General features: G+C 39.4%; 12 protein-coding genes, 3 long non-coding RNA genes and 1 pseudogene across 28 annotated transcripts; 7 read left to right on the top strand and 9 right to left on the bottom strand.

Annotated features, from left to right (window-relative positions):
- The first annotated feature begins 16,978 nt into the window (after window positions 1–16,978).
- Window positions 16,979–17,966, top strand: LOC120112832. Its single transcript, XR_005514454.1, has 2 exons — window positions 16,979–17,020; window positions 17,726–17,966. It is a non-coding gene; the product is annotated as an uncharacterized LOC120112832 (long non-coding RNA).
- A 1,486-nt stretch (window positions 17,967–19,452) lies between these two features.
- On the top strand, window positions 19,453–24,338 carry LOC103710105 (putative disease resistance protein RGA4). Its single transcript, XM_008795721.4, has 2 exons — window positions 19,453–23,528; window positions 23,868–24,338. The coding sequence occupies exon 1, from the start codon at window positions 19,749–19,751 to the stop codon at window positions 23,505–23,507; it is 3,759 nt and encodes a 1,252-aa protein (XP_008793943.4). The 5' UTR covers window positions 19,453–19,748; the 3' UTR covers window positions 23,508–23,528; window positions 23,868–24,338.
- Window positions 24,339–28,734: 4,396 nt separating this feature from the next.
- Window positions 28,735–30,447, top strand: LOC103710106 (glucan endo-1,3-beta-D-glucosidase-like). Its single transcript, XM_008795722.2, has 4 exons — window positions 28,735–28,956; window positions 29,651–29,679; window positions 29,806–30,040; window positions 30,166–30,447. The coding sequence occupies exons 1-4, from the start codon at window positions 28,881–28,883 to the stop codon at window positions 30,195–30,197; spliced, it is 372 nt and encodes a 123-aa protein (XP_008793944.2). The 5' UTR covers window positions 28,735–28,880; the 3' UTR covers window positions 30,198–30,447.
- A 2,282-nt stretch (window positions 30,448–32,729) lies between these two features.
- Window positions 32,730–60,952, bottom strand: LOC103710107 (probable manganese-transporting ATPase PDR2). 2 transcript variants are annotated; one of them, XM_039132725.1, is made up of 22 exons: window positions 60,742–60,952; window positions 60,292–60,557; window positions 59,748–59,840; window positions 53,208–53,416; window positions 49,988–50,060; window positions 49,710–49,882; window positions 49,453–49,624; window positions 49,078–49,182; window positions 48,820–48,930; window positions 48,647–48,733; window positions 48,328–48,510; window positions 48,199–48,249; window positions 47,997–48,122; window positions 47,815–47,894; window positions 46,685–46,793; window positions 45,965–46,093; window positions 37,559–37,624; window positions 37,350–37,421; window positions 36,009–36,160; window positions 35,152–35,263; window positions 34,952–35,068; window positions 32,730–34,174 (listed from the first exon to the last, which is right to left on the bottom strand). In XM_039132725.1, exons 2-22 carry the CDS (start codon window positions 60,538–60,540, stop codon window positions 33,104–33,106), a joined length of 3,540 nt encoding a protein of 1,179 aa, XP_038988653.1. In that variant the 5' UTR covers window positions 60,541–60,557; window positions 60,742–60,952; the 3' UTR covers window positions 32,730–33,103. The 2 variants fall into 2 exon arrangements, with proteins under 2 accessions (XP_038988653.1, XP_038988652.1); XM_039132724.1 differs by having other exon boundaries at window positions 60,292–60,628.
- Window positions 60,953–65,417: 4,465 nt separating this feature from the next.
- LOC120112833 lies at window positions 65,418–77,715 on the top strand (annotated as a pseudogene).
- A 12,648-nt stretch (window positions 77,716–90,363) lies between these two features.
- On the top strand, window positions 90,364–99,305 carry LOC103696015 (probable protein phosphatase 2C 35). Of its 7 annotated transcripts, none has more exons than XR_003383251.2 (6): window positions 90,364–91,556; window positions 97,873–98,004; window positions 98,096–98,320; window positions 98,403–98,461; window positions 98,726–98,830; window positions 98,925–99,305. XR_003383251.2 is itself a non-coding variant. In XM_008777497.4 (5 exons), the coding sequence occupies exons 1-4, from the start codon at window positions 90,627–90,629 to the stop codon at window positions 98,403–98,405; spliced, it is 1,290 nt and encodes a 429-aa protein (XP_008775719.1). In that variant the 5' UTR covers window positions 90,364–90,626; the 3' UTR covers window positions 98,406–98,440; window positions 98,726–99,305. The 7 variants fall into 7 exon arrangements, 2 of the variants coding, with proteins under 2 accessions (XP_008775719.1, XP_008775720.1); XR_003383250.2 differs by having other exon boundaries at window positions 98,784–98,830; XR_003383252.2 differs by having other exon boundaries at window positions 98,403–98,440; window positions 98,784–98,830.
- Window positions 99,306–101,633: 2,328 nt separating this feature from the next.
- On the top strand, window positions 101,634–106,614 carry LOC103696012 (peptide methionine sulfoxide reductase B5-like). Of its 4 annotated transcripts, none has more exons than XR_003383253.2 (4): window positions 101,634–102,195; window positions 102,530–102,651; window positions 103,730–104,115; window positions 104,293–104,527. XR_003383253.2 is itself a non-coding variant. In XM_026800748.2 (3 exons), exons 1-3 carry the CDS (start codon window positions 101,909–101,911, stop codon window positions 103,915–103,917), a joined length of 597 nt encoding a protein of 198 aa, XP_026656549.1. In that variant the 5' UTR covers window positions 101,634–101,908; the 3' UTR covers window positions 103,918–104,527. The 4 variants fall into 4 exon arrangements, 2 of the variants coding, with proteins under 2 accessions (XP_026656549.1, XP_008775714.2); XR_005514455.1 differs by lacking the exons at window positions 102,530–102,651; window positions 103,730–104,115; window positions 104,293–104,527 and adding exons at window positions 105,509–105,665; window positions 105,784–106,014; window positions 106,326–106,614 and having other exon boundaries at window positions 101,756–102,195; XM_026800748.2 differs by having other exon boundaries at window positions 103,730–104,527.
- Window positions 102,521–112,795, bottom strand: LOC103696014 (cytochrome c oxidase assembly factor 4 homolog, mitochondrial). Of its 2 annotated transcripts, none has more exons than XM_026800750.2 (4): window positions 112,602–112,795; window positions 112,471–112,516; window positions 110,600–110,686; window positions 102,521–104,906 (listed from the first exon to the last, which is right to left on the bottom strand). In XM_026800750.2, exons 1-3 carry the CDS (start codon window positions 112,758–112,760, stop codon window positions 110,631–110,633), a joined length of 261 nt encoding a protein of 86 aa, XP_026656551.2. In that variant the 5' UTR covers window positions 112,761–112,795; the 3' UTR covers window positions 102,521–104,906; window positions 110,600–110,630. The 2 variants fall into 2 exon arrangements, with proteins under 2 accessions (XP_026656551.2, XP_026656550.2); XM_026800749.2 differs by lacking the exon at window positions 102,521–104,906 and adding an exon at window positions 109,902–110,259 and having other exon boundaries at window positions 112,602–112,794.
- Window positions 112,796–115,590: 2,795 nt separating this feature from the next.
- On the bottom strand, window positions 115,591–128,917 carry LOC103696011 (protein RESISTANCE TO PHYTOPHTHORA 1, chloroplastic). Of its 2 annotated transcripts, XM_039132727.1 has the most exons (5): window positions 128,561–128,917; window positions 126,860–126,931; window positions 121,631–121,841; window positions 116,154–116,323; window positions 115,591–116,075 (listed from the first exon to the last, which is right to left on the bottom strand). In XM_039132727.1, the coding sequence occupies exons 1-5, from the start codon at window positions 128,900–128,902 to the stop codon at window positions 116,049–116,051; spliced, it is 822 nt and encodes a 273-aa protein (XP_038988655.1). In that variant the 5' UTR covers window positions 128,903–128,917; the 3' UTR covers window positions 115,591–116,048. The 2 variants fall into 2 exon arrangements, with proteins under 2 accessions (XP_038988655.1, XP_038988656.1); XM_039132728.1 differs by lacking the exon at window positions 126,860–126,931.
- On the bottom strand, window positions 117,948–119,408 carry LOC120112834. Its single transcript, XR_005514456.1, has 2 exons — window positions 118,779–119,408; window positions 117,948–118,702 (listed from the first exon to the last, which is right to left on the bottom strand). It is a non-coding gene; the product is annotated as an uncharacterized LOC120112834 (long non-coding RNA).
- Window positions 128,918–131,125: 2,208 nt separating the features above from the next.
- On the bottom strand, window positions 131,126–131,905 carry LOC103723187 (protein DMP2; the record flags this gene model as incomplete). The annotated part of the gene is made up of 1 exon (XM_026800001.2): window positions 131,126–131,905. A coding segment is annotated over one exon (537 nt), but the record flags the coding sequence as incomplete, so codon positions are not given.
- Window positions 131,906–134,299: 2,394 nt separating this feature from the next.
- Window positions 134,300–149,073, bottom strand: LOC103723188 (polyadenylate-binding protein RBP47B'). The gene is made up of 8 exons (XM_008814024.4): window positions 148,754–149,073; window positions 144,938–145,418; window positions 140,984–141,060; window positions 140,773–140,903; window positions 138,666–138,762; window positions 136,723–136,872; window positions 134,812–134,912; window positions 134,300–134,726 (listed from the first exon to the last, which is right to left on the bottom strand). The coding sequence occupies exons 1-8, from the start codon at window positions 148,967–148,969 to the stop codon at window positions 134,636–134,638; spliced, it is 1,344 nt and encodes a 447-aa protein (XP_008812246.1). The 5' UTR covers window positions 148,970–149,073; the 3' UTR covers window positions 134,300–134,635.
- Window positions 149,074–163,894: 14,821 nt separating this feature from the next.
- LOC120112835 lies at window positions 163,895–164,431 on the bottom strand. Its single transcript, XR_005514457.1, has 2 exons — window positions 164,272–164,431; window positions 163,895–164,164 (listed from the first exon to the last, which is right to left on the bottom strand). It is a non-coding gene; the product is annotated as an uncharacterized LOC120112835 (long non-coding RNA).
- A 6-nt stretch (window positions 164,432–164,437) lies between these two features.
- On the bottom strand, window positions 164,438–164,980 carry LOC120112930. Its single transcript, XM_039133143.1, has one exon. It carries the CDS (start codon window positions 164,978–164,980, stop codon window positions 164,438–164,440), a length of 543 nt encoding a protein of 180 aa, XP_038989071.1.
- A 4,646-nt stretch (window positions 164,981–169,626) lies between these two features.
- LOC103721031 (transformation/transcription domain-associated protein-like) lies at window positions 169,627–238,898 on the top strand. Of its 2 annotated transcripts, none has more exons than XM_039132729.1 (36): window positions 169,627–169,923; window positions 170,041–170,801; window positions 170,913–171,038; window positions 171,177–171,262; window positions 171,887–171,995; window positions 182,017–182,112; window positions 182,302–182,364; window positions 182,515–182,574; window positions 195,480–195,548; window positions 202,792–202,873; window positions 210,225–210,277; window positions 210,355–210,453; window positions 210,537–211,769; window positions 214,596–215,597; window positions 215,700–216,035; window positions 216,226–216,484; window positions 216,558–216,780; window positions 216,878–217,253; window positions 219,637–219,786; window positions 219,897–220,118; window positions 220,235–220,456; window positions 222,028–222,675; window positions 225,218–225,475; window positions 225,556–225,912; window positions 228,899–229,305; window positions 229,391–229,820; window positions 229,919–231,217; window positions 231,315–231,575; window positions 231,660–231,950; window positions 232,051–232,524; window positions 233,817–234,245; window positions 234,382–234,660; window positions 234,771–235,173; window positions 235,256–235,416; window positions 236,130–236,333; window positions 238,420–238,898. In XM_039132729.1, the coding sequence occupies exons 1-36, from the start codon at window positions 169,866–169,868 to the stop codon at window positions 238,537–238,539; spliced, it is 11,706 nt and encodes a 3,901-aa protein (XP_038988657.1). In that variant the 5' UTR covers window positions 169,627–169,865; the 3' UTR covers window positions 238,540–238,898. The 2 variants fall into 2 exon arrangements, with proteins under 2 accessions (XP_038988657.1, XP_038988658.1); XM_039132730.1 differs by having other exon boundaries at window positions 169,866–169,923; window positions 235,268–235,416.
- A 13,850-nt stretch (window positions 238,899–252,748) lies between these two features.
- Window positions 252,749–253,623, bottom strand: LOC113462124 (ribosomal biogenesis protein LAS1L-like). The gene is made up of 2 exons (XM_039133175.1): window positions 253,227–253,623; window positions 252,749–253,082 (listed from the first exon to the last, which is right to left on the bottom strand). Coding segments are annotated over exons 1-2 (372 nt in total). The 5' UTR covers window positions 253,598–253,623; the 3' UTR covers window positions 252,749–253,081.
- Window positions 253,624–254,103: the final 480 nt, after the last annotated feature.

Consider the following 254,103-nt stretch of genomic DNA (forward strand, 5'->3'; position numbering starts at 1 on the left):
ACATAAATATATTAAAAAGTATCGACCTTTATATGAAACGTTGATGGAGCAAAATTTTTTATGTTGCCCCTGATCATTCAAGTCCATTCATAAATTCATGTACAGTGAACTTGCCTAGCAAAATCCACTAGGTACATTTTAAATTATCACACCATTTTTGTCAAACTGTACATGTAATCATCATATTCGTGTCGCTAACAATTCTGTTGTTAGGATCAGTAAAGTTTCGGTGACAGCAAAACCAAGCAAGTCTATTAGATATTGTATCAAACATATTCTGGCCTTGTATACAACTATGTTTTATGCTTTGATTTTTAATCCAAGACTGATATGAACAGTTACAGCTTAAATAGGCCGACATAACTCTTCAGAGACAGAGGTCAATCTCAATCCACTTACAAGTTGTAGCTAGGTACCTTGTCATAAATTTATGGTTCTAATGAAGGTTCATCGCATCAACGCATACAATCCCATAATAGCAGTACCATGCCTAAAAGTATCGAACTAAGACTCAATATTGGGGGCAAACCAAGTATAGGTACGCCGAACCGACTCCTATTTTAGATGTATCAACAGTATATCAGCATTGTAATGATACAAGGTCCATTTCCAAGATTGCGAACCTAGGTTCTGATGCCAATAATATATAGGACCTAAAACCATTGTCCATATGAACCTGCAAAAATTATATTCCCTCAAACAATTTGTGAATGAATCTTAGTATAAACCAGTGCCCATACGCATCAAATACAATGTCAAGATTATACTAGAAGCACTCCATCTAAATCTCTCTGAGGACGGCAGTGCTGATGCCTCAGCCTCCTCTTAGAACACCATTACGTCTTTGGTTTCTTGATGCCAACCTGATATGAACAATTAGGGCTTACATAGGCCCACATAACTCTTCAAACTAATCTAAGCAAGAAATAGGCCAATCTCAGTCCACTAATTGCAAGTTGCAGCTATGTACCTTGCCACAGATTTATTGTTATAACTAAAGTTTTTCGTGCCGGTGCATACAGCCCCATATCGAGGGTACCATATCGTACAAGTATCGAACCAAGACTCGATATTGAGGGAGTACTGAGTATCAAATATGCCGAACCGACCCTTGTTTTGGGTGTGCCAATATTGCATCATAAATTGTTGATACTGAGCCTCATACATGGTTATGGTATTTATGCATAAATTTCAACTTGCAATGTGCAGCTATAAAATGACCTCACCCATACCAACTTTACCCATAAATTGTCTTCACAAGGTTATTGAGGTCGTTTGCATCCTAAGTCCTAACACTTCTGATTCAATTGACAAAAAAAATGCCTTATAAAGTCTTATGTAAATATGAAAAGGTTATGGAGGTTATACATAATGTTAGGTTTTCTTAAAAAATAAGATCCAAAAATTAAGGGCCCTGCCTTGACCCACATGTGGATTCTTGTACAACATACTCTTTACTTTAATATCTTTGGAGAATCTAAAAAGTAATCTAACTTATTCTAAAAAAGTTGTTAGAAATGCTCAAAAGTCAAAAACTATTAACAGCCTCCTCTCAGGATCTCCACTTGGGTATGTTTGTTCTTATCTTCTAAACTTTAGTTATTTTAAATACTTTAAACTCTTTACTTTAGTTATGACTCTTCAAAAAAAAATGTTAGTTTCTGAAAAAATACGGTGTTTTCGAAACATTATGTATCATCGAAACCATCACGTTTCTTTGGTCTTCCGGATAGAGTCTATAAATAAACTCCTCTAAGTTAATTCAAAACCAATCCAAAGTATTCCAAAAGAGTGAATGATTTTTTTTTCGCAATTTCAATTATTGGATAGTGCTATGAACATATCTCAAAGTATTTCAAACATTTATCTGCATAGATCTCAAAGTGATTGTTATGCATTCGAACGATATATTGAAAACAAAATGTTCTTTTGTTGCACGAAATATACAGTAACTCCAGGTATGAGTTAATAAAGGCAGCAATTGGATTAGATCGGATCCAATGAGGACTGAATCGGGTATGAGACCCATCAAAAAATTGTGGACCATACAATTTGGTCCCTAAAGCAAAATTATCGTAGCGATTCTTGTCGATGCGTAGGTTAGAATTTTAAAAAGACGGGCTACCATGACCGCAAAAGGAAGTTCGAGGAAAGTTCATGGTCGTGCATCGTTCTTTCTTTCTTTCTTTTTTTTTATATTATTATGGGAACATCTGTCATCCTCTTTAAGAGCCTAGGAGAGACCCAGAAAAAAAATATTTCTTTCCGTGTTGGATGATAAGGAAATCCACTTCAGTGACGTGGTTAGGTCGTCTTCTTCGCGCGTTTTTGTTTTTTTTTTTTAAGTAAAAATTAAGCACAATCTGTCAAATTGCGAGAAAACAGTAAAAATAAAGAAGTATGAGCGTCTGATACAGACGTCAATAATTTTTTTTAAAATATTAGGCTATTAAAAAGATGACTCAGTCTGCTGTCCTATTTATCGACTTAAAAATATGTACAGCCTAAAACTCGTCCATAGCCACCCTGCGCCGTCGTCGGGAGCCCTTTTGGCCGTTTTCAGGCTTTTTCCGCTGGTGGTGCCCGCATACGTCTTGTCACCTTGAGTTAAACAACACGCCAAGTGTTTTTTAAGAAGTTAACAACCCCCACCCCCACCGCCCCCACCGGCCCATAATTTTTAATCCATAGTGACCAAAACTATAATATTTTAATAATTATAGTTTTTATAACTCCAATTGCTACCCACTTTTTCTGAATTTAAAATAACTAATATACTACTTTCTAACTTTTTTTTATACAAGCAAATACTTGACAAGAGGAAAAGACACCAACAAAAAACAATATTCTTCCTTCCAATTTGTTTTTTGTTGAGAAGTTATCATTCCTGGCAGGCGACGGGAAGAAATGTCTATCGTGGAGGACACCGAAGAGCATTTGTGGGCAAACCAAAATAAAATAAGAATTAAAGTTAAAATAATTTAAAATTAAAATTAAAATAATTATATTTTGTGATATGTTTGATTTATTGGTGGAATCAAAATCAAAATCAAAATCAAAAGCAAATCAAATAATAGGAAAAAAATTAGATTAAATTTTAAAAATTAAAATATTTTTATTTTTTATTGAAATCAGGATAGAAATAATTTTTTTCAACCAAATAACTAAGATGGGGGTTACTTATTTTCGTTCCCATCCCACGTCCAACTCCTCCAAACATCTCCAGATTATCTTTTCTAAAATATACGTAATGGTAACCTTAAATGTTTGATGACATGACAGCAATTTAGTTTGGTAAGATAGGACTGAAATTACGGGTGGTTGTAATACTGTAGTTACTATATGCAGAGCACTTGATTAAACAAACGTTGGGACCACTACTAATTAACCTTTCGTTCACATCAAGCATGGAAGGGGAAAGAATAAAAAAAGCTTTAGAGAGCACCTATAAACCTAGCGGAAAGAGGTACACTCTACCGTAACACAAAGCCAAAAATCATAATTAGCCTACAACGCCATCACAAATAAAATATAATAAAAGGATCCAATTCCACCATTCATTAAGTAACGAAACAAATACCAGTTCGGACCATCTAAATCTAAATCTAAATACCAAAATCCATATTCCGCAAAATTCAAAAAGTCACTAACTACAAATTTATAGTCAATTAAAGAACTAAAATTTTGCCACAAAATTACCAAGCTTACTAGCTCGAACTCCAAGCTTGGACCTTCCCTCATTTCTAGTAACCTTATTCATCTAAAAAAAAAAGAAAAATAAAAAGATGTGGGCTACACAACTCAATAAGCAAAACTTATACTATTTTACCAGATCCAGCATAAATTTTTCTATGACACTGCATCATTTTAAAAAAATAACAAATATTATGAAAATAAAGTATTTCATAGTACAATATGATAAAGCAAGTCATAAAGCAAATCATGCATATCCAAATCATCAATATGAAATGTCGTTTTAAACCAAAAAAAAAAATCATCAATATTCCATAAATTTGGCTCCAAGTTTATATTACAAGCAATATTATAAATCATTCTTTTGCTATTTAGCTACATCATAATTCAAAATATTATTTATAAATATTCATGCTAAGGTCACTTTATCTCGTGACACAGCCCATGCTCGTAATCGACAAAGTATTATATTTTGTATGACAACTTTATACCTACTGGCAAGGTCTATGTTCGTCCGGATGCTAGCTTCGTATGTCGATCTACCCTAATTCAGGAGGTCATACATAGTTATCAGAGAACCTTTGAAATAATCATATCTTTTTATTGAAAAATACACATACGTAGATGAAAAAATACTAAATAGCATGATGAAATTCGTGGTTCATATATATGCTATTTTTATTGAAAGATACATGGAACTACTTTTTATAGTAAAGTATGATTTTCATAATATATATTGTTAGAGCGGAAAAGTGACTGCGTCCCCTCGACAGATATTGTCCGCTTTGGGTGCATCCAGCGCTACCCTTCGGGTGCAGCTCGTGCATGGCCGCTGCCCTTGGGCGCAGTCCGGCGCTACCCTCACGATTTTGTCCCACAAAAGGCGCCTATCGAAGAAAAGGAGTTTTGCCCATTTTTATAAAGCACAATCCTTTCCGCTACTCTACCGATGTGGAACTAAAGTTCCGAGTCCTCCATCCGCCTCCCAACATCACCCCCCCAGCGGGAAGGATCCGTGCGGAAAAGTTTCGGCGGGGCCCTTCCTATAGCGCCATCTGTTAGAGCGGAAAAGTGACTGCATCCCCTCGGCAGGTATTGTCTGCTTTGGGTGCGTCCAGCGCTACCCTTCAGGTGCAGCTCGTGCACGGCCGCTACCCTTGGGCGCAGTCCGGCGCTACCCTCACGGTTTTGTCCCACAAAAGGCGCCTATCGAAGAAAAGGGGTTTTGCCCCTCTTTATAAAACACAATCCTTTTCACTACTCTATCGATATGGGACTAAAGTCTCGGGTCCCCCATCTGCCCCCCAACACATATACTGATCTATAATTTTAAGAAAAATATGATATGTTCACTAGCAAACCATACGCATAGAAAATATGATAATTTAAAAAATAATGAGTGTAAGATCTACTTATCTCTTCCGTCTTAGACTGTCAAAAATAAATTTCACTAGGCAAACCTACTAAACCTATTTAAAATATTAAAAACAAAATTAATTTCTATTTAATGATTTTAATAGTATTAAAATAACAAAAAAGGGGATGTTTGACCGAGCATGCGGTAGTTCCAGGTGGGTCAAGTCTAAGCGATTCAATCAATGAATCATGGGGCCCAGACTCGATTAGGGCCAAAATTGTTCGATAACGTTTATCATTAGTGGGTTCTAGAGACACTCAACAGGGCCAAGGGTGATCGGTCTGACAAACTGTCCAAGCACCAGGGTGGTTCAGGACATCTTAGCGGGGTTCAACTCGGGTCCGTAAGACAGGGGCATGAGATCCTTCATTGACATCCATAGGTCTACTAGAGAGAGAAAGAGGGAGAAGAGAAAAAAAGAAGAGAGAGGAGAAGAGAGAGAAAGAAAGGGATGGTCTTCTCTTTCTTCTCTCTCTTTTTTTTCTACTTTTTCTTCTTCGACAAAAGAGGAGAAGAAGAAGAGGAAGAGGAGAAAGGAAAGGATAGTGGTCCTCCATCGAGGTGGCAACAGGCGGCGGTGGCCGACAACGGAGAGCAGCTGAAAGTGGCGGCGGGTAGCAGAAATCATCCCAAAAATAAGGCCGAACAAGGGGGGTTCTTGGCTCGGTGGTTCTCGGGTCTCAATCCACTCGCCGACGGCCGGGGCTCTGGCTTCGGCCATAGGCCAATGCAGAGGAAGGAACAAAGGCTTCAGCGATGAACATCAACGATGGAGTTAGTCGGAAAAGAAGAAAAATAGGGTCGGCACTCATGATGGAAATTTGGTGGGTTTCTCGGCTGGTAGCCATGTTTCAAGGATTAGAAAGAAGAGGTAAATAAAGAGAAGAAAGATCTGGGCCTTACCTTGGCTCTGGCAGCCCTAGGTCTCCGACTCCTAGTCGGAGTTGCCGGGGGAGAAGGAATTAAGACTCCCAATGGGAGTCTTATGCCTGTTACGTGCAAGTAATGCACGGGGCTAGCATCGGCCAAACCCAATCAGGCTAGTCAAGTGGACAGAGCCCAGGCGGTTCTTCACATTGTTTGAGCACCTAATTCTTATCAGAACGCTTATCGCATGATTTTTTTTCCTCTTTGAGGGTACTTGGAACTCTCCATCTTCCAAATTGGTTTTATTTAAAAGATCTTATTATTAAGTTCTATTAGAATAGTGCATGCAAAATGTTTGAGGAGTAGCTGCTTTCTTGCAGCTAATCTGGTCATAGGCATTGTAACATATTTGTGGTTCTTTAAAATTCAATGTTATGATATTTCCTTACCTTTAAAAAAGTTTTGCTCCCCCTATATTAAATAATTTTTGTCACGATTGTATAATTCAAATGTAGCTGAAGTTTTTGCCAACAAGCTTGTGTCCTTATTTTCACCGTATGCATGAAATTGCCCATCCCTTGAGCTGTTGATTCCAGATGACTGTTAAAGAAGGGCTCTCAGAACATTATAACAGCTTTATAATGGTTTCTAGCCATCTACATTATATATGTAATGTAATACATTCTAGAATAGTCCTAGCTAGCTCACTGGTTGCATGTATTTATATTGCAAATACTGCCTCCAAAGTTTCGTGACATACAGATATGGAAGCACAATAAAGTTGCATAACCAAAATGACCGAGCGGCCTCACCTGCACCATAATTAGATAAAACACAAATAAATATAAATAAAGAAAGAAACGAAGTCATGCTGTAAATGTACCCTATATAGAGCAATCTCGTTAGCTTATTCATTATCGGTGATCAATATGAGTGCAGAAACCAATGGAGATATAGAAAAGCATACCATGTCAGACCATCAGATAAGCAACTTAAGGTAACTGGAAACATTAGAAACATTTACCAACACAATTGTTAGGAAATGCAAACTAAATAGGAGTGGTAGAAAGTTTATTACTAATTGGGACACTGGGGACTGGGGAGGGAAGCAGGAGGGAGAACAGCTTAGCTGCAACTAGGGAGGGAACTGGTGTTGTTTCCAACTATACTTTCCTGAATGCCAAAACTAATTGCAAAATTTTCGACTAAAGTAAGACTTCATACTTCTTGACGATATCTAAACATAGTATGATCCTAAAGTTCTTAAACTATATTGTCCCAACACTTCCAGTATGATAAGCAGCAGAATTGCACTTTTCAAGCTCGAAAGATCATCACAATACCTACGTTCGATGCCAATATATGACTAATGAACTATTGAGGCCTCGATCTTAAATATCTATACTCTTGTTTCTTGAATATTTATACTCTTCTTTCTTTAGGCCTCAAGCCTCCGACAGGCTGCCTATCCTCTCATTCTTACATCCCATCAGGGGACTGATGGTTACTACGTATTAAATTTACAAACCCCATCAACAAACCATTATTTCTTAGTGGGGGGTTAATTCAACATAAATGCATTCACAAACAAGAGCTATCATAGTTCTAAGCATGGACATTTAAGAAGAAAAGCAGGAAAACATCTAAATACAAAACACTTTTACTAAGCTTATGCCCGCAATAGATGTGAAAGTCTTTCGACCTTCTTGATTATTAAATCTCTCCCATCTTCAAGTTGCTCATCTTCACTGTAAAGACCAGAAATTGGGCCCGTTCTTGGGCCCAATGAACTGAAGTCGGCAATGGATGCCGACTTCAGTCTATTCATCGTGGTCTTCCCACGATGAACCCGCCGGCCGAACGGCCAGCGGGATCTCCGCACACCACCCCCCCCCCTCTTCCCTCTTCCCTCTTCCCTCTTCCCTCTTCCCCTCTTCCCTCTCCCTCTCTATCTCTCTCTCTCCCTCTCTTTCTCTTCTCTGAGAGCCCCATTCCTCCTCTTTCCCCTTCCTTGAGAGCCGCCGCCGCCGCCGGAGCCGCCAACGCCGCCTGGGATTCATCCGTTGACGACCGGAGGTGAGGAAGATATTTTTTTGTCATCACTTTTTATGGATTTAAGGGGAGAAATGAGGGATATCAACCGGTTTACCTTCCCCTGTTTTTGAAGATTTTTTTTTTTTATGAAATTGGCCGGCCGACGGTGGCCGGCCGGGGTCAAATCTGGCCGAAACGGGTTCGGCCGGAGGTGGGCGAACGGGGGCCGGGCTTCCCAGCCCCGGTCCCTCTCTTTCCTCCCTCTCTTCTTCTCCTTCTTCTCTTCTTCTTCCCGTCCGGCGCCGCCTGTGAAGGTGGGATGGCCGACGGCGGCTGGCCGAGCGCCGCCGCCGAGGGCCACGGTCGGCCGCCGAGGGCTGACCGGAACCACCAGCCACCCTCCTCCCTTCTCCTTCTTCTTCTTCTTCTTCTTCTTCTTCTTCTTCTTCTCTTCCTTCTTCTTCTTCTCTTTCTTTTTCTTCTTCTTTATTCGGCCTGGGTTTATCCTTGCTTTGAAATGCGTGCCTCACTTGTGAACCAGACTTTGAACCGGGTTTAAACTGTGAACCGGTTCCACCTACTCCATGAATTGGGTTTGAGTGAATGGGTTTTGGTTAGGGTCTGAATTTGAGTCAGGAGTTTGGGTTAGCCTGATGTGAGTACAATCTGGTTCGTCAAAATTTGATCTGATCTGGTCTGATCAGATCTGGTTTGGGTTGGGCTAGGAAACTGTTTTTGGGCTGAGTTGGGCCTGATTGGATCTGTGGGCTGGGTTGGTTTGGGCCCGAGATCTGATCTGGACCTGTAATCTGGTTTGGTTCAGTTGGGCCTAATCTGTGTTGGGCCACAATTGGTTTTGGGTTAAAGGATTCTGATTTTTGGGATTTAGTCTATTTATTCTTGGATCTTTGAACTTAGGAATTTAAGGGATTGGAATTAGTTTAAATTATGTTTCTAAATTAATTAAATAATTAATATTTATGTTTAATCAGGGGTTCGTGATATCTGTGGCAGGGATTTTTAAGCGAGCCCAGGTAGGTGACCTATTGCTTTAAAGTAGAATTTTAACATGTACATTGCATATGTTGATGTTATGATTTATTATTGGCATTATATGTTAGAATTTGAATTAAGTATTTAATTTCATAAATTGTTAATTTATTATTGGCATTATGTGTTAGAATTAGAATTTAATATTTAATTTCATAAACTGTTATGTGCTTTACTATTGGGAGTATGATCATGATTTTGATTTGGAAATTTACCATGTGGAAAGTTGAGTTATTGATTTTTAAAACCCGCGTGACTATAGTCTAGGCCCCGCCAATGGGATGATACGTTGGTAGGAGTGGCAATCGGGTCGGGTCAGGCATAAACAGGTCGGGTCAAATACAGGTCGGATCAGAAAACTATAAATCTGAACCCGACCTGTTTATTAAACGGGTCAGGAATTACAAACCTGAACCTGACCTGTTTATTAAACAGGTAATCCGACCCGACCTGTTTAACCTGTTTGCCCAACCTGACCCGTTTAACCTGTTTAGACCTGTTTAATCTGTCCAACCCAACCTGTTTAACCTGCCCAACCCGACCTGTTTAGACCCGTTTAACCTGTTTAGACCTGTTTAACCTGTTTAGACCCGTTTAACCTGTTTAACCCGTTTAACCTGTTTAGACCTGTTTAACCTGCCCAACAGTTAAACGGGTTAAACGGTTTAAACGGGTCAGACATCTAAAACCCGTATCCGACCCAATTAATAAACAGGTTAAACGAGTCGACCTGTTTACGACCCGAACCTGTTTAGGCCAAACCCAAACCTGTTTATGGCGGGTCGAACACGGGTCGGATTGGCAGGTCGGGTCATATTTTGCCACCCGTATACGTTGGCCCTGTCGACTTGTACTGAGGAACTAGTTCCGACACCGCGACCACCGGTGATAGAATAGTGGCGGCACAGGGGTGCGTTTTGCTCTTCAGAGCGGCTCGGTGGAGCGTAAGTTTGGCACCAGGGGGTGCGGCATAGTGGTGCATTGGCTCAGTGGAGCGGCTCTTCGGAGAGTTGTATTGGCACTTCGGTGTAACCATGCCACTGGGTGATGTGGCCGTAGTCATGCGGTTGAGTTATTTTGAGTCTCGGATCGGGTTTACGGATTATCGTGTGGATTTTTGGATTCATGAGTTTAGTTGCTTTTTATATGCATGACGACATGTTATATGATGACTTTACTGCATTATGTTGCCTACTAAGCTGTTAGCTCACTCATACTATTTACATTTTTATAGGTGATGATATATGAATATGGGGATTACGGGATGGAGTGATCATGATGTATTTAGCTAGTAGATATGGATTTTCTTTTGTCTTATGTATATATGTGGACATTTGATATGAAAACTGGAATTTATCTTTGTTTAGTTATTGATGTTGAATCTGATTTATCTGCCTTGCGTGCCTGCGGGGTCCGCCCTGCAGGTGCGCGGCGTCTGCTCGCGCCCCGGGCCCCGGGTTCGGGGCGTGACAGATTTATTGGTATCAGAGCATAGGTTAAAGATCACTAGGGACATTAAAACAAAATCATAATAAATATAATAATAAATAATAATAATTAAAAAAAAAACTTAGGAATATAGGGACACATGTGAAGAAATGAGAGAGGGGTAGAAAATCTTATGGGTCGGTGAATCTAACACTAATGATGTGTATTCGGAAAAAAAAAAAAAAAAAACTTAGGAATATAAGGACACATGTAAAGAAATGAGAGTGGGGTAGAAAATCTTATGGGTGGATGGATCCAACACTAATGATGTATTATTTAAAAAAAAAAGAAGAAGAAGAAAAAAAAAAGAAAGGGAATATAGGGACACATGTGAAGAAATGATAGTGGAATAGAAAATTTTACAGTGGATGGATCTAACCCTGATGTTGTGTTATTTGTGTATGTATCAGCATGCCGCCCCGCCGTGCACGTGTGGCACCTCGCCGCCTGATCGAGACTATCGGGAGTGATCCAGCCACTTCTCATCCGACTGAGAGAGTCCAGGAGGATGAGGCTGATCAGACAGTACTGGATGGACCAGATCATGGCCAGGAGAGCAGGATGGGAGGTCCGACCCAGGTGATGGAGCTGATCAGAGAGGTTGTTGGGTTAGTCCGACAGCAGAGGGGACCACAGCAGCTATTTCCCTCTGCTAGTTCTTCATATCAGGGGAGGAGTATAGCAAAGTTCAGGAAGTTAGCTCCTCCGGCCTTCAAGGGAACTACCGATCCCCAAGAGGCCGAATGGTGGATAGATGAGATGGAGAAGGCCTTCAGGGCCATGGGTTGTACTGAGGAGGAGAAGATCAGATTTGCCACCTATATGCTTCAGGACCGGGCTCATCATTGGTGGGAGTCTGTAGAGAGGACCATGATGCAGGATGCAGGATCTGTGACCTGGCCGGGATTCCGCATGGCCTTCTACTCCAAGTATTTCCCTTCCAGTCGTATCAGGGAGCTGGAGAGGGAGTTTCTGAGCCTCTCTCAGGGGAGTATGACTGTGGAGGACTATGAGGCTGAGTTTGATCGGTTGTCCCGTTTTGCACCATCTCTTGTCCAAGACCCTAAATCTAGGATGAGTAGATTTGAGGAAGGACTGAGGCCTCGCCTGCGTCAGGGTTTAGCTGCTGTTCACTCGACTGATTATGATGACCTAGTTGACAGAGCTAAAAATATGGAGATCATCTGGAAGGAGACACAGGATGCTCAGAAAGGGAAATCGAAGAGGACCAGGGACTTTGATTCTGACGGTGAGCGGCATCTGCGCCGACCTATGCAGTTCCGTCCAGGAGCAGGGCAGCGAGTTCCATATGGGAGGACTGCACCGGATTGCAGGGGGATATCAGGAGTGTGCTTCAGGTGTGGCCAGACTGGACATAGAGCTGTTGAGTGTCGTCAAACACGACCTGGTATTGGAGCATGTTTCAGGTGTGGTCAGCAGGGCCACCGGATAGCTGAGTGCCCTCAGACTCAGACTTTTTCTGGAGTTTGTTTCGGGTGTGGTCAGCCGGGTCACAGGATTTCCAGTTGTCCTCGTACTAGATCCGCGCAGAGGCCACCGACTTCTGTAGCTCCTCAACGACAGACTTCCTTCACTCCAGTACAGGCTACCCAGTCAGCTGTCCCCAGGCAGCAAAGGGGAGGAGGATCTCGTACCCAGGGACGAGTTTATGCACTGACCCAGCAGGATGCTCAGGCATCCAACACTGTAGTGACAGGTACACTGTTGGTATCTTCCACTTATGCTTATGTGTTATTTGATTCTGGTGCTACGCATTCTTTTATCTCATCTTCATATGTGCATAAGTGCGATTTACACTACTCTTCCTTAGAGAGGGAATTATGTATTAGTACTCCAGCTGGGGGTACGATGACAGTTAGTCAGATCTGCATTTCCTGTCCAGTACTAGTTGAGGGTAGAGATTTGAGAGCTAATTTGTTTGTTATGAATTTACGTGACTTTGATGTAATCCTGGGTATGGATTGGTTGGCTGCATACCACGCTACCATAGACTGTTTTCTGAAGAGGGTGACTTTCCGGATCCCGAGTACTGATCAGTTCAGTTTTATGGGTGATGACTGGGGTGTCTCTTCTCAAGTAGTGTCTGCTATGCAGGGCATAAGATCTCTTAGAAAGGAGTTTTCCATCTTTATGGCCGCAATTACAGATTCTGAGCAGTCTGAACAGAGAATTGAGGATATACCAGTAGTCAGTGAGTACCCTGATGTCTTTCCTGATGATCTGCCTGGCTTACCTCCTGATAGAGATGTCGAGTTTGCTATTGATATAATCCCTGGTACTGCACCTTTGTCTAAAGCTCCTTATAGAATGGCCCCTGCTGAACTAAAGGAGCTGAAGGACCGATTACAGGAGCTATTGGATCTAGGTTTCATTCGACCTAGTGTCTCTCCTTGGGGTGCTCCAGTATTATTTGTCAGAAAGAAAGATGGTAGCATGAGACTGTGTATTGATTACCGGGAAATTAATAAAGTGACTATTAAGAATAGGTACCCTCTACCCCGGATTGATGATTTATTTGACCAGCTTCAGGGTGCTCAGGTATTTTCCAAGATTGATCTTCGATCTGGATATCATCAGCTGAGGATAAAAGAGTCTGACATAGCCAAGACTGCCTTCCGTACCAGGTATGGACACTATGAGTTCCTTGTGATGCCTTTTGGTTTGACTAATGCACCAGCAGCGTTTATGGACCTGATGAACAGAGTATTTAAGCCTTTTCTGGATAAATTTGTCATAATATTTATTGATGATATTCTGATATATTCAAGGAGTCAGGCAGAGCATGAGCATCACTTGAAGATTGTTTTGGAGACTCTGAGGCAGAATCAGTTGTATGGTAAATTAAAGAAATGTGAATTTTGGTTGGACAGGGTGATGTTTTTGGGGCATGTTATCTCTAAGGATGGAATTATGGTTGACCCAAAGAAGATTGAAGTTGTGGTTGACTGGAGCAGACCGAGTAATGTGTCTGAGATTCGCAGCTTCCTTGGACTAGCCGGTTATTACAGAAGGTTTGTGGAGGGCTTCTCTAGTATTGCTGGACCCCTGACTCGACTCACTCGCAAAGGAGTAAAGTTTGAATGGTCGGATCAGTGTGAGAAAAGTTTCAAGGAATTGAAACACCGTCTAGTATCAGCACCTATTCTGACCCTACCAGTTACCGGTACTGATTTTACCATTTACAGTGATGCTTCCAAGAAGGGTTTGGGTTGTGTGTTAATGCAAAATGGGAAGGTTATTGCTTATGCCTTTCGACAGCTTAATCCCTATGAAGAGAATTATCCCACTCATGATCTTGAGCTTGCTGTGGTTTTTGCCTTAAAGATCTGGAGACATTATCTGTATGGAGAGACATGCCAGGTATTCACTGATCATAAAAGTTTGAAATATCTTTTCACTCAGAAGGAGCTGAACATGAGACAGAGAAGGTGGCTGGAATTACTGAAGGATTATGATTTATCTATACATTATCACCTTGGGAAGGCAAATGTGGTAGCAGATGCTCTAAGTAGAAAATCTTCAGGAAATATTGCAGCCTTGATTACTACTCAGAGAAATATCCTGGAGGATCTGAGGAGGGCAGAAATAGAGGTATATCTGCAGGATGCTACCTTGAAGTTGGCAAACTTGCGAGTCCAGCCTACACTCATTGACAGAATTAAGGCAGCGCAAGTGGATGACTCTCGACTTCAGAAGATCAAGAAAGATGTTGAGTCTGGATCTCAGCCTGATTTTCATATATATGAGGATGGTTCATTGAGGTTCATTGGCAGAGTTTGTGTTCCAGATGATCCTAGTCTGAAGAAGGAAATCATGGAGGAGGCTCACAGTACGGGATATACAGTGCATCCTGGTAGTACAAAAATGTATAGGGATCTGAAAGTTGTGTTCTGGTGGAACAATATGAAGAGAGAGATTGCCCAATTTGTATCTCAATGCTTAACTTGTCAGCAAGTTAAGATTGAGCATCAGAGACCAGCTGGTATGCTTCAGCCCCTGCCGATCCCAGAGTGGAAGTGGGAGCATATTACTATGGATTTTGTGTCAGGGTTACCTCGTACCCTCAAAGGTAATGATTCAGTCTGGGTGATTGTAGACAGATTGACCAAATCAGCACATTTCCTAGCATTTAAGACTGGGATGACACTAGAGAGATTTGCAGAGTTGTACATTGAGCAGATCGTGCGGCTGCATGGAGTTCCAGTATCTATAGTGTCTGACAGAGACTCCCGATTTGTGGCTCATTTCTGGGGCAGTTTGCATAAAGCTTTGGGAACCACTCTTAGCTTCAGTATAGCTTTTCATCCACAGACAGATGGGCAGTCCGAGAGGACCATTCAGATTCTAGAGGATATGCTGAGAGCCTGTTCTATTGATATGAGGGGTTCTTGGGATCATCATTTGCCGTTGGTAGAGTTTGCCTATAACAATAGCTACCAGGCAAGTATTCAGATGGCTCCTTATGAGGCATTGTATGGTAGGAAGTGTAGATCACCTATCTGTTGGGATGATGTGGGGGAGAGGAAAATTCTGGGTCCAAAAATTATTCAGCAGACAGTGGAGAAGGTTCAGCTGATCAGAGAACGACTTCGGGCAGCTCAAAGCAGACAGAAGAGTTATGCTGATATCAGGAGGCGGGATCTGAAATTCCAAATCGGAGATCATGTTTTTCTCAGAGTGTCCCCTTCTAAAGGGGTAATGCGATTTGGAGTTCGGGGTAAGCTCAGCCCGAGATATGTGGGACCATTCGAGATTCTCGAGAGAGTTGGAGCTGTTGCTTATAAGCTGGCACTTCCACCTGCCTTATCGAGGGTTCATTCTGTTTTTCATGTCTCTATGTTGAGGAGGTATATTGCTGATCCCAGTCATGTGATTGAAGTGGCACCTTTGCAGCTCCGCGCAGATCTTTCTTATGTTGAGCAGCCTATCCGTATAGTGGATAGGAAGGACCAAGTTTTGAGGAGGCGCACGATTCCTTATGTAAAGGTGCAGTGGAGCAATCACAGTGAGAGAGAAGCTACTTGGGAGCTGGAGGAGGAGATGAGAGAGAAGTTTCCTGCCTTGTTCTCGGATTGAGGTATGTTTTAATTTCGAGGACGAATTTTTTTTTTAGTTGGTTAGAGTGTAAAGACCAGAAATTGGGCCCGTTCTTGGGCCCAATGAACTGAAGTCGGCAATGGATGCCGACTTCAGTCTATTCATCGTGGTCTTCCCACGATGAACCCGCCGGCCGAACGGCCAGCGGGATCTCCGCACACCACCCCCCCTCTTCCCTCTTCCCTCTTCCCTCTTCCCTCTTCCCCTCTTCCCTCTCCCTCTCTATCTCTCTCTCTCCCTCTCTATCTCTTCTCTGAGAGCCCCATTCCTCCTCTTTCCCCTTCCTTGAGAGCCGCTGCCGCCGCCGGAGCCGCCGCCGCTGCCGGAGCCGCCAACGCCGCCTGGGATTCATCCGTTGACGACCGGAGGTGAGGAAGATATTTTTTTGTCATCACTTTTTATGGATTTAAGGGGAGAAATGAGGGATATCAACAGGTTTACCTTCCCCTGTTTTTGAAGATTTTTTTTTTTATGAAATTGGCCGGCCGACGGTGGCCGGCCGGGGTCAAATCCGGCCGAAACGGGTTCGGCCGGAGGTGGGCGAACGAGGGCCGGGCTTCCCAGCCCCGGTCCCTCTCTTTCCTCCCTCTCTTCTTCTCCTTCTTCTCTTCTTCTTCCCGTCCGGCGCCGCCTGTGAAGGTGGGATGGCCGACGGCGGCTGGCCGAGCGCCGCCGCCGAGGGCCACGGTCGGCCGCCGAGGGCCGACCGGAACCACCAGCCACCCTCCTCCCTTCTCCTTCTTCTTCTTCTTCTTCTTCTTCTTCTTCTCTTCCTTCTTCTTCTTCTCTTTCTTTTTCTTCTTCTTTATTCGGCCTGGGTTTATCCTTGCTTTGAAATGCATGCCTCACTTGTGAACCAGACTTTGAACCGGGTTTAAACTGTGAACCGGTTCCACCTACTCCATGAATTGGGTTTGAGTGAATGGGTTTTGGTTAGGGTCTGAATTTGAGTCAGGAGTTTGGGTTAGCCTGATGTGAGTACAATCTGGTTCGTCAAAATTTGATCTGATCTGGTCTGATCAGATCTGGTTTGGGTTGGGCTAGGAAACTGTTTTTGGGCTGAGTTGGGCCTGATTGGATCTGTGGGCTGGGTTGGTTTGGGCCCGAGATCTGATCTGGACCTGTAATCTGGTTTGGTTCAGTTGGGCCTAATCTGTGTTGGGCCACAATTGGTTTTGGGTTAAAGGATTCTGATTTTTGGGATTTAGTCTATTTATTCTTGGATCTTTGAACTTAGGAATTTAAGGGATTGGAATTAGTTTAAATTATGTTTCTAAATTAATTAAATAATTAATATTTATGTTTAATCAGGGGTTCGTGATATCTGTGGCAGGGATTTTTAAGCGAGCCCAGGTAGGTGACCTATTGCTTTAAAGTAGAATTTTAACATGTACATTGCATATGTTGATGTTATGATTTATTATTGGCATTATATGTTAGAATTTGAATTAAGTATTTAATTTCATAAATTGTTAATTTATTATTGGCATTATGTGTTAGAATTAGAATTTAATATTTAATTTCATAAACTGTTATGTGCTTTACTATTGGGAGTATGATCATGATTTTGATTTGGAAATTTACCATGTGGAAAGTTGAGTTATTGATTTTTAAAACCCGCGTGACTATAGTCTAGGCCCCGCTAATGGGATGATACGTTGGCCCTGTCGACTTGTACTGAGGAACTAGTTCCGACACCACGACCACCGGTGATAGAATAGTGGTGGCACAGGGGTGCGTTTTGCTCTTCGGAGCGGCTCGGTGGAGCGTGAGTTTGGCACCAGGGGGTGCGGCACAGTGGTGCGTTGGCTCAGTAGAGCGGCTCTTCGGAGAGTTGTATTGGCACTTCGGTGTAACCATGCCACTGGGTGATGTGGCCGTAGTCATGCGGTTGAGTTATTTTGAGTCTCGGATCGGGTTTACGGATTATCGTGTGGATTTTTGGATTCATGAGTTTAGTTGCTTTTTATATGCATGACGACATGTTATATGATGACTTTACTGCATTATGTTGCCTACTGAGCTGTTAGCTCACTCATACTATTTACATTTTTATAGGTGATGATATATGAATATGGGGATTACGGGATGGAGTGATCATGATGTATTTAGCTAGTAGATATGGATTTTCTTTTGTCTTATGTATATATGTGGACATTTGATATGAAAACTGGAATTTATCTTTGTTTAGTTATTGATGTTGAATCTGATTTATCTGCCTTGCGTGCCTGCGGGGTCCGCCCTGCAGGTGCGCGGCGTCTGCTCGCGCCCCGGGCCCCGGGTTCGGGGCGTGACATTCACCTAGACAAACAAAGAAAAATCAGATAAAAATTAAAAAAAAAAAGAGAAAAGAAAAAGCAACCGCATGACAACCCATGTTTAGCATACCAGACAGATCTCCCTATCTCAATTTACTAGCAATAGTGAAGATAACTGCACAAGCATAATTACTTCTGCTACTGATGTGGATCACTTAGAAGTGTACAGCGAAAGTTTGCCACCATAAGGCACCGTAAGAATTGCTGACTTAAAAGAATGTATTAAATTCTTTTTACATATGTCCAAGATTAAAATTACTGTATTAAATTCTTTTTACATATGCGTAGATTGATTATACTATTTTCACTTGAGGGCGGTGCTTCAATTTTTCTATTGCAAGTGATATTTAGGTAGAGAGAAACATGAGGAATGTATTTATCAAAGAATAGGTTATATTAATTGAGGTAAACTCGTAAGCATGGCTCCCTACAAAGATACAGCCGGTGTTTAGACATGAGTGAATAGGGATGGCAATCGGACCAGACCGAACTAAATAAGAGCTCAGATTCAAGACTAATCAAAAAATTGGCAACCTTATAGTTTGGTCCCTTCAACAAAATTATTGTTGTGGTTCTTGTCGACGCGTAAGTTGGAATTTTAAAGAGACGGGCTATGGTGACAATGCCAAAGGAAGTTTGCGGAAATTTTAAGGTCGGGCATTTTTTTTAAAAAACATTTTTTGTCTTGTTTTTCTTCTTGAAAACTCAGTTAAAAAATATACCTTTCCTTGTTGGATGATAAGGAAATTCAACTGCCGGCCGGCTGCCACGTCCGCGGTTTTCAGGCTTCTTCTGGTGGCGGTGCCACATCCTGTCACCATGATTTAAATAACACGGTAAGAATCCCAACAGACGCGATGGCTTTTTGTTTTTTTTTTATACAAACAAACGTGAAGACTTGACGGGAGGAAAAGACACCACCAAGAAGCAATATTTTTTCTTCGAATTTTATTTTTAGAAGTTATTCTTCCAAGTAAACGACGGGGAGAAGCATAACAATGGATGACGCCAAAGTTGCATTTGGTTCACAATCCAATATAAAACTAAAATGAAAATCAAAATAAACTAAAATAAAAAAAATAAAATAAATATAATTTTTGATATGTTTAGTTCATCATGGAAATCGAAATTGAAATTAAGAACGAAATTAAATTAAATATTAAAAAAATTAGATTACATTTTGAAAAATTAAGATATTTTTATTTCTTCTTAAAATAGAAATAAAAATAATTTTTTCTCCCGTCAAATAATAAAAATAAGACTCATCTATTTCTGTTCCATCAATTGTCCCAGCCAAACATTATCGGATTATCTCGTATAAAATACGCGTAATGGTAGCTCCGATTGCTCGTTGACGTGCCAGAAAATGAGTTTGGTAAGATGGGACGTTGGGACCACTAGTGATTAACCTTTCTGTTCACATCAAGCAGGGAAGGGAAAAGAACAAAAAAGAAAAGCTTCGAGGGAGAGCATTTCCACTGGGTCATGTTCTTTGCCATACGTCAACTCTTCTTCCCAAATCAATCGGAGAGACTCTTTGCAGTCTGGAGTAATGGCTGCCGTGCTTCTCTCACCCTTGCTATCGGTGGTGATTGGGAAGGCAACCGACCATGTTCTCCCACAGTTTGGAGTGATGTGGGGCATCCATGAGAAGCTAAAAAAGCTGGAAAGAAAGCTGTTGGCAATCCAGTCCAAACTTGGAGATGCAGAGGAGCGACAAGTCAAGGATGCGGCTGTGAAGAGCTGGTTGGCAGATCTGAAGGATGCAGCCTACAAAGCAGACGACATCCTGGATGAGTAATGTGGAAGCAATGCGGCGGAAGGTAGAGATTCAGATTGATATGACAAAAAAGGTGCGCAGCTTCTTTTCTTTTCATAATCCAGTCTGGTTTCGTTTTAAGATGGGGCGAAAGTTGAATGCTATTGTTGAAGAAATAGAGAAACTAGCAGACGAGGGAAATAAATTTGGTTTCGAGGTCAAAACCCAACCCCAAAAGAGGGACAGGCCACAAACCCACTCTTATGTTGATGAGTCAGAGGTCATTGGTAGGGAGGAAGATAAAGAAAAAATAGTGAAGTTGTTACTTGATCATGATAACAACCAGAATGTTGCAGTCCTTCCCATAGTTGGGATGGGGGGTTTGGGTAAGACCACACTGGCCCAATTGATTTACAAAGATCAGAGGGTGGAGAAACATTTCCAGCCGCTCATATGGGTCTGTGTGTCGGATGAGTTCGATGTTGCAAAACTTGCTAAAGCAATAATAGCTTCAGCCACAGGAGTTGAGTGCAAGCTATCAACCATGGAGTTGTTACAACGCAGCCTTCGAGAAGTTGTAAGTGGGAAGAGGTACTTACTTGTATTAGATGATATTTGGAATGAGGAACGGGCAAAGTGGAACGAGCTAAAAACTTTACTTGGAACTGGTGGAGAAGGGAGTAGGATTGTTGCGACTACACGAAGTGAGCGGGCATCGTCGATAATGGGTACCCTCGGCCCTTATCACCTACCGACTTTGACTGAGGATGATTCTTGGGCATTGTTTAGGAAGATAGCATTCGAAGGGGGAGCCGAAGAGCCTCAAAATCTCGTAAACATCGGCGAGGAGATTGTCAAGAAATGTGGTCGGTTGCCTCTGGCAGTGAAGACACTGGGAGGCTTAATGCATTCCAAGAGCCAGGAAAGGGAATGGTTGTCCGTGAGGGATAGCGAGCTTTGGAATCTGCAGGACGGTGAAGATGGGATCTTGCCAGCACTAAGGTTGAGCTACAGTGATTTGCCTTCCCATTTAAAACAATGCTTTGCTTTTTGTGCCATATTTCCGAAGGATTATGAGATGAAAAAGGATCTGTTGATTCAACTATGGATGGCTAACGGATTCATTCCATCCGATGGAAGAAGGGCGTTGGAGGACAAAGGGCATGAGATTTTTAATGAGTTGGCTTGGCGATCTTTCTTTCAGGATATCAAGGAAGATGAGGATCACGGTGGTCGCGAATACGTCTTTGAACCTTATTATAACACAATATGCAAGATGCATGACCTCATGCACGATCTGGCACACTCCATTATGGGGAACGAATGCCTTAGCAAGCTGGAACCCGCCAGGCGGGAAGATATATCTAAGAAAACCCGTCACTTGGGTGAATCTGATTATTTTACATCGAACTTTCATAGGACCTTGAATAATTATCCAAATATTCGCACTCTCCTGTCCTCCTTACCAAAAGGACCCCATACTAGTATTGCAGTGACTGCGGATTCGTCAAAGCCGAAGTCCTTGAGAGCATTGGATCTACATAATACTACTATCACACAATTGCCTATGGTAATTGGATATTTGAAACATCTGAGATACCTCGACCTCTCTGGTACCCATATTGAAGCATTACCGGATGCCACCAGCACACTTTTCAATCTACAAACTCTGAAACTCTCTAGCTGCTGGAATCTGCGTAAGCTGCCCGAAGACATGAGAAATATGAGTAGCCTGAGGCATCTCTACATTGACAGATGTCCTAATCTGGAGCAGCTACCAACAGGTATCGGGCAATTGAGTAGCCTGCGAACATTGACCAAATACATCGTAGGCAATGATGCTGGAAGGCGTATAGGTGAGTTGAATAGCTTAAATCTCAGTGGCCTTCTAGAGCTGTATAACCTGAGAAATGTGAGGGATGCAGCAGATGCTAAAGAAGCTAATCTTAGTTCCAAACATAACCTTTGCTCATTAATATTATGCTGGGATAAGACTCAGTGGGATGCCCCAGGCTGCTATACAGGAAATACCCATCGTTCTTTCGAAGAAGATGTTTTGCCAGCAGAAAACGCAAAAGAGGTGTTGGAAGCCCTTAGACCTCATGGTGGCTTAAAACTGCTGACAGTATGGCGCTATGGGGGTGGCAGCTTTCCAACGTGGATAATGATGGACACCGTATTGCTACAAAATGTTGTTGAAATTCATCTGGGAGTTTGCACAAGATGCCAACATCTCCCGCCTTTGTGGCAGCTCCCTTCTCTTAAATTTCTCTACTTGTTTAAGATGCATAACGTCAAGCACATTTGCGGTAGCACCATCTACGACAATGCAAGTAATGGCACAGTGCAAGCATTCCCCTTACTGAAAAGACTGGTGTTGCATACGATGCAGAGCTTGGAGAAGTGGTCAGAGTTTAAAGGAACTACAGAGGTCACGTTGGTTTTCCCTCACCTTGCTGAGCTTAAGATCATTGATTGCCCAAATTTGATGACCATGCCAGAGCTACCATCTCTCAAAACTTTAAAAATGGAAGGAACTGATATGCAGTTGGGCTTGATCTGTAGTCTGACGACACTCTCTTCCCTTAGAATTCAAGTCTGTAAAACGAGCAATGGTACAGAGTCGCCTCCTCTTGCTGATCAGAAGAAAATGTCTTTCAGGTATTTCAGATCTCTTGAAAATTTATATATTAGTGCACCGGAGGATCTAGCACCATTGCTGGAGGAGGAGGAGGAGACGAGAGGGCTAAGCTCGTCCCTGCATCAGTTGGAGATTAAATGCTGCAATTGGTTTTTCTCACCATCACAGCAGTCATCATCACCTTTGGCGTTTTGGAAGAACCTTACTTCTCTCCAATCTTTGCGCATGATTTCTTGTGATGATCTGGTCTACTGGCCGGAGGCGGAGTTCCGTGGCTTGAACTCAGTGAAGAAGATAGAAATCTCACTTTGCAACATGTTGGTTGGCCCGTCACATTTGCCATTATCCTCGTCATCATCAGGGGACGGAGAGCTCCTACCAAACCTGGAACATCTGCTTATTCAAAGTTGCGACGGTCTGCAGGAATTGCCCAAGTTGCCTGCATCCCTCAGATCACTGACTGTCTTCCACTGCCCCAAATTGAATTCTTTGACGGAAGACCTGCGACTCCTACCAAACCTGGAAGAGCTGGATATTGTCTATTGTGATGGTCTGCTGGAATTGCCCAAGTTGCCTGCTTCCCTCAGATCACTGAATATTGGCTTCTGCCCCAAAATAAATTTCTTGACGGAAGGCCTGCGACATGCCACCTCTCTTGAGAGTGTCAAAATTTCAAATTGCCCAAGCCTGACTTCTCTACCGGTAGATCTGGGGCACCTAACAGCACTCAAGAAGATGGATATCAACAAGCTTCCTGGCTTGGAATCTTTGCCACAAGGGCTGGGACAGCTTGCTGCACTCGAATGTCTGAGCATCAGCACGTGCAGCAAATTGTCATCTCTGCCAGAAGGGATGCAGGGCCTCACTGCCCTTAAGAAGCTGTCTATTAAACATTGCCCTCGGCTGTCATCACTCCCAGAAGGTCTACAACGACGACTCCCTGGCCTTCAGCATCTAGAAATTGTAGGGTGCCCCGACCTGGAGAGACAGTGTAAGAGAGGAGGACCATATTGGGACCTTATCTCACGCATCCCCAGTACCAAAATATTATCTGAGAGGAGGAGCAACTTCAGCGCATCCCTTTCTTCCTTTTCTTGCTTTAGAAGACCATCTACAGTTTAATGTCATCCCAGTCCTTTCGAGGTACAATCCCATCTCTCTCTCTCTCTCACACACACAAATGAAATAGAAATTAGTGACTGCAATTATTTATGTTCCCTCACATTCTCGTTCCTGCCGAGGGAATCTAGGGGCGAATTTTAGATCAGTTTGTCCATGCTCGCTAAAGTAGCTCCTAGAGGTAAGCAATGGCATCTTCCTGAGATGGCAGCGACACTACACTGTTCACATAAACTATTATACACTAATTCATGATTCTCACAAGTATTTTTCAGGGATAAGAGGTCGAGTCGAAGCTGGAGGGATGCACATTGGAATTTTTCATACATTTTTTCTCATTTTATTTTTCTCTTGCTATATCAGATGAGCAGAAAATTTAGCTTCAGAATGAATTAAGAGCGTTCATGGTACAAGCAGCTTTCTTGTCGATCATTTCAGCATTCAATCCAGCATCAGGAGAAACGACAAATCCTTTGATAAATTTTTAAATATATCCAAGCCTTCAATGATCAAGTGTCTCCATGTGAATCTTCTTGATACATTTCCTTTTGCTGTTGTTAAGCATTTAAAGGGACACTAGGAAGAGAAAAGCTTAATTCCCTTTTAGAAGATGTCATTTGGCATTTAATGTTGTTTTGATTGTTTTCTCTTAACCTTATTTTATTTGATGTCCTTCGATATATAGATGTTGTGTTTGAAGACTTTGGATGGTACTTCAGCTTCATGCACCAAAAACAATTAAAAGATGGAGATGTACTTTATTAATTATTTCAGCATCCACTTTGGGTGCTCTAACTCTGTTTAAGTAGTATCGTATAAAAGCTATTTGATTGAGCATACTACTGTCACTAGCCTTTTTTTTTTTTCTTGTTTGCTTTTATCAGCAAATGTTACTAGTGATGTTTTCTCCCAAGCTTCGGCACTTCTCTGGTTAATCTGGAAGGAGGAAAAAGAATGGAGTTAAAAGAGTATTTTCTTGGAAGAGGGCAGCCATGAAGGCATTGATGTTTTCTTGCCACTCTTTGGCCTTTTTTTCTGGGCAGTGAATTGGTAAGCTTCAAGAAAAAGAGAAGATGAATTTCTAGTTATTCGCACCTCTGTTTCTGATCTTGGGCACAGACTGGATAGAGGATCCTAGAGGTAAAATCTAGAGGGTAGATTGCATGACAATTCCTCTTCTTTTTGTGTCTTTTATATGCTATCCCGGAGAGTTACTGTTATATGTTCTGTTTTCTTTGGGGGTTGTTTTTATTCCTACACCTCTATTGCATGTAATTCAATTACAAGTTGCAATTAAAAATGCTGCAATTGAAGTAGCTGTTGCCAAAAATATTTCTATTTGATTTTCATAAAAATCCAACAATTTTCTGAATTCCTATACACTATTTCTATTTTTTATATTATTTCTATTTATGTTATGTAAGCCTGCTTAGCTCAGAACTTAGAGCATGATCTACTAAAGTTACCTCCTTGGAAATAATGAACTCCCTTTCTGTTATTATACTATAATAATTATCTTACTATTGTAATAATTATAATAAAATAATAATATTAATATTAAATATTATTAAATTATTATAACAATAATTACTATATTAATTAAATCACAATGAAATAATTTGTCATTATAAATTAGATATATTATTATAATAATAGACGTTTTATGTTAGCTTGCCTTTCTGATGGTAGGGAAGACACATCAAATGCTTGGTATCGTAGCTATATCTTCACCAGGGCAAGTAAACTAACGGTTAATGGCTAACATGTGATATGGTAATTCATAATTGCTACCTCAAAAATGCAAATATTTGTCCTTAGGCCTCTTCTAATATTTCCTTCCTTTCTCATTCAGCATGCTCATGTCATTCTCTTTCTCTTTAATGCACGCCCTATGTTTTCTTCTAATTTTTGCTTAACTGGCCTTTTTGTTTGGAAATGGCAATGCTTTTGGGGCTCTCTTTAATGAAGCTTGGAAGATTTCTTGTTCCAAATCTATGGCAATGTAGGGGGAATCTTCATTCGCTTACAAGTCCTGTTAATTAGTGGTTTGAACCATCCTTCTTTATTCAATTTTTCAGCATGTAAAGAGTCTGTTTTGAAATGTAATGGAGTTGATTTTTTCTCAAAATTTATATGTCCTCATATGTATTAAGTTCAGATAATCTATCATATCATAACCAAGTTCACTTCAATAACTTAATTTTATTCAGAAATGTGTTATGTATCATAAAGTTAAATAATAGGATGTATTAAAATGACTATATGTTTAATTAGATTGGTCTGATGAGGGGGAAATGGGAGTAGATCCTATCATGGGGATTGATGTAGAAGCTTCTTTTCCTTCTATTTTATTGCTTGTGAGGGTAGGACTATGGCCATTAGGTATTATCCCAGCTGGTTTGCCTATCTTCTCATGTTCTAGTGTTGCTCAAAATCATACTCAAAATGACCAGCTGGTATTAAATCAAGCCAGCCAATATCTCGGCCACAGTTGTATTAAATCAAAACCTGAATCCGGACAGGTAGACTAATGGATTCAAAAGACAAAATCCAGCCTTAAATTTTTCAATGACAACTTCGCTCCATAAGTGAAAGTGATAGAATTTTTTTTCAGAAATGTTTTATCAATTTATTTCCATATGTACTCATCACAAATTCGATTTTGCATCGAAAATATTCTTCAATCCTCCGTCTCATTTCCATTCATACGTACTAAATACATTACATATGTAGATTTGGCTGAAATTTCATATGATTCAGTAACCAGGATATACATTTCATCATTGCTAGATTGATCCGTATAGTTCAATGAATAGTGAGTCAATAATAAGATTTTTTTGATAAACAAGAAACTTAAAATTAAGTTGCTCTAGAATGGAAATGAGGGAATGTATACTTGGATTTACTCCGATTCAATTTGAGAGATTTTGTAGATTCATTAATCAGGGCATCTCTTTGAAATAGAACATTAGAGAAAGATGTTGTTTTTGCGACAGCAATAATTTTTCTTCATGCAAAATATGTTACATATTTAGAAATTACAAACTCAAATGAGTAAGACACTCAAGAAATATGTTACGAAATTAAATTTATGGGTTACAAATTAACTTGGACCTAGGATTATAATGCTGGAGAAACTATATAGCAGTGGATTGTATATAAAAACCATTAAGAGAGGCTTGGTATCTGAAGTCTGGACTCGCCTGCTTTCCCTTACCCTCTTGTTACTTGATTCTTGATTCGCACAGCATCCTTCTCTTTATAAAATACAACCCCCACTTTACTCCGTCTCATCTTTCACTCCTCATCTTCTTGCAACCAATATGGTGGTTGATTCTTCTAGGAGCATTCCCTTTTAGAGAGATAAAAAGAGATGAGGAAACCAAAGGAGTCTATGATCGTCTCTATTTCCTTTGTGCCATACCATCCGTACCTAAAATCCTCGAATGCATACTTTTGGAGTTCAAAATTTATGAAAATATTTAACCATGCAAATATTAAAAAACAAACCTCATAAACATAGTGGAGGTCTTCGAGGAGCATGAGCAATCCCTTTTTTTCATTAAAAAAATCCTAACATCATAACTACTAGTCTTTTATACCAAGGTAACCCATGGGTCATATGATCCTTTATGACATACCCAACTCAAAACACCAAATAGCAACCAATAAAAGATAACATAAATACTTTCTTAACTTGATGCGTTAAGGCCTACAACGCTGTAAGAGAAGCTAATTTTGGAACTTCAGCTTTGCACTGCTCACACAAGCAATGCACTTCTATTTGATCATTATTTAACCAATGTCTATGCTTGATGATAACTTGAAAGTACGTTGAGTGACCTAAAAGGTCTGAGCAACCTGTAACGCCATATTTCTGACCAATAGTTTCTAGTCTACAAAGAAAGAAGGAGGTACCTCAAATTCTTGAGACAAATGAAACAAAAAGCTAGGATGTGAAACCATTCTGGATCATTGTAATATGAAAATGTATATGAGAATGGAATATTTTAAATGCAGAAACATTAAAAGTTTTGCATTGTAATATTATTGCAATATCATGTTTGATTGCTAAATTTAATTGTTAACTTTAAATAATTTGAAATCAACATGAAGCACAACAAGTGAATTTTTCCCGGAAGGTTTTACCTTTTCCTTTGTTGTTTTTTAGTGGTTAAAGTTATATAATACTGGTATACAAAAGAGAGCCCCTCATGTGGGACTTCTATTGTTTAAGACTTCTACTGTTTCACTGTTAATTATGGCTGCAATATAAGAGCTAAGATAACAGTTAGTGCCCCTTAATGACATTATCATGCTCTTGATTCTTCTTTCTCCAGAAAATAAAAAATATTAGAATTTTTTTGTTAATCATCACTATTATGAATCCCAGGGGAAGGAAGGAAGACCTTGATTCTTGGCAATAGGGTCATTGCAGCAGCCTTTTCCAATCAGGCTTCCGCTGTAAAGAATGGGTCTGGAATAATTTAGTTTTAAACTTTAGAAAAACTCGCTTGGTTCGCAGAAAGAGAAAAAAAAATATGGTCAATCAAAAAATAACAAAATGGCTTATACTTGGTTAGAAGTTCCAAAGAAAAGAAAAAAAAAAGTTATCTTTCTATGAAAATAAGTTTCCTACCACCTATAAAAACTAGAAACTTATGTGAGACATGAGAAACCAACTTTATTGAATCAAGATAAAATTTTGTTTTCGAAAAATGCCCTTAGTTAATGGTTTATATCTTTTTTTTTTTCTCTTGTAGTCAATTTATTAAAAATAAAAAATATTTTAGAAAATATATGCACAATCAAATATAAGTTATCTCATACTTTCTATACTATTTTTTCATGGCCAACCAAATATGCTAAAATTATTTTTTAAAATCTAATATAAGTAGATGTTGGCTTTTTATAAAATATATTCTAGTATGATGGAATTCTTCCATGACCCAACAAATCCTGAAGGAGGAGATACGGTGAGAAGCCCAGATGGCCTTAGAACTAGCAAGTCCATTGCCTTGGTTTCAAGAGACTGGGGAAGATTGAGGAATTTGGTGGGTGGAACCAGCAAGTAACCTTCTGGGATTCTTAAGATATGTGATATCTGTATCTCTTAAAACCGAGAGAGAGAGGTTGAAGGGAATCCGTCGGGCACTCTCTCTCCAACAACGCGAAGACAAACCGCGCCAAGACAAAACTTCGGGAATATAGCCGTTGCCAGAGCCGTTTCACGGGCTTGCTTGTTCCTCCTCCTTCAAACTCAAGCCTAAACCCCTGCGTGTTACCCCAAAAAACCCCCAACCCCTATGCTCTCGCTTGATTACTAGAACAACATTGTAGTTCTCCCCACCAACTTCCTAACAACCGAAAAAAGCAATGGCAAGAAAAGTAGAGGCATCCACTTCTTTCTTAGCTCTCCCTTTTGTTCTGTTACTGCTTTCCCTTGCCGCAGGTAAGAACTAGAATATCTAGTCTTTTTTTTTCTGGAATTCTTATAGCCTTCTTTTCTCATTCATATGTCACATTTGTTTGATAAGAAAAAAAAAAAAGATTTTGGGTGGCTGCCTACTTCTTTCTTCCGCCTATATCATCTAATATCAGGGTATTTCATGGTATTCCTACTTGAGTTTTTCTTGCATTAATCCAGTTTAGGGTCTTCCATTCTTCCTTCTGGTGATTCTTTAATTTTCTATTCATACAGATGCTAGCACTCGAAGTGATACTAGGATTCTCTCTTTTACTTTTTCCACTGCTTTCTTATTTCCAGTTCAAAGGGGTTCATAAGTTGCATTTTTTATATTTTATTTTGTAGTAATTTCATCACTTTCACATTCAGATTGGGATATGCAAGAAGGTTCTCGATTGAGACATGATTCTTTGGTCCTGAAATATATCTATAGCGCTTACAAGGAATGTCTTAAATTATTTCGTTTCTTTCCCAAAAGTTCCATCTGCGAGCTCTCTGTTTCTGACCTTAACGACGAGCTCATGCTATATTGAAACTTTCTATTTTACCCGATCGTTATCTAGTTCAAATTAGATAGTGAATTAGTTCCAATTCTTAGTATGTTATTCATTCATGTTAATGTTACTTGGTACCTCGTATCAGCAAAAAGAAATGTAACTTAGTACTTTGGATCTCACAGGGGGAGCTGCTGCATCATCACAGGGACAGGTAAATCTCCAAATCCTTGCAAGTTAGCAAAATGTTTTGTGTCTAAAGGAAGCACTAAAAAAGTTTTGCAGTTAGTAAGATGAAAGAAGACATTGATGTGCAATGGATTTTGTTTTGTTGTTGCAGAGAACTTGGTGCGTGGCCAAACCTTCATCCGATGAAGCTACTCTGACTGCAAACTTAAACTATGCTTGCTCTCAGGTGGATTGCAAGGTACTGCAAAGGGGCTATCTTTGTTTTTACCCGGACAACCTCATGTCTCATGCTTCAGTTGCTATGAACCTCTACTACCAAACCCGAGGCCGGAATTACTGGAACTGCCACTTCAAGAATTCTGGGCTCGTCACAATAACAGACCCAAGTAAGTTTCCAATTCCATGTACTCCAAGTTCACCTCTCCACTCTGATTCACCTAACTCAAGATTTGATCTTTTTCTTTCCCTCAATTTGAGTTGCTAATAATTCCAGAATGTGTTTCCCTTGTAGGTTTTGGAAGCTGTAATTATGCATATTATTGACGAAGACGGCAAATTCTCAACTAAATTGAGCTGCAAATTGCTGGATTTTGATTTAGCTGTCTAAACCTTGTTGTTATCTGCAGCATAGTATTTCTTGGATATTCCCAAATGCTTGCCTTAATTTTTGGTGGTTTCTGCATTATGATATCTCTTGGATAGTTGCAAGTATTGCAATTAATCAAAAATTTCTGCCCTCATCTTTCATGCTATCTCTACCCATTTTTCTACTTCACAAATGGTGGTTTTTAGTCATGGGAAAGAGGCAAGCAGTAATTTCAAATTTGATTTTGGTTTTTCAGAGCAGTGGAATGGATGATTCTCACATTGGATACTTTTGGACAACAAGGCATTCCCATTCAAAACTTTGAAGTTTAAATCTAAAATTCGAGAACACGCTTCCGTTCTAAACATCAAACTGAGATACAAAGCAATAGTCTACATATGTTCTTCAATGGAGATTGTACTAGATAATGAGGTGCTACCCAAGCCTGTAAATATTTGTTGGAAGATCACGTCCTACATTAAACTATCTCGTAATCCCGCATGCATGGATGCTGCTTGTCTCTCTATAAATATGTGAGATTATTTTTATTTTCCTAAGCAAATTAGAATTGAATTGAATCATGTATATAGATCAATTTGATTATGTCGAAGAAGGGAAAAAGTGGGAACATACATGCAAGTGGGAAATAAAGGTGGGTTCATACCTCAAGACTAAATCTTGGCAAAATCCATACTAATTTTCTTCAGAAATTTTAGAGTCCATACATTGAGACCGAGATCCCTAACCAGTGATTAATCCAAAGTTCTCAACACCATCACAGCAGCCATGTCCATTTGCCACTGAAGTTATGGTAAATATATGAAGAACAATCATGTAAGTTAAATTCTTGTTTTATGTGCAGCAGGATCTCTAGTCTGTTTAGCCTAGGTTGCATACGTAGGCCAACAAAGTATGCCAAAGTTCTGACGGGTTTTAAAACATTATTTCAAAACAAACAAGAATATTAGAAAATACGTTAAAAATATGAATAGTTATGGGAAAGTCAAAAGAAAGAACAAGTTTTTATTATTTTTTTCTTTAGTTTTTATGAGATGATTTAATGATAACCAAGCATAAATGGAGAATCTCTCTTTCTTTAATATTTCCTATCTTTAATCCTCTGTATGAAAAAAATAAATAAATAAATATGAGATATGATCGTACAATAAGGTGATTTTGATAAGATAAGTAAATTCTTCATCCACTAGGAGACCCAGTTCTGACTTTTCCATTCTTAAGTTCTCATGCTCCTGGGTGGACCAGGCTTATGTTTCATCTTCCTTCCAATTTATTTTACTTTCTAACTTTTTGAGCAAGTCCTACACACGTGATGTGGAAGCTGCCGATTAAAAAAAAAAAAAAAAAGTTCTTATGCTTCCTCAAAACATTTAATCGGCGTTCTAGCTTTCCTAGAAAACTCTCACAAGAAACCTGTTTGTCCGCAACCATGGACAGCCAGTGAGGATCTCGGAATGTTGCAATGTTTTGTCTCCCAATAGACTCTCCGAATCCTACAATTATTGGAGCGTGGGGGGAGCAGTAGCGATCTCATAATTGAGAGACTACAATGATTCATTACATAACGTGCAACACATCAATTTTCTCCCTGCAACATTAAAAAACAAACGGAGTTTGTTAGCAATAGATACCCCATTTTTCTACTCAAAATCCTGCGAGTATTTTGTTGCTGCCCACCTGCTCAAAACAAGGTTACATAGCAATCCATGTCTGCAGAAAAAATTAAGAAATCCCTCAACTTGGATTTACTAGACTACCGTGGTAAACCATAGAGGTGAAAATAGACAATATAATATTCATCTGAATCCATTTCATATCCAAATTGGTATATAAATAGAAATATGAACATCTAATTAATATCCATATTTGTACCTATATCCGTAAAAAAAAAAAGGATATGGATAAACTACTCAATTCGTATCCGAATATCCAATTATATTTGTAACCCTATGTACTTTTATATAGCACTCATAAATTTTTAATAAAAATATATAATCACATTAATATACTATTAAAAAAATATACTATCTATTTAGTAATATTTTTAATTTATGATCATAAAATTTAATTATCTACTTATATCCATTTTTATATCCATATTTTTCGTATCAGATTTGTAACTATATTTTTTTAAAACAAATATGCATATGAATTTTTACATCCAAGTTTTCTTCATTCGTTAAATATAGATATGAATATACCGATCCATATCCAATTCAGTTTCAGCCCTAGTAAACCACCGTTTTATAAGACCAGCTGATAAGAAAACTGCTTGGTATATAACAGTCTTCAATGACAAAATCCTCAGATATTCTCGTATAATATGGAGAACACACATCCCACTTGCTATATAGCTTGGCTGGGCACTGAAGGCTATATGAAAACCCCTACAAAACTTAAAATAGCAAAATCATGCACAGGCCCTGATAGCAATCAGCAACTTACCAAGCTCCATAGCACATCCAACAGTGTTACCAAGATCAATAAAACATTTTACTTTGTTTTCCACATTCAATATGAGGAATGTTAATATCAGCAATATCAAGGTTGCATATACAGTCTCCTCTAATTGACGATGTGACCCCACTTAGCTATCGCCACGTTGGAATAAATGGAACAAAAGTTCCTTGGTAAAATGGAGAAATGACAAAAACCCTGTGATCTCAGGCATGTCTGAATCTAGCACTAATACACACCCTTTCATCATTAATAACAAAATTGTCATACTAACCAGAAAGTGGGAGAAAGCATATGTTGTAGCAGGATCTGCACCTTCTGATGACAGTTGATAGACTGAACATGCTGCTGTCATCATCAAGATCACCTCTTTTACTAAATTAAATCATTACAAACGCTTCTTCTCAAGGGCAGCTGTTGCCTGCTTTTGTCTCCTCTTCCATGCTGGCATTTTGCCTGGGAACGCCCACCTCAACAGCCTCTCCCACCCATAACAGCCCAGAAACATGAGGGCAGCCCATAGCATCAGCTTATCCCTCATGCCATCTGGCAGCGGCTCAAGTTTCAGCCAGTCATTCAGATCCCTAAACAAATCCGAAGTGATCACTGTGAAGAAACCTACTGCAGCAAATAATGCATACCGGAAAGGCTTGTTTTCTGATATACTCTGGTTAAATGGGTGGCCCATGTAGTTCACAGCAAAGGTGGCAACCTGGATCATCATGTTCACCATATAAGACACAGTGTTCACAAGGTTTGGGTGGAAGTCAGAATCTGGTTCGATGCATTCCTCCGGCATGTGCTTCGAGGCTTCATTAACAGCTGAAATTAGAAAGAAGAGGTGTATAGCAAATTGGCCAAGCAGGGAGAGGAGGACATAAGCACAAAAGATGTTGGGATGGGGCCTAGCAGCAGAAAGTGTCTGCAGAGGGCGAGCATGGGAGATGAAAAGGAAGAAAGCAGCGGTAAAGACCCCACTGATGGTAGCCTGGATATCTCCTAGCTTGACACCATCCAGGTACATGACGCTCAAGACATAAGCTGTTGCAAGGCAGTTCAGGCCAAGAATCTTGAACATCTGGAGTGTTGTCACAAGGGTACTCCGACCTTGACGAATGATATCAAGGGTGGGGGCAACTGAGGCATGCTTCGCTGTGAAAGGCGATGCCATAGAGGCATCACCAAGCTTAACAATTGGTGCTGCACGACCGTCACCCTCTTCATTCATCTCATCTAACATCTTTTTCAGCTTCTGACGCTGTTTGTCAGCTGCAGAGAGGTGGCGGTTGTTTGGCGTCCCTACAGAGCTGTTAGGGGGCGCAGCAGAATGTGATGATTCAGTCATGGGCTTGGGCTTCTTCAATTTTCCTGATTTACTTTCAAGTTTGGATGTCTGTGAGGATGAATCTCCTGTTTGAGATGGTGGTACAGCATTCAATAGAGCAATGCCTACATGAGCCTAAACATTTGAAAAAAAAAAAATTGGTTTAGGTCAGACAAAAATGAGAACTAACTTATATGCTAATTCACAGTGGTGATATTTTCATAACCCGTTAGTACAACACGAAATGCAAAGCAAATCCTGAGCAACACGACCAAAGAAGAGCACAACTTAAAGCAGAAAGCTTGGCCCCGATAGGTTCTTGAGAGATATCACTCGCAGGCCACGACAGCAATTGTAGCTTTAGTAAGAAAACCATGGATATAAAAATTATTCCATCAATCAAGCTCCATAATGTGACAAAAAGAAAAGGCAGAAGATTAAATGGTAAAGCCAGCATTAAAAGACTCACTAATAGCAATCCAGGAACCAAGGACATAAAAATGTGGCCATATCCAAATAAAAGAAAATCTATTTGTTGAGGTTCTAATCCTAAAAGCATCCCAAGCGCCCCTGGCAAAAAGAATAAATTGCCTAACTAAATTATAGCAACAAAACCGAGTATATATAAGACCTGAAAAAGGAAACAAAGCAATATGATTTCTAACCTAAGTCCGTTATGGACAGTCTCACAAGGCCCGGCCACCACAAAAATTTATTGTTCAGTTTATGATTACTGAATGATAAAAAAGATTAAGGATCATATTCATCTTCCCCATAACTCCTATGTAATTTTATGTATACAAATTTATGATCACAGATATGAATAAGAATTTGTCATTCCAAAGTTTGAGCCAGACAATGATTTTAAGTTTGAAACTTATGTTTAAGGTAGTGGGAAACAAGAGATTTTACCTGCTTCAGTGCCCCAACATCATTTGTTCCATCTCCACACATCAATGTCATCCTACCAACTGTTTTGAAAGTAGTCAAGATAAGTTCTTTCTGTTCAGGAGCAACTCGTGCAAAAACCTGAAAGCACTCAGAGTCATAAAAATCTATACTTTGATAAGTTTGCATGGCAATTACCATATTAATATAAAAATCCTACTAACCTTAATGTAAGGGATGACTTTGAGAACAGCCTCGGTCCGCTGTAGCATCTCAAAGCAGTCTCCACCTATGCAAAGATCATGGGAATCTGACAATTCTTCCACCTCGTTCTCACTGTAGACACAATTAACTTCTAAGTATTATAATTTAAAGATAACCGATGTCATATCTTGGAAAGGTCATAGCTTTGGCTCCAGAAAAACTGGTAGTGATTAAACTAAATAAAGAACAGAAACAAGATACTCAAGCAGATGAGAAGAAGACACATAAAACAACACGCACAAAATCAACTATTGGATACTTGAAAAATATAAGCTATCGTACGTGAAACACCACATTTTTAAGGATTCTAGAAGTGTCGACACTTTAGGACACAGCACAATGTGGTTGAACTCTTTCATTTTGAAGTTCCTGCTGAAGTCAGCAAAAACGGCTGCCACTTGACACTTTTGAAGTGCCATGTAGAAGACACAGTTTCAAGTGCTGCACACTTTGCGTCATTATGTTTTTGGGTATAGAATTATCTTGGTTAACTATCAATTCAAGTATTTTAACATATATTAAGTAATCTTAGATGAACCTAAAATTTTACTTAAATTACTCACTACCATTTTGTTTGTTAGATAGCTTGTATCTCTCTCTTCTTCCCCTCTTCAGTTTATCTTTTATGGGCAAGCATCAAAACTATGGCTTATATGTCTGCACAAGTACGCGTGTCCCAGTGCCTAGAATTTTCAAGGCTACCATGTCTGCACTTGAGGATACCAGACATCAGGCATTCATGCCAAGGGTTGAGGTAATATTGAATATAAGCAGCTTGCACTGAATACCTATTTACTAACAAGAGTAGAACTTTTACCTGTAGGGAGTTATATCAGTTTCATCAGGTGAAACCCATTCAAAACCTTCACCAGTTTCCTTGCGGGCCAAAATCAATGCAGGCTTTGATATGATATGAACTTGGCTGGCAACATGGCAAGCTGTTAAAGCCTGGTCACCAGTAATCATTACCTAACACGATGACATCTGTTAGGACATGGCATGATGGATAGTTAAAACAAGTACTTCAGAAAGTTCTTAATATTCTCGATTTCTATAAAATCGGTTACCAAAAAGGGAAATGTCATCTTATATCTGCAATGGCCCGCTAATGAGAAACATGTATTTGTTCAAATGACTCACAAAACTCATTAAAACGAAAATATAAAGAACAGAAACACAAAGCTAGTGGAAGGAAAAAGGAAAAATAAAAATAAGCAATTCTTTAACCACAAAGCTATAGCATTGAATCTCAGTTGAGTCAAACCTTTACTAAAATTGCTTTGCAATGTAAAAAAATGTCAATCTTTAAAGATTACTTGATGTTAAGTTTTGATCATATGTTCAACCAAATAAAGAATTCTAATGTCTAACATGTAGATCCAGATATGAAAGTAAAGGAACTAAAAACAATATCTATAACTCCATTTTGTCCAACTTCATTTAGGACACTTATTAACTCCATCAACAAATTACCAATTGTAGATAGTATCCATACCTTAAGTGTATGTTATCTGTTTTAATGGCATAAGCTACAAAAACCTATTGTTAGAAAGCCATAATTATGTTTAAATTGAATAACCATAACCATCAAGCTTTCCCCCAACTATATATTTTTGTCTTTTACATGAATCAATTATCAAAAATATATTAAAAGAATAAGATTTTGAAAGAAAGATATTTTATCTAAGGTCAGCGGAACCATCCCAAACCGGATGGTTCCAGCCATTTCGAGCCGTACCGGCGGCTCACTGGTATGGTTCCGACAATAGAAGTAAAATCTGTTACCGCAGCCGGATTAGGAGAAGGAAAGAAAGAGGGAGCGCGGGCAAAAGGCCGACGGAGGGTGGCGGACGCCGGTGAAGGGCCGATGGAGGCCGCGGGAGGCAAGGCCACGGTCGGAACCATGTTTCATTCGAAATAGGAGAACCGGCCGCGGCCTCCGCCGGCGTCCGCCACCCTCCGCCGGCCTCCCTCCCCCTTCTCTCTCTCTCTCTTTTCCTCTCTCCCATGGTCTGCGTTTCGTCTCCTCCGTCAGTACAGGCCCAGCACGATCGGTACAGACTCGTGCTGCCGGAGAACCGGTATGGTATCCGATACCGGTTCGCCGACCTTAATTTTATTATTATAGCCAATGCATAGATAGACCCAAAGAACTTACCAAGTCATGTGATGATCCTTTCAATTCACATAAGACAGAACCAGAGTCAGGTCTGATAGGACAATTGAAAACCTATAAAAGCAAAATAAGCGTCAACCAAAACCTCAAGCAGGTTTTATTTCAATCATCACTGGAAGAACAATTGAATGATGATAAAATATCACAAGAAAAATAAGATACAAATCAAAAGCTTAATTGGGTTCAATTACCGCAAAACCAGCAAAAGTCAAACCACTCTCCACCAGATCTCTATCCAAGCTTCTAGCTTCACTTACCTGTAGTACAAATAAACCTCAAGTCAAAACGATATATCGAGATCTATAAATGATAATAAAGCAAAAAATCTTAAAAACATTTTACATGGATAGAGATTTCACTCTCAATCTATTGATGCATTCTCCCATATATTTATGGAACAAGGGGCCAAACATGAAAAATAAGACTATAGCTAATAAGCCTAATGCTGCCATGAGTATAGCTCCATATTTTGCTTCCCAAATTTCCAAATATTTCCAAATGGCATATATCATCATAGCATTCATTGGTTATCTCGAGATCAATGTCTTCTCCCCAGTATAACACCAAGGATGGATACTGAATATACAGCTGTGCAGTGTGAAAGCCGGCCCATAACTTGGTGAGGAATAAAAGCATGGGAGAATCAAATATATCAGATCATCCCAACATTGTCATAATTCAAAAAGTTCCTCCTTGGTTAAAGCTGAACTTTGGGCAACAAGAAAGATGGGACAGAGTTTCAATAATTTCATCTAAAAATAGCTTAAAATTTCGTCGTATTCCCTTTCATTAAGACTTGCTACAAGAAAGCACTCCAATCTGTAAGCTACTAAACTTCATACCTCCAAAGAGGATCATATATTATTTAGTGAAGAACAACAGACTACAAAATTGACACTACAGCTTCAAGTGGATTCATGGTATATACAACATATATGCACACACACACACACACACACACACACACACACACACACATATGTATGTATATATATGTAGGTAAGTAAGTAAGTATGTATGTATGTATGTATACACTTCTTGCAACATGGCTGACACCTCTTAAGAGGTCCAAAATGTCTTCCATATAATTCCAACCTATTGCACTACTAATAATTAAAAAGAAAAACACCACTCTAACTCCATATCAAAACATACTCCATGTTACAAAGAATATTCACCTTTTGCAAGATATTACAATCACCGGCTAGTTTGTACCCAAGTGCAACAGTACTGGCTGGCAACGATTTGATATATGCGGCTCCCTCTCATGCAATTAGAATGAATGATTAAATATAGAGCACACGAAGGAAAAGATTAATTAATTGATCTTGTCTGATGTGTTTTCAGCTGTTAGCAGTTTTAGATGTAAACGTTTAGTGTTTAACTTTAGGTGTCTAGTTGATAGAGGTTGTGGTTGGTGATTAAGTGGGGGCTTCGGTCTTCTTTAGTCTGAAGCAAGGAAAGAGTCGATGTCATCTAGTGTTGCAGACTCTTCATGTGTAGCTAATTGTCTATCATCATCTTTTATGGTACTTTTTATGGTATTGCATGGACTCGGGCACAAGAATTAGATTCAGACATTATCCTCAAGAATCTGACAAGGTAAGAGGAAAAAAGGTTATACAGGGATACATTGAAAAATATTTTTAACCAAAATACATATATATTATATAGAGGAAAATGTTCAAAGATATTATTTGCTCCTATCTTCCAATAGACATCTTTCTCATTCAAACTTACCAATTAGCCCAAAAATTTACAAAAGATGCTACTTGGCAAAGTTAACTTAGTAGCTAAGTTCTCTACCAATCTCTAAAAAGGGAAAGGGAAACTCTGTTTTAACATTATTATAGTGGGTTGAACTCAATTGAAAGAGTCAACCTCTCCACCAGTCTTAAAGCTTAAATCACAAAAATTTGATGCATCCAAATGTCAAAAGTATATTGAATTCAGAAATATATGTATCCTAGGACATATGTATCCTAGGAGTCGAGTGTGAACGTCCAGGTAACACAGATCACTGAAGGAAAATATAATGATTAATGATGATACGTTATCATATGTTATCACAGGTTATCAGAAGGAGATTGTACAAGTGTTAACGTGCAATTAAGAAGACTTTATTAGAGAAGCACCACTTGTGAAACAGAACAAGTTGTTTATAAGCAGCTCATGTTTGGCTCAACATTTAATTCATTATTGGTTTGTCCGATCAGCAGACAATCGACAAGATTTTAAACTTGGAAATAAATGAACTGAACATAAGCTGGGCCTAATCATATTTCTCTCAATATATCAAAATGTAAATACATAAACAAGTACACTTATTTTTTGATTACCTATAGATAAAAAAATAGTTTGATATTTATAATTAGTAATTAATGAATCTATCCAAGTAACTACCACATATATTAGATCTGAATCCAATTGCTCCAATTTTTATTTGCATATAAACATTGGAACAATTAGATTCATAGACCTAATAGCTCAAAAGTGTTATTTGCTTATAAACATCTGGCACTAGATTCAAATCTAATGCCTCATTTTGATGGGAGCAAACTGAAAGGTGCTATAGCACTTTTGGTATCCCAAAGCTGCAGCTGCCACCATCTTTCTCTCCTCTATTTGCATCCCTCCTCTGCCTTAGACATCCAACTCCATTGCCCCCGTCCTACCTCATCCTCGTCATTTCATGAAATAAGGCATCTCATCCCTCTTGGTCATCTCTCTCTTAGCCTTTGGACTTCTGCCTCTCCATCGCATCAATCTAGGCACCAAGGGCAGCAATCAAAACATCATAAGTCTCTTCCTGCTAACTCCATTAATCTCAACATCATCTGGAGATTCAGATCTAAGGTCTGGTTTGAGACTTGAAAGATAAGAGATAGGAGATGGAGGGATTGGGTTGCCTCTGTAAGCATATTAGGCTTGGGTTTTCCTCTGTAATCACTAGGAAAACATCCACACTTAACAATGTCAAGCCAATGTGAGTGGAGCACGAGAAAACGAGTCAACCTTGACCCACTCTTTCTAACTCAACTTAAGCTCAAGCTAACCATCTTTACACCTCTAGTGGAAAAATAAAAGATATACCATCATCAACATTAATGCTTACATGACAAGCCCCTTGATGTAGATCTAAAACCGTGCCATTATACATCATAGGAATGAAGAGCTGAGATTAAAAGATTGCAATCTATGTTTGATAACTTGATAAGACTAACTACTGTAGCAAACTGTTCAAAGCATTGTTCACACTATAGTACCTGGAAAAACAAAGTGTATTTTAGGGGGATAATTTTGGAATTATCAAGTAGAGTTGAGTTAAGGTTTTTCTTTACATACATACACACACACAAACACACATATAGTCACAAGTGGTGTACAGGTTTTATGTTTTCATGACTAAATAAAGATGAAGTTTTCTTGGGGTGAAAAATCACTGTTCCAATTTAATCCCTGTGTGAGGCATTGATATAGCCTGAGAACAATCCCTAGGTGTGATTCCTAGGTTTCAGAGAGCCCGGTATCATCTGTTATCTTTCCTTTCAGCATCTTTACACCTCTAGTGGAAAATAAAAGGTATGCTAGCATCAACATTAATGATTATGTGACAAGACCCTTGATGAACATCCAAAACCATGTCATGATGCATCATAGGGCAGGATTTTTATTAGACTTAATTTTAGCCATAAATTTTCTATATTTTCCGGTTGTTTTTAACTTTAGTGGATTACTTTGGAACGAAGGGTTGAGATTGAAAGATTGCAATCTTTATTTGATTGCTTGATAAGGCTGATTACTGAAGTGATACCATCCATGCATTGTCCGCACTATAGTAACCTTAAAACCTAAGTGTTTTTTAGTGGGGATAATTTTGGAATTATGAAGTAGATTCAAGTTAAGGTTTTTCTATATATATAGTCCCAAGTGGTGATGGGCTTTATGTTTTCATGATTGAATAAAGAAGAAGTTTTCTAGCAAAAAAATCACTATTGCAATTCAATCCCTGTGTGAGGCATGGATCTGACATGAGAACAATCCCTAGGTGTCATTCATAGGTTTCAGAGAGTCCGATATCATATTTTTATCTTTCCTTTCATTCTTTTATTTTCATAATAATTTGTATTTTACTTTATTTTTTTATTTATTTCTTTCGTTTCTTGTTCAGTTTTCCTTATTCTCTTCCTAGTAATGGTTCCTATTTGTTTTCTCTTGATATCACCAATTCTTTTCCTACAGAAAATTCACCTTTCTAGTTTATTTAATATGAAAGCAAAAAAATGGATCTGAGTTTTGAAGAAACAGCAAGCGATTAGATCCATTCTTAAGCACACTATCCCAAGTGTCGCGACGTGGGCTGTCCTATTCCATGGAAAATCCAAAGAAAGCTCCATCCCTTAGGATTTGAATCAAGGTCCGCCGTACCGGTACCGGTCGGCGTACCGGTGGCGGCCCGGACCGGTACGTACCGGTCCCATACCGGTTCTCCAACGATAAACTACCGGTACCGGATTCCATGCTGATCCGGTACCGGTTCCAGGCCGGACCAGTACGTACCGGCCGGTACGGGCCTGTACAGCAGACCATGATTTGAATCCTTGTATTCAACTCTACAATGAAGAATCTAAAAAGAAGAGAAATGAGCAATAGGATATCAAATCAACATTGATAAATGTATTTAAGATTGCTTCGGGTGACAATGTAGCTTTAGAAAGACAGTGATACATCTACTGTAGACTCATATTCCGGTGAAGAAAGTAGCATGTATTGTGACTGAGACTAAGCCACTAAGGATTGCCTATTTTTCTTGTGTTTTTTAGTTCAAGATGGTTTTCCTAACGTGGAATTCAAGTATTCAGGCCCCTAACAAAAGCAGCAAATTTTAAAAACATGTTGAGAGCAAAGGATATAATACTTTTCTTAAGCTAGTGCCACCAATGAAGCTTCACTAAAAACTGTTATGAAAACTAAAACTATTATGAAAACTAAATCCCGTTCTTCGATCAAAGGTTTGCTACATATGTATCAAATATGACAAAAATACCATTTGATTGTTATCAAGCTAGCCATGGCTCCATGCTACTCAGACATATTTAAGTTAGAGACTATTCAAGTTTTCCCCTGAACAAGATTTTATGGGTAGAATGAACTAAAAATCTACCATTACAATGCAACAGCCCTTAAGCCACCCATGCATGAGTCCCCTATACAGCAAACCCCTCTTTAAGATACACACTCCACTCAGTCCAATTCTCTAAGAAAAAAAAAGAGAGAAGAACATGAAGCAAAAATAATAGTGTATTTGTCAATATTTATATTTTTTTGAATGGACAACTCAAATTAGATGGGATCAAGATTCGCAATCTCGGTAGCCGACCCGTATGGGTACCATCTTGGTACATCGTCGATACGCATGATAAGAGGTCGATTTAATATGCTGAAATTCAGTATGCCCCCCATACAACATACCAGTTTGTTTCCAGTATGATACACCTGGTAATCAAGGTCCGCTGTACCGACCGTACCGGTACGGTACCGATACTATACCGAAACAAACCGGTACCGTACCGGTTCGGCTGGTTCGAGCCAAAAGCCAAAAAAAATTTGAGATCGGTACGGGCCGGTGCCGGTTCCGTCCGGTACCGGTACGTACCGGCCCGTACCGACCCATACCGATCGGTACGGTAGACCATGCCTGGTATGCACTGGTATGAATCGGTACAGCATGCCATGGATGGGATCTTAGCCATCCATCCTTTCCATGTGCAAAACATGTGTTTCAACACTAGTTTGAAATAGTTCAAATATTCTTTGGACTGGACCCTGCGATACCCTGTTTTAACCCGGTCGACTCGACTTGGTCACGCCAAGTCGACTCAGGTTGATGGGCAGGAATTGGCCCAGCTAGCCGAGATCCTTCCTGCGAAGAAGGGCAGGACCACCCGACTTCACCGAAGCCCCGCCCACTTTTCCGGTGGATTCCCTCCACTAGCATCGATTCTCCTCGGCATTTTTGGAAGATAGGCAAGAGGAGATCGCAAAATCTTTGATCTTCTCTCTCTATTTCTTTCCTTCCCCAGCTTCCATGACCACCACAAATCCCTTCCTCTCCCTCTCTTCTCTTCTTCCCCCTCTATCTTTCTCCCTGCCTCTTCCTCTCCACTTCGAGCTCACTGTGCCCCATCTCCGCTGGATTTGTGGTCGCAACACCTCACCGAAGCAAGGTGTAGCTGATTTGTACAATTGAACCCTGTAATTTTTGGGCAACAGAGACAAGTGACCCCGACAAGGACATTACTAATTTTTGATTACTAATCAATTTCAATCTATATGAAGAATGAAAATATAAAGTATACTGACATAATTGGTTCTACATTTCCTTAAAAATTTAGTATCAAGGATATGATTGCGAAATGATTCATATTTTTATAGCATTATCTCATGGATGCTTATACATGATTGATTTCTAAATTATGAAAAGCGTATTTTACTCCAAAGGTGATATATATAGCCTAATTATAAATTATGAACTTTTATAAAAATAGTTGATTTATTGTAAATAATTTTCAAGATGGTTTTTAAAGACTATTTATGGATTACGACTCTATAAAGCCATTTAGTATCTTATTCATGTACAATCTAAGAAAATACAAATATGACTTAAGAAGATACGATTTAAGAAACAAGATTACAAGCTCTCAGATAGCTATGTACAACCCAACCAGCGGGTATAATAGTTAACATACGGCCCTCGCCAATAGGTATAACAGTTGGCATATGGCCTTGCCAGCAGGTATAATAGTTGGCATATGACCTTGCCAGCGAGTATAATAGTTAGTATACAGTCCTGTCAGCAAGTATAATAGTTGCCAAACTATGATATCCAGTCGATTACGATCCTATTACGAGTATAAGGTGATTTCAGCATTTAGTCTGAGAGTATTATTTTTGTACTATGACAATAGCTATTTATGAAATTTGCATGATTTGTGCATATGCAATAGTATGATAGGTTTGATGACATGATTTATTATGCGGTTATTATGAAATGCTCTAATTATATGGCCAAATGGTTTACTAAATTATGACTATATTTAAGTTATATACTTGGAACTGTATTTATGAATCTGCATGACTTATGCATACATGATCAGATTTTCATGTCATGGCTTATTCTGTTATTATGTTTATGAAATGTCTTATTTTGCAGCAAAAGTTATTTTCTAAATAATGAATTAAATCATGTAAAACTTATACTTGAGCTGGTAAGATAGTGTTTGGTTGCTTACTGAGATGTGAAGCTCACTCTTCTCTCCATTCTTTTTTTTAGACAAATAAAGCTGCTAGGAGCTAAGAGGGATAAGCTAAGTGGAGGTCGAGATAATAAGCTTCAAAGCATAATAGCAGGATACTAATAAATCTAGTTTATGACTATGAAATTATGGGTTATGTTGCGTTGAATATTTAAATGCTGCATTTAGACGCTCTGTACCCGCACCACTCTATTTAATAAATGAAAAGGACGTTTGACCACTTTTATTACTGTATAAATTTTTTTTATACAGATTTTGTTTTATAAAATTCATGTTATTGTGGGCGACATCCCATGGTAGCATGGCCATCTCATGTTCCGAATATGGGGCATGATGGACCCTATTGTTTAATGCCTAAAAAACGTATCTTCAGTTTATTGTACAACTAACATATACATATCTATCCGTCATCAAGACTTTAAGGTCCAAACGCATTCCAAGCCTCTGGAAACAAAATGAAAATTTAATTCCAATTTTAGCTCTATTGGAAATGCATATCCTTTCGAGGATACCAAAAGTGGTTTGCTGTAGCATAATATCATGCACATAGAATTAAAATCTATCAAGTCCACAAGGAAGAATGAACTCTACTGATTGGTTTGACTTGCAAATAAACAACCATCAAGGATGATTATTAGTTACAAGATTTGCAGCCATTTCCTTATTTCAACCAATGGCAAAGATTTTAAGAAGACTAGTCTTTCGTTTTTATATGTAAGACATCTCTTGAACTCCTATTTTATATAGTCCCAATCTCTTGTGACATGCAACAAAAGCTTGTATGATAGGAAAGTTCTCTGATGAATTCTGTTGAGTTTATCCCCCTATCTAATTGCAGGCTTTGGTCAATTTATGTTTAATTTTTCAAGTAAGACATCTCTCGCTTTCACATTTTGCGGAGTCCCAATCTCTTGTGACATGCAGGGAAAGCTTGTATTGTAGGACAGTTCTCCAATGAAACTATATTTAGTTTATTGCCCTATGTAATTGCAGTCTTTGGTCAACTTGTGCTTTAAATTCCTTGTTTCGAGAAAACTCCCCTTAACACAACTTATCAAAAAAGAAAGGGAATCAGAAATGGCACCTGCCGACCTCTAAAAGGGAAGAAGAGGAGAAATAACCAATGTAACAAATCGTGGTGCACCAATCTCATTCAGATGCATAGAACCTTTCTAAACAAGCATTATACACAGTTCAACATTCAATAACTTCAGAGTTAGAAGAAAATCTAGTTTACATGTCTACAGGAATCTAAATTAACAAAGCCACAAGCTATCTTACAGCCATCTCCGGAAGGGGTTTGTATGCAAGTGCCAGCACCCGAGATCCTTGCCTTGTATATTTCTTGTATGTCTCCACATATGTTGGAGGCATTTCAATCAACCTGTCCTGAATAGTTTCAGGTGCCCCCTGCCATTATAAAACAAGCCATGTTATATCGAGTATAATGAGAAATCAACCACAGACAAACTGTACCTAAATCATCACTACACACTTTTTTAACCAAAAAATGATTCCTTCCCTGAATGAAGCAATACATCACATACAGAGGAGTGACAAATTAGGAAGAAGCAAGAAAACAAGGACTTGATAAAAGTTAATTTCAGAAGCACTGTCAATTTATGTAACTGAATAATCAGCCAAAAGAAATCCCAGAATTGAATACTGCCATTACCATGCAAGAAAAACATTCAGGCAATGTTTAGCAAAACCAAAGTATTAGGATTATTATAGACGTTTTACTAAATTATTCTAATGAGTACTGACAAATGCATGAGTGGCTTTGGCTATCAAATAGCAATAATCAGGAGAAACAACATTACTAAGACAAAAGTGCAGATAATTGTGCTTGAGGCAATCAGCATGAAAAATTACTGGAAACATAACAACTTCTAGTTGAGACATAACTGCTAACTTTCTACTATGGTACAAACTCTAGCAACATAAGCAAACTGATGCCAAAGAAGAAAAAGAAAAGGAGTATGTTTTGGCACCACCAACCTTCACATATGCAAGAAATTGTTCCTGAACACGAACGACAACAGCCATTCTTTTTAAGTGAGATGCAAAATGGTGTCTCTTTACAATCTGCACGGCATGACCGCCTGACCTGAATTCAAGTGAAATCACAAAATCAAAAACAGAAGAACAAGATTATAAGCATAACACAAATCATAGATGCTCAAACAAGATGATGAAGACATCATCTTTCACTTCTACAGAGATGAATAAATCTCAAAGGTTGATATTCAAATCAGCTGAAATGGCAGGTTTCAATAAAACGCAAAACCTCCTAGTAGAATATCATTTCAATAAAGTAACATAACTGATGATATGATAGCCTAAACCATCTCTCATAATATTCTACACATACACCACCATGACTATACATGAATCTACTTCTGAGGACAACAAATTTACTTTATAGAAAGTAGGAAATATTATGCCAGAGTCAGGAGAAGGTGCAAGTGCAGGGAAGAGGATATTTAAAAGTTCTTGAAGTAAGGAAGCATTTAAGAAGTGGGTGCCTGTTTGAGTTTCAGGGGAGTTTCCGAAGCAGAAACACTACCCTAAGTAGCAGGTTCCTGCAACTACGGATATAACCACAACCAAAGAATATTATAGTTATTCTGACAAGTTAGAACAGTCACAAGCAAGCTAAAATAGTATGACCATCAGGCTAAAATAACTGCTCAAACCTTCTAGTCTGGATAAAACACCAGTTAATACAAATATATAATTAGTTATACTGGAAAAAATGTATTTTTTATTATTTGAACCTATTGCATTAAGATGTAATTTCCTACCACCGACCCACATAGATCAACTTGTAACGTGAGAATATTTGAAGTATTTCTAGAGTTAAAAAACCCAAATGATTATCTAGTTGGACCACATGAGTGTCCGATTGAACCAATTTGGGATAGAATAGACATGGTTGTGGCTTAATATCAGCTCCAGTCCGAAAACTGATGATTCTAACAAAGGATTTAGCCATTGCAATGAAAACCAAGAAAGGGTTGATAAAGCTTATAGCAACCAAAATTGTTTGTCCTGTCAAGAATAATTAGTTACAAGTTTTTCTGGTTCTTATATATAAAAAGCTATCTGTACAAAATGATGCAACTTACCTTTTGGGCATTGCCTTCTCATCAGATGTGTATATCCAGTCTATTCCTTTAAGTGCTGCCCTTTCAAGGGGATCGCCAACCTAAATTCCAACGATAAATTCTATAATGTTCTGCATTGATGATTGGCTAGTTTATAGCATCATCTATTATCACAAAGACTTCGGCTTCTAACAATATCATACCAGTTTATTGTCTACAAATACCAAGGCATGGCAGGCTGCCAGAACTTCAACTGTGCTTGCAGGCAATTTAGTCGTGTCTGACTCTAAATTTGTATTGTCAGCCAAACCAGCAACACCTTGAAACTCCTGAAAAGCAAGCCAGATATCTCCAGGTTAAGAATAATTACAAGAAATAAATTAGCTCACAAGTTAACAGGCATACCATGTCATCAGATGTAAGAGTTCCTGTCTTGTCAAAGCAACATATGTCAACCTGCAACCAGCTAAGTTGGTTAAAAGTATTGATAACTAAAAACTTATAATACCTGCAAGAGATCACTAAAATCTTCACCTTCCCAGCAAAGGGTATTCTGAATGGCTCTGTGCAGAAAATTCCACGGCGTGCTAATGCAATTAAAGATGTGTTGACAGCTATTGATAGCTCCATTGGTAGTTCAGGGGGTATCACAGAAGTGATAATTAATGAACAACTCAAGAAAAGTTTGTATTTGCTCCTTGTTGGATCCTCTAATCCCTAACAGCAGAAAATCCATTTGCTAGAGGTAATGCTAATGAAGTATCATAATTCTAGTGCAAGCAACAGTAGTACTGGAAACCAGAAATTTGCATCCATGATACAAGACTATCGGGTAAATGAACGCCTCTTGTACCTTTTTGAGCACATAGCCTGCAGCAATAATGGCAAAGAAAACTAGGAAAAGAATGAAGAAGCCACTCTCCCAGCTATTTGCAGTCACCTGAAACACCAATTACCAAAAAGTATTATTAAACATGTATGCTCCACTTTCCAATGATCAGTACTTGACTAGAGATCAGAAGTTACCCTTTCAGTGGAAAATAGAATTGTTCGCATTAATTTGCCTTGACTTGTCTCAAATCCCGTCCGCAGTACAACAGCCAAGCATCCCCCATCAGGTGTTTTCAGATTAAATGACTGCATGTTACATATAAATTTAGTAATTAGATATACATTATAGCCATAAAAACAATTAAAGAAAAGTGAACAAACAGAATATGAACAGTGTTTTCTTTTAATAATCAAAGAAAAGTGAACAATGCATTGCAGCCATATCTGAAATACCTTATCTGGAGTATGCTGCAATATCTTTGTTCCACCAAACAGAATATGACTTTTGTCTCGTTTAATAGACAATTTATCATCAAAACCTTCACCCGCAATTGAAACCTAGAGAAACAAATTGCAATGTAAAAGAATAAACAGAAAGAAATGAAGCAACAGCAAAATGTTGCTTACACAGACAGAAAAAAACCATTTCATTTCCAATAATAAAAAAATATATATTATGTATGAGGAATACTTTGGAACTCAGCCAAAAAATACATGGTTTTCCCAGATATCTAAGCAAACTGAGTTCCAGGTTGGATGTGAATCTTTGAAACAGCTAACAAATAAATGTAGGCCAATCAGATAAAAAACAAAAGAAGGAAGAACCACCTTCCACTGAGGAGTAGACTCGCCTGTGAGAATGGCTTCATTAACAATTGCACTTCCAGCTAATAACAGCATATCACCTGGTACAGCTTTCTCCTCCCCACTCTGACCAGAGGAGCGACCGACGGAGACAACATCTCCAGGAAGGAGGTCTGTACCAGATAGCTTAACCCACCTGAAACCAGAAGCATTCGATATAACTAGCTTGCTAATGCCTAATTTGTACACCAAAAAAATATTTAAAATAAACAAAGACATACTTCCCACAACGATGCACCATCAGAGTCTGGCCATCAACTCTTACACGCCTAAGTTCCGTTAGAGTCTTCAACCTACTCTTGGCCATTGTTGACTCAAAAAGAAATAGCATAAAAAGTGTGAACAAACTGTAGTACCAATATTCATCCAAACACCAAAGGCCCACACAGAAAACCTGCACATAAAAAGCACACAAACTCAGAACAAAGGCTATAGCGATCTTCATAGCTTATAGAAGTCCCAGCATTAAGACAATAGAATGCTTAATAGGACTACAAACCTGAAACACAAAAAACGGCTCCGTGCAATTCTCTTTCATCAACTTTTGAAACGTGGGTTGTGGATACTCAAACCTACACATTAATTGAAGACAGTAGACATTAGCTTACCATTGAATTTTTTGTATAATGATTATAGCTGAGCCCATTGAGAAACTAATATGAGAGATATTTTCAGCCCAAAGTCCTTTGTGCTTTGACAGAAGTAACAGAGATGAAACTCCAAATAAATTCATAACTAGGCAGGTAGAGAAAAAAATAATGAACCAAAACAACTGCAGAGAGCCGATGTAAATTGGGTTTCTATTAGAACAGCATGTTATTTAGAAGTGAGGATACTTCACGAAGGTAATTACCAGCACCAGGAAAAGATTGTCCATAGAACATCATTTCAAAGCATGCACTTCATTTAAGAAGCAGAGGCACTAATATTAGCTATTACTTTTCATGAGCTTATTTACCAAAAAAAGGATAATAGAAAATTTTCGCATCCAAATAAACCAGAGCTACATGGATAAGTGTACTTAACAACAAAAAAAGGGGAAAAAACAAAAAACAAAACAAAGAAGAAAAAGAAGAAGGAGAATTTCCTAAGGCCTAGTTCCTCAGCACCCTACAGGTCTCTGCAACACTATTGGTACCAGCAAAGTCTCAGAAACTAATTGACTCGAATCTCCAGGTGTCACTACATATGCGGATAATATTACCATGATCCTTCAAGACTAACATATAATCAGAACTCTGGATATCAGTTTACAAGAATTTCTTGAAAAAGGTGGTGGGCAGAAGGTAGAAGCTAAGCATTTTTGTCATGATTGGTGGCACAGATATCAATTTAATTTAGGATTTTTTGAGAAACTGAAAGACAAATTAATGCTGTGGATAATTGTAGTTAAGCTTATAGATTGAGAAACAGTTTTTCAAGACATTTAAGCCATCTACGATGTCCAAATATGTTCATAATGATCTTGCACATAGCAGTGTTATCTGAACCTGAACTATTTTTGTGCCAAAAGCAGTGTGACGACTCTTAAATGATTGAGAATTTCACTTGTACTTAGATATTATTACATGTCAGGTATATAATTTATGCTGTGCAAAGCGATAATAAAGCTATTATGAGCCCTTAAATTATTTATGTACCAAAAATTCATTTTAGTTCTCACTGAATTTCAATTATGGATGAGAACTACCATCTTTCATATAACACACCTGCAAAGATCTGACAGTAAAAACAGTGTTTGATTCATCTAAAACTCTAGATGAAGTAAAATTTTACAGCACCAGCTTGTGGCAAGTTTTGATTGGGTAACATTAAGACACTATTAGATCCAGCACGTATCAAAGAAAAGGGGCACAGGTATCCAAAGCAGAGTGCCATGTAAGCATCATGTACCAACAAGAGGGTTCTGGATAGCCATTTATTGCTGCACCTTTAGCTACCAGCAGGTTGAAGCAGCCTAATATTCGAATCAAGGTCCGTCGTACCGGATCCGGCAGGCGTACCGGTTGCCTACCGGATCGGTACGAGCAGGTTCGTACCGTGCTCCGGGCGGTACGAACCGGGAAGCTCTTCCCCGCCGGAGCCGGGGAAGAAGAAGAGAACCAGAGAGAGCGCGGGAAAGAGAGGGAGGGAGCCCACCTTCGGCCGCCATCGGAGAGCCGCGGAGGGGCGTCGGAGGCCGGTGGGGGGGCGGTGGAGCCCGACGGGGGGCGGGGGAACCCGCAGGGGCGCGGCGGAGGCCGCGGCCGCGTCCATTGTTTCGAAAGAAACAGGGGACGCGACCGCGGTTTTTAATTTGGAAAGTTTTAAGTGAAGTCAGCAAACCGCCGGGCTCCGCCGCCCCCCACCGGCCTCCGACGCCCCTCCGCGGCTCTCCGATGACGGCCAAAGGTGGGCTCCCTCCCTCTCTTCCCCGCGCTCTCTCTTTTTCTCCTCGTCTTCTTCGTCTCTGGCACGGAACCGGCCTGTACCGGTTTCCACGGCTCCGGCGTACCGATAGCTGGCCGGACCGGTTTGTACCGGCCGGTACAGGCCTTCTCGGCATACGCTGATTCGAATCATCTAATCATGTCACATGCACCAAAATAAGACTTCTAATATATCTAAACAGTTTGATACAAGAATGTTATACTTGAAAGTTGGAAAAAGTTGCCAAGAAGCTTAAAATCAAGCCTTCCATATAATATAGCAAATTAATAGTGCACATGCGATGGGTTGTAGTTGTTGCCTGATTCATATGTGGCATTAGCTGGTAGAAGCCAACCTATGTTGTGATAAATCATTCCCTCCTCTAAGCTGTGGTACGATAAAATAGTGCAGTATTAATACAAAGAATTAGTTTCATGCAAGGTTTTAAATACTGTGGGATAGAGTTGTCCCAGTTTTCCTGTGTAAAGTGACAACATGCATCCCGACACTCAAGACGGTGGATGTTCCATCCCCTCCCAATTAATTTCTCAACTTATCCTGTCCTAACACTAGGGATGGTGACATGCCCCATTATTCCGTGGGTACTTAAATATTGGTTTATCAACTCCTTTTTCTTGAAAAAAGTAACTCTCAATGAAAGCTGCTTATTCCATCACTGTCATTGCACGAAACAAAATGGCTATATCACAACTAAGTCCATTTGTTTCATTAGTAGGCACAAGTAGGTTAGGAAGGTATCAGCCCTCAATCCTTAATTCATACCAACTTCTTATGTCAAAAGCTTAATTTGCCTAACGAGACTCTAGCCACCTAGCAGGGCTTGCTGTTGGTAGGACCAGAACCGGCTATGGTGGTTTTAGTTCTTGATTAGACAAGATGTTTGGAGAGAAAAAAGGAAGCCATTGCTCAACAGAAAAAACTGCTAGCAAGATAAGTTATAGGTCATTTTTTAGATGTTCTATTCATTTTTGCATGTGGATTTCAACATGTACAACAAGTTCAAGCAAAAAAATTAAGAAAATAGTAATGGAGGTTAATTGCATCAGAAGACACAATGTAAGTTATGAGTAGAAAATGATGCCAGCCCGTAGAAAAGCCTCTAACAAAACTAATATAATAGTTATCAAAAATATAGTGATTGCTCCTATTTGATATCAGCTAGTTATGTAATTGACATTTCCCTGGATGAAGAATGGAAGGTGGTTGCATTTTGTTGACTAAAAGCATATTTTCCCCTTTTTGTGTTTGCCACATATTCAGGTGATAGGATGATACATAGAGAAACATACACATTTCGCCCCCACTTGTTAGTGGCGGCAGCAACTTTAGCTTCCGATCCATGGCCAGTATTCCTGAGATAATAACCAAATGATTCTTTTGTAGGGTAAGTGAGTTTGCAAAATGTTTCCTTTTCAGTTGAAAAGATGAAGCGTTGCTTTCTGAAATCAAAATATATTTCATCACTATTCCCAGTTGAAGATGCTGATGATCCCTCCACCTGCGTAAGTCAGAAACGATTCCATCAGGCATTGTCAAGAATTTTTTATAACTGAAATTAGAAAATAATAAATTCAGTGTCCTGGAAAATACTCGAACATTTCAAACAGAAAAGATATAAAATTCTTTTATTTAAATGCAATCTGCAGATTAGTTATAGCTACACACATAAGCATAAAAAACTTTGTAATGGGTGAATTCGGTGGATCACACATGAGTTTATATTCCAGTTCCTTAAGATCAAGAAGTGGCATAAAAAAATTACCCTAGGTGAGAATACAATCCATGTCCTTTACCAATCATTCAACATAAGAGTGTAAACATAAGAAAATAGGAATATTAAATAATTAACAGATTGGCTCTTTTGCGGCTAAATTGGATATCTAGGTCCTTCACCACTCATTCCACATAAGAGTGTAAACCAAGGATCGTTAAACCGGTACCGGTAGGCGTACCGGTCGGCCACCGGACCAGTTCGGTACCGGTTCGAACCAAACCGAACCGGTACCGAACCGATACCGCTGGTTCGGCCTAGTTCACGCATCCAACCTTGGTTCCTAGCCGGTACCGGTCTGTACGGGTCGGTTCAAGCTGACGGGCCGGTACCATTTTTTAACGGTACCGACCGATTCGCACCGATTCCTAGCCGATACTGGCCGGTACCCTTTTTTAACGCCGAACGGGACCGGTTCGGTACGAGCTGAACCGGCCGGTACGGGCCGGTTCAGCATTTCTTGGTATAAACATATAAAACTAGAAATATTAAATAATTAATAAATTGGCTCTTCTATGGCTAAATTGGGTACATAGGTCCTTCACCACTCGTTCAGCATAACAGTGTAAACATATGAACATAGGAATTTAAATAATTAACAGATTGGCTCTTCAGTGACTAAGTGTGTGCGGAAACCTTAAGCATATGTGAAAAAGCAGGCTAGAAACCAGATTGAAGTGTTCATGGACCAACATCATGTACAAGATAACTATAACAACACTGGACAATAATTTCTCAAGATTTTAGTTGTCAGCATGTAGTTAGGATTGTAAGATCCATGGCCTTCAGATCTAGATCAGTTTGAACTGTAAGATCTAGACATGGATTGTGCATCCAAATTTTGGATCATATGATCCTTTAGAACATAAAATCCAAATATGGAACATGTTACTACGTATCAAAGCAAATAGAACATCCATTCTTTAAAATCCAACAATTTTCTTCAACTTTTGTGATAACTAGTAGATCATTAAGGATCCTAATTAGTTGATTGGGAGTGCTAAGACTTACACTAATATTTTGCCTTTCCTCGAATAACTTAACGCAAAGGAGAATTTTGCTGATACATTTGGAGGAGAAGAACATCCTTTCTTGGTATGTTAAAAATTAGAAGTTTGTTTCTAAAGGTGAATTAGTCAAGATGTTGCACAAGGTTTGACTAGCAGGATGGTGAAGTAAACATTGTTTTTTCATCAAAAGGCAAAAAGAAAAGATTTTATTTCATACATTAAATCTGATAATGATTACAATTATTATGACAATACATTCCATGTATCCATTTCTTTATTCTGCAGACCCATATCTACATATATCATGGGTCAAATTACAGTACCCCATGGACTTACATAGTGGCATATAACTATGGTGAAAAATAAAACATGGTGTTTATTTCTTGGAGATAACATATGAGCTCACAATTGTTGGAAAGTGAGCTTATTATGTCATATGAAGGTTTCTTACTGATTATTCATTCAAATCACAATTTAATCATGCTTCTTACTTTGTATATCGTTTTACATTCTTTTAATGTTCGAAATAAATCAGAAAAGATCTACACTTTGTAACCTTCTCCATGATACAAACAAATCTGACCCCCTATATGATTTACAATATTATACTAAGCTTAACCACATTGCTTGTCAACTAGTGACAAATTTATATTGATTCAGAGTATGACAATAGACTACTATTCCATGTTCTGGATAAAATAATAGAATCACTGAAAGATGCTAAGAGCAAGGTTTAAATCCCGAGAGATAGGGGGTCCCGGTTTCCCTATGAAATGGGATGCCCCGCTATCCAATCCCATCCTGGTGAAGCATCCCAGTGGTACTCTCTATCTCTCTCCTTTTCTTCTTTCCTTTATTTCTTTCTTTGTTTGTTTGTTCCTTTTCTTTATTCTTTCCTTCCTTTCTTTCTTTTTTCTTCATTCTTTCTTTCTAATTCTTTTTTTTCTTTTTTCTTCTTTTTTTTTCTTTCCTTCATTTCTTTCTCTTTTCTTACTTCTTCCCATTCTTTCTTTCCATTTTATTTTTTTCTCTTTCCCTTCTTCCTTCTTTCTTCCCTTCTTTCTTTCTTTCCTTTTTCTTCTTCTTTCCCTTCTTCCTTCTTTCCTCTCTTTTCTTTCTTGTTCTTCTCCCTTCCTTTCTTTCTTTCCTTTTTATTCTTCTTTCCTTCCTTTCTTTTATTTCCTTTTCTTCTTCTTTGCTTCCCTTCTTTCTTTCCTCTTTCTTCTTCTTTCCCTACGTGGATGGGTTTTGAAGTCCCCCCTGTGTCGGTGTTGTTACCTCACAAGAACAAGACATAACAGAGGGAACACCCCCCCCCCCCTCTCTCCTACCAAGACTTAAAAACCTGGCTAAGAGAGTTCGTGCATTGCAAACGGTAATCTTATAAAGCATAATTTATCTAATATTTTGCTGAGTTATGCAAAATCTTGCATTTTGATCAAATGATTGCTTGCCCAAACCAATAAAGCATATCACAATAAAAGGCCCAAAACAATTTCCTAAGACCAATTCTGATACCAAACGAGTAAATATGAAATTTTAAGATGTGTCTTAAGAAAGAGTTCAAATACCATGTGCCGAATGCATGCGCTAGCATGTTATATTCCACCAAGGCATGCTCATGCTTCGAACATTTCACATGCACTAGCATAGCAAGGCCAAGTACTGGCATGAAATTGGTACCATGCAAATGCTGCAGCATGCCAGTAACTGTATTACCTGGACACTTGCATCCAGCACCTAAAACTCATGTCCGATATGTATTGGAATAAGATATGTGTCAAACGCTTGGATACTTGGGAAAAATTTTGAATTTCAGCCTTTATTCTTTGGAGATTGGTCAAGCATGTAAGTTTTAAAAATAACTTTACAAAATGTCAACTTCAAAAATCATTAAGCTAATTAGAAAGTTTGGATGACAAACATGCAGAAAACCTAGACATATAATATCTTTTAATCAAATATATGTTTAATTAAAATAATCCTTTTCTACATATCCATGTATCTCCTTTTTCTCCTCTTGCCAAGTTAGATACTTATATACATGTGTGAAACTGATTCATGTGTCCATATCCATGCCACAATGGCCAGTAAAGCACGAGCTTAGTGCCTATCATGCATGCCATCTCATGCCAACCAGCAGTTAGATCCCATCAATGCTTAGTGACTAAAGCTACCTAACCAATTGGGTGTTCTACAAGGTTGAGAAGGGAAAAAAATGATTTACTATCTCTCTATACATCAATGTAATCACCTTTTCCACAAGGATAGGTAATACTTCTATACTGCTTATGAAATAATATATAAAAACTAGTCAGAAGCTGGTTAACCCAGCCATTACACACCTAATCACAGATCATCAGGGTTTAAACCTCACTAAGGAATAGGCTACCAGACATGAACAAACGGTTAATCTCATATATTTTAAAAGCAAAACAGGCCTCGAAGTTATACACTTAGAACTTCAATTTCGTTTTAATATAACAAGAAGACATGGTCAAGTCTATTGTTGGAGAAAATTGACCAGCAACCTATGACCATAAAAGCAAGCTTGTAGTAGGAACATTATGGTAAGACTTACTCCAATCAATTATCTCCATGCTGTACACTTGACTTTCAAGATCTTGAGATGACATTGACATACTTTAACATTATCCAGTATAAGTTCTTGCAAAAGGCAGCTAAGGAACAGGAACATGCATAAAAAAATTAGCAATAAATAATAGAATAGGAAGTATAGATGTCATGTTAAAGTATTATGTAGTATAGCCATCTAGGCCGAAAGGTGGAGAGAAAGGTTTTGTAACAGATATTGTTATAAAATCATGAAATGGTATAGAGGAATGAGAATGATCTCCAATTTCGTCGATATATACGGATATATTGTTGAGTGCATATCAGCATAGGTGGTAGGTTGGTAAGCTATGTTAAGTCATTTTGAATGATTTTACAACAATTTGGCTACCCTCTAACCTGGATACTAATAGGGAACATTAATTGTACAGAGAACAATGTGTTTTACGTCTCATTCTTTAAAAAAAGAAAATAATAAGATATGATTAGAAAAAATATCTCTGTTTTTCAATCTGGAAAAGTGATGATAAATAGCAAGGACAATAGGACACCATGGGAAATGGAGGGACCCATTAAGCTTTGCAGGAAAGCATTGAATAGTTACATATAACAGACTCAAAAAAGACTTCAATATTATATTTCTATATTTTCCGATGTGGATTATATTTTTTATTTTCAAAAGGAAGATGAAACTATTCACTCTGTTTCTGCATATCATGTCTAGTGCTGTGGTGTATAGGTTCATTGGTGCCTTTCTCCACATGTTATATGGCACCAATGATGCAATGACAGAAGTCAAAAAATTATAGATCTTTTAGGGCTAATTTTCCCTAATTATAAGTTATGCAAATCGAATATCTTTCCTACAACCACAAGGAATTGTGATTGAAGGTGGATGTCACAAATTTATGCAGATATTGGTTAGATGAAGCTACAGAAGTGTCATCTTGTTCTCCATAGTTTTGATTTTTGACATTTCTAAGTAATTAGTTGTTCTTTTTTTATTTTCATTGAAGAAACCTATTATCTTTTTGATAGTAAAAATCAAGGATCAAGTTACAACATGATGCAAACATGCCAATTGATAGTAAAAAACACGGTCGTGCCATGCCGTGTTGTGCTGATCACATGTCTTGCCAAGTACCAAGATTCATACAAATGAAAATAGGTTCATGTTCGTCCATTTCAACCAAAACGAGGACTAGCAGTGACCAATAAGCAAGATACAAGAGCATATACCCTTGTATCCTACTTATACCTTGCCAGCATGGATTGCAATGGCTTGATACTTAAATCCTTAATAAATTTGTATTTTCTCAGTCTGTTGTAGCTTTCCTTACTTTTAATTTGATTATATTGTTTGTGAATACATGAAAAAAAGTAACACCTGGTCTACAACTTCTACAAATATTTCTCATATTTAATAAGAAAACCATTATCATTCTTATCAACAATCACATGCTAAGAACTACTAACGAAATCATAACTTCTTAATTATATCTACCAATAATGCTCTCCTGGAAATCCTATAAGCCAGTTTACATTGCATTCTTAACTTATGAAACGATGTTTTCTAACCTAAAATCCTTCCATTCAGGATTAAAAAAAAATGATTGAAAGAAATCCTCAATCTAGTATGGATATTTTGGCAATTACAAAAGCAATAAAGATGGCAAACAAAAAAAAAAGTGAAACAAGACAATGTACAATAATCTTCATATTAAGGTATTACACTATTTCCAATAAACAAGCAAGTAGTAGCTACAAGTATAAAAACTGATTACATGAATGTAGGGGAGCCCTATAGAAAAAGGCAAAACAAAAGCACTATTTAGGTAGAACCAACATCAAAGGCATGGCTTATAGATGTAACAAAAACATCTACTTAAAAAACAGCAATGGCCATATAGACACAACTAGAAAATTCCCTTTCCCCTGGCAATATTAATCTCACTGACCATACAATCTTTAACAAGGAGATGAAATAGTCTTAGTATCATGTTACAGAATGAAACTCCTTCAACAGGGTTCGTACATGATTTTAAGATAAACACATGCACTGTGAAAATTATGTATGTGTACACAGCAACAACATGCAACCCCCACAACCAGGTCCATATGAACGCTATCCTGAAGTAAGATATTAGTCTAGACAATGGTTTTCATACGATGTCTAGATTTCATATAGGTTTGTTATATCATTGCAACTTTGACAGGTTTCTGTAACTCTGGCTATGATTTCATAATTTGTGATCATGAAAGTGCTCTAAGAATGCTATAACATTTTCCTTCTTGCCAAATATAAAACAACAAATTAACTCCCTACAATCTATAAATACAATCATCCTCTTTCATTTTGGTGATAACTTGCCAATTGCATTAGTAAGGCTTCATCATGCCACACAAGTAAAGTGACATGAATATAAAAGTTGTCAGATAAACGAAAGCAGCATTCATGGATTCAATAAACTTACAGGTCTCCGAATATGAAGTGGCACAATTTCTTTTGCACCAGAAAACTTAGCAGGAGTTACTTTACATGCATCTGCAGAATAGATGTCTTTTGCCTGCCAAATCATAGTAAAAAAAGCATAAAGGAACAGCAAAGACATCATGTTTTTGATCAATCAAAGATTAATCAGTCAGAAGTCAAAAAAGCAACAAAACAGGTATACCAACATATACTTGATATCCACATGCTTCTACTATGAAATAAAGATATCTATTTACAAATTTGTTAAATTTTACAATGCAAAAACATTAAATATGTTTTTTTTTTCTTCTTTCTAGCATGCAACTCATAGCGCAGAGATGACTGCTGCCTGAATATTTTATCAGTTCTAACCACATAATAAATCAATCAAACTGACTCATAAAACTAGAGTAAAGTCCAATTCGCACGGTCAAGAAATCAATTCCAAACTACAGTTTGTGATTTTTTATCAGTTCCAAACTGCACTTTGATATCTTAACCCTACTCCTTTAGACAACAGTACTATAAACCAAGAACTCGCATACCTTGCCGAACTGGACAAAGCATCTGAAATCAACCGACCAGGCAGTGAAAAGCAGCACCAGAATGTGAGCGACGGCGAGCGCCCCAAGAACTATCAACGCGTCAGTGAAATCAAGGCTAGGCACGGCAACAAAAAGCCAGATGGAATAAAGAATCGCGAAAGGCCACACGTCCAAGCGCCAGGTCCAGTGCCGCCGCTTCAGCAAGTCCACCCCTTGCACCACCTTCCCATCCACATCGAATCTCGCCATCTTCTGCTTCCCTTAATCTATAAAAAGATCACATAAGAAGACTCACAACCGAAACCGTTCGTCCCCAATTTCCTCCTCCACCGAGAACCTTCAAACCAGATTCCATAACATCAAGCGAGATCTATCATGTAACGGATCGAAAAGAAGGGAAAGATAGGGTTTTTGAGACGAAGGAATCGAGGAAGAGGGGAAAGAGAGTACCTGTAGATCGGCCGCCGGATCGCGCGGAAATCTCTTCGATGGGGCGAGGGGATCGGGGGAACGGCGCCGGTCTGAGTCCCGCCGGAGTCTTCGAGTGGATGGCTAAGAGGAAGAGCTCGTCTTCGCGACAGAGAAAAAGGTTTTTTTTTAATTTTTGTTCTTTTATCGCTGCTGGAGAGGATGCGAGACGGCGGGTGATGCTTTCTTTTCCTCCGTCTCTCTGGTTTCACCGGTTTACCCCACCGCTTATATATATGCTTTATTCTCTGGCAACCTCGCCTCTGAGGTGAAATTTTCCAAGTATTCCTGATAAGTTACCCCAGCCGTAAATACGATTTTTAGCATAAATCTTCAAATTGTCTCTACGTAATTTTGGTCCAAAAAATAATCCTAGTTTTGGGTTGGTAATGATCAAATTAAGTGATTATTTGATCCCAAACTTTAATGATTAAATTGAAAAATTTTATTATGATATAGTTTTATTTTATTTTCCAACTAGAATGTATGCATATACTTAAAGCATGCGAAACTGCAATGGATCAATGTGACATCTAGTTAATTTAGTCGAGCTATGTTCAATAAAAATCTAAAGTGATATTTGTTTCAATCTCTTCTTGTCCTCGAATTCTACTAAAAAGCTTAACTACCATTTACAATTTCGAACAAAGATTGAGTTCTGTAATATTTTAATAAATTTGATCTTGTAAAAAATAGCTGAATCAACAATGTTACAAAATAGAGCAGCACCATAAATCAAGATCTTGCCAAGTCAACCTGCAGCTTGGTTAATTTTGTGTTCATAGATCTGGGATGTCTAATTGCCTCTCTTTTAACTAGTACTTGGGAAGGGAAAAGGAGAGCGGAGTCGGCAATGAAAGTATCTATGCAACCATCTTCTTCCCATGAGGATGGGGGAGTTTTGGAGCTGATGCTTTCCATTGCCCTTCCGTTCTATTTAAAAAAGAAATTATTGGTAGCAGTGAAGTGTGTTTCCTCCATATTATATAGTATTTCAGTAGAAGTCATTAGTTCTACTCCTCCAAATGCCTAGTCCAAAAGACTATCAATGGTCTCTCAGGATTAACAAAATTTTAAAGAGGTTTCCTTGTTTAGGTTTCCTTGTTTAGGTTTCCTTATGTTTTAAATTGTTCAGTTGTTTCTTCTAGGGCAAAATTTTATCTCCAACTTCATCAACAGTTGCTTGTTGTTGGAGTTTGCAGTCGTTTTCTTTTATATTTTTATCCTTTTCGTATTTTCTATAAGTACAAGATACAATTGAAAGGTATTATGATTAGTTGGACCATGAAGCTAGGAGAGGGTTTTTGGTAAAGATCCCATAGATTTTCCGTTAAAGGCAGTATTAGATTTTTGCTAATTTTTTATATCTTTTACTTGAATATTTTAGTATGTTTTCTTTTTTATTTTTAGATTGAGTTTCATGTTTTTAGTAGAACTTTAAACTTTGTATGGCCTGTCTGTATAAGACAGCCTAGGGTTTAATTTGTAGGATACTTATTTTAATTGATTAAGAAAATTTTTGTGGAGTTTTCTTCTTCCACTTTACCTATTCTTGTTCTTTGTCATTCTTTTCTCGATAACATCCAAGTTAGGACCTACTCACCTTTGTGGTTGGCTTGTTTTGAGATGCATTGGGGTGCACTAGATAAGTTTAGGCTTTGTTAAAAAATAATTTATGATAAGTAAAAAGAAAAATATTAATAATGTTCCCAAAAAATAAAAAATCCATTTTGTATTGCTATAAATTATGGGATTGACTATAATACCTAATGATGATTGACAATATCTATTGCTACCTAAGTGATCAAGAGATGTAAGACGAAAAGTAGTTAGAGCTTGCACAATTAAATAAAAAATATCACTAATAGTGAAAGGAGCTATTGCAATAGCATCAATACCATTTTTTTGCATATTTATCTTTATAAATTATTTATTTTTGTATATCTACTTGATGCAAGATAGAAGGGAGAAAGAGAGAGAAGAAGATGAAGAAGAAGAGGAGAGAAGAGAATTACAAGGAGGAGAAGAAGATAGGGAGAGGGCAAATCAATATCCTGTATTCTAAAATCTGAATAACACAAATTATATTAGAGTAATAGGTTTATATAGATAACCCAAAATTCTATAAGAGTCTGCATAAAAACATAATACTGGAATCCCTATAAAATTCTAATCCTGTAATCCATAATAAACTCTCTAATTTTCAAATAAAATATTTTTTTATTTTTTTATTTATGTCTAATAGAAGTATGCCTAGATTTCTGGTTGGATGGTGTTCTATCACTACTCTTCAATCAATATGACATCTAATGCTGTGAAAAAAATGATATTTTAAAAGCTGAAAACCCTTAATATGGGAAGACATGCAAAATTTTTTATAAAAAAAAGATTTGTAAAAGTATATATATGTAGATAATGAAATTTTGAGGGTATACTCATAATTTTAGATATTTGCAAGATATATATCCAAAAAGTCTTTTCGCTACATGCTAGTTAAATTAATATCATCAAGTGAATTATAACATCAAGGTAGACATGCAATAAAAAATATTTTATAATAGTATACATAAAAAATTCCATCACTCTTTAGCTATATGGAGACGCAATTATTTATAAGCATAAGAAATTATATGGCGATCCAACTTCAAGAAAGGAGGATAAGATAGAGGAGAGTTTTGGATGGGAGGACATGTTGTTGATCCTTATCTGCTCCATATTACTCTTAATTGCACACTTCTCCTGGTGTGCCTTTTTAATAGTTGATTCTAATGTTTGGACTTATAACAATTAGGGTTGTATGGAGTGGGATTAAATATATGTTGAAAAGGTGAGTTAATAAGTACCACTTGCTTAAGAATTGGAGAGTCTGTGGAAACACATTTATGCCATGCGGCTAAATATTTAAGGGATATTATTTACTATACTTAAATAACACCTTTCATTAATTCCTTCAGTAAAAAATAATCCATACTTTATAAAGGCGAGGAAGCCAATTTGTCCAAAATTTTAGATCCAAATATAAATTCAATTAAATTATGTCTAGTCAAGGCTGTCGTAGCAAAAGTGTAAGTTGTAAAAGAAGTCCATATTTTATATATAAAAACATGTGAACAAGTTGAGTTTAAAACTTTGGAAACATACGTTATAAATGGGTTGGGTTGGTTAGAGGCTATTGAAATATGAACTAAATAGTGATTAAAATTCATTAGAAGCCTTTGATAAAAATTTAAATTTGGTTCAAAAAGATACGTTTTTGAAAAAGTCAAAAATTTCTTTATACATAGATTCTTTACATTTATGTTGATTTTTATATCATACCTGATACCAAAATTCTATCCATAATGATTTTGAGCCTAATATTTAGACTTAATTTGATATTATTGTTTGTAGTATAGTTTTGTCTATAGAGGTTTGGGCAACCGAGCTTCTACTAATAAAGCTTTTAATAAAAAAATATTTATTATTTAGTAACTATTTTTTTAAAGTATTGTAAATCTCTAACATTTATTTATTAATCAAATTGAGAAAATACTTTTAGTAACAAACAATATTTTTAAAATTAAATTAAATCAGTCGATTCGACGAGTTTTACCGAGAACCGGTCACCTGTCCAGTACAGTTCAAAGGATATTTTAAAATAGTCAAAACTCGACCAAACTTGAGAGAACCAAACAAACTAGATTTTCAATGTTCCATTCTAGCCAAGGATATCGGTAAGCCTTTTCTCTACCTTTTTTTTTGGTTAAGAAATAGGAAGAGGGGGGGGAGAGGAGAACCTCACCCGCGTAGCAACCCCCACTGGGCCTTCCTTCCATCAGGAAATGTTCGATGCAGGCCGTAAGTTTCTGCGTACCCTTTCCGACCTGTGGGTTGCCCTATATGTGAGTACGTCATCCCAGCACCACCTCGGTACTAGCGGACCAGTAGCGCTTCCACTAAAAGCGTTCAGGCATAGGGTATCCGGTCTACAAATTTAATCGACGCCCGCGCATTTCGAACTTGAACCACTTCGGTGAAAACAAAGCTTCGTTCTAACTGTGTTATCACCTTGGTGGCTTTTATTCTTCTGTATTTCCCACTAGCCTTTTCTTTAAGGATAATTTCATTATTGGTGTTGCACTAAACATGCTACTAACGAAAGCCCCTAGAAATAATGTCTTTTTATTAAATTTTTTTCTCTTTTTTATACTCTTTTTTTTTTTTTTTTTTTTTGGTCAAAAAATAGGAGGGGAGGGGGAGGGACCAGCCCACCCGCGTAGCAGCCCCATTACTGGGCCCCCCTTCCACTAGGGAATGTTCGATACAGGTCGCAGGTTTCGCGTGCCTTCCCCGACCCGTGGGCTCACCCCACTGGGTTCACCGCCTCACGTGTGGGTACGTCACCCCAGCGCCACCTTGGTACAAGTGGAAGGAAAGCATAACCGCCAACAAGCCAGCCGGGCGTGGGGCATCCGGTCTCCTAATTTAATCGACGCCCGCGCGTTTCGAACCCGGGCAACTTGGACGGAATTATCGCCCCCTTACCACCAGGCTACTACTTTGGTGGCTATACTCATTCAATCTGATGGACTCAGTCGCTAGTCGCTACTGAGATAGATGAAGTTCCATACTTTTTAAAACATGAAATCGTTCTTTTTTTGGTTTCTGGTTAAGAATTCTTTCTTTTTTTATCTTCCATCTGCTATTGTGATGAACGCATGGGCGCACAGCTATAAGAAGAACAATGCGATCGCTACTTCAAGAATTCACACAACTACTTCTGCTCTTTCGGTACCCTCGGCCCCTGAGAGCCGCGCCGCCGCCGCCGCCGCCGCCGCCGCCCAATCCTCTTCTTTCTATGCGAGGCCCGGCCTGCTCCAGATGAAGAACCAGGGCGCCGCCAACCGCGCCCGCGTCTACGAGTTCCTCCGTGGTCTCGGCATGGTCCCCGACGAGCTTGACGGCCTCGAGCTCCCCGTCAGCGTCGATGTCATGCGGGAGCGCGTCGACTTCCTCCATTCCCTTGGCCTCACCTTAGAGGACATCAACATTTACCCCCTTGTACTTGGTTGTGGTGTCAAGAAGAACATGATCCCCGTTCTCGATTATCTGGGGAAGTTGGGTGTCCGCAAAGGCGACCATCACGGAATTTTTGCGGTGGTACCCGCAAGTCCTCCATGCGAGCGTCGTGGTCAATCTCGCACCCGTGGTGAAGTACTTGCAGGGATTGGACATCAAGCACGGCGACGTCCCTCGGGTCCTCGAGCGTACCCGGAGTTACTCGGCTTCGAATTGAGAGGACCATGAGCACATCAGTGGCCTATCTGATTGGAGTTGGTGTTGCAAGAAGATAACTAGGAGGGGTTCTCGCTCGGTATCCGGAGATACTCGGGAGCGAGTTGGGAGAGTGATCGAGCCTTCCGTCGAATATCTTGAGAGCCTGGGCTTACCGAGGCTGGCTGTGGCGAGACTGATTAAGAAAAGGCCTCAAATTCTTGGTTTTGAGTTGGGGGACCAGATGAAACCCAATGTTGAGGCTCTGCTGGAGTTTGGTGTTCGGAAGGAGGCATTAGCTTCTATGATAATTCGGTATCCAAACATCATGGCAATTGAACTGAAGGTTAAGCTTGTCTTGCAGCAATGCTTGTTTGAATCGAGCAATTTGGTGGGTCATGATGAATTTGGAAAAGTCATTGAGAAAATGCCTCAAGCTGCTAGTCTTAGCTGCTCTACTATGTTGAAGCATGTTGATTTCCTCCAAAGCTGCGGCTTTTTTGGCTGCCCCCAGTTGCTTGCCTTGAATCTGGATATTATGAGAATGAGCTTTGAGTATTTTCAAATAGAGATGGATAGCAATTTGGAGGAGCTGGTTGCACACAATAGCACCAAGGTATCAGATTATCACCAAGAAAGGGTTAAAGTGTTCACTTGGATGGCTATTCAATTGTTCTGATGAGGAATTTAAAGAAGGATGAAGTATGACTCCATTGAAATTGAGGAAATGGAAACAGAACCATTGTTTGACATGAAGACATTTCTAGAACCCAGGGAGGAAGATGAGTCTAGGTCTGAATATGATGTAGACAGTGAGTATGAGGACTGTGATGATGACTTTATGTGAAATTAATTTACTATCATTTTGAGTTGCCTGTTGGCGATTAGTTTCATCTCAAAATGATGTGGGAGTGCGCTAATGGACTGCTATCTCTTTGGAGCCTTCTTCAGAGTAACCTTGTGATGCATACAGCCAAACTTTTCATTAAGAAAAGCATCCCTTGAAAGCTGAGTGAGAAATGAATTTTATGAAGGCTAATTGCAATGTCAGACCTAAAGGTACACCTAGTCACGCTCTCATCCTTCAGAATTTTGTTGTCAGTCAATCTTTATGAGATGAAAGATTTTATCTCTGGGAGAAATTGTCATGTGCTTGACCAGCTTATCGTCAGTATCCATATTATGTGTGAAGTTGTGGCTTTTTTGAGTGAAAGCAAGCCTTGACACCTTTTAGATCCTAAAGTTGATGTGTGTGTTACATGCTTGGAGCTTGATGCTTCTTATAGGCTTTGAAGTCCTTCTAGAGTTACTAGTATCGCCTGATCAGATATCCTTAAATATTTGAAGTTATGCTTTTTATGATTTTAATAGATGGTGCAGAAGAAACTTATATTATAAAAATTTTTAATCAGGAGTCATTATTGAATCCATGCATTTTAATGTTCCTTTCCCAACTTAAGGCATGCTCCAAATCAGTTCTGTTCTGCACTAACTATTTGTACCAAAATTTCTACTTCACTGTTTCAAATTGATTCTTTTAGGTCTTCTTTTCCTTTAAGCTTCAAGAGATTCATATTTATTTATTTTTTTTTTTTGCATACCTCACATGGTCATTCTAGAATTTTTCATTTGTTCATCTTACATTTTTCATGAATAGCTGATGACCTCTTAGAATTTTTCGTTGTTGTTTGTCAGTAGTTTCAGCAGAAAATGACATGGGAATGTGCTAATGGACTGCTATCAATGGGAAGCCTTTTCTTTTTTTGATAGTTCGGGCGGATTATACAAATCTAGTATGAATACATTCTATAAAAGTCAGAAAGTAAAATATCCCGAAACAAAGGTAGGATGGAAGACGAATCACTCCACATGATCTCGCTCGAGTGTTGGGCTACGTAAGAAGCAACCCAATCAGCCGCCCAATTAGCTTCTCTGTAGATATGCTTGGCCACCAGGGACACACTCCCTGGAGCTTCACCAGATGTCATATATGAGTGGGTGAGCACCAACCCACCTTGCTTGCCCCTGAATCCATCCGATCACTGTGGCCGAGTCACCTTCGATAATAATACAGTCAGCTTTGAGGACCCACCTCACAAGGATGATACCAGCCTAGGACGCTCTTAGCTCCGCTCTAGGTACAGATGTCTCAAAGATCGGCGTACTGCCTGCCGCCACCAGACTCGAATTCGGCCCCTAGATAACAAAACCTGTACCCCCTATACACTCCCTATCCACCACGCTACTGTCGAAGTTGACCTTAAGGAAACTCGGGGGTGGGAACTCTTAGGTGAGAAGCACCATCTGGGTCGCTGCAAAAGCAGAATGAAGCCCCAGGTGTCTTGAGCTGTCGCAGTCTCTTCAACAATAGAGGGGTGGGTGACCTCAGTAGCCTGCATCAAGGCCCTCTCCAAAATGAAACTCGCCTACCGTCGAGTGCCTTCGAAGATGTAGGCATTCCTAGCCAACTATATCTGGTAGGCAACATAAGCAGCTCGATGCCCTATGCCCTGGACACCTTGGTGGTGCTGCTCTGCAAGAACTCCCCTGATTGGAGCATCGTCGGAAGCAGGTTGGACAACTCCCAAACTTGGGTTGCCCTTTGGCACTGGAAGAAGACGCGGTCAATAGACTCCACCTCATTGCCACAACACGGGCAAGTCGAGGGGATTTCCATTCTCCTGTGTACCAGCAACCCCCTAGTGGAAAGACAGGCCTAGGCCTCCTTCTAGATGAAATGGCTAACCCGAGGGTGAACTCCCGGTCTCTAGATCCGTTCACCCTCTAATTTACAACCAGTCTCCACCCTGTATAGACTGTAGAGCTCCTGCGCCCTTTCCCTCGGGCTGTAAGTGGACCTCCAGACCCTCGTATCCAAACAGCCATGTACCATGATCACAATAGACCGCACCCTCTTGGCAAGCCTATCCTCGAACTTTTGGGCCACTAGCTCCATATTCCACCTCCGCTCACCAGGATGAAACAAGTCGCAGACTCTCAATGTCGCTGTAGTCTCCATACTAAGCATAGTCGACTAGCGGCTCAGTGGTAGATCTGACAACCAGACATCCTCCATCACCAAAACCGATTGGCCATCATCCAACAACAACCCGATATTGGAAAAGTTCTCATGGGTACGAGCGCAAACTTCCCTCCAGATGAAGGAGAACCTCCGATTTTTCTGGTTATCATCACTTGGGGTCAACTGGCCGTACTTAGCCCGCATTACCGAACTCCAGAGACCATCAGGCTTTAGTACAAATCTCGCAGCAGCATGCCTAGCTATCATGATCTCCCTCCTAACAAGTAGAGACTGTTGTATACCCAAATCCGCATCACGAAAAAGTTGGCAAATAGTCCTCCAGAAAATCAGGTGCACCCCACCACTGCCACTGTGTGAGCCCCACAAGAAGCTCCTGAACATCTACTCAAGCTTGATCAGCAGGTTCTTTGAAAAAATGGTATTAGTTAGGAGGTAAACCGGCATCGAGCTCAGAGATCCCCAAACACTTAGCAGGTTCTACGACCAGTGATAGGCACACTTAGCTCTACGGCCCATTTTGCTCCGAGATCCCCAAACATTCTTTGACTGCAACCTTTAGCCGAGGGCGAGCCTTGGGACTGAAGACAATAGCAAACTTGTGGAGATTTACCTTTTGGTCTAACACCCAACAATAGCCCTCTAAAATCTGCCTGAAGAGACCGGAACAGAGGCCCATCTGAGCAACAGACAATCATCTGCAAAAAGCAAGTATAAAATTGGCTGGGCCTCTTGTGCGGGCACATAAGAGTCAAGCGCCTGGTGCAACGTCATGGCCCGGAGTGCATGTGACAATGCGTCAGCACACATGATAAATAGGCAAGGGGAGAGGGGACAACCTTGGCACAAACCGATAGTGGACCGAAAGAACTTCGTTAGGGTGCCATTGATCAAGTGGCAAAGGAGGGCGCGCACACACAACTAAGGATCAATCTGACCCATGCACTGTGGAAACCATAGCTCTCCAGGGTGACTTGGAGGAAGTCTCAACACATCCAAACATACGCTCTCTCCATGTTGAGCTTGATGGCCATGAGACTTCGGTGGGAAGGCGCTCTCAGCAGATCATGCATAAACTCCTGAGCCAGAAGGATATTGTCTGTGATGCTTCGCCCTTCCATAAACGCCCCTTGCTCAGGGCTAACAATATGAGGAAGGATCGGTTTCATTTTACAAACCATGATCTTAGCATCTGCCTTGTACAGGATTGTGCAGAGGCTAATCGGTCTGTAGTGGCCCGGTTTAGATGCATCCTGTCTCTTCGGTATCAGAGTGATGAAGGTTCTCTTCCAGGCCTCTAGCATCCTCCCAAAGTTGAAAAAACTGCTAGATCGCAACCACCAACTCATAATCAATGATTACTCAGAATCTCCTGAAGAAGAAGGGGGGAAACTATCGGGACCTGGCACTTTGTCCTCGGCCATAGACCAGCATCACCTTAGCTATTAGGGCAGCGTTGTTTGCAACACCAACCTAAGTCTGGCAATGGATACGGAAGGATCCTCCCCCCAACTAGCAGTCCACCTCGCTCGGAAGAAATGAAAGATTTTATGCCTAATCTCCTCATCCCTATCGATCCACTGCCCATTGCTGCTCCTCAAGATCTAAATATGATTCCTATATCTCATGATGATCGTGGACTGGTGGAAGAACTTACCATCCCCTTTCCTGATTCAGTGAACCCTCAACTTCTGCCACCATAGGACCTCCTGCTGCTGGAGTAGGAAGTGGTGCATGGCAAGTTTCTCTCGAAGCTCGGTTAGCTCGTCTTGAGTGAGTCCCCCATTCCAATACTCCCAATCCTGGAGCTCCGTGATAGCCACCTCAATGTCATCCAGTCTTCTAAAGATATTGCCGACCTCCACACAATTCCACTTACAGAATCTATGCTTAGCCAGCTCCAGTATGCTCATCACGTGATACATGGCATCGCCGCGCATCAGGATCCTGCAAACCTCTCAGATAATATCCCAAGACTGAGGTTAGACGAGCCAGAACTTCTCAAAATGGAAGGGACTATGGTACTCAGTACTGGACTCGGTGCTAACAAGAAGTGGACAATGGTGCAAGGCAATCTGCGGCAAGTGGCGTACCTGGTCATTGGGGAAACATTGGATCCAGTTGGCATGGCAAAGGCTCTGTCAATTCTCTCCCATACCCTGGTTGTGCCAAGTGATTATTGCACCAAGTAAATCTCAAGCCAGAGAAATCAAGATCAACCAGACCGTTCGCTCCAGTGAAGTCACGGAATTTTCTGATTTTGATCTTATCAAAATAGGGTTTGCCCCCTCTTTTCTCCTGGGGGCCATCGATACAATTAAAGTCACCCACCACCATTGACGGATGCCCTGCTCAATCAGGTTGGAGATCTCCTTCCAAAGTACCCAATGTTGTTTGTAATCTATACTAGCATACACACCAGACAAGAGCCAAGGGTTTGCATTAGATTCTGAAATCACAATAGCAACATGCTATGTACAATTGTGGAAAACATCCACATTCGCCACTCCCACCCTCCGGTTACAACAATGCCTCCGGGCAACCCCCGAGACTCAATGGCCTAAAAAGCCCCATGAAATCGAGAATCGGCGATGAACACGAGCAAGACTCCCACCAGATAGCCTCATCTGCAGCACACACAAATTCGGCATATGTTGTTTCACCAGTCTTCTAAAGGTGGGTAGGAAGGAGGGTTTGCCGGCCTCCTACAATTCCACAGCAGGATTTTCATGGGGGAGACTCAGCAGAGCATGGTTGGGCTTCCTCCCCTGAGCTCCCACCAACATCTAAGCAGGCTAGATCACCTTCCAAAGCCATGCCTTTTCAAGAGTGACCTTGTGATGCATGCAGTAAAAATTCTGATGAAGAAAGTCATTCTTTGAGAGCTGAGTCAGAAATGAAATTTATGAACTCTTTGCAACGTCAAGACCTAAAGGTACAACTAGTCATGCTCCCATCCTTCAGAAAATTTTGTCGTTCATCAATCTTTATGAGATGAAAGATTGTATCTCTTGTAAATATTATTGCATGCTTGAACTGTTTAACTTCACTATTTATAGCGGATACATTTATCTGAAAGTTTGTAACTTTTAGAGTAAAAGCAAGCTTTGACACCTTTTAGATCCTAAAATTGATGTCTATATTACATAACTGTAGCCTCATGCTTATTATAGGCTTTTCAGTTCTTCGAGACTTACAAGACTTGCCAATCAGATGTGCTTGAATATTAAAAAGCATGCTCTTTATGATTTTAATAGATGGTCCAGAAGAAACATATAAATTATAAATTTTTGTATCAGAAATCATTACCTAAATTCATGCATTTTAGTGTTGTCCCATCTTAAGGCATACCCCACCTCTCACATACTATACGCACTAAATTTTTACTTCAGTATTTCAAACTGATTCTTTTAGATCTTCCTTTCCTTTGAGCTTCAGGATTCATATTTAGTGTTCTTTTATCGATTTTCATTTTTGCATGCCTCGACATGGCTGTTTAAGAAGTTTTTCTTATTTTCCCATGAAAAACCTTTATGAATAGCAGATATCCTTTTAGAATTTATCATTGCTGTTCAAAATTTGAAGCATGATAATGATTTTGTTTACCTATTGAATCGCAAAACTATACAAATTCTTTTGTTGCTGAACTGCACTAGTTTCCTTAAGTATTTCTTGCATTTAAACTTTGCACTTATTCTTCTCGTCCATTCATTCTATTCTGCAAGTCAAACCTCTGACAACTGATTCTATTAAAAGAATAAGGCAAGGTATTCTATTATAAAACATCCAATTCTTGTAAGTTTACCGAACTCTCTTTTTAATAAAATACCCTTGATTATTGAATGTTTGTTAGTCGAACTCCTATCTAAAGAGTGCGATACAACATGCAGAAATTATTTGCATTAAAAGATATTCCACAGAGTTGTCAAGTGATAGCTCAACAGTTATTTCTAACAACTTCAAATTTAATTAGATACGGTGCTTCTACTAACTCACTCAACAGAATTTAGTATTGTAAGATTAAGATAAATTTCAATTTCATCAGGTTGCCAATCCCCCTGTCCTTGTAGATTTGTTTACGCCCAAGGGTAACTAATTATAGACCAACTGATAATAAGAAGAATGCCAAGGTGTTTTGAGTTATTCATGTATTGACACTTGGAGGGATGATGTAAGACAATCTAGGATTGGGGCTATAGGGTCTAGAGAAGCAACGTTGAAACCTGTAGGTTGCGGGAATTAGTCTATGAGCTGAGTTTTCAATAGAACTGAACTAAAAATGTAATGTTTTTGAAGAAAATAATTATTGGCCATGATTAAGATTTTAAATACCAATATCGAACCTACAGTGGTTGTCCCAAAATAGTACAATACCAATGCAGTATTGGTATGGCTGGTATGTGCCGAGACCCTCATAATCAATAAAAATGAAAAGCAACTAGCATACATTAGAAAGGTATCCAATTGGTTTCGGAAACCTGAGGTTGGTACTAGTGTTGGTTTTATATCAGAATGGGATCGTACTGGTGGTACCATCCCATTCCAACAGTATTTGATTTCTTGACTATTATATAACAATTCTAGGGCTTAATTTGGATTTTAAGGGCTTAAACAATCAAATAATTGGAATCAAATGCTTGCTAGATCTTTTTTGGGAAAAAATCTGACTATACATGACAAGAAGGAACTGGACGAGATAAAATTATGTTTTGGATCAAAGAGGTAGAAGAAAGCCAAGTGATGACTATAATAAAAGAATGAAAGAAATAAATGGTAGAAGGAAAGAGGAAGGATGGTACTGGACCCAATCTGGAGTCTTAGAATCACACATAGGTTGCAAGTCTCTTGCTTATTCTATGGCATCATACTACAGTAAGAAAAAAAACTTTGAACTTTCATTCATCATTTTTTTGTATAAAAAAAGATTTGATTTTCTCTTTCAACTCCCATATCTAAAGGAATGTATAAGCCCAACAAGACTTTTAGGCTCTCTAAAATACCCTTATAGCATGTGATTACTGTTCATAGTTACTATAGCATGAACAGTACTGGTACAGTAACTTGATTCATAAAGCTATCAATAAACTATCCATCATTAAATCTCTGCCCCTAATTTTAAATGATCCACTAAAAAATAGAAGTAACCAAAAATAAAAGGACATACAAAAAATTGATAACTAAATTAGATATGATAAAATATTTAAGTTGCAGCCCCCTATGATGCATCGTGGCACGATCTTGGGTCTCCATCATTTGATTCTGCTGTGTAGGAACTTGCCCTGGTTTCTTTTAAGTCTGTTCTGAAGCTGCATTGATTGATTTCTCATAGCAATGATAACTTTTGATGGATGCCCCCCATAGGATGTCTAAAAAATTTCCTAACGCTTGGACTGCAGGCATCTTCTCATCCTCTCTAAAAAATAATAAAATGAGGGTATGCCTCACTGCTGAAACAAACCACAAGTGCCAGATTAACAAAAGCTGAAAGAATGTTGGAAGATTTTGCATTTGTGAAGAACTCCATGGACCTCTTTGATAGCTGTTAGTAGTCCTTTTGGTTTATTCAGACTTCATTTAAGTTGCCTTGTGATCTTCATAATTTGTTAGCTCTCCTATTGACTGATAAGTTCCTCTTTCAGTGTGTCTGGAACCATTTCAGCCATGATCGAGTAATCATTGACCATGATTTCAGAATCTTTCAAAGATGTTTCTACTGTTGTGTTGATTGCAAATTTGCAATGAACTTCTTCAGATGGTAGAATCACCTCCTCCTTTGGCTCTTTCTTTTATTGGTACAAAAAAAAAATGTTTACTTCTAAAGATGTTTCTTTTTATTTATTTCTTCAGATGTGGTAAATTTTGGCCCTTTTTTCACTTGAATCATAATACTTACTTTGTTGTCCTCAATCTGACTTTCAAGCTGAAAGAATTTATTTGATGCTGAAATTGATCCTGGCTTCTCCTCCATGATGTCTTTGTGCGCTTTGCCAAGCTCTCGAGTTGTTGATAGTATGATACTTTGCCTTTTGTGTCCAGGGCTGTTGGTGTTATGACACTTCACCTTTGATGTACACCTAAAAAATCCCAATTTGGAATTTTTGTAATTCAGTCCACTTATTCTTCCTTGAATCATGATATTTGGAAGTTAGCAGAGAGCTCAACATTGTCTTTACTTTACTGGTGCATGCTGATCAATAACTCATCACATTGTCGGTGTTAAAAGACCCCTATCATGATGATACCAGGACTGTCCTTGACGATGTACATGGAGTGTAATCTATGTTCTAAAACCAAACTGATGTAGGGCAGTGTAGTATAGGGGTGTATAAGGTGTAGAGAAGGGACTGAAACTTTTAGGTTGCTGAAATTTCAGGTTATAACCTGAGTTTTGAATAAAACCGAAGTAAAAAGTTAATAATTTTTGAAGAAATAGGTATTGGATGGCTATTATCTAACCTAGGGTTTATGAAGTGTTTATACCAGGAATCAAGAGCTTGCTGGAGTGTTTCTGGAGAAAAAGCTGATTATACATGACATGAAAGATTTAGGGAAGATAAAAGTAGATTTTTTTGTCAAAGAATATTAAAAGAAAAGGCAAGTAATGACTAGAATAAAAGGATGAAAGAAAAAAATGGTCAAAGGAAGAGTGACGATGATACGGGACTCACCATCGAACCTAGGAATCATACTTAGGGCTGTAAGCCTCATGCTTATTCTACGTCATCACACCATAGGAAAAAAAAAACTCTCGTCTTTCATTCATCCCTTTTTTTTGCATAAAAAATCTGATTACCTCTTCAACTTCCATGTTTAAAGGAATTGATAAACCTAACTAGACTTTTAGGCTCTCAAAAATGCCCTTATAACATGTGGTCACTGTTCATGTTTATTGTGTTACGAATAGTGCATGAACAGGATTGCCCTTGATTTAAAATTTTCTGCTAAAAACTAAAACTAACCTGAAAGAAAATACAAAAAATTGACAACTTAATTAAATCTTATAAAAATTCCTAAGTTGCAGCCTTATGAAGAATCATGGCATGATCTTGTGTCTCCATCAAGTGATCACGATTGGCTGCTTCTGACATATTTGGGTAGTTTGTTGTTTGAATTAACTATCTACGAAATCAATTTGGATAAAGAAAAGTTACAAATGTAAGGAACCATTAACAACCACTAAGAAGTTACCAAGTAGATGTAGTGATTCATAACCCACCGAATAACCGATGTGGGACTAACCACACGCCCGCATGGTCCTCATATACTCCTCCTGTTTCAGCCATGATATTCTCGTCAGGTTAAGGGTTCAAATCCATACAAATCTAATAACAAGCACCACGATCGGCTCGTGGTCAGTCCCAATAGATCCATGTTATAGTGTCCCCTCGTCTATATAAGTTGGGTCGGATTCTTTCTGATATCACTTATAACAACTCAGGATCTTACCCAAAATAGCTAACCAGAAGGTATTATATGCGTTCCTTGATCCTATATAAGTACCCAAGATCTATCCAGCAAATAACTGATATGGTCTTGTACGTACCACTGATTGAGGGAACCCGCAGGTCTTGAGTCTTAGTAGGGCGAACAGCCTCTGGAACGTCGTTTTTTATCGGCTTTTCGGAAAGGGCGGGGCGCAAGAACAGGGAAGAAAGAGGAAAGTAGCATAGCAGAGAAAAGCTGTTTCCCTCTCGACTTTGGATCTTAGCACCCAAGAAGTCTGTCTGTACAAACGATGACGGCCTGTATTCGGAGTTTCCCTGGGGTTGGTAAAGCGGAGTAAACACACGTCCGTATAGGTCCTCACATACGTTGCATTAGTTTAGACTTGTGATTGGACAATAGCTTGGTACTTATGATCATATAATGGAACAGTTTGAAGCCCAGGTGTCTGCATCTTCAATTGGTCATGCTTTAAGCACTGGCTAGTTGGGCTGAAGCTCAGCATGATTCAATGCAGTCCATCTAGCAACGGAGTCAAAATCTCAACCTCATGCCCTGGTCCTCTGCTGTTTTTTTGGTTTTCTTCCCCTTTTCGTTTTTTGTGTTATGTTTTTGCTGTGGGAGACGGTTTGAAGTTGGTGAACTAGAACTTTGAAATATCAATTGCCTAGGACTGGAATGCATGAAGCAAAAGCAAGCTATCAAATTTGAAGTGATTTTAGTCAAGTTTGGATCCACTCCATGATGCATAAATCATTGTTGGTGGACTTCCATTCCTTCTTTCTTATTTTTCGGAGAAGATATGGTTTGCTTCCTTTTATCATAACATTAAGAAAATGAAACTTATTGATTTTTATGCAAGAAGTAGCATATTTTTATCCCCATTGTATAAGGTATGCTTTGTGTTTGTCTGATTAATATCTGATATCTTTTGGTTTTTGTTTGTTTCAACAGAGAAAATATAACAAATTGTCTTGAAAAGAAAAGTCTTGGGGAAAAGTCATGAGAGAGTGGGAATTCCCTCAATGATGAAGTTCGACATTATGATGCAAAGTTCTGAGTAAACTTAATGCTCCATGGCCACCCACCTTCTGGAAGTTTTTTTTTTTTTTCTTTCTGGTGCCTCTCCAAGAGAGAGAAAAGAGGCAAGTGTAAGAACTAAAATCCAGAATTTGCTCATCATGTAAACCAACTTTACTAAGAAAACAATCTTGAATAATGGACTCACATCAATCCATCCTTGTTTTTACATATAACTAAGTGAAAGATATAATGTTAGCATCAACCAAATACAGTTAAATGGAAAGAGAAAAGATCTATCAATTTATTACAAAGTAAGTCTGATTAAATTTCCCACCAAATTGTGCAGCCAAAACAAGCACCCAACTTTTAGAAGGAAGAAAGGTAGCAATCTCCTGACTTCAGCGAAGCTTCCAAGAAGACCTTGACTAACCCCAGTCCCTGTCATTTCTGCTGGTTTAAGAAAGGCCGGAAATGTCAAATGTGGCATCCCATTGTTTGACTGGAGTACCTTTTTGACTTAAATGTTGGAAGAAAATAAAAGCATGGACCAAGCTTTAGTCTTTATCACCTTCTGTAGGCCTTCAAACTGACCCTTGTACGAAGGATCCATATGATGATAAGGATCCACATGATGATAAGGCTGTGACCCATTGTACCCTCGGCTCTAATGCCACTTGTCACGAATTCAGAGTCTAAAAATTTTTAAGCTATTGGATGGAAAGCTAGGATGGCAAGTAATGAAAAGCATGTACTGAGTTGAGTTTCAAACTATGGCTGGACCATAGAGGATGCAAGATGCTTCGTTAATGTCCATTGATTTAGACTCTTTCCCCCTTTTATACCACAAAAAAAAGATCGTGAGTGGCCTGAACCAAACCAAGAACAAAAACAGAAGCCTTTTGACTCCCTCACATCTGGCTCGGCCTCGAGCCCTGGGCGGATGAGACAAGAAGCAAATAGGAAATTAAAAAGACAGTAGAGATAATTTTGTTAAGTTGCTAAGATGGACTAGGTATGTAACCCTATGTTTATTATTATGTCTAGGTATCTAACCCTATGTTTATTATTATTAGTCTGACTAGTTAGAAAATTGGGTATCTTTTGCACCTAAAGAATATATGCACAGGATAAAAGCCCATGCTTGATATTCATATGAGAGGTAGATTGAATGGTCTAGGAGAAGAAAAATTGAAATCCAAAACCCTTTCGAGTGCGCAATAAAATAATCGGGATTACTTGTTCGACCTAAAGGCGATTTATCTTGTCCTCCTCTTTTAAGAATTCTTTTGCTTTTCTTTTTTGAGATAAATTCTTTTACTTTTCAAATCTTATCTAGGTAGAAAAGTTTCTTGCTTCCCATTGCTAACATTTTCCGGGCACCATTCATATAAGGCTCGTTTGGTTCGCAGGAAAAGAAGGAAGAAAAATGTGGTCAACAGAAAAGTAATGAGATGCCTCTTGTTTGATTGGAGTTTTCAAAGGAGAGAAACGGGAAAGTTGTATTCCCATGGGAATATGATTCCCACATTTCATAGAAAAGTATTTCCCATGCGAAATATGGGAAAGTTACTTTTCCATGAGCCGGGAATCATCCTATTTTTAATTTTTTTTTCAAAAAGACCCTTCAGCATTAAAGTGGCATTAAAGACTTAATTTTTATTAAGGGTATAATAAGAATTACACATAACTTTTTTAGGAAAGTGGATGGTCAACCAAATATAAGCACTCTGAAAATCTATTACTTTTTCATGGTCAACCAAACATGCCAAAAAAACTTTTCGAGACATTCTCTTCCTAGGAATTTGCTTCCCAGGAATCATATTCCTAGGAAGGAAAATGCTTCCCGCGAACCAAACGAGCCCATAAGAAATATTTATCGCACAAGCTATTCTGAAAATAGGCCCTTGATGTTATTTATGCACATCTTATTGATAGAAAAGATGGTTCAATCTTGACTGCATTTGCTGAATTAAAACAATGGCTGAATAGTCAATGGGTTATCGATTTGACAATTTGCTCGTTTTTGTGTTGCCTACAGATTATTGCTTCAAATGCTCATGAATTTAGATAGGTGTTTGAGTTCTGCACTCTGGACTGTTATTTTATTTTGAGATTTTGTTGCCCATTTTAATTCTTGAGACTTAGTTTTCATGACCATTTTGTTTAGTCTCTATTTGGCTGCAATCCACGCCTGATTGTTAATTAACAAAAAAATGTAATTATGTGCAAAGGACTAAAAATAAAGTGGCCAGCTATCTGTAGAACTAATCATCAAATGGAAGTCAAATTAAAGAAGAGCTGTTAATTTTACTATATTAATTATATCACTGCTAAAATAAAAAATATTGTTTTTAACTAATATATAGATTTGAATCTTAGAAAGATTATCTTAATTGAACAGTTAAAAGACCAAGTAACTGTTATTATTCTGTTGTATGATGGACATTGTAATAGTATGTGATATTTAAACAATAGATGCAATTAAATTCCCACCTTGTACAATAGATAGCACACCTAGGAGACACCCTAACTTCTTAAATAAACTGTTATTGCAAGATGATGGCTTTTATTTTAGTTTTAGAGCAATGCTGAGTCCAACAAAATGTTGATGATGAGTCAAAGCAGGGAAGGCATGGATGTAGTCTTGATTAGTAGGCCTAACAACCCTAGTTTAGTCGGCAATTGACCTTGAGAAAGATTGTCCCAACTATCTAGAACTTGTGGGCTAATTAGTGGGGACAAAAACATCCATAATTGGCGGCTTAGAGTCATCTGTCTCATTAAGCTCGTATAAGATAAGAACCAAAAGAATGGCTAAAAAAATTCTGAGGCAAAACAAGAAATTTTGAGGTCGGTCTATTGGATTAACTATCATTTTATATTTTAGTGAGTGAAAATTAAATCCTAGACCCTTGATTTTGATCACTATTTTATATTTGATTTTTGACCCATGCATAAGTATGTAAGGAACAAGTACAATTATGTAAAGAAAAAGATATAATTATGTAAAAATTCCCTAACACATACTATTTCATTTCCTATGAAATACAATAAAGGTTAAATAATAAACAAGAGATAAATATTAAAAACAACTGACATTATAACAAATTACAATTTCTAGATTCTCCCTGAAGATGCATCAAGTTCAAAAAGGGACACAATTGTGGACCACCATTCATCAATTAGTTAATCAAAGATATCCCTTTAATTAATGAAGCTTAAGATTGTATAAGCAATAGTTGTGTGATATCACGATGATGTAAGTGACCATTCTAATGGTGTTGGAATTTTTCCAAGCCATTATAGCAGTTGAATGTTCCAAGCTTTTGAAAGCATCTAGAGCGAGAAATCAAATGCGTCTCTAATGAAGGCCTCAAATTACTAAAGAATAAGCATAGTCTATTTTTATTTTTATTTTATTTTATTTTTTGTGTGTAACACTTTGCAAAAAAATATCGCACAAAGTATCTTAGATAGATGTAAACAGGTATATCACATGAGGCCTCTCTTTAAACTATTTTTCTTGAAAAATGAAACTCTTTTCTCTTTTTTGATGATTAAATAGGTGAAGAACTCGAGCAAAATAAGGAATTATCAAGAAAATTGCGGCAAGCTTTCAAGAATGCTTTCTTCATCAATTTTTCACAACCCTCAAAGTTCTTGTGAGTGACACCTATAAATAAAAACAATGAGAATTATTTGATTAATTCAAATTAAAATCCTCTCCATGTTGAAAGAATATTTGCAATTCAGTTATTTGTCCAATATTATCTATGTAGGTCCCATCCAACTATGATCGGGCAAACAAATAGGACAAGCTATGCATGGCAAGTGCCTTAATTGTATGTTCAATCATCTATTAAGAATAGATGGGACCGAGTTGTATAGATGGTGATGGGCTAATGACTAGATAATTCAATTATCTTAATTTTGCATAAAAAATATTAATTATTAATTTTGTAAGAAAATATTTGTTTTTTTTTTTAAATTAGGGTTTCTTAGGCATTTTCATCCCATATTTAAATACAAAATAAATAGTATATATTTACTAGATAGCGGATACATATTTACTGATACATATATATTGAATATCCGATTCATATTGGTTGGATTACTACTTGTCTCACACTTAAATATATGACCAAAGATTGTTAAGGAATGATGCATAAACATGTATTTTTCTGCTAAAAAAATCTAAGTTTTCTTCTACTTAATGAACATTTTATAGAAAATCCACTTCAATTATTTAAAAAACTTGAGATGAGTTGATATTCAAAAAACTCATGGAAGTCAACCTTGGAAAGAATATTTCTAAGTAAAAAATGTTATAAGCTAGTTAGTGGCCATTAAGAAAGTTGATATTATAAAAAAAAAAATTGACAAAATCTCTTGAAATATTACAATATTATCTTTTAGGTTAAAAAAACTGAAAGTCTATATATGTCTAAAAATATTTATGAAATAATAGTTGATTTTTTAATAATAAAGAAAGTCCAAAATCTTTGAATGTTATTGCTTGTTAGATTGATAAAATCTTTTTATGATTATATTAGATATCAAAGTTCAAATCATGCATTCACATAAGCTCAGCATCTCAGGAGTATTTGAAGGAATGGAAACTCTTAAAGGCAAACATCAAATACTCATATTTATGTCACATGATAAAAACATTAGAAGAAAAGGGGTGAGGGGTGGGTGGGGGCGTCTCCTTTCTTCCTTCCCCTCTTATTTCCTCATGTGAAAGTTCAGCATTTATGCAAGCTTCTTTATTCTAGATTCAAGTAATCTTTTTTTTTGTCTTTTCTCTTTTTGTGACCTTCGTCGCAGCTATCCAACCAACCATGCTACTCTCACACTGCATCGCATATACTTGATGTTAGTAGTTGCAACAGGCATTGCTTTGGCATTAGGCAATGCCTTTAAAATCACAACCCTTATTTTCTTATAGGAAGTTATAGTTTTGATGAATGTAGAATGATGCACCTATAAGTATTGTGGGCTTCGATGATTTATCTTGGATGGATCTTTCTTGCCTATTTTTTTTAATAACGAGAGAGTCATCATTATCTAATGTACTTATCATATATACTAAAATAGATGCACTACTTGCATTGATCTCTTTTCTTACCTTGTTGACACTAATTATTAATAACATGATTTATTCCTTCTCGCATTCCACATTATCATTTATAAGATAAAAATTATGTATTATATTGATGAAAATTATATATTAATTAATTATAGCTAATAGAAAAATGGTTATAATCACTTGCTATGGAGATACTGATATTAATGATGAGATTTAGATCCTTCTCACATTTCACATTATTATTAATAAGGTGAAAGCCATATATTAATTAAATCAATAAGACAAAGAAAGTTGATACTAAAGATGTAAACAAATAATTGCAGGCTATAGAATAATAGTTCTTAGTTATTCTATAAATATTATAACAATTACAAAAGAATTTATATAACAATTGAAGTAGATATATCTAACATTCATAATTTATTTAATATAATAAAAACATTATAAAAAATATATATTATAGATATATTTTTTATTTGTTACAAGACTATATTTAATATCATATATATCAATTATAGTATATAATTTAATTTTAACTCAAAATAAAACCAATTGCCACATCTATAGTCTTGAAATTTAGTACAATCTATACTCTACCCTTCACACATATAATTTACTTTATGGCTTCAAGTAACAACCATTACAATGTCGTAGTGGCACTATAATAGTTTTGACAAACCTATGCAATATTTTAAATCTAATTTATTACACTTCTATATTATATTTACAATACAATTTGAAAATAGATAAAAAAAATTATATCCATGGATAGTGCAAGTTATATGCTAGTATACATATGAAAATGGAAGCTTTGCTTGTGCTGAGCTCTTCACTCACCACATAGACACTAATACTAATGACGAAATTTAAATCCTTCTTGTGCTCCATATTATCATTAATAAGGTGAAAGCCATATATTAATCAAATCAATGTATTAATTAAAATATATATTAATTAATTGTAGCCTATAAAATAATGGTTTTTAATCCCTCCTCATGAGGATACTAATATTACTAATGAAATTTACATACTTCTCAAATTCTACATATCATTGCTAAGGTAAAAACTGTATATTAATTAAATCAATGGGACCAGAGACTGATATTGAAAATGTAAATGATTAATTGTAGGATTAGAAAATGTTTTTTTTTTAATTTGTTATATAAATATCTTAATAATTATAATAGAATTTATATAACAACTAAAATAATATATTTAATATTCATAACTTATTTAATATAATATAATAATTATATAAGATAAAAAATATATATTCTTAATTTGTTATAATATATATATATATATATATATCATATATAATTTACATGTTCATTGTTTAGTTTAACTCAAACTTAAGCCAATCAACATATGTATAAGCTTAAAATTTAGTATAATCTATATTCCAGCATGCACATATCTAATTTATTTCATTGGTTGAAGTAATAGTCATTACCATATCGTAATGGTACCAGAATTGTTTTGACCAACCTACATAATATTTTAAATATAATTTATTAGACCGCTACAATATATTTTAAGAATAATTCAAAAATAGATAAAACATAATATTTGCATATTTAATGGGTTATATACTAGTGTACAACTATGGTGAGATCCAGATTTTTGTCCATGGAGGAGTCATAATTTTCCATGAATAATAGGACTTTATTTCAATTATATGTTCACATTTGGTTGTTTCAATTTTTTGATCTCCTAAAAATTCAAGCATGTAACTTCTTTCCTTCTCGTAATCCAACAACCAAAACAAACTCCCACATTTGGATTTTTTTTCACAATAAAAAAAATCAATTGTAACTTATGAGATTTTGATAATGATATTATAATAAAATTTAATATCATTGATATTAAAATCACTCATTATAATATCTATTTGATGATAAATTAAAGACAACTAAAATATATAAATTTTATTTTTTATAAAAAAATATAGTATGAATTATATTTAATGATTTCTATCTAAAATTTAGATGATCTATCACTACTTTTAATTAATAATTATTTTTAAGAAATTAAATGTAGAGAGTTTTTTTTTTGCTAAAGCGGGTATTTCATACAACATGGGTACGAATACACCTAATCGAATCAGAAAATAAAAGGTTCTGAAAAGCTCCGGGCATCCCTCCTTCTTCAGTTTATAGAGCGCCTCGCTATATATGCCGCCACTCTGTCGGTCCCGTTAGCTTTACGATATACGTACGTAGTCTGAAATGTAATATTTTTATTCATCATTATTCAAATATTGTGGAGCAAGGGTGAACTTCTGGTCGGATTTTTTTTGGATCCAATTGGTAACCATGATCGAGTCATCTTTTGTAATGATTGAACCTTGTTGTTCTATTTAAAGTAAAGATAATTTAGAATGGAGATCAGGGCAGCATGCCGAACTGGCCCCTAAAAGTCTAAAGAGAAAAACAGGACAGGAGTCGCTGTCCAAATAAAAATATGGGCCAGAGCCGTTGCTTCGTCGAAACACGCGTCGCTTTGTACGTAAAGAAGGAAAACTCTTTCAACTCAAAAAGAGTTCGCAGCATTCCACGCCCCCGCCTTCGCGGTCCCCCGCCACCCCTTGACCCCTGAACCACCTCTGCTCCTCTCCATCACACGTGACCTCGCCCCAAATCCCCAATACCCTTCATACTTCCCCCTGACGACTCCCGCTTTCAAACAAAAAGAACTCGGCAAACCTAAGTAGGTGAAACCTCACATCACTTTTCAAAATTCTTTCAATTCCTGTGACCTGGCAAGCCATTTCATAAAATAAAAAAACGTTGTCCTATGTTCCATAGTGTATGGATATTTGTGCCATCTATTAAAAATCATATATCTGTTTCTCCTAAAATATGCTAATAAATGTAAACTATTATACATCATTACACTCAACCATCACTTTTTAACTCCTATTGCTCTGCTTGCTTGACCTCTTCATTTCTTTGTAAGCTCATGACATAGATCTCTTAAGCAGGACCTTCGTCCTTCCCTCTATTGCCCATTCTCCAATGATATTTTCCTTGATCCATGGGCAGCTTTTCATTCTCTGTGTTTAGCTCCGTGAACCAGTGGACTGAGCCTGGTCCACTCGACTAGCCTAGCCATATTGGGCCAACTTCACGTGCCATGTACAAAGGGAGGATCCAGAGAAAGACTCCAATTGAGAGCCTTCTTCCTCTCCGATCGCGATGGTGATCGCAATTTCATCGTCACCCAAAGACCGGCCGAATAAGGCCGGAATTGTCTATTTAAAGATCCTCTTCCTTCTCCTTCGAGTTCACCCAAGCTACCGATCTCAAGCTTCTCCTCCGATCTTCTTCCTCAATTTGTCGCTTGAAGGAGCCGCCAGACCACCTCACTGGATCGAAGAAGGTCTTCTTCTTCTTCTTTCTTTCTCTCTCCTATTATTTAAATGAGATTTGGGTTGGCGAATCGCTGGTAAACCATTCGAAACAAGGTGCCCTGTTACGACCCCTTTTTCTTCCAGGTTTCGTCATCATCGGCCACCGTTGCCGGCGATGACTACGGCTGAGAGCCGTCGTGGCCACCTTCGCCTGGGGCAAAGCCACCATGGGTTGTCACCCCTTCTGATTGAAGAAAAAAAGGGGGAGACGGGCTCTCCCCTATTTTGGGGAAGAAGAAGAGTCTCTCTCTTCTTTCTTTCTCCCATCTCTATTTCTCTTTTCTCTCTCTTTCTTTGTTTACTTTCTCTCTCAATGTGGACTTTCTCTCTTCTTTTTTCTCCTCTCTCCTCTCTCCTCTCTCTATCTGAACTTTCTCTTTCTAGAGTTGATTGGCCCCATATGTACGACTCTCAGTGATTTCTGGATTGACCCAGATGAAGGGGCCTGATCTAGAGTCGTTGAACAACGTGCCGAGCCCATCATAGTCCTTGCCAAATATTATTAAATTTGATCACTTTCGATATCTATCGAACCATCTGTACCTACTTCGAACATGATCAGATGAGTTTTGTCTTGATTAGACCAACCGAGGTATCGGACACTTCTGCTTGGTCAGCCCTATGAGGGTATTGGAATTAAAGTTTCCATTTGTTTTAGAATGATTGTGATAAATTCTGATAATGTTTAAATACTATGATTTTAGAAGGATTTTTGAAACTGATTGGATTAATACTTTGGATTCGTTCGCAAGATAAATAATGTAACTCTTTTTCTAAATCTATCAACAAATTATAGATATTTTCTTAATCAAATTATTCATGATTTATAAAGTTGATGCATAGTATTTTATTATTATATATGCATCTTTCTAGAATCTTGTATAATTCTTAATTGAATGTATTGATTTTGATATAGATTAAGTTTGATTGATGTCGATGTCGTATAAATTTATGTATCTTACGATTTGGAACACTGAATACGAGAAAACGAGTTTTTGCTTCGAAATAGATTTGGACTCGCAACAATACTATGTATCGATACCCTGCCAGTGGGGTTCATTCACTGGTATATCGATACTTTGCCAATAGAGTTTATTCGCTAGTATATCGACACTCTACCAGTAGGGGTTATTCGCTAGTATATCGACACTCTGCCAATGGGGTATAAGTTGGCATAACGACACCCTGCCAATGGGATATAAGGTAGTGGCGAGGTTCATGGTGGGGAGAATGAAGAATTTGCTGCCCAGTATTATCAGCCAGGAGCAGGGCACTTTTGTGGAAGGAAGGAGTATATCAGATAACATCCTGCTGGCTTAGGAGATGATGGGAGATTTACAGCAAGTTCCGAGGAGGCGATGTTTGATGGAAGTGAAACTGGAGATGGAGCGGGCTTATGACCGAATCCGGTGGATTTTCCTCAGATGGGCATGGGAGAGTTTTGGCTTCCATCAGGTCTGGATCGATTGAGTTCTAGGCTGTGTGCAGGGACCAAGTTTCTCCATTCTAGTCAATGGCACGCCTTCATCCTTTTTCCGAGCTACAATGGGGCTTCACCAAGGATGTCCTCTGTCCCTGTATTTATTTATCATTTGTTCTGATGTGCTTTCTCGGGCTTAGCATGTAGCCTATGAGGACCGGGAGCTGGCGGCGTACAGCCCAACCCCTAGTGCCTCCCTATTTCTCACTTACTTTTTGCAAATGATTGCTTGTTGCTTGCTAGGGCGAGGGTGAGGGATGTGAGGGCCCTTCAGAGTGTGTTGTTAGAGTACTGTGCGGCTTTCGGGCAGCGAGTTAATCTCCATAAGTCGTCCATATATTTCAGTCCGAGCACGGAGCGGAGGGTGCGGCGAGAGATCAGGGCGACCTTGGGGATGCAGGAGCAAGAGGGGGCGCTGGATTATCTTAGGGTTCCACTCACAGGGAGGAGGCTGCAGGTAGCAAAGTGTTCTGCCTTGGTGCAAAGGGTGCGGAGCAGACTTGAGGGTTGGAGGGCATCATCACTATCTATGATGGGCAGATTGATGTTGGTCAGGTCAGTCCTTTGTTCGATACCCATTTATCTTATGGCCCATACTGTTGTGCCAAGGACGGTGCTGGTGGCGATTGAGCGGCTCATGCAGAGCTTCCTATGAGCCTCGGAGGGGGGGCACGGGATACATCTGGTGGCCTGGAAGAGAGTTTGTCTGCCACTGAGCGAGGATGGTTTGGAGGTGCAGTTACTACTAGCGAGGTGCGAGGCACTACTGATGCGACGGACAGTGCAGGTGGTTCTGGAGCCGCATGGATTCTGGAGTCGGATCATGATACTTAGATATGGTCGGGCAGGCTTAGTCGAACAGGTGGTGGGCAGCCGGAGGGGTTCCTTTATGTGGCAGGCGATTCGGAGGTATCTGCCCATGGCCTTGGTGCACTCCAGATGGTTGATTGGCGACGGACGGAGCATTGATGTGATGGAAGACCCATGGGTAGATGCACTTCCACCGAGCACGTGGCCGACGATGATTAGTGATGAAGGGGCTGTAGGGCTACGGGTGTTCGATCTCCTGAGGCTGGGCCTTGCCGTCCCGGGATCAGCAGGTTTCAGATGTTAGGATTTGGAGCACCACTTGCAGAGCCAGAGTCAGGATTGGCGACGTTTCCCAGGTTCTTCGGCGGGAGTCAGAGCTGGGTTTGGATTGCGGCTGGGTATGGAGGTTTGGGTTACACTAGAGGGTTGAACTATTCCTCTGAAAGGTGGCTTGGGAGTGTTTGCCGACGAGCTCCGTGCTGAACATACGTGGAGTGGAGATCCCCCCACTGTGACTGGATTGTGAGGTAGACGAGACGGTTGACCATACACTATTCCGGTGTGTGTGGGCGAGGGAGACATGGAGACTGTCCGGGATCCCGAAGGATACTTGGAGCCGGAGAGACTGCTTTCTTAAGGTGGTTCGGCACTGGTATGGTGCCCCCCAGATGCGTCGGGTGGCTATTATAGCATCCTGCATAGTTTATCAAGTATAGATGGCTAGGAATGCTAGGGTATTTGGCGAGTGCAGTCCATCCCCACGATTCGTGATGGAGCGGGCTCGGGCATAGGCAACAGAGACTATTCATGCAGGTTTAGATCATCGACCTTTGATAGCTCGAGACATCTGGGGCTTCCATATTATTTCGGCAGCTTCTTACATGATTTTCTTCACATGGAAGCCTCTACCTCCGAATTTTCTCAAGATCAATTTTGACGACTCTGTCCTGGATGGTGGTAGGAGGGGAGGGGCCGGTTTTGTCATCAGGGGCCTGAGTTCGAGTGTGGTGGCAGTGGGGGGGTGTCAGCTCTTCGACACCTCGGTTCCAGAAGTAGAGTTACGGGTGGCTTGGATGGGATTACGTTATGTGCGATATGTGCTTTAGGCGACTTCCATCCTCTTGGAAGGATATTTGGCTACAGTGATCAGCTGGTTCCGGAGGGGCCCGAACAGTGATAGAAAAGTTTATCCCTTACTCCGTGATATTTGGTTGATGGTAAGGAATGGTGTCACATTTCAAGCTGTGCATGTATATCGTGAGGCTAATGAGGCAGCGGACTGGGTGGCGGCATTTGTAGCGCGCCACTTAGGAAGCACATTATGGGTTGGGGAGGATGAGATGCCTGGTGCATTCCGTGACCTTTTGTTTGCCGATTCTACTGGGTTCATCCGTACCCACGTTGTATGATACGCCTGTTTCAACAAAAAAAATGAGAATTACATGTTGGCATGTCGACACTCTGCCAGCGAAGATTATGCATTGGCATATCTATACCATGCCGGTGGGAGTTATACGTTGGTATTTTAATGATTTCATATTCTGGCCTAGTCACATGGTATAAATGTGGTCATAGTTCATTAACATCGAGATGAACTTGATGATTTGAAAGATAATTAATTTGTAAAATAAGCTTCGAAATTTTAAGTGACTGAATAGCGTATCGTTTTGGCTTTGAATCGATGTATTTTGTATGTTTAATTTTAGTATATTATTATTATTTTATTTCTTAATTTATCTAACTAAAGTATTTATTATTTACTACGTTGTCTAACTCATTATACGATTTGTTACTATTTTTATAGATTCGAAAAATTAATTCAACTCGAAGATTTATCGTAGGAGAGCGATTAAAAACAAGATTTTGACATTTTTATTTATACTAGATTTTATATTAAAATTGATACAAAATTTTAAAATATTATTAATTTTATTATTTAATAAAAAAATTAAATATTATTATTTAATTTTTTTTGCTGTTTAATTTTGATAATACGATGAGATCCTTTGCATATTTACGGAAAGGGTTATCTAGTGCGGCGGTTGCTGCGAACTTCGACTCGGGATCCCAAGTCGGGACGTGTCAAGCTCGTGCAGCAAAGAAGAGGACATCACTCCTCTGCCTTAGTCCCTTACCCCCTTCAGAAGAAATGGGAAGCCCATGATCTCTTCCTTCTCCTAAACCTTTTTGACAGCTAGCACCAAATTTTTATTCTCCTTTCTCCTTCTCTTCCTCATTCTCCTCGTTCTCGTAGCTTTCCTTCTCCGTGTGAAAAGAAACAAAGAAAGGAGATCGGCCCCGAAAAGAAAGCTGTATCATGGGCTGCGTACAAGCCAAGTGCTGGCTTCGCTGCCGCCGGTGCTGCTGCCGCTGCCAGCTCTCCTCCGCCGGCAGCGACGGCGCCGCCTCCCGTGACGGCGACCCCGGCCACGGCCGGCACATCATCTCCGGCAGCCCCGTGGGCTCCGCCGCCGTCCCCTCCCACCGCCTCCTCCTCCAGTTCTCCTCCCTCTCCCAGCGCGGACACTACCCCGACACCCCCGATCGCGAGAACCAGGACACCTTCTGCATCAAGACCCAGCTCCAAGGCAACCCGAACCTCCACCTCTTCGCCGTCTTCGACGGCCATGGCTATTTCGGTGCCCAGTGCGCCGCTTTCGCCCGCGACCACCTCGTCGAAGACCTCGCCGGCGACCCCCATCTCCTCGAAGACCCCGTCAAATCCTTCAATTCCGCCTTCCTCTCCACCAATTCCGAACTCCACAACAGCGAGATCGACGACACGATGAGCGGCACGACGGCGATCGCCGTCCTCGTCGGTGGCGACACGCTCTTCGTCGCGAACGTCGGCGACTCGAGAGCGGTCGCCGGCGTCTGGGACGGGGAGCGGGTGGTGGCGGAGGACTTGTCCAGTGATCAGACGCCGTTCCGGGAGGATGAGTATGAGAGGGTCCGGCGGTGCGGGGCGAGGGTGCTGAGCGTCGACCAGGTGGAGGGCATAAAGGATCCGGCAATTCAGAGCTGGGGGATGGAGAGTGAAGGGGACCCGCCGAGGCTGTGGGTTCAGAATGGCATGTACCCTGGGACGGCGTTCACGAGGAGTGTCGGGGACTCGACGGCGGAGAGCATCGGTGTCGTCGCCGTGCCGGAGGTCATGACGGTGAGGATCACGCCGAGCCATCTCTTCTTTGTCGTGGCGAGCGACGGGGTTTTCGAGTTCCTCTCGAGTCAGGCTGTGGTGGATATGGTATAGCTCTGTTGATTTTTCAGATTTCTCAAGAAAAGGATTGCTTTTAGTTTGCAGTTGCTTCCTGTTTCGCCGAATTTATAGTTTCCTGGTTTCGTAGCTTTGAGGATCGAATTATTTCATTCAAATGAATTCCTGAATCATAAAAGTTAAAATGTGGTAAAAAAGGTATATGCCAGCCCTGAATAAAAAGCAAGGGATTTGAGTTGGGTACATGTGCAGTTGATGCATTATTTAAATGAATTTCATCTGCCACTGTGGTGGTAGCTCAGTGGAACTGGGTCTTACTTCCAACCAAGTGATTCCGAGTTCGAAACGCGCGGGCGTTGATTAAATTGTGAAGACCGGATGCTCTCTGCTCGGACACGGAGTCTGGGAGGGCTTATTGGTCCGCCGGTAGCCTCGGTGGTGCCAGGTGTGACGTCCTCACACGGAGGGTAACCGTGCCGGAGCCCAAAGGGGTAACGAGCCGGGCCCACGGGTGGGAAGGGTATGAGTAAAACCGGCCGAGGTGCCCAACACACGGTCATTTCTGCCCGCATCGAACATTCTCCTGGCGGGGTGGGGGCTCAGTGGGAGCTACCACGTGGAGGTGGGCTCGTCCCTTCCTCTTTTTTTTAGCAAAAAAAGCAAAAAAATGAATTTCATCTTTGCCTTCTCTTCTTGCCGGGAGTTTCTTTCTTGAAGTTAATATCTTTTACTTTTATTAATCATCTCTTGTCTCACAAAAATTTCCAGTTATATGTAATAGGGTTTGAGACTTTGAGCTATAACTCATGTCAACAAAGTTTGATATGCATCGACTCAAGGTGAATGATGGTGGAATGAGGTGAAAGTGAAAGACATGGCACATTATCTGTTGATGCATTAGTGGAGCCAAGAGAGAGAGAGAGAGCAGGGGCCAGGGCAAAAAGATAGAGACAGTGGCAATGTAGGTGTGAAAAGAAACTGGGGGTTGAGTGTGGCCTGAACCTTTTTCTCTCTTTGACGCACGGCTAGCTTGTTTGGTTGCTGAGATATCTTTTTTTTTTTTTTTGGTAATGCAGAGCTATTGCCAGAATAGCTGGTTCTGTCATGAAGATTTCACTAGTCTGAAGGAGACTATGTTAGGAAACTAATCCTTTCCAGCCCTCCATCCGAATGAGTTTTCTGCTATATGACTATGTTGTGCATTCTTGGTTTTGGAGATGATATACATGTATATGTATATATCTATATCTATATCTATATATATATATATATATATAGATGACACATATATATTTTTGTGTAGGTATATATATGTATTTTTTATATGTATATATATGTGTGTGTGGATGTGTATATTCTTGTGTGCATGTACGTTTGGATGTATATTTGTATATATTCATTTTTGTATGATGAAAAATTGTAAAAAGATATGTTGCTTTCAATTTTAGATGCACATAGCTAAGGTTTACACTGTGGAGCTTTCTAAGGGAACAACAGCCCAGATATCATTTAGGTTGTTCACTTTATAACATTACTAGCATGTTCAGATCCATGTGGATTGATTTTGCTAGTTCGTTAATATATTGGAAAACTACTCCCTGCAACATCTTTTTAAGAAATGCAAGCTTATGGTTGGATTGTAGTTGTCTCCGCAACCTTGTATGCTTGCTATTGCAAAACTTTCAACTGAAACTTTATCTGCTATACTATCAAATTCATTGTTAGCAGAAATAAACTTGGATTTAGCATATTTCGAAGCACATTATTATGTTCTGCATTTTTGCTACCTTAAAAATAATATATCCGATGAACTTACTGACTAGTACTTCTATATTGCTAACTGTTAGGTCAATGTTCTTATGAGCTAATTCTTCTTCCTTGAACCACCAATTGATGGAAATCAAAGTAATAGGAAGTGAAAAAAGTTATGCCCTTGGTTGCTTTTTTTGACTGATAAAATCAGTAAGCTATGGATGCATGTCAAGATACTAGGAAACATGCAAAAAACTTATGATCTACATTTTGGTATATCACAACTACTATATGATACGCTGATGCAGTAAGTTGGATCAATCTATATTGTTTCTGATAATTTTTCAAAGTGGGATTGATTCCTACATAGAAGTCTTGTCATATATACAGATAGATGGTGATAAGAAAATTAATATATATTAAGAAATTTCATATAGTTTATGGCACCAACAATTGTTTATTATAAACTAAATGTTGCTACTCATTCATAGTGAACTCGTATTTTTTGGTGACAAATCCACCTCGACATTACAACAACAAAGAAACTCATAGCCAGAGCATAGAAGAGGTTCAAATAGAAAAGATAGATTTTCTGAATAGCAACTTAGACAAATCACAAGCAGACAATAAAGTTAAGCAAAGTCAGAGTGTAAAGATAAGTTGCTTCAAATGCCCCATTAAAGAGCAAGAAGATGAAAACAAGAGATGGCAAGAGTGAAAAGAAAATCTTATTCAAACATTAAACAAATCTAAGCACTAAATTGTACTAGTAAGGAATTAAAATGAACATAGGTGTGAAATGGCATCACCTTATTATAGTCTTTAGTTTGGTACATAAATCTTTGTATTATAATGTGGCCTTCCCACCACTTAAAAAGAGAGGGAGGAAGAATCGGTTCGGACCGGTTCGAACTGCTCGGAACCGGGCAGTTCGCACCAATTCCGCTTGGAATTGTCCGGTTCAGACCATTTCTAAGCGATTCGGGGCCGGTTCAGGCCGGTTCGGACCGATTCAGGGGCGGTTCCAACTCCCGCAGCCGAACCAACCCGTCCCGTCCCGGGTTGGCTCGGTATGGCCCAAACCGGACGGTTCGGCCCGGTTTGGCAGACCATGCTTTTAATTTTTTGCAAACTCCAAAGTGTGTTTCGATTACTTTATCTGTATTGCTATAGTTGGGAGGTAAGTTCTCTTTTTTATATATGTTTTAATGCTTAAAATCTGTGATTTCTATCATTCAGGGAACTATGCATGCTTTTGTTTGTTGAAGGTCTATGATAGTTGTCTACTTGTCTCAAGTGACATACTCAATATTTCTGCTGTTATACTGTTTTTATTTGTTGATCAGGCAATTTAGAATGCCATGCTGTTTTTGAAAGTAAAGGGTACAGGCAATAGATGTATATACTGTATATAGAAAAGCTGTCGTTCAACATAATGGATGTATATATCCATTTATCAAATATTGGGATTAGTTTTGAAGTTTAGCATATAAATCATTCTTACCCTTTATTTGTAAGGTTACGTTAAATGTAAGTATGACTCTAGACTCTGTTTCAAAATTTAGACCAAGCTATCTTGGTCTTCTTAGTCTTGACACATTGATAGAAATACAAAACACTGTCCTTGAACTAGTTTGTGGGTGGATCTTTGGTGCACGTGGATATTGTCTGGATTAGATAGATATCCATTAGCTTATACTTAACAAGTGCAGTCCTAAACTTCTAGAAAGTTCTTTCCTAAACTTTATAATTTTATTACTCAACATTCTCCACTATATGAAACTTGCCTAACATGATTGCATACTCTTATCTACCTAGTGCTATTTTTAGCAAGATTTTACATACCAGACCATACCGGGCATACTATGCTGTATCAATAGGAACCTGACATGGCATAAGGGCTTGATATAGCACCAGCCAACACATGATATGGATGCTATGCTGACTTAGCACTTTTTCGTATATCAGTATTGGGGGGCTATCAAACCATGTTGTATGATAACGGTATGGTACTGGTATAGGACCTAGTATTGAGATGTAAAACCTTTTATCTGTAGTTTTGTGTTTTATTGTAATAATAATGATGATGATAATAATAATGATAACAATGATAGCGATAATAATACACCTATAGATAACTGCTTCATCCACCCCAATTTACTCATGTGTCTTGTCTATCTTTTAATTCCTCTTAAAAGATGATCATTATTGGTACTCTCTTCGTTATCAAATTTATACAAGCTTTATTTTTTAATTCTTTTTCACTAATTGCATTCCTCGTACTTTATTTTCATTTTGTTGTTTTCTAAAACTCTTTCAAGCTCCACATTCTAATATGCAACTCAGCAAATGCAGATATATTACCATATGGGATTTTTCATGCGACCCCCTGCAAAACTTTGGCACTAAAAGCAATTCCTCAGTCTATGAAATTTCTGCAGACACCTCTGACAAGTCTAGCTGTTTTCTGCAAAGAAAGGAAGGAATGTTAACGATCAATAATCAACATTCAATCACAAATAACGGGCATTCATGATTATTCTTCTTAAATAGTTGTTTAAACTTTTAAATAATGATTTTTTTCCTGAAAATCAGATTTTCTCTTGAAAATCAGATTTTCTCTCTTTTTCTTAAATTTCTTAAGGAGAAGCTACTAGCAAACCTCAATGACCACTAACAGCTATTATATTCTCCGTTTCGAGGAAGCAGATGACAAAAAAGCACATCACTTATTTTCACATTGCATTGATAAGATCCTTGGTTAGGGTGTGGAAATTCAAGTTCCAATGAACCATCTATAAATAGTGTAGGTTATACTTAGATTTTATAGTTAATTTATTTATTATCTATTCTTTTTTTTTGTTTAGTTTTAGATAAATAGGTTGGATATTTTAAATTTACTTGCAATTTAGGGACTCAATTTTAGGCTATTTTTCTACTGGGTTTTCAACTCCTATTTTGGGAATGATTAGTGTCAGTAGAACTTACTTTAGTTATGGGTTGGATTAGGAAAGTTTTATAATTATTAAAGTTGTATTTAAGAGATTTTGATGTTTGTTTATGCTGGGTTTCATAAAAATGAAAATTTTCTTATTTTAGTGAATCCTATATTCTTTGTTAGGAAAAGTTCGATATCGCCACATATGTTTCTTATTATTATCTCTCTCTTAGGAAGAGTCTACAAGTATCCCGATTAGATAGAAAATCCTAATCTAATAAATATATATTAAAATGGAGGCTTTGCTTGTGCAAAGCTCTCTATTTGCCATGTGGATACCCATATTAATAACATCATTTATATAGCTCTCTATTTTGCATAGTAATTAGAGTTATTTAATATGGTTCTTTAATAAGAAGTTTATTAACTTATTAAACTGTATTAAATAAAAAACCTTTATCAGTATTACTAAATTAATATAGAAATTAGTTGTATTATTAATAATCATATTTGCTTGATGTATGCTGATATTAATGAAAAACACTTTCCATTAGTTCTATATCCTGCCTGTATCTTGCATGGGTCATTAAATTTTTCTAATATTTTATTAATTTCTATTGTATTTTTATGATCATGATCTTACTTAAAAAATGAAAGTACAACCACTAATGATCCCTCTATATTGCATTTATATGTCTCCTAGATGCAATACGTTTCTATTTCTTATTATGCGCAGGTTGGATCATGACCTTATTATTTTATAGTAATATTTTTTTTACTATATTGATAGATATACATATACTATTAGAATTTTGTACAGTGATAGTATATCATAATATTAAATATTGAAAATTTATTTTAGAAAATAATTAGGCTCTTATATTTACTATATTATATTCTATTTCTATTATTCATTCTATTATATCTATTCTATATTACATTTCAAGAATAGTTGAAAAAAGGAGAAAACTTGCACCTTGGAGATAAGAGTTCTCAAAAAGGACAGGGGGATGGAGGATCATTTGAAGATGGAATTTCAGTATAAAACTCCCTTCCATCAATGGTTTGAGCTTCTGAATGGACCAGTGACAGAATTACTAGAAATGGTGTTTCAGGCCACTTTCTTTGATCGAGAAGGGTAAGGAGAGATAACACGTCGTTTGCTTCTTTCTGGTGGTCGGATACCATGTCTAGAGAAGGACATGGCCTTAGAAGGCAGTAATCTTAAGAGGTGCATGCATGCAAGAGTGCATAAGCAGGAAGCCTGCAGGGTATTCAAATGCTACTATGTATATGCAACAACTACTTACTACTACATTTCCACTATTGATTAAAAGATAAAATATAATTTAGTTCTTATATAATCCCAAAATTCAATGTGTTTTATTAATCATCCACTCACTATTTATTTATTCATATAGCTTACCTAAATGCAACAAGGATCCCATGTTGCTGCTTCAAGGGAAGCACCACAAACTTCAATCAGCTGATGACTGTAATGAAGATTTTAGGCTTCTTGCATGTGTCGTAAATGTCAATATTTCTTTGGATGAGTGCTGTATCAATTTGAGTTTCTATTTTGATATACTGAATCCAAATTACTCCTAGTTTGCGGTTGGAATTGCTTCTATTACAGCTTCGTGTCCTTTGCTGCAGGTGTCCAGATACCCAGATCCCCGAGATGCCTGCTCAGCAATTGCTGCAGAATCCTACAAATTATGGTTAGAGCATGAAATTCGGACTGATGATATAACGATCATTGTCGTGCACATCAGAGACTTGTGTGGTGTAAGTTAAATGTTGTATGCATCAATTACCTAAAATTAGTTGCATCTTTGGTTTGTTAGTTAGTGCTAGTCTTTCAATAAAATCTGTTCAGTCAGATGCTGTAGCAACTAATGAAGCAAGTCATGCTGGCACAAAAGCTTCCTTAATGGTTTCACAGAAAGCAAGAACAGATATATCTGCATCCCCAGGGCCAGAAACTGGTCATCCAAAAAGAAGGAATTTCCTTGAGCTGCAGTCATGTCCTTCTGACTTTTCCCTGGAACGAAGTCTTGCATGTGTTGCTCCTTCTCCTACACACTCGTTATCTATAGAAAAGGTATGCATCTACTGCGATGCTATTGTGTTCTACGTCTTATTGATCCTCTCTGAATTCATTGGAGATCTCTCTTTCTTGACAGTGATATGTCCAGACTGACTGACTGACTGAAGCTGCCTGGTATTTGTCCTACCTTCCAATGTAATGTGCCTTATCTAACTTAAACTTACTTTCTAAAGGGAAGCATCTAGTCTTTTCTATGGTAATTTGGTTATAAAATAATGGAATATTCAATTTACAGTGCCAATTTTTTGTCAAACAAACCATGGAAACTGTCAATTGGATTGCCTTTCTTTGTTATATCACTGTAATTTTGAACATCCATGAGTTCTTAATTGTTTGATTGTTTCTTTTGTAATTCTGCATGCATGGAATATGCTTACTCTAACTAATTATGCCTGACAGGATAAGTTCAGCAATGGTGGAGGGAATAACTTAATTCCTTGTGGGTTTTTAATTCCAGGAATCCATTATCAGGAGCTTTCTTTTATCATCTTGGCCACATTTCCAGTATGTCACCTTTTACACCACTTGTATATAACTCAAAGGCTGTTCAAAGCAGTGCTGATTTGAGGAAAAAATGGTGCCTCTTGACCTTTTCAAGGACTATTGAGTGGCCATTGCTGCATGGAGGTGGAAGATGGTTGTGCGGTATTTGGCATCCTACCTGTTAATTTATTGCAGAAAGCATGGGGGATGAAGCGTCAAATGGTCGGCATATGAAATGCCTGTGTTAGGAAGTTAAGGTTTATAATAAGGTGATGAACAACACTCCCAGGAAAAGCATAGACAAACCATGCAACTGCTTCGTCTTTTGGAGAAATGTTATTTCCTTGGTTAAATGAAGGAATGAGATTGGTCATCTTGTACATAACTAACTAGACTAGTTATGTGAAACATGCTTGAAAAATGCTAAATAGTGGCAAGTCTCTACCTACCAAAAAAGAGAGAAGAAATAATAGTAATGTTGTTGCGTTACTTTGCACTTGCTTGAATGCCTTGTGTGCTTGCTTAATGTATGTTTGGAGAATTTTGTCTGTGATAGAATGATGATTTCTATTTCATGACACCAGAACTTGACCTTCTCATGTGGATGTCTGACACTGGTCTGTCAGCTTAGATTGCCTGTGAGATCTTCCAGGTCATCCAGAGCTCGGCCAACCAGATGAATTACTTCAATCTGTGCAACTGCGTGCCTCATATCTACACAAGTAACATTCCAAGTGTTACAATAAGAGTCTAAAGTTATTATATTTTAGTGCCACAATTTTGGGGGTTATTTAATTTTAGTGCCACGACTTAAGTTTTTCTGCTGATATTAGCTTGTATGAAGTTTTCTGCTCACCATGTAGATATCAGTATTAATGAAGGTAGTTTCTATTTGGACATCATTAAAATTCATTGCTTAATATGCGATAAAAAAAGAACTATTGAAGTTTTATATTTATTTTAATTAGTTATACTGCTATATTATATTTTAAGAATAGTGAAAAAAAGGAGAAATGATCGTACTTCGTACATAATGGAAGATATATGCTAGTAATTATTGATTTTGCAAGCAAAGATTATTTTTTAGAAAAAATTCAAAATTCCTGGATAATTTTACTGTTAAATATAAGTACGAGATTAATGACAAACTTTTACAGAATGTGCAATATACATTTATTGAACGTTTGTTGCATGCATCGAATACTTGATAGATATTTGCACAAGACACTTCACCTGATATACATTTGTTTAGACTACCTTCTTCTCATACCTCGGTTAAGGGTAAAATCATTGACCCCTTATTGCATATCATCCAAAAAGAAAAAATTAAAGCCGATATTTTCTTGCAAAATCAACAATTTTATGGTTCCTTATCCAAAATCTATGAATATATATATATATATATATATATATATATATATATATATATATATATATATATATATATAATATTATTCATATATAAATAATATTATTCATGATCACTTTAATCTTTTTAATAAGAGAATATTATATTTTTTACCTATCACTCAATAGTTCAACTTGCACAACGTGCATTAAAAGCCAAACAAACTAATATAACAAAGATCAAGAAGAACGAAAACAAGATTAATATACCCTCACTTGATCCCTTAAAGCATCTAGCTAGTGATGCACTTGGCTTCTTGACATCATTGTTCTCATATTTGAGCTCTTCAGCAATATGGTTGCCACATCTGATATTCTAACTTATTCTAAATTTGAAGTTAATGGCATGTCGCTAGCTAGAAGCTTCAAAGGGTTATGTAATAGGATGAAAAATAAGAAACACCAGAAAAATTCCATTATCTAAAGGGCAAAAGGGATCTTACTGGGAAATTTTTGGAATAAGAGCGATTTTATATGCAAATATCTAGAAGATGGGTTTTGTATGCAATTAATCTGTGATAGAGCCAAAAACTGTTATAAATAATCTATTGTACTATAAAATTATAGTTCTCAGTGTATTGGTAATACTCCGCTCGTGATACTGTGATGGAACGAGAAAAGCGAAGAGTGATTTCATCACTGTAATTATACTTTAAAGATTAATATATAAATTGAATCAAACTATTATTTGGTGGAGAAAGTTCTCTTCAAGAAATTTTATTAGTATGTCAAAAAACTATCCCACTAAAATATTAGAAGCATGGATAAGGTATGACCCCTAATTTTAATTCGGATGTTCCAAAGGGCAGGATGCTGGGACTCTGGGAATCATGTTGCATGGCCATCAACTCAAGCTATGTAAATAAATTCTTCTACCTTTGTGGGCCATGTTCTATTGGGTCCACCTTCCTATAAATATAAAAATATGGCTAAAATCTTGGCTCCTACAAATCCTCGCATAGTCGAACCACCAGTTGCACCCTCTAGTGCATCATATTGTCTATCTACACACCAACCCTTAGCAATAATAATTCAAAACTTTAATGTTGCTATATTTCTATTTCTATACCTCGCTCGTGGTAGACAAGGTATGTTTGGTGGGTCCTTAGTTATCCATTAAGGGCATATTTGGTCACAAAGAACTATATAGAAAAAAGAAAAAAAATCATATTAAGAAAACATTTTTCAAAGATATAGTAGCGAATTTTCTTAAGTTGTTATTTTTAAAAAACAAAAAGAAAAAGAACTACTTTGTCATAATTCATTCAATTCTCTTTGCAACCAAATATATCTCAGATATCCTCTTCCTGCCATATACACCACACATAGCTACTGCCAAATTCTAGCACTGAAAAGTCTGAAGGCCTCCAAAAATCATCCTCAATTTGTTTAGGATTGTCAATAAAGATAAAATAGACAGTGGCAAAAGGAAAATGCTTGAATGGAATCAACTAACAAGTGCCATATTGGACCAGACTTGATCTTCCTTGGAAATCCAACATCCTATAAACCTCTTCACTAGCCTTTCCTCTTGGTGCAGCCAGTCTCCACTACACTAAAATGACATACTTCTAAGCTCCAAGACCCAATCTTACCTCCAACCTCCCCTTCGAAAAGAAAAAAGAAGAAGAAAAAAAAGAAGAAAGGAAAGCATGGATAAGTTAATGGGGATCCAACACCAGCTTTTAAGGGATGCATGCTAATAAATACCCCCCTTGCCCAGATTGCAGTCCACGTTCACTGGGAAAAACTCGGTCTTTCTACCGAACACCTTTAAATTTAGCAATATTAATATATCCCTCCAAAGTCAAAACTTTGTATTTATCCAACCCCCAACCCAAGCCGTCGTTGGTGTTGTCTCATCCGAGCCGGAGGGTTGGTGTGGCGATGGCGTCGGGCTCCGTCCAGAAATCCGAGGAGGAGTGGAGGGCGATCCTCGCGCCGGAGCAGTTCCGGATCCTTCGGATGAAGGGAACTGAGTAAGATTCGCTCTTATTTCTTTTATTTCTCTCCTTTTTCTTCGAGTACTTGTGGCTTGATCTTAGTGTTGTTTTTCCCCTCCCAATGCTGATTTAGGCGATTTTCATGATTTTTTTTTGTGGTTTCGTTGCTTTTTTTGGAAGTATGTGTTTTGATGCGCCATAACATCATGATTTTTTTTGTGATTTTAGGTCTATTTAGTCTGTATTTTTTTGAAACCTGCGATGTTTAATGAAATATATAAATTCCTGAAATCGTCGTATTTTTGAAAATTTCTGAAATTTCTACTTTCGTTAGAGTTCTTCGTATACATTTTTTTAAAAAAAATTTCAGATCTCTCGCCTTTCAAGATTCGAACACCTCCAGAAAAATATCACTACTTTCAGAAGCTACAAAAGCCTTGGGTTGGGAAAAAAGTGGTGGAATCGAAAATTCGATTCCTTTCTTTATAAAAGGTAGTCAACCATAGCCCAACTTTTTCCTGTAAAGGAAGGATTTTGGAATTAAAAGCTCCCAACATAGGCTAAATTTTTGCATGTGCTTATCTTAAAAATTCTGTCTTCTTGCGATTTTCCTGAGAAAATGATGTGCCAATTCGGATTAAACCATGTGAGTTTGCATAGTTTTCTTGGTTTACAGATTTTAATTGACACATGGTTCTGGATTGTTTCTTTTATCGAATTCTTAATGAATTTGTATGATCCTGATGTAATGCTTGGTTGCATTTAGACTGTGAATTAATTAAGTATTCCTGTATCCATTGTTCCTTGGCTTTACTTAGAATTTCATTGTCGTCAAAATCTTTATGTGCTTTTAGCATTAATTAATTCAACCATGTAATGTTCATGTGATGTTATTGAGATAAGGTCAAGAGATTAAGGCCAGCTTACTCTTGGCATTGATGTTGGAAATGTTGGTCTGCCTAGTGCCATGTTAATTACCAATTATGCCGTTCTGTTTCTCTGGTAGTTGGTTTTTGATAATATTTTTAGCTGCTTGTTTATTTGTTTTGCCATGGACTTGTTTTTTTTTAGTTTGACTTGGCGCATCTATTTTTAATTGGAATTATGGATTACTCTGATTTTGTTTTCCAGTTGGCAGTTTCAGTACTTGTTAACTTGAAAAGCTATATGCTGAATTCATCTTGTTTTGGATTGTCTCACTTGCCAGTTAGAAGCAATCTTTTGAAATATTGTGATTTAGGTTACTTACTGTTTTCAAGTCCTTTTGTTTTGCTGTTCCTATCTGCTGAATCACAGGCATTCTGCTGTGTAACACTTGAGCGTATAATTGATTTACTTCTTAGATCACTATTTGTCGTAAGTTTTATGATTAGGATTAATACATATATCAGCTGAAATCATATAATTGTCTATTACTCTCTACTTTGACCTTCAAAACTATGGTTTGAATATGCGTGCATTTGGAGAAGGCCTAAATTCTTCGGTATGTTTTAGTGTTTCATTATTTTGGCTACTTAGCTTGATACCTTGTGTATTTCCTGATTTATCTGATGATATGGATTCATATTAGCTGGAGTCTTCTACCTAGAGTGCTGCAACTGCTCTGAAATCTCCAATATCTTGCTCCAGCACCCGCTTCCTAAGCTCTACCTATTCAAAGTTTTCATTGAGCTCCACTTCCTTGCTCCTGCATTAAAAACTACTCATGTACCTGCTTCTGATTCAGGTACTCAAAGATGGTTCCTTATTTTCTGTTGATTTATTAATTCAATAAGTTGTTTATGTTGAGACATATTTTGCAAGACAATGTTAATTTTGCAAAACTTCTAGATTTTCCTGCCTATCAACTGGTATACGAAGACTCATGAAACGGTTCTACCTTGCTTGAGTATGCCTAGTTCAGGTATTTGGCATTGACACAAAGGATTCAAGTCAAGCTAACAACTAATCATAAAGGTTTTGCTCAATATTTTTCCTGTAGCCTTCTCAAATTGGAGTTTTGCTCCATCAGAACTCCCATGTAAATAGGAAAAGTCATGGTTGATTTGTTATATAATAATAAACCTTTATTTACAAATTATACTGCCATCACTTCATTTACAAATTATGATTCAGTTGGTTGCTTTGTACTAGATGGACTCTTCTACCGTGCACCTGCTTTGGAATCTCTTCAATTTCTTGCTTCTGCGGCTTCTTCCTGGACACTTCCTTCTTCAAAGTTTTTTTTTTTAAAAAAAATATTTTTTATTTACAAGCTTTGCTTCCCTGCTTCTTCCTCCAAACCTACTCTTGCACTGTCTTAAAGCTTTGTTGATTGGCTGTATAATAATGAATTTCTACTTTCAAGGTATGATGGCATCGTTTAAAAGGGAAAGGGCATTTAAATGTGTTTGACAATTATCGGATGGTTTTATGGTTAAACAGTTGATTCAATTAAATGCATTTCATAAATTTCTTTGTTTCATTTTTGAATCAAGTCAAGTATTTTGCACAGACATGTTTTCCTTTTAACAAAATAACAAATGAGAATATCTTAGAAAATTCAAGATAATCTTTATGTATCCCATGGCATGTGGATGCATGTAAGATATGAGAAATGTAAGGGCTCTATTACAACATTACATTCATAAGAAAACTCACATAACTTTGATGTAACACCAAATGTTCACTTAAGGTATCAAGTGTAGATCTTTTGTTCCGACTTCTCTTCTAATCCCCCCATCCATCATGTCATCGCGCTTGAATATCTGCAAATTGCAAGTCTTAGCTTAAATTAGCAACTTGTACTTCTAGTTTTCTCAATGATTTTTCAAATGATGAACTTTTGCTGGTTCATGAGCTTGAACGGACCAGTTTCAGATTTCATGCCGGGCTTACGATGTTTATGGTTCATTTTACCATATATTTTATTTTTTAAAAGAGATTAAAAAGAAAATGGGACATTCTAATAGAACCGAACCCCTCACCCTCAGAAAAATAAAATAGACAAAGCAGCAGGAGGAAGAGACTGGATGTCCGCTTCTGGTGCAGCTCATAAGTTTAAACAATTGCTAAGCTGGCATTCATTTCAGCCGATTCTAAATGAATGGAAAAGAGGCCTGTTACTACGACCAAGGCCTAACGTTGTCATTTAACTCAATGATCATGTCCAATGTATTGAATTATTGTTTTAGTCATTTAGAAATCTGACAAGTACATCTTCCAACAGAAAACAAAAACGGTAGGCCGTAATATTCATACTCACAATTCGCGTTCTGCACTTACAAATGAGACCATGAAAAAATTTGGAAGAAAAAAAAATATCTAGTTTCTTGTTTTACTTCTGTGCTAATATGATGGTATGTTTCAGATACCGAGGCACCGGTCAATATGACAAATTCTTTGGTGAAGGTATATACGAGTGCGCCGGATGTGGGACTCCCCTTTACAAGTCCACCACCAAGTTCAATTCTGGGTGTGGCTGGCCAGCTTTCTATGAGGGTCTTCCTGGTGCCATAAATTGCTCGGTGTGTCTTCGCTTATTAGTTTTATAATGATAATTTTATTATGTTTTCATGCTTCTTTTCTGCCGTCCATTCATTTGTGTTCATAGCGATTGCTTACAATGCTGACTTGTATTGTCAGCCTGATCCTGATGGGAGGAGAACGGAAATCACTTGTGCAGCTTGCGGTGGGCATTTAGGTCATGTGTTTAAAGGAGAGGGGTTTAACACACCTACTGATGAACGCCACTGTGTCAATAGCATTTCGCTCAAGTTTGCTCCTGCCTCCTGATCAACTTACTTTCCTCTTCCAGCAGCTTGATTGTTGCTGTTGCTTTCTATGCAAGTAATAAAGTTGACTCATGTATGAATGGTAAGTTATCTGAAGTGGCTCCTCATATGCGTGTGTCTGTATATATGTATCTTAATTTTTTTTATCTCATAAACTTCAGTTATTTTAAATACTTTAAAATACTTTCTTGTGAGACGCCGAACGTTGGTTTCTAAAAAGATGCGGTATTTACCGGCGCGTCTTTTTAGTTTTTCAGATAGAACTATAAATAAATTTATCCGGGATATGAAAGAGTTTGTAAATAGACTCATTCGGAATTAATTCAAATTCAAAACAATCTGATCTACTCTATCTCTCAAGAGTTTTTTTTATAGAGAGTTTTTTTTTTACAGAACTCTTAAATTTTCTGGACATTCGAAGGAATCGGTCGGATTAAGCCTCAACAACGATCGTGCCCGTTAGAGGAGGATCGAGTTGAGCCGGATTGTATCTTGGGACGAGATCACTGCAGATCTGCATATAGAAGATGAATTACGCAGTGTATATCATGTGTCTCGATCCACATAAATACTTTTCAATCTTTTGATTTTATTTTAGTATATTATTTATTTATAATATTTTTATAAAATAAAGATCTAGCAGTTTTTAGGCAAAATATTTCAAACAAAATCTATATTATACAGGGGTATGTAATTAAGGGCATATTTGGATATTTGAAGATCTAATAAGACACTCCCACAAGAGACATTCTTGAGAAAATATGGTGGAAGTGAACGAAGATAGGGCGGTCGGATAAGCAGTTAATCTCTAGCTTCCAAGGATAGGACAAATCACCTCTTGAACATGATTATTTATCCATAAAAATAAAGAAATGGTTGCTTTTCCTAACTGGAATTGGTCCCCTGGACGTAACAGGCCAGTTCCAATGCTTGCAATTCGCGGACGACAAGCTGGCCTTCTGTGAATGATCGAGCAAATGCTCAGCGAACCTCAAATTCATCCTGTATGCCTACGAAATGCTATCTGGTCTAAAAATCAATTTTGAGAAATCGAAAGTCATCGGCCTGGGCATCAATGGAGCTCAAACAAAAACCTTGACTGGAGCTTCATCATTGAAAAAAATTGAAAGGAAGCTAGCTGGATGGAAGCATAGCTACTAACAATGGCAGTCCGACTGGTGCTTGTGAACTCTGTAATCACTGCAACCCCCCTCGACTGGATGTCCGCCTTCCTTTTTCCCATAGGCCACAAGCTCGTGTTAGCTGATAAAGCATGACCTTGTTCTCAATTCCCACCTTCTAGATTAAGTTTTCTTTTTCTTCTCTCTCTCTCTCTCTCTCTCTCTCTCTCTCTCTCTCTCTCTCTCTCTTTGTTTGATGTCTAGGAGGTGTGAAATTTGGCTGAAAACTCGAAGGAGGAAGAGTATGTCGGTGCAACCAATTGTAGCAAAGTAAAAAATCCCACTATGACACGTACGATACAAAAAAGACGGTAATTAGAAGAGAGTAGGACAGACCACTTTCTTTCAAAGCCAAAAACACCATCTTGATTAGCTACTCCAAGGATCCAGTTCTTATAACACCCACTTATAAACTCTCGGAATCTATTAAAAGAAAGAAGAGAGAGAATAGAGAGAAGACAAAAAAAAAAAGAATAATTCCAGCAATAGAATCTTCACTACTCAAAGATTTCAAGTATGATTACAAAAAGAACCCAGTAGAGATATTTATAAGTAGTATAAGGAGACTTTTTTTTTTTCAAGTTTCCATGAGGAATTTTAAGTCCTATTCTAACTTGGAGAATTGTAACTATTAATTTTCCTAATAACATCAAAAGTTATATAAAAAGAAATCCACAAAAATCAAACTCTCTATGATTAATTATCATGAAAATTTTTTAACTGAGACAGAAAAATAACTAATCATCAGAAACTAGTTGACTCATAGATATGGGAACTGCGATCCGAGCGGCCGGGGCTGGCGATCAGGGCGGCATAATGTGCATCCTAGGCACTACTCCAGCATCTCTCTCTCTCTCTCTCTCTCTCTCTCTCTAAAGACACCTTTTGGATTGTGTGGAGTGCAAGTTCTTCCGCAAGTTCATGGAGCAGAGGCTTCATGATCCAAGGCAAATTCCCTATGGTTCATATAATGCTTCCAATACTTCAAAGCTTGCACAGTAGCATACAGGTCAATGTTATTCATGGAGTACTGCTTCTTAGCATCATGAAAAATCTTCTTTAAGTAGATAATTTGCTGCCTCTATTGGCTGACTCCCCAATTCCTAATATGAGGCATCGCGTTGAAAATCCAGATACCTTGTCCAAATCGAGAAGGTACAGGCTAGGTGACTCAGCCATCCACAACTTGAAATCTTGAAATTCACAGTTGTCTATATAAAGAGCTCTAGGGAGTATCAACTATTCATGTATTTGTGATGTCTAAGAGGCTTATAGAATATCTACTTCAACTTCTTTGTCATTTTGGGATTAATTTTCACAACAATAAAAGCAACGAGATAGAATATAATTGAGTCTACAAAGATAATTTGCTTCTATTTTTCTTCTATATATGACTCTGCTAGACTAGCATGCCGACTGAATTATCAATTTTTCTAAGGTCTAGTTTTCAATTCAAACATGTAAAAACACTCCAATTAGAACTGATCAAAATCCCGCATGCATAAAGGCGAAAGGAGGATCTAAAAGGCTTCGTGGCAATAGACGAAGTGAGACTAATCGATTGCGAGAGAGCATCAAGTGGTTTACTTTAAGTAGTGAGCGAGAGAACAAGTAGATTGTGGTGAGCGGGCTAGGAATTTTTTAGGTGAATGCGACAACATCCTACTCTCGCTTAGTCATGAGCACTCATCAGGTGGACCGAGTTGGTAAAGAGACAAGTTCCAAAAGAATAAGCCATAAAGGTAGGTCCGCGAGCACGAAAACAAACTAATTACAACTCTGTTCAGTGGAACCACTTGCGCTTATTGCGGAAGATCCAGAAAGCTACCTAAACGAAGAGCCCATCTCTAGTATAGAATTTTATTATTATAATATGTAGTTAGTTAATATAATTAGCATATAAAGCATATAAATTAAATATATATAATTATATTAGGTCAAGTTGGGCCAGGCCAATTTTTAATTTTCCAGGCCGGCCTGATTTTCAGATCAGGCCTGCTTTTTTGCCTAGGCCAATCCCACGGGCCTATTGTTAGTGTCCAAGCCCTCCAAATTTTGGGTTGCAGTGGGCAGGCTGGGTCGGCCGTCATGCCCATGATCAACTCTAATGCCAATCATATTCTTCTACTGGAACCATTTGATTTTTTAAATTATTCCCTTTTATGTATATGGGATTTTGGTTCAAATGTTACTAATATCCTTAGCACTCAATTCAATCTTCTCATTTCTTCGCACTTATTAAAATGTTCCCGCTAATTAAGGAATACATGTGATCTCTTTTGATATGCTACCTTAGACCTAGTATCAGAAGCTATCTTCAAATTTCAAGGGATTCTTTAAATAGGCACAATGAATGTCTTCTGGCTCTAAGATATTGTATGAAATGGAAGAATCTAGCATAGCCAAAAATATAAAAGAGAATATCATCAAGCAGGATGGGCTCTCATTAGGGTCAGCAGTGGCTCTCATGTTTCTACCTGCCGGGAGGGGAAAAAAATACGGCAACCTTGATCAATATTTAGCAATATGAATTACTAAACAAAAGGTCATATAAATGCAGGTTTTCAAGTGTAACAAGAAGGAGAAGAACACTTATGAGATCCAGCCACTCTATTATCTATTTTACTGTTTTCTTGCACTAAGATAGTTTCAGAAACCTATTTGAGAAAGACTTGCCTTCATCGTGGTCTTCTAGATGCAAAGAACAAGGAAACAAAATATATAAATGACTTCAAAAAAGCATAGAGCTTAATATAAAAGGAGTATATGAAACAAATTGAGAGAGCTATTATCAAGACAATCATATCATCTTTCTTTTACCTACTATAAAATTAAAGTATCCATAAGGCCCACATCTCTCCAACAACATTTTTCTCGTCTTGCATATTCTTTGTATTCTATGCCTAACACATCTTTTATTTTTAAGAATTGAATATGACCGCAAAGAAGCCTCGTCTTCTATTGCATTTACCTCCCACTGTAGATTAGGTATGCATCCATCTTCAGCATTCAGTTCCACAGGCCTTGAATTTTTCCATCTCTATACATTTCTCTCATGCTCCATATGATACTTTGATCTCTTTATCGTCATACTTGGTATGTTCTTCAGCATTCAGTTTCATATCATTCCCTCATTTACCAGGCAGCTAAATCAAACAATGAAATGAATGTGAAATTAAAATTATAACCTACTAATCCAAACCACGCGCATTTACTCAATCCCAGTTGATTAGAGGCAGAAAAATTGGTCTCCTTGCAATTTGGTGTTCATCACATATCGAAATAACCAGGAATGCTTTATTAGGTGAAAGTTAAGTAACATTTTTGTCTAATTTTCAGCATAGTTTCATACTAAGAAAGAATATTTTATGAATTCAAAATGCTGCGCTGCTGTTGCAGCTTTCTCTATGTCATTATCCTTGAAGAAGGGCATCTTAATAAATAAGCTAAAACCTTTAGCATATGCTGCTGTGTGCAACCACTTACATGGTTGTAAAGCCGTAGCTTGCGGCCACTTTCACTTTTCTCTACCATCATTTCTCCTTGCCTGACAGGCTTTTAATGCTTGAACTTCTGTTAAAGAAAAAAGGAACAGAAGCTGATGAATACAAAGTAACAGGAATAGACTATATTGCATTACAAAGGATAACAGCAACATTCTACCATCAGATTATAAAAGTTCTCTCAACAAGTAGAGTTAGTAGGGAAAGAAGAACGAAATTGCAATTTTACTGCCCACCAGAAAAAGTCATTTCAACATGCTGACATTATTTAATAATTTGTAAAGATGCAGATGGTGTGCGTGGGTCCACAATATTTCATCACTGAGTTTGCACCAATACTACTGAAGCCTCAATCTGTTACTAAACACACACTAGCTTTCAGGCCTGCACACACATTTCATTCAAGAGTAAAAATAAATTTGTGTTAGTTTTTTTCCTTAATAAGGGAAGAGTACCAGGGTTTCATTGGTTCCATGGAAAGATGACCAGGAGAATGGAAAAATCAGGGATCAACAGGCAGGGGGAGGGAATCAAATAGGATTTAGTTAATGGTGAAAGAACACAGTGATTGGATGGGAATCTCACTGCTAATACCAGATCAGGACTAAACTGTTCCAGTTTTTACCCATAAAACAAAGTTTTGCAAGCTACTTAGTATTTATGCATCAAGGGAAAAATAACATATCTGGAGACCCCTAGCCTTGCATTTATCATAACATGGATTTTTTTTTGTTTTATCTTTTCTGTCAATGAAATTAATATACATATAAAATAAAAATTTCTTGATCTAGATGATCACATTCACTGCCTCGGAGACATCCAGCTGTTAATAAACATATAGAAAAACTAAAATACAAATAGCTTTATGAAAAATGTGGTTTGGAGGCTTTTCATTGATACTCACGAAACCTGTTTTTATCATCACTAGTCCTAATAAAACTCATGGAAAACATAATTGTCACTAATTCCAGAAATTCTCCCCACATTCAATGTAGATTATTTTGCAGCAACAAATGCACAAAATGCTTCTGACATGCATATATCACCCATTGGTTTGGCATAGAACAATTCATAATAGAATAAACCAAAACCATGCAACTATAAAAAGTCACAATCCTAATGCAGAACACAATGAAATACTTTAACAAACATCTAGACTTTGCATGCTTACATTTGATGGCATGAAACATTAGATGTGAGAGAGTTGTATTAGTATGATGTCAGATATAATTTTACCAATGAAAAAGGCCTCATAAATTAAGAATATATTTGGCTGTTTATGTTAGAGAAGTTCAGATGGTGGAACATATTATAACAGGAAAGATTTTACCTTTTTTTTTTATACAACTGATTCTCAATAGGCATATCAAGCATATGCATGCAAGCATCCACAAACAAAAACTTTCATTTTTGAAATTCATGGGTATCGACTATTTCGTATGGTTACTTTTTTTTCCCCTAAAGTTATTTGATATCTGTTTACCAATGAAACATGCAAGAACATGATGAAGTTTTTTTAAAAGAAATGCCATATAAATCAGAAATGAGTATGCGTACAATTCAAGCATGGAAAAAAAACTCGGATTTCAGTATGTCTACTTCGTTTTTAAAGAATTCAGCTACAAACAATCAATTACAAGATTTAGTTTATATGTCCAAACCCAAATAAACAGAAGACATATATCGACTCAAACCAATTTCATGAATCCAAAAGAACTAAAAATTGTCTGTGAAGTCCTTGCAGCCCATAAAATTGATCCAAACAAAGGGTTCTATTACATACTTCTGAACTAGTAAAATCAAAAAAGAGTTAAAACTAATATCGATAAAGCCCAAAAGAAGAAGATATAGTACCGGGTTGGCAGGATTTCCAGTTCCGGTTGGTCCGGGCAAGGCATTCCTGGAAGAATACAGAAAAATGGGCGTGGTTGAGATTTAAGACAAAAAGAAGGGCGACGGAGAGAGAAGAAGAAGGGAAGGCTTGCCTGTAAGGCTAAGTAGAGGGAGGAGCACTCCTTGAGCTGCTTCACGTTCTCGTCCTCCTCGTCGGCGTCGGTCTGGTGGAGCGGCGGCGGCGGAGGAGGAGGAGGAAGGGCGGGCGAAGGGGACTGCGGCGAGGCGGGCGGCTTCCTTGACGGGTCCATAGCATTCGCTTGCGATGAGACTTTGAACCCATAGGGCTGCTTTGAGCTGTAACTGGGGTCCAAATCGGTCTGGTCGGGCGGGGTCATGAGACCCAACCCAATTTGGTTTCTTATTCAATTCTAATTTTGATTCCAAACTCAACCAAACAAAAAAATGGATCGGGTCGACTTTATTACTATAATTTTTGACACAACGAGTCACCCGAGTCGGGTCGGCTCGGGTCGGATCTATGTATAACATGGACCCAACCCAAAAAATCGGATCCGGATCGGGTATGAATTAGGTCAACCCATCCATAGCTTCAGAACTTGTTTGCATCCCCGTGGGCAGCCCGCGGGTCCAAATAATTTTACAGATTCGGGTCGGATCGAGTCGGGCAAGTTGTAGGATTAAAAACCTAAAATTATTCAAATTTCAAATTGATTGGGTCGGGGCTGAATTCAATAAACCCAGATCCAACTCAAAAAATAAAACAGATCCAATTTTAGGATCCGATCCGGCCCCACAGATCCTCCAAAATAAGTCAGGTAGGGTTTAAACTGGTCGGGTCGGGTTACGGATCAACCCGACCCATTTGCACCCTTAGTTGTGACTAGAGGAGAAGCTGGACCGTGTTGGTCCAAACCCAGCTTGATTTTAGGTCGGGTTTGGCTTGATACTGATCTTGTCCAATGCCTACGGAAGAGCTCCGACAATTAGGCTTGGCAATTTATATATATTGTTTTGGTAACATTTCTGTATTTGTAGTATTTAAAAAAACTTATAGGCATGTTTGATTCGAGGGAAAAAAATTTTCTCACTAAAATATTTTTTCTAAAAAACATGAACTTTGCACATTTGGTTGATTATAGAAAAGTGGCACATTTTAGAATGACTTATGTTTGTTGAGTATTTATCTATTATGCCTTTAATAAAGAAAGAGTTCTTATCCCATTCTTATGCATTTTGGAAAAAAAAAAATCAATTTCCAACCAATAGGGAAGTAGACTTTCCCATATCCTACATAACTTTTTCTTTTCTAAAAAATATAAAAAATTTACTTTTATAAAAAAATTACTTTTCTATTTCTCTCTTTTGAAAACTCCAACAAAAAATAGTATTTTTCTATTTTTTTTTATTGACGATACTATCCTTCTCCCCGCAGTAAGGTGATAGGTGCAAAAGCATCTTGGAGAAGAAAAACTAGCCAATAAAGGGGAGGTCGAATATGGAGGTACGGTGGTTTGAACATCTTAGACCTCATATTTAAATTATAACTTAGTCACCTTTACCTATCTATTACCTATCTATCAATTTATCTATTTAAATTAAACTTGCCTCCTCTTTTAGAAGGAAGAAATTATATCAAGTCCCCTATTTGAAATTTTGAATTGCATTGTTCAAATTAGTATTTATAAGGAAAGAGAGCTCAGTGTGAAGAAAGTACAAGGTTTCTATTGTAGTGTTATTTTATTATAATGGATTCTTGTTGAAACCGTTATTGAATGCTATATAGTTATAACAGCCATTATTTCTCCAACTTATATGATTTAGAATTATTTAGTACTTAAATAGTATTTGTTACAATGGCTATAACAATGATATTGTAATAGAAAATAACAGGCCATATGAAGAGCTACAAAGATCCTAAATAGAAAGCAACATGAGAAAGTAAGATCCAATAGGGAAGTTAAGCATCAATATTATAATGTTTATATGTGAGATTTATAGTGTAACAACTCAGAAACTAACCAAAAGATATTATTTGGATTCCTTGATCTTGTATAAATACTCAAAATCTCCTCGGTTAATAACCAATGTGGGACTAAACAAATACCCACACTGATCCTCACATATAGTGCACCGGTGCTCTTATAAGTTATTTATTTTTTATATAAAATTTACCATCTACAGTTGAATTGGATGAACCTATTGTCTTTATATTAGATATTTAGTAAACAACACAATTTGTACCAGTGTCAATCTATTTGGATTCGACCAAATCCACAATTCAACCAAACTCAGCCTCATTGCATTCAGTCCCAAAATCAGCCATTTCATTTGAATGGTTGAGGATTCATGATAGGAATGAAACTGAATTTCTTATGAAAAATATGATCAACGAACCATGGGTCAGAGGGGAGGGCTACCCTAGAAGGGACTGTCCCATCTCTCAGACTGTAATTTAGATGAATTCTTTCCAAAATTGGAGCCCCATAATTAATTATGTTAGGTTTAAGGTTTTGATCCGAGTTTTAGTTTGACAGCATTGATTATAAGTGCATGTTTTGTACCCTTATTAATTTTGTGTTCTTTTTTCTCTACAAATTAGTAAAATACCACATTGCCATGGATGCTAAAGAAGGCATTTGCACAAAATTATTATTATTCCTTGCTTCTGTTATCAGTTTTTTGAAAACCTTTTTTTTTCTAAGCAAAACAGCAGCAAACCACCCCATATTTGATTGATAAATAAAATGAGACAAAAGTTGCAGGCAGGAGGCGAAGGAAAGAAAAGAAAAAATTAAAGAGAAAACACCTAAAAAAGCCACAAATGACAGGAAAAAACTCTACCCAAACATAAGACCCAGTCTAAAAAAATATCTTGCAAAATAAAAGGGCTCATTCTCACTTCAGGCCTTCCATGATGCATCCGAGGGTAGCCCATCACCTTTCATGCTATGAAAACCAAATTCAAATTTCAAAACCTTACTCAAATTCACAATTTAAAACATTGTTTTAAATTTGTATTTTTAAGTGATGCATTCGATGCTATACCCTCCATGGCTAAGCCAATATTGGCATTGAGTTCATCTAACATTAGAAAACCTATAAGATATTGTAAACATGTAAAGATAAAGTAATAAAGCAAGCAAATACTCTCGGTCACTATAGTATGTAACCGATAAAAAATATCAGTTCATCTAACATTGACACCAACAAATTTATCTAGTTACACAAATAAGGGGAAGATGAAAATGTTTGCTTCCTTCAGAACAAGCCCCTTAATAACCAGGTTCCTCCACCAATTTCCCATTCCTATCCCAAGGCAAGTTCCTTGCAATACTCCTCTTATTTACATGAATAAAAAGACTGAATTGCCACAAGCACAAGTTGATTTCTGTCGTACTCGGAAGGCGAATATACATCAGTCTGTTCAATCGAGTCATAGGCTCAAAAGCTTCAAATTCAGTGTTTAAATCTTGAGATAATTTTGAAGGAAACTTCCTTGTCACTATTTGTGTTAACACCTGGGCTTATTTACTTCGAATGAGAAATTTGTTGAACTTTAACCACCAAACCAGTCTTCATTCTGACCTCTGAAGCCACCCAAGCTGTAGACAGGTGTATTTATTTAGGGTAAAGGATAAATATGGATAAAGTCAGTAGCTTATAAGAATCCGAGATAATACCTTCCATGCATACATCACAAAGAAAGTTATGGTATCTGCAGACCAGACAATGGAGAAAGACTTCCAGAAAAATGGTATCACAACATTGAGTAGAGGGATGAGAAGAAAGAGGTAGTTCAGAGCTTCTTTCTCATTCTTAGAGCAGTCGCGCGCTCTAAGGGAAGGTATAGCTGCATAAAGATTTAAATCAATTAGCAAAAAGTTACATGATTATTGGAGGGAATGTACATTCTCTATCACAGCTTAACTGACGTAATATTAATATATTGGGATGGTTTAATGCCTACAGTGTATATAACCAAAGATCCATGATGGTGGGACATCTAAATCAATGACCTGCACTTTTCATCATAATGTAAAATGTCCAGACTGCCTATGAACAAAATTCAAACATTTTGACGACTAGATGAACAAAATGGATGGTTTTTGAACACCACAAAAATTTGCATTGGTTCTCTGTGTATATTTTGGTCTACATTTGATGAACAGTGTAGGTTCTCAACTTCGATGGTTCACCGTGACTTAGGCATAGGGTATGCCATGGGGGCAGTCAAGCCATAACCATCATCTTTAGTTAAGTGCTATCATTATCTTCAAATTAATCTGTTGAATCAATGTTGTTTGCTTAAACCTTGCAAGTACAGCAAGAAGACAAAAAGAAAATGTAGAATTTGAAAAAGACGAGGATGCTCTAAAATGATGCACTAGAAGTCCAGCATGAGTAACTTGACTTCTATTATTAAACTTTTCAAAAATAAGATCAAGGTTTTAGATCTTGGCGGGACAAGGGGCATCCCAGCCCTATTGTTCCCTTCTTATGATATAATGGGACTGAGATAGGGGTGGGACTCCATAACACATCTACACAGGGAAAGAAAGAGAAAAAGGAAAGAAAGAAAGGAAGCCAGAAGAAAAGAAAGTAAGAAGGAAGAAGGGAAGGAAAGAAGAAGAAAAAGGAAGGGAGAAGAAAAAAAAGTAAGAAGGAAGAAGGGAAGGAAAGAGGAAGACAAAGGAAAGGAAGGAAGAAGAAATTGAAAGAAAAGAAGGAAGAAATAAAAGAAGAGAAAAAACAAAGAGAAAAAAAGGAAAGTAGGGTAGAGAGAAGAAGGGCACCTATTGGGACACTCGACCAAGACACCTACCGGGATGGGACAGGACAACGGTGCATCCCATTCTGTAGAGAAACTGGGACTCTTGTCCCACAAGATTTAAAACCTTGGGTAGGACATCTTGTGTACGAATGTCTAACATATAAATTTTGGTATAAAAGTGTATAACCTATAGAAAAACTTTAGGACTAATAAATTGTAGGTAAGACTCAAGCCTTTTAGGGTTCAGCCTACCTGTCTTAAAAAAACCTAGAGATAGTACAGTTTAATAAAGTAAGTGCCGAATCTGATGAGCATTTGTCCACAAAACCTGATGAACATGACTGTTAAATGAATTTTCTACATAACCTGATGACCATGTACTATTGGTTGAGTTCTTCAACAAATGTGCTTAAGCCATTAATAGCATGAAACAAGTCGTAATACAATCCATGGAGTACTGGCTAAACAACTCTTGCAGCTTAAGTCAATCTTTTATAAAAACCATCTGTAAATGTGTTGACACCTGCTTCTTCAATTCACTTCACCTACTAGAGACATTAATGATTATAAAAACCATCAGTACATCTGTCTATTTGGAAGCACATAAGAAATAAATCCATTAATGAAAGACGATCTGCCTTTCTTCTCTGTGATATTGACCTCTACAAGTTTGATCACAGCATAGAAACAATTTTTTTGCACATTATCCATAAAGATTTTCACAAATCAGGAGAAAATCGTGAAACTTTAAAAGGTGAAGAGTTGACTTAGAATACAAATCAAAAAGTCAAACAGTAAAGGAATAAAAATATTCTAGAATCAAAGGTGGCATCATCCGCTGATCCCATAATATATCATTACAATTATTGGAGTGAGATTTTAATACCTAAAGATAAGGGACTAAATAGACAAGCAAATTCAATAATTTACATCCTAAACTACTGCTTAGTGATTGGAAAGACTCCTATCATGCAGAATCAGTGAGTTTTCCATGCCTACATTTGCTTATACTACTATGCTTTTATTTAAGTCTTCCTTGGATAAGAAACTCCTAACTGATCCGCCCAAAGGAGATCAAGTCCATCAATAGGATCAGAGTCCTGCCATGAGAAAACAAGTTGCTTAGAGATAGCATAACCTGCTAACCAATCAGCATCCTTATCCACTTCTCTGTAAATATAGGTAGCTCTATAGTATTGAAGCCAGGGAGTAAGCTGCCAAAATACTACTCCACTTTATTGAGCCGCAAAAAAAAAAAAAGAGTCTACTGTTCATAAAGCTTTCGTGTCTAAGACTTGGAACAGACACACATTGTTGACAGAAATGGGTGGGTGCCACTTATCTTTGGTCTTGTGAAGCCATGCACCTTGGTGCCTCATCAGTACATGCATGAGCGGCTAGGTTCAATTCAGCCAACCCACCATGATCTGACCTCTCTCTCTCTCTCTCTCTCTCTCTCTGTGTGCCAGCCCACCATGATCTGACCTCTCTCTCTCTCTCTCTCTCTCTGTGTGCCAGCCCACCATGATCTGACCTCTCTCTCTCTCTCTCTCTCTCTCTCTCTCTCTCTCTCGACACACACACACACGTAAATATTCCCCACTTCTACATGCAAAACAGACATCCCCTTTCCATGACACGACAACCCAAAAATATACCCACTGAATTAACAGATGCTCCCAGGCATAAAGATTGCATCAATCACTGGAAAGAATCCTTGAAAACCTTCTCTTAGCATCCATTCATTTAGATAGAATGGGTAAGGGTCATCCAGTCAATCTTTCAACTTGCAATAAAGTTCTCTCTCACTTGAGACAAAGCGAGTATAAGTCTTAAGGGAAAGAAATAATGAATCGGTACAGTGAGTCAGTCCACTATTTGAGTTCTTACTACTTGGTTTTTCCTCTAAGTTTAGTTAAATTGAATTAATCCCTCGTCCTTCCCTTAGGAGTACAACACAAGAAAGCAGTGAAGTTGTTCCTTCATATAGGGAGTAGGCTACATTATCCATATGCACCATGGTAGTGCAAGTGCTGCTCTAACGGAAAGAGCATCCTTGGGATGCCTCAAACCAAGGTCCACCGTACCGGGTCCGGTAGGCGTACCGGGTCCGGTAGGCGTACCGGTTGCCTACCGGACCGGTACGGGCCGGTTCGTACCGTGCTCCGGGCGGTACGAACCGGGAAGCTCTTCCCCGCCGGAACCGGGAAGCTCTTCCCCGCCGGAACCGGGGAAGAAGAAGAGAACCAGAGAGAGCGCGGGGAAGAGAGGGAGAGAGCCCACCTTCGGCCGCCATCGGAGAACCGCGGAGGGGCGTCGGAGGCCGGTGGGGGGCGGCGGAGCCCGCGGGGGCGCTGCGGCGGCCGCGGCCCTCTCCCCCGTCCCCCGCCCGGCTCCGCCGCCCCCCACCGGCCTCCGACGCCCCTCCGCGGCTCTCCGATGGCGGCGGAAGGTGGGCTCCCTCCCTCTCTTCCCCGTGCTCCCTCTTTTTCTCCTCGCCTTCTTCGTCTCCGGCAAGGAACCGGCCTGTACCGGTTTCCACGGCTCCGCCGTACCGGTAGCTGGCCGGACCGGTTTGTACCGGCCCGTACCGGCCGGTACGGGCCGGTTCGGCATACGCTGCCTCAAACCATGTGAAACTTTTAACCTTGATTATTCTATTTGTGGTGAACATTAATCTTTAATCAGATAGTTTAAGAAAATTATGACAATTCAGATCTCCAACAAAGTAAACGTGCAAAAAAAAAAATCTAGTAATTTGTAGGACAAGTGGGTTAGGTTTCACATTTAATAAGGCCATAATTAATGAATATTTTTATACTGTGCATATCACTAGCAGTGAAGTTGTTCTTTTATATAGGGAGTAGGCTACATTATCCATTTGCACCATGGTAGCACAAGTGCTCTAAAGGGAAAAGCATCCTTAGGGTGCCTCGAACCATGTGAAACTTTTAACCTTGATTATTCTATTTGTGGTGTACATTACTCTTTAATCAAATAGTTTTAGAAAATTATGACAATTCAGATCTCCGAAAAAGTAAACATGCAAAAAAAAAACTAGTAATTTTTAGGACAAGTGAGTTAGGTTTCACATTTAATGAGGCCACATTTGACAATGAATATTTTTATACTGTGCATATCACTAGCAGTGAAGTTGTTCTTTTATATAGGGAGTAGGCTACATTATCCATTTGCACCATGGTAGCGCAAGTGCTGCTCTAAAGGGAAGAGCATCCTTAGGGTGCCTCAAACCATGTGAAACTTTTAACCTTGATTATTCTAGTTGTGGTGTACATTAATCTTTAATCAAATAGTTTAAGAAAATTATGACAATTCAAATCTCCAAAAAAGTAAACATGCAAAAAAAAATCTAGTAATTTTTAGGACGAGTGGGTTAGGGTTCACATTTTTTTATACTGTGCATATCACTACGGAAGCTAAATTCACTTACTTGGCATTTCCCTGAATACCCAACTCCAGTAAAAAGACTTTTAATTGGATATGGAGCGCAAGATTCTGTTCAATGTGTACCATTACAAGATGCCTCAAAAAGTTCTTCATTTGTTTAACAAATTTAGATAAGATGGATTTTGCATGTCTTTTTGTAAAGATGTTCTTAGTGTACCTTAATAACAAGATGCTCCTAAAATTCATAAAATATGTTAGTATCAGATACAAGCAAATCTTAGTCAATGAATAAATTGATAGTTATGGATGATGGAGGGGGTTCAAATCCTTCATCTGATTGGAATATTAACTCAGATTGCAAGCTGCAATAGTAAAGTAGCAAACTAGAACAAGTTGCAAGGCTAAGAGAAGCTGTCCAGTGTACTACTACAGAGATTTTGACGATAGAGCATGAAACATGACTCCAAGATATAGAGAAAACATCGTAACTTTAATAGCTTAGTACCCACCAACAGAAAACTTCCATATGACCTTAAGGTTGAGAGACTTGAACCTAAAATACTTCTAGGGAGTTCCTCCAAATGTTGACATTGTTATTGATTTTTTTAAACAAAACATATAAAGAAGCATATTGAATTTAGAGGAAGCATAAAGCTTCTTTTTGAGTAGTTTCCAAAGTGGAGAGGCATCAAAAGATTTACATGGATGAGAGTCATGCACAAAGATATATTTGATTACTTTTTTTTCTTTCGTCACTGATAAAGAACTTTTTTGCAGAAACATATGCATAAAGAGGAGAAAGGCCAAAAAGGAAAAGATTATCAAAGACCAAGAAAGCAAAAGCAGAAAATATAATGGTCGGTCGTTTTGACAGTGTTTCAAGAATTCCATTACCGTATGGGGATAGGATGAAAACGGATACAAGAAAAGATTTGAAAAGAAACAGGCCAGAGATTTCAAGAATGGAGCATAACTTACTGAACATCCAAACGGACCACATCCCCATTAGTCTCCATATATCTGGTTCATTTGATGGGAATATCAGATTAAATGAAAGGGCTCCACCAAATAACATTGAGGCATAGCCTTGAACCTCGAAAAGAGTATATAAAGCAGTTCCAGGTACAGCTGGATTCTTGGTGGCGGTGGAAGCTCTTGGTGCAAAAGTCGCAGCAGTCTTCTGAGCAACCTGTTAATGAAATAAAGCTTAGGAAGCTGCATATGCACGCAATCAAATGTCTATGCACCCATCAGTTATGGGAAACAATAGTCTAGAAAATCACTAAGAGTGAAAACAGAATGTGGATTGAGAAACACGATGAAGTTGATGAAATCCAACAAAATTTCAAAAGACGCCATGTAATCTGTTGAGCTAGGGATTATAGTCATCCTTCATTTTCCCCCCTTTTTTTGTTTTTAAAAATTCAGGTGAAAGTGCTGCAGTGGATATTTAAAAGGACATGAAGCCAATACAATCACCTATAAAACTTACATCCAATGACCATGAGCCTGCATTAGAGATGCATCTATACCCACACTTTACACATAATGCATGCATAAACTCATTAAAATTATTAAAAAGTAAAAGGCACTTTATATTTAGTATCCACTTCATGATAGGCTATGTTAGTAATTCTTAGCATGTGCTTTCTACTCGAGGAGGATCATATCTCAATATGCCACATGAAAGATAGAATAACCAGATAGTGAAATCCATTGTTTGGGAAGAAGAACAGAAAGGAGGTAGCATAGTAGCCTAAAACTGGATAAAGGAGCCTCTAAATAGTAGAAGCGGTCAAGAGACCCATTGATCTTGCAACATCACAATGGAAAACAATGCTTACAGATGTCGAAGACATGGTCAAACATTTTTGACAAGGCAATAATGTCGACTTATAGGGAAGCAGGTGGCCTATAGAAGTTAATTCACAATAGTAAAGACCAACATGGAGTCTCGATATAAGTTGATTATGACAGCCGAATACATGTCTAAAGCCAAGGATGATACAAACCTATTAATCAACGCTAAAGACTACAGAGGCAGAAAAGGTTTACATAAGAAAATAAAGTTAGAACCCAAAACCAAAAGGCAGATGGTCACACAAAAGAACGGCACAAAGGCAAGCCAAAGGCACATTAAAGAAGATCGATCTGAAGAAAAGAAGGCATAAAAGGCCAAAGATGTGATGGATGGAATTTATTGAAAATAAGATAATATTCGTGGAGAGTAGAAGGCAAAAACTCAATGGTGTCTAATTGTCTATAACAGAACATGGCAAGATCAGGAAGGGCACATATGATGATTGCATAAGCTGACTGAATAAGAACTAAGAAGCCTAGAAGAAAGCCCCAGGAATCCTAAGCAATAGTTGGCAACTAACAGTAAAAGTGATGCCACATCTGGCCAGCAAGGTATGAACAATTACTGATAGCAAACCAGGTAGGTAGATGGTGCAGTATGGAATAAATGGCGAGGACTAAAGCTTTTGGGTACATAGGTTTTGAGAAACAAAGATTGCTCCATTGTAACCTAGAGTCACGGGTTCAAAACATGGACACGGCCTCTTCATATGCCCAGGTAACACTGCATAAATCTAACCCTCTCCAAACCCAACAATTGCGGGAGCTCCATACACTAGGCCACCCTTTTTCTGCCCTAAGAAACATAGGTGAGCACAACTTACCAAGATTAAATAAGGTCAACTATCCAAATTTGGGCAAGGCATTACAGGCCAGTCTATATGCTAATGATGACTTAGGCATCAAGATAACTTGTGTGAAACAAAAGGGAAAAAAAAGCAAAAATGCAATTAAAAAAAGACAATTAGTGTTTAAAGTGGCTTTACAAGATGTCCTTTTTAACAGTTAAAAGCAAATGATAGTGAACTTGGAATCTAATTTAGTTTAAATAGGTAGATGAAAGTAGAAAAAGCAGAAGGGAGGACAGCCAAAAGAGTTTTAACAAAGAAACTGAAAACATGTTGAAAGTAAATGGAGGTTAAAATGTGCCATTCTCCTGGATGTGGAGAAAATTCAGAAAAATCTACCCATCATATGGATCTCAAGAGTCGTCAACACTGCTTATCAAAATTCACAACTCCAAAACATTTAAGCCAGAAACTTATGAATACAGGACTAACAATAAAGCAGAAGATATGCAAAGACAAACCAGACCTTATATAGTTAACTCTTACCAACTCTTTGCAGTTAATTGGAAATCAGTTTCTGATAAAAGTCTGATCACTCCAGATACCACAAAGAATTATCTCATTAGACAAGATTTCCAGTGCAGACTGAGAACTAAATCCATCTATTGCGACAAATGTTCGATGAATCTTGTCAATGTACTTAACGTAATGCTTCTCACATGGAACAATAATCACAAAGCAGGGATCTCAGTGATGCGTAGCGTGTCAAAGTTTTCGTGATGGTCTTGGAGCCAGGTTCCTAGGTTATAATATGAGAAAATAGTAAAAACTGAATGAATGAACTAACTGGGCATGAACCTATACATGGACTTGTGAAAATAATACCCAACTAGCATGAATACATTGAGTGTACATGTGTACACTGACTCTATGGATGCAATCCAAGTTTAGGCTTACACCATGAATAAAGAATACATGACTGCAAAGCTTAATAGCCATGTTTCTCTATTAATATATATACAACATAATAACACAATGCACCATTTAGAAAAAGAATAACAATTATTTGCAAACTTGTCATATATGTCGGAAAGAAAGAGCAATATTGGTCTCTGACCATGTATGATTAGATGATGACTATTGTAGGGGGCCAGGGGCTTACCACATGGACATATTAACAGAACATTTATTTCTAATGACTGGAATAGTAAGGGGATGTTGATGAACCTCACTCTACAGTTCTTCAGCTGCCCATTTACAATGAAATGTGATTTGATTGATAAAAGACTCATAACTAGTCATTTTCTTGCTTTTTTTCACCTTTATAACTGGTAATAAAGGAAAAAAAAAACTGCAACCTAATAGTATGCATCAGAAGATATATAACTGAAGAATCAATTTTCCTAGTTCTCCTATACATACATAAAAATAAGAGCCCAGAATTTTTTATATCAATTAATTGTTTAGCCACTTTTGAGTTAAAAAAATCTCTCTTCTCACAGATACTCAAGAAAGAGAAAAGATATAAGCTAAATCTAGAAAGGTCACAATTTAAATAGATCAGTCAACAGAGTAGAAATGAAAAGTCTAGCAGACATTTCTAGGAACTGCTGATTATATTTGCTAGACTTTTCTAATTAATATATATGAAATACTTTTAGGTATTAAGAGAAGTACGCTATCAAGATGGAGTTAGTTGTTTAATGTTACTGACTCCTTAAGTGGTGTATCTACGAAGAATTTAAGAAAGGCCCTACTATAAATAACAGGTAATCATAAGTTTTTGTATATGAAAGGAATGCTATTGGCTCTGACAAGACATGAAATTTAAAGTGATTGAGTAAGTGATCCCTTTGGGTTACACAAACCTTTTCTTCGCCCATTTCAAGCTAAGTATACTGGCCATTTACAATCTTACCAACTTGTCTTAGGATGGCAATCTAGAGCAAGATATTAATGGGCTCTTGAAATGAGAACCGTAATTTTCAAGAAGAAGAAGAATATAAAAGTAAATTGGTCATGTATTTGCCAACAAATCAGATATGCAGTTTAGATGCATTTGCTGGAAAAACTATATGTAAATGGGAGCATTGTCAGTGATGATTCTTAATCAAATATTTGGAGAAACTTGATGAGTCTATATTGCATATCCGAAATCAATTTCTAAGAATCTTGAGGGATGCCATATTTCACCAATCAATAGTTTAAGTTTTTGATACATCATGAGAAAGAGGGAAAGCAGTGCCAATTATGATGCTCCCATTCAGAGTATTGTGCTCGGGAGACTATCATGGTCGACAATCAACATAGTATGGAAGTACTACACATAAAAGTGCAAATTCAACCAACTCAATTGGGGAGATTTCTTTAGTTGGACCTCATGGAGTGGAGAAGTTGGAATACAATCAGGAGGTGATGATTTCATTTATCTGGATAATTCATTCTCTCCATTTGCATTTTCAAAAACAATGTGCTCTGTAACTCAAAAAAGTTTCTGAAACATCTAAAAATCATGACATGAGAGGTTCATTTTAAAGAGTTGGTAGGGAAACATCCATGCAAACTGATAAAAATTCTGCCTATTCCAAGGATTTGATATCAGTTGATATAAATGATTTTTAAGAAGTGAATAAAACTAAATATGACATGTATTACTTGTCTACTATCCATCTTGTGCATGAAAAGGATGTATTCATCAAAATGCATGAGGTTTAATGTTGGCAGAGCAATGACTTGCCATGTGTGGACCACAGTTGAAGGAACATTTAGCATTGGGCCTGTAGAAGTTAATAGCTCAAAGGATGAAACAAACAGTAAGAAGGAGCATGGTCTATTTGCACCGCTGATAGGCAATCTGATATTAAGGATGAACAATCAACAATATATGACTTTTGATGTTCTTTAGTAGCATCTTTCAAGCTTTAGGGTATTATATATACTATGTCAATATAGAGGTGGGTTTTTCATTGGAGAGTTTCATAGTGCAAGTAGCTCTAGCTAGTTATCTCATTCGGTTCCAAGAAATTACTTGACGTAATATATTTCATTACTATGAAGAGAAATCTTTATGATTTTAATGCCACACGATCTTTATAATGACCAAGAAGTTGAATCTTTGAAGTGACTAATTTCTACTTTTGTTTTGGATGTAGTCATTGCAGTTAAGACTAGGGCCATGGCAAGATAGTAAGAGCAAACATTTTACACCATGTGACATAAGACTAGTCATTACAAGCCCGATATCGTGACTTATATGATTTTGCATTTACTTTTCATATAAATTATGAGTACCATCTCTAGAATTGTTAAATAGGCAATACATGGGCCAAAAACAAGTTAAGTTAGGAAGGTATAGAATTTCAAGTCTCGTGAAGTTAAATTTTAATTAAAAGTTTCTTTTTAGACAAATATTTCTAGGAAATCTTAGCCTCATCTTTAGTTGAAATGCGTTAGGAGATTGTAGAAGGCTTCTCATGATGCTTTTTGAAGAAGGAAAAAGATAAAACATGGAGGGTGATATAATGTATAACAATTCATGTGGTGCTACTTAAAACCCAACCTGACGAAGTTGGCAATCTGGGAAAGATTGGTTGGCTCGGCTGGAGCTGGGAGATGAAATACGAGATCCAACCTGCGAAAAAGAAGCAATCAGAGGTCACCAGATTTGGCTCCTATCGGGCCCTCTGATGCCTATGTCAGACAGGAGATTGGAAACAGCAATAGAGAAAAGAGAGCATGGTGTAGAATAACCTATGTCTTCTACATATTCGGGATCTTAAGCCCTTTTTATAGATGAAGAGTCCCTATCCTATCGAAGTTGGACTCTTTAGAATCCAAATCTAAGTAGGTGACTACCTCTTGGCTTTTCTTATCTGAACTAGCCGAGGAATAAGAGTTTCACTGAAATTGGCCTCCTGCTAGGCCACATGTCGTCCCATAATATGCAAGTCAAATTTAGGCCACATCACATACCCCTCACTTACAAGTCTGAGCCATTTTTTTCAAGCTTGGATGGAGAAAGTAATCAAATTGGCCAACTGTAAGCAGGTTTGGGCTTATCTTGCTCCGTCCATCTCTTAAAGTCACGGATCAAGAGTATGATCAAATGTGCGAACCTCAGCTAGTCCGGGCCATTGAACCCTTTTTATTTTGAGAGCCGCCATTTGTGCTAATAGCTACTAAGGTCGAGTTTACGATCTATACAAGATCAGCTCTACGACCGGTACGAGGTCAACTCGTCGACCTGTGCGAGATCAGCTCGTCAGCCAACAGGACCTAAGCAGACCGAAGAGCTGACCTCACATAGGTCGAAGAGCTGACCTCGTATAGGTCAGCCCTAACAGCTCTCAACATAAAAAGCCAACCCAGCATCTCTCAAAACAAAAAATGTTAAATAGCCCAAATCAGTCGAGTTTGCATACTTGATCACACTCCCAACCTGTGACTTTAAAAGATGTGAGAGGCAAGATAAGCCTCAACCCGCTTACAGTTGGCTAATGTGACTACTTTCTTTGCTCAAGTTTGAAAAAATGGCTAGAATTTGGAAATAGAGGGCATATGCTGTGGCCAAAATTTGACCTACTTATCATGGACCGACAAGTAGCCTAGCAAATGATAATTTCAGTGGAATTTTTATTCTCCAGATGATCCAGATAAGAAAAACTAAGAGATAGTCTCCTACTCAAACTCGGACTCTGAAGAATCCAACTCTGATGGAACAGAAACTCTTCATCTATAAAAAGAGCTCAAGATCCCAAGTATGCAGACGATATGGATTATTCTACACCTATTATTTCTAATATCTTGTCTGACTTAGGCCTCGTCGGAGCCAGGCCAAATCCGGCAAGCTTTTCTCTTCTTTTTTGTGTGCAGATCGTCTCTCCATGGCAGATTGGCGCTTCGTCTTCCACCACAGCAGATCGATCAGCACCCACTTCATCTCCAGATCACCAAACCAGGTTTTGGCTGCAAGAGTTTGAATATCTAATTATTTAGCAGCGGATACCCCAGTATTCTCTTAGCCTTTTATTTCTTCATTGCTTTCTTATCCTGCTCCTCTCCGTCTATCCATTAATCACCTCCAGAAAACTTTCCTCAGAATGTTCAAACATTACCGAAGTTGTTCGCATCTCTGTCCTTTTGGAACACATTAAATCAATATATCCCGGAAAACAAACGTCAAGCACATTGAAATTAAGCAGGTTTACAAAACATTTCGAAAACAGAGAGGAATTATGAAACGATTAGGAGGGAACCTCACCTTCTTAATCTTTTTATCAATGTCGGGAGCAGCGGAAGGAAGAGGAGGCGGCTTGCTCTTACTGCTGTTGCTGCTGCTTCCTGCCTCTTGTTGTTCACTGCTTTCTTGGACGGTGGGAGTGTCCAAACCATCAGAGCGCGCCTCGGCCCTCACCCTTGTTCTGCGACCAAAACCGGCGTCGTAGCTGCTGGTTTTCAAGGTGGGGAAAATGATGGAAAATTTTGAAATTCTAGGGCTGCAGGGAGCTGCCGAGTATAACGAGTACATTTTTTTTCTCTCCCTTATCTTGAGAGGGGGAGAGGAGGAGCAAGATGAGAAATGGAAGGCCTTTAACATCCTCATACCCTTTTATGCTATTCTCACTCTCTTGTTATCCAACTGAAGGTTTTGGACGGCTCCCTGCTTGTGTAGCGCCGTGGACGGTGTTCATGAGTTGGGAGTCCCTGCCCCCGAATTTTTTTGAGGTAAACTTTAGTGGCTATATTTAGGAGGGCAACGCAAGAAGTGGCGCTGTCACCGTGCCTAGATTTGTCCTTTTCTTTTTAATAAGTATTCTCCTTTTTTTTCTTTTTTTTTTTATCATCTCAAAGTTAATTTTGATGGCGATATATCAGCAATGACGTGCATGAATGTGCAGAATTTGTGATTAGAGACTACCATGGCATGCTGCTAGTGGCGGAGAGTTGGAGCATCTCTGGCCTGACTGCCATTGAGGCGGAGCTTCGGGCAGCCTCGGAGGGCATCTTCTATGCGAGGAGAGCGCTTAGAGCAGAGCGGGTACACCTTGAGGAGAATTCCTCCATAATGATTGATTGGATACGGAGAGTGGACCGTTACGGAGATGACCACCCATTGATTGGTGAGACTCGCAAATTGTTCAGAGTCCTTCCAGGCAGCACACGTTTTTCGAGAGGCAAACAGAGCTGCATATTGGGTTGCCTCCTTCGTGGCTCGAGACTCCAGTGAGCTAATCTGGACGAGGGTTGCTGATATCCCTTCTTCCTTGTATCTTCTTACTTTTGACTTGTCTAGTTATACTCATGTAAAAACTATATGAAATGTTGTTTTTACCAAAAAAAAAAAGTGGCGCTGGCTCTGTGATCAAGAGCCCTGATATGAAGCTGGTTGCTGCCGATAACATTCTGATTTTGATACCTCGGTCCTAGAGAATTGAGAGCTACATGAGGGGACTAGTTATGCTTGACGCAAGTTGGGTGCCAAAACTATCATGGTGGAAGAAGACTCTGCCACAATGATTCAATGGATTCAGAGCCAAGCCAAGAAGGTGGTGCCCATCCATTATTTCAGAATATCGGGAGAAGACATCCCTTTTGTTGTCAAGCATATAAATCGAGAAACCAATGGAGCTACAGATTGAATGGCCTCTTTTGTCGTTCACTATTCTAACGAGGTGCTATGGACTAATAGTTCCCTTACCCTTGGGGCCTTCCAAGATATATTGTCTTTTGATTTTTTTAGATATATTCATACTAGATATGTGTGAATCTCCTATTCAAGCAAAAGAAAATAATAATAAAAAAAGGTTTGGATTCCTTTCAGCTCCAAGCGGGTGTGATCCAATTCAATTGTGACCAAGGGCCCACCTTGGGCTATGATTTTTAGCAAGTTGAACCTAGGCCTTCAAACGGGTCAAAAGTAGGGACTATGTGGGAGTTTCTGGATGGGATCTAGCCCGTCATGAAACCTAAACCCATTCTGAACGTGACCTAGTAAGGGATATTGACTAGGGCAAAAAAAAAAAAAAAAGATCGTAGCAATTCTTGCATTAACTTAATTTTAAAGTCGTCTTCAAGACTTTGATTAAAACCACGTATAGTTCACGAATAATCATCAAATTATCCCTCCATTGTCCTACAAGGGATGTAGGATCAAAGCCCATCTCAATTAAGCTTGGAGGGCTCGAGGCTCTTTGGAGTGTGACCTCATCTGCACCAAAATCCTCTCCACTTTTCTTTAAAGCTCAAAAAAAAAAAAAAAAAAAAATCTTGCATTGTATTCAAATAGAGCATATCACAATACTTTTAACTTGACTAATAGCTCCATCGTGATCTTGCAGTTGCAATAACTGCTTCCTCTACTCATCATATCGTACCCTTCTATGTTTAAGAGAGAGGGATCTAGAATTAGCTCAATCCAACAGAACCGAGGATCAATTTTTAAAATTTTTGTTTTTTTTTTTTTTGAGGGAGCAAGGGAATTAGGGTTCGAATTTAACAAAAAAAATAAAGTTTTGTAAACCAACAGCATACTTGTTTTGAAAGTCTAAACCCTTCTGTCCTCATCAATTCTTCCCATATCCCCTCTCCCATCCTTTTCTTCAAGCTTCCTTTACCATCATTGGTGTTTGGTGCTGCTAATCACAATATTAAGCAACCTTTTTTTTTTAGAATTAGGATAAGTGGAAACTAGCCAAAATCGGGTGAGAGCGAGAATCGAATCCAAGCCATTGGTAGCAAGACCTCCAAACTTTATCCGCCACACAATGGGCACTCTCATGTAATCCTTAAATTGAAGATTTTACCCGGCTCGGTTCAGCTTTCCTTCGATCAAACATTGCAGATAAATACAAGTACTGTGCACGTCAATACATGAAAGAAAATGGAACAAGCACTGCAAACATGGTACTTTATCAAACGAACTTAGTAAATCATAATCTTTGATTTACTGATTGGATTAGTGCATATGAGAGGAAAATGGAACCATGCCTTCCTCTTCTTTCAAACAAACAATACACACTCTTTGACATGAACCATCACGTACCCTGAAGCATGAGTTGGTTTCCAGAATTCAGTCAGAATCGTCTGTGATCCCTGTTGGAGCATACCCTATTCCATGTCGATTGTTGGGGAAAATCATGAACACAGAACTAGCTAGGCCGCCTACCACGGTGGGCAAGACCATGAGCAGCGTCTTCTCCTCCAACTCGAAAGACGGATAAAAGCATGACACTGTGTTGTCATCCAAGAGTGCAATCACTGAAAACACAACCAGAGAGAGGAATGCATGAACAAAATCTCCAAACCTTAGCTTGTACTTGGAGAGGTCCTTCGAGCCAGCGTTCGGGTCGGAGAAAGACCACAGCCCATCCTTCGTCGCCAACCCATAGTAGACCTTGCCATCGCTACCAATGTAGCTATCAGTGAAGGAGGAGAAGCAACAAGAGAAGCCACAGACGGCGAGGAGGACGCCGCTCAAGTACTTGTTGACCGTGCCGCAATGGCCGGTGTTGGTTAATAGAGGATTGAGGAATTGGAAGAGGAAGACAGTACCAGTGGGGAGGAGCTTGATGAGGTCAGCCACTCCTTTGAAGGCCCTATCCCTATAGTTTCAGTACTTCTAGGGGACTTGGATGCTGAATTCATTTTCTCAGAGGACTGTTGGTGATCTCCTGCCATGTTATTTGTTGCCTTGGTGTGATCTATGTAGTCTAATAAATCCCCGGCTATCCAAAAGGAGACTTCTTCTCTTGATATTTATAAGGAGAGTGAGCTACCAATGGTAGAGGAAGAGAGAAGGTTGCTTGCAAGTATAGTTTGGCAACAGTTATTTTGCTTGCACTCTTTGGTTTGTGAGCTTGCCTTAGAGCTGTAGCCAACTTTGAGTTTTTCTTCAAAGGAATGCTCACAGTGAGGATTGGCTGATTGTCAAATGATCTTGGATCTGAATTCAGATCTGAAAAAATTAGGATCTCATTCTAGTCTACCAAGAAAAAAGAGCCCCCCTTTCATACAAGTTAATATCAACAAAGAGATGGTAACTGGGTTAAGCGAGCTTACAGAGGAATATTTTTTTTTGTTTCGAAGATACAATGATATGTGTATACGGAAAGAGCTGTTGTGGGTGCACCGGTGGAGTTGGTAATTAAAGCAAAACGTTACTTGACGACGTAAAGCTCAACACGAACTGGAAAGGATGCTAAATTTCAGATGTCAATCTTCTCTAACTTTAATTTCAGTAGGGCTTTTTTTGTGTCATGATGTCAATCTTCTCTAACTTTGCTCACCAGAAATGGAGGACTTTCCTAACCCGCGTCCATTCAGTTGGTATCAATTCTCTTGATTTCTTTGCTTCAATAAATTGTGATGGGGAAAAAACTTTGTCAAATAAATTAGAGGTAAAGCTATTTAATTGAAAATTTTAAAAGACATAATTAATGTTTAAAAGCAAAAAACTGTAGGCATGAAAAAAAAAATCATAACCGAGGACTGAGCTGTTAAATTTGTATTCCTTGTCACTTCTTCTCTCCTTGTAGTTATTTGGAGGAAAATCCTCCCATTGTAGTTGCATTAATGGCTATACATCTTCCAAAGGTGGAGTAAAGACATGAAGTAGAATAATTAAGAGTACGAGGTAAACAATCGCCTTGTTATTAGGAATTAAAACTTGACTTTATGAACTTTGAAGATGATTCTTCTTCTACTTCTCTTTCGGAACAACCTCTTGCAGGGCTAATTAGCATGGGTCTGCCTTTGCTTGTATACATTTCAAAAATTCTTGAAACGAAGTTATGGAGAAACTCATTATTTTGTCTGATAAAAGAGAGAAAGGTACATGGGTGGCGCCTTTTTTTTTTTTGGGGGGGGGGGGGGGGGGTACATGGAATGGGCTTTGGTTGTATCTCCTATATTTGTTGATGATATAAATAGCTGTATGATGTCATTTGTATGGGTCTGGCTTGTATTCATTTCAAGAGAAGCCAATTTTTCAATCAAATAAAACAACGAGGTGCATTGGTGGTGGCTTCATGAAGTTGACCGTTGGCTCGAAGAGGTTAATACAGATATTGCAGGAGATGCGCATCATGCATTACCTTGAGGTCCCTCAAGAATGCTCAAGATAAAACTCTATTTTTAGGACGGTTTGGAGCCATTTGAATTGGAAAATCAAGGCAAGAGTATTCTTAAAAGAGAAGGGAGACCACGAAGGAAAGTTTCAACAGTCCATGGCCGAGGATGGGAACCTAAGATAACTGTAATGCTTCTCCGTTGCGGGATGCCAATTTGTGATGGAAGACTGTTCCAGCATTTTCAAAATATGAAGTGTTGAAACTAGAAAGATGGAAAAATAATTCTAATTGCATTGCTAAACCCAAAATTTGCTATCCTAATGCTGAACTCCGTACCGGTGCCATACTAGCATAATATCGATACCGTATGGTACGAAATTGTTTTTGACGTCCCGAATGTCGATACACCATCTGTACCGAATATCGATACTGGATATCATTCAGTACGCCACCTATATCGAATATCTATAGCGGATACCAGTACCGAACTGGTACAATACGTCCTGTACTGCTTAATTCAGGCTAGTACGACGTATCTTGGCTTGTAGTGGAACTCATTTGATCAGTGTCTGAGAAGTGAAACAGAGAAAAAGAGTAATGTCCTGTTTGCTCCATCATCCACTAGTAGGACCTGAAGACCTGGCCTTTACCTTGGGATAACGGATCTACCATTATGCTAATCAATGACCCATTAACAGTTAACACCGATGCAAAAAAATAAAAAATAAATAAATAAATAAATAGCTGCATGAGTTAGAAAAGCCTAAGCAACCTACAACAAGTTAAAAAGACATTTCCTAGCTGGCTGCCAGATAATTGGAGGTGAAATATATAGAGCTCGGTGGTGAGTATTAATCTGTCAGCATTCAGGTCTCACCATTTCAGCAGTTAGTCAATCTCTCACAAGAAGAAATGAAACTAAGTCAATTGCAGAAATAGAAACCAAACGAAAAATATTAAAATTTAGAATTGCAGAAATATACAACCTTCCTTAATCCATATAAACCAAAATCCAGATTCAACAATGTGAAATTTTCCTTCCACTTGACAGCAAAACTAATTTGTCTCTGCAGCTATTTTCAGTGTGTAATCTACAAAAGGGAAACAAACAGATGCAAGAGCTGACAGATATGATAAGCCCCCTACCTTGTCCATTTATCTTCACCGAGCTGCCTGGTTCAAATTAATCCAGTTAGCATTAGACGAACCCTGACTCTTAAGATTCCAGTATTGACAGACAGCACTGATATGGCAGCTAGTATCTGAAGCTAAACCAGCTGGGACAGAGCTGAGGTCTTCAACCACAAGGGCCTTCCCAACATAGCATTTCCATGGACAGCTAGGTATGCAGTGTTTAACCTAATATTATAAAAATGCTATCAGCCATGAACAAAAACAAATATCCTAAAAAACGATTGCGAGCATAGACTGATGAAGAACTTACTTGTCGACATCTGGTATGGCTAGTGGATCATAGGTGTCCTCCCTTTGCTCCACATTTGGGACTGCACCTACCATGGATGTCATATCTGGAACACCTTCCACCTGAAAGCAGGAAAAAAGCCAAAAATGTTAAAGTGGGCAAGCAAAGCAAATCCAAAATGTAGGCACCACAAACCTGCATGAAATAGGCTTCTACCCATTGAAATTTGTTAAGTAGGTATTTATTTAACCTAATCAACATGTAAGAAAAGGATTTGCCGCCATCCCTTACTCCCTAAGTTCCTAGCCTTTGTTGTTAGATATTTTCATCATTTTTCCAGTATCCCAAGCAAAGCCACTAAAGAATCCTCTTTATTTACAAGACATTCTATCTCCTCGAGTTGCACAAGTTGGCCTCAAGATTTTAGTCTCCACACTTTCTCCTTCTGCACTCTCAACCAATCTAAAGAGTCACTGCTTTATTTGAACATCAAAATTTTAAGCAATTACAGATTCTTGACGCTGTAATGTGGTACATAGGAATTCTAGAATGCAATCAATGATCATGAAAAGACAACTGAAATAATTGCCAACCCTGGACAATTTTCTGAGCCTAAACTTGGAAAGCTATAACACACTCTTAATCCTATGATGAATCTAAACTTCTGCAAATTAAACTTGCTCCAGTATTAAGGATGAGATCTACTGGAGCTAATATTACAAGGATTATACAAAACTGATTTGATCCCAGAATTTATTACTTTAATTTATCCAGATTCACATACCAATTCATTTTATATCTCTTTGTTTCTCTTCCTTAGATCAGTCCCCTTTTAATGTTCATCACAGACTTGGCACCAGTTCAGCATTTCCAACTTAAAAACATCACAAACGAAAACTAATTCCCTTTTATAGATCAACTTGAACATGCCCCTATCAAATCTGATCCTCGGACTTGTATCACATGAATGACTTGCATCACATGAATGACTTGCATAGAAGAGAGAGGCGAAAAGGTCATATGTTGGTGTAATACCTTAGAACAAGAATGAAGCACTATTCTATGGTAAAGGCATCAAAAGACTCCTAGTGGGAGTGTTCAAAACATTCTGATATGGTATCAGATATTTACTCATTTTATTCTTCTATGACCATTCGACAAGAATGCTTTTGCATTTTATTAGCATATCGTTTCATTTTCACTTGAACTATAAGGATGTAACTTTTCAAAAAATAGCTACACAACTAGAGGGTTTTTGAAACATGATAAACAATATTGTACCAAATCACCAGTCCGGGCAGTATGGTATGATTTGCCTAATTTGGTGTGAAGTGTGAACCAATCCTTACCGGGCCGAACCACCCAAAACAGCTCGGTTTCCTGTGTTTGGTCTAGTAAAGGCCCCAAGGCATCAATAATTAGGGGGAAAAGGAGCTTTTCTCCCTCTATTCAAGGTAAGAGAGGAGGAGAGGAAAAAGAGATGGAGAGAGTGCAAGGGTGCGCAGGTCTGATCCAGGTAGGGGCCTCTTCCTTTTTCTTTTTATTTTTTCTATTACATCTCATAAATGTAAAAAATTGAAAAAATATGAGGAAATCATAAAACCTTATTTTCCACTCAAAACTAGATAAAGGAAGATTAAAAACCTCAACAAGAAAAAATAGAAAATATATTTATTTTTGGTGCACTGTATGGTTCGATATAATCTAATATGAAACCAATATCATACCATACCGGTCTACTACCAGTATGCAGTCCAATACCAGTACTACATGCCTTGCTTTGGAGAACATCTAAGTATACCAAATGAATATCAAATAAGATGTTCAAACACAGCATCTGTAAGAAAATCCTAGCAACGTGATAAGGGGAAAAAAAGTGGCCACATATATACAGAAGTGAACATTCAATTCTACAGTCAACTAAATTCTTGCCTGTTGAGGATACTGTCCATATCCAGCATAAGCACCATAGGCATATAAAGATGGATCTTGAGCAGCCCCATATGTGTATGCATCATAACCATAACCATAATAAGCTCCAGCCCATTGACTAGGATCTGCTTGCCATGCAACCGATGGGTCCTGCATAATGGTTGGTAAGAAAATAAAAACATGACAGAGATTGAACTCAACTCCACAATGCTACTCTAGAAAGGGATTTCGGAATCGTATAGATGGTACTAAACAAGTATATAGACTCGATTTCTCATTCTGAATGTGATTCAGCATTGCACTTTGAAAACATGAAGATGAAAAACATTAACATTTTCCTGTAGCCATTGTTTATGATAGAAGAAAAATAAAGTGAAACTTAAAATAAGAATTAATAGGCGCACCTGATTTCTATTTATAGTCTACAAAAAAGTTCAGGGGGCTGAATGAATGTCAAACTCATTAATAGGTATTCATAGGATATGAACCCTATAATATGATATTCCATAAATCCCCATATCTTGATTCTGTATCTTTTTTGACACCAACCATATTCAGTACAATTCCCTCAAGTTACCACTACAACAAGCTGACACTATAATCACTGTGTGGAAGGTGTAGGTAAGAATCACCAAAATAATTTCTGAATACATGACCCAAACTATCCTTGGCATGATTTGCAACTGATTTCCAAACAGGAGGCATATGATTCTGGAACTATCTATGGTGCCGAAAGTTATTTCCACTTATGTTTTCTCAAACAACCAAAAGCAACGTGAAGTTACATTTGTTTCTTCCACTGATTCTAGAACAATAAACAGGTCAGAATCATTTTTTGTACTCTACTCAGTAGATTCATCAATCATTCCACAATAAAGAATATAATCAGTAAGTAAGGATGGAACCCAGATGGAATTCGCACTTTGAAAAGCCTCCCATCTCGGGTTTTTTTATTGTTCTTTAACTAGGAATTTCTTCAAACAAATTTAAACAAGTAACTTCAAAGGACAAGTCATTTTAATCTTTTTAGGTAAATTGCATGCTTTCAGCTTATTTTTATTTTAATGTTTTCTATTTTCCATTAAGTTTAACACAGCTTACTAATAATTTCTAAGATTTTCAGTGACATCCAAGATATCATGTTTTGCAGTTTCTGAGAGGCTTCCACTTGCCACATCAATCAGATTGACAACCAAAGAAGTCCTACTTATTTAGATTTACACATCATGCATCTTTGGGGATAAAAAAATTGTGATTGCCTCAACGGCCCCCAGCCATGACACTCAATCTAGCTACAACGTATTCAAGGATGCAAATCAACAACTAAAGTTTTTTATGCACATTAAACGGTTGTCAGATTAAAACACCAATACAAGGTGTCAATTAACTTTATATGACAAAAAAAGTAAGGCTGGTAAATGGTTATATACACAACATAGTACATCATTCAATTCAATTTCCCATCAAGAAAATAGTGCAACAAATATGACAGAGCAAAACAAAGCTAAGATTCTCTGCATGTTCAACAAAAAGTTTTAACGTACTATAGTAAATAAAGGGAGGATGCTCATACAATTTTACATGTTAGTTTTCAAGATTGTTGGTTTCCGGGAATCATTAAGTCTGGTGAATAAATCCAAGTGTCAGAATGCAATAGAAGAATCTATGCAACATAGAATTTAACATATCTTGAGTGCAATCCCTTCTAGCTAACCCCTACATTTCCAGGGATATCATCACTTAAATTTTTGTAATTTCCACTGCTAACAAGTGATAATAATATGAAAATGAGACAAGTTGCCTAAGTTGTTGTCATGGGTTTTCTTGTTTAGCATTGTGGGGCTTAGAGATACCAATTGCAAAAGGTAGCAGATAGACAAACCAAACAATTCTTCAGCAGCATGAAAAAACCAAATTCAGCAACCACAGATTAAGTTCCATACCTGCTTATTTGCAGGACTCCTACCCCATGAAAGCTTAACAATTTGTTGACCTATCATGGTTCCCTGAAGCCTTTGTATTGCCTCTTCAGCAGATGGTCTATAAAGTACAGATAATCAGAAGCAGGTTAAACGATGTAAGATGTACAAACCTCTTAAGGATCCATCGAAGTTTCCCTATGCCAGTAATACCTAACCAATTAAAAGATAAAAAATTGTAACAGTAGACCTAGAGAGCAAGAAGCGAGAGAATAATGCCTTTGAAGCCTGACATAAGAGAACTATGCAAAATATGTTAAAGCCGGCAATTGTGTCTATTATGACGTACCACTAGCTTACCAATTGAACATACGTCAGTAATTTGGACTTGGATTCTAAAATAAAAGGCAGGTACTAAAAGGAATACAGCATTTACATTATTTGAGCTAAGGCTATTGCTACTGCCAAAGCTAAAATAATTGTCTCCAAAGCAGCTTAATTTAATATTATGCAAATAGGCATCAATACATCTGTAGAAAAGAGAAAGTAAGACATATTTTTATTCAATACTTCAACAGTTCTTTTACTATCACCACAGAGACAAGAGAATGAGCACCCTGCACCAAAGCAGCAGTGCCCTGCCTTTTGTCAGCACCGGCCCCTCCAGCTTCCTTTTCTTTGCCACCGGCAGCCCTCAGGCTCTCCCTTCTTTCTCGGTTGCTCCATCACTTAGTAAAGTCTTCTACTAGGCAGACGAAACCACCTAGTTCATAGTGGAGCTCATCTTCCACCATCGCATGCTCACCCACCTATGCCGCAAAGGGGTTGCTCGGACCCCTCCGCTGCCATCCTTCTGTGTCCCCTTCTGTGCTAGGCTCACAGTGTAGTAGCGCCCTAGTCACCCTACTCCACCTATGGTAAGCCAGGTAGATCAGCAACCAGCCCATATCATCTTGAAGTCCATTTTCTACTTCACACTTCTTAGAAAGTGGAAGCAAGAACCTAAAAATAGATTTGCCTGTCCTCACACATTGAAAGATGTTGAAACAACTTTTGATGTACAATGACCCCATATTCCTTCAAATGATACTTCACCAGCCCATATAAGAATTTATGTACTCCTTCCCATCTAAATGAACTATAATAAACAGGTTTATTTTTTTAATGCCTCTGCAATGTTACCAAGTCAACCAGACTGTTTAAGGGTGCTTTGAGTGACTTGTTCTACACCTATTTTATGTTATGTATTGCCTTACATTATGTATTGTCTCACATAATGTATTTTCTTAGATATTTGTTCTCATTGTGATATGAGAAGGGTGATTATAGAAGGCTAAGAATATTATTCCCTGGACTTCATAGAATGAGAGAACATGGAGTTTTTTTGTCTTTTATTAGCAATATATTGGTTGCTGAAAGGGAAGGGGGCATGTTTTTTCTTGTGTCTGTGCTGCTAATGAACTGGCAGGCAACAATGATTCAATGAGGGGAGAAGAACCAGGTGACATAATCACCATTCATATTTTCTTGATGATCTCCCGTACATCAATCTTCAATGGTGTTTTCTCCTTCATTGTTCTCCTTTTCATCTCCCTTCTTCTCCACCAATCCCCAGATTCCTCTCACCACCCTCGCTGCGCATCAATCCAGAGAGGTTCAAAGAAGAGTTTCAGCCAAGATTGCTGCAATTGGATGGCAGAAGTGGCATATGGAATAGCAGGAGAGGATGGCTAGTGCTGAGGGAGGGGAGGGTGTCGCAGCCACCTTGAGGAGGGATGATTCAACCTGTCCTCCAAGGAGCAACAGAAGAGTACTTTAAAGATTAATTAAAAGATCAGTGATTTTCCTTTAAACTTGGAAGCCATCTACGTCAATTTGTAAAACATTAAAATAAGCTGCTCGATAAGCAGCCATTCAAACTTTGACCATAACGTTCCTTAGGAAAAGGATAAATGAGTCACCTTTCTCAAGATATATATCATAAGCCTTGCAACAAGAATCAACAGTTCAACACTCAAGGTATCAAGCAGACATTAAGAACAAGAAAATCATCATCACAATATTTATTTTTTTTTGCTAGTACCACCTGGCAACAAAGAGAAAGAAAGGGATCTTCTAGTTTCCAACGTACCTGGCGCTAAACTGTACAAAGCCACATCCTTTTGCAGCTGGAATCTTAACGTAGATAAGCTCTCCAAATTGTGCAAAGATCTGCTTCAGTTCTTCCTCTGTGACATTAGGGTCCAGTCCACCAACAAATATCTGCAACAAAGAAGACATGTAAAAGGATATCCCACAAGAAAAGGTGCATATGTAGCCAAAGATGATAAGTGTGCACTTACATTTGTGTTTGTGATATCATTGTCCAGTGGAGCTGGTGGTAGCTGTGGTGTTGCATAAGTTGGTGCCGGATAGATAGCTGCCAAAATTAAGTATGAGCACGGCAGAGTTATAAATTCATTCAGAAACAGGCAACAAAGCTTTGCCATCATGTTTGCTAACTAATGTCATGTATATCAAAAGCAAACCTTTGCAGGATAATAATCCACTAATGCAGCGCAACTGTTAGATATACTTAATAGTTAATAGTTAATATAATGCATCCTTAAGGTACAACAGACTCATCTATATAATTGGTACTCTTGGGGATGAGTCTCCAACCACCCAGATACCTCCACCTAGACCCCACATCCCTTCAACTGAACCCCACCATTTTTCCCTTTACTTTTTTCCCCAACTTAAAGGTTCCCAGTTTCTAGAGACTTGAGGACTTGCAGCTCCCTCAAGGGCCTCCTTTATTTTAATTTATTTAATCAGTCAACTATATATAAAAATGACTCCTCCCAATTCTCCTTTGTTCCCTTCCAAGACCTGCCACTGTTTCCTCCATGTGTATGTCTTTCTTTTGACTCATCATGGATGCCGATATGGTGCAAAATGAGGATGCAATGTATTTCACCAAAATCTCTAACAGTTCCCCTACTTCATGCAGATCACAGATCAAGTGTATGCCTAATAAATACTCAAATTGGGAAGTAAAGGAAAACATATCCAAAAATCTACTTTTCAGGTCATGCGGCAGGACCCAAAAAAGAAAATTAGCAATCATTGCACAAAGGATGGAATTCCCTACCACCGTACCTAACCGTACTGCCCCTAAATAGGGAACGTACATGGCTTTGTTTTGGGATGGAGCCCAAACCACTCAGTTTAGGCTCCAACTGAGCGATATCTTGAACCAAACTGAACCATCCAGTTCAACTCGATTTAGGGTGGTTCGGCCCCCTCTCCCGCTTAAATCATTGAGAGGGAGGTAAAGAAGGCCCCATGTACCTTCTTTGCCTCAACTTTCCTTTTTTTTTCAACCCAAAAATGTGGAAGAAAGAAGAAGGGATTTCGGGATTTCAGCTTAGATCCAATGCCCAAATAAAAGGCCTAGATTTTTCAAGCTTAGACTGAAGTTGCGATTTTTTAGCTTGGCCCAAAAATTTTATATGTTATATTTATATAAGTGAACATGTACATATACAAGCATAACATTTATATTTTAAAAATAAAAAAGGAAATAGGGGATGGAAGAAAACTCTAGACCTCCCTGCCCTCTTAGCTGATGATGCCCTCTCCATTATGCGCCTCATCCATCTCCCCCTCCCTCTCTCTCACCGCCCTCCTTTCAAGCCTCCTCCTCTCTCAATCTCTCTCTTCCCCACTACCATCCTCCACTCTCTCCTCCCCCAGTTGACTTCCTTCTCTCACCCTCTAGCCCTCCTCCCCCTAACCAGTTTCCTCCTCCTCTCTATCCTCACCTCAATGACCGGCATCCTCTTTCTTGCCCCTCACCCACTAGCTAGCCTCCTCCTCCATCACCTCCTCTTCCTCTCCTCCCTTCCTAGTTCAGTCCAGTTAGGCCAAGTCAAATTCAATCAAGTTCCAAACTAGTTGGATCAAGCCCTGACCCTACCATTTACCGTCAGGTCGGGCACGGGATCTAGTTTTTTAGGCCCCAGGACAAGCCTGGCTTAAGCCTAGAAATTTTGTTTAGATATTGGGCCTCAACCAGCTCAAACTTGGTCTGGCCCTGCAGTTTTTCAGAATAAACTGAAGTCAACCTGTATCTCATGACCCTAATGCACATATTAATTGAACAAGTTGCATTTTTGCTCCCACCAATGAGCTAATATGATGATGGTGGGCATACATCATGGTATCTAGAATAGGGAAATGGCTAAGAAAAATCTTTAAAGAGCCTAAATTGATGGTGAGGGCTTAGGAGAGAGCTTACACCATGATTTCATAGAACTATGAATGCAATAACCCAAAAAATGGCCCTCAAATTTAATATCTTTATAATCAGTGACTACGAAAACAATGAATACCACTACATGTATCGTATAACCAACATGTCCTCAAAAATTAGATCTGTCAAGTATAGCATTCACCAAATTAATGTAAAATAATATATAAAAGCATCTGAAAGAAATATGTGCCGGAAGTTTAGCAAAGGAAAATATTAACTACGTAACCATGCAAGCGGAGGAAAAAAAAAGCTAAAGTCCAGAAAGCTCATCAATCGTCCCTTGGCTATGCACAACATGGATGAACGCTACCAATTCATATCAAACAACCAGGATCATTGTTGCCTCATTAATAAATTGGTCACTCCAAGGCCATAAACCAAATACTGTATACTAGAACTGACTCCACAGCCAACATAGAACAAGCTCGTGCTAGAATAAGACATCCATAGAATACGAATTACACACAAGAGGCTCTAACATGCACCTGTCTTTATAGCATCTCCAACTTCCTGCTACATATCAGAAGTGCAAAGTCCTAGCATCTGGAGGAAAAAGTATGGTTCAGCCTAATTCAGAAGTGAAAACCCATAGGGTAATCAAGAATGGATGGTTTTCTGCGCTTGACCTAAGTGATGACTCAAAGTGTAATGTCTATAGTTTGGCCATTTGGGTTCAGCTTTGTGGCTTATAGTGTTCAAATTTTTAGATCCAAGTTGTTAGAAATAAACACAGTTTCTATGAGTAAATTGATTTGTCAATGACTCAAAGTCTCAAACTATAATGTCTATAGTTTGGCTATTTGGCATGGGCTTTGTAGGCTGCAATGATCTGATTTTGGATCCAAGTTGTTAGAAATAAACACAATTTTTCTGCAGGTAAATTGATTTGTAATTCTTTCAGATGTTTGCAAGAATTACATACAACATTCTGGAAAGTAGAAAATTTGAGCAATGTTTTGACAAATTAATAATAGCTTGAAAAAAAAGACTAGAGAACATGAAGGGATAGAGGTACTCAAAGAAAGGCTACCACAAGACAGGAAAGGAGACAGAGAAATAAGGTTTCAAGAGCAAGCAGATAGATAATTAATTAGTTCAATGCAATGTTTGGTTTTGATATAGACCATGCCCATAATTTAAGTGCATATTTGAGAAAGAACAGAACTGAACTTATTTGTAACAGTAATTAAGAATACAAATAGATTATGTACAAAGATCCTTATTGGACTCCATATTCTGTGAATCCACGTACAACTAAGCCTATGAGGCACCTTGCTGCTTCTCGCAGATTTACAGGGCTATATGATCCTCAGTCCTATACTTCACAGGCCATGATATGTTGAACAGATGCATAAACTGGATTACATGAGGAGTGACATGAACTCCAGCTAGTAATACTAGTCAGCATGCTGGCTCTTTTATAAATCCAGCCCACTTCCATTTCTCTATCAGTCATACCATATCCAAAACCTATCTGAGCATCCATTTGAGTTTGTCATAGATCACAATTTAATAGGTAGTGCATTTATAGTACTATACATATTATGACTTTGAGACAAAAACCAAAGCAAAGCAAAACAAACAGTATTGTGAGGCTTATGGAGGAAATAAAGAATGATAATGTAGTACAAAACCATTGTGATTGCACGAGAAAGAATGAGATCAATTCATAATGGGAACGATAAGCTGAAAATCAGATGTGTCATGCATGCCAATCACAGAAAAGGCATGAGTAGAATTAACTAATAGTCATAATTAACAATGGCCCTGATGGCAAGCAAATTATCATACACAATATTCTGCCCACAAACAGTGTCATGCATAATTATCTTATGCTCTGATGTGGCAGCTTCTGATTGGAAAAAATTTGAAGACTCCATGAACTTCTGAAAGCCACTTCCATCACAGGCTTCCATGTATGGTACAGCATTACTTAGATATAAAGTGTTAAAAGAATAACATTCGTATGTGTGTGCTTTCTGCATTAAACGATCATTACCTTTGGCAACTGGATACTGTTGCTGAATCCCAGTGGTTTTTTTAGGTGTTGCTGCACTAATACGCATAGGCCTAGTTGAGCAATACACTCCATTCATTTCAGTCATTGCACGATTTCTTTCTGACTCATCAGCAAATTTGACAAAACCATATCCCTTTGAACGCCCAGTATTTGGATCAGTAACAACCTTGGCCCCTCTAACTGATGGATACTGAACACGAAAAGTCTCTTGTAATAAGTAATCCGTGACATCAGGCGCTAAGTCCCCTACAAAAATGGAATGATCAGGCCCTGCATCCCGCCTTTCTCCAAGACCAAAAGAGGCCCAATTCAGCCTAAAAGCCTGTTCAGTTCCAGGCATTTGTGATCCATTATACGTCTGCAAAATTCTTTCAGCAGCTGCATGAGAAACAAACTCTACAAATCCATAGCCTTCAGGGTGCCCTGTAATCTTGTTGCGTATGACTTTTACCGATACTACCTGTTTTCATGAGAACACTCTTTCATAAGCTATGTCTATAATCTACAAGTGCAAGCTGTGGTAGATTACAGTTAAAAGAATATTGCCAGTAAAAATTAAATATTGCAAGTAAAAATTAAACACCAAATTTCATGAAGGTTTGCAAAGCAAGATGGGCTTAAATGAGACAAGTACATAAACCATATGTACTTAGACTTAAAACTTCCATCTATGACTGAATAGTGTAACAGACAGGAAGAAGATAAAATTCCAAAATATAATTTGCTATATCTTAAATGACCCCATCCTTATTTCCCACATATGTTGGCAGATGTTTTGGAGCAATTGCAGGAGTGATGACTGACCACAACACAAGTAGAAGCAATTGATTTGCACATAGAAAGGTTGCATCTGCACCTACAACCTTTGTAGTGGCACCAAGAATAATAAAACGACCGTCTTCTGGACTGGACAAATAGTGATGTTCCAAATGTTCTATAATGCAGCTATTCATGAGATCCCAATGGTTAGGACTTATATAGGTTTCCCATGCAGCAGATGAGCAATGGGTGCAAATGTCTGCCTTTATTCATTTTTTCTCTATGATATAGAAAAAATATGTGATTGTATTTCACCTCTTCCAAAATTTCAGGCATGCATACATGCATGCATATGTGTACGTGTGTGTGTGCATAGATAGATAGATAGAGAGAGAGAGAGAGAGAGAGTTGATCTTCTTTTGAAACTTGTTTTTATAAATTGCCATGTACTTTTAGGTCATTTACATACTTTTCACTTTCAACTTAGTTTTTAAATGAGGTTGACTAATGTATTTGCTTTAAAGGATACAAAATTTATCCTAACCATAGTATATGATACCAGACCGAACTGCTAAGGCTGCAAAAGTTGGGTTGACCCAGGACTTGACCCAACCCAACCCACTTAGACCCAATTTGGACCCGATTTAAGGACCCATGGGGTCAGCCCAGATTCCAAATTCGGATCTATTCCACATTTTGGGTCAGATTTGGATTTATTGAGTTCTGACCCAAGCCAACCCAACCCCATCGTTATATGGATCTAATTTGGGTCTCTCAAAGTCCCGATTAGAGATTAGCTCCATATAATGGTGGCATTCATCATCGATTAATTAGTTTGAAATAAATGGTGTCATCATCCCACCAAACCAAGCTTCTTGATTTGATTTTATTCACATGACATATGAGATGTTGTGGCAAACTAGATAGCTGAGTGATATCCTTGGATGAAAAGTTTAACTTTTAGATTGTAAATTGATACTGTGACTAACTTGGCATTCTATTCATTCTAAATTGATATCTTTAAACATAATAACTCGTATAATCCATAAGGAATGCTCAACATTTGGAACTCTTTTCAATTATCTTCTAAGCCTTGTTTGAAAAAAATTATCATGCTAAATGTGTCATAACATACTTGCAAAGAGATGCTCATATTTTATGATGAAACTAGAATTTTTTTTTGTCCAAATTTAACTCTTTCACTTTAGAACTACATATGTGTGATCTGATCTGACTTGAACCCAATGTAGATCCGATTTGAACCCAAATTTTTGGGTTGGGACCGAGTATACATGGACCTGACCCAACTTGAATGACTCATTGGGTCAAAAATTTAGTCGTGGACCTGACCTGATCTGACCCAATCTTCTATTGGGTTAGATCTAGGTCTAACATTAGAACCAAAATAAGAAACCGGGTCAGGCAGGGTCACTCATGACCCGGTCCTACCCGACACATTCGCACCCCTACAAACTACCCAGTTTGATCGATATTGTACCATACCAAAAATGAACTAGAATAGTTTGTCATCTTGGAATGAAAAGGAGCCCGAACTTGTGCTAATCAATCTCAAACCTCTCAGAAATGAGCAGCTTTGGGTGGTTTAGCCCAATAAAGACCTAGTTCTAGCCCAAGTAACCCCTCACCCTCAATAATTGTGAGAGAAAGACGTTGTTGCACCCTTTTCTCCCTATGTTTCACTTATAAGCAATATAAAAGAGGAGAAAGAGAGGGTGGAGAGAAGAAACAGAGAGAGGGGTTTTTTTGTATACTAGTACACACATAGGTACTATTTGGTATGGAACCAATATCGTAACATACTAGTCCCCCACCAATTCGCAGTCCAGTATTGAGACTACGTATTTTAATCCTAATTGACATTATTAATATCTAATTTTGGAGGATAACAATGTTTGAAAAAATCAGCATAGCACGAACTAGGCAAGCAATATATCTAGCTTGCCCTAACTAGATTGCAAGCCTATAGTAGAACTTTGCTCAAATGAATGCTTTTAAATAGTTCCAAATCCACTTGGGCCATATATGATGCTATATATGTCAGCTCGTTTAAGGCTTCATAAATTTGAATCACTGAGCTAAAAGTTTTACTTGTTCTTACGTAAGTCAAAAGACATTTAACTCAAGGAAATGAGCAACTCCCAAGATTTTTGTTAATTAAGCTAGTAACCTATATATCTCAGATGCCTCATTACCTATAACCTCGATGAAGAGAACTCCCAAAATAAGAAGTCCCTTCCCATGACAATAGTTGTTGGCCCCAAGTTTATTTTCCATCCCACTACAGCCACCTTAACCTGTTTGCTTACTCACCAAAAAAAAATCAAAAGACATGTAACCATGGATGTATTGGTTCATCCACAAATAGTTTTGCGAGCATTAGTAGTTGTATATTAACCATGTTATTCATGGCATGGAGTCCCAGATATTGGCGATCCAACTCCTCTAGATTATTCCTTATTTTTATCTTATTTGTCATTTATATTTTTTCTATTCTTTGACCTCTTAACATTGTTGTTTACATCTCATATCCTTTTTCATAAAAAAAAATATGAACCTCGTAGGTAGCCGCATAACACTTGGATGCCATGCTGTATCAAGGTCACTTTTTGAAACCTTAGTTAACATGATTTTGACACTATGAATGAATTGCATAAAGTTGATGCAGAATTAACGGAACCACAGACACATCAAGAAGGATTTTTTTTTCAATTAGCTTCAACATCTTTGGCCACAGACATTATTTACTTGCCTTCGTGAACATAGAAACAAGTCTGGAAAAAGATATGCAACTAATATGCTAAGATGCACTGCCTTTCGCTTTTCAATTAGACAGTTTTCTGAACAAATTTCGATGATCGGTTGCCCAAATTCTATTCTCCTGGGTCTTCCTTTTAATTAAGGTTCATCAATTGTTTCAAAAACCCTATTGGAAACTCTAAGCCTGAAAATCCATCAAAAAAAAAAAAATATGATAAAACCCTAGAGATGAATGGGTGGGTATGAAAGAGAAGTGACCTCTCCGGTGTGGGCGAAGCAGCTGTGGAGGTAGCTCTCGTCGACCCAGTACTGGAGGTCGCCGATCCAGAGGGTTCGGACCTCTTCAAGGGAGGTGGGCTGGTGGTAGCCATGGGAGGAGGAGGTGGCGGCGGTGGTGGGCGGCGCGGCGGTGGTCCAGGCCTGGTGGTGGTGGTGAGCTTGCATCCACTGGTGCTGCTGGTGAGAGGGATCCATGACGCCCCAAACGACGGGCTTCGTTCGGCTCCTCCGATCAAAGGCTCCCTCGGCCGCCTCTTCAAATAAAAGCCTTAGGTGAAAATCGTACGGTTCCCATAAACCTCTTTTAATATCAAACTTATAAATTTCAGAAATATAGACATAAAAACAATTTTATTGGCAGACATATAAGCATAAAAATAACTTTATTAAACATTACAACTAAATTTTATTTACTATAGGAGCCAACTTTGGGCCCGGCCTGAAAATCTTGGTTGGGGTTTGGGCCCGACGCAGGCCCAAAGCTTAAGCCCAATCCCATTGCGAAGCATGTGTTTAAAGAGGCTAATAAGGCTACGGATTGGGCGACTTCTTTTATCGCCAACCACTCGAAGGATCACTTATGGGTGGAAGAGGCAAAGTTGCCTAGTGCTATCCGTGATGTATTGTTTTTTAATTTTTTTGGTTGTATCCGCTCACGTTATGTATGATACTTCTATTTAAAAATTAAAAAAACAAAAAAAAAAAAAAAAAGGGAGCCCGATGCCGTTTCTAGCTCCACCAGACTCAGTGGCTTCCCCATTCCATTTAGGGTTATTTATAATCTAGCGAATATGGCTTTGGTTGTACAGTTGACCATATGCAAGATAACAAAATTGTTCCAGAAGGTGATTTAATCACTCTGATTTCTTGGATCAAAAGACATGACCCTTCAACGCACACGGCTTTGAGAAGTATCTGAATGCTATGTTCTGGGTTGTGGTATTGCTCATGTTCTCATGTACTTGGAGAGGCTAATTAGACAGCGGACTATTTTGCCAATGTTGTCTCTTCTTTTCAGCAAGAATCGTTTTGGAGTGAGGAATGCCCTCATTCTGTAGCACATTTTCTTCGAGCAAATGCTGTAGGTGTTTCATTCCTTCATTTGTAGTATTTATTCACACTCTTTGTAACCCAAAAAAAGAGAATATAGCTTCTGTTGTTCGCATTTCACAATTACTTAGCATCAAATTCATGTTATATTCACATTTTGTTGAAGTATATGTTGCTTTTTCTGATCTACTACTCTTGCCTCTATGTTAATGCAATTTTTATGTTGTTAAGGTTCTTTTCAAAATAAATGTATACTCTGTGTTGCTTGATTTACCGAAGCCTCAATTCTCGATATATACAGGCATACCAATCCATGGCTAGTATAATACCCGCTTATATGATGCGCCAACAAAGCATAACCATTGTCTTGTACAACCAGTATACCCCTTCTATAGCGTATTTTAGCTTCTAGGTTTTTGTTGCTTTCTTTTTTGTCATTTTTGCTTTAATGTTATATTTTTATAGCAATATTGTAAGTGCTTTCGCTAAAATACTCTAGTTCTAATTTGATGTTTCTTCAAGCTTTTCCATTGTTTATATGTTGAGAAGTTTTATTAAAAAATAAACAATAATTAGGTTTTTGAAAACCAATGCTAAATAGAGTGGCATAAAAGTAATAAGAAAGAACTTTTGAACAAGTTCTAGCTATAAGTTCTTTAAAACAATAGCATCTGGAACACTGGAACAATATTTCCAACAGCTTGGGGGAATGCTGGTCCTCCTATGATTGCCCCTTCTTTCTGACCATTCCCTTGTTATTGCCTCCTTCAACTGTAGGTGCCATTTTTCTAGCACACAATCAGCATAATCAAAAGAACCTACCATCTACAATCAAAGTTACAATTGTCATCAAATTTGGAAAAATAAAAATGTCACTGTCCTTTTCCAAGCATCTCCAATTTGCAAATGCTCTATGAGGATTCAACATTTATATTTTTGTAAAATATTTTAATACAAGGGATGTTTGGTTCATACATACTAAATGCTCAAAGCATATGTAGAGACCTCGCAAAAGTATTAATTTGATGTTTTTTGGATACAATAAGATTAGTTTTAATTTGATGTTTTATATTCCACGTTTCAAACTAATGCACATATAGTAATAGTTGATGCATGTAAACCGGCAATGGATCAACGCAAACTCTTAAATGGAATTTTCTTTTTAAAAACCAATTTTGCAAAAAAAAATATTGGCGCTGCATGCAAATTTGTTAGAATATCATTTTTTAAATACAATAATCATATTATAAACATTATATACTTATATAATATTATGTTCTCTCAAAAGATGCTTAGTGGTACTTCAAATATCAATAGACTATTGCTTGACATTATGGTTGCCCATTGTGGCTTTAAGTACTCATAACAATATTATTTAATCCATAATTACAACATATTATTTTTTTCTATGATTGATATAGCATATTATTATTGTCATTGTTATTGTAATATTTTCTAAGGCCTTTTGCATATATTTTAGCTACAATCTTAGATTTGAAAGCTAATTAGGAAAATATCTAAATGTTGCAAGAGACACCTTTGCACTGTTCATTGATTTGTCTACCATAAAGTGGAGTTGTTACCAAGTCTGTAGGTGATATCCAACTTCAAAGGAGAACTATTTAGCATCCAACATCATTTCTGTGCCTCTAAGGTAAAAGCAGTACTTGAGAAAAGCCTTTTTGCTAACTCTTTTCGTTTGGTGACAACCATGCGAAGGACTTCCCTCATTATTGAGGGAGGAGTCATATTCCTTGCATCCCGTGTATTATTTTTATTAATTTAACTCTCAGCTCTTAAGTTGATTGCCATTTTGAAAATTAGAATTTCTTGAGACACACATGTGCCTGTGCACATAAAGACCCCTGATCCTTAAATTTCATGCATGTATTTTATAATAAAATAGCTATCTTGAGAATGTAAACTTGTTGGCAACCATAATGTTTATGCTTGAACTAAGGAGAAACCTTGCAGCCATTATAACAAAAGTTCCTCCAATCCATCTCCATGATTGCATAAGGGGAAATATCTTCAAATACCATTAAATGTCACTCAATTTGATGAGTTAGACATGCTAGGATCCTTATTATTAGTAATCGTTATTCTTACATTTGAAAATAATTATTCTCCCATTCTAATTAGGCAACTTAAAAATCCTCTCCACATTCTAGTTGTTATAGATAAGTAGGGTCCTACTTGCTACTCACTCATATTAGATAAATTTATCACCTTTCACAAACCCTCCAATGATTAAGAATTTATTTAAAGCAATAATCAATCAACAATCAGGCTCCATATAGATCCCAAGAAAATATCAAATTATTGAGTGCACTAGAAGTGACTCTTTTGTAATTACATGCCATAATTGGTAAGGAGGATTGGAAGAAAATTCAAAAGACATTTTAATGTTAGAAAAAGAAGGATTTGCATGCTAAATTTTACCGTATGGATTTTTTTCTTCCTATAAATCTCTTTCTATATTGTTATTACTTTAAAAAAACATTATTCTTGGTTGGCAAAAGTTATTGAATTTTAACATTATAAATAGTCCAAAATTGGGTGAAAAAATAATTCAAACAATGCGAACAAGAAACCATTACTCCAATTTCCACACTAAAGAATCTAGGTAAAAGAAAATCCTAGAGAAAATAGTATAGTTAATATGATGCATGAGGTTACAAAGACATTAATCAATTAAATAGTTTAATATATTGTATAAAGATGGATTAAACTTCAGCTATCCTATTGCCTCTACCAATAGATGCATAGAGACCAAGTAGGTAGTAGCATCTTTATGCACGCCTTTCTAGGTACCTAAATTAGCACGATAGTAAAATTAGCAATATAAATCAAATTCTCGAGAAGAGTTATAAGCTTCTTGGATAGAGGAAGGGTTGAAAATAAGCAAGAATTCTAACATAAAACAAACTATAGCCAACATTATGAGAAATTGATCACAAGACCAATAAATATAATGGGAGCTTGACATACAAAAGTAGTGGATTTACAATGTTAGGTTTTGAAAAAGCTCGGAAATTCTAGCCATAAGTCCAACTTAAACAAACTAGGGCTGCCCATTTATTCATTGTTTCAGTTTAGAAAATAGTAAATAAAATATTCAATTTATCCAACAAAATAAATTAATAATATAAATTGAATTACAAAAGGCAATATATAACATATATATTGAAAGGTATCTCAAAATAATAAAAATTAAAAATATTGATAAGTGTGGAGTATAACATGATGCGGGTTACGACCACAAAAGATAAATATTCTATTACAAGAAACAATATTTAACTAAAACCCTGTGTGTAGAAACTATGAAAATCAACCACATATTATACAATGAATATTAATATATTCTTATAAACTAACTTTATATATCTGCGCATATGTGTCTATACAGAGCAGGTAGGTTTGTTGCAATTCACTCAATCCCTTAACCCAAGCCCAAACCAATATGATCATATTTCTAAAAGTTGGAACCAAAACCAACACTATCCTATTAGGAACCTGGATGAAACCAATCCAACAATGTAAGTTTGGCCTGGTTCTCAACTTGACCCAAATCTATATGCAACGCTGAAATAAGCCATAGAAGGAATCAACAAAAATCAATCTATGGGGAAGTAAAGCTTACATTTCAATTAACTTAAAGCTCTAGAAGCAATATGTAGTATATATGTGTTACGGGGGAACTCAGCCACCATGCCCCACGTGACCGGCACGCGCGCCCAAGAAGACTACAGCTGCCCCTTGATCCAGTAACCCGACCCCGAGTCGGATATCTTCGGCCTCGCAGCCCGACCCCAAGTCGGCTGCCCCTTGATCCAGCAGTCCGACCCCGAGTCGGATATCTTCGGCTTCGCAGCCCGACCCCGAGACGGCTGCCCCTTGATCCAGCAGTCCGACCCCGAGTCGGATATCTTCGGCTTCGCAGCCCGACCCCGAGTCGGCTGCCCCTTGATCCAGCAATCCGACCCCGAGTCGGCAATCTCTCGACAACGACAGGCTGTTCCCCCGAAGCACGCCGCGACCCTCTGCTCCACTACTCCCTGCAACGGTCGTATCCGGCGCTGCTCCACGATCTCCTGTAACAGCCGTACAAAGCGGAGCTCCACTACGCCCTGTCATGGCCGTACCCAGCGCTGCCCCACGACGCCCTGTAACGGCCATGTCAGTGGCAACTCCATCGTGCCACACGATGACCAACCCCCCAGAAGGACCCCCCAGCCTGGTATATATGCGGCTGGGGGGAGAAGGGGGGAGGTAAGCAATACCTTCCAGAGCATCCTCTTACTTGCTACTATCGTCTTTCCTTCTCCTCCAATCTCCTCTGACTTGATCGTCGGAGGGCCCCACTACCCCAGTGGTGGTGCGAGGCTTGCTTGCAGGTTTTTCGGTGGAAGGTGGAGCGTGATCAACACCAACCAAGGCAACTCAGACGGAACCCCGTTCACACCGCAGTGCCAATCGTTCTCGGTTTGGACCACCAGCAACAGTTGGCGCTAGAGGAAGGGCCCGAATCTCAGAACGATCGTAATGGCACGGCGAGGTGGTCGTGGAGCTTCCAATGCTTCCGGTCGCGGGGCCTCTCGCGCCTCCGGCCGGGAGGCAGCCGCATCTCCAACACACTCTCAGCAACATTCCACCGCCCCACCTCCCATTCAGATGGTCGAAGCCGCTCGGTTCGACCAGTTAGCCCAGCAGGTTCGCATCCTCGCGGAGGCAGTGCAGAACCTGCAGGGTGTGATGTCTCGAGCGCCGCAGCGGGCCCAGGAGCCGCTGCTCCCTGAGCGCTCACCTGTCCTCCTCAACCCGCGCTCCTTCCTCTCCCATGGGGAGGAGCGCCGGCGCGAGGAAGATTCTCGAGCACGGTCCGTTCTGCCGGGACCTTCTCATCGGAGCTGCGCGGGGTACGAGAGGCGGACCCGGGCGCGTTCCCAGACCCCCCAGTCCTCGAGGAGCCCGCACTCCAGTCGGTCCCCCTCGCGCCGCTCCTTGTCTCCCACCCACCGGTCGCGCTCCCTGGACCGGCGGGTGGACGATCTCCACAGACAACTCAAGGTCCTGAAGGGCCACTCCAAAGATCCCTTCGCCGACTCGGAGATCTCCTCCCAGCCGGCGCTTGCCTCGAGGATCCTGCGGACCCCAAATCCGCCGGGGTTCAAAATGCCGGCGATCGAGCCCTATGACGGGGCAGCGGACCCGCGGGATCACGTCGAGAGTTTCAGGACCCTTATGCTCCTCCACGGAGCATCAGATCCTCTCCTCTGCAAGGCCTTCCCGGCGACCCTCCGTGGCCCGGCAAGGGCGTGGTTCGCCGGCCTGGAGGCTAACTCAATCCAGTCCTTCGACCAATTTACTCGCCTCTTCATCACCCATTTCGCCGTCAGTAGCCGGCGGCGACTGGTCTCCGACTCCCTCTTCGATGTCCGGCAAAACGAGGGAGAAAGCTTGCGGGATTATCTTACCCGCTTCAACAAGGCTACGCTTGAAGTCCGGAACCTGAGCCAGGAGGTGGCTCTTTCAGCCCTGAAGCATGGCTTCTGAAAGAGCAGACTCACCTTCTCCCTGGACAAACGCCTGCCGCGGAGCTTCCCGGAGCTGTTGTCCCGGGCGAACCAGTATGCGGACGCCGAGGAAGCGGCCGCCCACCGGAGCAAGGAGGCCGCTGAGATCCCTCCAAAGCTCGGGAAGAAAAGGCGAAAAGAGGCACCCCAGAGGAGGAGCCCGACGCCCCAGCGTCGGCGCAGAAGCCCGTCGCCGGCGAGGAACCACGGTGCCCCACGCCATCGTTCTCCGCCCCGACGTTTCAACCGGTACACTCCTCTCCTGACTCCCCGGGCCCAGATCCTCATGGAGATCAAGGGGCGGGAGGACCTCCCGGTCCCGAGACAGATGAAGAAGATCCCTGGGAGGAGGCCCTCTCGGGCATACTGTGAGTACCACCGGGACCACGGCCACGACACCGAAGACTGCTTCCAGCTTCGGGACGAGATCGAGGCTCTCATCCGCCGAGGGCGTCTCGGTCGATATGTGAACGACCGACGTCCCCCCGCAGACCCGCGTCCGGCCGACCCGGCCCCTCAGGAGCCTCGGGCAGAATCGACACCCTTGCCAGGCCTTCCTCGAAGCCTAAGACAAAGGAGTCGGACCCCGCGTCCGACATATCACGGACAAACTCGTCAGACTGACGATAGGCCTGTACCGCCCCCGACATGTCACGGGTGAACTCGGCGGACTGACGATAAACCTGTACCGCCTGACGCCCGATCTCCGCACTCTTCTCGGCCAGCGTCGCCTCTGCTCGCTCCATAATCTGAGCTTTTGCCTCCAAGACCTTCGCCACAATCCGGTCATCCGCCTCGGAGGAGACCCTCAGCAGATCAGCCTGGGCCTCCTTGTGCTTCGCCTCGGCAGTGATGCGAGCAGCCTCAGCCTCCTCCAGGCGCGAATGAAGCTCCTGGTCGCTCGCGCGGGACTTCTCCAAGGCCGACTCCAATTCGCCCAGCTTGGCTTCAAGAGACCGGGTTCGGTTGCGGGCGTTGTCGGCTGACCGCTGGGCCTTCTCCCACCTCTCCCGGTAGTCGGTAGCCTTCCGGGACTGCTTCTCGGCCCGCTCCTCCGCCTTCTTGATCTCGCCCTCGAGACCCGAGGCAACCTTGAGTTGCTCCTGAGCCTCCAACAGTTGCTTCTCGAGGGTGGCGAAGCCGAGTGCCCGCTCTTCGGCCACCTGGAGCCTCGTCTCGAGGTCCCTGGTCGTCCTCCCCGCCGCAGCCTGACCTCCCTCCTCTACTGCCTTCAGTTGGCTCTCGGCCCTCGCCAGAAGCCTCGTCTGTTCCTCGTAGCACTCCTCCAGGCGGATCATGTACTGGGCGAGCTAAGAGATAGGAAAAACGAGGGCGTCAGGCGGGGATCAACAGAGCCTATAAATGATGAAAGCGACCAAAAGAACACTCACCGACATGAGACAGACGCAGCTGGCAGCCCCAACGTCAGGGACCCTCATCTCCCGGACCTGCCTGCGGTCCTTCTCCAGCAGCACCGTCTCGATGAGGTTTCGGGCGCCGGCGAAAGTGAAGGCCGACCCCGACTTCTCCCCGGAGTCGGACGGTGGTTCTGCAGCCTTACCCTTACCCATCGCTTGGGGAAGAGTCATGCTGACCATGCTCGGGGCGGGGACCGCCCCTGGAATTGACAGGGTCCTGCTCGGCCGGGGCCTCGGCGCGTCCCTCCTCGTATCATCCGGAGCCGACCGAGTCGAAGGCTGGGCTGGGGACCGATCACGTCCGACCCGTCCATCTCGGGCGCGCCCGGGTGATGCCTCCGGAGAAACGGTAGTCTCGGCATCGGAGGGCTGAGACAGCGTCAACTGCCGGTCCGAGCCCGCGGCGTCCCCTTGATCGGTGGGTTCGGACTCGTCTGTCGGCGTCGGAGTCGCCTGCCGGCGGGACTTCTTCGCCGGTGGGGCCCCACTCGGAGGAGCTCGTTTCTTCCTCCGGACTGCTTCCAGCAGGGACGACCTACCAACAGCCGTTGCCTTGTCCGACCGCATGACGTCGTCGATCTCTGCAAAAAGGACGAGGTGGTCGGAGGCTGAGAAACTGAAGGAAAGAACGAGACGAAAGAGGAGAAAGGAGCTAAAAAAGAAATGGTGGCGGGCTCACGGTCAGCGGGGACCGAGCTCAGACCGACGTTCACCAAGGTATCCTCGGAAATAAGGCGAGCCACCGGGGGGAGCCGGCCCTCGGCAACCAACCCCTTCAAGACGGCGACGCCACCGGATTCCTCCCTCGACAACCTCGATAGGCCGATCGGGGACTTCATCGGCGTCTCCCAGGTTGCCCTGATTCCCCAAGAGGGATCTGCGTCAACGAAAAAGAAACGCCCCTTCCAGCCGTGAATGGAGGAAGGAGCCTCCTTGACGAGGCCGCACCCTCGCCGCGACGCAAAGCACCACCACCCTTTGTCCTGGGGGTGGCCGCTCAGGCCGTAGCATTCCCAAAAGACATTCAGGGTGGCGGGAACCTCGTGCATGCGGCAGAGAACCTGGAAGGCCGTCAGGGCGCGCCATGAGTTCGGCACCAGTTGCGTCGGCGCCACTCTTAAACCCCGGAGCACCTGCACGACTAAGTCTGAAGGGGGGAAGCGGAACCCGGCCTGGAGGATGCCCTCATTGATGGCGACCTTCCCTGGAGGAGGATGGGACATCCTCTCCTCAGGCCCCGGGAGCGTAACGTTGCAGGCTTCGGGAAGGTGGTACCGAGCCACGAATCCATCTAAGTCTTCGGAGGCCAGCTCCGACTTAATGCGGTCTGCTCTCACTTCGCCCATCCCTAATGGCCAATGAATCTACGGTCAGGACGGGGTCAAGAAGGGGGAAAGGACCGGAACGACTGGAGTACACTAATACAAAAGGAGAAAGTATGGAGAACCCTAAATTGAAGAATGGGGCAACTCACCGGAAGAGAAGGAAGAACGGCTCCGAGAGCGTCAAAGGAGGAGCAAGCGAACAGTCCGACGGCAATGACGGCAGCGCAAAGGAGAAACTCGAAGATGTCTGTAAAGAGAAAGGCGGACGGAGGAGGACCCCCGGTTAAATAGGCGGAAAGGTGGGTGACGCCAGAGGACGCCTGGCTGCCGAAGGGTCGCTCGCGCCCCAAAGGCGAATCGACGCCATTAAGGAAGGATGTCCGCCGAAATCCTCAGACTGCCAGGTCAGCAACAACCGCCATACGCCATAAAGAAGGCGGGGAGCTCGAAGCGCGCGCGCCTCTCCGAGGGATGGCGGCAATCTCGAAGCATCACTTCCTTCACCCGTTCCCCTTCTGGTTCCAGGCTCGGAAGTGGGGGGCTACTGTTACGGGGGAACTCAGCCACCATGCCCCACGTGACCGGCACGCGCGCCCAAGAAGACTACAGCTGCCCCTTGATCCAGTAACCCGACCCCGAGTCGGATATCTTCGGCCTCGCAGCCCGACCCCAAGTCGGCTGCCCCTTGATCCAGCAGTCCGACCCCGAGTCGGATATCTTCGGCTTCGCAGCCCGACCCCGAGTCGGCTGCCCCTTGATCCAGCAGTCCGACCCCGAGTCGGATATCTTCGGCTTCGCAGCCCGACCCCGAGTCGGCTGCCCCTTGATCCAGCAGTCCGACCCCGAGTCGGATATCTTCGGCTTCGCAGCCCGACTCCGAGTCGGCTGCCCCTTGATCCAGCAATCCGACCCCGAGTCGGCAATCTCTCGACAACGACAGGCTGTTCCCCCGAAGCACGCCGCGACCCTCTGCTCCACTACTCCCTGCAACGGTCGTATCCGGCGCTGCTCCACGATCTCCTGTAACAGCCGTACAAAGCGGAGCTCCACTACGCCCTGTCATGGCCGTACCCAGCGCTGCCCCACGACGCCCTGTAACGGCCATGTCAGTGGCAACTCCATCGTGCCACACGATGACCAACCCCCCAGAAGGACCCCCCAGCCTGGTAAATATGCGGCTGGGGGGAGAAGGGGGGAGGTAAGCAATACCTTCCAGAGCATCCTCTTACTTGCTACTATCGTCTTTCCTTCTCCTCCAATCTCCTCTGACTTGATCGTCGGAGGGCCCCCACTACCCTAGTGGTGGTGCGAGGCTTGCTTGCAGGTTTCCCCGGTGGAAGGTGGAGCGTGATCAACACCAACCAAGGCAACTCAGACGGAACCCCGTTCACACCGCAGTGCCAATCGTTCTCGGTTTGGACCACCAGCAACAATATGCATGTAGTGTCATCATCTCTAATTATTAATTGTAAACTACTAGAAAATATAGAAAATTGTCAAAAGCAAAAATAAGCCTTAAAAAAGCACATGCTGCTTATGAATTGTGCAAGAATGATACCATTAACAAAATTAATTAAACTTATTTGACATGAAAATGTGACATATACTTGTCTTGTAAAGAGCATTCGTGCATGTAGTATAGATACTTGTGCTGGTTAAATAATGCCTTTAAAAGGTAGTTGTCATTTTAATAGGTTCTTTTGAAAAATATTATTTTAATTTCTAGTTGAACCCTAAACAATAAAAGCACTCTAGAAGGCTTTATCTAGGAGTTGATAATAACAGTAAAAACATAAATCTCATAATCCTAAGTCATTGAACAATTAAAGATGACGATCCTTTGGCCCAACTTCAATCCATATTACACAAATTTGCTTCCCTATTCCTTTTCTATCCATAGGCTAATGAATATCCTTAGATGATGTTGTGTGACCTCACCTTTCCACTGTAACTATTCACTATCTCTAATTTTTCATATATGTTGATGATAAATGGTGGAGCTTGGTGCCATACGTTCCCTTGATCTAATTGATCTAACAAATTTTAGTGATATAAGTGATGGAATTGATTAACTTAATGAATTATAAATCATACCTTGATTCGCTAAATCCATCTTTAATTGCGCTCTGGGCTTTGAAATGCGTGCGCAGCCTCGATCACCGGTGATCTGAACAAAGGTTAGCGAGTAATCTTCTGGAGAGAGAGCACTTAATGCGTGTTTTGAGAAGGGGTCTAACAGGCTATTTATAGCCCTCTCCAGGGACCAAACGCTGCAGGTGGTTACACCCGTGAAGAGTCACCCCCCATCAAGGTAACTCTTCACTGCTGTGAAAATACCGTAATGCCCTTGTGATTATCAAGATTTACGAAATTCAAGGGACACTTGTCAAGATGTGGGTTCTAATTAAACGGGATCAGGGTTTAATTAAACGGGATCCAACATTCTCCCACTTGGACCATATTGACGCCATTTGTCAATGTGGGCCACAACTTGACGGGATCCCAACATTCTCCCATTCGGACCATATTGATAAGTGAAATATCCTTAGCACTTGAATTTTATAATCTGTATACGCGTGTTCTTTCTATCCTGATATCAATTTGGGCAAGCTTTATGTTTGATTACTTTGAGAATAATAATACGAACCATGGCGGAAATAACACCTATTTGATCGGCGTATAACCTTCCATGATCACTATATTACTAAACCATCATAACCAAACCCTTATGAATGAACTTCTCATAAAATTCATTCTTTGGTCACAATTTCTGCTACCATAGTATGCATAAACCATATGAATTCATTAAAGCAGAAAATATAATATATGTGATTTACAACCATCTAAAATGTGCACAATAATACATCAATTAATTTATACAGAAAAGGCCCATTTGACCAACATGCTCCTTGTGCAATCCCGGAGCTATTGCTTTGGTCAAAGGATCTGCTAACATAAGCACAGTATTGATGTATTGAACTGAAACTTTATGGTCTTCACATTTTTCCTTTATAACAAGATATTTCACCTCCATGTGCTTATTTCCATTAGATATCTTGTTATTCTTTATTGAGGAAACTGCTGCTAAATTATCACAATATAACTTTATGGGCCGTGAAATAGTGTCCACGATCTGTAGGCCTGCGATAAAGTTCCTCAACCAAATAGCCTGTGTAACTGCATCATAGCATGCTAATAACTCAGCCTCCATTGTTGAAGCAGCTGTCATCTTTTGCTTCGAACTCTTCCACGAGACTGCACCACCAGCTAGTAGAAAGATATAACCTGATGTTGATTTTCTACTATCTGGACATCCCGCAAAGTCTGAGTCTGAGTATCCAACTATCTCCAAAAGATCGGATTTGTTGTATGTGAGCATATGATCTTGAGTTCCTTGAAGATATCTCAATACTTTCTTTGCAGCTCTCCAATGTTCCATTCCTGGATTAGCTTGAAATCTCCCCAGTAATCCCACAACATATGCTATATCAGGTCTGGTACAGACTTGAGCATACATTAAAGTCCCAATTAGTGAAGCATATGGAAAAGCTTTCATATGCTCCCTTTCAATTTCATTCCTCGGAGATTGTGATTGGCTCAACTTTTCACCTTTAGTAATAGGCACTGGGCTTGGTTTGGAATTTTCCATACCAAATCTCTCCAACATTTTCTTAATGTAGGCTTTTTGAGATAGACAAACTTTTCCCTTAGATCTATCTCTATGAACCTCAATGCCGATGACATATGAGGCTTCACCCATATCCTTCATATCAAAATTACTGGAGAGAAATTGCTTAGTCTCTCTAAGCAATGCCAAATCACTGCTAGCAAGCAAAATGTCATCTACATATAGGACTAGAAAAATAAATCGACTCCCACTGATCTTAAGATAAATACATCTATCAACAACATTTTCTACAAAGCCAAATGTAGAAATGACGTTATTGAACTTAAGATACCACTGTCGGGATGATTGCTTGAGTCCATATATAGACTTATTTAGCTTGCAAACTTTTTGACTCTGACCTTCTGAAACAAAACCTTCAGGTTGTTTCATGTAAACTTCTTCCTCTAAATCTCCATTAAGAAATGCAGTTCTCACATCCATTTGGTGCAGCTCTAAGTCAAAATGAGCCACCAAAGCCATAATTATCCTTAAAGAATCCTTCTTTGAAACTGGAGAGAAGGTTTCATGATAATCAATACCCTCCTTTTGAGTAAATCCTTTGGCAACAAGTCTGGCCTTATGTCGCTCTACCTTACCCTTGGAGTCTCTTTTGGTTTTAAAAACCCATTTGCAGCGTACTGCAGTAGCCCCAGGAGGTAGTTCAACAAGATTCCAAACATTGTTTTTAGCCATAGAATCTATCTCATCTTTCATAGCATCTAGCCATTTGGAGGAATTTACTGAATTTATGGCTTGTGAGAAATTTATTGGATCATCTATATTGCCAATGTCATAATCATTTTCTTGAAGGTATACTATATAATCTGGTGGAATTGGAGATCTCCTTACCCTTGATGACCTTCTTAAAGTTGCTTCTTGATCCACTGGTTCTATAGGTGGAGGAGCAACATTCTCAGTGATAACTGGCACAGATTCAAGTGGAACATTAATAGTAGACTCATCCTCCTCCAAATCATTATCAATGATAGGTAGAGGAATCATTGGCTGCTTATTTGAATCTTGCACACCATACGGAGTTTGCTTTTCCTCAAAATTAATTTCTTGAGGTGTTATACTCCCACTGATTTGGTCATTTCAAGGAATCTAGTATTTCTTGTCTCCACAATCCTCAAAGTATGATTAGGACAATAAAATCTGTATCCCTTGGACTTTTCTGGATAACCAATAAAATAACAACTAATGGTTCTAAAGTCCAACTTTTTCTCTTGTGGGTTGTACACCCTTGCCTCAGCTTGACACCCCCAAATGTGTAGATGTCTTAAACTAGGTTTCCTACCTGTCCAAACTTCATAGGGTGTTTTTGAGACAGCTTTAGTAGGAACCCTGTTTAGAATATACGCAGCGGTTTTTAAGGCATCACCCCACAGAGAAATTGGGAGAGTTGAGTGACTAATCATACTTCTTACCATCTCCATTAATGTTCGGTTTCTTCTTTCCGCAACTCCATTTTGATCAGGAGTACCAGGCATAGTATATTGTGCAACTATACCTTGCTCTTGAAGAAATCGAGCAAATGGACCTAAATGTTGTCCAGTTTCAGTATACCTACCGTAGTATTCACCACCTCTATCTGATCTCACAACTTTAATCTTTTTATCAAGTTGTAACTCTACCTCTGTTTTGAAAAGCTTAAAGGCATTTAATGCCTCAGCCTTGTCATACAACAAGTAGAGATACCCATAGCGTGAGTAATCATCAATAAAGGTGATAAAATACTTATGACCAGTAAAACATGGGGTCGAAAAGGGCCCACATATATTTGTATGTATGAGATCCAATAAATTTGTACTTCTAATGGCACCTTTCTTAAACTTGTTAGTCTGCTTTCCCTTGATGCAGTCTAAACAAGTTTCAAAATCACCATAGTCAAGAGTTGGTAAAATTCCATCATTTACTAATCTCTTGATTCTTTTTATGGAGATATGGCCTAATCTTCGGTGCCATAACATAGAGGAATTTTCATTTATTAGGCTACGTTTTAATCCATAATGATCTTTATTTTGCAGGGATAAAAGGGATAGCTCAAAGGATGTATCAAGGTCTAATTTGAATAAACCATCCTCTAACAAGCAATTACCAACAACAATATTATTCAAAGAAAGGTTTACAAAAGACCGTCCAAATGAAACGGTATATCCAAAGGAAGTAAGTTTAGAAACAGATATCAAGTTTCTTGAAAATCCAGGTACATAGAAGGTATTTTCTAGATACAAAATATGGCCAGTCTTTAAGGTCAATTTGAACGTTCCAACAGCTTCCACATGTGAACGCATCTTATTTCCCATTATGATGCTTCGCTCACTTTCCGTTGGAATTCTTTTGTTCAACAATCCCTGCAAAGTTTTACATATATGGATAGTAGCACCAGAGTCAATCCACCATGTGTTATGAGGTACATCAATAAAATTTGATTCATAACACACTAAGGAAAGAAAATTACCTTTCTTTTCGAGCCATTTCTTGTACTTGATGCAGTCCTTTTTCAAATGTCCTTGTTTCTTACAGAAGAAGCACTTTATTTGCCTTTTGTCAGTCACTTTGGCTGACATTTTCATTTTCTTCTTCTTAACAGGAATATGATGACTGGTACTGCCGACCTCTTTATGTCATTTTCCCTTATGAGAGGTGAGATAAACACTCTCTTGCCTCTCTTGTTTTATTCTCTGCTCCTCATCAAAACACATGGCTAGAAGTTGATTCATAGTCCATTTTTCTGTATGTGTGTTGTATGAGATCTTAAATGGTGCATACTCCATAGGCAGAGAATTAAGGACAAAGTGTACAAGAAAAGTTTCTGACATATCTACTTCCAATGATTTTAATTGGGCAGCGATGTCACGTAATTCCATAATGTGCTCGCGTATGCCACCATTATCATTATACTTTAAGGAAGCAAACCTTGATATTAAGGTGCTGGCTAGGGCTTTCTTTGAACTCACAAATTGCTCTTCTACTGCTGTTAAGAATTCTCTTGCAGTTTTGCAATCTGGAATTGAGCCCCTTATCTTTCTGGAGATATGATTTTGTATGAGTAAAAGACTTAAGCGGTTTGACCGCTCCCACCTCTCATACAACTTTTTCTCCTCTGGCGTAGTTTCCTCCGTGGGGACAGGTGGCATATCCTCACGAAGTGCCAGATCAATATCCATGCACCCTAAAGTAAATGTCAGCCTTTCTTTCCATTCCGAGAAATTTGAACCATTAAGTATTGGGATGCATGATGTAGATTGTGAAAAAACTGTCGGAAACAAAGCTGCAAAACATACGCTTACTATCAATATGCATGCTATAATTACGCTAAAACCTTATCTAAATCACTAACCCATATTAGCAATTTAGTGAGTAAATCAAAATTAACTTTACATGATTTACCCCTTTACGATAAAACTAATGTATTAAGTATGATATTTAATGAACTTTATATATCTAGTTGAAAAATCCAAAGAATAACAGCCAGATCAGCTCCAGATCGGTGGTGGAGCACTAGGCTCACTTAAGTATCAGCCTTTCTTAGGCACGTATGCCTTTTTGACAAGCTTTTCTTAGACACCGTTATTCAATGGATAAAATTTTACTAGATATTGTTCAATGTTAATGAGGAATTCAAGGCCTTTGGGCAACAAGATTTCATCATAAATATCATACTAATAACATTATTTCATCCCATCATTAACTTTGTATAATGATTTCCCTTTGGGGCCGGTTCATTATATATGATGCAACTATTCAATTTCATGAGATGATGATAAAAAGACTCTTTATTGATTAAACTAAAGCATTCTAAAATTTATGGGATGCTTTGGCTCGTCACCACAAATATGCAAAAATTTAATCATTTATATAAGATGCTTTGGCTCGTCTCATGCATATATCATCCTTTTATCATGAAAAATATGAATAATTTAAACAATCATGTATCATCATAAGAAAGCATCTAAATTGATCATTTATGTAATAAATTCATTACAGGGACCAATATGTAATAATCGGTGTACTGTTCTGTAATAAATCCTAAGTACAGGGATCAAATAAATATATTTTAGGACCTTTCTGTAATTTATCTTTCGTCTGGGGACCATAGATGAATTTCGGAATCCCCTTGTTCAGAATAACATATTGTCAGGGGTTTCTGTGCAAAACTTACAGTTTAGTCAAAAGGATTCGGGTTTCGGGTTGCGGGGCGAAGCCCAATAACCCGAAACCTGTTAATCCCTTCACCTTTTTTTTTTTTTTTAAATTAACCGGATTCGGGTTGCGGGTTTAGAAAACCCGAAACCCGTTAATCCCTTCACTGTTCATCTTTCCCAAACGAAAAGAGGAGAAGGCTCTCCTAAACGACGGCGGCGCAACCGCCACCGCCGGCCGTAGGCATGGCAGCAGGCCGCGGGGCGGCCACAAGGCGGGGCCGGAGGCCGGGGTCGGCCGCGGAGGCCGCGGGGTTCGGCCGCAGGGTGCGGCCACAGCCCGCGGTCGCGGGCCGCAGGGGCGTCGGCCGGAGGCCGTGCTGCGGGCGCCGTGGGTGGCGCGGCTGGCGCCGCTGGCAGCGGCCGGGGACGCGGTGGCTGCGGGCCGCAGGCCATGGCGGCCGATTTTTTTTTTTTTCTTCTTTGCCCGCGGTGGCCATGGCGGCCACGGCGGGTTGCAGCCGATGCCGGCTCACCGAGGGGCGGGCCGTAGCGGCGGCCGGGGACGCGGTGGCTGGACGGTGGCCCTGTTGGCCACCGGTTAGGACGGGGATGGTGGCCCTGTTGGCCACTGTCTCCCTTCCTCATTTTTCTTTATTCGAGGTGAAAGGAGGGGAATAGGAGAGAAGTATTTAGTCCCACATCGGTCAGAAAAAAATCTTTCATATGGGTAAATAACATCAGGGTCCAAAGTACCACCGTCCAGCAAACCAAACGGGTATGGTTTATTTTGGAATCCATTCCACCCGCTCTGATACCATTGATGGAATTGTTTAACTTAATGAATTATAAATCATTAATTGCGCTCTGGGCTTTGAAATGCGTGCGCAGCTTCGATCACCGGTGATCTGAAGAAAGGTTAGCGAGTAATCTTCTGAAGAGAGAGCTGAGAAGGGGTCTATTTATAGCCCTCTCCAGGACCAAACGTTGCAGGTGGTTACACCCGTGAAAAGTCACTCCCATCAAGGTAACTCTTCACTGCTGTGAAAATACCGTAATGTCCTTATGATTATCAAAATTTACGAAATTCAAGGGACACTTGTCAAGATGTGGGTTCTAATTAAACGGAATCAGGGTTTAATTAAACGGGATCCAACAATAAGAGCTTCTTTTGGCTTACTTTCTCTTCTACTTCAATTGGGCACTTCCTAACTAGTTGACTTATATTGATCAAGCTAAATATCCGTTTTTAAGTGTTCTACAAAAAAGAAATCCTATTGTTTGTTCAAGAGAGAATAAAAAAAGGAAGAAAGGAACTTAAAGCCGACATCAAAACCCACCATTGCCATGTTCAAGTTGTTGGAATGGTAACCCATGATGAACCTTTACTTGGTCATGTTGATTAGCAACCACGGTTGCTTAAGAGCTGGCGACCATGCAAAATCTATCTCCTTCTCTTATTTTGTGACTTCATGTTGAGGAAGAAGAAAGAGATAAGGGTAGGTTGATAAATTCAGTTGGGTTTAAATTTTAAATTCGATCTAATCCAAACTCTTGATTTAAATAGATTTTCTATATTTTCTTTTTTTCATAGAAACATGTTATTATTATTTTAATAGTTAGGTTTGGATGTTGTTCGGGGGATGGTCTATGAAACAAGAGAAAGAGTTGTCAATAGGCTAAAAAAAAACTCTATGCATTTAGCATGGAATTGCAAATGCCTTTCTTACATGTCAAATTGTTGCAAAGTCAACCTAGCATTTTGCACATTGCTACAATGCAGTCTACCTCCTCCTAATTTGGATTAGTGCTCCCTAAAGATGCCTACGCGACAACTGATGTGAAGAGAGAGTTATACCTAATGTGAACTTAGTTATTTGATGTGGAAGTTAACTCCATAAGAGCAAGGGTTAAGATTAGGAAGAAGGGAAAGAGATGTCATGAATCAATCTTTAAGGCTTGTGAGGAAGAGCCTGAAAGAAACTGTAGCGGAGAAGTCCAAGTTGAAGAAAAAGCTGAGTCCGAGGAATCCATTAAAGGAGCTCGATTGCACTAGAGCTTTTCCTCCTCCTTTTGGCCCTACAAAGACCACCGAGATCGAAACTTTTCCAAAGGACCTTCAAATCACCCCTTCAATTTTCAGTCTACTGCCAGAGGCTTTATGGTAGTGGAAGCAAGGATGATGTTCATGTTGTCAGTGGTGACGAAGTTGACCTTCAAGGGCCAGTGATGATGGGTGATGGTGATGTCGCGGTGGGGAATGAGGGTTTAGATCACCGTTTGGGTGCTAGAGTTCAGATCAAGGAATTTCGTGACAACATGGTTTGTGTTTGATGAGAATGACAATAGGCAGTGCAAGTCCCTGCAATGGATTTTCTTGTACATGGAGACAAGGTTCTCGTCCTAGAACGAGAGGAAGCCAACGAGGATGACGAAGAGAATAACAATGTAGGACCATAGGTTAGCCTTAGCGTTGCCGTATCCCTTCTTCCCAATCATCTCTTACATAATGCATGCTAGAGTCTCCTAGGTGATGTGGAGGAGACCATTAGGGATGTGGTGGGCAAAGGCATCAAGGCTGAAGTCGACGATCTTGAGGTTGTCAGCATCATTGAGGAGGAGGTTCTTGGGCTTAAGGTCTCGATTGTAGATGCCATGGTCGTGGTAGAAGTCAAAAGGGGAGATGAGCTACCGAAAGTAATTGAAGGCTGTGTCCTCCCCAAGGCGATCGACGCAAGCAATTTGGGAGAAGAGCTCGCCACCTAGACTAGTACCATAGCAAAAAAGTTCTTAGACTGGGTTGCCATAATCTTGTGGAGCTCCACAATGTTGGGGTGGGTCACCATCTTCATCACTGAGATCTCATGCTTCACTTGCTCCATCATCCCCACTCAGGTTGCCTTTTCCTTCCTTACCACCTTCATCGCTATACTTTTCCTAGTCCATATATTCCAAGCAAGGTAAACTTTTGCAAAAGTCGTGTGCCCGAGCACATGCTTGAGCTCATAGCCCTAAGGGGGACACTTATTGAAAGCAGAAATAGTGAGAGGAGAGGGTTTGGGGTTGCCATTAGTGAGTGGGAGAGATAGCAGGTCAAGATTTTAGATATTTGCAGAATTGCCACTAAGTTTTTGATGAGGTATTTGCAGAATTGCCATTGGATCTATTTATTTTAGGCATCCAAGTCCACATCAGATTTTTTGAGTCCATATCAACTAACAAGTAGGCACCTGCTCTAATTGGCACCTGCTCTAATTAGACGAACTGTAGAGTTGATATTGCAGTAATTAGATATTTAAAAAAATATTTGTAATTTCATATAAAGTAAGGGTATCTTCTTCGGCCTTATTAATAAAATAATAATAATAATTCTTTTTGGGAAGGGCTCCTCAATTTAATATATATATATATATGATAGGACAAGATTTTTTTTTTTTAAGATGGTTGAGCGAATGTTCTGGATATAGGTTGGAATTGAAATGTAACAAAATTTTTATATAGTGATATTTCAAATTGCCACGACTGTTCTATTAGGTCCGAAGGTTTAGAGCGCCTGGACAGAAATTAACGATAATTTTATAGATAATAAAAATAGATTAATCCTAGTTGTCGCTGGATTGCTCGATTACGCCCGAGTAAACTCTCTATAAAGTATAAACCCATCTCACGCTCTTGTTCCTGCCCCAGTTTCACCGAGCGAATTAAAAACCTCGTCCCGACCCGACTCTCGCGACGAGAGATGCGCAGAATACGTTGGAAAGCTGCCGGAAGAGAAACAGAGAACCCGGCAAAAGAGCGAAAATCTCCAAGAAACCCAGAAGAAGAGCGAGCTTTCCCTCTTCCTCCCCTCGCATAAACCCTAGCCTCCTCCTCCTCCCCGGGGCTAGGGTTCACTTCCCGCGAAGCAGAAATGGCTCCCATCCTCAACTACGAGCAGCACGCCCAGCGCCTCGTCGAGCCCGAACTCCGTAAGCAATCCTTGTCTGCTCTCTGTTCTTGATCTGGATTTCCCCTCTAATTCCATCTTCTGATGCTTGTTTTGCTTTCCTTTATGCTGGAATCAAACAACAAAATCCCCGCAACAGCTGTGCAGGTTCGGCTGCAGATGGTGATGGAGGTGCGGGATAGCCTCGAGATCGCGCACACGTCGGAGTACCTCAACTTCCTCAAGTGCTATTTCCGGGCCTTCTCGGTGATCCTGACCCAACTGACGACCCCCCAGCTGACGGAGAACGCGGAGCACAAGCTCCGGAATGTGGTGGTGGAGATCCTGAACCGCCTCCCCCACAGCGAGGTCCTCCGCCCCTTCATCCAGGACCTCCTCAAGCTCTCCCTCCAGGTCCTCACCCACGACAACGAGGACAACGCCCTCATCTCCATCCGCATCATCTTCGACCTCCTTCGCAACTTCCGCCCCACCGTCGAGGCCGAGGTCCAGCCCTTCCTCGACTTCGTCGGCACCATCTATCGCAACTTTCCCTCCACCGTTGCCCACTTCTTCGGCAACCACACCCCTAACCCCCCTCCTCCCCCTCCTCCTTCATCCACGGCCGATGATGCCAGAATGGTCGACGGTGCCGCAGGTGCAAGTGGTGCTGGCAGCAGCGGCCTGGTGGTGCCCTATGTCGGGTCTGGGCAGCTCAACCCGAGCACGCGCTCCTTCAAGATCGTCACGGAGAGCCCCCTCGTGGTGATGTTCCTCTTCCAGCTCTACACCAAGCTCGTGCAGACCAACATACCCTACCTCCTGCCCCTCATGGTCACCGCCATCTCCATCCCAGGGCCCGACAAGGTCCCTTCCCACCTCAAGACCCAATTCGTCGAGTTAAAGGGCGCGCAGGTTAAGGTATGTGTTCGGTTTTTTTCTTCTCCGCCCCAATCCACTCCACCCGTTCCTCGTGTCTATTTAGTTGATTCGGTATCTTACTCCTGGTTTTTTCTTTTATTTTTGGTTCAGACACTCTCTTTTCTTACTTATCTGCTGAAGAGTCATGCCGAGTACATTAGGCCTCATGAAGAGAACATGTGCAAGAGCATTGTTAATTTGCTCGTCACCTGTCCGGAATCTGTTTCAATTAGGAAGGTGAGCGACTGGGCATACATAGGTTCAGCTTTTGATTTGTGTGATCTTATGGCTTATTGTCTGAAAAAGAGAAATGTTTTTTTTTTAAATGTAAAAAAAAAGAAAATCTGAGTTTTTTGATTTGTGTTATCATTACAGGAGCTGCTCGTAGCTTTGAAGCATGTTCTCAACTCAGATTTCAGACGGGGGCTATTTCCTCTTATTGACACGCTTTTGGAAGAGAGGTACTGAGTAACTGTTGGCAATTTTTGTGGAGTTTGCTTCTAGTCTTCTATGTGCTTAATATTCTTTAACATTTCATGCTAGAAAGAATGCTGCTTTTGCATGTCAGACTAAGCAGATTAAAGGGGTCTTATTCCATCTCCACTTGAACAATATGCAGCCTTTTTTTTAATCAAAACATGGAAACAACCTCTCCACATGCGGGATAACGGTTGCATACATCTAACCCTTCTCAAACCTTGTAGTGGAGAGAACCTCATGCACTGTGACGCCCTTTTAACTTGTCCACTCTAATGAAGGGGAACTGGTGCAGTTTATACAAATATGCAATAGTAACAAGCTTATAAAAATGCGAACCATTTAGCCAATGGTGGATTTTAGCTGGCCCATTTGTTTGAAAACCTTTGAGTTAGCAGCATAAATGTGATGTTATTGCCTTCCTCACACATGTGTTGTTTTTTGCCTTGATAAGTGTCAGAAGCTTCTGGCATCTTGTGAAATAAATACCTATCTTGTTCATTATCACTTCAAACATTGACGTGCCTCTTGTCGTGAAGGTTTTGACTCATTTATTCACCACAATGTCTATGTTAACGGTTTACTAAAATGAACTCTTGTTGTTTCAGGGTTCTAATTGGGACTGGCCGTGTTTGTGTTGAGACATTAAGACCGCTGGCTTATAACATTCTTGCAGAAATGGTGCATTATGTTCGAGGGGACCTTTCATTTCCTCAGGTTGTATTTTGTTCATTTTAGTGTTCATCTTGGCTTATTGTATGAATGTGTTTGTTTTTCTTATAGTAAGGTGTTCAAATGGTTTTAGAGTTAAAAAATCATCTCCATGATTGCTTTGCTTATGAACCTTTAGACAATTTTTATCTTGTTTTATTTGAGTTTTGTCCATGATAAGTTTGTGACAGTGATACATGCTTTGTTTTATTTATTTTCTATATGCTGTTGTTAGAGTTGGAAAAGGATATAAATTTTTCTTATATTGCTGTATCTTTTGGGAAATTGATGCTTTTTCAATTTTCTTCTGTTCATTTGTTGTCATTATATAATATGCCATGTTTTTTAAAATATTTTGATGTCAGTTAGCCTTAAGGTAGTTAATCAAGTCTCACAAAAGATTTATCCACATGAGCCATTCTAGACAAATCTATTGGCAAGTCTTGTGGCCAAACCATCTTCTGCTTATGTTTCTTTCACCATTTTGTCACCCAGTCAGCCAAAGATTAGCCTCCCCATATATGAACAAGACCTGATGCTCCAAAAATAGCAAAAATGCTAGGAATTATTTTAGTTATCAACTTCTATGCTAGTTTATTGACCATGTCTGATGTATCAGTTTTGTTTTGTACTTTACAAGATTCTTACTTTATATATCTGAAGCCACCCAAATAATGTTAAGAATATGGGATGGGGTGTGATACATGAAGTGCATGAGGTGCTTCTTTTGGTTTGGGATGGGTCTGCTTCACTAAATTGTTGAATCCTCATTTGTCAACAAGTGGCTTTAGAATGTCAAAAAAGCTCTTTCACCTCTTTGATATTTACACCATAAGCTAGGTCACATGCCATCTGTTGATTATGGTATTCGAGAGGAGAGGTTTGCGCATCTCCATCACTAGGAACCCAATCATTGACTTAAGCTGTACTCTCGGCAGGGTCTGCAGTGCTGGTCCCGGGCAACCCAGTTGTCCGGCGGCACGAGTTGGTACGGGCTTGCGCCGTGCTGCGCCGGAGTTGTTGATGGGGGCTCACGGTCCCAAGCCCCACACCCCCTCGCCTTGCTCCTTGGTATGCGCTCTTGGAGAAATCGCTGAATATTGGACCGATTGTAGGTAACGTCGGTGGAATAATGCAATGCAAAATATCAACAATGAAACTAAACTGAATTTTATTCCATTCCAAATTGAAGAACAAACAAGAACGATCACAGCAAATAAAAATCTAACAAAGGATCGAAAGGATCCCTTTATAGCCCAATATAGTGGAGATTGATTTATCAACTACTAACCCAAATCTTAGACAAAGATCTAAGGACCGAAAATCGGCACAATGCCGCCCAAGCCTCTTGGCCAAAAACTCTCAACAATGAGAACTAAACACAACTCGTGGGATGCCTCGCAATGGCCTCTTACAACTCCTTTTATAGACCCAAAAATTCTAGGACTCCTAGACAATGAAAGACAATATAAAGTAAGACTCCTAAACATAGAAGCTAAGATAAACATGGAAAACAACCTCCCCAAGGGCCCTTGCTGACGTGGCTGGCGTGCAAGGCCTCTATTCTCTTGATTTGGCATGTAATCAGTGATTTGGAGGAGTCCTAATGGGTTTCCAAGTATTGGACCCTCCTTCCGCACGGGACGTGTGTCCCAGTTGGCCGGGACGTGTGTCCCGGTTGATTTGGACTTCCTTTGCTGGGGGATGTCGTGGACTGTTGGGATGCGCCCTCCGGATGGCCGGGACGCATGGCACGGTTGGACCGGATCGCGCGACCCGGTTGGCCGCGACTAGATCTTGGCTGGCAAGTCCTAGTTCGGCAGGGACTAGCTGGGCGCGGGCGTGTGCGCGACAACACGCGCGTGACCCAGGTTGTCCGCATGCTTGCGGCCTGTGCGCACATGGGCGTGCTGCTGGCGTGCTGTTGGGCAGGCGCACTGATGCTGTGCCCGCTGTGGTCGTGCCGGGCGCGCGACCCTACGCGCGCGGCTGTCTGTTCGGTTTGCTACTCTCGGCCGAGCGCCCGTTGGGCTGATGGGGCGAGGTTTGGTGCGCGGACTGATCCCACGCGATGTTGCTGCCACCGTTGAATCCCTTGGCCGGCCAAGGGTCGGCCGGCCTCAAGGCACATCAATTGGCCAGTTTGGCCCTTGGGTGTCGCATGGTCCTCTTTGGGCTTGGCGCCTTGGCGGCATCGCTTGCGGGGGTCCTCAACACTTGTACCGACACAGGAGACTGTGAGAGAGAAAAAGAGAGAGAGAGCGAGCAAGGGAGGGAGGAAGAGGGAGGGAGGCCGGCGGAGGCCGACGCTGGTGCGGGCGGCGAAGGCCGCGACCCTCCGCCGGCCTCCCTCCCTCTCCCTCCCTCCCTCATTCGCTCTCTTTTCTTGTCTTTCCTTTTCCTTCTCCTCCTCTGGCGCAGCGTTTCGGATTTTTTGCTGGAATCGTTCGGGTAAGCCGCCGGTATGGATCGAGACGTCCCGAACCTTGACTCTCGGTTTCTGATTTTAGCTGGGGAATATTGTGAATTTGGTTCTACTTGATGTGGCGATGGCTAGCTCCAAGTAAAGATAACAAGACACTTCTATCTATTCTCTAATTCTCTCACTTAGAGTTAAATTGTGACTCTTGATCTATATCCACACTTTGGAGCTTGCTAATTAAATTTTGACAAAAGAGTTTCTATATGATCACTCTTCTTTGCCGCAATTCATGCTTTCCCTTCATTGAATTCTCACCAAATTAATGAGGCTTGTTCTTCACAAAATCAAGCAAGCAAGAGTTCCTCATTGTATCTGGAACATATAGATCTTCCATTGTTGTTATTAGGTAGTTGTTGTTAGTGAGGCATTGCATTTTGTAGAAGAGGACATCTTATCTTTGTCAGGTTCATAATATGGGTTCTTAAAGGGAATCTTGGTTTAGATCAAGGTTTAAATACCGGCAAAACTGAATGGTACGATGGTACCATATGATGCTGGTCATAAAGTGCACCAAGATGCCCTCCAAGTCATCAAAATTGCCTAAAATGGGATGCTAGGTCAAGTCCATAAGTGTCTTTATTGACTGTTGTAGACCTTGGTTCACTTCTTACAATGCATCTTTTGGGTGTTTTGGTTCAAATGGTTCGTACTGACTGTTTCCAACACCGTTTCAACTGATTCAGTGGATGCCTTGCATGAGACACAATTTTTTTAAAAAATTTTCATGGGTGGGCGATAGAGGGGCCCTGTGGGGTGTCCTTCCTTTTAGGTAATTTGTGAGAGGTTTTGCCTCTTCTTTTGCCCAATCCATGAGAAAGGGAGGGAGAGAGAGAAAAAAGAGGAGAAAAAGGAGAGGAGGAAGGGAGTGGAGGAGGTCATGAGGTTCTCGATATGGAGAGGAAGCTGACAATGCTGAGGTGATGGGCATTAGATTCGGTAGGGTCCTTTTTCCTCCTTTTCTTTTAAAACTAGCGAAAATATGGTACAAGGGGAAAATTAGGGGAGCTTGCCAAATTTTTCTTGTTTTGCTTGGATTTCGGATATGTTGTAGGGTGGATGCCTACAACATAATGATTTACTTTTTAATAACTATTTCAAAAATTTAAATTATTTGTATTTTTGGATTAAAATAATGAAAATAAAACAAATGGACTTTTAGGATGAAAAATTGTAGCATGTATGCATTTGCATTATGCATATGCTACAATTTTTTGGCTTGGATTACATGGTGCTTGTGCATTCTTCCACTCATCTTATCCGGTGGCCTTTGACTCTACACACTATCCCTCCTATGGATATGGGATAGCTAGGAGTTAGAGTACAATGCTACTTCCTACTACCCCAAGTAGGGATGGCCGGTCTCTTACGATCGCCACATGCACATGCAGCGGCATGTATCAAGAGTCATAGCTCAATCACTATCAGACATCTCATGACCATCTCATGACCAGTAGGGACGAGGATAGTGTCTAGGCTAGCTGAACTACAAACAAGACCTGGATGTATGTGAGGGCCATAAACACTTTACTTGAGATTAAATTTATAAAGTAAGTCATTATACTTTTTCTTTTATAATATCATACTTTATTTGTCCTTTTTAATTATAAATGTTGCTAGTTTATTGCTCCATGTTGTTTCAATTAGTGTCGATACCAATAATGACACTCTAGTATCAGACATCCATTAAAAATGCAACTAAAACATTAAAAAATAAAAAAGATATCCCAATAGCATAACAAGGCTTAGAAACAAAAAAGGGAAAATATTAAAGAAGTGGGGCTTTTGGCATCCTAATAATATGGTACTAGGATGGAGTCCTGTACGGTATGTCGGTTTGGGATGAATCAATGCCATATTGGTCCGACTGAAAGCTATTACTAGCACCGGTACAGATTATTAAAACCTTCGTTTAGATTGTGCAAGTTTTGGGAGGTCTCATCCTTTCTGCCCTTCATCGTTGGCCCTTCTCATCCGATAATGGTTCCAAACTGGAAATAGGTGTCTTAGTGGGGGCAATCTCATCATTGGCCCCTCTCATCCTTTCTGCTAGCTTCCTTTCATTAATTATAGATTTAATCCAAAGCGATGCACATGTTACATTTCTTGCTTAAATTGAGTTGGTATGATTTGTTACAGGTAGAGACAAAGCTGCCTTGAAGTTTTGGGAGTTGCCTTTGTTATATATGAGAAGGTTGTTTTGGTATATGTCTAAATTGATCATAAGAATAGGGTTTTCTTTGCTTTTTTAAGGAAGACAATCCCTGAGGTTTATTTACTGCATTGAATAAAACAAATACATGACAAAGATATAAATTATTATAATGATACAGATTTGTTAAGTGAGGTTCATGTCTTGTATGATGAGTGGATAAGGACTTTTGGTGGCCATTCGTTCCTTTTATCCTACAAATAAGGGACCATCTGGTAGTGGAGGAGTTGTACTTTTAAAATTGATGACTAACTTTTCTATTAGCTTGGGAGTTCTTTTATGAATACAGAAAGCATAAATCCAATAGGCATGAACACTACATAGAACCATTTAATACTTTATTCAATTCTTTATCATCCACAAAAGGACATGAATCTCCCTTGTCACTCCTTGATTATATATCATATCTCATCAATCACAAAATCATTATGCTCAAAATAGTTAGCAGAGAGCAAGGTCGGAGGAACCAGTACTGGGCATTGTACCTATTCTCTGGCAGGACGACTTGGTATGGGCCGTGCCGGGCCCGTACCGAGAGAGGGCATGTTGCCGGAGTTGGAGAAGGAGAAGAGAAAGAGAGAGGAGTGGGGGAGGGAGGGAGAAGAAGAGGCGGCGGACGCTGGCGAAGGGCCACGGGGGTTTGATGGAGTTTTGATTTATATTGAGGATCAATGTTATCAATTAGAAGAATTTATGGTTGACTTGGACTGATAAACTAAAGTCTCCAGGCTCCATTCAAAAGATACCATGTGGACTTCACTTAAAAATTTTAAAATTTTTTAGTCGCAGTCGGACCTCTATTTCGTTCGAAACAGAGGAACCGGGCGCGACCTCGATTGCCGCGGCCTTTGCCGACCCCCGCGGCCCTCCGCCGGCGTCCGCCGTCTCTCTTTCTCCCTCCCTCTCCCGCTCGCTCTCTTTTTCTCTTCTCCTTCTCCGACTTCGGCAGCGTGCCGTTTTTACAGCCCGAACCATACTAGCGAGCCACGGGTACGGCTCGGAACGAATGGTTCCGCCGACCATGGCAGAGAGTAAAATGTCGGTATATAAATATGATGCCTGCAACAACCTAGGACCTCAACTGAAAAGGCTAGCTAGAAGGTGTTATTTGGATTTTTTGACCCAAAATCTACCTAGTGCATAACTGATGTGAGACAAAATACATGCCCGCAACGGGCCCTCCCATACTCCTGTTGAAGTCTTGGCATCCTTGCCAAGTTAAGAGTTCAAAACCATTTAAATCCAATGAAGAGCACTTTTGATGAAGCAGTTGTTCCATTTTGTTTATTTCAGAGTGCTTCACGGGATTTGGACTTTTTTCCATCAATCAACCATGCTTCGTGAAAGAGTGTGCGACATTGCCATAATAAAAAAAGTAAGAAGAAACTCCCCTTCTCATATAGAACTAGAGGGGAAGACATTGTTTGCTCCCCATTTTTTTTTGCAGTGATTTTTATTCATTAATAAAGGCGGCTTGATTTACCCTTCCTTCAAAAAAGAATGGCTTCAATAAAAAAAAAGGATAATGCTCGTAATAGAAAAAAGGCGCTGCAACCTGATGACCCCCAACCCGTTCTGCCATAAGTACCTTTATATTATGCTGACTAGGATTCGATAACAGGCCTGAGTCAGTGATTCAAAAACTTTCTTTCCTCAAGCTCAATTTTGATTCACGCAAAAATTCAGAAATTATGATACCAGTGAAACTGAAGAGACCCGAATTCCTATTGTTAGCTTGTGTTCAACCCAAATGGGTTAGTGCTGTAGTGTCTTCTCGTCCACACGGGCTATGGGCTAGGTCTACTCTAATACTATTATAATTGTCGTGCCTCCAACCTGAATCGCGAATCAGGGATGCGGCGATAGCCGCATACTCACAATATGCTGCCCCTCAAGCATGCAAAGCTTCCAATATTATACCATAATTAAGGCAGTGGAATAAAATGAAAGCAACTAAACTCCAAATTCTAATAATTAATAAATCCAAGAATTATCCAGAATTTTGTTTCATAAGTTTCTTACATCAACTATCCTTCAAACACTAAATCAAAATAAGAAATCTATAAAATGTTTCCAATATTAAACTATAAAAGCAAAACTAATTCTACTCCTCGTTGGGACAATTGGCTCTTGCTTCTAATTGCATGCCCATAGCAATACCCTTGTCCACTACTATTCTTTGGATCTACAAGGAAAGAAGAGACCATATAATGAGCTCCATAGCCCAATAAGTAATTATTATCTTACCTAGATAATTCATGTGATAATGTAAATAAGTATTTTTACCGAAAATAAGCATATAAATAAAATCATTTCACTTTAAAACATGAATCTAGAATATTCAGTATTGCTCAAATATTCATATTCATATTCATAAACCTAATTTAAAAATATCATATTTAACTATGACCACATTATCTCTGTGGTAGTACTCATAGTACTACAATTTAACACCAGCCGCCAACTAAGTTGGGCTAAGGAACCCAAATAATACCTTCCAGATAGCCTTTTTTGGGAGAAGATCCTAGGTCGTTACACTTTCGCTCATGGTTCTTATCCAAACTTTACCAAATATAATATGATATGCCAATTGTAACTTCTCCATGGTGTATAATGGCTTTTCCAAAGAAAGTCCTCTATGATATTAACCTTGCATTGAAACCTCTAACCAACTCATGGGTGAGAAGAGGTAGATTGACCTCGCTTTAGTCAAAGGCTTATGATAACATTATAAAGTATTCTTTGGCATATTAACAAAAGCAGATTAATTAGTTGATGACACTTCTCTCATCTCCACTTGCAGCATTAAACCAAGAAATCCCAATAAGTTCATAATTTTTTTTAACAAGATAGTAACTACTGAAAACAGAGATTGAACAAGCATTCTTGATTGAAGGTGTGATTCAGTTGTTGTTAATGTATTTTTTGCAGGAAAAAGGAATCTCAGAGGAATCTGAATATCTTTCTTGATTATATTCTAGTCCTAACTTTGCATTACTTTATTATGAGGAAGTCCTTACAACCTGATTGTGTACTCATCTCATATCATTTGCATGTAAATTTGAAACCAACACAAACCACTCATCTGGTTTATTAGAACCAAAGTTCAAGGAAATCAGAGTCCCTATGTAGCGATCTTTATTTTAAAGGTAACTAGTGAAGTGCATGTGCATATGAAAGTTAAGCTATTAACCAGTTGAAGGAAACTTTAGGGCTGGTTCCAATGCTTTAAAAGTTTAAACTACACAAAAACCAATTAAGATTTCAATATTGTACAAACTGACTATGCATGCCTTTTTGTAGCAAGCATTTTGCTCTTACCATATTGTCTTAAGCCATAACACAACTTTAAGTACCCATACCATGATTTGTCTTTGATATAGGCATTCATGTGGCGGATAGAACTCATCTTTGAATTAGATGGTCACATTTCTAAATTAGGCCATCACTTTGGATGAGAATGCTTTATAAGGGTGAGCATGATCTAACGGGGGCTAGGCAACATTGAGGTCGGGATCTTGTTATTAGTGCAGATGTGATTGCCATTGGACTCTTTAGTCTTGGGAGGCACAGCAGAAAATATTAGAGCCTTGTTTAATGAAGCCTCTAACCTAGAAGCTTGGCCTCCATGTGAGGGGATCTAAAGGTATCTTGAAATTCAGAAAGAGGAACAGATACGGAGCTATATAAAAAAGGTTGTCCCGATGCATGAGGCTCACTGCAGGGTCTGGAGAGGGTGAGATGTACATAGCCATGTCTTTGCATGCCTAGAGGCTGTTTCCATGTTTCGGACCCGTGACACCCAGGTTAGAATTGAGCAACCTCACCATTGTGCCGAGTCCCACCCGCAGATATGGAGCTATATGCATAGATAATAATTATACCTGAATAAGATTTGACCATCAGCTACTAAGGAGTTTCATTTGAAGAGAATAACTTGTTCGGAGTGACTACTTCATCTGCATTAGATGGATTGAGCATGCTATAGATTTTTATGAAGAGGGTATTTAGTGTTGGACTTAAATACAGTCACCTCACTTGAGTCCAATGGATATATTTCTCTCATTGGAATTTGGATTAACTCAAGGTAGTTGTGTGCGAAGGATCCATGTATTCTATCTTCCGATTGAATAAACTAAGTAGTTGAGTACAAAGGGTCCATGTAATTGATCTCCCAGTTGACAAAGTATGAGGGCATTTTGGGAAGTATGAACATTTTCACATCGAAGAAATATTGATAGTCTGATACTTTTATATAGTTGCTTGTTTAAATGGAAAATTAGGCTTAGCTTTTGGGACAAGGAAATATCAGAGGCTAGAACATTTTGAAAGAGATTAGCTGAATTTTTTAATCCGTGTATGTCTTTTCTGTCTAAATTTTTTCCAAAGGGGATGTTTTCTCAATGGTTGGATGAGCTTAAAGTACACCAGAATACGCCATTGCAATGCATGTGATCTGGAGGCGGATGCCCCTCCCTTCCCCTTCTCATGCTTTGCTAAGGAGTTTACTTTTAGTAATATGATAGGTATATAAAGGTTGACAGAATTTGAGTTAAACGTTGAAAGTCAGCAATGTCTTGGATTGAATTTTGTATCATAAAGCTGACCAATTGATGGGATTGCCCTTGTCGGTTAGAGTAAGAATAAATTGCTGAACTACAAAAATAAACCTTTTGTGCATTGGGAAGGAAGTAATTTTGTTCCAAAAACCATCCTGAATATATGGGCAAATTTAAAATTGCATCATATTTAATTATATGACATTTTAATAACATCAAAACTCAAAAGGCCAATATAGTGACATCTAAATTATGCTACTGGTACCTGTTGGCTCACAAATTTTTGGCCCATGTCGCTTGAGAGTTCTTCAATACACACTAATGTCTTTGAGTTGGTGGACAGGCTTTGTAAGGTTGGCTCCCAACTCTTAGTTGCTTTTCAAGTGATATTTATTTACTGCATTTTTGCAGGTTTTTGTCATGATGATCATTGCTATTGTTGTGCTTTTTTTGTCTTTGAAATGGATCACCTGAAAACTTGTTGTTCGCATTTTGTTCAGCCAACATGAAGTTTTATATATATATGAAAGTTGTGAATAATGATTTCAGGCAATGTTCCATTAGCCAATTTTGGAGGATAGATGAGCTAATTAATTAATGTCGTTTTTTTTTGTTTCTAATGCATTATAAATGTTCGTTTATGAGCCATACCTATCCAGTCTGTGCTTCTTTTCATGTCCATATAGCTTCAAGTTTCAACATCATAGTTTCCTGGCTTTGGAATTTGCAGCATGCTCCAGTTTCTTTTCAAGCTAACAAGGATTTATTGTTATGCAGCTGTCTCGGATTATATATCTATTCTCGAGAAATATGCACGATTCATCCTTAACCCTTGTCACTCACACAACTTGTGCCCGCCTGTTGCTTAATCTGGTGCGAACATTTATTATTCCTTGGTTTAATGGCATTTTTTTTTCTAGGACATGATATTTTCATATTTCAAATAGATGCATACTGCATGGAGTATGATTAAATTTGAAAATAAAATAAAACCAAAATTTGATTGTGCATAATGTGTTTACTTTTATGATGACTATTTTGGTGGGGTTGCTTGTTTCTTAGGTTGAGCCAATATATGAAAAAGGTGTTGACCAACCAAGCATGGATGAAGCACGGGTTTTATTGGTATGAATATTTAAATCGTTAACAATCTAATATTCTATGGGTGAACAACAATTTCCTACTACGTGCCAGCTTATATTTACATAACATGCTGTATGTAATAGTCCTTTCGTAGTCAACGAATCTATACATCTTTTTTTTTTAAACTTTTAGGGGCGGCTTCTGGATGCTTTTGTTGGAAAGTTTGGAACCTTCAAGCGCATTGTACCTCAGGTATGTTCCTTTTAGGTCTGAGCTATTTCGAAGCCAATTCCTGTAAAAGAAAAAGAAAAAGAAACAAATCACACACTCGCACAATAAAAAAAAACATAGGAAAGGGCTAAGAAAAAGATGGCAGGAAGGGGGAAGTAGGAAGGATCCGGGGAGTCTCTAGATCCCACCATCCCAAGATATAACGGCTACTGAAATTCAAAGGTGATTTATGGTATCACAACAATCTCTGGATTGTGGAACTAGTATCTGCGCTGTTCCTACCCATCTAACTTTTATCTTGTCTTTTCAACCCTTGCCACCTATCATACAAACGCATGAGGCAGGCATCTAGACAGGCCCTCAAGTAGCTCACTGTTTAATATGCTATCATGTAATTATCTAATTAGTATCATGAAATTGCATATGGCGTTATTTTATGATTTTAACTTTTCATTTCCTTCCAGTTTTCCGAGGATAATTTTATGTTTTACAAAGAGTCCAGTCTTTATATGATTGTGTTTTGTTATATCTGTTATAATTTCTTAAATTTTACATTTTGTTGTGTGCATGTTATGTAAGGATTTGTGCATCTTTGTATACATTTAATCGTTATAGATGGGTCCTAAAGGACACTGATCTTGTAAATATTGACATGATTGTCACTTTGCTTCAGAACAGAATTGAGCAACTACAGTTTTTAGATGCTCATGACATGAAATAACTGGAAGGAAAGGAGCAATCTTTTGCTGCTCTTGTACGTCAACTCTAATAAAACCATCACAACAAAGGTGGATATGTGGTGGATTACCAAGTGACCTTGATTGAGTTCTGTACAGATAAAGCATGATATCCTATTTTTTCTTGGTTTATAATGTATGGAAAGAACATTTGAAACAACTGATTAATTACAAACAAGGTTTTAGGCAAGGTCCGTCGTACCAGTCCGGATCGGCGTACCGGTGGCCGGCCGGACCGGTACCGTACCGGCCGTTACCGCGAGCCAGACTTTTTTTTTTTTTTAATGTTGTCTCTGTTGGATCTTAAATTAAGTGAAAATTGATTTTTTTATTACTTTTTTCATGATTTTTGATATTTTCATATTTAAATTTAGGGTTGAAATTTGAAACATATATGATGCATGATTGCATGTTATGTTTTCCTCCCGTTCCAAATGATAAAATCATACACATAAAATATCTTCAAATTAAGATACAATCATTTACATACATTTAAAGTACTCTAGGATATCTAAAATCGGGACGAGTGCCGATGGCTCTCGTAGATATCTGGATCATAAGTATAATCAGGAGGAGGCAAATCAACCCAATCAGAAGGAACGCGCGCCAGGTTATAAGAATTGTCGGATCTCTCGCTCACGCTCTGGCTCTGAGAGGTGTCCTCTGATTGTGTAGGGGCCCATCCAAATATGGCGGAAGCAAAATCCATTGCACCATATCCATATTCGTCAGGCTGAGGCTGTGGATAATAGAATCCGTATCCGTATGTTGTCGGATCTGCAGTCGTATCCTGTCTTCCTGAACGACCTCGAGGAGCCCGTCTTCTATATCCAATAATATCCTCACGAAATCTATCAGGTGGTCGACCGTGGTCCGTATCCTGTGTAGCACCCATAAATTGGGACTCACCGGTGAAATAAAGACCACCCTCCGGCTGTGTCTCATGAGTACCATACTGTCCTCCGCTCCCTCCATGGCTAGAAGATCCATCACCATCAGAACCTTCATCGCTGCTAGTCCAAGTCTCTTCCTCGACACTCTCCATTGGGATTCTTTGTTTTCCTTTCCTGGCCCTCTCTGTCTGGCTCCCCTGTGCCTGCGGCTGATCAGCTCTGGGAGTGCGTGGAATATTGTGCTCAGCCCATTGCTCTGGATCGACCCCAGCTTCGGTGGCTATGAAGGTAGCTGGTCGTGGAGGCGATCCTGGCTCGTCAAGCTCGGGCTCCTGCTGCTGGCCTACAAGCCAGCCGAGTAGTGGATCATCGTCATCAGCGGTGAAGGACCCGTAAATCGGATCTGTATACTTGAGCTCCACTTCCTCCTGGATGCACTTTAGCCTCAACCGCAAATTGTAATGCACATAAACAAGGTCGTTGAGGCGCTTTTGCGTCAAACGGTTTCTTTGTTTGCTGTGGATAAGGGCGAAGGTGGACCAATTGCGCTCACATCCACTAGAGGAGACTGTTTGGGAGAGGATCCGGATAGCTATCCGCTTTAGATTTCTCGCGGATCCGCCAAAATGCAGCCACCATTCAGCTGCAAAAATATTTATGAAAATTACATATATGATAGTTCTATAATAGTAACTAAGTAACACCAGGTGAATGTTTTCCTGATGTGTCACGTACCTGGATTCATATTGTGTTTGCTGACGACAGCCGCTCGTTGGCCAAAACTGTAGCTGCCCTCTCTAAATAATTTGCTCTGTGAAAAATAAGCATAAGAAAACCATGTTAATAATTGAAGATGCTGATATACTTACACATGCTGGTAATTACTAAATCATAATTACCTCTTCAAGACATAGGGCCGCTTTTTCTGGATCTGCCTCCATCTTGTAAATCACATTACGCAAAGCATCCAGAAGTGTTTCATCCATACCAATTCCATCTATGCTGTACTGAAACCGGGGGTTTAGGTAGTATGCTGCACATATACGAGACTATCTTAGCATAATTATATAATTATATCCATCACTATAATTGTCACTATAATTATATCTTAGTTTACCTGCTAGATGTAATTCCGTACCCATTTGCGCTCCCCACCGTTGCTCAATGATGTTGATGTATGACCGGCCATGTGCTGGATCAGCCTCCATAATCTGATCCTTTGCCTTGACCATCATGTGATACAAAAACCCCATCTGGGGGTAGATCTCGCTATCTACGGCCCGCAGCACTTCATATAATGGTTTGATAGCCTTGACTATTGTAGTAGCCCGCTGCCAGAATGGCTGTCTCGTTACCAAGTCTTCTATCTTGCTCCCTTCAGTGCCGGCATAAGAATATCTACTATCATACCACTCGGGACTGGCAAACATCTGACGTAGGGCTCCTCTCTTCTCGAGTATGCTATCAAGTGCGATGAAGTTGGTAGCAAACCGTGTGACTCCTGGTCTCAGAATCTCTCCCCCTGCATACTTTCTCATCAATGAAAGAACCCAGTTATGGTTATAAATATACCTCGTAATGCGTTGGGCTGTCTCCACCGTTTGTTGCACCCTACGGATCTTTCCAATGTCCATCAACATAAGATCGATACAATGTGCAGCACATGGGGTCCAGAAAATATGTGGCCGCCGCTCCATCAAGACCTGCCCGGCAGCCTTATATTGCGGCCCATTATCAGTGACGACCTGCACGACATTCTCCTCTCCTACCAGATCAATCACATCCTCCATAAGTTTCAGCATGTACGAGGTGTTGTGCACATAAGCCGAAGCATCAATCGACTTGTGGAAGAAGGTCTTAGCATCACAGTATGTCAGGAAGTTGATGATGCTCCGCCTGGTCGGACCGGTCCAACCATCGCACATGATGGTTAGTCCATATATGGGCCACTTGCTCTTGTAGGAGTCAATCCAATTCTCCAGCTCCTCCTTATTGTTGTCAAGAAGCTCACCGTATATATCCTTCGGGCCTGGAGGAGCTACACCGGGATCGGCAGCTTGTATGGCGGCAATGGCAGACCTGTAGTATGTATTGTCTGCCACATTCGCTGGGATGTGGCTGAAGTGAAACCAGGATCCAATAGCTCGCCACATAATTTTCTTCTTATCCTTCATCCACATTGTGTCTATCCTCTGCTGCCTTGAATCTCTACTGGGGAGAGCATGCGGATCTACATCATGAATTGTCGCTCCTTCTGAAATTCCTCTAGATGACTTCTTTCGGCTACCAAAACTACCCAGCATAGATGCAATCCGGCCACGTTCTTTGCCGACGCCCTCCCTTACTGAAGTTGTCCTCAAGAACTCTGGATCTTGTCTAGTGCTTCGAGAACCGCCGCCCGACTCGTATGCAGAGGGCCCAAATCGAGCCCTATGCCTGGCCACCTCCTCCTGCTGCCACTGGTCATCCAGGCTTGCATGCATGGCCGCCTGAATATCTGCCTCCTCCTCATCTAGATCCTCGACCTCCTCTGGCTCCTTAGAGTGATAGAAAGGTGGCTCTGCCGCTTGGCGATCGACCTCCGCCCTCTTCTTGGAAGCCATCTCCTTCGCTTCTTTGGCCTCAGCGAGATTCTGCCTCATCAGCACACGAATCTCGTTAGGACAATTTCGGCACGTAGCAACCTCACCGGAATTTCCGGCTAAGTGTTGCTTCAACCTGGTTACCCCTCCTCCCTTGAAAACCTTGTCGCAAAACTTGCATTGAAACTGGTGTCGTTGCCCCTCACTTCCAAGTCTTCGCCCATAAGACCAGCCAATATCACGCTTTGCAGGGTTCGTTTTTCTTGATGGCTCCATTTCTATCATAAAAGGACAACTTATCAAAAAATTAAGCTAATAAAGTAAATTTTTGCATTATCTTATTATTTAAGTAATTTATAAACTATTTTTTTAAAGTAAATTATTAACAAAATTAATGAAATAATATAGGATAAAAAAACCGCACCTTAAATAGTCTCCGCTGGATTTTTTGGGCAGAACCTCCTCCTCAATTTGTGGGCTATCTCTCAAATCTTTCCGTCTCTGATTACTCTTTAGAGACTCACTCCTGGATTTTAGAACCTCAATTTGTTTGGAGTCTGGACAGAGCCTCGTTCAGTTTTTATAACCGAACGAGAGGCTTAAGAAGTGGCCGAGACTCTCGGCCACTTCGTGCTGTTAATCCAAGATTAACAGAAAAGAAGTGGCCTTTCGGCCACTTCTTTCGTTGATTTGATGGGAAAGAAGTGGCCGGAGGCCACTTCCTTTGTTTTTTTATGGGAAGGAGTGGCCGGAGGCCACTTCCTTTCCCATTAAAAAAAAAAAAAGCTGTGGCCTGTCGGCCACAACATCTTTTTTTTTTTTTTTTGAAAGAAGTGGCCCGTTGGCCACTTCCTTCTTAAAACCACGCGCGGCGCGTGGTTTTTGAAACCACACGCCACGCGGTGGTTTTAGGAACCACAGCGCCTCGCGCTGTGGTTCCCAAAAAAAAAAAAACGTTTTTTTTTTTGGAACGGGCCACTTCTTTCCAAAAAAAAAACGTTTTTTTTTTTTTTGGGAGGGCGCTGTGGTTCCTAAAACCACCGCGTGGCGCGTGGTTTCAAAAACCACGCGCCGCGCGTGGTTTTAAGAAGGAAGTGGCCAACGGGCCACTTCTTTCAAAAAAAAAAAAAAAAGATGCTGTGGCCGACAGGCCACAGCTTTTTTTTTTTTTAATGGGAAAGGAAGTGGCCTCCGGCCACTCCTTCCCATAAAAAAACAAAGGAAGTGGCCTCCGGCCACTTCTTTCCCATCAAATCAACGAAAGAAGTGGCCGAAAGGCCACTTCTTTTCTGTTAATCTTGGATTAACAGCACGAAGTGGCCGAGAGTCTCGGCCACTTCTTAAGCCTCTCGTTCGGTTATAAAAACCGAACGAGGCTCTGTCCAGACTCCAAACAAATTGAGGTTCTAAAATCCAGGAGTGAGTCTCTAAAGAGTAATCAGAGACGGAAAGATTTGAGAGATAGCCCACAAATTGAGGAGGAGGTCCTGCTCAAAAAATCCAGCGGAGACTATTTAAGGTGCGGTTTTTTTATCCTATATTATTTCATTAATTTTGTTAATAATTTACTTAAAAAAATAGTTTATAAATTACTTAAATAATAAGATAATGCAAAAATTTACTTTATTAGCTTAATTTTTTGATAAGTTGTCCTTTTATGATAGAAATGGAGCCATCAAGAAAAACGAACCCTGCAAAGCGTGATATTGGCTGGTCTTATGGGCGAAGACTTGGAAGTGAGGGGCAACGACACCAGTTTCAATGCAAGTTTTGCGACAAGGTTTTCAAGGGAGGAGGGGTAACCAGGTTGAAGCAACACTTAGCCGGAAATTCCGGTGAGGTTGCTACGTGCCGAAATTGTCCTAACGAGATTCGTGTGCTGATGAGGCAGAATCTCGCTGAGGCCAAAGAAGCGAAGGAGATGGCTTCCAAGAAGAGGGCGGAGGTCGATCGCCAAGCGGCAGAGCCACCTTTCTATCACTCTAAGGAGCCAGAGGAGGTCGAGGATCTAGATGAGGAGGAGGCAGATATTCAGGCGGCCATGCATGCAAGCCTGGATGACCAGTGGCAGCAGGAGGAGGTGGCCAGGCATAGGGCTCGATTTGGGCCCTCTGCATACGAGTCGGGCGGCGGTTCTCGAAGCACTAGACAAGATCCAGAGTTCTTGAGGACAACTTCAGTAAGGGAGGGCGTCGGCAAAGAACGTGGCCGGATTGCATCTATGCTGGGTAGTTTTGGTAGCCGAAAGAAGTCATCTAGAGGAATTCCAGAAGGAGCGACAATTCATGATGTAGATCCGCATGCTCTCCCCAGTAGAGATTCAAGGCAGCAGAGGGTAGACACAATGTGGATGAAGGATAAGAAGAAAACTATGTGGCGAGCTATTGGATCCTGGTTTCACTTCAGCCACATCCCAGCGAATGTGACAGACAATACATACTACAGGTCTGCCATTGCCGCCATACAAGCTGCCGGTCCCGGTGTAGCTCCTCCAGGCCCGAAGGATATATACGGTGAGCTTCTTGACAACAATAAGGAGGAGCTGGAGAATTGGATTGACTCCTACAAGAGCAAGTGGCCCATATATGGACTAACCATCATGTGCGATGGTTGGACCGGTCCGACCAGGCGGAGCATCATCAACTTTCTGACATACTGTGATGCTAAGACCTTCTTCCACAAGTCGATTGATGCTTCGGCTTATGTGCACAACACCTCGTACATGCTGAAACTTATGGAGGATGTGATTGATCTGGTAGGAGAGGAGAATGTCGTGCAGGTCGTCACGGATAATGGGCCGCAATATAAGGCTGCCGGGCAGGTCTTGATGGAGCGGCGGCCACATATTTTCTGGACCCCATGTGCTGCACATTGTATCGATCTTATGTTGATGGACATTGAAAAGATCCGTAGGGTGCAACAAACGGTGGAGACAGCCCAACGCATTACGAGGTATATTTATAACCATAACTGGGTTCTTTCATTGATGAGAAAGTATGCAGGGGGAGAGATTCTGAGACCAGGAGTCACACGGTTTGCTACCAACTTCATCGCACTTGATAGCATACTCGAGAAGAGAGGAGCCCTACGTCAGATGTTTGCCAGTCCCGAGTGGTATGATAGTAGATATTCTTATGCCGGCACTGAAGGGAGCAAGATAGAAGACTTGGTGACGAGACAGCCATTCTGGCAGCGGGCTACTACAATAGTCAAGGCTATCAAACCATTATATGAAGTGCTGCGGGCCGTAGATAGCGAGATCTACCCCCAGATGGGGTTTTTGTATCACATGATGGTCAAGGCAAAGGATCAGATTATGGAGGCAGATCCAGCACATGGCCGGTCATACATCAACATCATTGAGCAACGGTGGGGAGCGCAAATGGGTACGGAATTACATCTAGCAGGTAAACTAAGATATAATTATAGTGACAATTATAGTGATGGATATAATTATATAATTATGCTAAGATAGTCTCGTATATGTGCAGCATACTACCTAAACCCCCGGTTTCAGTACAGCATAGATGGAATTGGTATGGATGAAACACTTCTGGATGCTTTGCGTAATGTGATTTACAAGATGGAGGCAGATCCAGAAAAAGCGGCCCTATGTCTTGAAGAGGTAATTATGATTTAGTAATTACCAGCATGTGTAAGTATATCAGCATCTTCAATTATTAACATGGTTTTCTTATGCTTATTTTTCACAGAGCAAATTATTTAGAGAGGGCAGCTACAGTTTTGGCCAACGAGCGGCTGTCGTCAGCAAACACAATATGAATCCAGGTACGTGACACATCAGGAAAACATTCACCTGGTGTTACTTAGTTACTATTATGGAACTATCATATATGTAATTTTCATAAATATTTTTGCAGCTGAATGGTGGCTGCATTTTGGCGGATCCGCGAGAAATCTAAAGCGGATAGCTATCCGGATCCTCTCCCAAACAGTCTCCTCTAGTGGATGTGAGCGCAATTGGTCCACCTTCGCCCTTATCCACAGCAAACAAAGAAAATGTTTGACGCAAAAGCGCCTCAACGACCTTGTTTATGTGCATTACAATTTGCGGTTGAGGCTAAAGTGCATCCAGGAGGAAGTGGAGCTCAAGTATACAGATCCGATTTACGGGTCCTTCACCGCTGATGACGATGATCCACTACTCGGCTGGCTTGTAGGCCAGCAGCAGGAGCCCGAGCTTGACGAGCCAGGATCGCCTCCACGACCAGCTACCTTCATAGCCACCGAAGCTGGGGTCGATCTAGAGCAATGGGCTGAGCGCAATATTCCACGCACTCCCAGAGCTGATCAGCCGCAGGCACAGGGGAGCCAGGCAGAGAGGGCCAGGAAAGGAAAACAAAGAATCCCAATGGAGAGTGTCGAGGAAGAGACTTGGACTAGCAGCGATGAAGGTTCTGATGGTGATGGATCTTCTAGCCATGGAGGGAGCGGAGGACAGTATGGTACTCATGAGACACAGCCGGAGGGTGGTCTTTATTTCACCGGTGAGTCCCAATTTATGGGTGCTACACAGGATACGGACCACGGTCGACCACCTGATAGATTTCGTGAGGATATTATTGGATATAGAAGACGGGCTCCTCGAGGTCGTTCAGGAAGACAGGATACGACTGCAGATCCGACAACATACGGATACGGATTCTATTATCCACAGCTTCAGCCTGACGAATATGGATATGGTGCAATGGATTTTGCTTCCGCCATATTTGGATGGGCCCCTACACAATCAGAGGACACCTCTCAGAGCCAGAGCGTGAGCGAGAGATCCGACAGTTCTTATAACCTGGCGCGCGTTCCTTCTGATTGGGTTGATTTGCCTCCTCCTGATTATACTTATGATCCAGATATCTACGAGAGCCATCGGCACTCGTCCCGATTTTAGATATCCTAGAGTACTTTAAATGTATGTAAATGATTGTATCTTAATTTGAAGATATTTTATGTGTATGATTTTATCATTTGGAACGGGAGGAAAACATAACATGCAATCATGCATCATATATGTTTCAAATTTCAACCCTAAATTTAAATATGAAAATATCAAAAATCATGAAAAAAGTAATAAAAAAACATCAATTTTCACTTAATTTAAGATCCAACAGAGACAACATTAAAAAAAAAAAAAAGTCTGGCTCGCGGTAACGGCCGGTACGGTACCGGTCCGGACCGGCCACCGGTACGCCGATCCGGACCGGTACGGCGGACCTTGGTTTTAGGTGTAGAATACTAAAGCCTGTCATGCTGCAACGTTTGACTAGTATTTGATAAAGGACCATCTTCGTTGCTGTGAATTTATGCTTGAGAAAATAGGGGTGCTGCTTGGTATGTATTTCTCCTAACCACTGTTGCATGGTAAGCTAAGAACAGTATGAGCAGTGTAGATTTGTATTATAATTGAATTTCATGCCAAAAAGCAACATAAAATTCCATATTTTTTTTCACATATAACCTACTACAAACTCTATCATGTATCATAATATGTTTTAACTGCATCCTTGCCTTCCATGACGACTAAACTGCGACGATTGAAGAATCAAAATTTTCTGGCATGGCTTCTTCAATATTCATAACAGAGAAGAGCTGCAATAAAGTTCATTAAACAATATGTGAGGATAGTTTTTGAGGCCATATAAAGCATGTTGCAATGGCTGAGATTGGAAGGATTTGTATTTAGGTACCTGTTTGATTTTCCCCTGAAATTTCATGTGATCTACCTCGGGGAAAAAACATATTGGACTTCCAGCTTAAAGAAAACTGTATGCCTTGGAGAAAACAGATCAAACCTCCAACATAATTGTAGAACATTTTTCAACAAGATTATGGGGGATGCCTCTTTTTTTGTTGATTCCTTGTTTGAGAAGAGGTTTTGAAGTCATCTGTGGAGACACCAGCTTTAAATTCTGAAAGCAACTCATTTTCAACCAACAACATATTAATGAGAGGTTCGATGTAATCTGTAATGTATCCTTTTGATATACAGCGTTAAATTGTTAATTTGTTTAGGAGCTTCAGTATTCTGCAGGAAGCATGATTAGTCTTTTGTGAAAGATTGTATGGGAGCACCTGTTCATAAGGTTCCAGAAACATAGAAATTTCAGGCTCCATAAAGACTGGTACTGATTGGATGCGGGTACTTTTTGTACACCCAAAAGGCGCATCAAATCATTTCGTTTTGATTTATATACTAGAGTATGGAGTAGTGTATGGCTAATCATATATCTCTGATTATTTGAACAAAGAATGCAAGGGAACAAAAATAAGCTTGCAAAGATGGGCAAACTGGTTTTCCCTGTAGCTGATGAAAATGCAACAATTTGTTTGGGGATTGAACCTGCTGTTTTAAGTTTCTGAAATTGAATATACATGCACATGAAATGTAATGTGAGATTTTATATCGGAGCTTTATCAAACATGAATTTATAGTGAGATGTAGAACTGGTAAATTCAGGAAACTGTTAATAGTACAATGCATCCTTACAAGAGGAGATCATCATGAAGCTTCAAAGCACCCATTTTCTGGCAATAGCTTTTGGTGGATTACTCATTATCAGTTTGGACATGAATATGATTGAATCTTTGTTAAAGGGAAAACTTTTTCTGTATTGAGAAGTGAGCTTGTTGCTGTCATTGCTCGGATAAGCACTTGAAAAAATGACTAAATGATAGAAGTGTAAACGGTATTATATGTGGGCCTTGGAAATTAATATTGAGTATACTGTGTGCAATCATCTCGTGACTTTGTCATTGGAAATAAACAACGAAGTGAGCAGTCTGTACTTCGGTACAAAAATTTCAAGATATCAATCCCCACAGTCTTTATTTTACCAAGTAAATTGAAAGTTTCTTGCTTTTGTTAAACTGATAGATATGAGTAAGTATGGGGTAAAAACAACTTGTTATTGCAAATTTCTTTGTGGACTATTAGATCCCTAGTTAACTAAAAATAAAGTTAATAGAAGAACAAGGATGCTGTAGGAAGTGGAATTGAAGCATTCATGATTTGGAGAAGGACGTGACGATCCCACATTAAGATCCTTTAGAAAAACTTGCCTGCATCAAGTTCCTGTAGGAAAGATGGTCAAGCTTATATTAAAGGTTAGTGAGGTTACTTGGCAAATTGAATGCTGTGAGCATGTTCTTTTACTCGCTCTGTACACAATGAAAACTTTAACAGATGCAAGATTATACAAAGTGCAAAAAAATGCTGGTTGTATTCAGCATGTTTCATGGCAAAGTAGTATCCATTTTCTGTAAGAACTTGTTATTTACATGATTACATCTACATGGAATTTAATTAGAAATTATAGATCTACATTTCATACTAGGCAATGACACTGGACATCATATTAGTGATGCTGATATTGTTAGTTACAACGTTTGCCATACCATACGTACCGTACCGATACCGGTACTGGTACCGAACCATACACAAATTTGTACTATGCCGATACTCGGTACACTTTGTTGTCTCATACTGTACCGCATACGGACACTGTAATAGGATGGTATCAGTACGGGGTCTGGTATCGAGATGATGAACCTTGGTTAATTACCTATCTTACAAGGGATGGACATAATGAAATGCATATACTGGAGTAGAATGCTGAAGGATGTGCATTGTGCTGCTGTCATGTTTGCTATTTAGAAAAGGTTTAGAAGGATGGACCGTGGAAGAGACTGAAGCCTCTTTATTGAGGAATTGGTGACCTACCGTAGAGTCAGAATTGCTGCAATGGCCAATATGTTGACCAGCTTGTTGAAATTGCTGTTCCAATTTTTTCATTAACATGGTTGCTGCCAAAACTGTGATTCAGTCCATGTTGGGTGACATGAAGTATGTCATAGACTTGGCTTCTTTCATTATTAGATCTGACATGGATCAGTGAAGGATGGGGAGTTGGGGGAGATGGTGTTCCAAAGGGCATGGACGTCTTGTATTTTTTCTTTAGTACTCCAATAACAACTAGGACTTCTTAGAGATTTTGGTGTTATTGATTCTCAAATCATAAACATTCATCTTGCTGAGCACTTGAGCTGCTTGCATAAGAAATTCATTCTCTTCGTAATACTGGATATCAATTCTCTGTCTCATGTCTTGGGATGAGTCTCTCCCAAAATGCCTCTGAACGCATGGGTATGGCTCCATGTAATGAAGTGTACATATCAGATAGAGAGGTAAATTTGACATACCTGCCTTATACTTCATGCCTTATATGGAGGGTGGTGCATTTTTTCTTTATTCTTGCATGACATTGTTATATGTGGCCTGAACTGCTATATCTAAATATGGAATTATATGTTGTTGTACCCTGATCTTCAATATGCAATTGAAGATGCACTATATCATCCTTATCAGAGTCTTTAGACGTAAGCACGAATGGACGTCTCGTATTGCTACTTTATACATGATTTTTCTGTTTTATTTTTGTCAAAATAATTCATGTGGCTTATGCATGTTTTTTGTTAATCAGTTTTTGTTTTGTGTAACTGATTACCAACTTCATTGTTTCTCATATTATGTCTTTATGGATGAATGACTGAATGAGAACATGTGCATTGGAAGGGGATAGTCGGTTGTTGTGTGAATGACATGCGTTGCTTTTTTCTCCAAACAATTATTATTGTCTGGGTAGGATCTCATAAAGTTTCCTTGTTATTTATACAAACATTTGTTTTATTTGCTGACATAGCTACTCGAAGAAGGCGAGGAAGGTAAGGAGCGGTCCAATTTGAGATTGAAACTTGAAGTTGCTATCCAGGTAACCTGATTAGTTAAACTTTTAATTTTTAAAGAGAAGTTTAGTTGTTGTTGTTTGTAGTTTTTCTGGAAGGAAACTAAATGTTTCAATTCTATTTAGGTCACAATATAGAGCTCATTTATTTTGTACTCCTTAAAATATGCTAAGAACATATGAAGAAAAAAAATCTGTCATGTTGTCCTATTTGTATATATTGTCACCATATTGTTACACATCTTGCTTTTTGTTGCAAGTTGGATGTTGGTTTTAGGTTTTGCTGCACACCTAAGGTTAATAACTGATGTAAGCATTTGCTAAGAACTCACCTGCCAACAATTTCATGGATCTGTGCGAAATTTTTTTTTTTTCATAAATAGAAACAAGACAATATGTAACTATGCCAACTCTGAAGTGCAAAGTAAAAAAGCAGTGTGTTGCGAGAATATAGGTGAACTTGTTTCTGTTATTGTTTGGCTTTGCAAACTCTTGTGAGTTTGTAAGTTTGCTGGAATACCTGTTTTATTACGTTTTTACATGTAGAGGGTGGGCCTTGGTGTAACAGTATGTTCGCTCCACTTTGACCTGGGTGTCCCAGGTTTGAAACATGGAAACGGTCTCTCTGCACGTGGGATAAGGCTGTATGCATCTGACCTTCCCCGGACCCTGCAGTGATGGAAGCCTCGTGCACTGGGATGCCTTTGTTCTATGTGTTTATATATAACTTGTGGCATGTTGTGAGACTATACTTTTGAGACTTGGGGTTGATTCCAAATCTTTTTCAACTTGATACCACCGCAATACTGCCTTCTTGATAAATAATTCGGTTTTATTCATTGTTCAGCATGTTTTACATGTGAATATGTTTATCCTTGTTCCTTTTGGTTAGTAAAGGTCAACCAGATACTGTTTTCTACTGCTTTTTGTCCTTGGTCTTATGTTTCAACCTCTCTGTTTCTGGTACTCAGTATGGTTCTTTTAGGCACTACCACCTGCATAAACTTTCCACATTTTATGATTTCTCCACTATGTCAATGTATATATTCCATTTGATGCCTGCACAAAATAGGCTGACATACTCCTAAGCAAATAATTTTATACTTCATTTGGAATTTACCAATTCATATTTTGAACTTAAACATGGATGTCTCTTCTCAGAAAAAGAAAAGAAAAGAAAAGAAAAGAAAATGGATGGTCCTTTGCTATCTATATATCTGATATGACAAGTGCTTTCTTTCTTATGATTAAGGATGATCATGCCTTTCATCTTCTCCGTGTTTCCAATTTTTTATAGTTGCCCCAATCTATGAGCCCAGTATCCATTTGTTGCCATCCTATGCTTCTTAAAGAATGTCAGTTCCTTTGCTTGATGTTTGATGGAGGGTAATGGTGGAATTAAGAAAACGACAGGCAGATGACATTAGTATGTTTATTGCTCAGACTACTTTTTGCAGACTGATATGGACAGTTTTTTTTGGGCACATGCTACTAAAAAAAATTATTGAGTACTTGTAGGGTTCCAGGTTGGTTAAAGGGATTATAACATAGGATATTTATGAAAGGAGCATACTTTAAGAACTTTTGATGATTGGTTGCTGATTTATGCCTGTGCATAGGGTTAAAATATTTTCTTGGAAAAAAGGAAACGAAAGGGTTGCTTTGAAAGTTAAGGTGGATGGGAAACAAGCAAAAATTGTTGAATTGGCCATTCAGGTGCATTTAAGGTTTGTGGGCTGCTTTGTCTACATAAAGTTACCTTTAGGGAAGATAAACATGGAAGGAAGGAAGGAAAGGATGGAAAAGATGAAGATAAGAGGACCAGAGAGAATGGAACGGATGCAAGTAGAGGAGAGCATTACTAGGTCTTTCTCTCATCTTTCTTGTATGAAAATCAAAACCAAATTAGAACATAACAAAACTGGTTCATGGCCTTTTGATCTCCTCAGTGATGGGCCATAAATATTGAGAGAGAGTAGAGAAACAGCAGACTAGAGGAGGGTCTTAGCAGGCTTTTGTCTCATCTTTCTTGCGATAAAACCCAAAACATAGGTAGATATGGTAAACATGATTCATGGTCTTTTGATCTCCTTACAACTGGATCACTCCAATCACTGTTCGCACTAATCCAAACTAGGCGGTTCAGCCTCTACCGAATCGAAATGATACCAAATAGGACGGGGTTCGGTTTATCGGGATGGTTTGGTTTATAAAACCCCTCTCCCCCTATTTTGATGGTTTGAGAGCCTTCAAGGGGCTCTCCGCCTCTAGCTCTCTCTCTCTCTCTCTCCCTCCCCCCCCCTCTTCAACGCTCTCTCTCTCATCCCTTCTTCGATGCCGACCGATGCCGTTGCTCTCGACGTAAGCCCCCTTTCTCCCTCGTCTCTTTCCCTCCCTCCCACCTTCTCTCTCTTTTCTCCTCCCTCTCCTCCCTCTCATCTTCTTCATGAGCCTCCCCTCCCTCTCTCTCTTCCTCCTTTCTCCCCTCTCCATAAACCCACTCCCTCCCTCCCTCTTTATCTCTCTCTCTTCATCCCTCTCCCTCCTCCTAGTTCGTACGCCCTAGCTCGTATAGTACCAATATTGTACCGAACCAGTTGCTGGCTATATGAGCCTCGATACTGGTACGACAAACCTTGGCTTCACGTTGTCTTCTCATCCATCAACCATCATTATGCACTGAAGAACTTGAATACATCTCATTACTTGACTAAAAATCTCATATCTATATTTCCTTTACCAGATGCTTACTGTTTATCAATTTGGTGACTAGTATTTGATGACTTGATAGAACATGATAGTAAATAGGTTATAGCACAATTGTGTGGCATTAAAGTTGTTAAACGCTGAAGCAAGGTTTGCCGTGTCGGTATCTGATGTTGTACCAGTATTAGGTTGGTACAATATCTATACACTCGATATGAGGGTCTGTTTGGTGTATTAAGACTTGGTACGTTCCATATAGAGTCTTGCTTTGGCGCCAATATGATTTGGTATTGCCCGGTACGGAATGTTACACAATGGTACAACAACCCTTGGGCTCAAGGTTCCCCAATGCGGCAACCTCTGTTGGAGCCTACGTGCAAGGTGCAAAGTGCACACCTTAACAAAGACCTACACAATATATACACATTTTTACATGCACTTATAAATTATATATATATAGTGAATGTTTATCTATGTATGTGTGTATATTACATATATGTTTATGCATATCAGAAAAAGCCTTATTGAAGACATAAAAGCACATAAAAAACATCTAAATAATTTCAGCCATACCAACAAGAATCATAGAAACCCACATGCATACGTTACAATGTGCACACACACACAACAAACACACAAATACATAGATAATCACAGCAGGCTACAATTACACGCAACACACTCCTAGCCACCCACGTTTACATACATGCCACAACAATCATAAAGTTGCAGCTCCTTTTGTACCTCAACTCCTCAGCAAGGTGTAAGCACCTTGATAAACTCGCCTCACCTTGTGGTAGGCAAGGCTTTGAGGTTGTCTAGGTGCAGCTTGCACCGCAACCGTACCTTAGGCTTTGTTATCTGGTCCCTTCAGATTTGCGTAAAGTACCTCTACGTGACACTTAAGCATGGATATTGTTATGACTTATGACACTTAAATTTTTAGATATTGAAAGGATCTGATGTTTGGATAAGTCGCAGTACTTGATACACATACCTGATTCCATGTAACATGGACCTTAGGCATGACTTTAAAAACATCGATTGACATGACCACATTTAACGCCTTGTGGAGGGTAGTTTGGGGTTTCAACATTGAATATTCAAGGTTGCTGATGGTTAAATATGTGAGGGTGAACATTAGTGTGATGACTTGGTTCAAGTAGTGCACATGGTTCAATCCAGGGCATAATGATGTTGTGCAAGTTAGCTGACGTCAGGGAGGTGTTGAATTTTGGCTGAAAACTCGAATGAGAAAGGGTATATCATCGCAACCGATTATGGCGAGGTAGAAATCCCACTACGACAAGTATGACACAGGGGCGGACGGTAGTTGGAAGAGGAGCAGAGGTAGATCACTCTCTTCCAAAACCAAAAAACTCTACTTTGGCTGGCCACTCTAAGGATACAGTTCTCACACGCTCACTCGCAAATCCTAGGAGTCCACTAAAAGAGAGGAGAGAGAGAATAGAGTGAAGGCAATAACAATTCTCAATAAGAGAATTCTTACTAATCAATAACTCAAGTTTCTCTAATATGACTACGAGAGGAACTCCAATGGAGGTATTGATAAGTAGTATAAGGGGACTTTTTTCTTCAACTTTCCAATGTGGGATTCCAAGTCCTATTCCAACTCGAAGAACCCTAACTACTTTCCTAATAGTATCAAAAGTTCTTAAAAAGAAAGTTTACAAAAGTCAAAATTTCCTAAAATTAACTAACATCAAACTTTCCTAACAAAATAAAACTCATGTTGGATTCTAAGACCTGTGTCTATGGGATTCGTAGCTTGTGAGGCATGGACCCATGACTTGTGAGGCCTGGACTCGCAACTTGTGTGGGCGGGACTCACGACTCGTGCGGCAGCATGTGTGCCCTAGGCATTTCGGCTTTATTAGCATAGTCTTGTGTCAAGTTAACATGGTTCATGCACTATTCAACATAGTTTGAGAATGATTTGGTGTGGGTGGCATGGTTTTGTTATGGTCTAATGCAGTTTGAGTATTGCTTGGCACGGTTTGGCCTTATATGGCTAGTGTATTTAATCAAGGATATAATTGCTAGTGTGTATTGGCTTGTACTATGTGTGCTGTACCATGCCAATTAAGTATCGATTTCAATAAGTACCAGTTCATACGAACACATGTTACGGCATCTCACTAGTATTGTGATAGCATTAAGAAGTATACCATGTCTCACTATTGTACCTTATTATAGTAATACATACTATACATTACATATAAGGTAACAATATATGTACTGATATTGATATTTCAGTCCTTATATGTGGTAGCCTGTAAGCTCTTATAGTAGGTTTGCCCAACCTTGAACATGCAACAAACACAAAAGTTGTTACTAATATTTGCTAAACAATGCTTTTCTTTACATCCTTTGGCAGATTTCATGATAAAATTTTCCAGACAGGCATAGTAGGCTTTCAGTCACTGAAGTGGTAGTTTTAGTCATTGAATTGATGCTATCTTATGATTGTCGAAGACTAATATGAGATGATACCTCACAAGTAGAAGTATTCTCTTGTTAGTTACTGCAAATTAATTATCTTGTGGAATTTGGAAGCTCTGACAACAAATTGCTTTAGGCTAGATACACATATATGATAGATGAGTAGCGCTGATTTTTCCTTTTTACCTGTGCCACTGTAATGAAAAGTAAATTATGTCTAACATTGGAGGCATCTTATATCTCTTCTTGAATATGTATTGTTATTGAACCAAGTTCTTGACCAAGGCCTTGAAAAAGATCATTGTGATGATAGTACAGTTAAGCCAATTTAATGAAATTGTATCATTCATCAACAATGTAACTTTGTTGTTTGTAAACCTTTTTTTATACGGTTTCGAACCATTTCACTCATATAAAATAATTTCAGCTAGTAAATAGCAAACTAAACATAGTTGACAGAACCAATGTAAGTCTATGCAAAATGTATAGCCAAGAAATGCAATGAAAGTGGATTCCTTTGGTGATTTTTAATTCTTGGACAAGTCCTGTTCTGTTGACCTGCCTCAGAAACATATAATATCATGCTATTATGGACCGGTGAATCTTATTTATGATACCTTGGGGCCTTTGGCTCTGGTTGATTGCTCAAAAAGTGATAGAGAACAATGTTGATGGAGAATCTTATTTTCCATTATGAAAAGAAAAATTTAGGAGAGAAGAGCAGGGAGGAATTAGGAGCTAGATATTTTTGGACGGATAATGTTTTTCATCACCAAAAGGAATCAATTTGATACAAAATAACAAAAGACAAATAGATCAACATGACTTAATCATGTCTACAACTAGACAATTTTCTTATTTTCACCAAACATGACAGAATTCCCAAATTGGCTATACATTTCCTTTCTCTCATTTTCTTGGCAACAAAACGGAGGGTGTCAAAACAAGGATTGAAATACTGGTACCTAGGGCAATATTTGTTTTTTCAAGAATGATACTGTACCGACCCATACTACACCAACCTTTGGGATGGTGGTGCATACCAGTATGTAAATTTGAGGTGCTTTATTCCTCTCTTGTTGTTTTTTTCAGTTTTCTGTGGTTTAGATATGTAATTTGGATATTAAATCAGTCTTTTTCTTTCTTGATGTGCAATATGGATGTGGATTGAAATGAAGTTCATCTGATCACGTACTTGATTGATTTGGTTGGCATTTGTTGTCTTGTAGAACAATCGATTATGGCAGCGAATTGCCTATATCACAAGGACTTAATTTTGTTTCCTATTCCCTATCACTGGATTTCTGTATTTCTGTAGTTGGATAATTAGAATATTTCCTTTTACTATTAAGTTGGAGAATTTTATTTCTTGTATGATTTTGTATCGGGTTTAATATCCACTTTACTTGCCGTTCACATTTCACTCTTGGTCCGCCAGCATCCACCTTTTCTGAAAAAAAATTTCTGTTCCAATCAGGATGAGCTTGATATGGACCAAATCAGCCTTGGTATTGGTTTATACCAGTCAAACCATTCAGGATGGTTGGTTTGTCGCTTTTCTATGCTTTTAAAAAAATTATTTGCCTGATCAGAATGGGTTTCGTACCGGTCTTACCAGCCTTGATGCTGGTTGGTATTGATTGGGACGACTGCTACGTCCCTATTTTGCCTGTTTCGGCAAGCTGGCACCCATCCCGGTGCTATTTTCATGCTAGAACAGTATGGTACTGGTGGTATCATTCTGTCTTGGCAGTATTTAAATCCATGTATCAAAAGTTTTACCTTTTTGATGATGTCAGTCCTATATCCATGAAAGCTTTCAGCATTATATTCAATATATAGAGGCTTTGTAATGCAGCTCCAATTAATTTAAAGAAGAATTGAAAAAAGCTACGAAATCTATAATGATTTTATTGTGTAACTTTTTTTGATTTGTAATATGTTACACTGTCACTGTCTAGAGAAGCCGATCCTTAATACCTTTTCTTGGCATCTTTCCTTGTTTAACTTGGTAATAGCTTTAGTATTATTTATATGCAAATTTTTAGTTAATATTAGTTTTGCTGGAGGATTTTCTGATTGGCATGGTAGTTTTGTGCAGGCTGTTCTCAATTTACAGGCCTCTCCGGAGTATTCGAAGGAAGTCAGTGATTACAAAAATCTGATTAAGACCTTGGTGATGGGTACTGCAAAATTTATCTCAAAAACCTAGAGTTTCATTTTCAAAGTAGATGCAAATGGGCCTAATATTCTTGTCACATCCAGTATCTTTTCATACAATGCTTGAGATTTTTTGTGATCCCTTCACTACTTCAAATTTAGTTTCTTGTTAATTTTTCTTTGACCATACTTTTTAATTCTACTTATTTCCATTTGGTGTTTCCTTTTTGATCAGTTTTTGTTATGTCTTGTGCAAAGCTTATCTTTGCTTTTCTCTTAGAACTTGTGGCTCAATCAACTATGTTTGATATCCACATGGGGCTTAGAGAGGGAGAGAATTTGCTAATTCTCAGTATAGCAGAGAAGCAAGGAGAATGAAAGAAGGGAAAAATATAATTAACAAAAAGGGTACAACTTTATTCGTTTATCCATGATAACCTTACTTTGTTCTCTTTAGAACTTGTAGCACATTCACCTATGTTTGATATCCACATTGTGTGTATAAAGGGAGAAATTTTCTAATTCTAGGTACAGTAGAGAAGTGAGGAGTATGGTAGACAGAAGAAGAAAAACATTATTAACAAAAAGGGTACAACTTAATTTGTTTATCCACGATAACCTTGCTTTTTTCTTTTATTGGATGGTGTGAGGCTGTGAGCTAGCCTCTCCTAAGTTTCAACATGACCATCACATGATCTCTAAGTGAGGGTATGGACATTATGAAAATCATAATTTCAGGCTCACGTCCCTGATTAACTAAAGCTCAAGGTATGGTAAAAGAAAATGCTTAACAAGAAAGAAAAAGTCTCTTCCTTCTCAAAGAAGAAGTGCCATCCAGTAACTGATAAAGTTCAAACAAAAATGCCAGAAATGGGCAACTTGCCACATGATATATAACTTAGGAAATATAAGCGTAGGTAACAATTACATTAGAAATGAAGACCAACACTAGTGGGTTTATGGTTTATGATTAGAATCTTATGATTTGGTAAAAGTTGGAGGTCAAGAAATTTGAGTTGTAAGATTTGAATGGAGTCTCCTAATTTTAATCTATGGAGAAGAGCATTCCAAATTTTTGGATTTGAATGGATTTAATAATCTAATTGCTTGCATGTACTGAGAATTCGAATGTCTCTTCATTACTACTTTGGTCCTCTCAGTGAAATCACAAATTTAGCGTTCAAGAATGTCTTGGCTATGGGAAAGGTTTTACAGTTGAAAAATTCTTGTGGATGACCAGCCATAATTAAAAGTGAATTTAGAAGAAACAAATAAAAAATTGTAAAATCAGCGATACATCCTTATATAGTTTAATACGACCCTCTCATCAGGTCCACAGGTGGTGCAGGGTTAGGATGCCCCAACTATGTTTGTTGGTGGGAGGCGTAAATCTTGCAAAATAAATTGAGATGGAAGAGAAGGAAATGAAAAACTAATATGATATTTTATGGTCTTCTAAAGAATTTAAAAAGTAAGAAACTGCAGCTCGTGTTCAGAGGATTAATTGGAATCTCACCAATTCCTTCTCTTGATTGGACTAAAGTTGGATGAAACTTCTTGTTGGCATCCTATACTTGAATCAGCGAGCTTGCTAACAGGGCTACTCTTCTACTGCACTGGTGAAATCTTTTGAATAAATCCAAGAAGTTGCTTAACAATATCTCAAAAGTAAGAAAGAACACTCATTGCATTTAATTGAAAAGAACTTAATTTTCTTATGTGGCATGTGGGTACCTCTACACTTGTACATGGCTTAACTCGAGTTGAAAAGAAAGATAACTGCTAATAAGCCTTGATTTAGGTGGACATGGTCGACATGAGAGTTGGAAAGTTGTATTATGAAGTGTTATGTGTTAATTTAGAATCTAGAATTGGAGCAATTGGTGATCAATACTAATCCTAATTGACTTCTTATTCAATAAGTTAAACCATGGTCTGCTGTGCCGGTATCGGGCTCCGGATTGGTTGCCTAGCGGCATGGGTCGGTATGGGCCTGTGCTGTGCCGTGTCGGGCTTGCACTGACACAGTAGAGGAGGTGGGGGAGAGGGCGAACAGGAGAGAGGAAGGGTGGCAGAGGCCGGCGGAGGTCGGCGACCCGGGCAGGAGGCAGAGGAAGGCTCTGGGGCCGAAAAACAGGCTGGGTCTCATGTTTCATTTGAAATACGGGTTCGATCCCTTTTTTTATTTCGCGATTTTTAAGTGAAATCGGCAAATCGCTTGCCGACTTAAAAATTTCAAAATTAAAAAGGGGCCCGAGCCCCTGTTTCAGAGGATCCGGCTTGTTTTTCGGTCGCGGAACCTGAAGTAGCGTCCTCCGTGCGGCTCGCCGGCCTCCGTCTTTCTCTCTCTTCCTTCCTCTCCTTTCCCCGCTCGCTCTCTTTCTCTCTTTCCTTCTTCTTTTCCTCCAGCAATGGATTTTGTTTTCGTTGCCGGAACCATCCCGGTCTGCCACTGGGACGGCTTGGTACAACTGGAACCGCCCGGTTCGGGGACGGTTCCACTGACCTTGAGTTAGACAAGTGACAAATGATTAGACACCCTATAGATTAGTGTAAAATCAAGTATAAATCATCTAAGATACCAAATGCAATCCATAATACTGTTGCCTTGTCCCAACTATATGGATTGTTTTTGTGGTTTGAACTAAATCTAGATGAACTCATCGGTGTAGGATTTGATGTCGTTATTTGGTGTTGAATTGATTCTGATGCTCTATGGGAGCATGTCAGAACCTTTGGCTTTGTTTCTGATAAAGCTAGGACTTTTCTTGTTGTCTAGCAGTCTCTAGATGTGTTTTGTGGTTCACTTGGGACCCGAAGCTTAATATGCGGCTGGGGTTGGCTCTGTTCTGCAATACTTCTACTTGGTCTGATAGTATTTGCTTCTTGAGGGTTTCTAGATTTGCTCAACAACATTTTTAAACATCTGCACATAGACACCTATTCTCTTTTATCTTGTTGGTTGTTTAGGCTTCTTGATCTTCTGCATGGGCTTTATTGAGTCTTCATTTTGAGGGTCCTGAAAGTTCATTTTTTTCAATGCGGATGAAAGAATAGGTGGCCATTACCATGGTACATGACCTTATTGTTAGAGAGCCACGATCATCCTAATAAGAGCACCAGCTTTCATAAGGATTTTGTAGCACTAAACTTCCTAGGGTGAATGTGGACCGGATAAAATCTGTCCGAATTCATTTTCGTATTCGAACCTAGTCGGATCTGGATAGAAATTCAAGCATCCGACTAATATCCACATATGTATCCATATTCGTCAAAGAAAAATGGATATGGATATGGATAGATAACTATCCGATCTGTATTTGAATATCCAATTCTATTTATAACCCTATTTAATTTTATATAAAACTCATTAACTTTTAAGGAAAATATATAACCGCATTAACATGCTGTTCAGTTGATTTACTATTCAATTAGTAATATCTTGATTTTGTGGTCATAAAGTTTAATTATCCAACTTATATTTGTATGTATATCCATACTTTCAGTATCTGATTTGTATCCATATCTGTTTAAAACAAATATGGTTAAGAATTTTTGCATCCGATTAATATCCGTATCGGTAATTGTATTTGTCAGATAAGACAAAAATGGATATGGCTATACTGGTATCCAATCCAGTTTCAGCCCTAAAACTTCCTTATAGCATCAAGCCCTTGTATATTATACACCTTTTCTGTAAGATAATTTATTATCATGAGCTCATGATATTATGTGGGATTGTGGTGTGCTTCTCTGGTTTCAGATTCAACTTTTGTACCGTCTAAATTTGGTCACCATTGATCGATCTTCACTGTATATGATGAGTGAAACATTTTATTGCTGTAGAGGACAACTTTGCTTGTACCCAAAAAAAAAAGGACAACTTTGCTGAGGATGCTTTTGCTCTTTGAAATCCTACTTGTCATATTCCTTTGCTAGGGCAACCATGGGTGGAACACCAAGGAAGGATAGTGAGGCTCGACCATTACATAGGGCACATCTTTTTCTTTTTTCCCCCTTCTTAATGATCTTCATCTTCTGTTTGCCATCACAAAGTGCCATATTCTTGTACAAGACTACAAGTAGTTGGAAATTGTCTTGTTTGGCCACGGTCATGGCGTGCAGCTGTTTCTTAGAATATCTGAAGACAGAATTGTGCTGTTATATGTGTCACGAGCTTGTTGGTTCACAAGAAAATGAGCCCCCCCCCCCGGGTGGTGGGTGGGAGGGGAGGGGGTGGTTGTTAAGAAGAAAGAAATTTCTTTTAAAAGAGAACTTAGTTACATGTGAAGAGTATGGCAAATGTTAAATAAATTTTCTTTTATGTAGCCATGATTTTTGTTTTTTTTTTCCTTTTTTTTTCCAGGGATGGGGGTGGGGACGAGTGATATGACTTTGTGATATTCATAAATAATTTTTGAAAAGGTAGTAGTACTTTCATTGAGATGCTTCAAGTATCTAGCTTTAAGCACAACAAATACGAAAAAAAGGAAATTTTAGATGGGTTATTAAAAAAGAAGGAAAACTAGATGAGGGATGTACTTGACTTCATCCTCATTGCTCTTGAGTCTATAAGCCAATGTTAGGGATTCAATTAAACGGAAGAAGATTTTCCTCCTTTTTGAGCCACTGCAAGCAGTAGATCATCCTAAATAACTTTGTGAAGTATCATCATAACTTGCAATTATGATGGTCATGTAGAGAGGATGGGCTAGCAAAGATGGAGCACTTAACTCGTCTGGAGTGATTTTTTTTTTTGGATTGAAAGGATTTCTAAGGTTTGGCTAGGAGTGGGGGTTCTTAACTTTATGAGGTTAAACCTTTTAGATTTTAAAAGATTAGGAGTAAGAAATTCTCAGGACTTTTTCTTGTCTGGTGTGAGCAAATTTGGACCTTCTCAAATTGAGAGAGTTTGAATAAGAAAAGTCTCTGGTTTTCCTAAGACTTTTAAGGTGCATTTGTTTCATGATTGGAATTGACATTGGAATCAGAATGGATTGGAATGACTGGTTTTCCCATTGATGTTGTTTCATTCACTTAAAGGCAGGAATCGGAATCAACCCAAATTTTCAATTTTACCCTTGAATTAAAATCTTCAGAAATTAATTGTTTTCATCTATTTTGATATATTTATCTTATTTGATATTAAAAACACACATCAGGGGACTTGAAATTGAACATCATATATCAATTGGCTTCTCTAAGGATGATATTTTTTTTCCAATTTGTTAATTACTCTTGTGAATATCCCTCAATTTGAAAATTTATTTTTGTATATTAATAATTTTATATTTGTTATATGATATATTTGTTTGTTAACATTTATAGAGTATAATTAGAAATTATTGACCAATTGAAAGACGACCTAATATATGTGAAAGAGAAGTTAGGAAGATGGGTTGCCATCCACTCTCTCTCGTCAAGATCAACATTTCTTCAATATTCAAATTTTCTGCTATAGTGTGGGGCACTGGGTAGGTGGAATGTAAAATTAATGTTTCTTTAAATCAAGGATTGCCGAACTGGTACCGGTCGGCCACCAGACTGGTTCGGTATGGGTTTAGACCGGTATCGAATGGCCAAACAGGCCACAGCGCGCGCGCGGCGCAGTGTGGCATTAAATGCCATAGTAACCGGACTCGGTGCTGGTTCGCACCGAGTCCTGGCCGAATTGGACGGAACTGGTCCAGTTTCGTTTGGTTCGGCCTTGTATCGGTCAGTAGGCCCGGAATCATTTTCTGTAGCCGTACCGATTTGGTCAGAGACCGAACCGGTTCGGTACGGGCTGAACTGGCTGATACGGGCCGGTTCAGCATTTCTTGCTTTAAATGCTATTTATCCAAAGCGCGTATATATACAAAAAAATTAACATCAATACAAAATTAAATTAGGGGGAGTGTGACTTCGTGAAAAGAGAAATTAACTGCCATGGGGCCAAAAAAAAGCACATATTTTTAACATCTTGGCCTAGGGTTTGGAACACATCATAAAAGGAAAAGGATAACGTTGCATCCTATTAAGAAAGCAACATAACATCCTATTAAAGGAAAAAGATAGCAAAACAACCGTTAATCTATGTTATGAAGTCCTAACAAGAATCCCATAAAGAAACTAATGTAGCATCCCAAAAAACTGATGTCCCTCTATCAAAAGGGACAGGTTGCTTTCACAATATAGGTTAACAGTTATTTTTCTATCTTTTTCCTTTTATGGGATACTATGTCACTTTCTTTATGGTTATCTTTATCCTTTTATAACGTGTTTTGAAGTTTAGATTTGCTAAGATGTTAAAAATATGTGCTCTATTTTTTGGCCCCATGGGGTTAATTTCTCTTTCTAGAAAGCTGCTCTCTGCCCCCAATTAATTTTGTATTGATGCTAATATTTTTGGTATATATGTGCTTTAGATAAATAACATTTAAAGAAACATCAATTTTATATTGTACCGGCTCAATGTTTCTTACACTATAACAGAAGATTTGAATATTGAAGGAATGTCAATGTTGACGAGAGAGTGGATGGCAACCCATCTTTCCAACTATTTAACATATGTTAGGTCATCTTCCATTTGGTCAATACTTACAAATTATATTCAATAAATGTTGACAAGAAAATATATAATATAATAAGTATAAAATTATTAATATACAGAGATAAATTTTCAGTTTAAGGGATATTCACAGGAGCAATCAACAAATCGACAAAAAAAATATCATCCCTAGAGAAGTCAGTTCTTAAATTGTGTTCAAGTTCAAGTCCCCTGATGTGTATTTTTAATGTCATATAAGGTAAATATCTCAAAAATAGATGAAATAATCAATTTTTGAAGATTTCAGTTCAAGGGTTAAATTGAAAATTTGGGTTGATTTCAATTCTTGCCTTTCAATGAACCAAACCAAAACAATGGGAAGCGGTTATTCCGATTCCGATCCTAGTCACGAACCAAATGTGCCAGGGAATATGGCCATTCCGATTTCCATTTTGATTCCAATTCTGGTCACGAACCAAACACGCCCTTTATGGCTCCATTCATGCTTAAAGAAAAAACATGTTTTTAATTGAAAAAGGAAAGCGCAATTTCCAAGGAAGTGTGTCTAGAATAGAGGAAGAAATAGTATCTTGAAGATATTTGCACAAATAAAATAGTAAGAAGAAGGAACATGGAAGTAGCCATTTTCTTGTGAAATAATCTAAGAATGGTTGCCAGGAGGGATTCTCATTTCTTATTAGATTCTGAGGTCAGAATTTGGAGAACTAACGAACAATTGGTAGAAGTTGTGATAGACCGATATAACAAGATCTGCTATGATGGGTTTTTGCCATTTATTGAAGTGATATGTTATGTTTTACCAATTATTTGCTTACATGTTGCAGGAATGAAGACCATAATTTGGAGCATCACTAATTGTCATATGCCACGCCCACAGGTTTATATCTATTTGTTTCCATGCTTCATATGTGGATGCCACTTTGTTGTCTGATGTATGATTTTTTTTTTCTTTAGGTTTCACCATCATCACATGGCACACATCAGCAAGTGCAGGTCTCACCTTCAACTAATGTGCCACCTTCACATGTGTTTAAAGGGATGAGGGAGGATGAGGTATTGGCTGTCCATGTGTTTCTTGTTGCCTTTCCTCTTTTTTATGGACCCAACTCATTTGTTTCTGATGTGAATTTTGATAGGTTCAGAAGGCCTCAGGTGTTCTGAGGAGTGGTGTTCTCTGCTTAGCTCTTTTTAAAGAAAAGGATGAGGAAAGGGAAATGTTGCAACACTTTTCACAGATTTTAGCTATAATGGAACCCCGAGACCTTACGGACATGTTTTCATTGTGTTTACCAGAACTCTTTGACTGCATGATAACAAACACTCAGTTGCTTCATATATTTTCCACCCTTCTACAAGCTCCTAAGGTCCTCCGACCCTTTGCAGATGTTCTGATAAATTTTCTTGTCAGCAATAAACTTGATGCTCTTAAACATCCAGATACTCCTGCAGCAAAACTTGTTTTGCAACTTTTTCGATTCTTATTTGTTGCTGCTGCAAAGGCTCATACAGAATGTGAACGCATACTGCAGCCTCATATTCCTGTGATAATGGAAGTTTGCATGAAGAATGCTACTGAAGTTGAAAAGCCTCTTGGTTATATGCACCTTCTTCGTAGTATGTTCCGGTCATTGAGTGGTCCGAAGTTTGATAGCCTGCTGAGAGATCTTATACCATCATTGCAACCTTGTCTTAACATGCTGCTATGTATGCTTGAGGGGCCCACTGGTGAAGATATGAGGGAACTTGTTCTGGAGCTTTGTTTGACATTACCTGCTCGCTTAAGTTCCTTACTTCCTCACATTCCTCGCCTTATGAAGCCTCTGGTTTTAGCTCTGAAGGGAAGTGATGACCTTGTGAATTTAGGACTTCAGACACTTGAGTTCTGGATTGACAGTCTGAATCCTGATTTCTTGGAACCTAGTATGGCAAATGTCATGTCTGAGGTCATTCTTGCTTTATGGTCTCACTTGAGGCCCCTGCCATACCCATGGGGTACAAGAGCTTTGCAACTGCTTGGTAAGTTAGGTGGCCGTAACAGGCGTTTTCTCAAAGAACCCCTCACGCTTGAGTGTAAAGAGAACCCTGAACATGGACTTCGTTTGATCCTTACATTTGAGCCTGCCACCCCATTTTTGGTATCCCTGGATCGTTGCATACACCTTGCTGTAGCTGCAGTTATGCAAAACAGTGGTGGCATGGATGCATTCTACAGGAAACAGGCTCTTAAATTTCTGCGAGTATGCTTAACATCATTGCTGAATTTGCGGGGAAATGTACCAGTTGAGGGAGTGGCCCCTGATAACCTTGGAGCATTGCTAATTTCTTCTGTGGATCCTTCAAGACGCCGTACAGAAACCTCGGATATGAAGGTAAGTTTGAAGTTTCTGTTGTAACTCCTGAAATCATAGAAGTTTTATTGATTAATGTTAATTAAATTCTGCATCTTTGCCATAAAAGAGAACACAATATTTCTTTTCATTGTGAAATTTGATTTTAAAATTTATAACTAAAAGGAAAATCATTCCATCTATCATCATTTTGTGTCCTCTAATGCTTTTATCATGCGCTTATGATATATCGAGCCCTTTTCTCTTTTTTTTTTTTTGTGAAAACTAGGACAGAAGTCCAATATATTTTTCTGATTTTAGTGTTATTAATGCTTTTCTTTTTCAACCATTCCTTAATTCTTGATGCCATCTTTGGCAGAATTGCCATCTTTATGATCAGCAACTTGCTTCTGCAAAATGGCATAATTTAGTAGCATTAGCATCTTACTAGTATATGGAGTTATGGACAGAATTTGCATGCCAATGCCTTTGTATGCGCCTCAAATGTTAAAGAAAGTAGTGAAATGGTACTTGCCCCAGTGGAAATATTCCTCTGCTTAACAACAAGAATTCTAAGTTCGGCTCTTGGATGGCGCATTCTGAACATCCGGACTTGGATAATTATAGTGTAGGTTGATCTCCCTCCCTTTTCTAAAAGGAAAAAGAGAGTATTAACACATTGCAAGATTAAATTATTTAGTATTTTAATTATTAATAATCATATAACCTAAATACAAAACTTGTATGGTTTTGTAACAATGCTATAACAATTTGGTTTGTACTGCTAAAATGGCTAAAATAGTTCATAATTCTGTTGCAACAGTCTTTGCCAATTTAGATATATGGCCATGTTATGCAAGTAATGTTGTTTATCAACTGAAGACTTTTAAAAATCCTATGGACTATGGTGTTAGTTCTTAATGGTTATATTTAGTGTTAACTTGGTCTGGAGGTACTTCCATTAAGATATAGACATGCATGATGACCTCTAATTATTGACACAAACACAAACACATGAATATATATATATATATATATATATATATATATATATATATATGTATATGTATATGTATATATGTACGTCTGTTATATATATATCAAGGTTTGCCGTATCGATACCGGACCCTGTACCGGTGCCACACTAGCATAGTATTGGTACGGTCCAGAGTTTTTTTGGCGTACCGAAAGTTGGTTGCCATCCGTACCGGTATTGAATTGATACGATATGGTATGCCTGGTATTGTCTCGTATGGTACGATACGGCATACCACTATGTATATACATATGTATACATATATATGTACATATATATACACACATACACACATATACGTGTCTCTATGTGCATATATATGTGTATATATATGCACATATATATACACACATATGTATATATATATATATCTCTGTGTATATATATGTATATATTTATGCACATATATATATAGATATATGTATATATCTATGTGTGTGTGTATATGTATCTTTGTATATATATGTATATATCTATGTGTGCATATATATGTATGTATATATATATACACAAGCACACACACATACATGTACATATGTACATATGTACGTGTACATATGTACATATGGACATACACACACACACACATATGTGTCTTTGTGTGTATATATATGCACATATATATACACACATATGTATATATATATATCTGTGTATATATATGTATATATCTGTGTATATGTATATATGTATGTATGAATGTATGTATATATAGATACACACACGCATATGTATATATATATATATATATATATATATATATAGACACACACGACACACATGTATATATATATATATATATATATATATATATATATATATAGACACACATATGTGTGTGTATATACATATATAATATATACACAGACATATCTATCTATCTCTTTATATATATATATATAGATTTATATAGACACACACGCATACATATATATATATATATATAGACACACATATATAATACATGTGTATATACATATATAATATATACACAGACATATCTATCTATCTATTTATATATATATATATAGATTTATACACGTGTGTGTGTGTGTGTGTGTATATATAGACACACACATATATACATCAATAGATACATACATTTATATACATACACGCACACACACACATATATACATATATATACATATACATATACATATACAAATATACATACATATACATATACAAATACACACACACACATACATACATATATGTATGTATACATACATGCGTACATACAGATATCTATATCTATATATATCTATACACACACACATGCATATGCATATATACATATGCATATATACATACATACATATAGATATATATGTATGTATATATCTATATGTATGTATGTATATACACACACACATACATACATACATACATACATATGTATGTATAGATACACATGCACATACACATATACAGATATATATACACACATATACATATACACACACACACACACACGCACATATACATATATACACACACACATATACAAATATATATATATATATATATATATATATATATATATATATATATATATATGTGTCAGTGTGTGTGTGTGTGTGTGTGTGTTTATTTGCATATGTGTGTGTGTGTGTCTATATATATATATATATATATATATATATATATTTATATGCATTTATGTTTGTAGGGGTGGCTTTTATATTTAAATTTGTCTCCAGGAAGTATGTAGATCATCTTAAAACTTATAAGGATCTTAAGCTATTGATCTTTGATCTATTTACCTTGTAGGAGCTTCTTGACCTTGTAATTCATTGACTATATCATAAACTTATCCTTGTTGACAGGTTGATTTGGGTGTGAAGACAAAAACTCAACTAATGGCTGAGAAATCTGTTTTCAAGACTCTCCTGATGACAACTATTGCAGCCAGTGCAGATCCTGAGCTGCAAGATGCAAATGATGAATTTGCTATTAATGTGTGCCGTCATTTTGCGATGCTTTTTCATGTTGATTATTCTTCAGCTAATTCTTCTGTCACAATAGGGCATCAAGTTGGTTCTGTGCTCTCATCAAGTGGTCACATGAATTCCAGATCAAGGGGTAGCACTTCCTCTAATCTTAAGGAGTTGGATCCTCTAATTTTCTTGGATGCATTAGTAGATGTGCTTTCCAGTGAAAACCGACTCCATGCCAAGGCCGCTCTTACTGCTTTGAATGTGTTTTCTGAAACACTTCTTTTTCTTGCACGAGCAAAACATACTGGCGTGCCCAGTTCAAGGGGTGGCCCTGGGACACCAATGATGGTTTCTAGTCCATCACTGAATCCTGTATATTCACCCCCCCCAAGTGTCCGAGTTCCTGTATTTGAACAACTTTTGCCTCGTCTACTCCATTGTTGTTATGGAAGTACTTGGCAAGCTCAAATTGGAGGTGTAATGGGGCTTGGGGCTTTAGTTGGCAAAGTCTCTGTTGAGACTTTATGCATTTTCCAAGTGAGAATAGTGCGTGGTCTTATATATGTGCTCAAAAGACTACCAATGCATGCCAATAAAGAGCAGGAAGAGACAAGTCAAGTCCTTTCTCAGGTTCTCCGTGTGGTGAATAATGTGGATGAAGCAAACAATGAAGCTCGCAGGAATAGTTTTCAGGGAGTTGTTGAATTTCTTGCTATGGAGCTCTTAAACCCAAATGCCTCTATCATTGTAAGAAAGAACGTGCAATCATGCTTGGCACTTTTAGCTAGCAGGACTGGTAGTGAGGTGTCTGAATTGCTGGAACCTTTTTATCAACCTATGCTTCAGCCTCTTATAATGCGACCACTACGGTTGAAGAATATCGAGCAACAAGTATTAACAATTGCTATCCAACTACTAGCTGACTTCCTAAATCACAGATTTTTCTTTTTTACCTTAGAATTATAAAGTTGATACCATTCTTTTCCTTTACAGGTTGGTACAGTAACAGCTTTGAACTTTTGCCTTGCCTTGAGGCCGCCTCTTCTCAAGTTGACGCCAGAACTAGTCAATTTCTTGCAAGAAGCACTGCAATTTGCTGAGGCTGATGAAACAGTTTTGGCCACAAAGTTAATGAATCCCAAAGTGGTGACTACATTTAACAAGCTTCGGACAGCATGCATTGAACTGCTTTGTACTGCGATGGCTTGGGCTGATCTGAAGACACCAAATTATGCTGAGTTGCGTGCGAAGATCATTGCAATGTTTTTTAAGTCCCTTACCTGTCGGACCCCAGAGATTGTGGCTGTGGCAAAGGAAGGGCTTCGTCAGGTTTCTAAGATTTTTCCCCCTTTTTTTGTTTCACTTTAGTATGCTTTTATTTAAATCATGATTTTTCTGTTCAAGTAACTAACCTAGATGTACTGTAGGTGCTCCATATTTCAACTATAGGGTATATGATGTTTTATATAATGTTTTATCTTCTGATCATGATGTAAACTATTTAGAAGTTGCTTTTTAGGTTATTCAGCAACAAAGGATGCCAAAAGATCTTTTGCAGAGCAGCCTGAGGCCTATTTTGGTTAACTTAGCACATACGAGAAGTCTTACCATGCCCTTGCTGCAAGGATTGGCCCGTCTGCTTGAACTTTTATCCAACTGGTTTAATGCCACTTTGGGCGTCAAGTTATTGGATCACTTGAAGAAATGGCTAGAACCTGAAAAGCTTGTGCAAAGTTCAAAGGCCTGGAAGAATGGAGACGAGCCGAAGGTTGCAGCAGGTATTCTTGCTTGCTTGATTGTTCAATTTCTGCTTCAGTGCTGGTTTCTGATTATGTGTTTTGTCTTCTGCAGCCATGATTGAAATCTTCCACCTTCTCCCTCCAGCAGCTGGGAAGTTCCTAGATGAACTTGTGACTATAATAATTGATCTGGAAGGGGCACTTCCCCAGGGACAGTTTTATAGTGAAATCAACAGCCCTTATCGTCTCCCACTTGCCAAATTTTTAAATCGTTATGCCACAGATGCTGTAGACTATTTTCTTGCTCGATCAGGTCATCCAAAATATTTCAGACGGTAAGCATGTGGCTGTATGATTAATTGATAAGGAACTCATAGATGGAAGTAAGAGTAAGTTTACTAGTTTTCTTCTGCTCCAAACTTTGTTTTTCAGGTTTATGTATATTATCTGCTCAGATGCTGGTCAGCTTCTAAGAGAAGAACTTGCAAAGTCACCACAAAAAATACTTGCAAGTGTTTTTCCTCAATTTTACTCACAAGCTGAAGGATCCACAGCACAACCTGGCTCTTCGAATGATGAAGGCCTTATTAACCCCAAATCCGATAATTTTGCTGGTCCATCTCCAGTAAACTTGGGTGCATGTTCTGATGGTTACTTTCATGGACTGGAGCTTATCTCTACTTTAGTTAAATTAATGCCTGAATGGTTGCATGGTAACCGTGTTGTATTTGAGACATTATTAGTTGTTTGGAAATCACCAGAAAGGATTGCTCGTTTACAAAATGAACAGGAACTAAGTTTACTGCAGGTACATTTTCTGATTTCCTCTTCCTCCTCCTTTGTCTCTCTCTGTGTTGCATCTCTGCTGGGGTTCCTTATGTTATTTGATGATGTAATTAGACTGTTTGAGAAATTAATTGTTGTGTAGTGGAAGGGAATTGGTAGGTGATATGACAGTCAACATAAATGTAATTGACAGGAAAATGTCCCTGCATTTGGTCAAGTCTGCATGCCTTTATTCCCCATTAGATTTTTATTGAGAGTTAACCTCTTGTTTCAAGCACATTTTCAAACTCCATTTCTAATTCTGTCCAGGTTTCTCTAATTTTCTTGCTCTTTTGTATCAATTCTTGTAATCAAATCGAGGTCCCTCTTCCTTTTGAGCCTTGCAATGTTAATAGGATTTTATCTAGATATGACCTTACTATTTTTATCTGCACTGGACTTGTCCTCCATTAATGCTGTCTGTTCTTTGTTTACAAAAGCCATTTTCCAGTGCATTTGCTAGATTGCTGACTTATCTGTATTGGGCTGGCTTTTCTGGAAGCTGCTATTAACAAGTTAGCCATGAATAAGTAGTTTGGGATGAATTAGTAAGGAAGGACTTGATTTCACTACATTTTTTCAGCAACTGTAGCTCTAATAGAGCAGAATGGAGGAAAAAAATTCATGTGGCCGACCCCCACTAATTTGGGATTAAGGCTTATTTGAGTTGAGTTGATATTAACAAGTTAGCTATACAATTGTGGTCTACAAGGGATCAAGGTTATTGTTGAAGTTGAATTAACAAAATATCCTGCAATATATTTGTTGTAGCATTCTTGGCTTCCACCTTTAGGTATGGTGAGATTTACATTTTGCAAAATTAAATTAGCAACATAATCTTATAAACTCCAAACATATTATCTAGAACCAGTATATATCTTATTTACTTGAGATGGTCTAAGGATTAAAATATTGCTTATAATGCCTATGTTGATTGTCAAGTAATGTCAGCATTTGGCACAATTCAACATGGGGTTGTGTGGGTTTGTAAAACCATGGTTTGCAAAACTGAGCCGAATTGCCGGATTTGGGGTAATACAGAATTGAACTGGTGTGGAAATGGTCGGTTTGCTGATTCGTTTTGGAACTTAGGCCACACTTGTCTGAACCGAGCAGAATTGCCTGTTTCTGCTTGGTACTGACCCATATCACCTGATTTCATGCAGTACCATGATTGGGAGCGAGAGAAAAGTGCTGTCTCGAAATGGGGTATGCACCATACCATACCAAACTGATAATATACTAGTGCGGATTCCTGTACCGGTTTTGTGGACCTTGTGTAAAACAATTTGCTACTAGAGATAATACATGCTTATTAAATTTTTCAGATATAAACCATTTTTATTTGCATTATATTATTGTATAAAAATGTTGAAAGAAATAAATTGTTGAGCAACATTTAGAAATCTGTATTCATAAACTACCGAAGATATTTATGCTAACCACTGTTAATTTGTGCATTGCATATCTTTGGGGTAATTTGTCCCACAAACTAATATTATAAATTTTCATTTCATGTAAGCACAAATAATTTCAAACGACTTTTCATTGATTGTGCAAATATTGCCGAGGATTGACGTATCATGCAGTATGGAACCATACATTTCCTTGCTGTGCCTATCATGTGCATGGGCTAAAAGCGAAAAACAAGGGTTTCTGCTGGACAATGTCATGTTTCTGCTGATCAATATGTTAGTTATGCATGATAAAGAGTTAATCCATCCCCCCTGCCCATGCTTGATCAACACAGTGCATAACTTGTGGTACAAACTAATACACATTGATGCCTAAATCCTTATATATTGCCGAGAGTGTGGGAGGCTCATATGCTGGTAATCATCTGAAAAATTTATAAGCTATTGGTTACCTTATTATGATATTTTACCTTTTCTTCTTTCATTTTTCCCCAAAGAGGGCCTTCAAAAGGGAAAAGGATTCAATATATGTGAACCATGAAATATTGTAGTAGATTGGCATCTGCGATGCAATTTCTTTAGCTTTTGATATTTTGACATTCATGAGTCATTTATTCTATCTTTGGTTTAGATCAACTGGTATATATGAAGTGATTTACTGGTATTTATTAGGTGACTTAAATTGTGGTCTTGTCTAAATTGTACAGGTGATCTGTTTTTCTTCTTTTGTTTTTCCCCCCAGACAGGGCCTTCAAAAGGAATAAGGATTCAATATAGCGTGAACTATTAAATAGTAGTAGATGGACATCTGTGATGCAATTTCTTTAGTCTTTGACATTTTGACATTCATGATACATTTCTTCTGTCTTTGGATTTGATCAATTGTATATATCAAGTGATTGAGTGGTATTTATTAGGTGACGTAAATGTGGTCTAATCTAAAATATACAGGTGAAGGAAAGTAAGCGGCTTGTCAAATGTTTCCTTAATTATCTAAGGCATGACAAATCTGAAGTTGGTGCGCTTTTTGACATGCTATCAATATTCTTATTCCACAGTCGTATTGACTATACTTTTCTAAAGGAATTTTATATCATTGAGGTAAGCAGTTAATTTAGTTGTAGGATAAGATTCATCTATTATTGTTATATTTTACTTCTCTACACCAATTCAGTCCATCACTGGTGCTCGTTGTTGCCATTGGGATTCAGGTTGCTGAAGGATATGCTCCCAACTTAAAGAAAACAATTCTCTTGCACTTCTTGAATATCTTTCAGTCGAAACAATATGGACAAGATCACTTTGTTGTGGCCATGCAAATACTCATCCTTCCAATGTTAGCACATTCTTTTCAAAATGGCCAAAGTTGGGAAGTTGTCGACCCTGCTATAATAAAAACAATTGTTGAGAAACTTCTTGATCCTCCTGAAGAGGTGGTTATTTACATGCATTTGAATGACAAAATATTTCCCTTGACGTATAAGTGTATAACTATCTTTGAACTTTGGTTACATTTTTTAAAATAATATATTCCTGCTTCCTTTTGTAGGTGAGTGCTGAATATGATGAGCCTCTGAGAATCGAACTTTTACAGCTTGCCACATTACTTTTGAAGTATCTACAAAGTGATCTTGTTCATCATCGCAAGGAGCTTATTAAATTTGGTTGGAATCATCTCAAGCGTGAAGATAATTCTAGTAAACAGTGGGCTTTTGTCAATGTTTGTCATTTCTTAGAAGCCTATCAAGCACCTGAGAAGATTATCCTCCAGGTATTCTTCAACAAACTTATACAAGAATGGATCTTGCATGCCATGTAGGTTTGCATATTTAACCAACTCTTCTGTCCTCTTGCATAAAATCATTACTATTTTCATCAAAAACTTTCAATTTGTGGAAGAGTTCTTTAATATTGCTTTTCTATTATTATGTTTATGTTTTTATATGTCAGATTAAATTGGGTAACTTTAGTAAATGTCTGAAACTTAGATCTTTGGTTGGATTGCCTGTTTCCATCTGGGATGGGTCCACTTTCCTAAGATCGACAATTCATCCAATTGGTGATCGATGTTATTATGAGACTTATGCTCAACCCAAGGTTCTCATATTCAAACTATTCACCAATTTTTTTTAAAAAAACATGAATTATCCATGACAGGAATTCTACAAGTTGTTCTGCAATTTATTCACTCAGCAGCGACTGCATCAGAAATAGTTCACAAAATTCGCTGATTTTGCATATAAATTGCAATAGGGTACGCCGTTCGGCTTACTTTTTATTGCGAGATCTTGCAGGCATGGGTCTGCAGGGGTGATAGGAACCACATAATGACCTATAAAAAAAGAAACATATAATAAGAAAAGGGAAAAAATGACAAAAGGTATATAGGATTTGTATTTGGAAAATGTGCAAAACTTAGGCACCTGGGCCTCAGTTTCTATTGTTCGTGGTGCCTCATGTTACCCTGGGGACATCTCAATGAACTAATAATGGGAGCCTGCTTGTCCATTCCTTTCCTTCCCTCAGGATTTTTCTTTTTAGTATTCAGGGAATTCCCTCAGCACTTTGTTTTGCTAAGCTTTGAAAATTTTGAAGACTAACCATAATGTCTTCGATAAAAGAATATATATATATATATTCTTTTATATGTATGTGTATTTATCATCATGATCATTTTCCGAACTGTTCTTTAATGCCAAACTTGTGACTATGACAGCTCTCAGCTATAGGTACAGGTGTACTTGAAGTTTAGCCAAAATGGGTCTGATATGGGTCTGGCTGAGCACTCACTCTTATAGCTGAGTTCATGACATAGACACATTATCCAACTCATTGTAAAATCTTTGAGTAATTCATGATTTTTCATTTAGATAAATGATCCAAGATTAGTCAGGTAGTTTAATTTTTCAGAACTCTTATTGGTGTCATTAGCAGCCTACATGTTCATTCATTTGAGGAAAAAGCTGCTGGACTCTTGATGACATCTGCTTTGGCTTTAGCTTGTGGAACTAATAGAATGTTAATGTGTAATGCTCAATGCACCTGAAAGCTATCATGTTGGCTCGAAAACCTGACTAATTCTTTCAGAAAACTGAAATATTTAGAGGTTTCTAAATCAAATGGAAGCTGAAATTAGAGTCGGATCTACATATTTCTACGATTTTATTTGATAAAGACTTCTCGTTATGACTGTATACACATGCACATATGTATATATACTAAGATTCATATGGATTTATTTTATGTAGCGGTTGTTTGTGTATTATATTTCACCTTTTACTGATATATCCTATTGCTGTATCCATGTCAAATTGCTAGGAATGAAATCTTCTCTTTATGCAGGTGTTTATTGCTCTCTTAAGAACTTGCCAGCCGGAGAATAAGTTGCTGGTGAGACAGGCTCTTGATATTCTAATGCCTGCACTTCCTCGAAGACTACCTCCTGGAGAATGTCGTGTGCCGATATGGATTCGTTATACCAAGAAAATTCTTGTTGAGGAAGGTCATTCAATTCCTAATATGATTCATATTTTTCAGCTTATTGTACGCCATTCAGACCTCTTCTATAGCTGCAGAGCACAATTTGTTCCTCAGATGGTAAATTCTCTCAGCCGGTTAGGATTGCCATACAACACGACTGCTGAAAATAGACGCCTCGCCATTGAACTTGCTGGATTAGTTGTTGCCTGGGAAAGGCAAAGACAAAATGAAATGAAAGTTGTGTCAGATACTGAGGGCCATAATCAGATGGATGTATTTAATTCTGGTTCTGTTGGTGGTGATTCAAAGCGCCCGCCAGACGCTTCTGCATTTCCTGATGATCTGAGTAAGCGTGTGAAGGTTGAACCTGGGCTGCAGTCTCTTTGTGTGATGTCACCTGGTGGAGCATCTATTCCCAATGTCGAAACTCCTGGATCTGTTGGACAACCTGATGAGGAGTATAAACCTAATGCTGCAATGGAAGAGATGATTATCACATTCCTCATTAGGGTGAGGCAATTTTTCAATGTCCTTTTCCCTTTTCCTCATTGAAGAATTCATAGTAAATTAACATCTTCCAACTCTTTTTCTTTAGCTTAACTATTCTTGGACTTACCTGTTATTAGTCTTCAGGTTACAATATTTAATTATTTAGAATGTTGTTATTATTGTAGGTCCAATACAGGCTCACTTTCTATATGAAATTTACTTTTTTGTCTTCTTGATGTGTAAGTTTGACTCTTAAATTTCTTTGTTTCTGAGTTTGTTTTCGGTCATCCATATGCCTCATTTCAATGCTGTATTTCAACAATAAAACATTTTATAATTTTATATTAAATAAAAGTTCTTTTGAAAAAAATAAATGTTGTATCTGAATGTCGTAATTGAGAAGATTCTTCTGCAAGTTAAGCTGAAAAATTGCAGTTCTTTCTAATGTATTACTTGCCTCTCATGGGAGGCCATGCTTCCTCTTTCATATACCCCACTTGGTGCAATAGAATATTGTTATCACCAAAGGTGTAATTATATCCAGAAGGCCAAATTGCTTTGAAGTGTTTGTCTCTTATATTTTGGTCTTTCAATAGTCACATTTATGGAGACTATAATCTAATTTCTTTCATCATTGCTTTTGTTACATCTTACATGTCTGTTTAAATTCTTCTTATCACAGTATATGACATGGTTTAATTTAGAAATAGGTTTATTTGATATGATCATGTTGGCATTCCTTATTTATTAGATAAAACATGCAAGATATATATTCCAAAATTCATCTTTTTCCCAAATTAGCTAATTCATTTGCAAGTCTCCAGATCCATTTTTTTATGGCCATGCAGTTAATGCCATGTTTTTTAGTTTACGGTAAATTCTTTCTAAATTTTGTAGTTCGTTCTTTTTTTTTTTTTGGAACTATAATTCATGTTTTTATTAGACTTGAAGGGGAGTACAACATTTGGTTTCTTGACCTGTGTGATCAGGTGCCAGATCTGTATGGTATGATGCATGCCATACTGATATACTGGACTGTCTGCCAGGTATCGGTGCCCCATCAAAAGCCTTCTGGCAAGAGTGGGAAGAAGCCTTGAGGATCTGGTGAGAAACCCCAGCAGCAGCCTAGATCGCTGGCGGGACAGGGTTTCTAGAATAGTAAACAAAAATTGAGGGTATAACGATTATCCTTGAGGGCAAGGTATGCCATGCCGGTCTTAACTGGATGGTATGGGGCATACCGTACCATACCGTTTTTGTACCGGTAGCTGGTACGGATGGTGTACCGACACTTGGTATGCCTAAAAAATTTCATACTGTACCATATCAATACTGTGCTAGTGTGACACCAATACAGGGTCTGGTACCTAGTGAAGTACTGGGAGGGGAGGCGAGGGTCGTCATTGAAAGGGCGAGTCATGGAGGCATGAGAGAGAGGCAAGGGTCGTCATTGAAAGGGCGAGTCATGGAGGCATGAGAGGGGGAGATTGGAAACCCTAGCAAGGGGGGAGATTAGGATCAGGGTTGGAAAGAAGGGGGAGGGGGATTTATATATTGGGGAAGGAGGGGAATCAGTTCAGCCTTCTCTGAAACCAGGTGGAACTGGTTGGTTAGGCCCTTTTCTGACCAGGTCGGTCTCTGCCCTGAATCAAAGGCTTGAACCACCCCAGGTCTTGGCTGGGTTGGTAGGGTATGGAATGTACCACCTGGTTTGGTACACTCAGCAACCATGGGGGAACATTCTAAATCCATTTTCTATTCTTCTTGGTTCTTATTTATTCCTCTCCAGTTATCATCAGTCAATCTGTGGTTCATACAAGATATAAAGGCAATTTAACCCCCTCGTCATCTAACTCTGTAATGTATTAAAGTTACCCATCTTGTTAGTCTTGGCTTGTATATGTTTTCTTGCTTCTTGTTCAAAACAGTCACTCTTAGCTAGGTTTGAAAGTCCTACCTTGGTCACTCATGAGTTGCACAAGTTGGGTTTCATGCCAGTGCCTCATTTCATGTTTGCCGTATTGCACCAATATTAGACAGAGTTCTCTTTCACCATCTCTGAAGTGTTTTTTTACCATGTGATTTATAAACCTTTATAAAGGGTTAAGTTTGCAATCAAACTGTTGTGGGATCGATGTTTGGTATTCCCCGTTCAAGGTCTGTCCGCAAATTGAAGTATTGACTTTGTTATGCTCTCATATGATGAAATATATTGGTTCAGATGCAAGATGTAAAACTTTTGGCTTTCTGTGTTGATGTAGTAGAGACTGAATATTTGGTGTCTATTGAGGATTGCAGTTGCTGCAATTTAATATGTACCTCACATTGCCAGCAATATTTCCTGTTCAAAAAAATTGGCCTCTAGTGCGATACTATGGTGGACAACATTGTAAAAGTATTAGAACACAGAAGTCACACTTGCAATATAATTCCTACAGTAATATTGCTTCAATTTACAATCCATTTCAATTTTTATTCTCATAATCAGCATCATAATTAGGTATATATTTTATGAATGATTTCATGAATGGCATTTTAAACTCTCACCTCATCTGAAAAACAGGTTGCATTGGTGATTGAACCTAAAGATAAGGAAACTACCTCTATGTACAAGCAAGCTTTAGAGCTACTTACACAAGCTTTGGAGGTCTGGCCGAATGCCAATGTCAAATTCAATTATCTTGAGAAGCTTCTTGGCAATCTTCCACCTCAGTCAAAAGATCCAGCAACAGCTCTTGCACAGGGCCTTGTTGTCATGAACAAGGTCTTGGAAAAGCAGCCTCGCCTGTTTGTCAGGAACAACATAAATCACATCTCTCAAGTAGGTTATCATTTCCACTTGTATTATATGGTGATAATAACCTTGACATGTAATTCATTCTGTAAGCTGCTGTTTTGCAGATACTGGAGCCCTGTTTCAACAGTAAATTGTTGGATGCTGGAAAGTCACTGTGCTCCTTATTGAAAATGGTTTTCACTGCTTTCCCTCTTGAAGCAGCTAGTACACCACAGGATGTAAAAATATTGTATCAAAGAGTTGGAGAGCTCATACAAAAACATCTTGCTGCTGTGACAGCTCCTCAGATATCTCTTGAAATTAGCAGTGCAAACTCAATGATAAGCTTTGCACTTGTTATTCTTAAAACTTTAACAGAAGTTCAAAAAAATTTTATTGATCCATTCATTGGCTTGTTGCTTCGCGTCCTTCAACGTCTAGCACGAGACATGGGATCATCTGCTGGTTCACATATCAGACAAGTACGGCATATCTAACATCAAGTTGTATTATAGTAACTTCTTTCTTTCTGGTCCTGATGGCTGCCCTTTTCCTCACATTAAACCTCAAAGTTGTCTTTTCGCTTTATTTGGGTTATTTTTCAAGATTTTTGATCAGTTATTTATATGTTAGTGATTTATTATAGTTTGGTTGTTGTTTTGTTGCTAGTTTTATACAATCTAGAATAGAATTGAATGTTTAGATTATTTTTTCTTAAATTTTTCTATAATTTTTTTGAAGCAATATGATATATAACTTTGGTTTAAAGTATTCTGTTTGCTTTCGTAAATTGTTCTTATGTGCATTTTGTGCATGCTATATACACTTTACTGCATGACAAAAATGATCTTATCATTTTTGTCTTCATTTTGGAAAGAAATAATTATTTTTGTTGGAATTCTTGTTTGGAGATTAACTTGTCAATTGAATTGATCAAGATCTGCAATCTTGGTATGGGGTACCATATTGGTATGTCATCAATTCAGTATGGTACGGTCGGTAAGATACAATGTGTACCCTATATCGAGATAGCTTGGGACCCTTTTTTTCTTTTTATCACCGTACCCACTTGAAACTGAGTGGTGCGAGTTTGTACAGGTTGGTATTGCACAATACACATCTTGGTTTTGGGCAGTATGGTATGGTTCAACTTGCAGGGATTGGTATGGGCCGGTTCAGAGCCTTTACTGACTCGAATGGTGTTTTTGTGCTGGTTCCGATTTGATACGGATTGGTATGCCTTGAACTGGGGCAATACAACAAACATTGGAACTCATACTAGGATCTAGTTCTTAGAAGGTTTGTAAATTAGATTCGTGCTACAGATACCTAAAGAAAATTGGTTGGATTAGTTTGGAACTTGGGAGTATGCATGTGCCGGATCTATATTATTTTTCAATTGGATGTAGGGTTACTCAATCAGGATACTTAGAAATATATCCTTATCCTATGTTTTTGTCAACTTGTGGTATTAGTTTTTGACTAAATTTGAAGGTTGGCTTGTGAAACAAAGTATCAAAGAAATTCTATATGGCAATATGGAGGAAGCTTATGCAGCTTTAAGAACAGACCACACTATGGTATCTACCAAGGTTCGCCGTACCATACCGAATCGGTTCGATACTGATGCACAGTACGAGGGGCGTACGGTAACTCGGTACGCTGAACCGGCTCCGTACTATATCATACTGACACAATGGTACTGTGGTATTGGTATGGGGCCTGGTATTGAGACGGTATGCCTTGGTACATACCACGCTGCATTAAAATGTATCAAGGTATGTACCACAATATGTACTATAGTCGGCGGAACCATCACGAACCGCTTGGTTCGGAGCGTACTAAGCCGTATCGGCGATAGATTGGAATGGTTCCGGCAACCAAAACGTGAAATTGGGATAGAGGGGGAGAAGGAGAAGGAAAGAGAGGAAAAGAGAGAGAGCGGGGGAGGGCAGGAGAGGGAGAGGAAGAGAGAGGGAGGGCCGGGGAGCCGCGTGGAGGGGCTCTGCCTCTGGTTCCTCTGTTTCGTTCAAAACAGGGGTCCTGGAGGGGGCCCCTTTTTATTTTCAAAAATTTTAGAGAAGCATAGAAAACTAATTTTGGGCTTATGTTTATATGAAGCATCCACTCTTTTTTCCATGAAAGTAATGAATTTGTCTCTATTAAGAGCTGACATATTGGAGGTACAAATGGATTAGGTAGTCTGTATTGTAATTGGACCCAATCCACATCCAAAACATGATTATATGAGTCATATACTAGTTCTTGATTTAAACCAAATTTTAACAAAGTTAGATTTAAGAATCCCAAAATTAGTTCTGTAACTGTTGAGCCAGATAGACTTAAGAATTGTTTCCATATTTGTTAGCAAACATGAAACAAAAACTTCTCTCCAAAGCACTTCTTCTGAAGTGTTTCATGTAGAATCCTTTTGAAATGCAAAAGCAATGCTGCATATGCCTTTTTTCTTCTGATTTAAATAAAAAGCAGCTGTGGTTATGGAACATGTTTCTGTTTTCAAGAGACTAGAACCAAATTTAAAAGAATTATGAACATGCATAAGAAACAAAAATAGGAGATTGGCAGAAATACCAAATGCAAGATTGGCAAATCTGTGTCATTCTAAGTCAACCATAATGTAACTGTTACCGCTAGAATCCGAACTGGTGTGTTGAGGTCGGTAGGTGACCAAGGTGAAAGTGAGGTCGGTTCCGCTCCAAGCTGAAGAGTTGGGGCTGATAAGTGGAGCACTGGTGGTGATTCTGACAGTCTGACTAAACTTCGATGAATTGGGATTAATCTGAATTTGAAGTCCTTTTGCCGGAGTTTGTCTGGCGGGGGATTCTTTGATGTTCAAGTCAGTCAAATTCTAAGAAAACGGTGGAAGAGAGAGAGTTTTTGGAGAGAGAAAGTTGAGTGAAGAATGACTTGCTTGAGGGTCCCACAGTCCTTCCTTTTTATAGGATGGGGTCTTCATTATCCAGACTAATAGGACGTGCAATAACTGCTGAGTAACGACTCCCACATTGTGCATGTAATGACAACTGTTTTAACCATGCAATAATGGCCGATCTGGCGTAACCGCCGCAGAGATCATGGCCATGTTCTTAATGAGCATTAATTGCCTAAAAATGGTCCTCAATGAGAGACACTTGGCTATTCTTTGTTGCTCGATCGGGCTAGAATGACATTTCAGCTAAGACTGAGGTAAAACACTTCGGACAATACCGAGGTCAGGTATGACGACTTATACCGAGGTCAAGTCGGCAAATATGCACTATATCATAACCTATAGATATTTCTTTTGCAGTATAATACGATCTGCTAGAATTTTCTTTTGTCATATTGATGTTTAGTCATCATTCTTCTATTTAATGGTGTTATGTTATAATATTATAAGTGAATTATGATTTTCTTTCTTATTCTTATCATCCTATAGGTGTTGCTTATTTGTGACCTTATTTCCAGGGACAGAGGACAGACCTAGATTCATCAGTAAGTTCACGAGCAATCACTGACTCTGCTTCGGTCATCTCTAATATGAAATGCGCTCTACAGCTTATTAATGAAAGGGTCATGCATTCAACTGAGTGTAAACGATTAATGGGCCAAATACTGCATGCACTGCTTTCAGAAAAAGGTACAGATCCCAGTTTGCTCTTATGCTTACTTGATGCAATAAAGGTTTGGAGTGAGGATGACTATAGGCATGCTTCATCTGGTGCTTCAAGTGCTGCTCTTACTCAGAAGGAGATAGTATCCTTTATGCAGAAGCTGTCTTTAGTTGACAGGAAGAACTTCTCTCCTGCAGCACTAAAAGAATGGGATGAGAAATTTTTACAACTTCTTTATAGGCTCTGTACGGATTCAAGCAAGTAAGCAATAAACTGAGATTTACTGATGGTGAATCTTTGTGGGATGATTTGTTTTCTTTTGTCTGACAATTTTGATGGTTGCCAGATATCCTCTACCCCTTCGTCAAGAAGTATTCCTAAAGGTAGAAAGGCAATTCATGCTTGGATTAAGAGCAAAAGATCCAGAAGTTAGACAACGGTTCTTCTTGCTTTATCACGAGACCCTTGGGAAAACGCTATACACAAGACTCCAATTCATCATCCAAATTCAAGACTGGGAAGCTGTAGGTGATGTTTTCTGGCTGAAACAGGGCCTTGACCTTCTACTGGCTGTCTTAGTAGAGAATGAACCAATCATGCTTGCTCCAAATTCTGCACGAGTACTGCCACTAATGGCATCAGGGTCCTTTCCAGACCGTCCTATAGTACAGCAACAGGTATCTGATGCACCGGATTGTTCAGATGGTGTTTCCCTTACATTTGATGCCCTTGTGGCTAGACATGCCCAATTTTTGACTGAGATGAGCAAATTTCAGGTCAGTTTGTTTTCATGGCTGTATGATTTATTTTTTTTATCCATTTTTTTCGGTATTTTTGGGGTATAATTTTGTACTTTATCATTTCTATCATGCAGGTGCAAGATCTTGTGATTCCCCTAAGGGAACTAGCCTATGCAGATGCTAATGTGGCGTATCATATGTGGGTGTTAGTCTTCCCAATTGTCTGGGTTGCTTTACATAAAGAAGAACAAGTTGCACTTGCCAAGCCAATGGTATCTCTTTTGTCAAAGGATTACCACAAAAAACAGCAGGGTAGCAGACCTAATGTTGTCCAAGCACTTCTTGAAGGGCTTCATTTGAGCCACCCTCAACCTCGGATGCCAAGTGAGCTCATTAAATATATTGGGAAGACTTACAATGCATGGCACATTTCACTAGCTCTTCTAGAGAGTCATGTCATGTTGCTCATGAATGAAGCAAAATGTTCTGAATCACTAGCTGAGCTCTATCGACTTCTCAATGAAGAAGACATGAGGTGTGGCTTGTGGAAGAGAAGGTCAATTACTGCAGAAACAAGAGCTGGACTATCACTTGTTCAGCATGGTTACTGGCAGCGTGGTCAAAGCCTCTTTTATCAACCGATGATCAAGGCAACACAGGGTACTTATAACAACACAGTTCCAAAGGCTGAAATGTGTCTTTGGGAAGAACAATGGCTTCATTGTGCTAGCCAGTTAAGTCAGTGGGATGTCCTGGCAGATTTTGGCAAGAGTGTAGAGAATTATGAAATTCTTCTCGACTGTCTCTGGAGGGTTCCTGATTGGGCATATTTGAAGGATAATGTAATTCCAAAGGCTCAGGTAGAGGAAACACCAAAGTTGCGTTTGGTGCAAGCATTCTCTGCTCTTCACGATAGGAATGCTAATGGTGTTGGGGAAGCTGAAAACATTGTGGCCAAAGGTATTGAACTTGCGTTAGAACATTGGTGGCAACTGCCTGAGATGTCTGTGCAGTCTCGAACACCACTTTTGCAGCAGTTCCAACAATTAGTCGAGGTACAAGAATCTGCAAGAATACTTCTGGACATTGCAAATGGGAACAAGCAACCTTCAGGGAATTCAGGTGCCAATATCCATAGTGTGTTTGCAGAACTCAAGGATATCTTTGAGACATGGAGACTACGAACTCCTAATGAATGGGATAATATGTCTGTCTGGTATGGTCTACTCCAATGGAGGAATGAGATGTACAATGTTGTGATAGACGCATTTAAGGACTTTGGTCAAACCAACCCCCAACTTCATCATCTTGGCTATCGAGACAAAGCTTGGAATGTGAATAAGCTTGCTCACATAGCCCGTAAGCAAGGCCTTTACGATGTTTGTGTAATGATACTTGACAAGATGTATGGCCATTCTACCATGGAAGTGCAGGTGATAGTTTGATATAAAAATTCTTATGTTCTTTTTGCATTTGTCTACTTCTCAAAGATTTGATGTGAGAACTTATTTGTTAACCATCTACTCGCAGGAAGCATTCGTGAAGATAAAGGAACAAGCAAAAGCTTATCTGGAAATGAAAGGAGAACTGACTAGTGGCCTTAATCTGATAAACAATACTAATCTTGAATATTTTCCTGTGAAACATAAAGCAGAAATATTTTGCCTCAGAGGTGACTTCTTACTTAAGATGAATGACTGTGAAAATGCTAACCTTCAATATTCGAATGCCATAAGCCTTTTTAAACATTTGCCCAAAGGATGGATACATTGGGGAAACTATTGTGATATGGTATGTCATGTTCTTTCCTTTAAGCATTAATCATCTGTATTTATTTGAAGAAAATCATCTTAAGGTTTATGGGCTTTTCTGCAGATTTATAAAGAAACGCATGAGGATCTATGGTTAGAATATGCTGTGAGCTGCTTCTTTCAAGGCATCAAGTATGGTGTTTCGAACTCCCGGAGCCATCTAGCTCGAGTTCTTTATCATCTTAGCTTTGATACACCAAATGAAACTGTGGGAAGAACGTTGGTCAAATATCTGGACCAGTTGCCTCATTGGGTTTGGCTTCCTTGGATACCACAGCTACTGCTTTCCTTGCAAAGAAGTGAAGCACCACATTGCAAGCTTGTTTTATTGAAAATTGCCCAAGTATATCCACAGGTATTTAACATTCAAGGATATGATGGTCATATAGAGGTAGCATTTGTTATATCTATTAATTTTCTTTCATGTACTTAAAACATTGAAAAATATTTTGCAGGCTTTATATTACTGGCTCCGCACATATCTAATGGAACGCCGTGATGTTGCTAATAAATCTGAACTTGGTAGAAATATAGCATTGGCGCAGCAGCGCATGCAACAAGCTGTCTCGGGGAATAATGCTGGTTCCTATAATTTGTCTGAAGGAAATGCAAGAGGCCCCAGTCATGTTGGAAGTACTTCAGAAAGTCAGGTCCATCAAGGTTCCCAGTCAGGTGGTGTTGGTGGTTCCCACGATGGGGCAAATTCTCAAGGACAAGAACCTGAAAGGTCCTCAACAATTGAAGGAGGTGTTAGGACTGGACATGACCAACCCCCACAAACTTCAATTGTAACGGAAGGCGGCCAGAGTGGATTAAGGCGTAATGCTGGGCTTGGTTGGGTAGCTTCTGCTGCTAGTGCATTTGATGCTGCAAAGGACATAATGGAGGCTCTTAGGAACAAGCATCCTAATTTGGCTAGTGAACTTGAGGTAAGAAATAACATAGCCAGTGTCTTCTCTTGTTTCCTTTTGATTTTGTTTCAGTCATTAGCCTAACATTCCTAGCACCTCCTGGTTTTGTCTAAGCTGGCAGTTTCAAATCTTTGGGAATGCTAATAGAATAATGTTTGATCCTCTTAACATGTCTAGCTTTGAATTAATTTTTAGTAGTTTGTTCTTTTTGCCATTAAAAGTCAGTGTGGCATCAACCTTCTATTATGTTAAATTTGGGCATGGGACTGATATTAACTGTGCTATGTAGCCAGTGATTTTTGGTTGTTGTGACTATTTTAGCTAGCAATTTTTTTTGTAAAATACCTTATAGGTGACTATTTTCATAACATTGGATGTATTATTTTGGAAAGCAAGATAATAAATGAAGATATTACCAGGAAAAAAAAATAAAAGAGGTGACTGGAAAGAAAATGTACTTCTAAGTTCTAACAATTGTCTCTTACACTTTCTGAGGAAGGTTGGAAGTCCAAAATTCTTTCAAATTTTTGCAGTGCATAATTTGTTATGTGTTTGCTTATACGAGGGTCACATCACAAGATACGGTAGTTTCATAAAAATGAGATGCCTTTGAATCAGTGTTGCTTGGTTGGGAGATGTTGAAGATAAAAAAGGATGATTCAGGGGTAAATAACTCCGACAACATAAGTGGTATAAAGAAACACCTCTCATCTGTGAAACCATTGAAAATGTGCTTACATAGCGACACTGACAATATCTCCTGTTTATTGCCAACATTATTTAAGAATATCAATGTCCATTCAAATTTTCATTCTTTGTCTTTTCCATATTATCTTCACACAACAGTTTTTAGCGAAGAAACATCATCATTCAACCCCCTATTTGTGGTACTCTGCTACTTGTAGAAGGAATTTGTTTAATGGAGAAGGGGCCTGGGATCAACACTTGGAGCCCTTTACTGATAGCTTATAATTCAATAGTGTTTCATATAGAATCCAGAAGCATGACATTTCACATTATACCCAAATTTATCCTTTCTGATTGAAATGCATAAAGCACATCAAGAGTGTTTTGAAGTGCAAAATGTACCGTTGTTAAATGTAAGAAATGCAGTCATTTGTTGCTTAATCAAAACATGTTCTACTTTTTGTTGTAAAATGGCTTTCTAGTAAGTGGATGAGAAGTATAGCTAACAAATTGTTGTGATTTTGATATGCTATTATTCATTGAGCCAAGCAGGTATGGAGGACTACTTGTCAATACATGTTTTTCTTTCCTAATAATTCACGGCCATCTGATTTTTTTTCCAGGTTTTACTATCTGAAATTGGATCAAGATTTGTTACTCTTCCTGAAGAGCGACTTTTGGCTGTGGTTAATGCATTGCTGCATCGTTGCTACAAATATCCAACAGCCACTACGGGGGAGGTTCCCCCATCTTTGAAAAAGGAGCTTTCTGGTGTTTGCAGAGCTTGCTTTTCAGCAGATGCTGTAAACAAGCATGTTGATTTTGTACGAGAATATAAACAGGAATTTGAGCGTGATCTTGACCCAGAGAGCACAGCAACTTTTCCAGCCACTCTCTCTGAATTGACAGAACGGTTGAAGCACTGGAAAAATGTTCTCCAGAGCAATGTTGAAGATAGATTTCCTGCTGTCTTAAAACTTGAAGAAGAGAGTAAAGTATTGCGCGATTTTCATGTTGACGTGGAAGTTCCAGGACAGTATTTTACTGACCAGGTTGGTTTGAACTTGCTATAATTAGCACTAATATTCAGCTTTTTGTTGGTCATTTTTGTTGTGAGTCCAAAACTTGAAATACTATCTGTCCGTGTTTTAAAAGTGCATTAATTCTAGTTGCAATTTGTTTCTCCAGGAAGTGGCACCTGATCATACAATAAAGTTGGACAGAGTTGGATCTGATATTCCGATTGTGCGGAGGCATGGTAGCAGTTTCCGGCGTCTGACCCTTATAGGCTCTGATGGTTCCCAACGCCATTTCATTGTCCAGACGTCATTGACTCCAAATGCTAGGAGTGATGAACGTATGCTTCAACTCTTCCGTGTACTAAACAAAATGTTTGATAAGCACAAGGAATCAAGGAGGCGCTATCTATCTATCCATACTCCAATAATAATACCTGTTTGGTCACAGGTGCCTTTCCTCTTCTTGTTTATTATCACAGTTAAACATTCCATCTCTTTTTTCTATATATTCTTTTTTTTTCTAGGAATTATGTTATAAAAGTGGCTGTTCTTTTTCAGGTACGAATGGTGGAGGATGACTTGATGTATAGCACCTTTCTTGAGGTCTATGAGATCAATTGTGCACGGCACAATCGAGAAGCCGATATGCCCATCACCCTTTTCAAGGAACAACTCAATCAAGCCATCTCAGGACAGGTCTCACCTGAAGCTGTACTGGAACTGCGTCTGCAGGCGTATAATGAAATAACAAAAACCGTGGTTAATGACAACATTTTCTCCCAGTACATGTACAAGACTCTCCCAAGTGGGAACCACCTTTGGACTTTCAAGAAACAATTTGCTATCCATCTTGCACTTTCCTGTTTCATGTCATACATGTTGCAGATTGGGGGCAGGTCCCCAAATAAGATTCTTTTTGCTAAGAACACTGGGAAGATATTCCAAACTGATTTTCATCCAGGTAATATTTGATATTTTTTAAATAAAAAAATCATGCAAATGATTGGTACTTGTACACCTCTCTCTAAAGGCTTATTAATTAGTTTTTCATGCAGCTTATGATGCCAATGGAATGATTGAATTTAATGAACCAGTTCCCTTTAGGCTGACTCGGAACATGCAAGCTTTCTTCTCCCATTTTGGTGTGGAAGGTCTTATTGTATCTGCCATGTGTGCTGCTGCACAGTCTATAATTTCACCCAAAGTGAGTTTTTATGTCCACTTGAATAGTTGTTGGATAGCAATGAAAGTTGGAAGTTAATGCAATCTGGTCCATTAAGTAAAATGGGTATCATGGTACATAAACTAAAAGCACAGAACATGGATTATTTTTCCCAATTTTAACTTTCCTAACCATTTTTTATTTCTCTCAATAACTTCCACAGTAGTTTTTTTATTCGTCTCAATAACTTTATTAAAAGGGATCCCTCTATCCCCAGAATTCAGTAGCTGCATACGACTTTCCTGTCACTAGAGATCCCTCAGATGTCGGTAGTGCATTCATCTTAAGTGATAAATCAAATGTTAGTCAAGTTAGGAAGTGAGAATTGATACAGAATTTCTACTTCAATACTAGCTATCCCAAAATGGTCATTGACTATTTATTTTTTTTTCCCTACCAGCATATTCTTTTTCTAGTATTTCAGATCTAGTGACTCAGAACTAGGACAATCATAAATTTGAAGGGGAACCTTAAGTTCTTTTTTTCATGAAAATGAAATCACTCAAGATCAAATCGCCTAATGGAAAAGAATAAAAGCACAAAAATTATAAATCATAGTTAAATGGTAAGTTCTGGAATGTTGGATTACATATGTCATTTTCCATATCAGACATGTTAATTGGATGATGGTTCTTTTGTCTATTAAATTTGCCCTGACACAATATGTCTTAAGTGCATATATTTGTATTTTCCAGCAAAGCCAGCACATATGGCATCATCTAGCTATGTTCTTCCGAGATGAGCTGCTATCTTGGTCGTGGAGAAGGCCACTGGGGAATCCTTCAGCACCTGTAGTTGGTGGGGTGAATCCTATGGACTTTCAGCAGAAGGTGACAACTAATGTTGATCATGTCATAGGACGTATTAGAGGTATAGCGCCACAGAGTTTCTTAGAAGAGGTAAGCATTTTTATGTCCTAAATTACTACATTTGTTACATTCGAAAGTATTTACAATTGCACCGTAGGAACTGGACTACCAAATAGGCGCTTTATGAAATGATCAAATCTACAAGAATTCTAATTTATACAACAGAGAACAAAGATTCCAGCTAATCAATCCGAAGCGGTAAGGACGTGGAAATTGAATGTTGATGGACCTAGTCCCCAAATACCTGAAATGGTTTAGGTTTAGGATTTAGGATTTCTTAGAAGGTGACAACTACGTCGATTATGCCATAGGTCGTATTATAGGAAAAGCCCCCAAGTTTCTCAGAAGAGGTAAGCATTTTGATGAGCAAAAATCATATGGGGTGGGCCCCAGAGAAGAAAATATGGGGCAGGCTTCCGATTTTGCCATGTGTTCCCTAATGCATATCTTAAAGAAAAAATCCAAAAGTCAGAAACCCCTCCTACTAATGGAGTCGTCAGCCTCGTGATCTAAAAAAAAAAACAAAAAAAAAGGAAATAGCATGTGATATCCTCTTTCTTCCTCGTTTCTAAAATATGCTTTTTACTGGTACATGCTACATGGCCAGGTAATACACACCAAGCAAATTAGTCATCTAGTAAGCCAATATATATATTTTGGTCAATCGATATATAGTTTGTAGAACATGGTGTTCGCCAGTATATATTACACAATTAGGTGTTACACATTTAATAAATTAGTCATCTAGCAACCCAATACACACCTTCAAGTAAATTGATATATAGTTTCCAGAATATTATGTTCACTAGTATATACTACATGATCAAGTGATATGTACTTGTCGACTTCCTGATATATACTGCGAGCTTCTTTGTTAGATACTGAACAGTGATCCAATACATACCTCCAAATACACAATTTTCAAAATATATTTTTTTCTAGTGCACACTACATGGCTAGGTGGTACACACCAAGTAAATTAGTCATCTAGCAAATCAATACATATCTCTAGGTAAATCGATATGTAGTTTTCAGATCATGGTGTTCATCAGTACTAGTATACGGATTTCTAGCTTTGTTGAATAGAAGAATTATAATTATATCATTCCTTAGATTTTGTGTACTCTTAGATGCAAAGATCTTGGAAAAAAGAGGAATTTGGAGGAGGAGAAAAGGACTTGGGAGGAGAAAAATACCACACGAATGGGAGAGATGGCTTGATGAGAAAGAGGATAGATGGAGAGAAAGAGGATGCAGGCAGTCTCTCTTCGTTAGTAGGAGGAATCCTATCCCTATTTGACTTTTGGATTTTCCTTTTAAGATGGATGCTAGAGAAAATATGGCAAAATAGGAGTCCTGCCCCATATGATATTCTATAGTGCCTGCCTCATATATTTTTTGTTCCATTTTGATGCCCTAAGACATAAGTTACTACTTTTATTACATTTGAGAATATTTACAATTGCTCCCAAGGAACTGGATTACCTTATAGGTGCCTTATGAATTCATTAAATATACAGAAGATGTCCATCAAAAATAAAATTTTCTAATTTATACATGGAATAAAGATTCCAGCTAATCAATCCTAAGGTTCCTGCAAGTGGCAGTGGATTGGAAATTGAACATTGATGGACCTAGTCCCCTAATACCTGCTAGTCTTGTATAAGGTTTTCATGGATGAAATTTTAAGACCTTGATGTTTGATTCCGGGAACGATTCATTGAGTTATACGGATCAGCATTGGCTAATAGATGAGTCTGCAGACAATCTGCAGCATTTGAGCTGTACCTGTACGAGGTTCTTATGGATCATCACATTAGGATTCAGTTTTGCTAATTAATTGAAAAATTCTTTAGCTCCACAAGTGTTGTCTGGTTTTGATGATTCCATAAAAATCCTGTACCTGTACGAGGTTCTTATGGATCATCACATTAGGATTCAGTTTTGCTAATTAATTGAAAAATTCTTTAGCTCCACAAGTGTTGTCTGGTTTTGATGATTCCATAAAAATCAAATTTTGTGATCAAGTTTGGCTGAATGAAGCAACCTGTGAATATGCTACCATAATAGCTTTTATTCTCTCTTTCAGCAACATCTGATACGATTCCTTTTTCAGGAGGAGAACGCCACTGACTCCCCACAGTCAGTACAACGTGGTGTGACGGATCTGGTTGAAGCAGCCTTAGCCCCCAGGAGCCTGTGCATGATGGATCCAACATGGCACCCCTGGTTCTAGCTGTATGGAGTTCTTGGAAAAAGAAATCTTGGCAATGCCTGTGATGAATCTGGTTGAAGCAGCCTTGGTCCCTAGGAGCTTGTGCATGATGGATCCAACCTGGCACCCCTGGTTCTAGCTGCATGGAGTTCTTGAAAAAAGAAATGTTGGCAATGCCAGTGATGGGCAGGAGAGCTATGCTTTTTCTGTATTGTACATAATTAGCGAATGATGAGAGCCTAATGAGTAATATTATCCATGTTAATTTAATATATGGTTGTTCTGCTATGCCTTGCTATGTCACCAGTTTCCTTGTAATGTTCTTAATTACACATTATTGATACAATCAAAATGATGAATGTATACAATTATATAACAACAACTAAACAACACCTTACCCCACCCCAAAATTGCCTTTACCCTCCCTTCACCCTCCAAAGTAAATAGAACAATAGTATAAAATTAAATTTTCTGCTCTTGTTCCTGTTGTTTGTTAATAATCTTCCATCCCCACCTCGGGGCGCTGGTCGGAAGGCAGAGTCTTGTGCGTGCCGGCCCTGAGTGAGCAGGGGGTGTCGGCTGGTGGCATCATGCAATTATACTGCAAGCAGGGGTGGATATCGCTGCCTTGGCAGGGTTGATCACCACTTCAGTCAAATAATTGTGCTGCAAATACAGCAGCTGCATTCACCCATCGGCCTCCCTGGCAGCTCGCCAGGGATATCTACCACTGGCTCGCCATCTCCTGCTTCCTGCTCGCCTTCAAAGCAAGAAAGTCTACAGGATTCAGAATTGCCCATGTTTTCTCTGGAACGGAAAGATACAGAAGCTGATGGTAACAACAGAAGAAATAGGTTGCTAATGCGGCCAACGGTGATGACTACTTGTTTTTCCATTGCGCTGCTTATTCTTCTTCTGTATGATGATGGGGGAGAGGGGAATGGCGGCTGGGGATCTAAAGGAAGAGTAGTATATATATTTGTAAGCTTTTTCTATGAAAAGAATGTGTGTGTGTGTGTGTGTGTGTGAGAGAGAGAGAGAGAGAGAGAGAGAGAGAGGTGGGGAAGACCTGAAAAAAAGCTGCTTCTTCCTCTGTTTGGCTTGTTTGTCATGATTTTGGCTTGGAGTTGGGGAAGGAAGGCGAGATGAGCACTTCTGCTGCTCGTTTCCCGGACTCGAGTAGAAACTACAGATTGATTTATTTTATTTTATTATTTCGTTGTCTCCCGCTCCACAGACACGTCAGTCAGGTATATCACAGGGAGAGTGAGCGTGTTCGAAGTAACATGCATGGGGTGCATCTTAGAGGTACGTATGAACAAATTGTAGAAAGGGAGGTATGCAGGAGTCCATCATGTCCATTTGGGGACAAGCTCTCTCTCTCTCTCTAATTGCTTCATTGACAAGTAGTTGAATCAAGCTTCTCGAAACAGGCTCATGTTGGTTCATTTTCAAACTAGGTTCGATCCGGTTTTGAAACAAGCCAACCATAATCCTAAAAATTAGGCTCAAACCAAGCTTGATTCGCATTAAGATTGATTAAGCTTGATTTTTTATCCATACGCCTACTTGTTGCTACCCAACATGTAAGAAAATTTTGGATAGCCTGAACATCCAACGGCATCCTTGTACCACCAATTTTGCCATAACACCATTTCTGAATTCGCCTGCGCTAAAAGTTCTTTTAGCTTCTCTTGCAACCGTTGCTTGCCTTACAGTGAGAGCTATCAAGCACATCACGAGGGGAGAATTCTTGAAGAATTCGCTTAGCTCAAACCTCTTAAAAATAATAGAAAACCTAGAGCATTGCGAAAGTAGGTTGAGGCCGTTTTTCTCTTCTAATTGACATACAAAGCCTTTATTTATATTATCGAGACTGCCTATTTATAATCAATGTTGGATATATCTTCTAGTTATAAGAAATTATTTTTTTTCTACATAGTAAGAAATGTAAAAGTTGAAACTTTCTCTGCATCACAGCGGGCTTCTTCGGCGACCGTGAAGACGGGGTGGCCGGAGAGCAACGTCCGCTGGAGAAGCCGGAGCTCTCCGCCGGCCCTTGCGGCGGTGCGGAGCAGGCCTCCAAGGGCCGAGCTTGAGAATATGGGAGCCGGTCACATGAACCGGCCTGGGGGCGCGGGCTTCCTCGGTGGCGGCAGGGTTGTCGGAGATGACGGCGGCGGTGTCCTCGGCGACCGTCGGCGCCGTGGCGGTGGAGCAGCAGGGGGAGACAAGGCCGGCCGTGGGCCACGGCACCGTCAAGGCACTGGTGACCCCGGCTGGTTCAGGGCCCTCAGTTGCTAAACCGTGCCATTTGGCACGGGTGCATAGTGAGATTTTCTCTGGTGTAACGCTGACTAGGGGAATGGATGTGCCCGGGGATCCCAAGTGTGGTGGAAAGATATGTTCAATTGGGGTACAACAGGGGGGATCAGTGGACTCTGTGGATTCTGTGGAAGGTCCTGTGGACTCTGCGTGCCACTCGGCACAGGTGAACAGGGGTGGGGATCATGCTCAAATCTTGTCCCAGCTGATGTCCACTGCAAAAGAGGTGAATGCTGGTGATTTGGTGAGGGAAGGCAAACTGGTTGCGGGGGAAAACCGTGGTGGTGGCCTCGAGGCAGCTGGCCGTGCCACCTCTTCGGGTGAATCATGAAGGCTCTCTTATGAAATTGCCGTAGCGCGGAAAAACCTTTCTTTGCCCTGGCTTTTCCTAGATTGGTTTATCAGCACAAGACGGATATTTGTACTATTTGTACTCTATTTGAGACTCGGCTCCGGGAGGAGCCTTCGGAAGGCAAGGAGGGCGATTCTGAGATCTTGGGGTTTCTTTGCAGTGGAAGCTTAAGGTTTGTCTGGAGGTATTATTGTCACTTGGGTACAGAGCTATGACAAACTTGACATCTACAATGTTTGTAACCAAAAAGTTATTATGGTGATATCGGCAGAGAATAAAAGCCCTTGGGTCTTCGCAGCAGTGTATGCCAGTACAAACTATAGTGAGTGGAGAATTTTGTGGGAGGAGGCCTCTCAGCTGATCAGTCAGGGCTACCCTATGTTGATGGCAGGTGATTTCAATTGTATTGTCGATCCACGGGAGAAATGGGGGGGAGGGCCTTAGGAAGGTAAAGGAGTTTCAGGACTTCATCATGTCAAATGGTCTGATAGATTTGGGCTTCTCGGGTCCAAGATACACTTGGTGCAATAATCAGCAGGGGAGGGCATGAGTTTGGGAGAGATTGAACAAAGCTTGTGCTACAGCTGGATGGGTACAGTGTTTTCCAGATTATCATGTCAGCACTTGCCCAGGATCGCGTCGGACCACAGTCCATTATTGGTGAGCACTTCTGCACTCATTCCAGTTCGCTCCCCCTTTAGATTTGAGAAGTTTTGGCTCTGTTACCCACGGTCTTGGGAGGTAGTGAGGGAGGCTTGAGGGGAGATGCTATGTACCGGGTGTCTAGGAGGTTGGAGCTGACGAGGAAACGACTGCGGAGGTGGAACCGTGAGGAGGTGGAAAACATTTTCAAGATGATTGAGGAGTCCGAGGAGGCCATTGCTAGGTTATAGTATGAGGAACGGAGGGGAGGCCTATCGGTGGAGGAGATGGGGGAGTTTAGGTCGCTTTTAGCGTTGTATGATTCTCTTCTTAGACAATAGGAGATCTTCTAGAGACAGAAGTCGAGGGTACAATAGATCTTGGAGGAAGATCGGAATACCAGTTTCTTCCATCAGACGACCGTGATTAGGAGGCACCGGAACAGAATCAGAGCCATCAGGAGTGAGGACGGGCAGCAGTCGGAGGACCCGGACATGATTCGGAGGATATTGAAGGGTTTCTTTAGAGCTAGGTGGACGGAGCAGTTGGGTAGCAGGGGTCTAGGGGATTTACCATCACCATTGGTGGGGTTGTCCAAGGAGGAGACTGCAGTATTGATCAGGCCGGTTTTAGAGACGAAGATTCAGGATGCGGTATGGTCCCTTGAGGGAAACGAAGCTCCAGGCCGGATGACTTCCCACCGTTGTTCTTCTGGAGATACTGGATCATAGTTGGACAGGATGTGACGACGGCCATATAGCAGTATTTTAGTACAACCGTGATATCTCCAGATTGGCAGAGGACCTTTGTTATGCTGATACCGAAGCGGCAGAATGCCACCACCGAGCCGCTCCATTTTCGTCCGATAAGCTTTTGTACAACCTTGTATAAGGTCACAGATACTAATAATTAGACTGAGGGACATCCTACCGAGGCTTATCAGTCCGGAGCAGAAGATTTTTGTGGGAGGGCGGAGTATATCAGATAATGTGCTTATTGCCCAGGAGTTTATATATGACCACAGTAAGGCCTTGAGCATGAGTAGTTTGATGGGGATCAAGTTGGATATGGAAAGGGCGTAGACAGGATGAGATGGAATTTTGTGCAACAGTCTTTGCAGGGGTTTGGTTTTCATGAGACATGGATCAAATGGATTATGAGTTATGTCAAAGCTCCTTTTTTTCACCATCTTGGTGAATAGGACACCATCCTGATTTTTTGAGTCTTCGGGAGGGTTGTGCCAGGGCTGCCCCCTCTCTCCGTTACTCTTCATTATTTGTGCAGATGCGCTCTCCAGAGCCCTTCGGCATGCAGTGTTCATTCAAGAGTTGGAGGGCTATAGGCCGGTGCCGGGTGCCACCCCGATCTCTCATCTGCTTCTCGCCGATGATTGCTTATTGCTAGCCCGGTCGACGAGACAGGCCGCTCAGGTTATTTATAGGATTCTTCGGGACTACTGTGCAGCGTCGGGTCAACAGGTCAATTTAACAAAGTCATCTATCTGCTTTAGCCCGAAGATCAGACCGACAATGAAGACATCCATTCGGGAGATTTTGAGGGTGGGGAAACAGAAGAGTACATTGATATATCTGGGGGTTCCACTCATTGGGCGGCAGCTACGTACCATGGACTGTTCTTCCCTTGAGCAGAGCATCAGGCACAGGCTAGAGGGTTGGCAGTTGCATACATTATCCATGATGGATAGGATTACCCTGGTGCGGTCAGTGCTCACTTTGATCCCTGTATATTTGCTTTCCAACTCTTTCATTCCAGTAGCATTTCTGAGGACACTTGAGCAACTTTTCAAAAACATTTTATGGGGAAGGGCCAGTGGAAGAGGTGGCATCCATTTGGCATGGGAGGTTGTTTGTCAGCTGACCAGGTATGGGGGCTTGAAAGTGTAGTCCCTGATGGCGAGACGATGGCGAGACGGGAGGCCTTAGCGGCACGACATGCAGCTAGATTTGTGCTTGAGCTTGATAGCATGTGGTCATCTTTGATGAGGGCCAAGTATGGTGTTCTACTGCTTAGTACTCGTACTGACTTTATCACTCACCGGTCTGGAGGGAGATTTGTGCTAGTGCTTCCGGAGATTAGATGGGCCATTGGTGATGGATGATTGATTGATTTCTCGGAGGACAGCTGGGTGACCGAGCAGCCGCTTAGTCGATTGCTGACTATGGTGGACACGGCGAGGATAGCGGAATTTAGGGTCAGCGACCTGCTGAACCATGGTGGGGGTGGCTGGAGGCAGGAGTTGATTCGGGAGGTTTTTGGAGAGCGGTTGGCTGAGTTGGTCCTGGCTATACCTGTCTCTGCCCAAGAGGAGCCGGATAGGCTGGTATGGGTGCCTACGGGGCGAACGCGAGTGCGAGCCAGGGATCTTCATGCTCTGATCAGTAGGAAGCCCGTTCGGCAGATTGAGGAAGGATGGATTTGGAGGATGTGGATACACCCACATGTGGCCCTCTTCATCTGAAAGGCGGCATGGGCATGTTTACTGACCGGGAGTTTGTTAGCCAGTCGTGGTATGCAGATCACTTAGGGCTGCGAGGTGTGTGAGGATATTGAGGAGACCATTGACCATGTGCTTCTGTTATGTCCTAGGGCTAGGGTGATATAGGATGGGTCCCTGGGTTTGCTACCTCACTCGGTGGAGTCGGCACAGAATTTGATTCACCTATTGAGGGCCTCCATGTGGAGCCCTAGAACTTATGAGGCCGGGATACTTAGGGCATACTTGGCTTGCCATATTTGGTTGGACAGAAATGCCGGTCTGTTTGAGAGCAGGAGGTTGAGGTTGCCCCGCGGTTGGTGGTGGACAGAGCTTTGCCTCAGGCGTGGGAGGTCACTACCGCTACTACTATGTTCTCTTCCGGAATGACCAGGGACATTTAGGGTATCCTATTTGCTGTCACAGCGCCCAGGTTCGCTTTTGTTTCTTGGGTGCCCCCACCCCTTGGTCATCTCAAAGTGAACTTCGACGGATGGATGGTGTATTTGGGGGTGTTGGTTTTGTCATTCGAGACTACCTTGGCAGATTGATAGCAGCTGGTGGCTATCGTACACATGGGCTCACGACACTTGGGGCAGAGCTTCGGGCAGCCTGGGAGGAGATTTTTCATGCGAGTTGGGTTTTGGGTGCAGAGCGTGTATGTCTTGAGGGGGACTCCTCCATAGTGATCGGCTGGATTCAGAGTGTGGACAGGTACGGTGATGGTCATTCTCTCATTTGAGAGTCCCGTGGATTGCTTCAGGAGCTGAGAGAGGTTCAGGTAGTACACGTGTTCAGGAAGACGAACAGTACAGCTGACTGGGTCGCTTTCTTCGTTGTCCGGCATTTCGGAGAGTTTCTATGGACATCGATAGGGGACATCTCCAATCCCTGTTTTTGTTGCTTTCCCTTGATTTGGCAGGATGTACTCAAGTTAGAGCTATATAAATTGCCGTTTCCATCAAAAAAAAAGAGTTGAAACTTTTTGATTTTTATATTGACTTTATTTTCTATTACGTTATTTAATTCTTCTTAAATTGAATCCAGTCAAAATTTTACTTAAAATGAAAGATTTACTTTGATGGCTCGCTCAAATGTTGTAAATTTCTGCGGGGTGCAACGAACTCTTTGGTCGCCAGAAGACCAATGATTGCAGTGGTCCGAGCTTATTGTCGTACCAGGATTTTCCACATCTTCTTGGCCTTAATGAAATTTTCCCAGCTTTTGTTAGATTGCATGAGTCAAGATCTAGTTTTGACGCAAACATGCCATGTGAACATGCATCCAACATAATTAGTGGAATTCAATGGCTTAGCTATATATTACGTATGTCAAATGTGGCATAAGTTCATACAGACCATGGATGTCACCAACATGCCATGTAAGCTCTCACTATTGTGTGATTGTGTCCAATTGTCTATAGCCACTTCTGACCTAAACTTCGTGTAGACTGGGCTCATCCTACGGACCTGCTATATGTGCGGCATGAAGTACTCTTTCTAGCATATAGATTCAATTTGATGACTCTAAACTTGGATCTCTACCTAATTCAATAATGATGCAGATTCATCAATTATAAATCACCTTCTTCTTCATTTTTTTTAATAGAACAGAAAGTATGAATACATCCTACAAAATCAGAAAATAAAATCTCATGAAATGGAGACGGAACAGATGTATAATAAGTTAACAGAGTGTCACCAGAATGCTCCGCAACATAGAAAGCTACCCATCCACTGTATGTCAATTCGTGTGTCCTCATGTTTCTTATGCTTCTTGCGTTGGCAATACACATGGCTGCCAAATCTCCATGTGTAATGTCTGGATTGCGTAAAGCTTAATGAATGAGTCAAAATCAGCTTTATGAAACGGGAACATGGAATCATTCTTTGAAAATTGACACATTAAAACAAAACTATTGGATAGCAATGTTTACTTGTTCAGACGAATTAAGCAACTGAGATTCTTTTGAAAAGTCATAATTTGTTTCACTAGATGAGGAATCGGATAACAAGAATTCATCTGAACATCTGTTATTTTGTTCCTAAAGGTATAGATCTAGATGCATACTCATCAAAAAGTTGATGGTGCATCTTCTTTTCCAGTTTGATGCCTTTTTCCAGGTCGTTTATGCTTTAGCTTCCACCATCCTTTCATATGTAGTAGGGTGTGGCTTTATATCAAGTTTAATTTAGTTTGATTTTTCTTAAAGAGAAAAAAAAACTGTTGAAATCAGCCTGTTCGAGCTAAAGGAAATGGAAGAAAATTGATGGAAATCAGAAGCTGAAATAATTTTTTTAACTCTCTTTCGTAATCTCTACTTAAACTAGCATGCCATGAAATTTTATTAAGTGCACATTTATACTTACTGGAGCAATCAAAATTGATCTTTCATAACAAAGAGCTTGCAATCTATTGATTTGCAATATAACAAAAATTATTCGTATAAAAAGATATGCAAGGTGCATCGATTTAACGGAATTTCAAAATCCTTGAAATTGAAATTAATAATGTGTCATACAAACATCTCTTTCTTATAAGTTCAAAAATTTCTCGCAATAACGAAGAAAAAAATTGTAAGTTTGTACTTATTATCATAGCAACAAAAATTTGAGCTTTCCTAGCAAGGACAAGTGGTCGATTGATCTACAGTGTAATAAAACATTATAGCAATGTGAATAGCTACTTTAAAAGACATAAATAAGTGAAGTTGAATAAAAATAAGCTTTTAACCTACTAGAAGACAGTGAAACAGTATGATTTCAATTCCCTAATAATCTCTCCAATATTTACAGAAGAAGATATTGCCTGTATTTCAGTACCTTACTAAGAGAAAGCCAAAGATATAATTAAGGAAAATAATCCAAAGAACTTCAAGTTATTCTTTACCCCAAAAAAAAAAACAAGAACTTCCAGTTATTTAAAACCAGAATAAATCGGAGTTGGCTAACAATTAAGAAATATGGTAGTTTGGCATGTAGCACTATAGATTTCCACACCAATTTCTAAAATACTAATTGTGGGCAGGATTTTTAATAATTTCAACGTATCAAGAAATATGAAATTTTTAATTATGTTTAATTTTCAAATATGATAGATTTGAAATGTATACTAAATTTTTGAATATGATAGATTTGAAATAAATACTAATTTTTAGAATTTTGACTGCACTAATATTTTTTGCAAGTTTTAATTATGACTAATTTTCAAATATGATTGATTTCTGCCTAAATCTGATTTTTTCTAGAATTTTTGACCTATTTTTGCTTAAGTTTGATTCAAATAGTTTCATAACATCAAAAAATCTGAAAGTTTTGCTCGCCCATATGGAAGTTTATTCACCTATATTTCATTCCTAAAAAAAACTTCCAATATTTGATTATGATTAATTTTGTATTATAACCGATTTTAGAATTTTGACTGCATTTGCAAATTTGAATAATTTGAGAACATCAACATGTTGAGTATTTTAAATATAATTGAAAGTGAGATGATATTTTTAGGATTGAAAAATGATAGACATAATTTAAGGGATATTATCCAAGTTCAAAACTCGTATCTTTAATATAGTAGAGATTGTTGATAAATATATTGGATATGCTATTAGTCAAATTTGTAATTCAATTACAAAAATAAAATAGCGATTGTCGTCTATGTAATATCATGTTATGAGAATTAAAATGAGGCTTATTAAAAAGGTGAGACTATAATTTAAGATCCCTTTTAAGACTTAGTGGCTTGTGTTAACTATGTTTTCATAAGCTAAACAGTGACACAAAATTCAGCTTTTGTGCTATATTTGGCGAAAAAGATTTAGCCTCCTATGTAGCTGCGATCATACTATGAGGTATCTTTTGGGAGGATCTAACCATGATCCTAGTTCACCTTTGGAATATTTTGTTCTCTGACCACATTGGATGTACTTATTTTAGATGGATATGGCTTACCCAGCCTAACAGAAAAAGGAAAAAAAAAAGGCCCCACCATACCTTTTAGCTTTTACCTAAAGGGAGACAGTTATTGTTATTCTAGACCATTTTTTCAAGTAGGAGCGGCCATTTACCCCTCCGGGGTCTTCACCGTAAAATACCGCAAGAAGCTTGACCATCTTAGCCATTGTTTCTTTCTTTGTTTTTTTTTTTTTTTTGCTAGGACGGACGAACCACACTTATCTAGTATGAGTATATCCAAAGGAGTCAGCATATAAAATATTCCAAAACTATGGGGGGCGGGGGGTTCAGCAAGGCTGCACCGAATATCCAAATCATCCTGCCAGAGTGGTGGGCTAGAAAGGAGGCAACCCAGTTTGTAGCTCTTTTCACCTCGTAGTATATATGACTTGCCCTGAAGATGGTACACTCATGGTGTACTGCCAGGTTCTAGAAGAAGAAGGTGTTTGTGTGCCTTTGGGGTCTATCTGTGGATCCAACTAATGAGAGTGGCCAAGTCGCCCTCCAGGTGGATAAGGTCCTCTCGTAGACAAGATCTCACATAACTGATCTCTGTCCAAGTCGCCTTCAGCTCTGCTCCAGAGATCGAGGTGTCGTAGATCTAACTCCCTTCTTTAGTAACGAGACGCCAATCGGGGCCTCTAATAACAAATCCGGCACCACCCCTGCTACCGCCATCAGACACATTATCGTCGAAGTTAACCTTGAGAAAACTTGAGAGTGGGGGCTCCTAAGAGATGAAGATCATTCAAGTCGCTGCAAGAGCTGAAAAGAAGTCACAGGTGTCCCAAGCTATCAAAGGCTCTACGGGGGAGGGTAACTGAATGACTTCTGCTGTTTGAACAAGGGCCCTCTCCGCTGTGAATCTAGGTGACTGACTACTCTCCTCGAAAACACGCACATTCCTAGCCAATCAGATATGATATGCCAAGTAAGTAGTCTTGATGTTCGAACCTATAGTAGGGGCTCTACCTGGGCAATTCCTCAAGTAGAAGAGGAAGGCCTCGTCGAGCGCTGCTAATCGAAGGAAAACATGAGAGCCATCAAGGAGTCCCCAAACCCGCACTGCCCAATAGCACTAGATGAGGACATGAACCACCGACTCCTTAACATAGCATGCATCACACATTAGTGGGAGACTCATCTCTCACCTGTTCAGCATACTCTTGGTATTCAAGCAGTACCACGCCACCTTCTAGAGGAAAAGGGCGTCCTTGGGGTGGGCCCCCAACCTTCAAACCCAAGCACAGTTTCGTCTGTACTCGATCTTAGACCTGAACATGTGATACATGTCACCGGCTTTTGACTTTAAACTACAAGTCGTCTGCCAAACCCTTCTGTCTATAGAGCTGACCCAAGGATCAGAGTAAATGTGATCCTCTTAGCTAGTCCTCCACCAAATAGCCCGATGATGAGAGTAGTGTTCCACTTCCTCTCCCATGGGGTAAACAGCTCGCAAACCCGCATGTTGGTGCTAACCTCAGTGTTAATTATGGTGGGCCACTGAGATAGAGGCAAATCAGATAACTAGGCATCGCCCATAACCTGCACAGCATGTCCATCACCAATAGATCACCTAACATTGGTCATGACTATCGGGGCATGCCCACAAATCTCCTTCTATATGAAGGAGTAGTTTCGAGCAGCGCGAACCATTATAGGAGACGTCCATGGGCCATACGTGGCTGCATGACAGAGCTCCATGGCTTTTTGGCTCCAGCAGATATCGCGCTGCATGCCTAGCCATGAAGGCCTCCCTCCTAGTAAGCATGGAGTGAACTCCCAGGCCCCCCTTTCTGTAGGGGCAGACATACCCCTAAGAGATTAGGTGCACTCTACCAACCCCACCACTTCCTCCCCTAGAGAGAATTTTGAAACACCTGCTCAAGCTTCAATAGGGAAGATTTTGGGAAAACAATATTAGCTATAAGATAAGTCAAAATGGAACTAAGAATAGATCTTACTAGGATGATCTTGTCCATCATGGACAGAGCTCTAGACTGCAAACCCTCCAGCCGCCCCTAAACCCTCTACTCTAGCACGCTACAATTAGCTCTTCGTTATCTCCTTCTAGAGATCGAGACTCCCAGGTACTACCAAACCCTAGCCATTGTCTCTTTCAAACTTATTTATTTGCATGGAAACATGATTCTTCACAACATTGTCCAATTAGCTAGTTTGATTGGGCTCGGTTTAAGATGAGTGTCTACTAAAGTTGTATTTAACTTTGAAACAAAATTATTGCTCCCATCTTGTACCATCTCTTGTGGTCCAAATGAATTACTGCGGACACTAATCCGTAATCAAGCTCTTTCGCACCAACTTCAAAGAATGTGCCACCAAAACCACTCTTTGATGTTTACTCTCATGAAATAGGGTTAGGACTTTAGCATGAGAGATCATCGTAGACTTCCGCAAGTCCATGATCGCCCAATCACACTTTGAGATACACAATCATGCCTGATCATACATGATCATGTGCGATCAATGCAGAATTATGTATCTCAAAACAATTCAAGGATGTTATTGGGCAGTCAGGTACGTGTGAAAGACCAAAAACAAAAAAATCTGATCATGCTCCATAATCCTTCGCAGATTACATCGACTGACGGACTAGGTACATAAAAATGCAAGCATGGAATCTTATAACCTCCACAGGTGGAGTGCATGAGGCCCACCGAGGATTTGGCTGGTTGAATACATTAATAGCCCAGCCCCAAGCATGCACACACTGTTAGATTCGAGAGAATGTGCAATGCTTATAAATTGATCACAGCCTCAATATTAATGGATAATAATCTAAACAAAATAATTTAATTATTAACGAGCAACAAAAGTTGTCCAATAACAAAATTCAGCTATTTGATTAAACAAAAAGCTGTTGATGTTTTGGGCAAAGAAATGTGTTATTCTTACTTGAGGTTAGGAGCTGATATTCTTTTGTAAGGGATTGAGAGGATCTAATTTAAATAATAGACATTAGAGAGGCTACCTGGGAGATTGAGGATGATTTGGCATGAGTACTTTAAAGTCTCAAAGCCTTATAGGTTAGTTAATTTTGTGGATAAAATTATTTTAAAGAATCAAGAATGTAAGACCCGGTCCATCTGGACCTGCCTAGATTAGCTGACGGGCCAAGCTGCGAGCTCGGCACATGCTCCCCACATGCCGAGCCTACAATCAGCAGGAGTGGCCCAATCCCAGCCCAAAGAAGGCCCACCGCAGGAAAGGTCTTAAAGACAAAATGGAAAAGAAAAAGGTCTCCAGTGAGTTCGTCTTAGGCCGCCGGCCCACCGCAGAAAAAGCCTCAAAGACAAAATGACCTTAGGTCTCCAAATACATTGGGCCGCTCTTGACAATTAGGAGACCTCCTGCCGCTCCTCCTCGATGCTCCATGGCCGCATGGCGGAGACTTGGTTGCAGTCAAGCGAGCCAAACATGATCGAAGCACCGATCCTCAATTTTGACTAGTGCTCTTCATCTTTTTGTTCCTCTTTTCATCCTGACCACTGGCTGCCCGCTATAGCTGCCATCCTTGTTACAGTCGCCAGAAGTCTGACCTCCAACTAGAGCCACCGTCGTCAGCACCAGCTTTCCTCCACCCTAGTCTCTCTCTCTCTCTCTCTCTCTCTCTCTCTCTCATGCATTCATTTGCTCTTTCTCTCTTTCTTTCACTATGCCTTTAGGTAGACCATAGTAGGGGGTCCCTCTTTGTGTTCCTTAGTCGATCCTAGTAAAGGATCCTGAACTGATCCCTCTCCAACCGGCATCATTTGTTCTCCTACTATTGAGAACCCCTGTCATACCATCTTTGCCTTAATCAGAATCTTGCTTTGTGATCCACTGTTTGAGTCACCTCCGATTCGGGTTGATAAGACTCCATTATACGGCTACCATGTCCTTCTTTATCTCTCCCACTCTCTCATTTTTCAACCATTGACCATACACTATAATTTCTTGATTATTGGCACTACAAGAAAATACACTTTCAGCGACTAAGATTCTAGTCGCCGAATAACCATATTTGGTTGCCGAAACCTTTTCGCGACTAGCATACCCTTTATCGCCGAACCCTAGTCACTGAAAGGTTTTGGCGACCAATATTATGTGGTCACCTAAGGTACACCAACAACGACCAACATTTGGTTGCCGAAGAAAATTATCAGCGACCAAATCTGTTGTCGCTAATTTCAACGCCGACCAAATAGTTGGTCGTGGAAGGTTTATCTTCCGCTACCAAAAAAATGGTCACTGAATGTCTATCTTCCCCTACCAATAGTTTGGTCGCAAAATGTATTGGAATGCATTGGCAACAAACATTTTTTGGTGGCAGAAAGTATTAACCTATATTTAATTAACAATTCAAATTATAAGCTTAATATTTATTTTTGGGCTCATTCCAAATCCTGTACAAACAACACAGCCTATCCAATATCCATATTGCACAATACATTTGCTCATCCAAATAGAAGTATACACAATGTTGGAGAATCCATAATCATTCATTATAAATATCATCATCTATAAGTCTAAAGTCAAACATACCTATTAACCATACATCAAAATGTTTCATTCATACCATATATTAAGGTGATAATCATCACCAAACACATCAAAATGTAAATTAAAAATTCTAAAATATCTAATGTTGCTATTCATCCAAACAACCATCATGTAGACAAAAATATTCTTATACCAAAAACTAGATTCTGCTTGTAGACAACTCCACCATGATCATCTGAACAAAAGCTATCCATGTGCCAGAAACTAGATTTCACATGCTCATAACTCCACCATGTATCTGAGTAAGCAAAAAAGAATACACAATCAATAACCACATGTGAATAATAATAAACTAAAATTCAAGTATAAGTTCACAATGACATTTTGTTTAATTTGATCCAAATCTCTAAATAACCTACATAATATAAATGAGAATACATACCAACGAGTATTTGTACCACCAGTTGAATACATGGCCCCATCATGATGGATAAATGACTTGTGCGTTTGAGTCTTTCCCTTTAAGAACTCTGTCATCAAACTTGTAAGATGTGCAATTTGCTTCTGTTCTTCCTCTCGCTCTTTCTTTTCCTCCTCACGCTCTCTCCTCTCCTGCTCTAATTGCCTCCGTAGCTCCTCACGCTCTATCTCATGCTCCATCTTCATCTTCTCCATCTCAGCTTTAAGTTTCTGCAACTCCCCAACATGGTCTTGTGACACACGACTAGGTGTGGAAGAAGATGAAGAGGGCTTCGGCCCATCCCCAAATCCAAGAATGTATCTCTTTCTTTTTCCAAGTGTCTGCCTAGACATCTCCTCTGATGTTAATTGCACACCGGACTGGGAAGATTCTTCTCGCAAGCTTAACATCTTTGACTGTCAATGCAAAGGTAACAACAGAATTAAATGTATATAACCTTGCAAAAGCAGAAACTGATTTAAATGATTATTGAGATTTTAGATACCTACATGTTTTACAGCGCAAATAGGATCAATCCACTCTTTGTTCTTCTTGGTATGCGTTTTCTTATAGAATTCTGAAAATTCAAGATTTTCAGAACCATTAAACTCCGGCTGCAAAGTGTAATTTAGATTGGCATATAGCCACTACATAATAAGAAAACTAAAATAACTGACAGATCTACTTGCATAAAAGGATTCCAAAAATATACTTGCAGCAAATTAGAATAAAACATATTACCTGTATAGTCATTGTTGCAACAAATGACCGATATCCTGAACAATGATTGTACTCAAGCTTTTTCCTATTCTTTTTGCTAGCTTTTGATCTCACCTTCAAAAAAATACAAATTAAAAAT

Source organism: Phoenix dactylifera, chromosome 13 (genome assembly GCF_009389715.1).
Source record: "Phoenix dactylifera cultivar Barhee BC4 chromosome 13, palm_55x_up_171113_PBpolish2nd_filt_p, whole genome shotgun sequence".
Lineage (NCBI taxonomy): Eukaryota > Viridiplantae > Streptophyta > Magnoliopsida > Arecales > Arecaceae > Phoenix > Phoenix dactylifera.

What these genes read in the sequence shown, in the direction of transcription:
- LOC103710105 (XM_008795721.4), top strand. Translation starts at nt 19,749, where the DNA reads ATGCAGCCTACAAAGCAGACGACATCCTGGATGAGTAATGTGGAAGCA.
- LOC103710106 (XM_008795722.2), top strand. Translation starts at nt 28,881, where the DNA reads ATGGCAAGAAAAGTAGAGGCATCCACTTCTTTCTTAGCTCTCCCTTTT. An exon ending in ACTGCTTTCCCTTGCCGCAG is followed by an intron (nt 28,957 to 29,650) that starts GTAAGAACTAGA and finishes TGGATCTCACAG; the next exon opens with GGGGAGCTGCTGCATCATCA. An exon ending in CGTCACAATAACAGACCCAA is followed by an intron (nt 30,041 to 30,165) that starts GTAAGTTTCCAA and finishes TTTCCCTTGTAG; the next exon opens with GTTTTGGAAGCTGTAATTAT.
- LOC103710107 (XM_039132725.1), bottom strand. Translation starts at nt 60,540, where the DNA reads ATGGCGAGATTCGATGTGGATGGGAAGGTGGTGCAAGGGGTGGACTTG. An exon ending in ATGGTGCATCGTTGTGGGAA is followed by an intron (nt 49,625 to 49,709) that starts GTATGTCTTTGT and finishes TTCTGGTTTCAG; the next exon opens with GTGGGTTAAGCTATCTGGTA. An exon ending in AAGTCATCCCTTACATTAAG is followed by an intron (nt 35,069 to 35,151) that starts GTTAGTAGGATT and finishes GAGTGCTTTCAG; the next exon opens with GTTTTTGCACGAGTTGCTCC.
- LOC103696015 (XM_008777497.4), top strand. Translation starts at nt 90,627, where the DNA reads ATGGGCTGCGTACAAGCCAAGTGCTGGCTTCGCTGCCGCCGGTGCTGC. An exon ending in GTCAGGCTGTGGTGGATATG is followed by an intron (nt 91,557 to 97,872) that starts GTATAGCTCTGT and finishes CCTTTGCTGCAG; the next exon opens with GTGTCCAGATACCCAGATCC. An exon ending in ACATCAGAGACTTGTGTGGT is followed by an intron (nt 98,005 to 98,095) that starts GTAAGTTAAATG and finishes AAATCTGTTCAG; the next exon opens with TCAGATGCTGTAGCAACTAA.
- LOC103696012 (XM_026800748.2), top strand. Translation starts at nt 101,909, where the DNA reads ATGCATGCTAATAAATACCCCCCTTGCCCAGATTGCAGTCCACGTTCA. An exon ending in CTTCGGATGAAGGGAACTGA is followed by an intron (nt 102,196 to 102,529) that starts GTAAGATTCGCT and finishes AAAAAATTTCAG; the next exon opens with ATCTCTCGCCTTTCAAGATT. An exon ending in GATTCCTTTCTTTATAAAAG is followed by an intron (nt 102,652 to 103,729) that starts GTAGTCAACCAT and finishes GATTCATATTAG; the next exon opens with CTGGAGTCTTCTACCTAGAG.
- LOC103696014 (XM_026800750.2), bottom strand. Translation starts at nt 112,760, where the DNA reads ATGGACCCGTCAAGGAAGCCGCCCGCCTCGCCGCAGTCCCCTTCGCCC. An exon ending in CCCTCTACTTAGCCTTACAG is followed by an intron (nt 112,517 to 112,601) that starts GCAAGCCTTCCC and finishes GTATTCTTCCAG; the next exon opens with GAATGCCTTGCCCGGACCAA. An exon ending in CTGGAAATCCTGCCAACCCG is followed by an intron (nt 110,687 to 112,470) that starts GTACTATATCTT and finishes TTTCTTTAACAG; the next exon opens with AAGTTCAAGCATTAAAAGCC.
- LOC103696011 (XM_039132727.1), bottom strand. Translation starts at nt 128,902, where the DNA reads ATGAGGATGTTAAAGGCCTTCCATTTCTCATCTTGCTCCTCCTCTCCC. An exon ending in GTGGTCCGTTTGGATGTTCA is followed by an intron (nt 116,324 to 121,630) that starts GTAAGTTATGCT and finishes ATCTTTATGCAG; the next exon opens with CTATACCTTCCCTTAGAGCG. An exon ending in TTGTGATGTATGCATGGAAG is followed by an intron (nt 116,076 to 116,153) that starts GTATTATCTCGG and finishes ACCTGTCTACAG; the next exon opens with CTTGGGTGGCTTCAGAGGTC.
- LOC103723188 (XM_008814024.4), bottom strand. Translation starts at nt 148,969, where the DNA reads ATGGATCCCTCTCACCAGCAGCACCAGTGGATGCAAGCTCACCACCAC. An exon ending in ACAGTATCCAGTTGCCAAAG is followed by an intron (nt 141,061 to 144,937) that starts GTAATGATCGTT and finishes TAATTTTGGCAG; the next exon opens with CTATCTATCCGGCACCAACT. An exon ending in ATGATATCACAAACACAAAT is followed by an intron (nt 140,904 to 140,983) that starts GTAAGTGCACAC and finishes TCTTTGTTGCAG; the next exon opens with ATATTTGTTGGTGGACTGGA.
- LOC120112930 (XM_039133143.1), bottom strand. Translation starts at nt 164,980, where the DNA reads ATGGATATTGATCTGGCACTTCGTGAGGATATGCCACCTGTCCCCACG.
- LOC103721031 (XM_039132729.1), top strand. Translation starts at nt 169,866, where the DNA reads ATGGCTCCCATCCTCAACTACGAGCAGCACGCCCAGCGCCTCGTCGAG. An exon ending in AAGGGATGAGGGAGGATGAG is followed by an intron (nt 210,454 to 210,536) that starts GTATTGGCTGTC and finishes GAATTTTGATAG; the next exon opens with GTTCAGAAGGCCTCAGGTGT. An exon ending in CTGGTTCACATATCAGACAA is followed by an intron (nt 225,913 to 228,898) that starts GTACGGCATATC and finishes CCTTATTTCCAG; the next exon opens with GGACAGAGGACAGACCTAGA.
- LOC113462124 (XM_039133175.1), bottom strand. Translation starts at nt 253,597, where the DNA reads ATGTCTAGGCAGACACTTGGAAAAAGAAAGAGATACATTCTTGGATTT.